This window comes from Anoplophora glabripennis, unplaced genomic scaffold, assembly GCF_000390285.2.
Source record: "Anoplophora glabripennis isolate ALB-LARVAE unplaced genomic scaffold, Agla_2.0 scaffold156, whole genome shotgun sequence".
Taxonomy (NCBI): Eukaryota; Metazoa; Arthropoda; class Insecta; order Coleoptera; family Cerambycidae; genus Anoplophora; species Anoplophora glabripennis.
The window spans coordinates 43,005-288,374 of record NW_019416250.1 but is presented as its reverse complement, the minus strand read 5'-3'; the positions used below and the strand labels follow the sequence as shown (position 1 = coordinate 288,374).

Here is a 245,370-nt window from a genome sequence, read left to right as displayed (position 1 = left end):
ATATTTGTTATACGTTTTTTGGGTCGCTGAATCCGAGTTCCATTTAACCCCATCACCTCAGGATTTTTCATAACCTCAAAAAAAAAACGATATTTTGAACAATTAAACCATATAGGTAACCTTAAAACTCAAGCTTCCACCGTTAAATCCAATTAACCAAATCCCATAAACATTTAACCCAATGATATCCCAACCTAATAAACCCATGAACCTAAACCCGAATAACCCTATAACCCCACATCCCCATAACCCTATAACCAATGCAATAAATCATATGCAGTCTGTATTATTGCAAAATATCACTAAGCTGAGGTCTCCTTGAAAACCCAAGTACTCAAGTCCAAAAAAATTCCATAACCCTATAACCCCATAACCCCGTAACTTCGTAACCCCATAATAACCATAATTAATAAATCATAGGCAATCTGTATTATGGCTAAACGTTAACGCGGTTGGGGATTTCTTAAAAACCTATGAACTCAAACCCCAGAACCCCCATAACCCTACAATTCATAACCCCACGATTCCCTAACCACAACTTCATTACCTTGTACTTGGATCCCACTCACCAAAGAACCGAGTGTTACAGTCGATCTAGTTCTTTTTATAACTTTAATAGGTAGGACCGTCGGCATTAGCATTACCCGCTGTACAACACGAGGTGGTTACGCGATCGGATTTCGTACATCATCCTAGCTCTCACAAGAGCTTTAAAAAAAATAATTTTTAGGATTGACCGTACTATAAATTAATCAATAAAACTAAAATAAATAAATGAATAATTAATGTTAAGAATCTCTCTGACTAGATTAAATGAAATGAAAGTCCAAAGGATAACAATAGATAACCTAAAAAATTATATTACCAGAATGACTAGATCAAAAGACCGGACATGTGAAATTACTAGATCATTATACAGGGTGTCCCGGTACTTGATACAAAAAGTCGAGTACAAATAGATGAGGTCAAAATAATATCAATTTAATAATAATAATAATAATTAGCCCATAAGTCGGAGACTTGTGCGGGAGAGGAGGCGGCATATTATTATTAGGCAGGCCGCATTTGCGCCCAGGAACGACTTATGTTGGTAGGCCCTAACCACCATTCAGTGCATGAATGAGGGAAACCTGGAAAACCTCATTAATTAGGGGGGTGGTCAAATGCCAACCGGTGTCAATCTCTCACATTGACCCAGGCCAACATTCTTCCGCCCTACCATACCTGCACAGAGGGTGCCAATTCTCCGTACAAGCATAGCTAATCTACGGTCTACCGGCCGCGGGAATCGAACCCGGGCAGAAATTTACACACGATTAAAGGACTGACGCCTTAAACCGTGCGGCTATCGACCGACTTCTTCATATACATTTTTTTCACACGGGCCTTCGTTAACAAGTTACGGGCCTTCAAAGGTGAAAATTAAGAAAGTTATGATTATTTACAATCTCTAAACAATTAACTTCAGCATGATACAAATTTGGTGATCGATAACATACGCGCACAGCTTGTTTTTGATGTTGTAAGTGAAACTTCATTATGCCCAGAACGCCAGGGACGGACTATGCCCAATAATTAACAAACCATAATGTTTGCATAGACGGCGATCGCAATCTGCCTACATCAAAAATAAGTTCCCTGAAGAATTTTCCAACGATAATACCCTCTTGGTTCACCTCGGTAAAATTAACAGTTTGGGAAATATTTGAGAATTTATGTCACAGTGCACATCGAGCGGCGCCTCCACCATTTTTTGTTTTTAATTTTTAATTAAACATAATTACTATGTTAGAACTGTACATATTTTTAAAATAAGAGCCTAGAAAATCTTGCTGTCTGCAAATATAATTCCACTAAATTTGACAAACACACTTTACACATTACACAAAATAGAAAAACAAAAAAACGAAACAAGAATAAGTTAAAGGAAGTTAAAAAATTAATTTAAAAGAAAGAAAACTAAAATACATTTTCAATAAGGGCACCTTCCAACCCCACATACTTCCTAAGTCTACGAATGTTATTTGTTTGTACTCGAAAAAGCAATTTTGGGGTAATAATTTAATAGGTCCATACGCTTTTGAGGAACGTCTTAATGGACATCGATTTTTTTTATTGCAAAATAATTTTCAGCCACTATTAGACGATGTTTTATTAGACACCCGAAGAAGCGTTGCATGATGGGGCTCGTCCCCATTTCAATATTTATGTACGAAATTATTTATTCATTGTGTTTAATAATAAATAGATTGGAAGAGGAGGCCCAATTTCATGTCCATCGCGTTTCCAGACTTTAACCCGATGGACTTCTTCCTGTCGGTATACTTAGAAAGTTTAGTGTACGCAACCCCAGTGCAGACAAGGGATGAATTGCTACAAAGAATTAATTTCCGTTGTGATAATATTAGACATACCTCAGAAATGATTTCGTGTACAAATAAATAATATTCGTAGACTTACAAAGTGTGTGAATGTAGAAGGTGCCCATATTGAAAATGTATTTGGATAGTTTTCTTTCTTTTAAATTATTTTTTAACTTTGTTTAACTTATTCTTGTTTTTTTTTCTATTTTGTTATGTGTCCAGTGTTTTTGTCAAATTTTGTTAGTGACAATTACATTAGCAGACAGTAAGATTTTCTAGACACTTATTTTAAAAACATGTACGCTTCTAACATAGTAATTAAGTGCAAATAAAAATTAAAAACAAATAATGGTGGAGGCACCGCTCGATTTGCACTGTGGCATAAAATCATAAATAGTTTCTAAACTGTTAATTTTACCAAGAGGGCATTATGATTGACAAATAATTCATTAGGGAACTTATTTTTTATACAGGCAGATTGCGATCAGCATCTATGCAAAAATTCTGGGTTGTTAACCATTGGGCATAGACCATCCCTGACGTTCTGGGCATAATGAAGTTTCACTTACAACATCAAAAACAAGCTATAAGCATGTGTTACCGATCACCATTTGCATCATGTTGCAGTTAATAGTTTAGAATAAAAATAACTTTTTAATTTTCACCTTTGAGGGCCCGTAACTTGTTAAGGAAGACGTATGAAAAAAATTTATATGGAAAACTGATATTAGTATTTTGATTCATTTATGTGTACTCGACTTTTTTGTTTCAAGTGCCGGGACATCCTGTAAAGGATGCATTTTGTGTTTGAGTACTAGGATTTTCAAGAAGTCCTCAGCTATGTGATGTTTTGCATTAATACAGATTGCCTATGATTTATTCCCTTGGTTATGGGGTTATGGGGTTATAGGGTTATTGGGGTTTGGATTCATGGGCTTATTAGGTTGGGATATCATTAGGTTAAATGTTTATGGGATTTGGTTAATTGGATTTAGACGTTGGAAGCTTGAGTCTTAGGGTTATATGATTTAATTGTTCAGAATATCGTTTTTTTGATGTTATGAAAAATCCTGAGGTGATGGGGTTAAATCGACCTCAGATTCGGATTCAGCGACCCAAACAATCGTATATGGTCTGACCTCTGGGGCCGAAAGTCGATTTTTTTGTGTAGCTGTGAAATTAATAGGAATGTTCTTATAAATATGTATGTCTCAGTTATAGTCATATCTTAGAAAGCTATTATATGTTGTAATAATTGTTTTACATAATGCACAATTGAATTGGAGCTTGCAAATGTCATTATATCATTTTTAAATAAAAGATGCTCTTCTGACAGAAATAAATGCAATATTCACAATCCGCAGACTGCAACTTGTTAACTGTAAAAAATATTTTTGTTTCATATCAAGAAGAACTGATTTTCATTTTAGTTATGAATGTCACCCCACATTACCTTTCTGGTTTTAAATTAAATAAACTTAAACTTATACCAATCAACTAGAAGTACCACACAATGACAATAAATTTTGTACATGAACTACTGTGGAGGCCTTCCTCGCACGCGTCTGGGTCTCAGGAACCAGCTGATCCAGATCACTCTGGATTACCGATTCGATGCGGCTACTAGGTGCAAGCTGCCCAAATACCAACTCTTGAACGTGGGATAATTTGCGACCACTTTCCATATTTTCGGAACCGCCAGGATGGAGAAAAGGACCTATAAGAGACAAAGTTAAAATCCCAGTTTACCTCATAGCTCCCGATCGAGGTCTTTCTTACTTCCTCTTTCTCTGCGCAAGGCAATTGAACATTTGCGATTCTTCGGCCGAATGCTTCCTAAGAAGCTGAACAGCTAATCCACTACTCTATGGGAACATAGACCTCATAGGGGTCTGAACATACATGACTCTGAGTTGACAGGCTTCCAATTCCCCACTACCTAATATAGACCAGTGCTTAAGCCTTCAAAAATGGTAAAAAGTGAAAAAAAATTATAGTAGGATGAAACCCATTGGAAAAGGAAGAGAATATAACAGAAATGAAAAGAAAAATAATTTACGGGCGATCTGAGGTCGGGAAGGGGAAGGGGGTGAGTTTTTAAGGGTAAAAAACGGTTTATCTTGATTTCCGGAAAAACTACAAGTCTTATGGAAAAAAGTTAAATGGCAAAGTTGTAGGTAATAAAAAGATCTACAACTTTTGTATTTACACTTTTTTCACATAACCTCAAAATTTATGTGAAAAATTCAAATAACCAAGTTTTTGGTTTTTTATTTTTATCTTTTACAAAAAAATTTTTTTTTCACGAAATTTGGTGAAAACTTACCTATTTATGTCCCAAACACGCTGTAATTTTTTTGATTTGAAATATTTATTTTTTCACCTTATTTTTACTTAATATCGAAAAAGCACCCTAATTTTCAATCGAAAATTCTCACGTCAAAATATCTGCTTTTTTAAAAACGTCGGTGGGCTTTTTCTTCGTTGAAATCTCTACTTTCTGATGGTGTAAAAAAAATATACATTACTATGGTAAGTTTTCTCAGGAAATGCAAAGAAACGAAAGAAGATTCTACAACTTTCTCAAAATATTGTAGATGTCTTATTAAATATTAACTTTATTAACTTATTTGGTTGTTAATTATAATAGTATATTTCGACTTGTAATTTTTTTGTTTATCAATGTAACATGGAATCTTACGTTTTTCGAGTAATTAAAGTGTAAATTTTAATAAATAGCTCAAAATTGTACATAATGATTAGAACAAAATTTTCGGATTCTAGTTTATTTCGTTTCTTTGCATTTCCTGAGAAAACTTACCATAGTAACGTATATTTTTTTTTACACCATCAGAAAGTAGAGATTTCAACGAAGAAAAAAAAGCCCACCGACGTTTTTAAAAAAAGCAGATATTTTGACGTGAGAATTTTCGATTGAAAATTAGGGTGCTTTTTCGATATTAAGTAAAAATAAGGTGAAAAAATAAATATTTCAAATCAAAAAAATTACATAAATGGGACATAAATAGTTAAGTTTTCACCAAATTTTGTGAAAAAAAATTTTTTTTTGTAAATGAAATAAAAAACCAAAAACTTGGTTATTTGAATTTTTCACATAAATTTTGAGGTTATGTGAAGAAAGTGTAATTACAAAAGTTGTAGATCTTTTTGTTACCTATAACTTTGTCATTTAACTTTTTTCCATAAGACTTGTAGTTTTTCTGGAAATCAAGGGAAACCGCTTTTTACCCTTAAAAACTCACCCTTCTCCTTCCCGACTTCAGATCGCCCGTAAATTATTTTTCCTTTCATTTCTGTTATATTCTCTTTCTTTTCCAATGGGTTTCATCCTACTATAATTTTTGGTTTCAAAAATTATCGACCCTGGTCTAATAATTCTGGGGCTTTTATCGTTGTATCTATACTGAAAAAACACTGTGGACCAGACCAGTGTATCCTATAATATCTTGACCCGCTGAATTTGAATCTAAGGTTAGAATTTCCGGATTTAGTTCGTGTTTTGACCCTTAACATCAAGAACCTCCCTTAGAACAACAGTTTTCGAGATTTCAAATCGACCTGAGTAGTCACTGATTCAAATCTGAAGTTCATGATCTCCTTATACCATAATGGTGTTCTATGTCGTGACATATACCTTTCTTGCCATTAGAGGTAAGTCTATCAGACCTAGTATCGCTGTAACCTTAAAAAAGCCTCCTATTCAAATATGACTATACAAAAATCGAGTTTTGTTTATCACTCTTTTTAAGAACATACAGTACAAAATTAAATCAACATAAAATATTTATAGTTTATAGCTACAATTTTCCTGTATAACATTTTTTTCTAAGTTAAATACCAAAAGTTACAGTGGGGTGATATTTATAACGAATGGTAATAATAATGTTACAGTACCAGTTTTTCTTGAAAATTGTGCGTTTTATGAATAAGAAGCAAGGGTAAATGTTTTACAACAATTATCCGTCTTTTATTTAGAGATGATTCTTTTCTTTTAAATAGTAACCGTACCTATTTTTGCAAGTTTTAATAACCCCAACATGTTTACCAACAAATCTAAGTCCGCATATAGATTTCAATGCAAGTCAAAGCACGTGGTCCAAGATTAAGAAGTAGCTGTATTCATTCGAATGCCTTCCAATGCAGTTGAAGATGATTTGAACTTATTTGCTTCCGTTCGCGTACAGTGCGAGACTCCGCCAAAGCGACATGTGCTGGCTTGCATTGGAATTGAGTCCTAACACGTTTATTCGACCAATGAAAAACAAAACAAACCTGCATGCACTGATATACAGATCCACATCCAAAGACCATTACAGCTCCAACCCAGTGTATAAAGAACATGTTGGTTTCTTGAAAATTTGCAACGATGCTACTGCCAAAAGCTGCTAGTAAACCAATGATAAATGTACTCTTGTTCATTGTTGCGTATTGTTCCATGTTGTATGTATTTAGCAGGTATGAAATTTGGCGAAATTTAATATACATTGCATAAGAAACTGAAATATAAAGAGTGTATTACAATATACAAAAGATTTTTGTTTAAGAATAAAGTACAATAAATTCTAGGAGTAACAGAATATTAACCAATAAATCTTTCTTATATTAAACCTTATTAAACTTTATTAAAGGTGTATGGTACATAAATAGGTGTAAAAAACTTGAGATTATTCTTTGTTAAAAATTAAGGAAAGATTTTTTATATAAGAAAACTCCGTCATCTCCTTGCAAATTTATGGCATTTCAAGAGAAAATTCAGGTTTTACTTTTTTCCTTAAATAGAAGGAAGTTACAAAAATGAAATTTCATATACATTNTAATATACATTGCATAAGAAACTGAAATATAAAGAGTGTATTACAATATACAAAAGATTTTTGTTTAAGAATAAAGTACAATAAATTCTAGGAGTAACAGAATATTAAGCAATAAATGTCTTTCTTATATTAAACCTTATTAAAGATTTAGATGATTCTTTGTTAGAAATTAAGGAAATATGTTTTATATAAAAAAAACTCTCCGTCCCCTCCTTGCAGATTTATGTCATTTCAAGAGAAAATTCTGTTTTTACTTTTTTCTTTAAATAGAAGAATGTTACAAAAATGAAATTTCATATACAAATTAATACGTTGTGGTACAAATTCTGATATACATATGGATATTAAATGAAAATCATTTAGTAAATTGTTGTCAGGTAATTGGTAATTGTTAATAATTCTTAATACTATTAAGTGTACTTTAGGTGCTTGTTTGTAGAAAGGACCCCGCACTGTCTTTATGTAAATGTGGAATCGGTCAAATTGTCTGAAATTGTAAGTTGGTTTTGTGTTACTGACCAAAAGTCTCCACAGTATCTATTTTATTCATAAGATTGATTATTGCGTTGTCCAATTCACTTATAGATACTTAGGGATGTCATTTAACTGACTGTGAGAGACATATGAATGCAATCTACAAACTACTGTTGTCAACGACCAATGCGGCCAGTTTGGTATTTGCCACAATGTCAAAAATTTTAATTAGCAACATTTCAAAGTCATCCGATTTTTTCTATAAACATTTCACAAAAGTTACTTTTTTATTACAATATTCTACTCATAGTACTTTGCAGCCATCATAAGCAGAAATTACTCAGACCGCTATAAGTAGGAAAGAATTGATTTTCGAACCAAATACTGTGGAGACTTTTGGTCAGTAACAGAAACCAACAACTTCAGCCAATTTGCCATTACTCCTTGTTTACAAGCCTTCAAAAATATACCCGTTTATGATATGAAAGCCGGCTCTTTTATCTTGAGATCTTCAACAACGTCTTGCATTTTCTGAGTGGATTCTGGAAAAGATTGAGTACTATTCTGATTTATAATTTATTACCATAATAATAACATATAGGCAAAAGAATATCCACACGCCTTAGTTGAAGTTCATCATCAACAACAGTTTTGTCTGAATGTATAGATTAGAATTCTTAGAAACCTCTTGATTGATCCACAGTGCCTTTTACCTAGATTGAATGGAAATACACTCAGTTTCTCGAAGCAGTACTTGTACTACTTCTTGATGAGCTCGATCATAAATATCAGAGCTCGACCATAAATTATGTATGAAAGAGCCTGTCCGTTTTAGTGTAAGAATACGAACAAAGCATGTTCCAATAGTTGGATAAGCCGTGGCGGACAGCATTTTTTACCTCTTCGAACACCCGATTTAAAAGCTACAGTTTTTTGTGAGAAACAATTTTAACATAAAAGTGCCTTGGCGCAGTCATTCAAAATATTCCCATAATTTTGAATCAATGGAACATTAGAAAAAATATGATTCTGATAACTAATTAAAACAGCCTTTTACACGAAAAACGGTATTTGTGATTAAAATTAGATTCAACCAAACCAGAAATTTATAAATAACTTAGCTATCTGTATCGTAGAATTTTCATAATTCAGACAAATAAATTCATTGAAACATATTTTTTTAAGATTCTGTTAACCCTAGAATTTATGGTATGTTATTCTGACACATCCTCTATAACTTTTTCAACTATTTAAGAGTGACCTAAACCATTTTTACCAAATTCAGATTTTTTAATTAAGTTCAAGAAGAACAACTAACATTTTCATTTGGTTTTAAAAATATTTTCATCTAGACTTACTCATAACCCATAATAAGTTCAGGGCTTGCCCAAAAATACAGCTCTCTGGAGGTAACGTTCCTGTATCGCTTATGTATGGAGCACTACCGCTTACATGGCCTTGACTAATTGTCAAGTATGACCTGAAATAATAAAAAATATTGACTGTCCATAAAAATTACGTTCCTGAAGTTGCAGACAAGTATCAGCAAATCACTGTCATTCATCTATGGCACTTTTATGATGTGCATTATACTAACATTGCCACAGTTTTTTAAATTTGTTCTTATTCTTGTTCTTAAGGACACATTTTACAAAAAAAAAATGGAAAGCTGTAAAAAGTTGATAAGGAAAGTTAAAACCTGGAAAAAAATGTATTTTACTTATCTGATCACAGTTGTTATAGCAAAAATATTTCAAACCAAAACCTATATCCTTCTTGATTAATTCTTAATTCGACATTTTTTTAAGGGATCGTAAAACCTGTAGGAATCAATTTAAAGAGGTGCTTGGTTTTTTGTTTCTTTTGAACACAGAAAACTTTAAAGGATAGTGTGAATGAACCAAGAATTTGTTTATTTTCAATTATTTGTTATAACTTTTATTATATTCAAAAACCAAAAACAGGGACTTCAAATTTAAGTTACTGTTAGTTTTAGGAAAACTATTTGAATGATTCGGAAATAGAATTAACCTTCCCATGTTTGGTCTGAAGACTTCTTTCGTTGGTTCCATCAAATAGATCGTTTCTTCAGCTTGTCTTGAAGCGGAAGATAGATGGTGTTTATTTAAGATGCAATGCGGTCTATCTCTCGGTAAATCCTTGTATACGGAACAGATAAGTCGTTGCCAGATATTCTTCCTTTTGCTTGTCCTTAGGTATTCTCTACGAGCAAATCTGACAGTTCCTCTTCTAAGTGTTTCGGCTGAACATACTTGAATTTTAGAGCTGCCGACTCCAGGACTTTCTTCTCGGATGCTTCAATGTAGACGTTTTCCAAAGCTTAAATGTATAATATTAAACATATAGTTGCTCTTTCAGTTTGTTCTTAAAACTGATCCCTAAAGGAGAAGATCCATCTGGTGCACACATCAGCCAAATCTACTGAATTCTCAATCCTCTCTTATGCAATGACTTCGATAAAAACTTGCTTAACGTATTTATTAAGATTAAGACGAAATCAATGACATTTGTTTGTAATCCGCTGCCTAACATTGTCATGGTGTTGGATTCTTAAATACTTTGATGCCAGATCCCTCCTAATTCCGACACCACTGATTAATTTTTGGTCCAATTACTACATGAAGATGAAATTTTTACATGAAGATGATCAATATGCCGAAATTATACTGTAGTATACAAGTTTGAACTATCTTCAATAGTAAATACTTTAAATATTCATGCCTCAACAGATTTTTTAGGGGCATATGTGTGGTGAATTTCATTCAGAATCTGTTAAATTTGTATATGTAAAGCATACATAACAAAAAAAGTAAACGTAATAATAAAATATTGAAGAACTTTTACTTACGTGACGGTTACAGTAACTGTCGCTAAGAAAACTATAATTATTGGAAAATATTTAATATTGATACCCATTTTTAGAATTGACATCATAGTTCACATCACTGAAATGATATTGACTGAATTGTGATTTAAATGAGAATATAATGTCAATTAGAGAAACACTGCCATATGTATAAAATTAGTTGTCAAATAATGCAATAAAAACTTGACAGAATGTAGGTAACTATGAATTAACTTACATAAATAAATAAATATACCGCTCTTCCATTCTACCAAAAAGAGTAATAAATAAGACATAAACAGGTATCTAACTATTATACATTTGTTTACTAAAACTAAAGTAATTTGTTCTAATATTATCATTATGAATATTTGAGCGTTTTTTAAAGAACTGCATAGATACGAGGGAGTTTCAACATTAATAAGTTTGTATAGAAACTTAAGATACAAATACATTATTCTACCAGAAATTTTTAGTTCAGACAATCTACCTATGTATGGAGTTATATGACTCATACATGAAACATCATAAACAAATCGTACGTAGGAATTTTTTGTAACTTCTCTTTGTTATATTGTGGCAGAAAAATCCTATAAAAAGTAACTTTGATAACAAAAGGTCAAAAGATACTAAATCAAATGCCTTACTTTGATCTAATAATACTAATATCGTTGAGAGTGACTTATCAAATGATGTAACTATTGCATCAATAACTTTTAAGAGAGAGGTATTATTATTATGATTTTTACGAAAACCCAACTGCATCTGTGGTAAAATTTTATTTCTTTCTAAACAGTTAGGGCTACAATTTTTTCAACTTTTGAAAATGTTGGTAGTATGGATATTGGCCTTAAATCGTTATACGCGCTAGGATTTCTAATTTTGGGTAGGTATAGGTATTATCTCCACAATCTTCCAAATATTTGAAAATATACCACTAGTAGTTGTATTATTGAAAATGGATCTAACGATATCAACACAATAAGGGATTCTAATTTTAATCATTTTTATATTTATTTCATCTATGCCGGATGCTTCACTATTAATATTTTTTATACTGTTAATAATATCTTCATTTGTTATTGATTGAAAAGTAAAAATCTGATCACCCAAATTATTTTGAGAAAAGTATTGCAACATATTCATATTAATATCACATTCGCCAGCCACATTCAGGAAATAATTATTTATCTCTTCCGGTGCATCTTTCGATTTTGTGCAGACTCGCCATTTACTCAAGTTCTTCCAAATTATTTTAGAGTTATACTTATTATTCTGAAGGATATATTTCATATATGCATTTTTTTTCTCTATTTATTGCTTCCTTTACATAATTTCTTAAAGTTGTATAATATTGTCTATTGCCTGCTGTTTTTGTTTTCAAATATTTATTATGTGACTTATTTTTAAGTTGAATCATTTTTTTTAATTGTATGTGATATATGGCTGTTAGTTACGCTTTGTTTTCATTACTTTTAAAGGGCCATGCACATTGAAAAGTGACAATATCGCCTGATTTAAACATTCTGTGCGTATATTTACATCCTCAATATTATCAATAAGTTCCCATTGTATTCGATTAGCATCAAAAACAAATTTATTTAAATCAATATTTTTATAATTCCTGTACAAAATTGTTCTAGGCTTAAAATTATTTCCATCAATTTTTATTGTAACAAATACCAACAAATGATCTGTATTATTATGTAAATCACACGTGTCCCAATTCTGAATAAATATGTTTTGACTAACACATACAACATCTATTAGGGATTCAGATGTCTCTGTAATTCTTGTAGGTTTGGTAACAATTTGCTCCAGATGAAAATCTGATATAGTTGAATAAAATAATTTAGACTATTAGACTCAAGTGACTCAGGTTTTAAGAGGTTAATATTAATGTCTCCAAGTGGCTATAGTAGCAATTCACTTCATATTGTAAGAATGAAGTCCACAAAAAAGGGTCTTAAAATTGATTATTGAACAATTGTCTTCAAGAAGCTGACCAGATGTTCTTTAACAATATATTTATTTACAAATTTACTGGTAATTATACAATAAAATGATATCAACAAATATTAAAATTGTATCCCATTTTTTTAGCGTCAATTGATAATAAACAATAAAACAAAAAAAAAATAATTCCATAATTGACATTTTTTTACTTTTAGGTAAAGCCTCCTTTAAGCTAATGCACAGTATAAGTGAGCATATAATTTGATACTATTTTATAATTAACTTTAGATATTTTTTTGCTAAAGTCTGCCTTTACAGTAAATAAATAATTGTTAGCAGAACTGAATCTAGAAATATGTCAGTTTGTACCTTAACTTCTTTGACTCATTTTTTTACTTATTTGGATAAGGAAAAAAAGTGTGCTGTCATCAGATTTTAAGGAATTTAAAGCTCTGCAGATTTTATATTTTTCTCTATTATCATCATACATTTTAATGTAGATTTTGTTGTTTTAAAAGAGCTAATGCTGTTGACATTACTTTTGTAATACGGCATGCAGAAACTTTTCAAGCACCATTCAAATCAGCCACAGCAGTTACACAAGCACAAAAGTTAATAGCTGATACAAAAGCCTCAAAGATGAAAATTCATTTTCATTTGTATTTTCCATATTGTTTAAACTAAAAAGTATTAACAATAAGATAGGAAATCTTTCTGTAAGTAAATTGATGACATTTTCAGTTCTTTACAAATAAACATAAAACCATGGCTTCGTAGGCGCGAAAGCTATAAATCAAAATATCAACTCTTCTGCTAACATCTAATAACTTTTGATACCTTTTCCTCTACAGAACTTGAAAGAGAGGTACATTTGACAAGAAAACCAGCAAGCAGTATGACAAGCACAAGTTGAAATTACAAAGTCAAAAGATTAATTTTTAACAAAAATAGTTTTTTTATCGTTAAAGGCCTATCCACGGATTTTAGAGTTAAAGTTGCTTTAATCATCTTCAAAATTTTAAATTTCATGTATAAAACCGATTGCTATCGTTAAAACCGACTTTGAAGTTTATGTGAACTTTAAATTTATTATGAAATTGGTCTAAATGAGTCTGAATCGGATATTATATTTCTTGCAATATAAAAGATGTTGTATGAAAAACAATTTACAACTTCTGCAATCTAATTCAAATTTCTGAAATCAAATTTATGGATTTGGAAATATGATTAATATTTTCTGAAATCCAGCAATCTGAAATATGCAATCTGACAAAGACGCTTTCTATAATGAAATTAATTACTTCTGAAATACAACTGAAAAAAGGCTTTCATTAAAATCTAATTTGTAACATTCTATCACGTGTACTTCTTTCTTTTTGAGAAACCCATGTCATGTTTTAAATATTATATCAAAGTTTTGAATAAAAAAATTGTTGATAAATAGGCTTTCACTACTATTTTGTATGAAACTGAAATTTTACTCACGTGACACAAAGAGTAACACTTAATAAAGCTACAATAGCGAACGGCAAATATTTAACACTAATTTCCATTTTCAAAGATTGTATTTGCTAGACACCGCTTTGATCACGTTCTAAGTGAACTTATTTCTATTAATGGTATAGAGCATCGAGCGACCTCACAACTTTTATTGAAAATACAATTTTTTACGTCAATCAAATATTTCAAATGTTAGATACAACGTTTATTAAGTCTTCAAACCAGCTATCTAGGTTTATTTATTTATTATTTAACATTATCCGCAACGTTACGAGAAACTTTTATCGTGCATGTTAAATCACTTAATAAACACTAGTTATTTTAAAGTAAAATAAGTGTATATTGTTATTACGATCCACCCTTGGTTGCACCGAGGGTATAACTCAAAGACGGTATTCAACAAGTAACAATATATTGATTTTTGAAAAAAACCAAAAATAAATAATTACATAAAAAAAAGTGCAGGACAATAAACTTAAAGGGGCGTAGCTTATTAATCAATTTTGGAAAAATGTGTATGCATTGTTGATGCTGTCTATCGTGAAAATATATGGCGATACTATATTTTAACGTGTGCTGGTTTAAACAGGGTGTCCCCCGGTACTTGAAACAAAAACGTCGAGTACAAATAAACGAGAACAAAATAATAACAGTTCTTCATATAATTTTATGGCACAGTGCATATAGAGCGGCGCCTCCACCATTTTTTATTTTTCATTTTTAATTGCACATAATTACTATCATACATATTTTTAAAATAAGAGCCTAGAAAATCATACTCTGTACTAATGTAATTTTCACTAACAATATGACAAACACACTTTACACATAACACAAAATAGGAAAAAACAACAAGAATAAGTTAAAGTAAGTTAAAAAAATAATTTAATAGAAAGAAAACTATCAAAATACATTTTCAATATGGGAACCTTCCACCTCCAGACACTTCCTAAGTCTACAAATCTGGGGCAAATAAGCAAAAAGGTCTACTTATTCCCCATTTAATATTTTTATTGCCATATTGCCAAATGCCAAAGAGATATAAGTCTATATATAACCAATTTTATTTTATAGCACTATTTCTAAATGAATTATGTCTTTACATTTACTATTAACTGAACAAAAATCTATTTTGCTTAATATCAAATAGATGTAAGTGCACTTATAACAGTTATAAATAGGTTGGAATACTCATCTTGTAATATCAGAAGGGTATATGTCTACTTATACCCTTTTGTCTTTTCACAGATTTCCTTTATTTATGTTATATGTGTACTTAACCCTACTTTATGAAAATTTGGAAGCAGGTCCCGATTTAGACAGACTACAGTGAGAGAAGATAACGAGTATTAGCTTATCTACTTATATAAAGTTTTTTTTAATAAAATTGTTATGTTTTTAATGTATTTTATTATAAGCCTACCCCCAGAAATAATCTAAGTACAACCTATAACGAATATAATGTTCTATATTCATGTCTACTTATATCGTTATGTCAATGCTGTAACGTATGATTAACAAAAAATTATTGAAATTGTAAAAAGGTATATGTTTACTCATCTTGGTCTGGCTTTTATCAGTTTTAATTATACAAAAACAATTCAAACATAAGTAATAAAATATATAAATATTCCATAATTAGCTATTTTAGCAACACTTAATTACTATATTTTTCTTTATATTGGCCTTAATTCTTTTGTTGCAATTAGTAACATCATATTTATTATTTACGGTTACTTTACAAAACAGTTTTTTGTTATTTCTCTAAAACAGGCACGTTTTACTTATATCTGTTTGCCTTTTTGCCACAGAAATGATATTTATTTATACACGAAAAAGCATTTCTGGGGTGTCTAATATTATCACAATGGAAATTCTTTGCAGCAATTCATCACCTGTCTATACTGGGGTTGAGTACACTAAATTTTTCAGGTATCCGCACAGGAAGAAGTCCAACGGGTTAAAGTCTGGAGAACGTCGCGGCCATGAAATTGGGCCTTCTCTCCCATCAAGATTGAAATGGGGAGGAGCCCCATAGTACATGAACCAAACGTTTCTTGTGTCTAATGGAACATCGTCTAATAGTGGCTGCAAATTATTTTGCAAAAACTCCAAATATCGATGTCCATTCAGACGTTCCTCAAAAACGTATGAACCTATTACATTATTACCCACTATTCCTGCCCAAACAGTAATAGTGGGTAATAATTTAATAGGTTTATACCTTTTTTGAAAAACGTCTGAATGGATATCGATATTTGGAGTTTAATACTTACTTACTTAATTTAGCCTTATTATTCCTCTTTTTTCTATTTTGTGTTGTGTAAAGTGTGTTTGTCAAATTTTGATTGCATTAGCAGACAGTAAGATTTTCTAGGTTTAAAAATTACGTACGGTTCTAATATAGTAATTATGTCCAATTAAAAATTAAAAACAAAAATGGTGGAGGCGCCGCTCGACCAAAAATTACAAATATTTCCTATATTGTTATTTTTAACGAGTTGAACCAAGAGGGTATTATTGTCGGTAAATTCTTCAGGGAACTTATTTTTAATACAGGCAGATTGGTATCGTCATCTATGCAAAAAGTTTGGGTTGTTAACCATTAGGCATAGTCCGTCCCTGGCATTCTGGGCATAATCAAGTTTTACTTACAACATCAAAAACAAGCTGCACCCATGTGTTATCGATCACCAAATTTGTGTCATGCTGAAGTTAATAGTTTAGAGACTAACCCGTAACTTGTTAACGAAGGCTCGTATGAAAAAAATTTATGTGAAGAACTGATATTATTTTGATCTCACATATTTGTACTCGATTTTTTTGTATCAAGTACCGGGACACCCTGTATATTACTTTACGCAATAAACAAAATTGAGTAAATTTTCACTCAAAATGAACAATATTTTTTGCTCGATTTTTTATTAAAGCTGTGGAAATAATAATAATATTCGTTGAGTAATGCCTCAACTATTTGTTAGCCAAATAAATCTTACATAACGTTATGGTAATGGTTTATGGTAATGGTATAAGGGGCCCATTACTTGCCTGGATAGATAGTTTCCTCACAAATCGAACGTTTTCAGTACGAGTTGGCAAGTCGCATTCTGAATCTCAAGTAGTTCTTTCTGGGACCAGTCCTATTTTTGGTATATACAGCTGACCTCTCGCTAAAGCTCAGTTCGCAGCATGCACTGTATACCGATGATACTAGGATATTTGGAAATGCACTGCAAGATCATCAGACTCTACAAGATGATATTAATTCCATCGAGCACTGGTGCTATGATTGGCTCATCCCTCTGAATTTAAATAACTGTACTGTTATACATGGTAAAAATAATCCCAAGTCAACATATACTTTCGGTCAAGGCCAACTTATAACAACTGTCGAAAGTCAGAATGATTTGGGTGCAGTAATCAATTCCAGTCTCACTTGGTCTGAACATATTTCCACCCTTGTGAAAAAAGCCAACTCCGTGTCTTATCTTTTAAATAAGTGTTTCCAGAACTCAAACGATCAGGTCTTCTTAACATTATGTAAATCATATATTCGTCCGCATCTGGAATACTGCGTGAACATATGGTCCCCTTACCTGGTAAAAGATATTAATCTGATAGAAAGCGTGCAGAGAAGATTCACAAAATGGATCCCCAAATTTAGATCACTTCCATATCATCACCGTTTGGATAATTTGAAAATTACTTGTACTAATGTGAGACGTCTACGTGGTGATCTTATCCAAATGTACAAGATTCTAATTAATCATTACAGAATAACTTTTGGAGACTTATTTAGGTTAAATTTGGATGAGCGTTTACGTGGTCATCAGTTTAAATTGTCGAGAGAAAACTTCAAAACGTCTTTGCGGCAAAATTTCTTCCCAAATAGAGTGTTCTACCTTTGGAATAGTCTACCTTCATCTGTTGTCACTGCCCCATCGGTCAACTCCTTCAAGAACAGGTTGAATGCATGGATGTCATCAGAATTTCTACAGTGAGTATATTTTCGTGTGCGGTTAACTAGCGGAACTAGCCTGTTCCGCTAGTTAACTGTGATCTGCATTGTTATTTTAGTATTCTCTTCACATACTTATTTGTTCTTTTTCTTTTATGTTAGCTATTTATTTTACTGTTACTTTCAAAGCTGTTAACTGTCATTTTGTACATTTTATTGGACTAAATAGGCTTTGCCTCTGTCCTTGCTATTATGTAATAATAATAACTTTGATTAACTTTTGAGTTAGCTTGATAAACTGCGTGCGTCATATTGGTACTCACGGTATACACATAATAGTAACTAAAATCAATTTTTGATTACAAATAAGTAAGTGATTGTTGTCTAACAGCAGAATTCAAACTGCTCGTTGGTATCTATTTGTATACAACTTTGTTAAAATTGCGTAATATTAACAACAGATTTGCACAATATGTTCTCATTTTCACATATTTTGATTTTTCTAACTAAAAATTGTACCGATAAGCTCATTTCTTTGTTATATATAATTCTATCTTTCATACTCTGGTTCAATAATCATAAAACGATTTAACACTAACATATTTATTTATTTATTTATTTACAAATAATATTAATCTATTACTGGCATAAAAAATCTGATTTAAAAAACATCGAAGTATAACGAGCTACAAAAAAAATTAGGGAAAACAATTTTATTTTTTGCATCGCACACCATCTCAAGCATCTTGGAAGCCCTCATTGGTCCTTGCCATATTTAGGTCGATAGTGATTTTATCTTTAACAAACACGTCGGGTTCGTATAAAGTTATTTTCTTAAATTCCCAGTAGAATAATGTCACGTACAGCGTAGTTGAGGCGGTACAAATCCACGCAAACATCACGCTGACGTTGTGGAAAACGAAACCGCCGTCTCCTTCAGGCCAGTGTAAGTAATTTTCTAAAAAGTACATTCCTTTCGTTAAAATCTGGAATGATAAACATAAAAGTAATTCAGTGTCAGAAAAATGCTATCGGACTAAAATGTTTGGTAAAAACTCTTTTACGTACAGACAGCATTTGAGCACTTCTACAACCTGTGTCTAACAGATAATGTAATACACAGGGTGCTTTTAAATGAGGTAGCAAAAATGGTACCAGTGAATGTAGAGCCAAAAATAAGAGGATTGAAGGAAAAATACCTTATATGAAAGTTGCACCCCTGAGGCGATATACCCTCTTAAAGGAGGGGCTTGAAATTCACATTTTAATTTTTTTTCTTTAACATGAGGAATGCTAGACACACGAAACTTGGTATGAGCATCCTACTAATAAAGAGACAACTTTTCAATATTTTTTCGACCATTGGCGTATTTTATAAAGGAGTCAAACAGTCAACCCCATTGCAATATTTTATTAGAAATTTTTTATATGAAGCAATTATTTATTTAAAAACATTTATTGGAAAGACTGATTTATTGCGCAACTGTTTTACCTCTTGTAATTTATCGATAAAACCGTATAGCTTTCTAGTAAAAAAATAGATGCGTCATCGTTCACTAAAGGGGTAATTGCGAAAATTTGTAAAAATAAAGTAGGCGGATGTCATCATAACAAATAAATTGTTATTTATCATATTAATAAATTAACACTTTCTGTCAACCAATAATTAGTACCAATTCATTAATTTATTATCAGAATAATTATGGCAAATAATATTTATACCAATGACCAATATGTCGACATGCTCCAAGTGTTTTTCGAATCCAGAAAAAATAGTAACGCTGCAGTAAGATTATACCACCAAAGATATCCAAACCGACCGATTCCTCATAGACAAACATAGCCCAGTCGTGAGGGTGCCGGAAGAAGGCGTAATGTTCGAACTGTTGAAACTGAGGAAGTTATACTGGAACATCTAGAACAGGTCTGAGGTACAAGTACAATAACTGTGTCCAGGCAAATGCAAGTTTCTCTCAGTCTTGTGTGGAATGTAGCTCATGAAAATCTTTTATACCCTTTTCACCATCAATCCGTGTAAGAATTGAATGACTCTGATTTACCCAACCGCGTGGATTTTTGTCAATGGTAGGTACATTAATATTTCCAGGCATGACTTAAATTTCCTAATAAATACCGATTAAGCAAATCTTCCTAGAGTAGATGCAGTACCTTCATAATGTTCATACATGGTCGGAAGAAAATACTCATGAAATATTTGCTTCAAGATGTCAAGATAATTTCAGTTTAAACGTTTGGATGGGAATTGTAGGAAATACTCTAGTAGGTCCTTTTATTCTTCCACACAGGCTTGGAGCGGCCGAATATCTTAGAGTTTTGAACGAAAATCTTCCAACATTACTTGAGGATGTGGTATATGCACGATGGGACGCCTGCACATAGTACGCTTGTCGTTAGAGAATGGTTAAATTTAAATTAAACGAATTGCTGAATTGGTCGTGGTCGTGATGCCACTGTTTATTGGCCTGCACGTTAACCTGACCTAACGCCTATGGATTTCTTTTTGTAGGGACACAAAAAGTATTGTTTATGCCACTCATGTTGCCTCCTTAGAAGAACTACGCTTAAGAATATTTCAGGCAGCAGATGACCTTCGCAATAACCAAGAACTATGTGTGCGAGTGTGTTATAACTTCAACGGACGTATTAGTTTATGTTTGCTGCAAAATGGAAATAATTTCGAGAATATTCTTTAAAGTTAATTTTGCATTTCTTGTTTTTCGTTTGTATCAAATTTTATTTCAGATAAATAACTTTACCTAATACATGTCCCATAGTCATAGTTATCAAACATTTTTCATTAATTAATAGCAAATTATTCTTAATGTTATTATTAAATTACCAGCTTATTGACAGAAAGTATCAATTTATTAATATGATAAGTAACAATTTATTTGTTATGACATCCGCCTACTTTATTTTTACAAATTTTCGCAATTACCCGTCTAATTTTTTTACTAGAAAACTATCGGTTTTATCGAAAAATTACGAGAGGTAAAAAAGTTGCGCAATAAATCAGTCTTCCCAATAAATATTTTTAAATAATTCATTTGCTTCATATAAAAAATTTCTAATAAAATATTGCAATGGGGTTAATTGTTTCACACCTTTATAAAATACGCCAATGATCGAAAAAAAGTTGTCTCTTTATTAGTGGGATGCTCTTACCAAGTTTCGTGTCTCTAGCATTCCTCATGTTAAAGAAAAACATTAAAATGTGAATTTCAATACCCTCTTTAAGAGGTTATATCGCCTCAGGGGTGCAACTTTCATGTAAGGTATTTTTCCTTCAATCCTCTTATTTTTGGCTCTACATTCACTGGTACCATTTTTGCTACTTCATTTAAAACCACCCTATATAGGATGTAGCTTAAATGAACAGCAATTTAACTCATTAAATCATTTCAAGAAGAGAAGTTCGTAAACGTATGTCCTAACCGGCGTGTTTTTGAGATATAGGTTAAATTTTAGAGAAATTTCTCATTTACGCAAATATCTCAGAAAATGTTTTACTCAAATTCAATCTCAAATTTTAGATAGTGACGTTACTAAGTAAAAATTCATGGAAGTACTATTCACTAGTAATGTGAGGTATAATTTCGACGGTACTTATTTCAGATATCGAATGTATGTTTAGCTTCTAATTGTATTTCTAAAAACAAAAATTATCTTCTCGAAGTTATTTGAAAAACGAGCCCCTTTCAAGTTATTATTTTTTTAATTCAATTTACATTAATTATAAAATTATTCGTAATAAAAAAACATCTACATGTTTTTTTTTTATTAGAAATAGAGTTTTAAATTCATTCGATTATCAAAAATTCTAAAATGTCATTGCTGTAGAAATTTTGAATTCTCTGGGGAGTAGTAGGGCGTTATCACTTCTGAAACAGATAGATATTTTTGATAATAATGTAAATAAAACTGTATTTCTAGAAAAAATTTCTCCCAACTTTTTTTTATAAAACGAACACCTTAAGAGTTATTTTCAATATATTCAACTGAGTGATAAGAGGATGTATTTCAGATTTAAAAATAATAATAATTTGAATGCGACTCGTTTTGAATATGATAGAAGAGATCTTTTTCCTGGAGCTGCAATTAAGAATTAAATGCACTGAGTGCATTTTTATTATACTCATTTTTGGAGAACTTCTAGCTAGGCTTTCTACTATTATCTGCCAATATATCAATTGTATCAGTGAATTTTTATCTCTGCGTGAATCACTAACCCAACTTCGAAATTAAAAATTTTCAGAAATATTTATATAAATGTTATATTATTCAAAAATTAGGCTCAGGACACATAATTCTGTAGTGTCGTGATAGCACGTCTTACAAAAATTCTATTATTGTACCATTATTTTAAATAGAAGTGTACACAATAGGGGTTTACGAAAATTAACTTCTCTGATCTAAATGCACTATTCTCTTCATCAGGAATAAATTTTCATAAACTCTTAAATAATAACGACACGTGTTTCTATATCCCGAGATAACGTGGATAAAGTGGGTTCATCGATTTTTTTTAATGTTGAGAAATTGGGAAATCACTGAGTTTTGAAGTATGTAAAAGAACTGGAATGGAAAGTAACATCTAATTGTCAGAACACAAAATGTAACTCTACTGCAGATTTAAAATAAATTATTGTTAATAAAAAAAAAATCATTAGTTTATGGTAAAATAATCTCTAATATCTGTAAAAATTTAATTTAATTGAATTATTAACAGTAGTATGGACGGCAGTTACTTAGTCCATAATTTCCTAAGGAAATAAATCCCTTATTTTATACTATATTTATATATTTAATATATATCTTCTATTTATTTTTTTGTGTGTGTATGAGTGATGATGTGACAGACTCCTACTCACTAAATTAACCACTATTCAATCAATTTTTAATTTTCACTAAAATCTATCTACGTAATCACTACCAACATCAATTAAAAATACATTAGTACCTCAGAAATCATCAGTTTACAATGCAAATTATTTTTTATGCAGTCCTAAAATTTTAATTTTCTTGATTTCTGTTTAATTTTAAAAATCTGGCAAGCTTTTGGAATGCGTGAGGATGAAAAATTAGTAATTATGAACACTGCTAGTTATTATTATTAGTTTTCACAATTTTTAGAACCATACGTAGAATCCCTAAAGTGCAGCAAGCCATGATTTACCAGCTGGATAATAGTTGGTTCAGCAATACATCTCAAACCCGCTATATACAAGTGTACCAAAATATGTAGGCAATCTCTCGGATTTATACAAAAGACGTTAAAATAACATGACAAGTTCCTATAAAAAATTTCCTTAGAGCCCTCCCCAACGGAGATACAGGTCCCTAAAGGACGGCCCTGAAAATCATTTTTTTTTTTAATTTTAAAAGTGGCATTTTTTAGATAGGCACACAAAGAATGCCAATTGTATCGGTTTATTTCTCTTTACGGATGTAATAAAAATTATATTAAACAAAACTAGTTTTTTCTCGAAAAAGTTCATTTTATCGTTATCAGTCCTTTTTTTAGTTTCAAGTTCAAGTTATCTGAAAATATTATTTTTGTGCCTTAATCATAAATGGTGTAAAAATTTGACATTATTGTGCTACAACTGGTCCGTCCCTAGCAAACCAACCAGGGACGTCATTTAGGGACCTGAATCTCTAGGGAAAATTTTTATACGGACTCGTCATGTTATTTTAATGTCCCCTGCAAAATCCGAGAGATTTTGGGACACCCTGTATAAGAGAAAATCCATTCAAATCGTGCATTTAAAAAACAGTTTGAAGGTTTGTCCTGGTACTTCATGAGTCGCACTGTATATCTAAACTTACCATTTTTCTTCTGTTGGTACGCAATCACCGCACAAATAAGAAGTGTCATAAATGTTGCCACAGAAATTACAGATAAAACCATCCTCAGCGATGTAATTTTCCTTTGACCAAGTATTCTCATTAAATTTTTATAGAGGACAGTCTGAAATAGAATTGTTACAAACTCTTGCTTAAATCTGATTCTTATAAAACATATGTAAGTAATACATTAAATATTATTAATTTATTTATTTTATACATTTATTTATTACTAACCTGCATGCACTGGTAAACAGCACCAAGTCCCAAAGCTAAAATTGTGCCACACCAGTGAATGTAAAACAAATTGGTTTCCTGAAAATTTGCCACAATACTGATTCCAAAAGCTGCTCCTAAACCTATTTGCATAGCTGTTCTGTTTAAAAGTTTCTTGTTGTCCATATTATATCTGTTCAATATATCCTTCACTTGTCTGTATTTAACGTATACAGCAAAGGAAACTAAAAAGGAATAAACACTAAAATTTGTATACTATCAGACAAACTTGAACTCAAATTATAACAATTGGATAGGATGTTTTACTTTGAAACTAAATGAAATATTTTTTGTTTTTAACTACGAAACCAATGAATGAGATAATAAAAGGCATAATGTAGTTGACCCTCTGTAAGCATACAATCACCCCGATAAGTAGTTTCAGTGACGTTATAGAAATTAAAAAATGTTACGCCACTTACCAAATTTCATTCAATGTTTTTGTTACAATACAATACAAGTAGTTATTAAAAAATACAGCATCTTAGAATTAAAGTATGTTTAACCTAAATATCATAGTTGCCATCAAGATCATATAGGATAATTTGTGTTCCTTTTAGGGTGTTTCGAATATTTGTATTATTATTCGCATCAAATTTTAAATTGCATTTTAGACAGCATTCGCGCATTTTGTTGCAGCTTTTTAACGAATGTGAAAATGTAAATAAAAAAGAAAAACTGGAAATAAATTTAAAAAATATATCTTCTTATTTAGAATCAGATTTTGTATTAATGAAAATATGAAAATGGTGATAGAAGATATTCGAGGATGGCCATTTTGAAAAATATCGTATCGATTTACTTTATAAACGGTTTGGTTTTAGCATTTTCATATCACTAATTGTATGTATTGCCGAAATTCGATAAATATATTTGACTCTAAGCTGTAAGACAATGAAAAAAATCCCTGTTTTATATTTTATTTGTAAACGAACAATTTTCGAATTTTTATTTTTTTAAAATGGAATAAATCGATAACAATTATAAAACTATCCGTTTGAGAGAAAATACTTTAGGATTTTTTTGTTACAACTACGATTATCGTTATCAAAAGTCCAAAAAAGTCATTAACGTTAAATTTTCTAAGAAATATTGCGAGGTTCTTAGTGGACATATCTTCCAGCACATCCGCTACTGTTTGACTTAAGAAACAGTTGCACATAAATATTCAAAAGTGTTAACACGTGAATCATAATTTTTCTAGATATATTACTACATGTAACGCCAATTGCCATATACAGGGTGATCTATTAACTGTACGGAGCGGCTGTACATAGGAAACTAGACGTACCATGATTATGGGGTAGAAAATCTATTGACAAATACGGCCAAAAGAAATTGATTTAAAATATTTTCAAGTTTGTAACTTCACCGCTAGAGGCTGCAACTGCTATTGAAAATTGTCGTTTTTTTCGAAATTTCGGTTATATAACCCAAGTTGAAAATACACTTTTAGATACACTGTTAAACCCTTCACAAGTTTTGTTTAATCTTTTTTTTGTTATTACTATACCAACGCCAGTATGAAGGGCGCCATCTTGTAATAATTAAATTGTCATAACCTCTAAATGCCTTCATCGATTTCAATAAACGATGGCTCATTTTAAAGAACTATTAATGAAATTTAAATTTATGGGAATAAAAATATTTTCCTAAGCAACGGTAAACATGGCTAATTGGAAAAGTTTTGTAATTGTCTCAGTTTAGTAACAAAATAATAAATGCGACGCTTTGTTTTCATAGCTAGTTAGACCATTTATTAAGGAGAACATATACACAAACCGGAGATCGATATATTTTTCATTTTCAAGCTATTGCTAAAATAGTGAAGTTGTGCTAGAACGTCCTTCTTTATATAGTTCTCTAAATAACATTGACATAGTCCAAGCCAAATTAAATTGTAAAACTATACCAAGCTTGACCTTGAAAAAGTGCTTGCTTTATTTTGAAATTTTTTTAATATGTAGGTACAATTTTTCATTTTTTTATTAATTCCAAATATCTGAGTATTTATAAATATTATTGTTTCCATAACAAGGCAGGCTATGAATATAGACAATTGAAAAATTATGCCAAACGAGAGACGACAGATCTTACTACGTGCAAAATTAGTGTTATTTGTGTTGGAAATGTACTTGTGAACAAGGAAAATACCTGTTACGAATGTGGAAGCATATGATATGTTGGTAGTTTATATTAAATGTTTGGAAAATGCCGTTATAGCTTCAAGAGAAATACGCTTTGCGATACCCTCGTAGAATACGCTATTCCAGAGAAGTATTTCAGCGTTTAGCCAGAAGCCACTACATTCTGTAAGAAGACATCGCCGTGCAAGAACGGAAGATATTATTAATGTGTTGGCTTGTGTCCATATAAATCCCCAAATAAGTGTTAGGGAATTAGTTATAGACCTGGGAATTTCATATAGAACACAAGTACTTTTCTCTCACAAATGACACTAATTTTGCACGAAGCAAGAGCTGTCGCATATCGTTTGACATAATTTTTCATTTGTCTATTTTCATAGGACATAGCCTGCCTCGTTGTGAAAACTGTAATCTTTACAAATACTCAGATATTTGGAATTACTTAATAAAAAATGATACATTGCAGTTATCAAAAAAATTTCAAAATATAGCAAGTACTATTTTTGTATACTTTGACAATTTAATTTTGGCTTGGACTGTGTCAATGTTATTTAGAGAACTAAATAAAGGAGGATGGATGTTTTCGCACAACTTCACTATTTTAGAAATAACTTGAAAACGAAAGAAGATATCGACCTCCGGTTTGTGTATTTGTTTTCCTTAATAAATGGTCTATCAACCTATATCGTTGCATTTAATTTTTTTAGTAAACGGAGACAATTTAAACATTTTTCTAATTAGCGTCGTCTACCGTTGCGCAGGAAAATTATTCCCATATTATTTATTCCCATATTCCCATATTATAACATAAATTTTATTAATAGTTCATTAAAATGAGCCGTCATTTATTGAAATCGATTAATGTATTTAGAAGTTATGACAATTTAAAAATTTCAAGATAGCGTCCTTCCTATTGGCGTTGCTATGGTAATAACAAAAAAAAAAAGGTTCAAACAAAACTTGTGAAGGATTTAACAGTGTATCTAAAAAGTGTTTTCAACTTAGGTTATATAAGCAAAATTTCGAAAAAACGAGAATTTTTGTGTAACATTATAGCAGTTGCGCCCTCTAGCGGTGAAGTTACCAACTTGAAAATATTTTAATCAATTTCTTTTGGCCGTATTTGTTAGTAGATTTTTTACCCCATAATCGTGGCAGGTCTAGATTCCTATATACAGTCGCTCTGTAGCGTTAACGGATCGCCATGTATGTTCTATGGGATAGCATATTTCAGTGATATGGTGGAATCATTGCATTGTATTAAAGCTATAATCCTGGTTCACATTCCGTCACAAATATTTTATTCCTAAATTACCTTTATAACTGAATTTTATGATGGATAGTAATTGAACCCGACGCAGGTAGTCATTCTCTTAAATCTATTAATGTACTTTAATAGGAGATGGACGTAACCGAGCGAAAGAACCCTTCGACTGTGGAGAATATTGGGTAGATATGTACCATACCACAGAAGATAAAACAACCAGAATTATAAGTTGGCGTGGTGGGGGTATTCGCGCAGATCGGTGCACGCACCCCCCACTTTTGGTATGGGAACAAAGTGGCGTAGTTACAAAAGCATTTTAGCCATTTTATGAACCTGTTTGTCGTTTGTTATCCCGCGCGTTGAGCATTGGCGTCGTTTTACGTGATTTATTGTGTTGTGTAAATAAATGATTGTTCGAGTGTATATATGTATTATTCTATTAGGTACTGTAAAATTAAGGACAAATTAAGTATTAGAAAATAAAAGACAATATAAAAACTATGAATTGTGGTGTTGAAAGGAAATATGGCGTTTCCTGATTTTGATTTACTTTTTTAAATGTTAGTTTACAACAATCTAAAACTCAAAATAAATATAGTTTTTTTTTAATTAATAATATGTTTTACAATTTAACTGTTTAATGTGATTCGTAAGAAATTGAAATTATAGTCTTAAATGCAAATACTGTTGGTAGCTAAATGTCTTCAACCCATTCAATGGTAAAGTCCTCTTTCAATTTAATATTTTGTTATGCCGCTTTATGTGAGCAAAAAAAATGCAACTTAATTTTTCTCGAAAATGGTAAGTACATGCTACCGAATTTCGACAAATATACCTTTTTTTGTAGTATGCTTTAGAGTTTACAGAACCGTTTAAAAATGTAATAAATTTTGATTTTTAACATATTTTTTTTTATTGTACCCCTTTTCAAAAAGAAACCGTTTGCACATTATTCTTAACGCACAGTTGATGTTTACTCGTGTACAAATTTTTACATTTTTATCTTTAGCCGATTTTTAGATAATTAACCAAAAACCATTTGGAAAGTAACAACTTCAACACACTGTATCTCGAAAACAGGGCGTGTAAGAAAAAAACGTTACATGAACTACCCCCATTATTTTACCAAGAGGAACTTGCACACAAGTTTTTTTGAAACGTGAACGGGTCACCCTGTATGTTTATTTACACAATTCTTTTAATTTTTCATTTTTTGCCTTGTACTTATAAATTATATTAAATTATGTTAACAAATATTGAATATGTAATTATTCAGTAGTTTGATCTTAACTATAAATATTTTTAACATTTAATAATTTCATTAATAGACTGGTTTAACTTAAAAATAAAATAAATCTAAAATTCGCCTTTAAAAAACTTTTTCCATGTAAATAACTAAGTCTTTTGCATGATTAACCTCATTTTCTGCTGCACATAAATTCCTGGCTTTTTTGTTAGTACATCCCTGTTTAGCGCAATAAAATTTCACTGAATACAATCCTGACTTTCTATTACGTCATTCAAGGTCCCTGAAAACAGACATCAGTGATCAAAGGTGCCGACAACGAGATATAATTCTGGTTGTTTTATCTTCTGTGACCATACACTATCGGTTGGACTGGTGATGTAATATTTGGTTAATAGCGTGACGACTGGCAGTAAAACCACCGATTAAATCCTTACTTAAACTACTATTTTACCTTGCTTTCTTACAGGGCGCATCCTGTATATATTCGCATAGACGTGTTAATTGGAAACAATAATAATATTACTCACGTAACACCCACAATATGTTTAATGCTTGGCCAAATATACAACTTTCTGGAGTTTTAGTTCCTGTATCGCTTATATATGGCAGGCTACCAACTACATGTTTCTTACTTAGTGACAAACAGAAGCTAAAATAAAATAATGTTATTAATAATATGCAAAGAATCTTAACGTTAAGAGTTGCTTTATTCTTTCGACAAAATTATATGATTTTTAATTGTTTTTGAGATATATGATAAAAAAATTCATTCATTGGCAAATTGCGCCACCATATTTTGGTGAACACCATCCAAACAATTAAAAATACAAAAAAAAATAAAGAACGAAACAAAGAAGTTATTTGTATTTTAAATTATATCTGTGCTGTCATAATAAAAAAAATTCGGGGGTCTAGGTTAGGTAATAATCGCAAAAAAACTTTTAGTAAAAAATTATCTGTAAAATTTTGTAAGTGAATTACAGATAATCTCTCGTATATAGGCAAATTATAAAAACCTAAAAAAAATAGCTCAAAATCCTGTAGATTAGATTTTAAATATCATTCAATTTTCGATAATGCAATGTTTTACATAATTTTCTATAACTTTACAGTGTCCGGGGATTGAGTTTACAAAAGAACAAATAGACCAAAAAGTGGAAGATATGAAAAAAAGGCATGCTTGATAAAAGTTTTTGCTAATTTAGAAAATATGAATCACCATGACGAACTTCAATTTTGTTGTACAGGTTGGGTCAAAAACACAAAAATGTTATTTTGCGTAAGAGTAATCATAACTTATTTTGCAAGATACGAAAAAAGGCGTTCTTGATAAAAATTTTTACTCGAAAAATGAATAATAATAATAATTAATTCAGTAAAACTTATAGTATTTTAATTAAAAGGAAAGAAAGATACACAGAGAAATATGTTATCAATAATGCATCCTAAAAACACCATACAAGAAATATTTTTTAATGTTCTTTGATGTTTATCATAGTCGTCTGTCGGTCTCTAAATATGGGATACAACAAATCATTAAAATTTGGAAAAGCATTTTAATAAATTTCATAATTGGCATATACCGAGTGTCCCAATATCAGAACCAAAATCAGAGACCATTTAACCAAACTTACATCTATCGAAAGCTGCCAATGGGTGTCAAGATTAGAAAACAGTTTTAGTTTTTCCGAATTTTTCCTACGATCTCAATTGAAATGAAATTTGGTATATAAGCTAATTGTATGTCGATCAATTTCTGGTATGATAAATGAAGTAACAACTGCACACTACAATCTAGTCTTGATATATGTAATGCATTTGCCGATTTTTTTTGCTTCAGTTTGTACTATTTCTGACAATAAATCTTCTGCATTTATTAATCACAGCCACACACAAAAAAAAAAGTTGGGTATACTTTTTATGCGACATATATTTTTCGTAGTAATTTGGCCCGCTGAACACGAATCTGGGGTCAGAATTGGCCCATCACATCACAATTTTTTCCTAACCTCAAAAAACTTGTGAAAAATAGTGAAAATTGATGAAAATTTACTGGGAAAATTTGGAAAAAAATTTATTTCCACATCAAATAGTACATTTTTATGTAAAAGACTCTGCTGAATTCAAATCCACTGTCAGAATTAAGCTAGAACGTGTGTTTTTTTTTCTAACCTCAAAAAACCGAGCAGGAATCGCTATTTTCAAATTCTGAGCGGATTTTGACCAGATTTTGTATAAAGGGGTTTTTTGGGTCGCTGATTACGAATATGAATTCACATTGTAAAAATTCAAGATGGCTGATCCAATATGGCGAGTGTACTTTTTTGAAATCCACCGATTTCAGTAAAATTTAGCATCATAAGGATTGCTGGTTGATCTCACCTTCATTAATCACACATCTGGAGCCAGATTTTACCAGGTTGATTCAATCTTATGGGTTAATCGGGAACTTGCTATTGTGGATGAAGTCATATTTAGTAAATAGAACTCAAATGGTTAAAGTTAAAGTGTTTACTTCACGTGAAATAATTGTAACATCTGGTGTTCCTCAGGGTAGCCATCTGGGACCAATATTGTTTCTTCTTTTTGTAAATGATCTGTCTTATATCTTGAAATTATGTAGATATTTAATGTTTGCCGATGATTTGAAATTATTTTTAAGTGTTAAGGATTCCACGGATAGTGATGCAATTCAGAGCGATTTGAATGAATTAGCCAAATGGTGCGAATCCCACGATATGGAGTTAAACCATAATAAATGTAAAATAGTTTCTTTTACTCGTAGAAAGAATATTTGGTTGTCGGATTATTTTATTGATAATATTTATAAAACTTGAAAGAGTAAAGACAGTGAAGGATTTGGGAGTAAAATTTGATTATGAATTGGAATTCACGTCTCATATTGAAGATTTATTGAACAAATGTTTTAGAATGAGTGGTTTCATTAAACGTCAAACTCGGAACTTCACTAATATTACTTCTATTATTCTTTTATATAACTCTCTGGTGCGTTCAACTTTGAAATATTGTTGTATTATTTGGAATCCACATTTTGCCAATCATGTAGATCGTTTGGAGCATATTCAAAAGAAAATATGCAATTTTGTGCTCTTTAAATTGAATATTAATAAAGATGAATATGAATATAGTGAAAGATTATATCTATTTTAGTATTCAATCTCTAAAATGTAGGAAACATTGTTCTTATTTAAAATTTGCTCATAAACTTTTTCATAACAGAATAAATTGTAGTGAATTATTATCATTATTTAATATATGAGTGCCAAACTACACTACCAGGTCAAATGAATTTCTCTATTTAGATCAATCTCGCACTAATGTTGGATTATATTCTCTCATTAATGAAATTAGTAAGGCATCGCCACAGGATTTTGATATCCTTGAGGCATCGTGGTGTCAACTTTCTAAGTTCATAAAAGAACTCAGTTATTACTTGTAAATGATGATTGTCTTGTAGTACTTATTTTTATATTATTTGTTAAGGTATTGTTTATTGCAAAAAAATTTTCAATAACTGTTATTATTTCGATTGTATCATTTGGGTTTCCTGTAAATACAAAAATTGAATTAATTAAATAAATTAAATTAATTAAGTACTTCCATTTGCAGATGTGGAAATATATCACCTATATTTCATTTCTTTTTTTATAAGACAGATTTTAATTTTTACGTAAATATTTTGCATTTCTAATAATTTTCGGTTAATTAATTATTTCCTTAATTACCAGCACATTTTCAGCACAAACATATTTTAATTGCAATAAAAACAAAAAAGACAGTGATTACATGTTTCAGAAATTCACAAAGCATTATTTCGTTTTTATCACAAAGCAAAAAAAATGGCAACAATTAAATAAATTTGTATGAAAAATGAGTTGGTGGTGACAAACAAAATAGTCACACGAACACCATTAAAAATGCAAAAAAACTACCCGAATGAAAAAATTTGCGAAAAACCTTATATGTCTGACGAAATAATAACATAGGTTGAAAGATCAGCCATGAAAAATCAGAATGTGTATAAATTCTTGTTACAGAATAGTGAAAATTGTATATAATATATTTTTAGTTAAAATGTTATAAAATAAAATGGTAATGTACAGCAAGAGCAGAAAACTGTAATACTGCATGGACATAATAAAGAAGTAGGTAATACAATATACAGCATGATGAAAAAACAGAAACAGTAATAAAGGTAATAACATAACATAGAATAATTTAAAAAGAAATAATTAAACTTGAATCAAATATATGTATATGCAAATGATCTTGATCGGTTCTTATGCGTATGTATAAACAGGACAAAATAAATAAATAAAATACGTAATAAAAAAATATGAGACTGATGCAATAACATATTTTTGATTTGTAAGATATTACAAGTAACTGGATTTATTAGAATTACTACAGATTTTATACACAGGAAAATAATAGGCCGTTTTTAAATAACACTTTATTTAAAATAACATCAACTTTGCTTATAAGACTGGAGGTATTTTTCCCATTTCTATAAAAATACAATAGCTTCAATTACTGTATTAAAAAGTGATATTTAATTATAGGTACTAACATACCGAATTTCATTTAAAATATAAAATAAATTTAAAAAAATCAAATTAAGCCAAAGCAGGTCCAGTTAAATCGTCTTATTTCAACACCAAGAATATTGGAACACTATACGTACACTTATTTCAAATGTGTGCAGTTGACAGTCGTGTATAGAGGAATTACTATACCAATACTAAATACTAAACACATATCCTGGTCATTCAAATATATTTTTAATTACGCTATCAACACGGCAATGAAAGAACTCCTGGATAGAAGGAAGTTAGTGAACGCGCAGCATACCTACAACATTCTTTAGAAGATGAGGTTAGTCGCTTACAAAACATCTAATTTACCGTTTTTCAAATATCATTAAACTTGAATATTTTAAGTAATTGAGTTCAATGAAAGCGTACTCAACGTCTTAAATACATTCAAAATGGAACTACATTTATTGTTACATAGAATTCATCTAACTTACGTGACGATAATTGTCAAAACCAGCAGGGAAGTAGTTATGAATGGCAATAATTTCACACTAATTTCCATTACTACGTTTGTCTATTAAACAACGACACTTCCCATTCATCAGCGACTGCGTCGTTATTTCCTTTCACGTCACAACATAATAAACAAATATTTGTTGTGGATTACAGATCAAAACACTTGTCACAACATCGAAGGACTTCTTCAACAAACCAGTTATACCTAAGCTATTTTGCGAATGTTGCATATAAAAATTTTAGTTCGCCTTGAACAATCTCTGTTCGCTTTAAATATGCTGGCGAGTTCCATCAGTGAGCGGGAAGATTCATCAATTAAAATTACATTGTCTCGTTGCATCCTTAATAAATATACATATAAATAGCTAATTTAATAGAAATAGATTATTAGTAGAGTAATAACGAGTTCATACATTCTTCATAAAATACCAAAAATTATTTTTATATCTTAAATGTGAAAGTGGTTTTGTGAAAGTAAGACTTCTGTCAAGAAGATGTTATAAGTTCTTCCAAGGTAAAAAATACACGTCAAACTTTAAGTACCTATTATTTATTCGTCAGCAACCGCTAATATGAAATATAATTAACAAAATAAAACACATTAATATCAATTAGTAGTATGATGACGGTTTATTAAATTTGAACATATTTTTCTAAAATTTATATACAGTGTGTTTCCGAAAGACCTCCCGTAAATTCAGGGGATGATAGTATGACAAAAAATTATAATTTTTTCTCTTATGAACTATGTGTCTATCTCCTCTTGTTTTCTAGACACAGAGCGACAAATTAACATTTTTTAAATAGAATTTTTATGAAAATTTCCAAACGGTGCGAAATATTTTTATGAAATTTGGTATTCCGGGGTTTTTAAGGATGCCAAATACGGTGCTCTAATTATTTTTTGGATATTTCATAGAGGGCACTAGTTACGCTACATTCCTATTATATTTTAGGTTTCAATTTTTTTGAGGTTAGATGTTTTTTAGTATTCGGGCTACAATTTCTAATGTACAATTTTATTTTCTAAAAATAATGTACTCTTGTTGGAACTAATGTAGCCATATATACCGCGGGTTTTTGGGGTTGCTAATTATGCATCTGAAGTTCGAATCCGAAAATTTCCTGAATAAAAGATGGTGGATCCAATATAGCGGGTGAAAAATCGCAAAAGCATTCAAAACTTGAAGATTATGGCTGAAACTCGGTGGTTTTCAAAGTCGCAAATCACGAATATAAGGTTTTAATTCGGAAATTCTTAAAACCAAAATGGCGGACCCATTATGGCTTATTGAAAAGGGACATAGGAATTGGTATAGGTATACCGCCAAAAAAATGCGTTATGAATTCATAACGACTTACAGTACGATTGTAGATAGTTACAATTTTTGATATTTATTTTTTTGCTACACTAAAATCAAAAGTCCAGTGCCTTATCTAACTAAATATAACTGAGTGATAGGTAACTAAGTTATAGATACCAAAAAAATACTAAATATGACTACATATTTACAGAGTGTTTATTAACATACGGCAAAAAGTCAAGAGGCTATTCTCTAGACTATTGTAATATTTTGTCCTTTGATGATTTTTGAAAAGCCGCTTTGTTCCGAAGATACAGAACGAGAAAAATTTTGGACAAAACCAATTTTGATATTTTTGAAATTATTAATATATAAGTATGGCGTACTACACTAGGTTTACTGAATATAAATTTATTTTTAAAGAAAAAAAAAGAGGCAAGAGCAGGCACTGAAGAGAAGCCATTTTGAACGTGGATTTCATTTGAATATCTACGTCTCGTGATTGATCATTTTGTATGTGTCGAATTTGTTGAGACTGATTTACGTTTGGCTGTTTGACGTGTATTTTATGTCTTTAATAGTTAAACTTTTATTAGTGAAGTCCTTTATAGTGAATCGCTATATGAACGCCGAGATGACTGACATACATTTCATTAGGCGGTTGTTGTTGACGATTTCCTGACCGTAATGTTTCTAATAGAAAAACTTTCCAAAGTATTCGTCAACGTCTTCATGAAACAGACACATTGAAACGAAGTTGAGGACCATGAAGGCCAGTGACAATAAGAACGGTAGAAGTGGAAGAGAATGTGCTGGACATGATACAGGTAGATCCAGGTACTTTACTCGAAAAATTGATATTACTTTCAATGTATAACGTGTTTAGGTACTTCTTCCTGCCGATTTTCCTCCACGTATTGCATTCTGTCAATGACTTTTCCCGGAGGATGTACTATTGGCAACAAGAAACGCAATGTGGTTTATGCGCGATGGTGCGCCAGCGCATTTTAGTATGGTTGCTCGTGAGTTTTTAACAGTAACGTACGGAGATCGCTGGATTGGTCGAGGTTGACCTCACTTATGGCCTGTTCAATGCCCGGACTTAAACTCCCTGGATTATTTCCTATGGGACCATCTAAAGTCATTTACACTACTCCAGTGGAAAATGTGGAAGATTTAAGAAATAGGATAATTGCTGGGTGTAATTTAATAATAAGCGACCCTGGTGTTTTTGAAAGAGTTCGGCAGTTAATGAGGAGGAGACTGGATTCTTGCATCCTAGCTGGAGGTAGTTATTTTCAACAATTCTTGTAGATTAAGAAGCTTTAGGTACATGTAATTTTCGGTAATAAAATGTGGTTATTGTCGAAAATTTTTCTCGCCCTGTATCTAACAGAGCGGCTTTTCAAAAATCATCGGAGGACAAAATATTCTTAGAATAGTCCAGGAAATTGAATCCCTTGAATTTTTGCCGTATGTTTAATAAACACCCTGTATATCATCGACAATGCATCGATAAAAAGATTCTCAGAATTAAATATCTAATATTATCTATATGTGCATTCACAAGTGGTGGATTTTCATAAACAGTTGCCAATTTACAACATTCACATCCATTAGTGGCCCTAATCTGTAAATTATTACTTACTTTAGAAAGCAAAATGGTAGCCTTATAGTCAATAGGTGTGAAATCCTCTCGTACCAAAACGGATTGTTTGTAATTTTTACTACCTTTTCTGCAAAGGGAAAAGCATAATTCGGTATTTTTATGTATTGTAAAAAATATAATCGATATGTGGTGAAGTAAAAATAATAATATTAAAGGATTTATTCATTATTTAATCAATTTACATTAGCTATAAATTACAACAAAAATGTTGAAAAATATTGATGATTTCCAGTCAAAATCTAGTTTTTATATAACATACATACAAATAATGTGAGTTTTAAAGTATACATTTGATGCTTATATTATTTACTTTTCAATACATTTCTCATATTCTCATTATATCTATATTTCTTAACTTTCAATGAAAAAAAATATCAATTATACAAAGCCAGTTATTGTGTAACAAACCAAATTGTTATATAAACTATTTCACTCTTCTCTATAAAGTGATGGAATGGCAAATCAATGTAAACCTCGTAGCTCTTCGAGTATTGCATTTATTTCAATGGTAGATAAAAAAATATGTAGATTGACATCCTAAGAAGCTCTTATTAAAGTTTCATATTAATATCTTGAATGGACCCTTTTTGTCTTAAAAAGCGTTTTCCTAACACGGCACAAACGATAAACTGTTTTAAAAAGTAGATAGGTGTCAGTATCTTCTGTTAACGTTTACTCAAAAATTGTAGCTTTGACTTATGGTTTAAGTTTCCAACTTACTTAACCAAAGACATTTTGTATTTGCAACTAAATAACAAACTTTTTTGTGCATATTGTAACTGTTAGTATTTTCCATTATCTGTGTCAGGTCCAGCAATAACACGAGAAGCTGACTCTTCATTGTTTATCGTTATGACGAAAGCATCACGAATAAAAATCTCTGGTTCCATGACATCAATATTTTCAAATTCACTTTTGAAGAGAAACAGAAAAAATATTGTACAACCAGCACAGATCCACTCCGCAATCGTGCTAATTATATGAAAATTGTACCCGTTGTCTTCTTCTTTCCAGTTCTGAACGGTATTACCTAGAAGAATAGGAACATATTATACAGGGTGTAACTAAGATACTTGACAAGACTAAAATAGCATATTCAACGTTACAAATTGACAAAAAGTTCACATGCAACAATGGGTGCAGCGTTTTAATATAAGTATGCTTTATTATAAATATATTAGATTTAGAAACAAATAATTTCCATTAAATTACAGAGAAAAGGATGGTGTTATTTGGTAGGTATGCAGTTTTAGTTTTAATTGTCCACAAATATCTTATACCTATGTATATAGAAGGACAGATTCGGAAGACTGAACATTTTCGTAATATTTTTTTCTTTCAAGATATTTCAAATCAAAGAAAATGTATTTATATAACTTTGCTAAACTGTTATTGTTACTTGAAATAAACCACAACTTTTTATCAATTTCTATCTATTAATTTATTTTCAGTAGTAGTGACTTAAGTTCATAGAAGCATTTTATTTTGTTATAAACTTACCATCATACATTCCAAAAGCTATGGTAGCAAAAACCGCACATATGCTAAATGATATTACTGACACTACAGAGAGAAATATACGAACGATATTGCTGTATTTGTTCTCTACTACTCTTGACATTCGGTAGTACAATATAGTCTGAAATTTAAAAAAAAAATGTTGATATTTTTGAACACATGGCATTATCGAAAATTAAAATTTTATTTTATTTAGATAAACTTTTGTCTGTTTTCAAATAATAATTAGGTATAAAGAATGATATGGCCTGAATTTTGATTACTGCAGCGAGTGTTAGAAAATATTAATGTTACTTTCAGGAATTAAATGTATGTTAGCTTTAAGTTAACTTTTTCTGATAATAAAGCAGGTTGTTTGCTTTAGAAAACCATCGTTTTAGATGAAAATAATGTTACAATAAATATCCAAATTGTGCTTCATTTGCTGCTTGGCTGTACCATTAAGGTAAACAAATTAATACATTCAAGATATTCCCAATGAAAACTATGATGTGACCATGAAGATGCTCTCTCACGATACCACTGCCCGTTAAAGAGGTTATATCTCATTCAGTATCAGAGGATCGGCAGATACAGTGCAATAGAGTGGCCAGCCCATCTTCGATTTTTTTGTGTAAAGAACAGAGTTTACGAGCAACATTAAGGATTTAAAACTGACAATCTGTGAATTATAATAAATCTGACAATTTTTTTATACATCACGCCATATTAAACATTTAACAGATAGCGTGATCATATAGAAAGGAAAAATATTGTTATCTGTGAGCGTGATCTCGATTTGTGTTGCTTGTTACCAGGTTTGTTCCATATTACAAGTAATTTGTTTCTATATTAAGCTTTCTATTTATTTCAACAATTCTATTGGTTTTGTACAATGTAAAACTTTGAGCAAATAATTGTACCATATTTATTTACAGAAGGCACAATCGAAAACTGTCGATTGTTCTTAATAAACTATCGATATAGGTACCTGTAATTCGATAGTATCAGCTATCGATATTTATATTAATATGTAGTGCCATTGACAGTTCACTACTACTTCTACAGAGCAATTGAGTCGTCAGCTGCTGCCGATGGCGGTCGCATATTGATATGAAATGCGATCAAACAAACCACTTACATTTCCATATACTCCAGTCGAAGTAGATATTGAACGTAAAAAAATTATTAGTATACATTTTATTTCACTGTATGACGGGAAAGAGTATACAGAATAATAATATCAAAAATCAAAAAAGTAACTCGAACAAAGTGACGCTAAGTTAGCAAATTCAAATAAGTTGCAAAATTACGTATTTTTTCATTTTTTTTTACTGCCCGTGAAAATCTAGACGAAAATTAGTTATTTTGTGTTGTAGGCAATTAAATTACCTACAATTTAAGGTATCTACCACCAATTTGTGAACTGTAAAATAAGGGTTAAATGCGGAAAAACAATTTTCGAAAATCGCGCATTATTATTGCAAAAAACGATGGATGTTGATGAAATTTATGGAAAAGACGATCAATCCAAAGACCAGCATGCGTGCCTAAAGACCTTTTGAACCGAATTTGAAACGTTCAAGTACAAAATCTCGCACGCGACGAGAGCGGTGTTCACGCGCATGCACGGGCCTGTCGCTCCTTCTCTCGCGTGCAGGCCGTTCATTAACGTTAACTTTTACTGCTACTAGCGCGTTTATTACATGAACTATCAATGTAAAACTTTTTGAAAATAAAATTTTAACCCCACTTGCGTTTGGATACCGTCTTTTCCATAAATTTCATCAACATCCATTGCTTTTTGCAATAATAATGCGCAATTTTCGGAAACTGATATTTCCGCGTTCGATCTTTATTTTACAGTTAACAAATTGGTAAATATAACTTTAGGTACCTTAAATTGTAGGTAATTTAATTTCCTACAACATGACAAATTTTCCGATAGGTCGTCTAGATTTTAGTAGGCAGTAAAAACAGTTAAAAAACACGTAATTTTGCAATTTGCCAACTTAGCGTCACTTCCTTCGAAGTACTTTTTTGATATTATCATTCTACATACTCTTCCCCGTTATAAAGTGCAATAAAATGTCTACTAATATATTTTTTTTAAATTTCAGGTTTTATGATCTAATTCCACTGGAGTAATAAGGACGGCCCTAACAAACCGTACTTTAAGCGGGCATACACATGCGGTATTCGCCGAGTATAGAGCCAAGAATTTCCGTGACGCTAATTCATAGTCATCAGTTTGCTCCATATTCGGCGAATACCGCATATGTGGCGATGGCTTAACGCTCTTGTACCTGTAAACATTGGTAAACTGATCCCAATCCAAAAGCGGCATAGGCTCCAATTACGTGGACAAACAACACGAATGCTTCCTGAAAATTTGCGACTACGCTTACGCCTATCGCCGCTCCCAAACCAGTATAAAGGGATGCTAAATTCATTCTCCTGTTTTTCAAATAAATGCAGTGTCCTTCACACATTTCCTTTACGTATCTGTATCTGATATACATGGCAAACGCAGCTGAAACAAATTATATAAACTACGCTCAGATTTAGGGTTAACAAAATATTTCCAAGTACGTGATAATTATAACAAAAATGTGTTGTTCACAGTGAAATGAAACCTAATAAGTAAATACTTAGATTCCAATTGTTAAGTGTGTCAAGTCTTCATTTATGTTTTTACACAAAGATAGAGTATTTATTGTAACAGGTAAAAAAGGATGTTTTTACGTTTGTTGCATATTATGAACTTTAAATCAAACAAAAGATTTCAAAAAAGTTTAGAGACTAATCCAACATTTTTTTTATTATTTAAAACGGATTCATGCGTAGCTCTGATAATATCAATAGTAAATAAAAGTTCCCAAAAAGAAAATCATACGAAATCGATTTCTACATATTTTAAAATTATTTAAAATTTTAGATTGTACAACCTGTACAGTTTTTGAGACCTACCTATGGCTACAAGGACATTTTGTAACAGTATCTAGATATTCTTTTAGCGCGTAGTAGTCATCGCTAACACACAAACGCGAGATCTGCACAGACATTTTGTGTCCAACAGTGCTACACGAAGAATGCCCGTTTTATATACAAATTACGTATTATGTCAGTAATAATAAACAACTATGCTGTGACTGTATACGCATATGAAATTGCACCTATGTGTAGTGACAGTACTTATACCTAGTGTTCATAAGTTATCAATTTTGGTTTTTATTTTTTGTTTTATATATAAAAACTTAAAAAAGTAAAGTATTTTACTTGTAACGTTTTAAATATTAAGGGAAAATAATTGATTGAGCTAAATGCACATAGTTATGGCAAAAAAATCACTTATTAGTATCTAAAAAGTCACTTCTTTGAAATAAATAAAGATAATTTCTTATATTGCCATAAAACTCGTCATCTTACGATGACAACTCAACAACTGCGTCAAAAATGTTTGCTAGGATAAAACTTGTACTATGGCTACTGTAATAATAAAATGCATGGAATTGAGTCAATAAATAAAAAGATAACAAAAAACTTTTTAACCAAATGACTCCTTTTAACGAAATATGTTTTATTGTGGCAGCAGCTTATTTAAAGTAGATATTTTGTTAGGGTTAATCAATTTCTATTTATGGCTAAATGATATAGAGCCTTCATAAATGTTTACAAGTCACGTTGCCGCCGCCGAGCTTAGGCAACTAACATTACAGGGCTGATACTGGTAACGAAAAGTCCCTAAATCTTGGCGTCACCGATATTAATGATTCGTTTACAATGAACAATGAAAAACCGTTACGTCTAGCCTTAAGGTAATGCGATCGCTGATTGGTTGAAAATCTCGTGAAAAATTACGCCAATCACATCCGGTGAAACAGAATGGAATCTTCATCTTTTGTTTTAATAAGTTTTAATTTTAACGAAATTTACCAACGTGAAGGAAATAAAATTACTGTTCCAAACTAAATTATTGGTTATGTAACTTGTAATCATTTATGAAGGCACTGTATTTCCCTCAGAGTACGCATTTGTAATACATTGTATTGGCTTAATGCGATCATATTGTCATAAAAATCGAAAATTTCTTTGAGAAGAAATATCCTCGCATGTTTTTGTAAATATTTCTTATATTTCTCCAATATCTACGACAGTTTACGTTACTAAAACATCATTTCCCCAGATTATTTTACCCATGAAAATTTGATTCGATCTTGTTCAATTTCAGAAATTTGATATTATTAAATATCAAATAACACCGAACCGGTACAACTTAAACTCAAAATTGCTTTGTTAATTAAGCTTTAAACTCAACGAGAAATTAAAAAATGCGGTAATATATAAGTTCTTTTGAAACCCCGTAGCTAAATAACATTGGAAAGAAATGGGACACTCTGTATAATAAACAATAATTTAGAGTGTGAAGAGAGTAAATCTTATTTGAAACTCCCTTTTATATGACTGATATTACTAAAGCTATGGCAGAATTTGTTTTATGTAGAACGTCTTCTTACAACTACAGTAAAATATGTGTTATACAGAATATAGAAAAAAAAAACAAATACAAACCCAATTTTTTATTTGTTTAGTTTTTTCGTTCTTTTGAAATATTAAAAAGTAATTTACAAATAATATACGTACTCAAAAAAGCCAATATATTCAGAGATTGTCCGAATATACAACTTTCTGGAGGAAGGGCTCCCGAATCGCTAATATAGGGCACCATATACGTTACATGTTTGTAATAAAATGCTAAATTAAATCTGAAAAATAAACAATCAGGAAGTATAGTCCGTACGATATTTGTTGAGATAGAATTCCAAGAAGACTCATGCGTCACTATTATTGGAATTAACCGCATTCGACACCCGAGGTAGAAAATTTCAAGGGAATTCTATCTCGACAAATATCATACGGATTGTACATACATTATTACAACTGGGTATCCCACTTAAGACAGTAACACCCTTGTAAATTTTTCATTTTTTCAAAAAAATTAAAAATTGTGTTCTCAACTGTCTCAGATGCAAGATTACCTGAATTTAAAACTAGATCGAGAAAATTGAAATATCATAAAAGCTATTTTTATAGAAAGAATCATCTGGAAGGCCTAAATTTAATTAAAAACTAATCAAATTTTTTTATTGGACAATGAAAATATTATTGCTGATTTTGCATTTTAAAAAGTATCCTATGATTTTACTAAACTATTAAAATATACCTACACCTAAATTCTAGTGTAAAATTTGTATTTTTTGAATTCGATTATTCCAAGTATCTCCGAATGATAATATATTCTTTTTTATTTTGGGTTCACAAAATACACTCTATAAGTCTGATGCTTAATAGATTTTAGAATTATTACATTTCTAAAGTAAACAAAGCTGAAATTGAAAAGCATCAAGAGATAGCTTCTTTAAACTACCTATCTACATATTTGTACTATCAAAAAAATTCTAAAATAATGTCACCTTTTACACACGTCTTAATTTTACGCTCGTTACTAATACATATACATATGTATATCACAAGCATTTAAAAAAATTTTCAAAATTATCTGTTACAAACTAAGGTACCTAAAAGGACAGGTAGGTAAATATTTGTACTTACGTGATCACGAGAGTGACTGGTATATTCAAAAATAATATTGTAGGCAAATGTTTTAAATTCATATCTCTTTGTTGTATAACATTACAAAGTTGTCAGAAAAATGTAAGACAGTATAAAATATTGTTACTGGACAGTTCTTTTCGCGTCAAATGGATGTGTAATAAGAATAAGTAAGAAACATTTCTTTGAAGTTCCTTTTAAGTATTGATGCATTTTATTGACATGGAATGACAAACACTTCTAAAAGTCTTCTACCCGAAGCACCCTTTAATTTATGGAAATATGTACGGTGGCCATTTATCAGAACATAAAACGATATTCCCGTTTTTATTTTTCAGTAGGTAGTAATCATTAGTTTTATAAGCTGTAAGTGTATAGGTAGGTATATACCCTCTTACGAGAACAACAATGCAAAAACATTATTTACTCTATAACGATTACGATGACAGATGACAATAACAATAAGAATAACTATAACGATAATGATATTGATAAAAATAACGATAACAACAACAATAGGGAACAGGAACGAACGTACAAGCCTTAACAACTATTCAGTGTAGGCATGAGAGAAATCTGGAAAACTTCATTAATATGTTCAAATGCCGACCGGTGTCAACCTCTCACATTGACCCAAGCCAACATTTTTCTACCCCCATATCCACAGTGTTTAATTCCCCTCTACGACCAAATTAAACATATAATAATATATTGAGATGAATCAAAAGTTTAAGTTTCAGTATTAGGATGAAAACAGATTATTGTCAAAGAATGACAATGTAAGAGTTAAGTAATAGATTTGAGTTTAAGATGACAATTAGATGCAAAATGACAATTTAAAGTAAAATATAAATTTCGATGAAATATCAATCTAAATTAATAAAAGTGGTCATAAAATAAGGGTACCTACTATATAGCAACATACTGATTAAATAGTATTGCAAAGGTTAAATTGGAAATGTAAAATTAAAAAGTAATCTGATTGGTTAAATTAAAAAGGATAAGTTAAGAAAAAATTGTATTTAAAAATAAGATTGCAGTGCAGTGGTAATTAGGAGACGACAAAAAAAATAATAAATAAGACAGGAGAGAGGAGAAAAGAAATAAAATTTTCTTAAGGAGTGAGGAGAATACAAAATTGTTGTTTATCGTGTAGGAAACTATAAAGGAAAGAAAATAACAACAGAGAAAATTAAAATTAGAGAAAAATTGTGTTTGAAGAAAGAATAAGGGTGTACACGAAGTTTGACAGATAACTAAAGATTAATTATCAAGTAGTCATATTAGTGAAATTATTTGAATTGTCGTAGCTAAGAATAAAGGAGATAAGGAGTAGGAGCTATTAAGGCGAGTCGGGAAATTGTAGCCAGCATAGCAATACAAGAGACAGAGAAAGGACCAAATTGACAAAAAGGAGAGATTGAGTGGACGAAAAGAAGGAAAAAGTAAGGACAGAAATAGCAGAAAGGAAATTACTACTTAAGTACATGCTGTGTCATGCTTCGCTTCAACGACGGGAGCCCTGTGGGAGCCAATGAACGCGAGCATTCATTTTCAACCAATCGCGTGCATGCTAGAGTGAGACAGCATGTACTAAGATACTGTCTGTCTCTCTCGCACACTCAGCCACACTTTTCGCAATGGCATGCTGCCTCCAGCCTCCACTAGTATATACTCGAAGGTTCCTAAAGAGAACGGTTCTAGGACAGTTCAAATTAGTTAATCGATCATTCCATTCATAAGAACATCTAAGCCAATAGCCAATAAATACATAGGTACTGATACTGATAAAACAGTTGGGTAACTATTCTGAATCTTTTCAAGATTGTCTGCAGACAGAACCAAAAAAACACCAGCCTTAAAGTTACCTTTTTAATCTGAGAACAAGTTAATAAAGTCATATTTCAAATTGGCGTGGATAGCACTCATAGATTAGAGTAACACTGTTCGACAATGACAATAGTTTCAAAATGCAGCCAACAGACAATCCAGTTTCCTTTGAGGCTGCCGGTAAGCGAGTTTTTTTTCTTAACAATACAAAAGTTTAAACTGTAGGTTAGGTTTTTCTGCATATAAAAAGAATAATTCCATTAAAGTTATTTCAGGCCTATCTAACATGGACTCTACGACACTACTAACTCTATACTCCGCGGTCGAAATTATAGAGTGACTCATCACTAGCTTTTGGACTAGTAAGAGGGATGAAGCGTGCCGGGAACGAAAATCCATTGGCGTGTCTGCGTAAAAGGCAACAAGATATAGAAAATATTGAAAAAAGATAATAAAACATAACATCTAATATTTTTTTACGGTTTGCTATAACCGGCACTTTGATCCATTTTAATTATTACAGCATTTTAAAACGTCCCAGTTGTGTTTTTTTAATTTATAAATTTATTATAACCATGGAATTAGACCCCTCGTCTACGCTTATGCTATGACGTTTCTCAGGACTGGTAAATCAAGTCCTTTTACACCCACTAAAAAAGCATTCCCCTATTCCCTACCAAGTGCAGAAGACAGAGATAGAATATAGGTCGACGTTCAGTGTAACTCAGTCTATAGACGATTATAGATTATATCGATGTGCGTAGCGAGCGTCACAAAGATAAATAATATTGAACCATATAAAAATCGTTTTATATTTTATACGTATTATGGTAATAGTGTTTTTATATTATGTCTGAGTCACTCTCTATAATTTCTACTGCGGAGTATAGTTTGTTCGACCGTTCTATTTGGTGTACTCCTGTACTCGTTCCGTACATGTTCATTGAATACTCCCATCGCTGATACGCTTCTATAGTTCGGTATCTGTGTGTATTATGTTTTGTGCGCTTCTGCTTCTTATGACATCATCATTGGCAATGTCAAAATTACAGTCGTCACAAACATAAATGGCTGTTGTAACGTTTGTGGTCAATTTGTTAAATATTTAAATATTTATGTGTGCCATTTCTGAATAAATACAATAATTTTCGTAATTTTATTTCTGTGCAGTTATTATGAAAAGTGTTTGATTTCCTTTGTACTTTATTAGTTAACTTTGTGAATCTATAACAAGATGGTATATAATGCAAATTATCGTTTTATGAAATAGTATGCATTTAAATTAATTGTTTTAGATGCAGTTCATGTTATTGTTTAGTCGACAAGGGAAGCTACGATTGCAGAAATGGTATGTTGCCCATCCAGATAAATTGAAAAAGAAGATTACAAGGGAATTAATTACAACAATATTGGCTCGAAAACCCAAAATGTGCAGTTTTTTGGAATGGAGAGATTTAAAAATTGTGTATAAGAGGTGACGCTTATGAATTATTTTAATATGAAACTTTCCATAAACAATAAAATATGTTAATAATACATACTGTATTTCAGATATGCCAGTCTTTATTTCTGCTGTGCAATTGAGCAGGAAGACAATGAATTACTGACATTGGAAGTAATTCATCGTTATGTTGAATTATTGGATAAATACTTTGGAAGTGTAAGTAACTTATTTTTTAATTTATGACCCCTGAGATTAAGAATTAAGTATGACAGAGTTGCTTGCTTATTCTTATAAATAATTTATCTTTCAGGTTTGTGAATTGGATATCATTTTTAACTTTGAGAAAGCTTACTTTATACTCGATGAACTTCTGCTTGGTGGTGAAATCCAAGAGACGAGTAAGAAAAATGTACTGAAGGCCATTGCAGCGCAGGATCTGTTACAAGAGGTTAGTCATGGAAATATAGAAATATAATTTTAAAACTTTCCAAGTCGGTAAACAGCTAATATCTAGTCACCAACAAACACTTAAAATTAGAGCTAGATCTTGCATAAATGTATTATTTTCGTTTCAGTTTTTCAAAATCCTAAATCAAATGAGAATAAGTATTCAGTGGTTCAGCTGCAAAATTTTATACGTTTTTGTACATCCCTTTTAAAACTGCTTTTAATCAGTTTTCAGTTCAGATGAAAATATATTTAATGCTGTTCTTTTTGGAGTACATACTTGCTAATTATTTTAAAGGGATCAAAAAGTAATTAATATGACGGATATTTCTTTATTTTATTTTTACATTTTTAGCATTGGAATTGAGAAAAATCTTTAAAACGTTAATTATTTCATATATTACAAATATTTTATGATTTTATTTAAAATTTTAGAATAGTCATTTTTTATCAAAAAATTATATGGATAAGATATGTGAATATAAATAAATAAATAAATAGTTTTTAATCATTTAGGTACATAGTAGCTATTACCTTTTTAATTTTGTGATATAGTTGCTTAAAAATTAGTAGATCTAATGATGTTTGCACATCTTTAAATTCAATTAGTTGGTAGATACACTGTCATATATATACAAATTTCAATGTAGTTTCCTGTCGATATAGAAGTGTTAGAAGTTAAACTTATTTAATAGTAGATTGAGTTTTATAGGACAATATTACTAATTGATCTCTATGATTTATTATGTGCCAATACGATCTCAAATACAAAATTATAGTTAATTAATTAACAAACGTTAAATGGTTTTTATTTGCCTTTATAGTAGAATATTTATAGTCAATAATAACACATGATATTAGCTGGTTTATTGTACTCAGTTCACTATGTTGCACATGTCGATGTATCCCCTCACATAATTGCTTGAATTGTACATGTTTTGTTATCTATTCCATTTTGTGCACACCCAGGATCTGAACGACAGTTAAGCGTCCTTTTGTCTAATTGTTGGTTACGTTAAGTACCTATTGCATCATTTTATTCCTATCTTAAATTAGATATTTAGGACTTAGATTTTTAACAGTTACATCATTCAGTTTTGCCTACCTGTGACTGCAGTACTTAATTTTTGTCAAGTTCCTATAAATTATGTAGCTGTTAAGGCTTGACTTAGTGCCAGAATTATTTTATAATTTACTAAAACTGCATGTAGTCTGTACTAAAAACTTATGTAATTGAACTAAACTGAGATGCGGTAGCATGGATGCATGTAAATTTTTCTAATTTCCTTTACATGTTCGCCCTATTTTTTCTCATTTTCATGTTTATTTACTTGGTTGTTCAATTATTTACTACAGTTTGACTGTGAGTAGCTGTGACTATATTAATGTTGATTTTATAAAGACATCACTTCCAACATTTCGAAAATAATTTTTGCCGGAACTGAAGTCTTCCCTCTCTTTAAAAAACAGTGTGTCCACAGGTATATTCTAGTCAAAGGTTACATATTGTAATACCAAAAATGTAATTCAATAATGGTTTTTAATATCGATAACATGAGTTCTTTGAGGTTTTATTTAGAACAACAGGAGTTTTAACTCTTATGTTTTTGTCAAAGTTCAATATCGGTCAATAATGTCTTTCGACAAATTAGTCGAACCAGTGAAATCAATTTACTTGAATTCAACAAGTCTAATACTCTACAAATTAAAGTGCATTGCCTATGCGGTGTTGTTTCCTATATAATGCAGAAAAATGTATTTCTATATTACAAGTGTACTATTATGAAGAAAATTTCTATCATGGAGTATTTGTGAAATAGATAAAGTAGGTAAAATGGTTAAAACAATAATTATAAATCCAAAAATTAAAGAATACATACATATATGTTTTATGTTCACAAATAGATCTTTTTGAATTTTCTTAAAAAGTTTAAACCTTGTGATTTGGAAGGGAAATTTACCATTTAAAAAGAGTTTGTAACTTTGACAAAAATGGTTAAAAAGTACTTCTGTATTTCAAAGTGTGCCATTTTTGCAACAGAATATAACTAACTTTTAAAAATTTAAAACTTAGGCTGTGATATATTTTACATTAACACAATAGAAAGATGTATGTTTACACATATATTATATTGAGAGTCAATATGCCATTAATTGAAAATTAATAGAAGGTATTCTATAATTTTAAGACAAATATTTAGTCATTATTTCATTGTGTTAAATTATGTTTTGTATTTTATGTTTCTCACTGTTCCAAACAATTTCAACTATTATGTATATAAAAAGAAAATGTCTGAGTTTTAGTTTAAATTAATAATAATTAACTCGACTCATCTTTTAATTGAAGCAAGCAATTTTGTTACTGGAAATTTGATATCAGTTGTGATTGTAAAAAGAGACATTGAATCTAACGCCTTAATTGAAGAAATACCTGTTTACATTGGGGTAATTCTTTTACTGTGGCCTTAATTATGGTAAATATACATGGAAATGAGTAAAATGGGAATCTAATTGTTTCAATGGCGCCGTACTACATATCCTATAATTTTGATGAGCGATCAGACTGCTTGACATTAATTGCATCATTCATTTGCAATATTTAATCCGCCCACTATTATTTTTATTATATATTTATTTTTATTTGTTTTGTTATTTTTGTTTTAATAATTTTTATTATTTATTACGTTACATTTAATGAAAACCTTCAGAGGTTCCTCAGTAATAGTAGTAGTTAGTAGATTTGCAAAATGTCTTATCAAATATTTATTTTTAATGTACCAAGTAGGTAAGTTACTATTAATTTTTATCACACTTAAGCTAATCCTTCAGTATCACATGCCAAAATGTGATAATAAATATATTATGTTTATTTTAATATCATCTGCCATCCACTATTATAGTACACTATAGTAATTGTATTTATTATTTTAACAAATATAATTACAAATCCCACCATTTTATGTTTTTCAATATTTAAATATACTTCTATCCCAATTTTTTCTAAAAAAAAATGTTTTTTTTTGACTATTTAAAATCATGACACTATTTTGTCTTTAAATTTAACTGTATTTTTTAAACAAATTAATCAAGTGTAGGTACTTAGTGTGTTATGTTTTTTGACGATTATAATCTCAGAAAACGAATGAGTAGATAATTTTTAATGAAATATTTTAATAAATTATTTTAAAAAATGTAGATATAATGATAGATGAAGAGAACTAAAACTCAAAACTTTACTCGAATATTCATAACTTGGTAATTGATATTAGACAGGACGTTTTGTTATCTACTCTACTTGAAAATATTTGTATTTTTATTTGTGATAAATATAACTCCATTTTACAAAATAAAAATATTTACAAATATAAAATTGTTAAGAGCTTTTATTATCTCTTGCCATATTTGTTTATCATTCATGTTGTGGTATTTTATTTATATTTTCGTAAATTAAAATTTTGGTTGTACGAAGTACTCTGTTTTTGAATATGTAGAAATCAATTAATTACCACACAATAATGTTGGTTATAGACCAGTTAGTAATATTATTCCTGTATGATTTAAATTATATAATTAAATAAAAAATTGATCCATTAAAGTTTTGTTTGACTTGTAAATATGTGTTATTTGTTAATTATTAAGACTCTTTTAATACAAGCATTCGCCTTTGTGTAACATTTTGGGTTTGGTTGTGGTAATTATTTTCAAGTTGCATAGAAAAAAATTAAAAATTTGATTTTATTTATACTAACAGAAGAGATACAAGGTATGTAAACTGAAGTTTAATATTTTTAATCGATCTCTTAAATGTTTTCTTTTATTATTTCTATGCACCTTGGTTCCTTCATATAAAATTATTATTAAAATTGAAGTTGTGTGCTTATTTATATATTATTTTTTGTGACATTTCAGTTGTTGCCTCATTATTATTTTTTACAAGATTATGCTGTACATTTTCTTAATACTAAGCTTTTAAGTCTTTATTTGCTTTAAAATACTTTCATGCAGTGTGACAAATGTAGACCAATAGATGCAGTATTCACTTTTAAAGCAGTTTTTCAAGGCACTAGGTTTCCAACTGTTGCTTTTTTCACAAATTTATCATATCTACTCCACTTGTAATAGAATTCTATTTCATAGATATCAAAAATAAGTAGAATGTTCAACCAACACATTTTAATCATAGTTTAGAGATATTGCTATGAGGATGTTGGGGAGATTAAGATAATATTCCATTCCATTGACAAATATTAATGTAATTAGGAGTTTATTTGCTGTTCTGGATATATTTGCTAAAAAAAATAGTCTACAAATATTAGCTTACGTTTGTCATCTAGGTAATTAAATGTAAAATATATTCACATCTTAGGTGGAAATAGCTGTCCTTTTTTGTATCCCAGTTTAATACGAGGTTTATTTTTATGGATTAAAAACATCTTGTATAAGGAGTTATAATGAGGATCAACATATCAACTAATCTTGAAGTTATCATCTTTGTTGAAAATGTCTCCGATATACAGGGTGTTACAAAATTCGTGGACATGGACTGTGGGATCATATTAAGCTAGATAAGTTGATAAAAAAGTGTCTTTATGATTTTTCAATCAGACCATTATTTTTCGAGATATAGCAGTATCAAATATCCAAAAATAATAAAAATATGTATTTATAAATTTCAATTTTCAATTATTGGATAAACAATTACGACAAACGAGTTACAAGAATTGTTCAAAATTTCCACCATCTGCTGTTAAACATACTTAACCACATTGTGCTACTGCTCTAATGGAGTTGCGTATCACCTCTGGTGTTATTTGCTGTATTGATTGAAATAGGCGGTTCTGCAATTCATTAAAATTTGCCTCTGGTGTTCTGTACACCAACGTTTTTAAGAACCCCCAAAATAAAAAATCACATGGCATTGTATCTAGAGAACGAGGTGGCCAAGCAAATGGGAACTGCTTCATCTGCACGATTATTTGAAGCTCCGAGAGACATCAGCATATCAGACTATTCATGATTTGAATAATTATGGCCTATTATTTTGCAGTTTGTATTGACAGGTACTTTTACTATACTCTAACGATATCAAAATATTGATAAATGCTTTCTGAATTTTCATTAATTGTTATAGAGCTGTCTGTTTCAAACAATACAACAAATAACGCCAGAGATGGTAGGTGCGCAACTCCGTTCGAGCTGTAGCACAATGTGCTGAAGCATGTTTAGCAGCAGGTGGTGGAAATTTTGAACAATTCGTTTATCATTATTTTTTTAGCAAATGATTAAAAATTAAAAATTTTTATTATTTTTGGATATTTAAAACTGCCGTATCTCGAAAAATATCGGTCTGATTGAAAAATGATAGAGACATTTTGTTATGACCTTATCTAGTTTAACATGATTCCAGAGTCCGTGTCCGCGAATTTCGTAACACCCTGTATACTGATCACTTAAAATTATTTGACTTCGCAGTAATTCTTAAATAGTGGAAGATTATGAATTGAAAATATAGCACCAAAGTCTGTTTCTGAAGATACACTTCACATCAAATTTAACGCATCATTAAAAATGAGTCCTAACACTAAAATTGATTTTCTCGTGAATCACCATTCTGACTTACAATCTTTTTGTTTTATTTATAGATTTATTATTATTTAAAATAAGCCTATTGTATAATTGATTAAATCGAAAATAACTAGAACTTTTAATTTCAGAAAAAAAAGTATAAAAATGTGTTTTTGGCAATACAATTTTAAATGTAATATGAGTATAACCATCAAAAATAAAAAAAACTTGTTGGAATAACATTAAATTTAGTAGAATGTTACTACAGATTATAATTACATTGTATTTACTTATTTTTTTTTGTGGAATGAATAGTATTGATTTGTTCAGCTATGTCTTGGTTATCCAAATAAAATACATTAGAAGACATCTATTTTATTAGAAATTCCATTCAGAATTACAGTTCGTAATTGTTGAGATAGAATTCTAAGAAAATAATAAGCCAATAAAGTTCTGTTTTCGGAACTACTGTAATTTACCGCAGCAGGGACATGCCTTGAAATTTTCCACCAATGTCTTTCTACCTCGCGTGTTGAATGCAGTTAATTCTAAGAGACTGAAGCAGGAGTCTTCTCGGAATTCTAAAATATCGTATGAACTGTAAAACACACTTATTTAATTTCCAAAATATTCAGTGGTGTAGAAATTCTAGGGTTCAATTCCAATTCCCAATCAGTAAACTTTGCCCATAATTAGATAATTCATTAATCCAAGTTTCACAAATCGACATCAAACATCTTAAAAATTTTTTGAATATATGTGAACTATTTATTACAAATCTATGTCTCGAAAACGATCAGCTCTGCAACCTATGCTTATAAGTTTTTTTTTCTTAGGATGAGATTTTCCATCGACTGTTTCACTACAAAAATTCACCCTGTAGGTATATGCTCTATGCAAGAAAAAATATTTTTTTTTTCCCAAAATTATCCGAGTAGTTTTTTTATTCATGTCTTTTTCTTTTTTGTTCATATCTTTTTCTCTGTTAATAATCGAGATCTACATTTAAATTAAAGTTACCAGTTTACTGTAAAAAATTTAAAAAAATCTGACAGTAAGAACAAAATCATTAACAGAAAGTAAGAAAAAAATAAATCAATTGATATCTCTACAATGGTTTCGCATCAATAATTCGCACTTGCAACTAGATATTAATCCTTTCTTGATCATCAACACTCCATATTTCTCCAAACATGGTTCAGTTCATACCAATTTTTTTATTGCTATCACTATTATATCCTAGGTTTTTAAATTTTTGCAATAAATTGGTGCACTTTAACTGTATCTCAATTAATAACAGAAATAATATGAATCAAAAATCAAATTATTCTGAAAAAACAGGTTGATACAAGTAGACATTTCTTATTTTCGTTAAATCACTATAGGGTGTTTGAAATTTTGGGGAAAAGGCTTGTTCTCTATTGCACTATACAGCATCTACAAATGCTACCAGATAATTTTGAAACCAAAATATGATAATTGGGCTAAATATACCTTGGTGTAAAATTACTTCATTTAAAGTTGCAAGGTGTTTAAATATTTCAGAAACATACATACGCAAATAATTATTCTTAAAAATATTTGACAGATTAATATAACACGGATTGACCATTGAATTTGTATACAATTAGGTATATCGACCAAGAGACACCTTCATTAAGATTTCCAGAATTTTAATGCCACTGAGAGAAGTTCATTTGATTTACAATTATATTTCAAAGAAAAATTATATCTTGTCTTTTATTTGTAAAATGAGTAAATTTCGACTATTTTTTTTAGTCTAAAATGAGTTTAAATACAAAGTTGAATAAACAGAAAATAACTCAAATGCGATTTTAAATATAATTATATAATTGAGAATTAAAAAAATTTTAAGTTTTCTCAGGAATTGTTCAAGGGACAAATATATCTGTATTTACCAGAATTTTAATGATTACATTATAATTAACACTGAATTTGTAATAAATATGCTACATTTTTTTGTGAATTGAACCATTTTGGAATAATTTTTAATTTATTCAATTGTAAGTAGTAAGAGTATTTTAGGATAAAAAAAAGTTCTAAATCCATTTACTATGCAATTGTGCAAGAAATGAACTTATAGAATTTCCAACATATTCAGTGGTGTTGAAATTCTGGAATTTTTAGTGACGGTGTCTCCCAGTATCTATGTTGCAGGTTAATATAATTGTACTTATACAAAGTGAACTTTTATTTTTATTTAATTTTGCCCCCAGCTCAAGCTTCATTAATCTAAGCCGGACAGCTCTTGAGCTTTTTGTAATGTCATTAAAAACTTAAACACCTTGTAAGTGCTAAAGTAATAACTTTGGAATAAGGCATGTTTGTGTTCCTTTGTTTATATATATATTGATGTACAGGATATGCTGAAAACTGTATTTTCAGTAAAAACTTCTATTTTGGTGTTATTGCTGAGGAATAAACTTATAAGTTAGAAAATTATTATTTATCAAAAGCCATTTGTGAGAAAATCAATAGGGGAATTAGGACTCATTTTTAATTTGATAATAATTAACTTTAGTACAAAGCTTATATCGAGCTTGTTAAATAAAAATGTTTACTGTGTTCTTACCATAAAAAGCAAGGAATAAATTCTTTTGTATTTCAATATAAAATGTGACAGTGGATGTTTAGTGAAGTGAATATACTTTTTTTAAATACTTAATTATCTAATTTTCAATACCATATTATGTTTTCTGTAAAAAGGGTAGGTAATATTAGGAATAAATAAATGAAATTTCCATTTTATTTACCAAACAAAATATTTATTTAAAAAACATACATTGCTATCTAATTTCTTTAGAGTTGAATTGCCACCACATATAAAAATTATTTACGAATGAAGATGTAGTCAAGGTTAGGTTTCGAGGTTCAAGGTTAGAAGTATTTAATAATAAGGAGGTTTTTATGTGAAGGAACATTTTGTAGTAGCTGTATTTTATTAGACAGTAGTTTCTTATAATTCTTTCCTCAAGGATGAAGCGGTGGAAGGTGCTTTAAGGGATATTGGGTTGCTGTAACGACATGCCTCTTCCCAGACATTTTTCAATGGATCAAATCCTATTTTAAAATTTTTGGACCAACTTTTTTTTATATATATATAGTATATAAAATGTTATTTTTCTAGAACTTCCTATATAATATTTTTCCATGTTTGGAATTGAATTTATTGTATTCATTGTTTTTCTTTTTTTAAGAATTTAATTTTTATTGGTATACAATTTTTTGTATAGAGTGACTTTAATGATTATATTGGCTGCAATACACTTTAATCGAAAGCAGTCATTTTTAAAATGAAAGTACTTTTACATAGCAGTGGATTAGATTAGACTATTTGGAGTCATTCCAGACTGCTGCTCAGACAGATCTACTGAGTGATTGATATTGCTTGAATATTGAATTTATCGTTGCATTTGAAGGAGCGGAAAATGCCTATAATAATAAGCCAATAGTAGTTTTGTATTCCTGACCATGTCTTAACTGTCTGATAATTAGTATTGGCGTAAACAGTAACTAATTTTATGGTGATATAAAACAAGAGCTAATAATTTTTTAACGCTATTTAGCAAGGACAATCTAACAAAATTGGCTAAACTGTAAACATTACCATGTAGTCATAATTAGGAATGAAATTAAAAGTCAATAATTGACAAAATTACAGTAAATAAGCTTATTAACGGTTTTATTTTGTAATAATTATTGTCTTGTACTTATCATATTAATTTTAACAGAACCAATGTCGTGGTCCTAACTATAACATCAACTTCAGTGTCAGGTGAAATGAAATAAACTAATTTTTAAAGTAGCCATAGAGGCAAAAATCAATTGGTTTTTAAAATGACAATCTAAAAAATCAAGCTATGGGTCCTACACACATTCTTCTGTTAGTAAATTATTGATGTTTTGTCATTTATAAAGGCCCCCCTAGACAGTCAATATTATAACCATGTTTCATATTGTACAATAATACTGACCGTGCAGGTATTATATTGAAAGATTGCGCAATATATTGTATCGTCTGTGGATAATATTGCGCAATATCTGTTCAGTTGTATATTGAATGTAGTGCAGTGTCGCTGAACATGTTCGCTTAAGAAGTACCAGAGGCAAATTGAATTATTGCACAATAATAGTGCACAATCTGGGGACATCTCTTAATATTATTGTGCAATAATTTAGTTCACTTCTGGTACTTCCTAAACGAACATGTTGAGTGATACTCGCTACATTCGATACACAACTGAACAGATATTGGGCAATATTATCCACAGACGATACAATATATTCCACATTGCACAATAAATATGAAACTATTTTTGATTTATTCAATATATTGCGCAATCATTCAATATAATACCTAGATGGTCAATATTATTGTACAATATTTTATATTGACTTTAATGGTTCATTTCAAATCTGACCTCATTTCAATAATGTCATAATTCCTTCAGTTTTTTTTTTTTTTTTGGAGACTGTATTTGAATCCAGAAAAAGTAAGTGTAATTTATTTCTAGATTAAATGGACAATATGTTACATGTGACAAATTTTAACTATTTCACTTTTTTACAATTGATTAATTAATGTTTTCTATCTCTAAATTATTGTCCAAAAATATACCCATCATATCACTTATCATGTGTTCAAATAATTCCTACAAGTTACAATAAAAAAAATACAAAAAGAATACGAAGTTTATTTTATATTTTGATGAACTTAGAAATTAATTAGTATACATTGATTTTATTAGTTATGTTTCTGAGATTTTTATAAATTAAATTTTCTTCCTAATAGTTACATTTTAATGTGTAATAAAATTTGTTTTTCTAATTTAACCTTAAGAAAAATATAAATTTTGTGAGAAATAATAGATGTGTATATCTATTAGTTAATTATGAAAAAAAAAGTTACAAATATATGTGCAACGTATTTCGAGGTCTTAGGGTAGGCAAACCCTATTTGAAGTTTTTATTTTCCAAATTTCTCTATGGACTTAGAAATCATCCTCTAAAGAACAGTATGTCTCATGCTTCATTATTAATAAGTATATAAAACCAGTTCAATTTTTACCAATTTACATCAGTTAAAGCATGTGCTCTAGTAGGAATACAAAATTATTTTGCATAAAAGATTTTTCCACACCTAGAAATGCTATTTTTAATTATATTTATAGTTTTCTGAAAAGTTAAGTGTAATAATTTTAAACAAATCATTTATGGTCACTCTGAATGTGTCGACTGAAATTGCCAAATTAGATATGTAGATATAAAATCTTTAATTAAGAATAAAAATATCTAAAACCAGTGCTTGCCAGTAATTATTAAATAGGAATTTCTTATACATACATATATAATTCTTGGGATTTGGTAATTTCCAAACACATTTTAAACATATTATCATGTTAAGCACCATTATATAGTGAGTAACTTTTGCACAGTACAATTTTTAAACAATCGTAAAATGAAAATGTTTATTAGTAGTATTTTTATACCTAAAGTTTCGCTTTAAGTAGATATACGTACTAATGTTTCTTTTCTTACCTGTAGATAATACACGTTTAATACAGTGTTTGTAGTTTTCCACTTTTTTTATTAACACCTTGTGATCATCCCTTAAACTGCTGTACTTTATTTTTGTGACATGTCCTATGACGACTAAAACTGGGTTGTAATATTAACCACTAAAATGAAGTATAGATGTTTGGTTTGTATTTTGTGGTGAATGGTAGTTTTTTTCCCACTAATACCAAAATTCCATCAATATGAAAGTGGATAATGAAGTGATAAGAATGGATCTTTGGATACAAAAATTAGGTATGTGATTGATTTTCTTTATTTTTTCAATTTATCCACATTCATATTGATGTAGGCAACAGTATAAGTAAAGATTGTCTTTTTGTTTTAGGAAGAAACTCCACAAGGATTTTTTGATGATCATGGACTTGGATAAAGTAACTCACTTTCTCATTAATATTAAGCTTCTTTATTATTTTTTGTTTATGTATGTGCAATTTGCAAGCAATAGTTTAAGTCTTAGATACAATGAAGATGTATTACAAGTTTCTGAATTTGAATTAGTCACTATATTAAGTCGATAATATCAGCTTGTATGGACAAAATATTTATACTGAAGTACAGTTGAAAATTATAATAACTAGTATTAAATTTTTATTAGATTTTTCTCGTTGAAAGCAGCACACCGCTTCAGTATATTTTTTATATTCACATAATCGTGACAAAAACGAAATATTAAGACAAACTGGCTTAAAGGTAGATATGTTAATAATTTACAAAGGGTGTATTTATTTACAATAAAATAAAATTAAACATATCTGAAGTAGTTTCCCGGGGAAGTCAGTCCCACTTCTTATATTCAAGTATTATGGAACCAAATGATGACGTACAACTTTTATTGCAGAATAGTTAAACAACATACTGAAACAGTTGATAAATAATATGAAAATGAATATCTATATCTTGATAATTATGTATGTATAACACTTCTGTTATACAGAGTAGTTCACAGCAGGTGATTTGGGGATAGGGCATCAAAAATGTTGCTTGCTTTACAAACTTCTGTCAATTATTAACAGTTTCAAAGTTATAGGGTCAGTTTTTGGTTATGCAATAGAATTATTAAACTAACTAGAAACTACGAACTAACAAAGATGTTAACGATATTGTGATTTTTTTTTAATTTTTGCTGTATAAAAATGAATTGTAAGTATTCAATTTCATTGGCTGAAAAACAATATCCAAATAGATAAACACATGGCCTACATGTTCTTCAGATTTGTATGTGTTGGATTTTTTGGGATCATTTATTCTATTGAATGTTTAAATACAATTTGCTTTTTTATATTCCTATTCTATAAGTTTAAAGAACAATATTTTGAAAGATTTTATTTTGCAACAGTTTATTTTACTTGTAGATCTCTCATGCCTTTTTAATAAAGTAAAGTAAAAAATATCTCTATAATAATATAAAGAGGTCATATTTTTCCTACAAATATCTAAGAATTAGGAAGCAGGAATAAAATTCAAATTACTCTTACTGCATAAAGTTATATGTTCGATTGTTCATTTCTGAGCTGTTGCTAAAAATATTTGTTTTTTTTTTCGATTTCGGTAAAAGTTTGAACCTATTAATAAATGAATGGGGGTTTATTGGCAACATTTTTAATACTTATCTTATCGTTATCTGTTTCTTTACACTTGCGGTAAATCTTAATCAATCTCTTTCTATTTGTTCATAAAGGATTATTTGATCCGGTTTGATGAAGGAATAGTAAATAAATAATTACTGAAGCAACAATAATACTTTAAAGTGCAGTATGTATATCATAATAATTGGTGTTAATTAACAATTAGATTGTGATGTGCTAACACTTTGTCATTTAATTTATTAGTTTGGAGTATGCTGCTGAATTATTATAGAATGGATGGAGTGTCTAACAACCAATATATTGCTGTTTGCTTGTTTGTCAAAATTTAGGTACTAAAATGGTTTGCTCAACGTTTGTTAGGCTTCAAGAAATTGAATGTTTTACCGTTTACTGTATTAATATATTTTTGTGATTGTTTTGTACTTAAAACTACATTCCTTAGTGAATATGAAGTATTTTTATATATTAGGGGCACATAGTATAGTGTTCTTTCTCATTTCTTTATATATTTGATCTTATTTACACAAGGACTATATTAATAAATTATAGTAATATACTCATACATGTTCGTTTTTTTTTTTTGTTTCTGTTTGGTGCCACCCTTTGTAAATGAAGTTGTAAGTCTGCAAAAAATATCACATTCTTTAGCCAAATAAAGTGTCCCAAAATTCACACAAAAGTAATTTGTATAGAAAACAGATTTAATTAAAAATTGTAATTTTTTTATTGATTCATAAAGTAAAAAGTATAGTGCTATATATGGAATAGCATATCTGCTAAATAGCCACAACATACGCACTCTTAATTTTTCATGACCGTCTTCCATAAATGCGGCTAAATTTCGTTGACAATGCTCAATTTCCTCCTTCAAAGAGTGGATGACTGTGGCCTTATTGGCATAAACCTTCAAAAAGTCCAACAGTGTTTAACCGTATTATCTGGGCGGTCAATTCTGATCACAAAACGGGAAATTACACGATCAGAAAATGACTCGTACAGTAATTAATGGAAGTATTTCTCGGGTTGTATAGCATGTGGCACCATCTTGTTAAAACCACATGTCTACAATCCATATCTTGCAATTTAGGCGTGTAAAAGACTGTATCATGTCGTGCTAACCAGTTGCATTTTCAAAAATCAAGTTATGGATGCACTTACTCAACAATCACTCTTGGATTTTTTGAACTCCAAATGTGATAATTGGGTGGATTAATAATGAAGCCATCAAAATGAAAATGGGCCTCTGCTGAAGATGATTTTGTCCGATAAATCAGCGTACACTTATTCCACAATCCATTCAACGAACTCTCTTCTCTGTGCGTGTCAGTAGGCTTCAGTTCTCGAATCAATTGAACTTTGTCAGCATGAAGATGTAAATTTTTCATGAGAATATGCTGTAGAGAGCTTCTCGAAATGTCCAATTCTTGACCACAGTGCCAAATTGATGTTCCTAGACTCTCGGCGACACTCTCGCGAACTGCTTCGATGTTTTGTGTTGAAGGATGGCCAGAGTGTTTAAGATCATTAATTGATTCAGACCCCCTGAATTTTTCAATTAATCTCTTCACAGATGATGAAGTTAAATCAGTATTCTGACCATATTTTGTACGAAAATTGCAAACTGTAGCTGCCAAACCTTAATTTTTAAAATATTGCTGAACAATGAAAACGCACAAATTGCGCAAGACTCAAATTTTGCGTGAATTTGAGACACCAGGTATATATTTAAAAAGATCTCAACAATATGATATTTTGATCAAGTATAAAAAAAATATGAAAGCTTCATACTTCTTTTACTCTTATGCTTTTTTCCTAACACAAAGTATAAAAAAGCAATTTTTGGAAAAAAAAAACACCCTATATGGCAACTGCATTAGATTTTTCTTTATGTGAAATAATCTTATCAGAGACAAATAATCATTTTTGTTTCTCTTTACTCATTAGCTCATATATTTCGAAAATCTCAAAAGATGCGTTTGAAAATGTATTCAAAATCATTGTGTTGTAAAATTTTACGAGACAATGCTAATGTATCACGATTGAGACACCCTATGTATGTGTGTACTGAGTATGCCGATTGTAACACTATTAAGGCCATATTTCTCATATTTCCCATAGAATTGAAAAAATTATTAAGTTGTTTGGAGCTTGCTTTTGGAAACTGCTTTTGGATACCTTGATTCAATAACATTTTTATTTTTAAAAACAGGTCCAGTAGCAATTTTTTTTATAACTGCTGATTTTTTGGTTATCATCCATATTGAATGAGACACGATTTTTTGTAATTGCCAAAAATATTATTTGAAATTAAAAAGGTGTAAATACCAAAGATTAGATACTTTTAGGTCAACTGTTTCATGATCCAATTTAAATGTGTATTTTGTCTTATATCCAATAGCCACTAGTTTGGAAAATTTATGAATGGATATTTCAGGATATCTTTTACTTTGTACTAAAAGTATTTATACAAAATAACATACCTGTTCTTCCTAATTTATTATGAAGTTCATTAAAGTTTTTCATAGTATGTATTTATACAAAATGGTTTTTAAATCTATGTCTGAAGTTCAGGCCCGTATTCCTAGGACCAAATGGTTTTTAAATCTATGTCTGAAGTTCAGGGCCGTATTCCTAGGACCATTTTAAGCCAAAAGGCTTATGAAATGAAATACAGAATATTGAAATAAAAAAAAATTATCACATTTTTGAAATATTCTGAAATATACGAGGTCTGTTCAGAAAATAACCGAACTTTTTGAATTACGCGCCAATGGAGATATTTAGTGACATGAGGCTGGCAGCATTGCGTTGCGCATATCCTGTATCACTACATGTTCTTCGATTGTTGATGTCTGATTTAATTTTCATGATATTCTTATTTGAGTGCAACGTGTTTAAAGGCCTGCACAAACATACGCGGTAAGGTAAGCGGTGGCGGTGCCCGGTGGCGTTTGAATGTAACGCATAGAAACAAATGGGTCAAAACATACATGTCGTGGTACGAGCGGTATATTTAAATTCGAATAACGCCACCGCCATCGCTGCCGCGTATGTATGCGCATGCCTTAAGTGTTAGTGACGATTTTTGAAACGTGCGATTTTCTGGTACAACGATGTAACGTAAAATTTTGCATCAAACTGGGGAAAACTTAAACTGAAACATGAAAAGTGATTGAAGATGATCCTCGATCAGGAAAGCCTTCGACTTCAACTGATGACTTCCACGTTCAGAAAGTCAAAAGTCTGGTGCGTGGAAATCGCCAATTGACTGTCAGGGAAATTGCATAAGAGGTTAGCATCTCAATTGGGTAATGCCTTGAAATTTTCACTGAAAAATTGAACATGCACTGACAAAACAAAATTTCTGAATGCAACGTAAAATTTTGCGATGAAACATTCATACGAAGGATCATAACGGTCGACGAAAGCTGGATTTACGGCTACGACATTGAGACAAAAGTTCACAATGGATTTGCAAAGGATCTCCCGCCCCAAGAAAGCAAGTCAGTCTCGATTCATTGTCAAAGTGATGGTCACTGTTTTTTTTTTTTTCGACTGGAATTGTGTATTTTGAATTCTTACCTAAGGTGATGAGACAATGAACCACACGGTACTGTCAAAGCGTTTTACAAAGGTTAGTGAATATAATCCGGAAAAAGGAGTTGTGATGAAACAACTCATGGTTCTTGCACCATGACAATGCGCCCACACACTCAACTTTGTGAATTCATCAGTTTTGTACCAAACATCAGATTATTTTCCTCCCTAACCCTCCTTACTCGCTAGACCTGCTCCTTGCGATTTTTTCTTATTTCCGAAATTAAAATCAGTGCTGAAAGGACGCCGTTTTCAGACTATTAATGACATCAAAATAAGTTCGTTACAGACTTTAAAACCCATTTCAAATTAAGCTATTCAAAACTGCTTCGTGAAATGGAAACATCGCTGGGAAAAGTGTGAATAGAGGGGAGGATAGTACTTTGAAGGAGACAAGGACCATTAATATATTTGTAAAAAATTAATAACAAAGTTTACAAAAATAAAGTTCGGTTATTTTCTGAACAGACCTCTTATTACACATGTTGATGAAAGTTAGTTTGGTGATGTAACTAACTAAAGGCCTAATTAAGGATTTAATTAAAGACTAATAAAAATCACGGAGTGAATATCCTAAGATGTCAACCAGTGATAGGGATACCAGGTACACTGTCATTGACAACCTTAGAATTTGTACACCTCTAAGTTTTTTGGAATTATTTTCGTTTGGGAGCATTTGATTCCAAAGTGAATTTCAAGCATAGAGGATATCTTCCATATTATTTAAAGAATGAGTCGTTTTTGAGTTACCTACGTTTCTAAGTTTAAAATAAAGTTATCATGCAGTTGAATAAAAAAATATCTGCTAAAACTATTCGATATACAATAAAAATGTGTAATAATTTTTTGTTCAGAACGAAGTGCAAAAAACTGATTTACATAAACGTTTAAATTTCTTGGAAAGTTGTGGTCCCCATAATTCTTCAGATAATTAAAAATTTGCACATATGATTTTTTAGATGGCGGTTATTACAGTTTATTTAACACTGCTTAGAACAGTTACGAACCAAAACTAATCCAATTTCCATTGACAGTGCTTCCCGGTATCTTCGTCACTGGTAAACATATTTGTATAACTGTTCAAAAAGTTTTTGCTTTTCATTAGTTAAACAACTAACCAAAGTTTCATCAATCTATGTAAAACATCTTCAGACATATTTGAAAAAATGTGATATTCTTTATTTTTATCTCTCTGAATTTCAGAGATTAATGGCTTTTGTCATGGTTTATTAAGATTTTTGGCCTAAAATGATCCAAGAAACGTTCTGATATTGTCATAGATTGGAAAAACACATTGTATTAATGAAATCATACCATTGGGTCTACGAAAATGACACATAGTGAAACCTAAAAAACAATTTGTTAGTTAAATAGAAAGAAATATCACACTGGAAAATTGCACTATTCATGTTTGGTTTTCTATAAAAATAAAATTTAAGATATCCGATTTATGTGACTTATAACCATTTCCACCAACTTTCCATTGGGAACGAATAAGATCCTGAAATGATTTCCATCAATTGAAATTTGTAGGAAATGAAAGACGCTCACAGCAACTCAAATTTTAGATATAAGGATTATGGATTCCTAAAAATTTTGAAATTTTGACTCCTTAGGCATAGACAGTCAAGAAGAATAAAGGTTTGGTGGAAATCAAAAGGGACTAACCCTTTTGATTTCCACCAGCGTAAATCATTGTTTCTCCAGCGTTAAGAAATCTCAAAAAGAATTGGTGGAAACGTGCATTAATAAATTTTGATTTTGAAAACCAAATTTATGGTATAAAATTAAAATTTGAGGTATCTTTATGATTAAATGAAACAATTATGTGTTTATTTTCTTTTTACCTCTCCAAACAGTATGTTATCGAAAAAATTATTGGCACAAATTTTATTTATGTGAGGCTTATTGAGAATTTCAGTTCAGTTCAATTCGATCCGTGGGGCATATTGGGTTAGACACACAAATAATTTGCATTGAAAATATTTCGAGGCTTCCGCGTCTTAACGGAAATTCAAGTCGATAAGTCCGTCCCCGCTCGTCGAACGCTTTCAGTCTTTTCAGCGTGCAGATTTCAGTTTCAGCGCGAGCCTCGCTGCGAAACGCGTCCATCAGATGCCGCGACCGCCGCCAAAGCAGTGATGGGCGGGCCGGGGAGAGCGGCGCCGCGTCGAGACGCAGCGGCCTCCCAGTGGCGGTAGTAGTCGACGCGTCCAGACGTCTCGCGGATGCGCACTCGTTGTTCGTCAGTGATGGTCAGCTGTGTACGGGAGACGACGTCGAGAAATGCGCCTTAGGCATGTAACTCTGGCTCTCAGAGATACCGAAAGGCCGCAAAATGTACGCGTACGGTTTCGAGATCACATAGACCTGTAATATGCCTGTGCCTAGTGCGAGTTCACGGTGAAAATCTGGCGTGAACGGTGGCTCGGAGAAATGGCGTCGGTGGCGGGCTCGACCGAACAGCCGCCCGCCGCGCACGGGCACAGCTTCTGCAAGAAAACCTTCCACAAGCCCACGTACTGCCACCACTGCAGCGACATGTTATGGGGCCTCATCCAGCAGGGCTTCATCTGCGAAGGTGAGCCAAGCAGCCCGCTGCCTCTTCTCCCATCCCAGACCCTCCTTCTTGCTACGGCTGCTGGCTGCCATCCCTCCAGCTACCGCCGCTCTCTTCCAAATAGGTCACACACACGGATTCTATAAACAAAAAGACACAGTCTGCTTCCCAAAACGGTTCTCCTAGAGACATATCCAAAGAAGTACCTAAATTTTCTTAATTTCTTTTCTCTATTAAGAAATTACGACTTCCTCATACAAAATTTTATAATAACTAAATCTAAGACTGCACATAGTACTTTTCAAGAAAATAAACCTACATTTCATAAATTACAGAGCTACAGAAAGGTGGTTGGTATGTATCCATAGTATCTTTGCAAAGATCAATATTACTTGAAAAAAATTTTAATAAAATGTCTCTTGGATAAGATTTTATAAAACCATTGAACAGTAGAGACCAGTAAACTAATTATTTTCAGTTTAAATGTTCATATACTTAATGTTTATTTATCGATTTCAATTGCATAAAAGAATTTAAAAAATAGGTCACTATGACATTAAGACGAGCAGAGCAAAATTACCTTATACCTTCAAATAATGATTTGGATTTAAGGGAACATTAATGTTTTGATCAATTTTAATGAGTATGTAATATTTCATTTAAGGGATTTAACCAGAAATTAAACGTAAAGATTGTGTTTAATTAAAAAAAATTCGTTAAGCAAGTGTTACGTAGTTATATTTTGTTTCAGTTTTCAGTATTCTTCACAATTTTAAATGAAAAGTCAAATTTGTCCAAGTTATAGCAGCTGACTACGTTATATATGCCAAGAGAAGTAATTACAAAAAAAGTATAATACATGGCTACATGACTAAACATTTAAATTTTTAAGAATTGTCTACATAACGAATGTGGTAGGTACTTAGGTATTTTGGATCCTACAATTCATCATCAACCATAGAAATCATTCAAGGTGTAATGTTACAGACTTTAGTACAAAAAATGTATGTCGAAATGTAAAACTAACAGTTAGTAACTTTTATAGTGTTAAAGAAATGTTTAACATATATAAATTTTGACATCTGCATGTTTAAGGTTTCATATTGCTCTCAGCTCAATGTGTAGATAAAAAAAAATTGAACAGAATTGTTCATGTTTAGGTTATACTTAGGTACTTTTTGAATAATTAACATTAGAAGCCAAGGGTCAAATATTTCCAAGTTACAGCAGCTAATGATGTTATATTTGCCCAGAGAAGTAATTACAGTGAGAAGTTGATACATGGTTACAAATTTAAATGTACAAAAAATTAACCACTTAGTGATTCTGTGGTAGGTACTTATTTTGAATTCACCTACAATCATAGAAATCATTTCTATGATTGTTACAGACGACACGATACGAGAAATGTTTATCATAAAAAATGCAATTATCAAAAGTATGTTCTCCTGTTTTATTAATTTTGATAATTAATTTTCTCTAATAATGTTAAAGACATATGATTTCCTTTTTATGGTTTTATATTGTTTACAATTAATGTTTAACCTTTCTTTGATTACTTTTTGAACGTTTGAATAAATTTATCTTAAACCAACAACAATTAATTAATTTTAATTAATTAAACTTTTTCGAAATATTTCCAATTTGATTGAAAATAATTCACGGTTTCGTCAAATAGGTCACATATGGATTCTGTAAAAAAAAAGATTAATCTTCTTCCCAAAATGTTTCTCCTGGTAACACCCAAAAAAAGTACCTGGATTTTCTTAATATTTCCTGTATTAAAAATTACTACCTCCACATAAAAAAAATATTTCAACTAAATCTAAGTGCACAAAATACAGTAATAATACATTTCATACACTATAGAACTATAGGAAAGTGGTTAGTATGTATCCATAGTATCTTTGCAAAGATAAATAATAAAAGTGTGTCATACACTTTGACATTAAAACGAGTAGAGCAAGGTTAGTTTAGACCTTCATATAAAATTTCAATCTGCGAAAGCATAAATGTTTTGGTCAAATTTAATTAGTGTCTGTAATATTTCATTTAAGGGAGTAACTCGAAATTAAAATGAAATAAATTATCGTTAAGCAAATGTCGTACAAGTGTTCTAAATGTGTTGTGGAGTAGAATTTTGTTTTAGTTTTTAGTATCCATCACCGTATCACCCAATGTTTGTAGCATTTTAAGCCAAAGATCAAATTTGTCCAAGTTACAAGCTGATCATTTTATATTTGCTCAGAGAAGTGATTACAAAAAAAGTGATACCTTGTTACAAACTTACAATTAAATTGACTACTGATGATTCTGTCGTAGCTATTTATTTTGAATGCTTCAATTCTCCTACAATCATGAATGTAATGTTACAGATGTTAATACAAGAAATGTATTTCTTAAAATGTAAAAATTAACAAAATAATGCGTTGTAATTAAGTTTCTCCTATAAAGTTAAATACATACATTTTCTTTTCTTTTATTAATTTTCACTTCTGAATTTTTAGTCTTTCATATTGATCTCAATGCAAACTGTGTAAGTACTTACTAAAATTTTAAGTAAGAGAAGCATTGACGTTTAAGGTATTGGGGAGTTTTTTAATTCATGGAAAACACGTATCCATCAAATCATATATCCATCTCCTTCTCGTTCGATAAATAACAAGAAGCATTAATGTTTAGGTTATACCTACTTTCTGAATATTTGAATAAATTTATCTCAAACAATTAATATGAATGCCTACTACGTTTTTGGAATATCTCGAATCAGCCGTAAACCATTGTTCCTACATGGCGTTTTAAGTTTCCCAGTAGGAAATCTAATAAATTTTTACCCACCCAAACGTAAATGAGATAAAGACCGCTACAGGGAAAGAAAAATTATAAATTTCTTACTAGATTTTCTGCCTTTCCAAATAATGTAGGTACATGTATTATCAACAACTACACCAAACTGACTTAATTCACGTTTCCAGGTATTTAATGCTGAAATACTAAAAATATTTGAAAATGTGTTTTTATCAACATGAAGCTTATTGAAACCGAAAGAATTGAAATTTTAATAATAATTGGTTCTGGAGACAAAACATGAACAAAACATGACTCAAGGATTTTTATATTTTATTTAATAATAAATAATCCAACCGAGAACCAATTTTTCAATCCACGCAGTAAGCAAAACTGAAAAGAATTTTAAAGAAACTTATCCTGTAAAGGCCTCCCTAAAGGTAATAGAAAACAAATACTCGAAAATAATAAACTAGATGTTCTACTGGCATTTCAAGAAAATCCCCATACTTACCAGTTAACGGCAAATATCATTAGATAATTAGATTAGATATGGATCATTTAACAGTGTTTAAAGTCCTAAAAAAGGTAAAGTGGCGTTTTTACAAAGTTACCTTAATACAGAAGCTTTTGGAAGACAATTTTGATAAATGAATGAAGGAATTTTGTGAAATTTTAATGGAAATATTAATCGAAATCGGATGTTTCTATGCTCCTTTTTTTCTGATCGTGTAAATCGTCGAACTTGTCGGTATTGGGCAACTGCAAATACACAATGGATGTAGAAGTACCGCACTCTGTACCAAAAGAAAGTGAATGTTTCGGCCGGAATAATAGATAACAGATCATAGCACCATACTTTTTTGAAGGAAGCTTAACAGGTCCTTGATATTTACAATTTCTGCAAAACGATTTGCTCCCCGAACTGAATTGGCTGTTTTCAAACATAATTTATTTATGGCTTCAGCAAGATGGCGCACCCTTATACTATCCTGTATTGGTAAGGACCTACTGGGACAGCATCTTTAGAGATACGTGGATAGAGCGAAGAGGATCAATTGAATGACCACTTAGGTCTTCAGATTTAACCTCTTTAGATTTCTTTGTATGGGAATACTTAAAAAGTAAAATATAACGAAATAGACCACAAAATCTAGATGCATCTAAATAACGCACTCAGACGGAGATGGCATACTTAACTCCGGAAGTGAGTTCGAGAAGAGTGTACTGCTGGTCTTTGTCACTGTATTATTACTGTGGATCATCAATTTGAAAATCTCTTGTAATTTGGGTTGTTTGAAATACATTTTTGTTCTGTAATTTTAGAATTTTTTCTTTGGGCACTATACAAAATTTTATTAGCTAAACTTATTGATATGATTGAATAGAGAATTGCAAAAGAGCTATCGGAAAAGAGAATTAAGGGGAAGGAAGAATTAAATGCTACATTAAAGGAATTATTAGAGATATATTAAGGGAACTGAGAGCTATTTAAGGGAAGCAAGAATTAAGAGCTATATTAATGGAGAATTATGAGCTATCGCAAAGGAAAATTAAGAGCTGCCGCAAAAGAGAATTACAAAACAGCTATCGCATGACCCACGTTTGTATTAAAAAAACTTTCACATATATGACGTCATATCTAAAACAAATAGCACTTTTAAAAATAAAAACTGCCGATTTAGAATTTTTGTCCAAAGTCACCGATTTACAAAATAATGAATTTATTCCTCTCATTTCCACCATACTGTATAAATGCTATGTAGTGAAATAGTATTTCAATTTTTTAGTATTTTTCTAGATTATCAAAGGCACTGTACAGGGTGGCTCCAAACTGATGATTGGGCCTATCTAAAAATTTTGGGCATTTAAATTACATGCTTTTGAAAACAAAAAATAAGAAACATTAAAGTATTTTCCACACATTAAAAGGAATATAACAATGAGGAAGTAATAAGAATACAGGGTGTCCCGGTACTTGATACAAAAAAGTCGAGTACAGATAGATGAAGTCAAAATAATATCAATTTTTTCCATACGGGCCTTCGTTAACAAGTTAGGGGCCCTCAAAGGTGAAAATTATATAGTTATTTTTATTTACAGCATCTAAACTATTAACTTCAGCATGATGCAAATTTGGTGATCGATAATACATGTGTATAGCTTTTTTTTTGATGTTGTAAGTGAAACTTCATTATGCTCAGAACGCCAGGGACGAACAAAATTTGACAAACACACTATACATAACACAGAATAGAAAAACAAAACAAGAATAATTTAAAAAAATATATTTAAAAGAAAGGAAACTATCAAAATACATATATAATATGGGCACTTTTCCCCTCTCACACTTCCTAAGTCTACGAATGTTATTTGTTTGTACACGAAAAAGCATTTCTGGGGTATGTCTAATATTATCAGAATGGAAATTACTTCTTTGTAGCAATTCATCCCTTGTCTGTACTGAGGTTGCCTACACTAAACTTTTCAGCTATCCCCACAGGAAGAACTCCAGCGGGTTAAAGTTTGGAGAACGTGGTGGATATGAAATTGGGCCTCCTCTCTCAGTCAATTTATTATTATTAAACATAATGGATAAATAATTTCGTACATCAATATTGAAATGGGGAGCTCCATCGTGCATGAACTAAACGTTTCTTCGGGTGTCTAATGGAACATCGTCTAAAAGTGGCTGCAAATTATTTTGCAAAAGCAAATTTTGTTAGTGAGAATTACATTAATAGACTATAAGATTTTTTAGGCTCTTATTTTAAAAATATGTACTGTTCTAACATAGTAATTATGTCCAATTAAAAACCAAAAATGGTGAAGGCGCCACTCAATGTGCAATGTGACATAAAATCAAAAATATCTATATTGTTAATTTTACCGAGTTGAACCAAGAGGGTATTATCGCTAGCAAATTATTCAGGGAACTTATTTTTTATACAGGCAGATTGCAATCGTCATCTATGCAAAAATTCTGGGTTGTTAACCATTGGGCATAGTCCGTCCCTGACAATCTGTGCATAATGAAGTTTCACTTACAACATCAAAAACAAGCTATACGCATGTGTTATCGATCACCAAATCTATATCATGCTGAAGTTAATAGTTTAGAGACTAAATAAAAATAACTTTTTAATTTTCACCTTTAAGGTCCCGTAACTTGTTAACGAAGACCCGTATGAAAAAATGTATCTGATCTAATGTATCATTTATTTGTACTCGACTTTTTTTATCAAGTACCGGGACACCCTGTATAAGAATATAATAATAATAAAGAGCATAATTTATAATTGGTGAACAATCAGAGTCATCTGTGAATTGTAACAGTCCTGTACCTACAATTAAATTTGCATTAACGAAACAAAATTTGATTGATTTACAAATTATTTATCGATTCTGCTATAAAAATAACGAAATACATAATATTGAATGTTTGCTCACCTCGGCTTTCATGAATGGATATGCTTGCATACCTGTACAGAATGAATATAACAAAATAGGTCAAAGATAATAATAATAAAGCACTATCGATATAAGGTTCTACACCCTGAACCACCCATTCATTAAGTAATGAAAACGCAACAATTTTTGCTCGTGTTAACACTTCCCAACATGGGGAAATTATCGCTATGTAGTTCGTGTATATTAAATATTTATTATTTCGTTCAACCAACGTAACATGCGACTACATAAAAAAATAAATTTGCTTGCTGGTGGATGGGACTGACAATAACAAACATGCGGCAATGTATTATTCATAAGTTTTAGGCTTATATACAGGGTGATTTAGTCATAATGTCATTAATTTTGAGGGAATATAGGAAAAAATTAGTAGAATACGAATACGCTACTTAAAAAAATAAGTGCATATTTACGCTGAAAAAAATATTTTCAAATAATAAATTAAACCCTTTTTTGGACCGTTCTTGATCGCTGAATCACAAAGGTTTATCGAGAGATAATGTTAGGTTATTACAATTTAGTATTTTTAATATTGTTAACGTTTTCACCATGTTTTATTATTGAATATGAGTTATTAGTATTATGAGCAATTAATTAGTACAGTTTGTAGTATATATACCTAGTGATTTTTCAAAGAATCGTATAGTACCTACCCATTTAAAATGCCAGAACGGCTAAAAGGACACTCATTCGTCCATAGTATTTTGTTAATAAAGTTGGGATCCGATGCACTTTGATTTTGAAACCAATTGCAAAATTCAACACGATTGATGAAATCAGCTGTTTCTCTTCAACGTTCGACCGCTCTGTAGTCCGCCGGCGAACTGTCATGATTGTCATGAAATGTGTGGCGAAATAGAGCGCCGAATCAACGGGAGTTAACGGATAATCTGCTTATTTTTAAAAAAATCGAGTAATTTTTTTTCGATTTTCAGTCTTCATTAGGCTTTCCGAATACGTTGGTTAAAATTAATGGCTGAATCACAATGACTATTTTTTAACGCAGTCGCAGTTAAGACTATACTAAGTTTTGAGTGGTTATAATTGCTGTATTCAAGAACAATTGCTCAATTTTGATATGAATAATGTTAAAACTTTTTTTTGACAATAGGTTTTACAAGAAAAAATATTTTAAAAATAATTAAATTAGTTTTAATAAGGGCCTATCGAAAATAAAGCCGCTACAATTTTCTTAAAATAAAAATAAGGTTTCTCCATCGAAATGTAAATGAAATGTAGTTTAGCTCCACATTAAAATATACTAACTAATTATAATAATCTGCTGTCTGTTTTTAAAAAATATAATTTGTTTTTAGTACGAATTTAAAATTTTTTAGAAGCACGGAGAGCTTGAAGTATATTACAGATGCCTTACCCAGTCTTATCTAGCCTCCATTTATACTATACTTATGCGTTTCATTTGAAACGCCCTGTATTGATCTCGCAAAAGTCCCAAGGAATAGTGATTATCTCATTTTACTTTGTGTTTTTAAAATTACCGTCAATTTTGTCCTATGGCAATTTATTTTTATTACTTATCCATATTGCAATCTGAAAAGCCTCCTGAAAAACGATAAAAACAGATTTATTAATGTACCGAAATAAATTCAAGTTTATTTTTGCCTTACAACGCACAGAAAGAAGGTAAATGTTAAAAAATCTTAATCTGTGTCGAATCAAATGTCTCTCTAAACATGAAATGTAAATAATAGAAGTGGGGTAAATTTTTCATCTCTTTCTGTATAACCACAGACAAAATAGCTAGCGATACGCTATATTGTCTGTGGTATAACTGACAATTTTACTTTACTATTTCTGATCGCTCATTTGTCAATTGACTTTACTTTTACCGTGAGTTTAACTGAAAATGGCTGTTAAGTCCAGAAATAGAAATTGCTTAGAAAAAAATCAGATCAAATATAAAAGACCGTAGTAGAAGTAGTTCAAAAACAGTAGCTGTGTATTTACTGATTTAATTTAAACAAAAATGTATATTGAAAAATATAGAAACACTAATCTGTAAAGGAAAGGTATCAAACTGATCAAAAGAAGTCAAACAATTCGATACCAAACATCTAGATATACAAAAAATATCCCCCAAATTGTTAAATAATGTAATCTAATTTTTAATATAATTCTAACATTTCCTTTGCCAGAAATCAACCACAAAAAAAAGTAGCTACTACAAAGGTTTTTTGTTTCCACATTTTCTTAAGATTGTTTCGTCAGATAACCTTCTTTCGCATATAATTAATAAATATTAATAGAACCAAATTATATATAAATATCTATTAAAAGCGTTGAACATGACTACAATAATATTTGCCCTTTTTACTAAATCTTTTTTTAAATACTTATACACCAAGAAGGAAATTTACCACAATTTTTTTATTCTACCTACAGCTGTGGACAAAAAAAGTTTTCGTACCTAAAATGTTTTGGGGTTCAATAAACCAGACTAGTAAAGCTCTTATAAAGAAAAGTAAGCAGGTACCATTTATTGTACACAGTTGCACCAAATTGGTAAATGTAAAACGAGTTTAAGTTTGTTCCAATCACTAATTGATTGACTTTCATATATTTCCTAACTTTCTACTAGTTGGAAGTGAATTGTTTGGTCTGCAACAATTTTCAACTCAAAAGCATCCCAAAAATGAAGAGAATTTTTAAGTTCTAGTACAAACTTCATATCACAAAACATTTCGTATTAGTGCATTAAGCTGCTTCCATGTTTTTTTCAAACCTTAAAAAGCAAACTAAAGAAAATAGAACATGTATTGAGAATTGTAGAATCTTTTTGTCGCAGATTACGATATTGCCAAATTGAAGCCAATGGAACAAATAAGTAACATTGAAATTTCATAGTTTTAAATTATTGGTCAAATAGCAGTACTTAGAGATAATTTGTTTTTTCTTCAAGAGATAAGAGATAAGCTTGTCTAACAACCGAAATAAATCATGATTTCCTCTTAGCATTATAAGCCTCCTTTTTGGTTGTTAACACGAAACACACGAAAAACACATAAATAATGTTCTGAACATAGTTCAAATTTTTGCTTGTAGATTATTTGGTCGCAGGTTACAGCATATAGTAGTTCATGCCGACAGTTCAGATGTAGGTAAATCGTAAATTTTGCACTTTTAGGTTAGGAAATTTCAGAACTCTTGAGTGCTTGAATAATTTTGAGGTTGGATTCGGATTCGGCGACCCAAAAAACATAGGAACTTATATCATTCGCTATCCGAAGAACATTTTTCAATTTTGATACTGCTGTTATGAAATCACTAAGTACTAAACATTTATTGATATATCCGAGAAAAAAAAATGTTTTTCAAATTTGAAAACGGCATTTTGAAGAGTAAGAGTTCTGCTTTTAGATGACATGGCTCGTTTTAAAAAAATATATATATTCGTGATGTCAATATAAAGTCAAATATAGCAAAAAATAGAGTTTTTCGCACTTTTAGGTTAGGATATCTCGGAAGCGTGACGTGATGGGGCAATTCTACGGAAAAAATTTCTTCGGAAATGACTCAGCTGCTCAGAATTAACACAACCACTTTTTTTGCGGACCTGTGTAATAATATCGTACAAATATAATTCAATGAGTTTGGGGTATGTAGCTCATAGAGCAGTTTGTTGGGAATCTTGTCTATAAGGTTAGATATGTTTTCCGTACCTGAACTTTTGACACCGAAGAACATTGACTTCATTTCGAAAATTTTTTGAATTAGTTTAATACTTTTATATAGGTACACGTGTAAATATGAGAACTAGTAATAGAATATGAATTTAAATAAATAATAATTCATATTATTCTTATATTATGTAACAAACAAAATATATTTTTTCAAGTTCCGTTATTTTATTTTGTTACATGGTTTCACATGTATGTACTTTGAAAACTGTAATCAATGGATGTTTATTAATGTATAAAACCTATAAATTCCCTGTTACGTAATGAACGCATAAATATAAAAATTTATATTTAAATATTGTAGTCTATTTCTAATGTATGTCATTCATCATAGTTGCCTAATCCATACCTAAACAAAATAATAAATACTCATGGAAAAATACGATACATACGTATGAGTATTTCACTAATATCTAAATAATATTTCCAAATGCAAATTCTTATAGTTTTTTATTTTTAAAACATTTACAAAAAGCTAATTTTTGTTATATTTCAGAAATCATTAATATATTTGCTATTTTATGTCTGGTTACTTTAATAAGTATGACATTAGGATGCTTTTACTACGCATATGATATGACAAAAATGTTAAATAATTTTCAAGGGAAAAGAATTTGATTGTTTCTTATGGAGGCCGTTTAGAATTTGACACAATTAGGATATTTTTTCAGCCACGTGCTTTTGTCGCCTCAGTTTGAAAGGAATATCGCGTTTACAATTATTGTTTTTCTCAGTAGGCTATGATTTTATCAAATGACTTTTTTGTGTATTTTTCAAAAATTTGTAAATAGTTTCTAAGTACCCTTAGAAATTATATTACTCAAAATATCCATGGCGAGTGGCGAAATTCGAATACATTGAATATTAAGAAAAAAAACTGGATAATTGCAGTATGTACCACGTCGCACGTTTTAAAATTATTTTTTTTATTATATAAATTTTCTTGAAGGTAAAATATTCGTATTTACTTTACATACCACTATTTCACTTTGCACATCAATTAACATTCCTCAAATCGCATCTTAAGAAATATCCAGCCATTAAACTACTACTGAAATCTATATTAATATCATAACTGCTACTCTACTTTTTCTAGCGAGTGTTCATTAGAACTTTGCTGAAGTAAAGAAAACTTCAATCCATCAGTTATATCAATTTATATAACTTAGATTATCACTAACATTTCCCTTGTATAATTTTAAAAAAATTACCTGTTTCGTCACACGAATCTGCTCAAACACAATTTTATTTACTTAAAAATAAACTTTGTCCTTATTTATACATTCTTACAAGTTGTATTTTAACTAGCAGTAAACGACTACTATCGTACTTTGTTGACAAGGTATAGTTAACAACTGGACTAAACTCGATTATTTTAAATCAAATACCTCAGTGGACATAATGCACAACGTCACGATTGCGTAATAACTGTACTTAATGGAAAAAAATCCTTCGTCAAATCAAATCTACAGCACAAAGCAAAAGTTGTTTGTGGCACTGCTCTAAATTAGTTCAACTACGGTTTCTGTAAATTAAAAATATCTGGTTTTTGTTTAAAATCTTTCACTAGTGCAGTTATAAACAAGTTTATGGTCATTGGTTTCTAAAGTAATAGAAATAACTGTAAGTGACTGTCGCCAGAAAGGTAACAGAGAATATGAGTACATTCAATAAACCTATTTAAATATTATGAAATATTTAGTTTGTTTATATATACTTATCTATTAGCAAATGAATTTTAAATATATCGGAGTAATACATCAGGGTGTCTGTAAAGGAGCAATCGTTTATTAGCAAGAAATATGCCTTTAAAGGGAACAGTGCAATTACAATTTTAATTCTCGTTTATTTAACAATTTTACTGCAAACAGAATTGACAGTGTAAAAAACACACTTCCTAAAAACAATCTATCAATCTAACACAATCTAAACAATGTAACCAATCTAAAAAATAATTTTTGAACAAATTTTTGTATGCATTTACAAATTTAAAGCCTTTTTGTTGAAATCGGTTGGCTTTAGAGATATTAGCAAGGTATACCTTTTTTAAGCAGAAATGTTGAGGAAAAAGATTTTTCCAGCTCAAAGTGAAATACACCGTGGCATACAAAACTTTTTGGCAGTTTAAATGCGTCCTAACGGTCGCTTGTGGCGCCCTCTAGATAATACAACGAAATCGTCGATAAATTCGAATTTCTCATCCCAAAAGAAATTAGCTCGAAATAATCAAAAAGTATTTAATAAAATGTTATTTATTTTTTCAACTTTGACACCATGTAGCTAGCCCCTTATTATCAGTTTTTGGACTAAGACAAATCCGTCCGAAGATCTTAAGTATTAAATATTTCACAGTTTTTATCGCGAAATTTTTTAAATATATTTGGCATCGTAAGAATTTTTAGAGAATATTAATTCCAATAAGAAAGTAAGAGTTTTGAGAAATCTGTTTTTTTTTTCTGTTTAAAATTATATACTGGAGCACAGTGAAAAGACACAACGGTAAAATAGTCATACTCAAAATAATTACAATAATTCTCAAAAGTCTATAAATTCTTTAAATAGATATCACCTTTATTGTTGCATTTTAAAATGAAGCTCCCTGTCTTTAAGAAACTCTTAATAAAGATATTTTTTGTAATTGGTAAAATCCATGCATATTTAGTACAAATTAAATTTTTCTGCTACAATTTTGAAAAATGCCGACAATTTGACTTTAAACTGGGATTGCGAAAGGACCATACACTTTCCTTATGGAAAATGGTTTTCGGCAAATTTTCTTGAAATTTTGCAGGTTGATAGTTGATATGTAGATCAAAAGTCTCGATGGGCACGAATCGCTATAACCCCTCCCCCCCACCCCCCAAAATAAATCCACCCCCAAGGGGCTAGTGGGATATAACTGATTTCTGAATGTGAAACAATTTTTATTCTTGCAGTTCAATCAACGGCTACCCCAAAAAACCACCCCTGTGACCCTTCAACCACCGACCATTTACCACGTTTTATATCCCCCCAACTTGACCCTCACCCATGACGGGCTTCACCATATGAATTTCACTAGCGTTATGATATTTAGAGTATACATGACATATACAGAATATTAGATACCCCGATGACTCCTTGATAAACACCACATTGGATGCTGCAAATCGAAATGATGAAAATCTTGGAGTCCAAATAATTGATGAACGATAGATCAAACCGTATGGTGGGCTTTGGTGAAGGGGTGGGGGTGAAGTGGGGGTTATGGGACTTTGTGCCATTGATACTTTTGATCTACATGAGGGTTAGATGGTCGATGGTTGAAGGATCACAGGGGTGGTTGTTTGGGACCCGTTGGTTGGACTACAAAAATAAAAATTGTTTCACATTCAGAAATCAGTTATATTCCCCTAGCCCCTTGGGGGTGGATTTTTGGGGGGAAGGAGGGGTACACGACTTCGTGCCCATTGAGACTTTTGATCTACATATTGAGCACTATCAACTATCAACCTGCAAAATTTCAAGAAAATTAGCCGAAAGTATTATCATTAACAGCATTGTATGTGTAAGGAAGCTGGAAGTATATGTGTTGCATTCTTGACAACAATATTTCGTCATACAATAATTCTACAATATTTCATCATGTTTAGTTAATTGAGGCGTCCATATTAAAATAAATAGCCGTATTACCAATGTACCACAATAAGTCGATAATTTATTCAAATGAGAAAACGTGTTGTGTAATAAGTACGTGATCATAACATTATAATTACACTGATGTAAGCTTCAACATGTGAAATCAATCTCTACCACCATAACGCCACTTACACTTCATGAAGGATAAGTGTAAATAAAACAAGAAATGACACTTCAACATTTCTAGAATGAATGTTATTAGTTGTTAATCTAGAAATGTCAAGTTAGCTGGTATGGATTTGAGATTGCTTAATACAAGATTTCGTAACTTCACCACGTTGCGATCAGAGCAGCGAATTGCGCCTACATACCTACTATATGTACGTAATAGGAGTAGTGAACACCACATATCAGGAGTCTTAAAATTCTCGAATTTTGCGCCATTAGTGCGGTACCTACAGTGTAGCCAACGAAAAAAAAAGAGCGTGACGGCTGACAGTTCAGGGTTATTTAAAATGGAACGCTACTCGAAACAACAATCCGTTTTCATTGTTGAGCAATATTTTAAATAAAAACTATGGTCGAAATAGTCATCAACTGTGAAGAGATTAATTGAAAAATTCCGGAAGACTAGATCAATTATAGTCTGTTTAGAAATGAAAGAGAGTAATAAAAGCTCATTATGTATGCAAATCGTAAATAAATGTAGTACTGGTGCTTATATTCAATATTTTTATATTATGTATTATCCGTATATAATGAGGTGTACTTTTAAAAAAAACTTTGTGCGATCGGGCTGTACTAAATTGTAGCAGGTAGCTAAAATTTAATCCCCGACAATCCGTCTTTGTCTATGCCGCTTCAATTTCTCGGTCCATTTCTCTTATAAGTAAACAATATAAAAACAGCATTTCAAAACATGAGGCTACTTTAAGCATCATAACCGGGTTAAGAGGGTTTTTAGTAATTCAAATAAAATTATTCAATATTATTATCAAAATATTTATTTAAATTTAATGAATAGACTTTTATTCCACACAAAAATATATGTATTTTGAAAATTCAAATTATGGTGAGTAAATGTAGTGTTGTATAAATGTACAATAAAGAAAATAAAAAAGTAGGTATATTAAAATTCATCCTCTGAATATTCTGATGAATTATCTTCGTCTCCTAGATTGATAACGATAGGTTCCACAGTAACGTCAATTAAATTATCGAGTTCCCACATTTTCTCCTCTTCTTTTTGTACATGATGTATACATCTTTGCCAGTTATCTGCAGTTACTCGTTCCAAGGAATTTTTTAACAAAATTTTCACGTCACTTAATTTAAACGTCGTATTATTTCGCGCTACATCTCCTTTTACCTGCGCCCAGACTAATTCGATTGGGTTAAGTTCACAGTGATAAGGTGGTAACCGTAGTACCGTTATTTGGCGATTTGTTGCCATTTCATCGATAACATATTTTTTCTGATCTTTATTAAGATTGACAAGTGTCAAAAGTTCCTTTTTCACCATATTTGTTTCAAAAGAAATGTTTTTTCCGGATAACCATTGAATTATATCGGCTTTCCTCCAAGCAGTCGTAGGCGTCCGCTCGGTCTGCCGTGAATGGTAACTGGCATTATCCATGACAATTACAGACCCCGGAGGAATAAGATCCAACATCTGTGTAAAATACTCTTCGAAAACATCTGCGTTCATGTCTTCGTGATAGTCACCTGTATTTTTAGATTCAAATAAAAGTAAACCGCCATCTACAAAACCACTGGCACTACCTATATGTGTCACTATTAATCTTCGCCCTTTACCTGAAGGTGCCTTGAACCCTGTTGAAAGTCCATCCAAAAATGCTTGTCGAAAACTTTTTACATTTTTATCTTGCCATACTTTTGTTACAGTATATCCCTCGTTGACCCAAGTTTCGTCTAGATAATAAATATTCCTCCCTTCGTCACGGAATTTTCTAATTGATCTTAAGTAGGATCTTCGCCAACAAATAATTTCATCTTTATCGATAAGAACTGACTTCCTGTTCTGCTTTTCCCAGCAAAAATTCAACTCTCGTAAGACGGCCCATAATTTGCTTCTACTGATTTTTGGCAAATCGTTGTCCTCTGAAAGTTCACTTAAAATTTTGTTTAGCGTTGGTATTTCTTTTTTAAAATAAAATGAGTGTACTTTTCTGCGAATGACATTTTTGAAGAAATCATCTATAACGACTTTTGACCTCCCTGTAGATGATTTTGGGGGATTTACAGTATCTTGTTCATTTTTTGTTTCCTTTAAAAGTCTGTAGATAGTCGATTTTCCAATCCCTGTCATTTTGGAACACTTTTCCACGATGTCGTCAACACTGTTGGTAGGATTTTGGTGTTTCAATGCATTAAATACATTTAATATAATAATCTTCTCATTCTGAGACAGCGCACATCTTTTCACGCGTTTAGCAGGTACGTAATCTGATAAGCTCGACATTTTACCCAAACAATATTATATCCACTGGCACAATAGTCACTAAACACAAGTCGAATTTTACTCTACTGCACTAGCACGTCTTCGTATATTCAGCTCTAAGACTGGATTGATCTGTCACAATACACTGGCTCCTGCCCTATGATGTATCCAGTAAAATATACTAATGTACACCCATTACCTGTTAGCATTAGTGTTACCCGATAATTACCTGAAACGAAATATTAGCACGCCCATGGCCGGTTCTTATCTCGGGGTTTTATTACTCTCTTTCATTTCGAAACAGACTATAGTGATCTTAAACACTCTGGCCGCCCTTTACAAGTCTTTAACAATACATCGAAGCAGTTCGTGACAGTGTTGTTGACGGTCCAGGAACATCAATTCGGCATCGTGATCAAGAATTGGACATTTCGATAAGCTTTCTACAGCGTATTCTTACGAAAGATTTGCATCTTCATGCTTACAAAGTTCAATCGACTCATAAACTGAAGTCTACTAACCACGCAGATCGAAGAGAATTGGTTGAATAGATTATGGAACAGCAAGTGGCTACTGATTTTTCGAACAAAATCATCTTCAGCGATAAGGCTCATATTCATCTTGGTGGCTTCGATAATCGATAAAATTATCGTATTTGGGGTTCAGACGAGTGATTATTGAGAAACAAATGCATCAACAACTTGTCACTGTTTGGTGAGAATTTTGGGCTGGAGGCATCATCGGACCAATCTTCTTTGAAAATGCGGCTGGTCAGCAATAACAGTTAATGGTGCTGATTATCGCGACATGATATTCCAGTTGTTTGTGCCTAAATTGCAAAATATGGATGTAGACGATATGTGGTTTCAACAAGACAGTGCCATATGCCATAACAGCCCGAGAAACAATTCAATTACTGTGCGAGTAATTTCGTGGTCGTGTAATTTCCCGTTTTGGTGATCAGAATTGGCAGCAGAGTTTATGCAATTTACTTTTTTCTTTGGTTTGTTTGTTTGAAGTTTTAGGTTTATGCCAACCAGCCCACGACCATCTATGCCTTGAAGGAGGAAATTCAGCGCTGTATTACTGTATATTTTATGAATCAATAAAAAAATGTACAATTTTTAATTAACACCCTGTGTTTTCTATGAAAATTACTTCTTGCGTTAATTTTGGGACACCCATTAGTGCGCTATTAAACTGCAACTACAAGCATAGAATGCTACGTGCACCATAAGCGTTCGGAGAATGGTTTGTTCTCCTCATAATATAATAGAAATTTGTATATTTTCAAACCTTTAAGGCCTGCACATACATACGCGGTAACATAAGCGGTGGCGGTGGCGGTGGCGTTTGAATGTAACGCATAGAAACAAATGGGTCAAAACATACATGTCGCGGTACGAGCGGTATATTTAAATTCGAATAACGCCACCGCTACCGCTACCACCACCGCCATCGCTACCGCGTATGTATGCGCAGGCCTTTAATGAACGTTTCCGTTACTTTTAACCTCCTTTTGATTTGAACTACAAGAACAGTGTCATAAGTACGAATGTTCAAAAAATAACACAGTATAATTTTTCTAAAATATTTTTTATGAATTCTGCCATACATATTTATGATACTATAAAATATAAATATAAGTGACGTATTCTGAAATATAAATGACTACAATTTCTACACGCTGTTTGGAATGCACGTGACTAATGTAAAGTTCTGAAATACACTTTTACTGAAATAAAACTGATTAATCTGAAAACAATTGATGCTCTTTGATATATCTAAGGAAGAGGTAGTCTATATCAGGTCGGCAAGTAATTTTAGGTGGGGTCCGGATACTTTTGAAAATTTTTAACGAGGTCCAAAAAAAAATTCATATTTTTTTTTTATTTTAATTTGGACACAAATTTAATCTGCTTACTAACCATTAAGAACTCACACACTCATACAATTTTAAAATACTAGAAAAAATGATAAGATTGGAACTTAAACGTAAAAAAACATTTTTTAAATAATTTATTTGAGTAATTTATATTTTAAAAAATTTTTGGCGGTCCAGTATTTTACCTTCCGCGGTCCGGACCTGGACCGCGGTCTGCCAGTTGCCGACCCTTGGTCTATATCATTAACAATGGCTCATCTTCGACTTAAAAACAGTGATGTTAATAAAAATTGTTCATTAAAACTTGAATAACATATCCTATCAAAGGCGTTTTGGTCGATAAACAGTAGATAGTCATGTGATTTTTTTAAATTTATGTGGTACGTTGTATTATTTCTTAAATACATATTGCACATTTTACAATACTTACGATACCAGCACTCACCATTAGTCGCAAAAACTGAGTATTAATTTCTTTGTTTTAACGTCACATTCAAAATTTCTTATTTCTATTTTTGGATAAATTTATGACAGATTTGTGTCACGGTCGACAGACATATTTTACCAGTATTTACCTTTATAATTTTTGCAACCCCTTGATTCTAATCGGCTAAATATTAATATGTTTATTAAGCAAATGTTATTTTTAAATTAAAACATCGTAAAATAAAAATATTGCTTTAAGTATATTAACATTTAAATTCTTTTCATATTTGTATTTCTTTAACGATAAGAAAATTACGTATATCCCTTAACTGGAATATATTATTTAACTAATTCAAATTCAATTTTTAATCAATTAAAAATCGAATCACTTTTTATCCTGAACTTTATCCTTTGCTACCTCCCCCCCCCTCAGAAAATCTAAAATTAATAACGACTTTTTCTTTAAAATGGTAAAATTATAGAAATGTTTTTGCGAAACGAACAAAAATTCTTGACTTTATAAAAATTATTGTTTTTTAGAAAACAACGTTTTGATTAGTATCATTATCAAACCCAGTTTTGTAATGTAAGCATGTGCTATAGTTTTTTGCACAGAAAATAGTGAAATAAATATATTTACTTTGCTTTTAAAATTACCTATGTTTCCTATACCAGGGTAGTGCAAATGTTTGTTTCGTTCCCAATTGTTAAATTTTAATGTAATAAAATAAGAAATACAACACTTTTGAAGAAGAGAGCGATATGTCTCGAAACGTCCAGAAACCTAAACTGATGTGATAACAAACCCGGAAATTGTTCAGTCAAGTAATACAAGTATTAAAAATCAAGATATAATCCCTTACGGCAAACGGTTTGTTGCCGTTGTTTAGGGAGATTTTCTTGTGGTAAGAATTTAAATTATTTATCGATACCACAGTCTACCAGGAAGAAAACGAGAAAACACTACTACACTACCCTAATGTCGTATCCTAATTTATTAAAAACTAATAAAGCTTTATATTGTTGGCGACATATATCCTACAAATACCTATGTCACTGCTACTCAATGCCACTGAATGATCTTAGATGTTTACAAGGTGCTGCAGGTGTCATTCAATGCTGGATGTAGCTGTAGTCCGCAGAGTAGTTATTTCCCACAGTATCATTGCTTAAAACGATTTATAGTGTATTTAATAAATAGGTCATTATTTCATTCTGTATTTTGAAAATAGAATATCTTCTTAAGAGGCGAAGGTTTGAAAATCAAATGAAATTCTTAATTTTATAGTTGCTTGAACAGAAAGAGAAGGAAGAGAAAATTTTCATTCGAATTTTTTTTTGTAAATCAAACTGTTTTATTAAGTTCATTCAACTTTAATAATAAAACTCGTATAAAACAACAGCAAGACAAAGTCCAAGTAGTTTAGAGGTTTTATGGTTTTTCAATAAAAAATCTTGTACTCAAGATATACAGGGTGTCCCAGCGAAAACGAACCAGAGCGAATAACTCTCATGAAAATTATTTTTCTGAAAAACGCCGGGGCAGGTTGATTTTTGATCGAAGGTGGACATCTTTTCACATAAATTTCTTATTACTCTACCCCCTTAGGGAGGAGATAATCTCTCAGAAATCTTAATAGGGAATTAGGAAGTGGCATCGTTTGAAAGGTATTCTATAATTCTCTACACAACCGTGTTTTATTTTTTGAATTTGACTGATTAATTTCGGAGATACAGCTTGTTAATAAAAAAAACTTACTTACAAATTTATTTGCAAACTTTTTTCTCCATAAGCTGCGATAAAACTGTTAATCCGATTTTAAAACTATTTTAAATGTTTAATGTAATTAGTTGCATTTTTATGGACCACAGCTAAAATTAGTCATCCAGTATCAGCCCTTATGTCAGAGTGACATTTCCTTTTACTGTTCGTAATAAATTGAAATAATAAATAATCAACTATCAGAACGGGTATTGAGTGAATTAGTTTTAGGAGACTGGATCTGTAGGTAATAAAAAGCGACACCCCTAAAGAAATTAAGCAGTAAATGTGGCGGTTTTTGACTATGTTGCTATAAATTCCAGAACAAGTACGAGGCAATTGGCAGCTAAATCCAGTTTTGGGCGAAATAAAAATTCGCAAAATTTTGAAACATATTTCAACCATACAAAATTCCCTTTTACAGGATCTTCATGAAGATGACTGACCGCCGCCGTCTACAATTTTGTGAAATAATAAGTGAACGCGCTATAAACAATCTTCTTTTTATTTTTAATCTCTGCTTCTCGGATGAGTGATCTTTGTCTGTTAAGGCACCATCAATCGTCATAATTGTCGTTATTAGTCCGATTCTAACCCAAGGATATTTTATATACACATACATCAACAGAATAGAACCCCCCCACACTACGCCCTCCTGTTCGGCAGTATCTTGATTGCAGGTTTGCGAATCAGTGGATTGAGAGAAGAGGCGTCATAGAATGGCTTACATGATCACCGGATTTGTCTCCTTTGGACTTTTTCTTGTGGGGTCACTCAAAGTCCAAAATTAATTTCACTCCACCTACTTCCCTTCAAGATCTACGCCAACGCATTGTCAATGAATGCCGCCAAGTTACTCGAGAAATGTTACAAAATGTGCTTGAACGCCTTTTACAAAACTTTTGTTACTGTATGGAGGCTGGAGGTCATCAATTTGAACACTTTGGTTAACATGTAGTAATTTGCAAATAAATGTGTCGAAATTAATGGGCCAAATTAAAAAAAAACGGTTGTGTAGAGAATTAGAATACCTTTTAAACGATGTGTCATTTAACATTCCTTCCCTATTAAGATTTGGGGGGGGGGTTGCCCCACCTCCTTAGGTGGTAGAGAATGTAACAAAAAATGTATGTGAAAAGATCAAAACCGACCTATCGGAAAAATAATTTTTCTGAGAGTTCGCTCTGTTTCGGCTTGGCTGGGACACCCTGTATGTACATTTGGTTTCAGATAAACTTATTTTAAAACCAATTAATCTGCGAACGTACTTAGCAAAACCTTTATAAAACAGGAGCCAGACTGCAAAACATTTAAATTTTTATTTGGCCCGCCTTCTTTTCTATTTGGAACACCGTGTAAATTTTTCTCTAGAACGCTCGCGTATTTAGATATTAATGGAGCTTATTAAAAAACAAAAACCGTGAAGTAGCAAACCGGGAGGCAGAAGAGATACTCTGCTCTACAGAGACGCGAGCCTATTTAAAACAGAAAATGAGGTTTGGAGACCGCCGCGGTGCCCCTATTGCGTCCGGCGCTGCGCATCGATCGTCCTTTTCGAATAAACTCGAGGCGCTCGGGCGCTTCTGTAGCGCCGTGACGTCAGTTCATTACCTTTAGTCATGTGCGCCTCAGGTGTAGCACACCTATAAGTTTTTCTTTTACGTCTCCCTTGACATGCTTTTTTAATTGATAACTCTGTCGAGGTCCGTTGTATATGAGTTCACATTAAACTGTATTTTTAACGCGTTCTTTTTTCGACGCAATGTGCTTGTTTAAGGCTCTCAGTAGTAATTATACGGAAAGGTTAAACCGCCACGTCATTGTAAGAGCTCTGCAAATATTCGGTTGAAATAAATAAGTCAGTCACTGTTATTCCATTTTTAAGAATAGTTTGATTCTACAGTGTCCGCCAAAAAGTTGAAACATGTGTGAAAAGTCTTAAATCTGAACCTTTCAGAAATAGTCGTTGGCAATTTATAATTCGAGAGTTGATTGTGGCATATGCCACGTGAGTTTGTGGCGAGGAAATTGCCTAAATGTGGTTATCTGATTCATATCAACAGTTGTAACGTATGGAGTGAACTGTATTTTTTAGTATATATTTATTTAGCATGGTAATGAATACAGATAACAAAATCAAATTGACAATTTTTTAATAATAATGAATGTCAGCTTGCCGTATCTTAACTACGGAAACAATACCAATTGACTGGCAACTGAGATTCTAAAAACCTCCCATCCAACATCATACAGCATCGGGTATAGTTCGGAACATGCCCCCGGCCTTGGAAGAATTAACTGACAACAGGAAGAGGACAAAACCGAGCCAAAGCTCGTGCAATAATTTCATCAGAAGTCTGGACATTGGCTACCCTGGCAATACCATCTTCACCAGCAATTAACTTCACAACTCGTCCTAGACGCCACATGGAAGGAGGCAAGTTGTTGTCCTTGATCAAAACTAGCTGATCCGTTACCAAGCTACCTTGGTTTTTTTGCCAACGTTGGTGTTGTTGAAGCTCGTTAATATACTCGCGACTCCAGCGCTTCCAAAATTGTTCGTACAACCTCTGAAGGAGTTGATATTGTGACAGGCGGTTTTCTTTCAACCCTGATACTGGCATTTCTGGGGTAGACATAGTTGATCTCCCAATCAAAAAATGAGCAGGTGAGAGAGGGGTCAAATCATCAGGGTTTGAACTCAAGGGAGATAAAGGACGGAAATTGAGTATTGCCTCAATGCGAATAAGAATAGTTTGAAAATCAAAGAAAAATAAAACTTGATTTCCCAAAACTCTTTTTAAATGATATTTAAGGCTTAACGCCTGCCTCCCAGATTCCTCCGAAATGAGATGAATTTGTTGGGATGAAGTGCCATCTTATATTCAAATTAGATACGGAGTGACAAATCTGAGAATGACTGTTTTGGAGGAATTCAACTATTTCACGCATGTCCTTATTTGCCTTGACAAACGTAGTTCCATTGTCCGGAAATATTTCAAATGGACGACCACGGCGACTTATGAAACGATTGAGTGAAGGAAGTCATCACAACTCAGAGACAATACAAGCTCTAAATGTATTGCACGGGTGCTAAAACACACGAATAAGGCCACCCAGCATTTAATGGGTTTACAACCTCTACCACGTTTGTCCTTTAATATGAAGGGGCCAGCGTAATCAAGGCCGACCACGGTTGGATGCGAGACTTCGGCAAATTACCCATGATGGGTTGAAGCTTATGGACGTTATACCTTGCGCATTTAACACAATTATGAACTATTTTTCGCTCTAAGTTTCGACCGGCAATTGGCCAAAATGTATCTCGAATTGTGGACAAAAGTAATTGCGGACCGGCATGAAGCAATCTTTTATATTCATGATTAAAAATGAGCTCAGTTGAACGATATTTAGGAGGCAATAGAACTGGATATTTCTTATGATAAGGATAATCTGAGTTTGTCAGCCTACCACCGACACGTAATATTCCGTCATTATAAATGAATTGATGTAAGCTTGGTATTTTGCTATGAAGTGACAGATCTTGTTGAATAATCGATTCGGTCATCTGTAAATCATTCAAAGATAGACCAGTAGATGTAGCTGAAGGCTCATTAAACTCGTAATTTTGTAGTAGTACTCGATGCTTTCAACACCCCGTGGTGTGGCATGAAGTATTGCGGTTCGTTGTTTATGACACAATCAGTGTATTGGGTCATATGTCCCAGCTGTTCGTATTCTTTTAGAAAATTTATGTATAAATTATGTAAGGCCTCGTTTGATATAAGTCGTCTTTCGAGTGATATGAAACGTTTTATCGCTGTTTCGCGAGAATCGCCTAATTTTAGAACAGATTATTTGAGCGGGAGCGAGTCTACAAATCGCCCATCATTGGAAATTGCCAAATATTTTTGAAAATGCTCTTCGCATAATCGTTCCTCGTTTGACCATGATTTCTCTGTCGAAATTTCCTCGAGTTCCCAAAATCTACTTAATTGTTTTTGAACTGATAAATTAACGCTCAAATTACATCGCGAATTAGTCGGAGACGCATGCATGTTTCCTGCGACTATCCAACCTAAGCGCGTATTCTGTAAGATGGTATGCAACCCAATATTCATTCGTCCTGTACATAAAATTTTCCAAAACGCATCTGCTCCGATTAGTATATCTATGGGTTGAGGAATGAAATATTCAGGGTTAGCTAACTCAATATTAACCGGTACCTATGTTTAAATATTGAATATCTATGGGCGTATCTGGTAAATTTCCAGTAATCTTATCCAGCACAAAGCAAGACAAAGTAAACGAGTATGAACTATTTATTGACTGAATGTTTAGTTCACATTTGTACTTGACATAAGACAGATTTTCACTAATACCTGATATGGCCTACTACTATCTGCCCTTCTGCGCGCTTGAACTCTTACCGTAGATAAAACAGCATTGTTAGATGTTGCTAATATGCAATTAGTAACATTATTCGTATTCGTGTTATCGCTGGTACTCGCATTTTCGTTAAGACAAATGTTTTCTTGATTAACTACGACTGCCGACTTCGTCGATGGTTTTGACTCATGCAAAACTGTATTATGTTTATCCCCACATATTTTACACCCGGACCATTTACAATCCTTAAGCTCGTGATTTCGTCTAAAACAATTGAGACAGCTGTAATGCTTTAATTCTAGATATACGATCCTTAAATGATAATTTAAGAAGATCTGGACAATAGAATAAATTGTCTTTTTTGCAATTAAAACACGTATATGTTGGCCTCTAATGATCGGTATTACCATTACCTAACTTCCAATTGTCTGTTTGACTTAGAAAATCTGACGAATAACTTCCTGATTTAACGTTTGTTCGCGTATTTATGTTATGATTATTTTTTCGCATATCATTTCGCTTATCATTCGTTTGTTCAAACCCCATTTCCATGGTGTCTAATAAATTGGCACGTCTCTTAAGAAATTCCTTGAAATCTTTTAATGTTGTACGACTATGATTTGCCTTTTGTTTTTCCCATTCTTGGATCGTATTCCTGTCGAGCTTGCTAGTCATTATATAAATCAATAAAGAGTCCCATGAGTGTGTAGGTTCGCCTAATTGACTAAGAGTATTTAAATGTTTAAACAAATTTTCGTATAAATATCGAATTTTATTGGCTGACGAGTCCACAATGTATTCCATGTTGAAAATTGCACGAATATGATTTTGAATTAAAAACTGTTTATTATTAAATTTATCGCATAAAGTATTCCTCGCAATAATGTAATTATTGGCAGTAAATTCAAGGGATTGAATTACTTGAGGCGCTGTACCTACTAATGTTGCGCGTAAATAATGGAATTTTTTAATATTACTAATTTGGGCATTATCATGAATCAACGATTCAAACATATCGCGAAATTCCATCCATGTCTCGTATGTTCCATCAAATTTGGGTAACTCTATTTCAGATAATTTTATAGCTTCCACCGGAGTAGAATGCGCAGAATCTCGGCCTACTGCCGAACTCGTTTTTGCACCACTACTATCGCATTGTAGGATGATTTGTACGTGTAATAATTTCGCTTTCGATAAAATAGAATAAAACCTATTATCAAATTCTTCGTGTTCCGTATACTGTTTTTCGAGATCGTCTACTATACATTCGATTTCGTTCTGAACTTCCTCGAAATTTATGAGTAATGACTCAATGTTCTGTATTCGTTGTTCTAATTCAAACCTCTCAACGTATTTCTCAAAAATTGTCAACTTTGATTTAAATGACGCACGTTTCTTTGTCAAGGTTTTTAGAACCTCCTCCGTATTTGACATTGTGGCACAAATTAGTATTTTACTTTGCTTGACAATGTTACTGTAAGCACTACTGTAATACACGTAAACGTAAATGAAACTGTAAATACTGACAATATTCAAAACGTAGGTATTATTTTTCCTGTTTTATTTTTCTTTTCATATAAATAATTGTGAGATGACAAGACCTTAACGGTAATAATAAATCGTGCGATACTCAATTGGAGTACTGAAAATGGAAAGGACTGACCTTGTTCGTTTTTTTGAGGGTAGAAGTGTCAGTTGAAGACGTCGCGTCTCGCCTGGTAACTTCTATCTTCTGACTTCTATCGTATTTCGTAATTTTCGTATTGCTATCCGGCTCGAAGGACCATGTAACGTGTGGAGTGGACTGTATTTTTAGTACATATTTATTTAGCAAGGTAATGAATACAGATAACAAAATCAAATTGACAGTTTTTTAATAATAATGAATGTCAGTTCGCCGTATCTTAACTACGGAAACGATACCAATTGACTGGCAACTGAGATTCTAAAAACATCCCATCCAACATCATACAGCGTCGGGTATAGTTCGGAACAACAGTTATTTATGAAAATGGAAATTAGAAATCGTTACTTTATTTTTTAAAATAGTTTAGTTTAGGCAAAAGCACCAACATAAATATCAATCATTTAGTTTTAAGCGGAGTACCTACATATTTGAGCAAGGATATAGGTACGAGGTGAGAAAAAAACCCAAATAAAACCAAGCATTGAGCCACGCCTTGAAAAGTGTCTACATCTTGTCGACTAAATATTGGTTTGTTTTATCTCCATTTTGAATCAAATTGCTATTTTGGATCCACAAGGTATTTTACTCTATCCTTTAAAAATATAGGTATTAGTCCAGACGGTATCTGTTTCAAAAAGCCATATTTGGGTGAATCGTATATCCACGGAGATTTTTGACTTTTTGGCTTTCAAATATCACTAGAAATGAAAATTTTTCTATGCGCATAAAAAAAAACATGGGCTTAACTTTTGGCGGTACAATATGTTACAAAAATGAGAAAAATGTAATATTTTTCCTCCTATTTAATTATGAATCTTTTCAAGAGTTGATTTTAGGCGAAAATGAATGAATCATGATTATTATGGTAAAAATCGAAAAAATCGCAAAAATGGGGTTAAAAAACAATACTTTATAGGGAATTTTTTTGGGGTATTTAAATTGGGTGTAGGACCTTTATACTTGGCTCAAGAAAACTTCATGTTATGTAGAATCTTCACACCAAATTTCATCAAGATCGGTTCGATAGATTTTGCATAATAATTTTGCAATCCAAATTTTGAAAAAAAAATTGCAAATTTTCAAAATTTTGCACAGCAAAAACCAAGGCCCTTAGATACTTGAAAATTTAATAACATTTAGAAGGGCTTTCAAGCTTTCAAACTTTTTTTGAAAAATTCGAATCCGTCAATTAGGAGAACTCTGGCGCTTGTTTGTCGAATTTTTGTACTTATAAACAATTAGAATAACTGTGAATATTCAATCAAATCAAAATTTTTAAAGCAGGTTTTAAAAGTTCTTGGAAAGACGCTTCTTTAAAAAAAAATAAGAAAAATTTACAAATAATTATTTCCGGTGTTGTCAGATTTCTGCAGTAGCTACTAAAACGATATTTTTTTAAATGGAAACACCGATAAAAATTATTTGTAAATTATTCTTAATCAAGTTATTTCCTACAATTTTGCATTTGGAAGTACTAGTCTATTAGGTACTTCAAATAAAAAAGTTGGCCTATGACAGATTTTAAAAAAATAACACTGTATATACAGGTTGTAGAAATTCTTTTCCCAACGGTATATACGTGTATCTATTTTTTTTCAAGGTCGTATGAATACGAAATAATATATTGAAATGAAAGAAAGATTCCTTTTTTAATATTAATTTTTTTTGTGATTAAAGTATAATTAAAATATTATTTATTGTTTGAAATATAAGCAAATCAGAAATTAACTCATTATATTACTAATTTTCCTCATATTTTGAAAATTATTGGTTTTTAAACAATTTCAGAACATTTAAATAAATCTGTTTTTGATTTTTGATAAACAGTATATAAGTTTATGCACTTACCTTTGATACAATAGAAAAATAAAGTTGATAAGTAAAGGAAGTTTAAAGATAAATAATTATCGGACTGTTGAAACACCAATAATTATTAACGATAGGCATTTGAAAATACGCTAAAATTGAAAAAAAAATCATCAAAATCGGACCTCTAGAAGGTGAGATATTAAAAATGTTTAAACGCATCGCGGTTTTTAACACGCCGATTCAATTTCGAGCAGGCCGAAGCGGCCGCGCTCTCTGCTTCCCCCACCACCAATAACTTTAAACACGTTTTAAAGTAGGTTGCCAATGAATAAAAATATTGTAATCTTAGACCTGGTAAGTACTCGGAATACCAAAGGTATTTTTCGAAAAATTTGCCCGGATGTCCCAGTATATTTAGTGTAAATGACGGTTAACTTTGATCAGCTATAACTACGTAACTAATTGATCAATCGATCTGTTTTTTTTTAAGGAAGCGTCTTTCCAAGAACTTTTAAAACCTGCTTTAAGATATTTGATTTGATTGAATATTCACAAAGTTATTTTAATTGTTTATAAGTACAAAAATTCGACCAATGTTTAAACAAGCGCCAGAGCTCTCCTAATGGACGGATTCGAATTTTTCAAAAAGCGTTTGAAAACTTGAGAGACCTTCTATACCTGATTAAATTTTCAAGTATCTAAGGGCCTTGGCCTTTGCTGTGCAAAATTTGCAATTTTTTTTTCAAAATCTGGATTGCAAAATTATTATGCAAAATCTATCGAACCGATTTTGATGAAATTTGGTGTGAAGATTCTACATAACATGAAGTTTTCTTGAGCCAAGTCTAAAGGTCCTATACCCAATTTAAATACCCCAAACAAATTCCCTAAAAAGTATTGTTTTTTAACCCCATTTTTTGCGATTTTTTCGATTTTTATCATAATAATCATGATTGATTCGATTTGAAACTAATTATGTTATGTAAAAAATTTAATTACAAAAATTTTTTTCCTCTTCCATTTTCGCCTAAAATCAACTTGAAAAGATACATACTTAAATAGGAAGAAAAATATGACATTTTTCTAATTTTCATTTCTAGTTATATTTGAAAGCCTAGCCATACCGCCTAGTCTATACAGGGTGTTCCAGATAGACCTTCAATTAGACGTTTCTTGAAAACTACGCGTACTGGAATTCTGAAAATTTATGTACGGGGGTTTCTCCTAATGTTCTATCGATGGAAAATATTGGCGTCGTCGTGGAACTTCCGGTTCTACCGGAAGTAGACGTCAACTCGCTTATTTCAAATGGAATGTACTATTTTTTATTTAATTTTTGGATTCTACATCGAATTTTAAGGTAAGTTTCATAACCTTACTTTATCCTTAAACTCAATAGTTTTTGAAATATTTTGACTTTTTCAAAATTTTTGAAAAAAACATACCTACACTTAATCGGTTCTATCTCCTCCAATTTTTAAGATAGGAAGCTGAAATTTTAGATGGTCAATACCAAAACGTGTCCAAATATCTGGAATATTCGAAAGTTGGTGCATGTTACACAGGGCGTCTAAAAAACACGGACCAATTGTGTCAAATTGAAAGTTTAATAACTCGCTTATTTTAAATAGAACACCCTGTGTTTTATAATGCCAGTAGATGCACCTGTTAATTCTCTTTCCATTGGTATAAGCATTCCCTATACCTAAATCCCACCGATTTTGAGATATTTGAACATAAGTACAGAGACGAATATAATCCGACAGTTAGCTGTAGGTTGGCTGTGGAAAAACATTTAAATGTCACCAAGTGTCATTACTTATTTAGCAGATTTGCTGTCATTGCTGTAAAGCGAGTTTGTCGATTTTCCAAGTGTTTTCAATAACAATGGCACACTCTGGGTACACACACGACGACTACACGTCGGGGTAAATCGTCAGGTTGCAAATGGTGTATTAACATAAATGAAAATGGCTTCCATTTATGCTTCTTCAGAATTCTGTGAATAGTTCCTATTGATAGACGTGAATTTATTATGCATCTCTAATTGACGCCTGTGGATAAGCGGTGAAAAATGCCAATACATTTACTTCATTTTCTTCGTTGTCCACTGATGTCTTACTTTTATCATGTTTCGGGAGAAACTTTCCATTCTCAGAACAATTCTTTAATAGTCTTCTGACCATATCATGACTTGGTCTGTGCTTATTTGGATATCTTTCTGCAAACACGCGACATGTTCTACTAACAATTCTATTACACTCCCCGTAAATGATAATTAAATTTAAAAAGTCGTCGTCTGTGTACCCAGAGTGTGCCATTGTTATTGAAAACACTTGGAAAATCGACAAACTCGCTTTACAGCAATGACAGCAAATCTGCTAAATAAGTAATGACACTTGGTGACATTTAAATGTTTTTCCACAGCCAACCTACAGCTAACTGTCGGATTATATTCGTCTCTGTACTTATGTTCAAATATCTCAAAATCGGTGGGATTTAGGTATAGGGAATGCTTATACCAATGGAAAGAGAATTAACAGGTGCATCTACTGGCATTATAAAACACAGGGTGTTCTATTTAAAATAAGCGAGTTATTAAACTTTCAATTTGACACAATTGGTCCGTGTTTTTTAGACGCCCTGTGTAACATGCACCAACTTTCGAATATTCCAGATATTTGGACACGTTTTGGTATTGACCATCTAAAATTTCAGCTTCCTATCTTAAAAATTGGAGGAGATAGAACCGATTAAGTGTAGGTATGTTTTTTTCAAAAATTTTGAAAAAGTCAAAATATTTCAAAAACTATTGAGTTTAAGGATAAAGTAAGGTTATGAAACTTACCTTAAAATTCGATGTAGAATCCAAAAATTAAATAAAAAATAGTACATTCCATTTGAAATAAGCGAGTTGACGTCTACTTCCGGTAGAACCGGAAGTTCCACGGCGACGCCAATATTTTCAATCGATAGAACATTAGGAGAAACCCCCGTACATAAATTTTCAGAATTCCAGTACGCGTAGTTTTCCAGAAACGTCTTAATTGAAGGTCTATCTGGAACACCCTGTATACCTACACTAAATAAGTATTCGCCGGCTTTATGAATTTAGCTATTTATTTAATCGCGTACTGTACTATAAACATAATCACACCTCACAAAATGCTTTAAGTAATCATTATCTTACTAAAAGTGCTATTTCTTGTCTTTAAAACCCCAGCCTTAATGAACGTTATGGTATGTTTTTATATATTTATCCTAATGGTTACTGTTCAGAGCTTTTCCTAAATTCAAATCTATGATATCAATCTCTAAGTGCATTTTACTAGCTATTCCTATACTATACGACCATTTAGAATATCTAGAAGATAAAGACGAAAATATCAATAAATAGAAAGAAATAAAAAACATTATGACTGAGAAATGAACTACAAAAGAACAATGCGTGAGCAATAGTATCTGCAGGATATAGATGATACTGACTACGAGAATAGCTTGAATAACTTCCATGGACATGATGAATATTATTTCGAATGTAGAGGGTTTTATTTCAAAGCCATATTTGAAATCATTATTTGCCATGTGTTACTCCGACGCAGCGAAAAATAAATAAATAAAAGAACAGATGGACTAAAAAAGAAGATTTAATTAGTGCAACCCTCTTTCTATGATCAATACTTCTAGGCATAAAGGTTGGGATGATCAATGAAAGATTTAAAAAAATATGTGATTGCAATATGTTTGTTTTAGAAGTCTAATTTGTTTTATTGATATTTATTTATTAAACAATTTTTGTATCTAGGTATAACCTAAATGATACAATTACTGGAAGAATACAATAATGTAAAGTACGTGAAGATAACAAATGCATAAATAACTGAAACACATAAAACAAATATTGTAAAACGCGTAATAAAAAATATTATAATCGATTAAAAACACATCAGAGAATAAAAGTAGGTTTAGTTCAACTGCTTAATGAAATTAATTGATACATAGAAATATTGAAAATGTCGGTGTTAAATGGGAGTGAATTTACAGAGCTTTTATAATTTCGCTCATAGATGAGTGCAGCCCGATATTTGTGCTTGATTTATGCTTGATTTTGTATGATGATTACTTGATTGAAGTAGATCCGTCGATCTAGTTGCATAGTTTGGAACTCTTAAGCTAAATAAAGACAATAACTCATTGCAGTCTATCTTACCATTAAAAAGTTTATATGCAAATTTTAAATAAGCACATTGTCTTCGATGCTGCAGGAATTTCATGCCAATTAGATTAAGTCTATCTTCACACATACATATAATTATTTTTGTCTATGTTAAGTTTGAATAGAATATAATTGCAAATTTTACGCTGAACAAATTCTAATCGATTAATGTCATCAAAATATTGAGGATTCCAAATTATGCAGCAGTATTCCAGGCAAGAGCGTACAAGAGAATTATACAACGTGGTAAAAAAGTACTGCATAAAATCCATATTTTCATTAAACAATTTTTTTTCGAAAAACGGTGAGACCCGTCGATTTTTATTTGATCCAGGGCACCTTGTTATGAGGAAAAATTTTTTTTTCGATAATCCACTTACGGCAGCGATGACATAATTTTTTTTTAAATGACAACGCATATTTTTTTCGTTCGAAATTGATGACAGTGATAATTATCTAAACAACGGTGTGAAAATTTCGATGTCTTACATAACAATTTTTTTTAGAAAAATGCACCTTAAGTTCTTGAATGCAATAATTTGCTGTTTACGGATCAAATGCCTTAGAAAAAAATTTATTCGGCAGAAAGCATTTCAGATAACTTAAGTTGCAACTGGTGTTATGTAATATTTGCGGAATTATTCATCAGATATTGTCAGGATCCTGATTAAACTGCAAAATTTAGAACCAAGTTCAACCGCACAAAATCCAAATAGTATGTAGCAAATTAAGGTCGACTTTTTGTCTTCGAGTTTGCCGATAAATTCCTCAAAAAAAAAAGATCCAAAGAAATGTTTACTTGAAAGGAGTAGATTACCTGAAATATTGAAGACTAAAAATCAGTACCGATTTAACATTCTTTGGTGAAATCGTTTAATTCGAAATGGCAAAACTTAGTGAACGCGAAAGAATTGATATTTTGAGGATGATTGGTTTCGGCGATAAGTTACGAACCCATCAAGAAGCTTGCCAATTATTTAATGCAACGTACCCTGACAGACCACCAATTACGCAATCTACGGTTAGTAGGGTACTGGCAAGGTTTGAGGAAACTGGTAGTGTGAAAGATGCTCCTCGTGCGGGTCGTCCTAGAGTAGATGATGAAACTAGATTGAATATCCTGGTGGAGCTCCAGGACAACCCTCATTCTAGTACAAGGTCGATTGCATTGAACAATGATATTTCACATGTAACTGTGGTGAACTTTCTCAAAAAAGAGAAATTTCACCCCTATAAGGGTCACTTGATACATGCATTGACTGAGGACGACCCAGACCGCCGTCTCCACTTTTGTGAAGATTTAATGCATCGATGTAACGGAGACCCCGACTTCCTCAAGAACATAATTTTTTCTGACGAGGCTACTTTTTATCTTAATGGATCGGTGCATCGACATAACTGCCGGTATTGGTCTCAGGAAAACCCGCACTGGGTGCAAGAAGTAGATCATCAGCACCCCCGAAAGGTGAACGTTTGGGCGGGAATAATAGGGCGTCGTATTTTAGGCCCGTATTTTTTCGAGGAAAATTTAACTGCTGCTCGCTATTTGGATTTCCTGCGGTTCGATTTGGTCCCAAGCTTAGCAGAGTTATTCCCGAACAACGAGGATCCTGATATTCCTGAGGAAAGAATTTGGTTTCAGCAGGATGGTGCACCGCCCCATTATGGAGTGCAAGTACGGGAGTACTTGAATAACACGTTTACTGGCCGGTGGATCGGGCGACGCGGAACAATCGAGTGGCCTCCGCGTTCGCCTGATTTAACACCTCTAGACTTTTTTTTGTGGGGCTATTTGAAATCGCGTGTGTACACAAACAGACCAGGTGATTTGGAAGAACTTAAAAACCGTATTCGTTTTGAAATAAATCAAATCGACCCGGGAATGCTTGAACGAAGTGTAGACGGCGTTTACACACGCTTAGGACAATGCCAAATGGTACAGGGTGGGCAATTCGAACAATTTCGCTAGACTTACACAAACATTAGTGTAATTTTACTCGTTTGAAATGTAATTTTGTCAACTTTGTCCTTTTCGGAGCCATTAATAGTGTAAGTAGACAATTATCACTTATAAGAACTTAAGGTGCATTTTTCTAAAAAAAATTGTTATGTAAGACATCGAAATTTTCACACCGTTGTTTAGATAATTATCACTGTCATCAATTTCGAACGAAAAATATATGCGTTGTCATTTAAAAAAAAATTATGTCATCGCTGCCGTAAGTGGATTATCGAAAAAAAAATTTGTCCACATAACAAGGTGCCCTGGATCAAATAAAAATCGACGGGTCTCACCGTTTTTCGAAAAAAAAAAAATTGTTTAACGAAAATATGAATTTTATGCAGAACATTTTTACCACGCTGTATAATAAAATAACCGATAAGATAGTAAACTAACGAGTTTGCCTCTTAAGGTGACCATATCCCTGGCCGAGAAATAGTCAAATTTCTTGCGTTTTTAGGTACTGAAATCTTGAAAAGTAAAACGTGTAGAACAAAAGTACCTAAGCAAAAAAATACAATCCTTGATGTTCCGTTTATTCATTGTTACCATTTAAATTTACTCAAATAAAATAATAATTTTAAAAAAGCGCTTGTAAAACATGCGTTTGGTGTTATCCTAACCCCACATTTTAAGAATTATTTTCACTTACTTATAATTAAAAGTAAACAATTTTATATGTAGGACTAAGCAAGTAAATGTTATATTTACATGTAAAGTTATATATAAAAAAGTTAGTATTTTGGTAGATTTCAGTACCTGTTTATTCGTTTTACTGCGGTGTCTTTGAAAGTACTCGGGTGGCATGAAATTTGAAATTATTTGTCTTTGCGGAAAACCCTATTTAAAGAATATGGCGCCCTTAATAAAACCGCATAATCTGAAACATTTGCGCAAAATATCTTCAATATGGTCATCGAACCTCAATATAGCTGTCAAATTTTACTTCTAAGTCAGTTACTACGTTTACCCTTTGAAGTGTATATATTATGTATGTGGTAATCTGAAAGAAATACATTCTTTTTACGAATAAACTTTAACTTTACATTTATCATAATTTAAAGACATACGGTTTGATCACAGATTACCGTTTGACTTACACCATTTCACTAATGAATTTAAGTCATTCTGAACCCGATTGTAGTCATCAGTATGTTTAATATTCAAAAATACTTTTAGCTTTTAGGTCATCAGCAAATCTATAATATTTTAGTCAATTAGAAATGTCATTTATAAATAACAAAAGTAATATATTTAGCGAACATTTGAAAAAAACTATGGTCACCACATCCACGTCTTTTTCTACGAGTATACTGAGCCATTAAGAAGAAATTATTGAACCGTTGAGAAGAAAAAAATATTTTTAAATTTGTTAAATTTTTAAAAAATATTGTAAAGCAATTTTGTTCCAATTAAGGAACTGGTAGTTTTTTTTATAATTCTTGATTTTATAATAATACCGAAATGCGTAAAAAATAAAGTAATAGTTTTTGTAAAGCATCTCCGTATATTCAAAATGATAGGAATGTTCCAAAGATGCAGCAACAGTCGACTGTGTATAGATAATAATTTTCTCAATTCTTGCTCAAATTTTGGCTAAAATTAAATTGGCTTCATATATGTATATGGCATATAATAATGGCGTTTATTTACATTAAACTATTTTAAAAGGTAAAATTAGAAAGACAAAGATTTTTATTTACATATTTTTTATTCTATTCACTTTCTAAATGTCATACTATAATTTTTAATTTCACCGCCAAACCATTGGCACGTGACACACAATAAATTTTGTATTGCCACAGGTACAGAAACAGTTGTCAAAAAAAATTATTTAGAAATTTCAGTAGTATAACAATTTTTTCTCCTTAGCGAGTAATACCTACATGAAACGTATATGTATAATTGGAACAGAGGCATCTGATGTGGCAAGTCTCGCAAAAAATAAAAGTCATCTTTCTTGTCTTTAATTTCATTTCCAGAAATATGTAAATTATGTTTTAATGCTTCTGGTACTAATTTTAACTTTAAGTTATTTTAAAACACATTATTTCTGTTAACACACACCATTCTTTTTAGCAAATTAGTTGGTTTCCATGAAATTCTGCATTTGAGATAGTGAGAAAATCAACAAATATATATTTTTGAGAAATGTAATGTTTCACCACGATTTTCTGCTTAATTTTGTCTAAAGAACCCGTACCTTTTCCGCAAATAATCTAAAACAATAACTTTATACTAAAGATTTATGTTAAAAAATATAAACGTTATTAATAAAATCAGTGAATTTAATACAAATATCTACGGGGTGTGATTAAAATACTTGGCCAAACTTTTATGACAGATTGGTCAAAGTTTATTGGGAGATTCTGTCAAAAATTAACAAATTCTTATCTGATCCGAAAACACCCCATATTCAAAATCAATGAAAATACTTGGGTTATCTGAAATTGTAAAAAACATATGCAGGAAGGTGTGTAAGTAATATTTTATTTAATTATGGATAACGTGATTATTTGAATTATTATTATTATTGCTTAAATTACCTCAAAAACTGTATATCTTAACAACATGTGCCAAAAACCCTTTTTTTGTAAAGCCTTTAATGTTCCATTTTAATATGGAGACCAATCTGGAATATCTTACAAGATAAAAATGTTCAAGAGAAAATTACTGACTCCACCTCCTGTGTTCAAAAAAACTGTATCTTGAAAACACTTTTTGATAATCAGAAATCAAAACTGCATATCAAATTTGAATGAAAACGCTTCATCTGCTGTTTTGTGATTTAAAAGAATACGATTTTTTTTCTTTAACACCCTCTATCTTCAGGCAAAGCGTTCTTACGTAATTTTTTGTTAGCACCAGAGCTGAAATTTTGTGATTTCAAAAAATGATGAAAATAAAATGAAAAGCACTATATATTTATTTAACATTATTGTAAATTCTTTTTTATTAAAATACGAATATTTTTTATTACAATTTTTACTAAATTATAATTTGGTATTTGGAAGATACAACACACTGTAAATCGAATTTATATTCTTTGTTCTCATTTTTACACGAATGACTCAATTTCATAAACATTTATAACGCATTACTTTAGGTGGTAAATGCCAATTTCTATGGTACCTTTCAAACTGCCACAGTGGGTCCGCCATTTTGGATTTAAGAATTAGCGACTAAAAACCAGTCTCAGCCAAAATCTTCAAATTTTGAATGCTTTACCTATTTTTACCTCCGCCATATTGGATCCACCATCTTTTATTCAGGAATTTTCGGATTCCGATTTCAGATTCGTAATCAGTGACCCCAAAAACCCAGGATAACAAAAATGTTGAATTCAGACAAAAATATTGAATTGAAAAATGCCCCCTTAAAAGGGTAAGCATACATTTATTTCTATATTTACAAATTGTTGCATTTCATTAGAAAGCTTTATCTTATCCTCAATCTATTTTAGAGTTTTCCTAAAAATGGCCTGGTAAATCGGTTTTTGGGTTGCAAATTCGGATTCAGCAACAAAAAATACACAAAATATTTGTACTCATGTTTCTGGTACATTACTTTTTTGTGTGATTGTGTTATCAATACATAATCTGTACAAAAACTTCCATGTATAATCTCTAAACAATTAAATTGGTCAAAGATATTAAACCCATTAGAAATAAATAGGAAATCCGGTTATATAACGGAAAATGTGGTTAGAAATTATTTTATCTTGTAACGCTGGTTAAATTTGTTGAAGGAAGTTATAATGATAGAAACCACTAAATAAGTATTTAGGGCAGCGCTTTATATTTACTTCAGCTAGTAAATTTCATTGTGTAAAGAACTCAAAATTCTTTATTTGTTTACAATAATGTAAATAAAAGTAATTACCAGATGTAATACTGTTATAAATGAATAGGTTGAATAAATTACTTCAATAAAGGTTTAAATCAATCCACAATAATGCAAAAAATAAACTCCCATCAAACTCCAACCCTGATACCAAATATCCAAATATATTAAAGAAATATCTTGACTTGTAAATTTGTCTTAATTATCTAATATAAAAAATAATGTATCCATATAGTACAAATGAAAAAATATCCCAAACCACGATACTTGAATGAATATACTTTTGCATTTTAAGAATTACTAATTGGTGTCCTTTTAAAAATAAATTTTATATATGTGCAAATATTAAATTATTATATACAAAATAAATTTTTTTGGGAAACTAAATTTTAAAAGGACAATTGATAGAGAGTAATTTGAATTATAGTTTTTATTTGTCAAATTTTAATATTATCTACTCTTTTAATATACATTTTTTTAATTATATGTATTTATTTTATTTTCACGATTTCATTACTTTTTTTATTTCACATATTTAAGATTATAACAAATTATTACTCTGTTACTTACCTTCAATATTGCACAAGCATTGTTGTTCAACTACAGTCTTCATAAATAATTACAAGCCACGTAACCAGCAATTTTGTTTGGAACAGTAATTTTATTTCTTTCATGTTGGCAAAACTAAACATTATTAAAACAATAAGATCAAGATTACATTAAAATACAACATTCAACTTCACCGGCTGTGATTGGTGAAATTGTTCACCAGATTTTATTTAACCAACTAGAGATCGCATTATCTCGAGCCTAGACGTAACGGTTTGTCGTGGTTCACTGCAAACGGATTATTAATTTTGACGCCAAGATTTAGTGGTTTTTCATTACTAGTACCAGCCCTGCAATATTGGTTGCCTAAGCTCAGCGGTCACGTGGCTTGTAAACATTGATGAAAGCTCTGTAGTAAAACTGCTGTAAAATTCGAGCTTAGGTAGCAGGTACAACGTGTTTCTATACGTGGGTTAATAGTTACATTATGAATATATCGAAATTTAAGCAAAAGCGCATTGTTTACTCATTTTAATTTTTAATATTCCCTGATCGATACACAGGTTGAAAGTCTCAAATACATTAACGAATAGTAGGGGAGATCGGGGTAGGTTATTATCGTTAAATACAGGATTGAAAACATACAAATTTAATTCACTGTTGTATGTCTTGTATACTAGACTAAGGCCCTGTATTTTGAGTCTCGGTTAAGACTTGATTAACTAATCAGGCGATTAGACTGTGATTATACTTTATAATATATAATTATTATTGCCAAGTGTTTTTATTTTCAATTTTTGCTTTACTAGATACGTTTACAAAAAAGGGGGAAAATATTCTATTTATTTTATAGGATCTCCATTATATCTACCTAGAGAGCAAAAAAATTGCGAAATATTTTGGAATATCTCGGAAAAACTTTTTTTATTTCTTATAATTATTTGTTCACAGGTGTTTTATGAAACGTCACCTTATTAATTGTAAAAAGGTATATTTGTTGCATTTCGCTAAAATGCATGGACCATAGAAACATGGATTTCAAGTATCTAATACTTGTCATTTACGAATAGCAAAGTACTTGAGGCATTTTTGTCTAATTAAATTTTATCTTTAAACTTGTAGTAATTGTGGCTATTGTATATTATATACCTGTTTTAGAATTTAGACTAACCTAACTTACCTCTATTGGCATTTAGTTAATATTTAATGAGATATAGCCTTAACTCAGCAAAACAACATTTAGAGGGCTCAGATAAATTGACCTAAAACTTAAAAAAAAGAAAGCTATAAATTTAGCAAAAGGGTTAAGTTTAATTGGATTAGAACATCCCCAAATATTCCGCTCTCCGTAACTAATGCTGCAGTTATTAAAAATCAAAATTGAAATCTGTAACGATGCATTTTAGCGACAATATTTGCGTTTCCTCAAAATCTGTACAACAAAAAATTGCAAAAAACTTAAGCCTGTTTCAAGCTTTGTCAGCGACGTCTATACTTTATACCAAATCATTGAAATATAAAAAACGATGAGGGTACCTTAAATATGTACGTTTTTTAAAGCCTGTAACATTTTAAGGAGGCAAAGTTATACTAGGGTGAATTGGTTTATTTTCTAAGTCTAAGTCTTTTGTTAGGTTATATCAAAACAATAAAGATAAACAGAAACAAAAAATAGTCTTAAACATCATACATAACAAAAAAACAACAAAAAGCTTTAGGTAAAAAAAGTAAAATTAGAAAAATTCAAAAGTTAAAATATATTTATGTTTCTAATAAATAAAAAATAAACTTTTTAAAATAAATATCACAAATAAGTAGGAAAAATTCAATAATTTACAAGAAATCTATTTTTCGTGTATTTAATACAGCAAATTAATTTATATGACGAACATGTGTTTCATCTACTTTCTTTTGGCTCGTAGTTAATCTGAATGAATTTTATAATTCTCTAGAAAAATTTCTTGGATCTCATGGATTTCTGTATAAATCATTTTCTCTACTTTACAATGCCAAATTACGTAAAGTATTTTCGCAACTATATGTTTCTTATGGAATGTGCGATGTTCTAAGCAAGGGGGTTATTGTTTTCAATCGAAAAATATGAAATTATTTATATTCAAATCGGCTTACCAAGCCTTGTCCTTCCCATCAGACATTAGCGCCTTTTGACGCCCATTAAACTTTAGCGCTTTTCGGCGACCTTTCGAATCTAGGGTTTATGTTTTTTCGTTTCTGGGCACCCTGAATATTGTAGAACAAATATGAATAAACTATTTAAAATAATTGCTAATAATTGATGTAATAGAACAAACGTAGAATGTAGAACGTTTTATTGTCGAGATTGAAAAGAAAAAAATCACATTAAATATATTTGTAGATATTTCACGTAGACTGGTATATCTAACTAGAATTAAAGTTTCTCTAACTTCACTTATAAATCAGTGTTGAGATCCAGTGGTGGTGGAGGCGCCGTTCCCCCTAGAAATTTTCATAGTAAAAAAATTTAATTTAAAATGCCTTATGAAACACATTAAAAAGGAAATGTTAATTTTGTAATGTGCAGTCAATTTAACTTTACTTGCAAAATTCGTTTGAAAAACACTGAGGTTGCCCCTAAATTTGTAAAGTTTTTACAGCAGTGGTCATGGTTACCGTGGTGCTGTAGTGAAAGACGCAGTGAGATTAGCGCATATTTACTATGCAGTTTGGGTTCTGTTTAGCCCGCCCCTAACCAAATAACAGCTATTCGCTGCTTTTTTTATTTATTAAACGTATATTGTTTGCGTGTGGTGTAATGTTACCAGTAGTTAAACAAGGGGGCTTTGAAACCACTTCAAGGTTACGCCATCCGGAGCTGGCACCAGGTCTCCAGCAGTCATGACGATGCTGTCCTACAAGGTCATACTGAAGAAGTGTCAGTGGGGTACGGACGGGGGTAGGTAATCTCGTTTGCAGAAGAGGCAGGGATCCGTCGACAATGACCAGAAGGTCGTCATCGAGGAGCATGGCGTCAGAGGCAGCACCACGCTAACGTGCGAGGGGGCAGCGGGATGCTGACGTCATAGTGGGGGAGCGGGATGGGGCAGCGGGCGACCGGTGTCGGCCTGCGATGCTAGAAACCGGCGGCATTTTGAAACTTAATGCAAAATTCAAAACTATTGCGCAAATCTGCTGTTTCGCTTCAACGTTCGAACGCTATGTAGTCCGCCGGCGCGTTCTCTGTTGTGAAGTAGGGGGCCGAGTTAACGGGAGTTAAGGGGTAATTTGCTTATTTGTTAAAAGGTCGAGTAAACTTTTTTCGATTTTCTGCCTTTATTAGGTCTCCAAATACGTGATTAAAATTAATGACATTATGACTGAATCAACCTGTATATTTTTTTGTAATAGTTGCAGTTACAGTTTAAATCGTCGAAAATCCCATTAGTTAGAAATGTATGTAGGACAGTGTATCTATATATGTTTTAATAGTTGCAGTTGCAGTTATTTTAATAAAAATAGCCCTAATAATTGAAGTCGTAGTGAGTATATTAAAATAGTACTTATTATCATACGTAATTATCTTAAGTAGGTAAATCAAAAAAGTTAAGCCGGTCATTCTGACGCTAATTATTTAATAATTATTTTGTAATTTAAGGATATCATAAACAACAATTTTTTGTTCGTCAGTAACCATTGGCATCCCATTGACCGTAGCAAGAGTCTTGCTTCAATCATCTATAAAGCAGTTTTTATTAATTTTACCGTTTACTTTCCAAGCTGTTTAGATATAAACTTAGCCAACTTTAAAATTGCCGAGCTATTGTATACTTAATCCGACAGTATAGTATTTTTAGAATCACAACGACACCGAGTTTTACTAATTCTTTAGTGGTTGGATATATTTAGAACAGACAGTCAAGACAGACGTATACATGCAAGGCGAGTAATTAAACGATCAAAATTATTATCTTAAACGATTCTACGATTGTATGTACTAAAATAATGTCATTCATCGCCTTTTTTTTAATTCACATTCATCAATTGACTAAAAATTAATTAATAAATGATAACTTAAAAAAAAATGTTACAATATAAATAAAGGACTCAAAATTCTGATCCAAATTAAAACATCAAATATTAAGCTAAATCCGACTGTGGTCATGGGAAAAAAGATTTAGAAGTTAAATTATTGAAATGTTTTTATTTCAAAATCATTCATTGTTAATCATTGAGGATGGCATTTTTTCTTTTACTCACACTCTTCCATTACAGTGTGTGTTTGCCATGAAACATGCTGTATAAAAGTAAAGCACAACAAAAATAAATTCTTAACGAAAATTATTTCGCGCTCTATCTCAGTAGACATTGATTTTTGTATATAACCATGAGGTATAATTAAGGAGTCTTATCGAGTGTCCCAAAATTCAAGCAAGATTTGAATTTTGCGCCATTTGAGCTGTGAAGTATTGCCAACGGAAAAAAAGACAGCATGGCAGCTGATAGTTCAAGGTTATTAAAAATTGAGCGCTAAACGCAAGAACACCGCGTTTTTCTTGTTGAGCAATATTTTAAAAATAATAAAGGTTTGGCAGCTACAGCTCGCAATTTTCGTACAAAATATGGTCGGAATAGTGATTTAGCTTCATCAGCTGTGAAGAGATGTGTTGAACAAGTCGTTCAACACAAAACATCGAAGCAGCTAATGAGAATGTTGTTGATAGTTCAGGTCCAGGAACATCAATTCAACACCGTGGTCAAGAATTGAACATTTCGAGAAGCTTTCCACAGCGTATTTTCACGAAAGATTTGCATCTTCATGCTTACAGAGTTCAATTGACTCAAGAACTGAAGCCTACTAACCACGCTAAGTGAAGAGAGTTCGTTGAATGGATTATGGAACAGCAGGTGGATGCTGATTTTTCGAACAAGATCATCTTCAGCGATTAGACTCATTTTCATCTTGATGGCTTCGTTAATCGACAAAATTGTCTCATTTGGGGTTCAGAAAATCCACGACTGATTATTGAGAAACAAATGCACCCACAACGTGTCACTGTTTGGTGCGGATTTTGGACTGGAGGCATCATCGGATCATTCTTCGAAAATGCAGTTGGTCAAGCAATAACAGTTAATGGTGCTCGCTATCGCGACATGATAATCCAAGTTTTTGTGCCTAAATTGCAAGTTATGGATGTAGACGACATATACTTTCAACAAGATAACATACATAACCTTATAATGTGAATCGATAAAAATTTGGACCCCGCACAAACCTTATGGAAAATGACTTTCGGTCAAAATGGCTGAAATTGAAATATGATATACCTCTCACCTTCCTGAGCAAAAGTTGTCATGGGCCCAAAGCGTTCCTATGTGTAGGTTTAAAGATATAGAGCTTTGAAGCTAACGATTTCATAGCACGGTGCTGAATATAAGTGCAGGATAGGTGTATGTATATCTCCCTTTCTCCGTATATACAGGGTGAGTTAGTTATTTGTAGACAAACTGTAACAGGAGATAGAACACACGTTTTTAAAAAGAAAAGTTCCTATAAACATATGTCGTAGAATCTTCGTTTCCGAGATACAGGGTGTTGAATATATTTTTTTTTTCTCGAATATTCATTATAACTTACTAAATTAAGTAATTTATTTATTTTCAATTATCGGCTAAATATTTAATTCTTTCAACGAAACCTACCTAAATATGGTTTGTTAAGGATTTTAAAAAGCCGAAATCTCTTATTCTTTATGTCTTTCCAATGTAGTCAAAATAAATATTTGTTATATTAAGTTATACTCAAATACAAGACTTTTATAAGTTGAAATCTGTTACATTACATACATACATTATTGTGCAGTTGCCAAAAAGTTTTATGTTGTTAATTAAATATTGTTGTAAATTCAAAAAATTTATCCATAAACATTAACATCAATTCAATGTTTTTTTTTGTAATTTAGTTGCGGTACATTAGTATTTACGCAGCACATAATAAATAAGGATTGTTAAAATTAGTGTATTAAACAGATTTCAACTTATAAAAGTCTTGTATTTGAATATGGCTTGATATAACAAACATTTATTTTGACTACATTGGAAAGAGGTAAAGAATAAGAGATTTCGGCTTTTTAAAATCCTTAACAAACCATGTTCCGGTAGGTTTCGTTGAAAGAATTAAATATTTAGCCGATAATTGATAATAATAAATAAATTAATTTAGTACCACAGCAAACACTAAAAATCAAAATAACTCGGAAACGCACAGGAATTTCGAAACAGAAGAAGGGACATTATTTTTGTTAAACTGTATGAAGATAATTAAAATAACAGTTTTTTAAAAAATAGTCATTGGCGTAGAAGTTCTGTTTAAGAAAGGGGTTGAGCACCCCCTCCACTCCCCCACTGTGCAAGTTTTTGAACATTCTTATCGCTTGTTTTATGCCCCTTAATTAATAGGCATTATCCCCCCAAACATTATATTCAACACCCTGTATCTCGGAAACGAAGCGTTCTACGATATATGTTTATAGGAACTTTTCTTTTTAAAAACATGTGTTCTATCTCCTGTTACAGTTTGTCTACAAATAACTAACTCACCCTGTATATACGGAGAAAGGGAGATATACATACACCTATCCTGCACTTATATTCAGCACCGTGCTATGAAATCGTTAGCTTCAAAGCTCTATATCTTTAAATCTACACATAGGATCGCTTTGGGCCCATGACAACTTTTGCTCAGGAAGGTGAGAGCTATATCATATTTCAATTTCAGCCATTTTGACCGAAAGCCATTTTACATAAGGTTTGTGCGGGGTCCTTTCTGGCGTTTTTATGTACTGAAATCTTGAAAAGTAAAAAGTGTAGAACAAAAGTAAGCACAAAAATAAAATCCTTGATGTACTGTTTATTCATTGTTATTATTTAAATTAATAATAACTAAAAAAAAAACGTTTGTAAAACATGCGTTTGCTGTAATCCTAACCCCACATTTTAAGAATTATTTTCACGTACTTATAAATAAAAGTAAACAATTTTATATGTAGGACTAAGCAAGTAAATGTTATAAGAATATTTACATGTGGAGTTATATATAAAAAAGTTAGTATTTTCGCAGATTTCAGTACCTAAAACCTTGATGGTTCATCGTTTTTTGCACCTGTTTATTCGTTTTACTGCAGCGTCTTTGAAAATACTCAGGTGGCATGACATAACATTCCTATTATTTGATAAGCTTTAAATTATTCAATTATTAAATGTTTGAAATTATTTGTCTTTGTGGAAAACTGCTACAAATATTGTTATAAGAACGTATCATTCTGCACACAGGAGAATTTGCGTAGGTATTGGTATGCTCAAAAGGAATGAAAAATAAGTCGTAGGACTTAAACGGCCTGCATGGTATATTAAAAAATATTTCGCTAATTAATTGGACACAGTCGACTTTACCATTAATAATTTTATACAGATTAATAACATCCGCTAATACTCTCCTGTTAGCTAAACTTATAATATTATATTCAACACACAATCTATGAAACATGTTGTCGTTCAAAGTCTGCCTACACTTAAAAGATTTTTTTTTAAATTTATATTGACCATTTCAATGCGACTAATATATATATATATTGTTATGATTGTATGTGTGTATGGTTTTATATGTTAGCGCCAAAATAAATTTTGTTAATTTTGATATTAATTTTGATTGGATTGGTGTATTGTGTATTGTCTATCTTTGCCCTATCTAGCTCTAGACTCTATCTCCGTAGTCGGTTCTATGTTCTAGCAAGAAACCACACCAAGCACAGCTACAAAAACAAAAGGTTTAGTAATAAATGTATTTATTAAAAATTAAATTTTTTTTTTATATATGTCAAAATATGTCACTCTACCCTCTTAAACACACTAGTCAATATATTTTGAAGTATTTTACAATGTTTATAAAGCCTTATACAAGAAGTTATATTGATAATATCATTAAATTAAATTTCATGCAATACTGGTTGCATACCTTAAGACACTGTAGTAATAACTTCTTGTTTAATACTTATTAATTTTCTCTACTATTAATATTTAATTCTACAAAGACTTGGCCAGTTTTAAATAGATATGAAGTGATTAGATAAATTTACTTGATAGTGAATTGGTGATTTACTAAACGTTTTATATTAATTTTTGTTTTCTGTATTATATATCGTATACGATTTTGTTTTTATTATAAAAGTACCTTTTTATACGTATAATCGTTAAAGATGTGTTGATTAACTTCTCTCCTTTACTTTGTTATCTAGATTCTTTCCTCTGCCAATGATATGCGGTTTACTTCCTGTTCTCTTGACTTTCCTACTGGTCTATGGACTCTGCTACTGTTGTTCTGCGTTCTTTATATCTCCCTGGACCTGGTTTGTGGAGGATCCGCTTGTCTCGAATTTCGTAAATACCTTATTTCTCCAATTGGTTATTTTAATTCCTTGTTTTCTCCTATTTGAGTCTTTTTCCCTTTTCTTGCTTCTTAACTGCTTCTATTTCTCTCGGTTTTCTTTTCTTACTTTTAACAACTGTCGTTTTCAAAATTATTTTTGTAACTAATCAATAAATCCTCTTCTTTTCTTACTATCTTGATTTTTTTTCTTTTTCTCTAAAGGCCTTTCCACATATCTTTGAACGTGTCCTTTTACTCTTATAATTCACTTCACTTCACTTTCTCTTATTCACTTATACACCTTATTCTACTTTCTTTACATTCAATTTTATCTTATACTTCAAAATATTTTTTTATTTTCTCATATTATTTGCCCTTTCTAATAACTACATAATCCTTGTGTATTCTACTTTAAATTTGACACTTTTCTGACATATATTTTAATTCATCTACAAATTGTCTTTCATTTTTAATATCATTTATTACCTCTTATTCTAACTTATTTTCTATCTATTTACTAACATGATAATCAACTCAATCATAAATTTTAAAATAATCATTCCAACCATTGATTTTGTCACTTTGTCTTTTACATAACGATTTAAATTTAAATTTTACTTTTATCCCATTAATCTGGTTTCATCTCAATATATATATATTATATTGAGGATTCCATATAACTGAAGCAAAATTCATTTTACTAAATACAAAAGCAATATGGCTTTAGAATTAGTGAACTGTTTCGACTGCCGCATAATGAAACCCAGCATCTTAAGTGTAATAGATATTAGTTGATTAATATGGGCATCAAATAACTTTTTACAATCAAAAATCACTCCAAGGTCTCTAATTTCATTTTTACGACTTAAAATTAAGTAATTAATATTATATTGATATAAAAAGGATGTTTATTTCGAGTAAAAGTGATTATATTGCATTTGTCGGTATTAATAAACAAATTATTGTGTTTACAAAAAATTACAAAAGCATCAAAATCGTTCTGAAGTTTTAGACAATCAGTAACATCAAGTATAGGTAAAAATAGCTTAAAATCATCAGCATATCCTAACAAACTACAATAATTAAAGCATTCTTTTATTTTATTAATATAAATTATGAACATTAACGGCCCCAATGCGATACCTGAGGTACTCCTGAGGGTATCATAGTGAAATTTGACGTAAATCCGTTACACACTGTGATCTGTCGGTCAAATAAGACTCCATCCAGTTCAGCAAGGTGCCACCCACACCGACCTCGACAAGCCTATTCAACAAGATTCCATGATCAATTTTGTCGAAAGCCTTACTAATGTCGGTGTAGACCGCATCAACCTGAACCTGATTGTCCAAATGGTCTAGTATAGATTCAGGAAATACCGTGGGGTTAGTTTCAACAGATCTATTTTTTAAAAATTCATGTTACTCAGCCATAATTTTAGTTTTAACCAGTGAATAAACGTGATCATAGATAAACGTTTCGAAAAGTTTTGCAAAAACAGAAAGTTTGCTTATAGGTCTATAATTATATATAAAACTACGTTGGCCATTTTTAAAGATAGGTATAATACAGGCCCTTTTCCATTTAGTAGGAAAACATCCTGTAGAAAGTGATTGATTATAAAGGGATGCCAAGTTCAACCAACATTTTTTTGCGAACACCGTTGGTATATTGTACTAACCCCCATTTCTATTAGGATTTAAATCCTTTAAACCATTTCTAACATCGTCTTCATATAATTTAATATTGCAAAGAACAGAAGGGTAATTGGACGTGTTATCTCTAGCCTTCTTTTGGAAAACCAATGACGTTAACACTAAAAAACGCAGCTACAGGTATAGCCTTTTACATACTCGTACATAACATTAAAATCATCAATTATAATATTATGATGCGTATTGGTGTTGAAAAGGTACTATAGATAAAAACATTTTTTGACAACCGCAAAATGACACTTTGTCGAATGAAATCTTCAGCACCAACATCACTAATTTATTTTTTGTTAAAACGACACCTAAAGGCAGCTTTCTGTTGGGTGTTAATTTTATTCACATTCAGATATTTTCCCACATCATATATGTTTCTCACCACATCTCATTATTTGCGGTACATAAACATAACTATATATACATTTATTTTGCATCTTAATTCATTTTGCCGCAAGTATACTCAAAATATACTTACACTGGTAGAACGCTACTGTTGTCGACAATGAAGAAAACGCGCTGAAGTTTACTTTCCATGCACATTACCTTAATCATTTTTTAAAAGTAGAACCCGGAACTTTAAAATATTGCTTCGTTAACATTTCTGGGAAATTGGTGACGCATGGCGAAATAGAATTTTTCCTCGAATGGATGAATCGAGTTCACACGTTTTTTTTATGGTAGATGGGCCAATTTTTTACTTTCTTAGGAGGATGTTCCTTATAAAACTACGTAAGATTGGGTCTTATTTACCTCTCTTATTTAAAAGGCCAAAAATTATAATTGCTGTTTTGGGAAAAACATCTAAAAAGTGATTTTCTCTTACTATCCATGATTCTGTACAAATCTTAGAACCTATTCAATGGTTTTCAATTCTAACATTTTCCCAAATTTTAAGTTAATGAAGTTTGAAATATAAGTTGAAAGTGTGATATTTTAGAACATAAATTAATGAATTATAATTATATGAACCTCTGATGGCATAAAATAATTTTGAGGAATACCTAGTGTTTCTAAGAAACAATATTTTTAAAGCAGTGTTTTTTCATAGCATTATCACACCCTATACGATATTATTGACTCAACTAATAAGTGATATATATTTTTTATATTTTTACCCTATAAAATGTTTCTTAAGAGAAATTTATAAAATAGTCCACGAAGTTTTTTAATAACGAGTGTCCCAAAACTCACGCAAGAAATAAAATTGATAGAAGACATGTTTTTAATTAAAAATTGTACATTTTTTATTGATTTATGAAGTATACGGGGTGTCCCATTGGAAACTGCGTCGATCGATATCTAGGAAAGTACTGCTTTGAAAAATTTGAAAAGTTGGCAACATGGCCCTGGGGCGAACACGACTAAAATATCCAGAACTCTCCAGCACTTCCGGTTATACCGGAAATCGACACCAACTTCGTTATTTTAAATGGGATACCCTATATATTATTGCATTTTCCAATTCTACAGATGCAAGGGTTCGCGGAGATGCTAGTAACTCTTTTCGGGAGCGTGATATCAAGTGGTTTTTTGGTACTTATAAAGGGCGTAGGTAACACTAAGTTATGGTATACCAACAAGTTGAAATATTTAATACTAGGTGTTTCATTTTTGCTATTACCTTTTGATGACTTCAAACAGCTACAACTTTGTTAACTTAAATGGAACACCCTGTATTTTTTTACTCTCTCATATACAGATTGAAATTTCCTTTCAAGCCATATAATCATTGTTAGGGTTGCCGTTACTACTTTTAGAGGAATTTACAATTTTCTATTTTTTGGATAGTTTTTCTCGCATCAGACCTATTGTCAAATTGGCCATGACCGGAAACACTTCAAAACAATTAAAATAATTTGACATTTGTCAAGTTAGTTGTCAAATGATTGTTATGTCTGTAATAGCTTTTGCTGAAAATTTAAATAAAAATGCCTGGGGATCGTTTAAATTATACTTTTGGGGATTATTTTAATTTGTTTGTTATTTATGGAAAAACGCAGCAGATTCTCTACATGTTCTTGAACTATGTCACATTTTCCATAAATAACAAGCAAATTAAAATAATCCTCATAAGTATAATTTAAATGATCCTGAGGCATTTTTATTTTTTTCGGCGAAACTATTCAGACACAACAATTTGACAACTAACTTGGCAAAGTGTATGTTCAAGTTCATTCAAATCATGTTATTTCAATTGTTTTTGGGGTGTTTCTGGTCATGGCCAATTTGGCAGCAGGTCTGATACGAGAAAAACTGTCCAAAAAATAGAAAATTGCAAATATCTCTAAAAGTAATAACGGCAACCATAACAATGATTATATGGCTTGAAAGGAAATTTCAATCTGCATATGACAGAGTAAAAAATACAGAGTGTTCCAATTGAGTTAACAAAGTTATAACTTTTTGAAGTTATCAAAATGTAACGGCAAAAATGAACCATCTAGTATTAACTGTTTTAATCTGTTGGTATACCATAATGTAGTGTTACCTATACCCTTTACAGGTACCAAAAATCCGCTTGATATTATGCTCCTGAAAAGAGTTACTAGCATCTCCGCGAACCCTTGTATTTGTCAAATTTTTTCTTTAAAAATTAATATCTCAAAATCTATAACTTCTAGGTATAGGGAATATTTAATAAAGTGTACAGTATATATAGGGTTATGTATGGAATAGCATGCCTGTTAAATGGCCTCCATAGCTTTGCTGGCACATACGCATTCTTTTGTCGAAATTTTCCCTGGCCGTTTTGCATAAATCCTAAATTTTGATGATACAGCACTGAATTTCCTCCTTCAAGGCGTGGGTGGTCGTGGGCTTCTGGGTATAAACCTTAGACTTCAAAAAACTCCAAAGAAAAAGATCCAACGGCGTTAAATGGCATTATCTAGGCGGCCAATTCTAATCACCAAAACAGAAAATAACACAACCAGGAAAAGACTCATGCACCGTATTGTTGAAACAACATGTTGTCTACATCCATATCTTGCAATTTAGTTACAAAAAATTGGAATGTCATATTACGATAGCGAGCACCATTAACTGTTATTGCCTAACCAACCGCATATTCGAAGAAGCATCCAGTCCAAAATCTGCACCAAGTAGTGGCAAGTCTCAACAATCAGTCGTGAATTTTCTGAACCCCATATGCGATAATTTTGTCGATTAATGAAGAAGATAAAAATAAGCCACATCGCTGTAGATGATTTTGTTCGATAAATCACTATCCACTTATTCCATAATCCATCCAATGAACTCTCTTCGCTCTGCATGGTCAGTTCATGAAGCAATTGAATTTTGTAAGCATGAAGATGCAAATATTTCGTAAAAATATGCTGTAGAGAACTTTCTCGAAATGTCCAATTCTTGACCACGGTACCGAATTGATGTTCATGGACTCTCAGCAACATTATAACGAACCGCTTCGATGTTTTGTGATGAACGACTTTTTGAAGGATGGCGCAAAACTCTTGCGTGAATTTTAGGATACCTGATAGTTTGTACAACTTGTTCGGACCCTTTTAAATATTTATATATGCATATTCTCAGATATTTCGTAAAATTCTAATGAATGAACAAGCACACACTTTACTATCAATATTTTTACATGTAGCTTTTAATAACGTCAGAGATGGGTATAATCAAAATTCTAAAAGAGAAAGCAATGAACTTGGAACTGGAATAATTAAGAATCAATGATTGTTATTTAACCCCTGCTGAATAATTTTCAACATATTTTCAACATTTTTGCATGCGTAAGAAATTAAATAAATTTGCAGTTTCATTAATGTATATTTTATTTAAAATGTTGATCCAAGAACAGTGCCTCGTGGAATACTTCCTATTTCAAATCCTTTAATTATATTTTTATTAATTTTATATATTATTATATTTATTTTAATTAATCCATCTCGTGTTTCTTTACTGGAATATCATGTAATTTTTGCAATAATATATCTTGACAATAAATAGTGTCGAATGCCTTAGTTAAATATCGTTTACGTATTTCATCAGCAAATGCAATTCCTGAACTTTCAGTAAAATAATTAAAGTACTCTTAAATTAGTGTCCATATTTGATGATTTTGTTAACAAGATCATTTCCGCTTAGCTTCTTCCTCATCAAAGTTTTTGTTAGGACGAAATTTCACAATTCTTTATTTTTGTTTTTGCATAATTGTAGATCAATCCTTAGAAAACAAATCTCTTATGCAGGGTGTACCCCGATTGTATACGGAAGGGAATTTTTTTTATACATTACAAATTTTTTGATAGATATTGGTAAGAGATAGTGCAAGGAATTCCAAGATCATCACTTTGAAATTTAATTTACTTGATAATGTAAGAAACCACAATAATTTCGTTAGATGCGCTGTTTTAAATAATGGCAACATTCTTGAGACACCATGTATATTATTTCTATTTTTGTATTAAACGAGGCTTATGCATTAAATAAGTTTAATCGCTATAATTTTTATATGAATTATTTACTGGTTCTCGAACGATAAAGGATAATAACTTCGAAACGTGTGTATACATTATTATCCTGCAAATATCATATGCCTCTTGTTGAATTACTACACGAACAGCACAATTGCATTGTTGTTTGGAATGCTGATGATGGGTTGTAGGTAGATAAAACATAGTTTTCAATGAGTTGAATGTGGACAATAGTCAGCGTAAGGGGAAGGAATTAGAATTGTGTATATTGACGTTCGTGGGGGGATTTTGTATTACCCTTTATAAACATTCTATTAAGTGATATAAAATTGACAGCGAATGGATCTATTATAAGAAAATGTCTGAAGTATAAATAGTATATGAATTTCTGAACAGAAACCACTCAAATGACGGGTGTTTTATCTCCATTCAAAAATTACAATAACTAACGTAAAGCACGAAAAAATTATTTTTAGATTTGAGAACAAATTAATTCGGTCTAACTTTATCTTACCGATTTTAAAAATATCAGGTGAATATCGTCTATATAATTTGCTACTACAAATATTTTATAGGTGTAAAGGCCATTAATATAGTTCGTAAAAAACAAATGAAGTTCAAATATGTTTAATTAAAGGAACTCTAAAAATGTGAACTATTTATAACTTCATCAAAATTACAAACCATAAGTTTGCTACAATTTTAGCAGTACCTCAAAGCGAGTGGTGTGAATATTTGCTTTTTAATAACCTTTCCATTAAATATTAGATTTGACATCAATGCATAGGCCAGTTTCCAATTGCGCATGAGCTACGATTAAAGCGCGCCATTGCGTCACACTAGCTTTTTCAGCGGCGGGGTATGAATATTAAAAAAAAGGTTAAAAGGTAAATTTGGAAAAACAAACTATTGATACGTGTTTCTAAAGGTCAAAAGTAGCATGTATATAACCATCAATGTTAAAAATTAAAATATTTATTTCTACACAAACAATTTTAAAAAATGATGTATTTATGGAACCATATGCCCAATCCGAATAGTATAATACATTTTGTGTACAGTATTTAATTTCTAAAAATTAAAATTATTTACGTGTTGGTTGGAATGTCATTGTGGTTCTGATAAATGAATTCTTTTAGCAGGATTGCAATAATTGTCCTGTTGATTTGCTTGTTGCTGTTGCTGCTGAGTTTATTGCTGCTGCTGTTGCTGTTAAGGTTGTTGTTGTTGGTTTTGTCTTTTTTTATCAGACTTTTCCTCTTGATTGTCATCTGTCAAAAACACTCTTTTTGGTTGGGTATAGGACATCCTGTAATTTTTTTAAATGTAAGAAGTAATCACTGAATTCTTGAATGTATATTAGTACCTATAATCAATAAATGACCTTCAAAACATCAAAGATGGGTAGAGGCTCTTCTTGAAAATGTGTATCCTAGCTTGTTCAGAACTTATTATTTTATTTAAATCCATTAACAGCAATTTCTGAAGGAGATGGAATGCTTTACTCTGGTTTGATTTCATGTATGTCCATATATTTCATTAAAGAACAGTTGGGGTAACTGAGAAAAAAAAATAATTAATTCCTAAATATGTGTTTGAGGTATATATCCAAATTTACTTAGATTTTTTGAAAGAGTCGATTGTTCAAACATTTTCTTAATATTCTCCCAATTTTTAAAATATTCTCTCTAACTGATCATGATGATATGGATTTTTTTAGACGCTGATTTTTCATGTATTTACACTCCGTAGCTTACTGCGATTTTTTTTTTCATTAAAATTGCAAGACTACCTTTTCCCGACTTTAAATTCAGAGAAAATAAATAGACAAAAAATGAAGTGACTGAATCATACCAGAGAATATTTGTAAATCTGTATAAAAAATTATAGTTGAATAGATTTCTATAGAAATTGAAACATATGTTTTTGAAAAGACTACAACGTATTTTCGAATAAAAAGTCTTTCAAAATTGGCACTTAAGAAATTGCTATAGGCCTATTTCTCAATTTTGAGGATGTTTCCAAATTTGTATGTTTCCATTTGATAAAGAAATTGGAACAACATTCTATTTTAAAAAATTACCTTGAAGATTTTTTGCATAAACTAATAAACATAACATAATTTTTTTTTTTAATTTAAGAATATTTGTATCAAATATGCGGACTTTTTTTGTGATAATAGAAATAACATTATATCTTAATAAATGGCGGCAACGTCAGATAGTTCCCTATAATTTGATTTGACTGTCATTGGCTGTCAATGTTTCTTCTAACTTTTTTCAGTACTCAGCCTTAGATTCGTAAAGAATCTAATAGTAATTTTATATATTTGTTAATGTAATGTAATATAACTCCTTGATGTTTAAAATACAGACTAATTCTAAATATATTAACAAATGGACGCCATTTCATAAAAGGAATACTCCAAGGATTTATGACACACAGAGGGAATACACTGTGTTAGTTATAGTTTTGACCATGTTAACTTTTCCCATACAATGGAGAAGAAAAATTATATTTATCCTTTTCTAGTAGGTATGTGAAACAGCGTACACTGGAACATTATAAAATATGATAAAATGACGAATATTGCTCGATAAACAAAATACTGGAACCAGCATTGGGAAATTGTTAGATTTTCATCTAAAGACATATGCCTTGAAACTACTATGCAACTTGTACTCTATCTATTCTTCAGATTTCAAAGATTCGAAGATTTTTGGAATGGGCGATTCAAGGGTCTTATACCTAACTAAACATCCATCAAAACATGTTTATAGTTCGAGTTAATCTATCAGTGCAGATGTATCTTTATTATCCGTGATGTGTTTTCGACTACCCAAGTCACCTAGTCGTTCAACTTCCTGTTGCATTTTTCCCATATCAGTCCACATTCTTAGGTTAGGTCATGTATTAACTAAAGTGGTCAAATACATATATCTGAAGTTTGCGACTGCTGCGAAGATTTTAGCGGTAGTAATTAAAAAATTATGCGACCATAAGGAAATTTGCCTACTTGAGTTGCTTCTTGAACATAATCGCCAGTATCGAATGGCTGCTGGGGCCTGTTCGTGTTGTATCCATCAAGGAAAATCGTCCTTGACAGTTGGTCTGAAATAGTAGCTTAGCAGTACATTGAAGTAAAACAGATGAGAGGCACGATCTCGGAGACACAGGCAAAGGCAGGCTGGGAACGAAGAGTGTCGAAAGCGACGACGGATGGAGGAGGTATTGATCCAGAGGCTGTTGCGGGACGCCTCGACACGCAACGCTGTCGCACATTCGATGGAACTCCGGCCGCACATTCCGGTTTATTGTTATTTGCCGTATCAACAAACGGCAAAGATTGCCGATAAATATTCGGCGCCTCTTTAAAATTCGACGTAATCGAATGTAGCGGTAGAAGTCAACCGTTGTGGGATTGCATAATGACACGACTTTGGGTTGGAAAATAATTTCTGTTTGTGGGGAAGGAACAGAGTTGATTTTCCAATAAATGTTTACATCATAAAAATAGTAAATTACTAGACGGTACTGAGTGGTTTTACTACAGAGCAGTTAGTTCCTCCAGCGTTTCTATAAATAGTATTTATTTTCCTAAAACTTGTTTTTCATCGTGTAACAATTTTTGACCCTAGAAACTGCCACAGTTCGCTATATTTATGGCACCTTATTACGTTTCACAATAAACTGAACAGTTTATTCATCAAATTTAATTCAACCAATTTTTAGTATAAAAAGTAAGAACCAGGGTAGACTTAAAACTGCTTCAATAAACATGTCTGTATCTTATTTTTAAATATGTAGAATGAAAACAAGTGTCAAAATTTTTAAATTTAATTAAATTTGATACTATTGAATAATTGTTGTCACTAAAAATCCCAAATTGGCCAATAAATTAAAATCAGTCTCCAATTCCTTGGCCAAAATACTGAAGCGAGGAAATCTATCATAATATTTCTTATTACACCTAGATAACAATTTCTTAAATCAATTTAGTTGCTCAAAACTTAATAAATGTAAAACAGATTTCAATAATGAGTAGTAAAAAAGAGGAGAAAGGGTAATTTCTGACGTTTTTTTTTTATGAAGAAACAAATATCTTCGGTTTTTTTAATGTAGCTAATAAACGGGTTGATTTATTCCCAAATGGACCCCACACAAACCTTATGGAAATGGATCCCCGGTGGATATCTCTCAAACTTTGGGAATGAACTCTTCAGAGCATCCTGATCAAAAGTTCTCATGGGCACAAAACCCGGAAACCGTTCCCAACCCCCCAAAATCACCCCCAGTGGTCTGGGGATGCATTCGGCTCATTATACCACACCACCAAAAAAAGTACCAGACCCACACATGCAATATATGGTTTCCGGTGTATTTTTGAGCGCTGGATACTAATACGTCATCAGTTTTGCTCTAACACGTATCAGTCCTCAGCAAATCACTGCAGAAGATTCAGAAAACTCTTTGGACTAAAATATTGGAACTTATAGTCCTGTAGCCAGAGGGGTCCCAATTGCCTCCTTTATTTAGATGGAGTTACCCAAGTGATTTTTATGTATTTTGAGCTGCAGAACACGAATATTTTGGGTAGAAGTTTGCCCGGATGTCGATAAGTTTTTTATTAACAAAAAAATTGCAAAATACTGAACACTTAGTTTTTGGCAAAATAAAATGTACTTTCTTGTTATTTGACCCATTTTAAGAAGAAAATGTCTCTTGCAATTTTTTTTGTTAAACGCATAGTTTTCGAGATAAACGCCGTTAAAAACTCAAAAAATGCGATTTTTGCGATTTTCAATTGTTAATAACTTTTGATTGAATAGGTATTTTGTAATTCTGCTGACGGCGTTTGAAAGTTCACGTTATATACTACAAATTATGAGTAATTGCAGTGTGAAAATTTGTTTTTTCCGCTGTTATTTGAAGCTATAAACAAATAGCGATTGAGCGTTCAGAAGGGTGCGCCGCCATGTATGTAAGAGAGCGGTTGCCTTCTTACAGGCGTTTAATACACGATCTTGACGCGTACTCTTCATTTCTAGACCAAAGAAACGATGAAAACTGAATGAAACATTAACAATTTAAGGAAAATTTGCAATATTACAATAATTAAAATTATTATACAAGTTTAAAAAATAATAATTATAAAAACACCTAAATTATACGACGTTACGCTTTTAATATAAGTAAGTATAAACTTTTTTATTATCGTTTATAAAGCAAAGTAGGCACAAAGACGAGAGCTTTGAAATCAAACTCTGTGGAATATTTACGAAATTTTGCTAAGGGTAAATATGACTTTTTGGCAAAATAACTGTAATACTTTTCTTTCTTCATTTTGAAATTATTTTGCAGATTGTTCCGACATAAGTATAAAAGATAGCGTGAAAAAAGCTGAAAAGTTCTTAGTTAACATTATAAGAAATGTTGATTGTAGTTGTAAATCATTTAATGAATTAAGGGTTTGGATTTATAAACACAAAAATTCTATAATAGAAAATTTGCCACCGACTTCTGATTCGATTAGACTTCACATCTTACGGGCTTTTTACGTTGTTCATATTCAAACGAATGTTTTAAATTCACATATGAACGAATTAGATCCAACTTCATATGGATTTTTTATTAAAGACGATCTACTGTTGCCAGAGAGGGTAAACATCTTAATACCACCTCCTGAAGAATTACCAGCTGCCTGCAATTATGCAATGTGCAGCACAAAAGCATGTAATTGCAATCGACTTCAAATATCTTGCTGCACTTTCTATGCATGTATGAAAAAAAAATACTTGTAAGGATAAAAATATTTGAAACTTTTACAGTTTAGAATATCGTACATAAAACTATTTTTGTATAATAATTTTAATTATTGTAATATTGCAAATTTTCATTAAATCGTTAATGTTTCGTTCAGTTTTCATCGTTTCTTTGGTCTAGAAATGAAGAGTACGCGTCAAGATCGTGTATTACACGCCTGTAAGAAGGCAACCGCTCTCTTACAGGTACATGGCGGCGCACCCTTCTGAACGCTCAGTCGCTATTTGTTTATAGCTTCAAATAACAGTGGAAAAAATAAATTTTCACGCTGCAATTACTCATAATTTGTAGTATTTAACGTGAACTTTCAAACGCCGTCAGCAGAATTACAAAATACCTATTCAATCAAAAGTTATTAACAATTGAAAATCGCAAAAATCGCATTTTTCGAGTTTTTAACGGCGTTTATCTCGAAAACTATGCGTTTAACAAAAAAATTGCAAGAGACATTTTCTTCTTAAAATGGGTCAAATAACCAAAAAGTACTTTTTATTTTGCCAAAAACTAAGTGTTCAGTATTTTGCAATTTTTTTGTTAATAAAAAACTTATCGGCATCCGGGCAAACTTCTACCCAAAAAATTCGTGTTCTGCAGCTCAAAATACATTAAAAAACACTTGGGTAACTCCATCTAAAAGAAGGAGGCAATTGGGACCCCCCTGGCTACAGGACTATTATGCCATTTTTCATTTCGGAGCCCCATTTTCATGATACAGGGTGTCAAAATCAAAATTTAAAAAAGTATTAATAGCTCCAGCGATTTTAGAGGTATTTGTTTGAAATTTGGCACATGCATATCGCTATAAGTATTAAATGGTCGTTTCCATTTTATTCAGTAAATTGAAATAAACAAAACGGCACAACTAACAACAATTAGAAAAAAATCATGAGAAACATCTGCCAATAATGCATACTTAAAGAATTCTTCGTAAAATTATGGAAGAAATCACTTTCTTCTATAAATAGAATAAAGTATGTAAGGCACATTCTACATTATGCAAATAAAATATACATGTAAAAATTTTTTTTTTCTATTTTAAAGGCATTTACCAACTATTGTATATGAACATAACCCATTGAATTAATTATTGGAAACTCGCTGGGATACCCCTTGTTTGGAAAATGTTGGAACCATTATGCAATCAAAACGTCTTGCTGATATAGAGGCTTCAGAAGTGTAAAGAAATCAACCTTAAGGCATAATCCATATTGTGGGTGTTATATAATTAATTAGTATTTCTCGATAAAAATAAATACGACCCTGAATATAACAGCAGCAGTCCGTAGAGAGATGTAAACATATACACAAAAGTATATTAGGACTGACGTCAACAATCACCTCAATCTCGATATACGCTTGCGCAATTTTCACTTCAAAGTAACCCAAATCTCGTCGGAGTAATTACAGTATTAGATATTTTATCATAAAAATGAAAGTCAGATAATGAGCGCAGTAGAAAAGTCAAATCGATGGGGTAAAACTCATTGGATACATGTACGAAAATTTTAAAATGCACCCATTACATTTTCACCACAATTTTTCGAACAGTTTGGTTATCGCGGTCATATGTGATTAATTGTATCTATGAAATGTAAAACAGTATTACTTATTTCTTCTAAAATTTTTGTGCAGTGGTTTGCTGTTTCGGATTACGTAGCATTCAATATTGTTTTTGAAGCTACACATCATTTACATATATATATATATATATATATATTGAGCTCTCTGCAATCCGTTAGAAAAATCAAAATTTGTACGCTTATGATTTTTTAGAATCTGATTGATGGTAATTTACATTCCTAGGCCATCCTTAAAAAAAAACAATCTAGATTTTTTGCGAACTGAGGTTATTTTAGAATTATGTTCAATTCATTCAACTATACAGGCTGTTACAAATTCGCTTCTCACTACAGGGATCTCGGAAACAGTAAGAGATACGAAGTAGTTTAAATGGAGAAAAAATCAAACATGATTAGTTTTCGAAATATTTGAAAAAAAAAAACGAAATTTTGGAAATCCATTTTTGTTTCATTTCAGCCATGTTTGAGGAGATATTGAAAAAAGAACACTTTCTCATGGCCATTTTTTGCCCTCTATCGAATGGCATCACCAATTTTTATACGTAACGTTTCATTTCTGCAGGACCAATTTTTTTAAATACGACCCTGGAAATTTTATTACATTTTTTGTAAGCCTTTATGACCCCCCAATACTGTAATGCCTCAGCCCGAATCAGATTCAGGGATTTTGTCTCGAAAAATTCATCTTCAATGTATTCGTTCCTTTATCTAAATTTTTTATTTAGATTTCTATGTTTATATTGAATTATCGTACACTCTAAATGTCGTTAGAACCTGTGAAATCCACCTAGTTATTTAAACTACTTATTACCATCACACGTTACAATAAAGCATTATTATAGTTTTAATCTCCATCACCTGGTCATACATAAAATTCAATAAGTTGTTGCGTCAAAAAAACATTATTACAATTTTAATTTCATTATGACAAATTAATTCTTAAAAATGCAACTAAACAACCAGAAACTTTAAACTAATTTTAAAAATGTTGAAAATGAAGATAAACATAATATAATCGGAATTTATTATACCTGTAACCGCAACTATGAAAAAGCATGTGAAATATATTTGTATAAATATACCTACTGAAAAAAATTAGATCGAAATTTGTTTGAATTTTGAGCACTCGAGAAACCTAGAAATAACTATGAGCACGGGATTAAAACTCTAATAATGTTTTTTATTGCAACGTGTGTGATTTCACAAGGTCTAACGATACTTAAGAGTATGCAATAATTCAATAAACATACACACCTAAAAAAAGAATAGATAAATTTGGAACAAATACATTGAAGATTAATTTTTCGAGACAAAACGTCTGAATCTAGTTCGGGCTGAGGCATTACAGTATTGGGGGTCATAAAGGCTTGCAAAAAATGTAATAAAACTTCCAGGGTCGTAGGTATTTATAAAAATAGTTAATGATGGTCATGGACAGACGAAACGTTACATATAAAAATTGATTATGCCATGCGATAGAGGACAAAACGTTAACATGAGAAAGTGTTCTTCTTTTTTCAATATCACTTCAAACAAAGCTGAAATGAAACAAAAACGGATTTGTAAAATTTCGGGTTTGCCAAGATTTTGTAGAGGCATAATGTTGGTCCCGTGATTATGCTACTTTGCCCCTATTTAAGCTACTTCGTAACTCTTACCGTTTTCCTGTAGTGAGAAGCGAATTTGTTAACAGCCTGTACAGTAATTATTGTAATTTTAAATAAAATAACTCAAAAATGTCCCATTTTTCCAATACATGTAAAACGTCGCTTATTTTTCTCTTTGAGACAATTAAAATATTCACAAATTTTGACCTGTGGCAGTACTTTCCACCACCTGTGCCACTGGTTGACATCTACTCGTATAATTCCGAAATTCGGTTTAGATATTTGGAGGTACAGTTTAGTACATGAATAGCCAACCTAACCTCAGAAACTGTTATTATTATTTACTCTTACTTTTTTAACAGGTTCTTTTTTTTAATAAAAATTGCGGACTGGTTGCCACGTTGTCGGTCTAGACTTCTAGACTTTTCGGGAGTCATATCTCTTCTTCACAGGAAATTCGAAAAACTGGAAATTGGTCCGCCTTGTTCCGGTGGCCTTGGGATGTTCCAGTTATTGATGAGTTCTTTCCAAATTCCGGTTAATTGAAAGCCCTCATCTCCGTTAAAATTGTTTCGATTTTTCTGTATTTCGATCGCTCATCTCTACAACTTTAGAGAAAACCTTCTGCCAGTAGAATTTTGGTATTATTTAAGTCTATTGCATATTATTTATCTGCTCTGTGCTCCGCAAATTCTGATTTATTTTACAATTGTGCTCCTTCAATCTGGGGCTGACATGTCTTCTAGTTTGTACTAATACACTATTATGTTCAACATGCCTTCAATAATAACCTAAGAACAACAAGAAGGAAGAATATCTGGCAACAACCTGTCGTCCTTATATACAAGAATTTATCGATAAAATATGCCGACTTCAAAAAAAATAGATCCCAAAATCAGTTGCAAGTTGCAAGAACGATGTACTCCAAGATCTTAGAGTACTCTTATACGGACGGAGATGAATCATCAGGCACAGGGCAAATACAGGACATACAACGGACCCGGATAATACCAAAATGCAAGCTAGAGCTAGACAGGAGACTTTGGCCAAAAAATAAAATAATTTCAACTAAATTTGGAAACAACAAAAGTAACGAACACAATACTTAGTCTATTATCTGAATTTCTGTTCTAGAATGGGAGCAAATAATCTCAACTGCCCTTTGATTGATTATTATTGACGGTATTGCCAGATGTGCATAATTTTAAACAATTCGTATTATTTACCATGTCTTTGAATAAACGCATAATAATTAATTATGTCTAATTATTGGAAAAACCTATTTTATACTCAAAACAAAACATCAACCTAATTAATGCACCGTATCTATTCAGGTGCGCTCTATGATAGATCGATAGAGCCTCTATCGCTCAGCTTTAATAATATTTATTAAATTCCGCTTTTTTTTGCTCTAAAGTTACAAAATTTTGATCGGCAAAATTGAGTTAAATTTACTAAAGCTGAGCTTTCTTTGGCCTAAGATTACAAGATTTTCATCGGGAAGCCAAATTGAATTCAATTTACTTTGTATTTTCTAATTATAGATAAATAACTATTTTAATATGCGATTCCAGTAATATAAAGCGAAAAAAGATTTTAGATGGCCATAATTGGCTTATAACACATTTTTGGGACCTATAAACTTTTTAAATATTTTCATGTACATAATCAACCCTCCAAATATAGAAACGGAATTTCCTGAGGCCTATTTAATTGCAAATTCAGTGAACTTTTACCTTTATTTAATTAGCATAACAACCCAAACTTGACCAGTGTACGTCAGACGTATTCCGAAATATTTACGTAAATATTTTTTTAAGAACTTCTGCATTCATTGTGTCAAAAATTGGTGACTTAAATCGTTGGACCTAAACAAATACAGAGAACAATCTCCCAATGATGTCAGGTATACTTTGGAAACAACTAAATATAAATTTAAGGATTATTTTAGTATCTTGTTAACTAAATTCATAGTAGAATCATCTTATTAAACTAAAGTCTGAATACCTCTTCAAAATACTGACCCTGAGAGCTTTAATTTAATCATTTTATACATTTTAAAACAAAATATGTGTGACAACCAGAAACCATGTGCAAATAAATAAGTACTGTAAGTAAATAAATAAGACTTTTTTAGTTTAGTTAAAATAATGTCATTTATCACATAAAAAAATATACAGCGTGTTCCACTAGTGCGGGAAAGTCCAATATCTATGTTAAAATGAGGAATATATGGATTTTTCTTTTTATTGTGTTGCCACATTTCTCGGAGTGTATAAATTAAACATATATTCAAATATACAGGGTGTTCCACTTTTTCTGGCCAGACACCAACTTTGGATTTTTAAATGGAAACACACATTTTTTGTATTTTTTTTGGATTCTACATCAAAAATAAAGGGTACTTTGTGTAGAATAGTTCTATTAAAATATTCACACTTTTTGAGATATCTCGCTTGGAAGGTTTTTCTAGTCGATATTGGCTGCTTACATTTTCTGATACTGACAGGTTATTACTAATAGCTACTAAGCCCATTTTTTTATCAGATGTTTAGTAAGGACGACACTTCCGAATCATGCTCCGAAAACTGGCCTGCGTTATACGGGGTGACCAAAATATCATGTCAAAATTGCCAATTGAAAATTTTAATAATCTCGAATTTTTTAAACGCAACACCCTGTATATTTTTATATCATGATATGCAGAATTAAATTCTCTTCAACTTGGCTATATCTGCTCCTGTACCAAAATTCATTAGTTTTCCATGAAATCTCATTATTATGAAAAAATGCGAAGTTTACAAATAGCTTATATGTAAAATAACGTAGTAGGCTCCTGTCAAAGGATAATCTGGAAAATTTTCGATTCACATAAGGTTTAATAGAAAAGTGACAGTAATAATTGTGAAATGGATTACTCTAAAGAAAAATTAGTAAATATGGTGTACGCCGTAGGAGAAGCTCATGGCAACTGTTTATTGGCAAGTCGTATTTACCAAGCTAATAATCCAGATTTACAAAGATATCCTCGTACAAAGTGTTTTGTAAAACTGAAGGAGAGATTTGAAAGAACGGCAAATGCAAATTATGAGAAGACAACAAGAACACACGCATGCAGTAATCAGAATAGTCAAATTGACATTTTGGGATGTGCAGTCCAAAATCCATCTACAAGTGTCAGAGAAATTAGTGATGAAATTAGAATTTCCAAAAGTGTGGTTAATAGAACATTAAAGAAAAACAACTTCCACCCCTATCATTCTGAGCATCACCAATTCTTAACACAGCAAGATTTTCAGAAGCGAGTACAGTTTTGTGAGTGGACAACTATAAAGCTACAAGATGATTTTTTTTTCAAAGGTGTTATTTACTGACGAGTCATTTTTGCCAATACTGGACGAGAGAATCGACATAATATCACCATTACGCCGATCATAATCCCAGATTAATAAGACAAGACGATCATTAACACCGCTTTAACGTCAACGTTTGTGCGGGAATATGCGGAGAATATGTCATTGGACCACATTTTCTTGAAGGAAACTTAACTGGTAATGGGTTGCAATTTTTACTAAACAACTTGCCCCACGTGCAGGGATATATTCCTCCGGATTACTTAAACAGTCAGTGGTTCCAACATGATGGTGCCCCTTCACATTCCACACTGGTGGTAAGTTTTCTAATAAGTGGATAAGTAGAGGCGGTCCAATTACATGGCCTCCCGGATCCCCAGACCTGTCTTGTCTTGATTTTTTTTATGGGTGTATGAAACTCCTCCGACAGATGTAGAAGATTTACGGGCAAAGAAAAGAAATGCTTTTTTGACCATAACTCCGGAAATGCTGCGAAATGTGTCAAGCAATTTTCGTCGTAGAATTGCTCAATGTCTAGAGAAAAATGGCAGACATTTTGAGCTGTTACCTGTTAATTACTAATTTAACTAGGTCTTTATTACTTTTGTTAGAAATGCACGATGTTAATTTACTTTAATTTACTGTTTTGGATCCTGCATGCGTGTGTTCTTGTTGTCTTCTCATAATTTGCATTTGTTGTTCTTTCAAACCTCTCCTTCAGTTTTACAAAACACTTTGTACGAGGATATCTTTGTAAATCTGGATTATTAGTTTGGTAAATACTTGTTAATAAACAGTTACCATGAGTTTTACTAATTATTCTATAATTTATTTACTAATTCTTCTTTAGAGTAATTCATTTCACAATTATTAGTCACTTTTCTATTAAACCTTATGTGAATCGAAAATTTTCCAGATTATCCTTTGACAGGAGCCTACTACGTTATTTTAGCTATTTGTATACTTCGCATTTTTTCATAGAAATGAGATTTCATGAAAAACTAATGAATTTTGGTATAGGAGCAGGTATAGCAAAGTTTTAGAGAATTTAATTCTGCATCTCATGGTATGAAAATATACAGGGTGTTGCATTTAAAAAATTCGAGATTTTTCAATTTTTCAATTGGCAATTTTGACATGATATTCTGGTTACCCTGTATAACGCAGGCCAGCTTTTGGAGCTTGATTCGGAAGAGTCATCCTTACTAAACATCTGATAAAAAAAATGGGCTTAGTAGCTATTAGTATAACCTGTCAGTATCAGAAAATGTAAGCAGCCAATATCGACTAGAAAAACCTTTCAAGCGAGATATCTCAAAAACTATGAATATTTGAATGGAACTATTCTAAGTACATCACAAAGTGCCCTTTATTTTTGATGTAGAATCCGAAAAAAAAACAAAAATTGTGTGTTTCCATTTAAAAATCCAAAGTTGGTGTCTGGCCAGGAAAAGTGGAACACCCTGTATATTTGAATATATGTTTAATTTATACACTCCGAGAAATGTGGCAACACAATAAAAAGAAAAATCCATATATTCCTCATTTTAACATAGATATTGGACTTTCCCGCACTAGTGGGACACGCTGTATATTGTGAGATGAACTTCCGTTATTTGTAAATTTATTTATTGTCCTATTTTACAATACTGTTTTATGTTTATGTCGGACTAATTATAAACCGCCTTGTATTATATTTAGAATCTATTAATAGATACTATGTTCTTTTGATTACTAATTTATAAACAGAACCCTGGGAAGGAACAAGCGAAATAAGATAAAATTAAATTTACGAGAGTATTATTTTTAAGAAGTCATAAATATAATGAAGACATGCAAAGTTACACATACTACGTTGGAAGAAATTTTGAATGATAGTAAAACGTTTTTAAAAATAGGTAAACTATATGGAATTCAGAAAAATTGATTTGTCTGAATGTAATACATTCCAAACTTTTTATTTTAGATTGCAAATTAAGTAATGGTGATAGTGTGGGAACTTAAAACAAATATTATGTATGCATCATCACCAATATACGATGAATACTTATTGTAACCAGAAAATATACCTTTCATATTAAATTGTAACAGTGATGTGGTGAGAAACTGTTAAGGCTGATTCCATTCATCAAAACAAACAAAAATACAGGAATAACGTTTTTCCATAGAACTGTTCTTGTCATGATCCTTCAAAAATTGATGTAAAAAACAATTTTTCGTCAATTTCTTAGGAATCATTGACTTCAAAACTAGAACAGTACGGTTCCGTCTCCGTCATGGTTCTATGTAAAATTGCATTATTTAAATTTATTGCAAATCGAGTAATACCTTCCTACTACAGAACAAGATATTGTCTGCGTATATCACGAAATATGTTCAAATAGGTCCCTCCTACGTATATCATGAAAGTATGAATCCTTTAATATATTTTCATCTATTAATTATGACAGCAGCATGAATACGATATGTGACATCTTAATTAACAGCAGGTTTAGGATATATTATTTGTTTTTCCACAAAAAAGAGGTCCATGGGATACAGATCTGGTCGTTTAGGAGGCTATGATATGCAAATACCTTTTCCAATCCATCTCAGGAAATTTTTTATTCAGGAAATTTCTCGCTTGTATTCTACAGTGTGCCTAATGGAATTCGAACATTAGCAGTGAAAAATTTAAATTAGAAAATTGAAAATACAATAGTTTTGTTCCTAGAGCAATTCAAATCAGTTTCCAATTGCCAGAAGCATGTGCAATTTGATATAATGCTTACATAAGGTTCAAAATTCATTGTTTTGAATCAAATACTAAATTGGGCTAGGTAGTATGTGTGACCTAATTACATTATTAATTTTTTATAACTCGTCTCAAATGTTTATCAAAATCTCTTGCGTGTTAAGTAAGGGTTTTTAATCTTATATTCATATAAGTTATTAAGTATTTGTGAAAACTACCTAAATAGGTACATGTTCATTCATCACCTCACAGATTATTTTTAATGATATCTGGATCATGGTTTACAAAATGCAGTAACCATGTAAAAAAATTAACACAAAGTTCTCTGCTCTCGTTACGCAAAACTTGCATATCTGGAGACATAAAAATCTCCATCTACATACCTACTAAAAATCTCATCAAAAATCATTTTGGACTGGGTTACTACAAAATAATGTACTGGTCCACACATTTTACCTCACCGAATCAATTCAGCCTTATGTCTTCAACTTTCAAATTTAAATTTTCCATTGCCATTGCGCGTTGATATTCCGTTAACAATGCATTAATCAAATTAGTAGTTACAATAAGATAATGCTAACACTATGAAAGACGAATGTGTAAATATCTGACTGAAAAATTCTCTGAGGAGTGGACTGAAAGGGGTGGTCCCATACTATAGCCTCTTAGACAGGGTTCGTAGCGGCCGGGAAAACCGGGAATACCGGGAAAAGTCAGGGAATTCGTTATTCTTCATAAAAAACAGGGAATAGTCAGGGAATTTTAAAAATATTCATGAAAGTCAGGGAATTTAATGTTTGTAACTGGAAATTTTGTGAAAGCCGGCCCTGTGTTCTTGAAAGAGAAAACTATTTGTGGTTTTGAAACCTTTATAAGAGGTTCTTAGGGTATAAAAAAGATTATGGAGTCCAATCAAGAAAAAATTTAATGCATAAACACCAATTAGTATGTAAAAATGAACTACAAGTGACCTGGATTTTATTTTTATAAGTCAGGGAAAACCTGGAAAAGTCAGGGAATTCTTCATTACTTTTGAACTATGAACCCTGTTAGATAATCAGATCTAGATGGCATGGATTTCTTTTTGTTTTTTTTTAAACAAATCAATGAGGAAGACCAATCGAAAATCTTTCCACTCTTCTTATTCTTTTCAAACCTTTGAATCAAATCCTAAAATCATGGGCATCAATTTTGAGACCCCCTGGTCAAATAAGGAACTATTTCGTTCTACATTTGTTATAAAAATATAATATGGTGGACGTACAATTTAAAAAATAATCACTGAAGAAATAAGCAAAAAGCAAAGTGAGCATAATCGACACGTCAGAATATCAGAGATACATTTCCTTATTCTGACAAAAATTTGAAAAATCCCTGGTAGCAAAATCTTGCGCAAGACACTTAAGACTGCTGTGTACCTACTGCTGAAATCAGCAACTGCAAGATTCATTGTCAAATTTTCTTGATCAAAGCTTTCAATGGATTTGATTCAGGGCACTTGAGCACAAAGGGGTAAATTAAAGCAAGTGACTATGTTGCAGACTTACATTAGAATTAAGTAAGACTATCATATTGTACTTGACTTATACTAATTCACCCCTTTGGACTCAAGTACTTTTGGTTAAGTCTGGTGTAAGTATTGTAAAAAAGTATCTCGCATAAGAAACGATATAAATTTCGGCAATACACACAAAACAATTTGACACAATTCGGCTATTTCAAGTAAACTTGAAACAACTTGTATTAGAATTGTACACGATTGTGCTACCAGGGATATTTCCTTATAACACAACTGGCAAAATGTAGAACTTATACAACCTGGTTAATGCGACCTAATGGTCATTCTGTTATATTTTTTATATGGTTTTACCTATACTTTTTTAGTAAGATAGGTATCTAAATAAAATTTTCAAAATCAACGCATTTCAAGATTTTCTTTAAAGGTCGATCAATAATATCTGGAAAATGGCCCATGAGCCGCATTATATATTTTGGGAAAAATTAAATGACAATTATATACACATAATAATCATTTAGTATTAAAGGAACTGTGTAAAATCTGTCATGGCAATGTTTATGGTTAAAATTAATTAACTTTTTTCAGTTTGCAACTTCGTAGTGCATGATCGCTGCTTGAAGACTGTGGTGTCCCCGTGTTCCAGCGTCGCCGCCAGCCTCATCAAGGTAAGAACATGTTATTTTTCAACGGTCTAATACTTTTGGTAAATTTTTAATAATTTCAATCAGTATTGAAAACATACAGGGTGTTCCCGAATTAATTGAAAAATATGAAATGATGGAAGCCTGCTTGATTGAACAATTTTCGAATCTGTTGCCACATCATTGGTTTAGATTTCTTGAGATTTTAAAAACAAACTGAAACTAAACATTAAAAGAAATCAATCGATGACATAGCAACCAATTCGGGAATTTTTTGACCGTTGACCATGATTCATATGTAATTTTTTCATCCATGCTTACCCTGAAAGTTACGGCCTCTTTTAGTTGGGGTAGAAATCATTATTTATAATTTTACTCCAATAGAAGAATTAATTTTTAACTATAGATCCTACCAATGAAATGTTATTGTACTAATCAATATATTTCTTCTTTTTTTTTTTGGTCCTCCGCATTCACCTGATATAAACCAAATCATTTGCCTTTTTTCTTAATTCATTTATTTTGTTTTTTAAACTTTTCATTTGTCTTGCAAAATATCTGTATCTACTTTAAGTTTTGAGTAAAAATGATATCTGTAATCTGCTTGACATTTTTTTATTATTACCATTACCAAACTGTTGTGTACCAATCAAGTTTAGTGTTCTTTTTGGGAAAGGCTTGCTTGGAAGAATCTTGTTTCTTCTTTTCTCAGCTATTTCTAGGACACCCTAGGTATCCAAATATACAGAGTATGTCTACAGTTAGGCTGGATCCACGTGCATGAGTCATCACGGATCCGTTGTAACCACGTGATCATCAACATCCAACTGTGAATCAGTAAAAGTGACTTGACACTCAAGGTCAAAGCGGATTGAATGTTGACGCTCACGTGGTTACAATGGATCCGTAATCACGCATGCATAAAGATCCAGGCTTAGGGTGGATAAGAGGCATTTTTCTTTATTGAAAATAATTATAAAAGAAACTTTACTTGTTTTTATGGTAAGGTTACCATGGATGACTGTAAATTTTCATGTAAGAGTAAATTGGATTTATTAGTATTAGTATTAATATGAAAAATGCTATTAAGTGAAGTTGTTATTTAGAATTAAATGGTACTCAGTATACAAATATTTTCTTTTTTTTTAGTTTGTTCATTTAAATTAATTTATTATCTGATCATCTTTACGATTATAATTTAAGCTTCTGTTACATTAATCAATGGAATGACAAATCTAGGATAATCCTTACTGTTGCCGACAAGCCAAAATTTTATTTTGACAGTTTTTTCAAAATCAATCTTTTTTTATTACAGAACAATCAAAGTTGGCTGGTTTATACCTAAATTGAAATTTTCACACAACTTTTGATTATAAACAACCTTCTTTTATAAGTTTTTCTTCTTGACATGCAAACATAAAAATTCTCTTTTACCACCTTATTTGATTAATGGCTTTTCTTCTTAAATAAAAAATTAAGAGAGTTTTTCCTCCTATCAGCAGTAACGACCGGGGACATATACTTTTTTTGTTTTGGGTGGGTATTTTGCCACAATGCAAATAAAAGAATATAAAACCAAATATAGATAGAGGCTTATACCACAAGGATCAGTCATTAGTTGCTTTTAACAAACTTATTTTTGCCGATTTTGAGATAACCTCTAGATTCTTGTGGCGTAAAGTGATATTTACCTTCTTTTTTTATTAATTGTGGCAAAAGGCCCAAAAAAAGAAAAACTATTTAAAAAATGCCATGCACAAATAAATACTTTTGGATGTCTTGATAATTTCTTTTTCATTCAAAATCTAGTCCTAATATATCTTTTTCTTTTTCAGAATCCGGTAGCTCACTGTTGGTCGGAACCTTTCCATCATAAGCGGAAATTTTGCAATGTCTGCCGGAAAAGATTGGATGATAGTGAGTCCATCCACTGTGAAAGTAAGTTTTTTAAATAAAACAATGTAACACAATTTAATGAACACCAGACGGAATCATTAAATAACAGAAATTTAATAAAGTGTTACAAGAATGTTTGTTTGTCTTATTTTTTGACATAGTTAATCCTCCTGCTTTTTAAAAAGATTTTGAAACAGTTTTTAACCAACTCATTTACAGCTTGTCATCTGTAAACTTCTGCTGACCAATGCTATTTGAAAGTCTGACATCACTAAATTCGAACAGTACTATGGATATTGCAATACCTCAAATTTCAGAATATTTAAGTAAAGTTTTAAGAAAATTATGAGAGTTGACATTGTTGTGAGGCAACAACACTCTTTTTGAGTGAACCTCCAGGCTTTTCGGTCTTATCACTAGCTTTTTTCACCCAAAAGGGAATCTTAAATTTTTTGATATCATGAGTTTACATATGAAAATGATAAAAAAAGTTGTGCAAGGATGGTTGAAAGTTGCACTAAATACCTGTGTCTAATAAATCAGGAAAGCTACGTCGAAAGGTAGGACACAAGCAATTACTTTATGCTCTCTTAAACAGTATTATTATTTCTCTATATAAATTAATTAACCTTATAAGAATTATCAAAGAAAATTAAATTTTGTACTAGTAATTGATGTTACTTAATTCTGCCCTGATTAGAAATACCTCGCTGTTTGTGATAAAAGAGATCAATTTAAACAATCGTCGTTTTCAGTATGTGAATACTTCGTGCACACGGAATGCCAGGATTTCGCTGTGGCTGACTGCAAGGAGAACGCCACTTATCTTCCGGGTAAGCAGCTCGTCTACGTCCACCACCAACATCACTGGCGGGAAGGCAATCTGCCAAGCAACTCCAAATGCTATGTCTGCAAGAAGACCTGCTGGACTACGGAATGCTTGTCGGGCTACCGGTGCGAGTGGTGTGGAATGACGGTATGTCAATCATTGTTTTATCAGTTCAAGTATCAGGAAAAAGTTTTGTAATTGATTTTTTAATATATTGTAGACTAGTGCTCAAAAATACATAATTATTTTTTCCAGTGTCATGCTGCTTGTCACGTGAACGTAACAAGCGAGTGCACATTTGGGATGCTGGAACCCATCTACCTGCCACCGCATGCCGTTAGCATTCCAAGGACCGAGGTACCCATGGAGGCCATCATTGGCGTTCAAGTTAGGAGGAAGGATACCCTGTCTCGTGAGTATTCATGTCGTAAGTGTTGCTTTTGTATTGGTTCTAATACTCATTAATTTATTTTTACATATGATTTGCTGCTGTAGCTCTACTAGCAATATAATTTGACATTCATCTGTTTTGTGCGTTGCCTTTTAGCAATGCGTCTTAGATAATAAAATAAATTTTTTTTAAATTTTAGTAAATTAAATACGTTACGCTTGTCATTTCAAGGGTTTTTATGAAACATCACCATCTAAATAAAAAGCTACTTGTTTGCAGTGAAGTGGTAAAAATGGTGCAGTGTCTTCACTATACCCCATATCATAAAACGTGTATTTATTTATGCTGGTATGTTTTATTGCTTCACTCTACTTTTATTTCGTCTCATAACTATAAAGTTATTCTAAATATTGGGTGACCCAAATTATAATATGATCCCTATTGTTCCACATTAGTGTTAAATACTGTAAATGGTAATATGTGCAGCTCCAACCAAAAGTCGGCAACGAAGTATACAGTAGCTCCATAGCGGTTAGAGTTGAAAACTATACTGTTTCTGACTCTGAAAATTAATATTGATAACTTTCTTAAAGAAAGCGTGCCAGGTGTCAAGGCAAATTTGAAATTAAATTGTAGTATTAAGGAAAATATGGAAAATGTCTGTAATGATTTTTATGAATTATTTTTAGATAAATATATAAATGTATTAATTAAGGTTTTTCTAAATAAAAAAAAAATTAACAAAGTAAGAAATTGCTGAGAAATAAAATAAAATCTATGAATATAAAATTTAAAAAATTAACACAATTATATAATGCATTTTTATTTTACCTGTTCCTAATAACATATTGAAAGTGAAATTGTATCATGCCGTTTTCAATAATTCATTCTTTATTTATTTTCAATGCAGACTAAATGACATTATTCCAAGTATTACAGATTTTTGAAAACTGATAATCGTTTTATTCTATTTTTAAAAACACGTAAATCCTTTGATGAGGCAATTCCAGGCATTTTTTGATGTTTAAATGTAAATTCAGAATCTCAACTAAGGAAAAAATGCTTGTGAATACATTTATGTATTGAAATTAAAATACCTATGTAGTTTTATTCCTTCAAAGACTAAATTTAAAATTATTTATAATAAAACCGACAGATTTTATATGCTACTTTATTTTATTCTGTGACCATATAAAAGAATAATTATTTCAGTAAAGGCCTATCGCTTATTTGTAGTTATCGACATATTCACATAATTACCTATATAAACCTTTCTAATTAAAATGAAACTTGCAAGTATACTTATAATATTAGACTATGATACGAAATTTGTGTAGTTTTGAACTGGAACGATTTGATAGTGCTGTTTCGGCGGTTGCGTACATAATACATATATGGAAACTATCAAAAGCTGGACATATTATCATTAAGAGTATTTGATAATAGCGACTTACATAGGACATTAATAAAATAGGCAAATGTACTAACTACTTAAGGAAATAATTTTTTATCACTTCCTGATTAACAGGAAATTCAACTGATGATGTTGCAGTTTTCAACTGATTGATTCTCATCATAGTTGTGAGCCAACCAAGGCATGATCTGGTTATTTTTTGTCTTAACTACAGACATAGAGTAAGTAAAAGTGTGATACAAGGTATGAGAAAGTACTACATCTATGAATTGTCACTGCTGCTACTCAATAGGTACCTAAGCCTTCGATGCAGCCAAATGACAGAAAGTGACCTGCAATTTTGCAGAAAACAATTACTTTACAAGCTAAAGCCCTGGCTAGCATTGAATTATACCCACAATATTTAGTAACACTTTACTATATATTATATATCGCACTTATGCTTACTCCACGTCTATATTTTTGTATTGCTGAAGGTACATGCATATTATACAACCTAATGTTAAAAAACAATTTGCTTTTGAAATTAGTTCATTTCTTGCCTATTTTACTCATGTCCAATAAGATGTCATTAACAACTGGAAATAAGCTACAGAAACTGTGGTTTGGCTCACCCAGTACATTTTTCAAACAATAGAAAAACAAAGATGGTCATTGATAACTACAACATAAATTACTAAAAAGTGTTTTAAATGCCACGTCAGTTACTTGTGAAAAATATTTACATCTTGAAAAAGTATTAAAGATAATTTCCAGCTGCCTATTTAAATTTTTTTATAAACTGGTCACTTTTGAGTTATAATTTACCATGTTTTATTTGAGAACATAAATATTTTTTCATACGTATCTTCATGCAAGGGTGATGTGCTGGTATTGAAAGTTAAATTTTAAATATCTATTTACAAGAAAATGGCTTTTGGCTGAAAGAACCATATTGAAGAAATAAAGAGTCCGAAAAGCTATTTTGAACTAGCAAGCTCAATATATTTTCCCAATTGCGGTGTTAGCCTCAGAATGTTGTTTTTATTTTCAATAGGTTAGTTTTCTATATTTTAAGTGCTTTAATTTTCTTTTTAATTTTTTATTTTAAGATAACAAGGGAATGATTTTGCAGTCATCAGTGGCGATAGCGTTAGGCGGAGTGCTTCTTTATCAAGTGTTCTGAAGCGTCTTTCTGTTGTTTTGCCGAATACTTGCCAAGGCAAATGCCAGCCGCAATTGTCACCCCCTTATGTTCGAGGTATATTTGGTTTGCAAAGTTTTTTGTTTGTTTCTCTTAAGGTTTGGCACTTCGCTCTTGTGTGATTTTCATCAATGCTTCTTCTCTTGCAATAATTATGTTTATACTTATATGCAAGCCGTGTCTTAGAGATGCACTAACTTACTGAATTATATTTTGAGCTTATCTACAATGAAAATAATAATTATTAATGGTGTTCCTGAGTACTAAAAATCAATATATTCATAATTTTTTGTTGCTTAATATATTTTAATACGCCCTCCATTTACTCATATGATGCAAAAGTTAATTAATAATTGTTGATTTTCTTTTTAGCAAAATTTTGTTTGAGACCAATTTAATTAATAATACATTTTGGAAATTTCAAATAGCAAATCGCTTTAAGTTAACACCCTCTTTCTGACTGTGGCAAATTAAATTCTCTTTAATTCCATGTACATATTTAAAAAGTATCTATAAAAAATCTAATTATCGCGCTATAATTGGTAACTTGCAATTTTAACAATTTGTCTGAAATTGTTAATAATATGGATATTAAAGGGTCACAAGGGTCATTTTTGCATATAAAATATGTAGTGAGTAATACGTTTTAACTCCATAAAGAATTATGTACTGTTGTATAATACAAATATGAATTATTTATTTTTATAGCACGGAGTACCTCGGAGGAATTTAGCAGTGGGGATGCTGGTCGGTATAGGGATTGTGAAGAATACGCACAAATTCATGCACCAGGACGGGATAGCCGGCAAGATAAGCAGAATAAAAACCAAGAAGAACGTGACGAAGGTAACAATATTATGACGATTATTAGTAGAGAGCGGACAATTTGTGTCTTTAACCTTGAACATAGATATGTCATTCATAAACCTAGATACATTATCCATGACGCAGTGGCGTGTCGGGTATGCATCGGAAATTTACGTGATAATTCACGAAAATACCACGGTACATACATTTTTAGGTGTTGTAAAATATTTAGAAAATCAGAAATTATATACTACATATTTATTCAATAAAGTTCGGTTAAAAATAATGTCGTTCTTTTAATTGGAAAATAGGAGTCAATGTAACGAATATCCTCAGGCGACGCACATGATAGAATAGTCCAACTCACGCTCCATTCATAACAGGGCTGCAGTTTGAATTCTGACCAATAGGAATTCGATAAACGCAACCGATGTCGACGGATCCACTAGAGATGGGCGCGAGTGTTATTTCATTTCTTTAGAACTAAATTAACTTAATTATTTCCTCGTTATTTTACCTGTTCACATGATTTATGGATTTTAAATAAAAGGTACAAATCTTCGCGAGGATAATACGGTATATTTGCTATACATAATAATTATATTTTGCATAGTTTATACACAATACATTTTTGAACGCATACACATCTCTACCAAAATTTGACCTATTCTTCGGGTTAAAGACACACATTGTCCGCCCTCTAATTATTAGTATTCATTTAATTTAAGACCGTATTTCAAGGTACAGACTATCAGTACTATGATTTAAAAAAGGATTTTGATTAATAACTTTTTTGTTTATTAATATATTTAATTGTAACTTCGCATAGATTTTTTTTCTGCAATTTTGATATAAAAAAATTTAAATATGTACTGGAAAAGTACTACTTTTTTACACACACCTATAATTCAAATGTAATGTTTCAAATGTAATGTGTTTTGAAGCAAGCATATTTCTTGTATTTTTCCGTTTTTTTGTCAAATTTTGAAATAGGACTTAATTTATGCAACTTCCTTGGGTATGTAATGTCGACTCATTTGTTGATTTCTAATTTCTGTGAAGCGATAATCTATTTGAATCTATTTTCATTTTGAAACTATCAACAAAAAACTAAAAGTTAGAATATCTGGCATTACTTCACATTATACAAAACCTGCGTTAATAAAATAAAACTTTAGCATTAATAAAAACTTAACTGAGCATAAATAAAAGAGTAAACCATGTTGTGTGACATGACACCATTATAATCAGAAAAATGTGCTGAAAAATATAAAAGTTGATTTTGATGCCTGTAGGAAAAAAAACTTCAATCTTGTTTCTCGGTCTTGATGATGCTTAATATGACAATGCAGTGTGTCCCATTTTTCAGGTTAACACCTCTGGCAATGTGAGAAGGCTGTGGATTTTCCGCAAGCGAATTTTTTTACAAATAGTACCCTAAAAGGAGGTTATATTCTACTAATCATTTTAATGATGTAACAAAAGCCTGGCCTACTATACGATTTTTTAAAAGGGTCGTTTTATAATTAAAAGTTTTAAATTTATAGTGTCTGTATTTTTTCTTTGTTCGATTGGCACTTGTTTTCACTTTCATGGCAATCTTTGACCTGCTTATTATAATTTTAAGCTGTCTGATTTTTCAAAGTTTGGCTCCACATAAAAGAACACTCAATAGACATTTGTTGTTCAAATTTGGTATATGGGTATTTTGAACGGTGATAAAATTATCTTTTTGATAAAAAAAAATACCTAATACCACTTTCTGGAAAAACGACCCTTTTAAAAAATTGTACTAGACCAGGCTTTTGTTACATCAATAAAATGATTAGTAGAATAAGTATAACCTCCCTTCAGGATACTACTTGTAAAAAAAAATTGACTTGCGGAAAGTCCACAACCTTCATATTTCCAGAGGTGTTAACCTGAAAAACACTGAATACTATAATTTTCTACAAAAAAGTATCCTAATAATGTTTGAGTTTAAACCACCTCATTTTGTTTTCGATTAAAAAAAAAAGTACCTAAAACCAGTCAATTATTTTAGTTTTTTCTAATTGTTTTTATTTTGTTCAGAATGAAAAAAGGTAGATCAAATTCGCCGTTAACAGGTTATTCATCATTAAATTCTGCAAATGTGTCGTAATCTGAGCATTGCGACTTAAAAAAAAGGTATACTATAAAAATATTTTTATATATGTATTAGAAGTTTAACTCGAACTACCGAGATCCAAAATGACAGAAGGCATGATGCATGGAAGTTATAAATATTATCAAAACCAATTTCTTCCACTGAAAATTACTTTCTTTTATATCAAAAATATTATATCCTCAACCAAAGGCAACAACGAATCAGTGTGCAATACAATAAAAATACTAAGTGAACATCACATAAAATATTTAATTTTTTGAACCAACTTCTATCTTATTTCATTAATATAACACACGGGTCAAGCTGTTTGCTGCCAGAATGTCAGTTTTGCAAATATAACGGGAACCTTAATTTTTTAATGGACTATTTTGCAGAACTTTTCTTATAATTACAGTAATGAAATCTGATGAGTCAACTCTTATAACAAAGGAGATCTAACCAAAAAGCGTACCATAAATATAACATGTTAGACAAACACGTACTTGGTTGCCTTGTAACAAATAGTGACAGTTTATTTTTCTAACACATTATGTTTATTTCACACTCTTTTGGATACAGTCCATATGATATTTGTTAAGATATAATTCCAAGAAGACCCCTGCATCACTTTCTTGGAATTAACTGCCCAGCGTAAAAAGACATTGGCAGAAAATTTCAAGGCACGCCCTTGCCGTGGTAAATTATTACAATAGTTCCCATAACAGAACTTTATTGGCTTATTCTTTTCTTGGAATTCTACCTCAAAAAATATTGCAATGACTGTATGTCACTTGTTCTTAAAAATGTGGATCATTTCTAAACTAAAAGCAGCTTATATAAATAAGTAAAATTAAAAGAGTAGATTACAAAATTGTAGATGGTACTATTCTGTCACATTTACAGTGACCTTCAACTTAAACAATTTTTTTTTAATGTAATCAATAATATTGCCAAAACTATTAATCGGGTTTACTTAAAATGTCACAGAATAGCAAACATAATTATTTCTTTAATCATTTTTTTTATCACAATTTACAGCAGTAATAAATTAGAATAGAACTATTAGGCTCATGTAACTGTAGCCTCCTAATTAAGCTCCACAGTTTTAACAGTGATTGCTTCACACTCGGATAATGCACAGGCTACAATCTCCTCCTCTTACTTCTGGCTGAACTTACATCCAGGATAATTTACTCAAATGTTTCCTAAATCTGCAATAACCTGTTGACAGTTTACTGTTATTCCTTTATTTTGATTCAGTAGGTCCGCCATCAGTCAGTCACGGTCTTTTAAAAAAACTTGTACCTACATATAGTTCTATTTTGCTTGTCTTTGTAACAATTTATTTATTCACTAATTCTATATCAATATTTTTAACTATTCTTTCACATTTACTACTTAATTAATTAATTTATTTTTTTTTCAGAGGTTATAAAGGTTTACGACGGGAATAATTCCCTAAGGAGACGGATCTTCAGAACTATCGTGGTGTCCAGGCAAGCTCCCTTAAGTCAGGTGTTAACACAGGCTCTGAGGGCGTTTCATATCACAAAAGACCCAAATTCATTCCATCTAACAGATCTCTACTCGCAAGATGAAGCCGTTCTGCAAGATCCTACTCCCGTCTTAAGCGTTCATAGGAAGGAAGGAAAGCGGCCAGCTGTTTTTCTTAGATTTAAGTAAGTATTTCATAGATGTTTCCACGTAATTCAAACAATAGTTTAAATGACATTACAACTTAATATTTTTTAATAGTCTTTTTAATGAGTGTTAAATTATTCCTTGTAGGGACCGTGATAATGATAAAGGTGAAGTGCGCGTCTATCCCGGAAAACTCCAAGTATCTCAGGCATTCTGCACCGTGCCTGTGGATTCAAATACGTCTGTTGGCGACCTCATCCGAGAAGCGCTTAAACGCTTTGGCCTTGAAAACTATAACTGTGAAGACTATCGTTGTAGTGAAGTACTTCTGGATAGAGGGGGTAAGTAATTCCTTTTTACACTCGATTGCCACTTATGAAAGTCTACCCGAATGTCATTATTTTTTGCCAACTGTTACTATTTGGTCCAATATCTGAAGCAAAGTCTATTCAGATTCATTATTCTTTTATTACCTAACATCTCTGAAAATTCACAGTCTGAAAATTTTGTTGAACGTTTTTTTGTTTCAACAGTATAGCTAGTGCTCATATTAAATTTTGTTGTTCCTTATCTGATACCAGTTTCCTCTCATCAGTATTAACCTTTTGATGTGGCTGAAATACATTATAATTGACTGTTATTGTTTTTAGTGGTTACTAGTGATTACAGCAGTGCATAATTTCAGTATTTGTAATATACGGTGAATGCAAACAGTATGATGCAGCGGCAGAACAAATGTACATGAATTGTATATATTTGTATTGCTTGTTCAAAGACTTAACCAGTTCTTCTTTAAAGCAGTACCTCTCGATATAAATCAGAGAGAGTAGTATTTACAAGACAGACCTCCACTCTGCTCTTGCTGTATAAGAATTTTTCTCGTACTCTGGACCTAAAAATTGTATTACCTACCAGAGATTATGTTGAAGATTTATCACTTTGGACTGAATCTGCATCATAGACTGTTAGACAATGCCAGGACATTTTTGTAAATGCACATAGTTCTTTAATTTAACAGGCTCACTTATACAGGTTGCCCCTTAAATAATGAAACACAGAGCAGCTATAGATTGTCAAAATAAAACTATTGAGCAAACATGTTGTAGTAAATGTACTGTACAGGGTGTTTTATCTAAAATTTTTCTTTTAATTTCTAATGATTGCTCAAGAAGTTAGAGATATTAAATTAAAAATTTAGGGAAATCTGTTTTAAATGATGACAAATTATGAAACGTAAATGTCTAATAACTAATAGGGGGCGCTAGTAACTTTATAGAAAATTACAAAAAAGGGCTCAAACTTTAAATGGTAACTTTATGGCTATTTTTGTTAGATATTATGGTGTAACTATTTTTAAAGAAAAATAATATATTACACCACAAGGGCCGAAAGTTGAATTTTTGGCCCTGCTCGTCATGATGCCCTCGGCTTCACCTCGGGCATCATGACGAGCAGGACCGAGATTTCAACTTTTGGCCCGTGTAGTGTATATGATTTTTCTTCATAACCGGTTGAAAGTACGTTATTAATTTTACTTTTTTTAACTTTAAATGTTGATAAGCATCTGTATTTATTATCAATCGCGCTTCTGCATCGAAATTTCGTATAACAACTTCGTCTATGGATTCATCAGATGACAACGTATTGTTCATTTCTGCTGGGTTATTGAATTGACTTTTAGAGGTAGCAATAGTAATGACAGTGGTTAACAATTTGTTATAGCGACATAATAAATAGTCCCCAGTTACGAGTATAAATACGCATGAGAAATTCTTTCCTCCCGCCGTTATAGAGGGCGCGTGTGTACTTTTCAGAGGGAGTAAATGTTAAACTTTCGTCCCTGCTATTAGGGACGAAAGTACGTACTTTCGACCGAGGTATGAAGAAAAAGTTTTAAAACGTTAAAGCCATATTCGTTTTGAAGTAAAATGTGGGTGTACTTAATAAGCACTTTTCCAAGCTGAAGTGAATCGATAATGAAAAACAACACTCATTTACAAAAAGTAGATTAAACCTCTCAGATATTTGTTGATAATAATTAAAACAACTGTTTCGCCCATTTAATTAATTTGTATTCATCATATATATCCCATAATTTAATGTTATGTCTTAAAATATGCCTTGATATAAGAAATTTTCTAATAAAGAAATGAAAGATATGATTTGTGTTTATGCTAAAGACTTAATAGTGCTGAAGCAAATAAAGGAGGCAACCAGGACCAGGACACAAAATTAAAAATCTTTATGACCGGGTAGGTGCAACAGGGTTCTTTCATACAAAACAGAACAAGAAGAGGAAATTTAACTCACGTTGTGGAAAATCCACTAAAACTTGTTTTAGATTAATTAAAATTTAATTAAATATCTAAGAAAACATATCGACGTAAATAGAGAACATTGTGAAAACGTAGGTATTAGACGTAGTATGTGAGTTAAACATTATAGTGAGTTAAGACTAGATTTTGTTTTGGTTTTTCATTGTGATCAATTCACATCAATTAGGAAATGTACCGATAAATGAAACCACACTTTTCTTTAACAGGAATAGCTTATTTAACGTCTTGAAACAAGTGTAGTTTTTTTTAAAAGAGTTTTTACATCATAATATCTAACAAAAACAGACTATTTAAAAAGTATTAGCACAATTTTGTAAATTTTTTATATGTCATAATTTGTTATCTTTTAAAGGGTTCTTGAGTAGTGATAGAAATTGAATGAAAAATTAATTTTATATATAACACCCTGAATCTCCGGTAAGGAGTGACATTTTACTAATTCATGTTTTGCTCAAATGTTTTATTTTAACGTCCTTTACTCAAAGCTCCTATTCTTAGTGGGACATCCTGTATTTTGACTAACGAAATGGCAACATTGAATAGGTACTTACTTTATATGTTGTTTGAATATGACTTCTCTTTCCTTCTTGACATTAGTAGTTATCAATATATTCACACCTTCTTGATAACCAAATTTACTTTGTACTTAGTTACAATTAGAACTACTCTTCTGAAATCAAATCTAAAATTTCAATATTACAACCATTTTGGAAGATGCTGAGTTAGCACTTATCAAGTAAAATTCAGGTTCTCTAAACAAATCTAGATGTCTTCTTCACTTCTCTATGATTTTTGATTATTAAGCCACAAAAGATAGTCAAAGAACAAACTTTTAGGGCTATTTTCAGAATGCTCTCACGCTTGCAGTTTCAAAGTTTGTTCTTATTGTATTAATTGGTTTCCAATCAATACTTGGTTCACTCGATTGGTTTATTCAATTGAAAGATATGAGTAAAAAGTTCTGGGATGGCACAATTTTATAGACATATCCACATCAAATACTGACTAGTTAATGATTTTTTTTTGTTCTAGTTACGGAGAGAGTTTTGTCCTGGAATGAAAGGCCGTGGGAAATCATGAAACAACTTGGAAAGGACAGCATTAGACAGATGGAATTAATGAGGTTTTACTTACAGCTAAAACAAGATCCACATGGACCAAATCTTGCTTTATTTGTGGGAAATTTACCACCCAATCTTTCCGAGCGAAATTATGAAAACATTTTAACTGAATTCCTAGGCAAAGGTAATATTAATAAACCGTAAGCCAATATAACCGTTAGTATATAAAAATATATGTAGAGATTCCTGGAGAAAAATGCCAATGTTTAAGGCACTTTTATTTTCGAAGAGATATCCTGGATATCTCAGAAACAATTAAAGATAAAGAAACTACCATATTTTAGGGATATTTTTATATATATTAAAAATTAAAAATATAAGTAATAACAGTAATTTTATTTCATTCACGTTGGCAATTAAATTTTGGTAAAATTAAAAATGATTAAAACATTTAGATCAAGATTACATTAAAACACAAGATCCTGTTTTCACCAATCAGCAATTGTATTATCTCAAGCGTAGATGTAACGGTTTGTCATTGTAAACGAATCATTAATGTTGGTAACACTAAGATTAAGGAATTTTTTGTTGATAGTACCAGCCGTTTAATGTTGGTTGCCTATGCTCGGTGCTCACGTGACTTGTGATCATTTATAAAGGCTTTGTATAACATATACATTAGTGGAAAGTAGAAAAAAATCTACATCTTTGTAGGCAATAGGCAGTTACAGTTTCCAGTTAAAAAAATTATATTTATATACTCTTTGCTTCACAGCTTATTTTCATAGTTTTACTAAAAAACTATCACTAGTCAATCTTATGCTAAATTGTTCATATAAGATACATGTCCTGATAAGTTGAATAACTTTTAAAAGTGAAGATATAGATATACTTATCAAAAATGACAATAAAATGATTGATCGATTGATCTGATTAAACAATTGAATTTATGTTAAAAATCAAGCTCTAGAATGTGTTCCTTATATATAGGCTGTTTACAAATTCCCTTCTCGCTACAGGTATCTCGGAAAAGGTAAGAGATACGAAGTAGCTTAAATGGGGGCAAAGTTGCGTAATCAGAGGAGCAATATTATGCCTCTAAAAAATCAAGGCTAACATGATTAGTTTTCGAAATATTTGACAAAAAACCGAAATTTTGGAAATCCGTTTTTGTTTCATTTCAGCCTTGTTTGAGGCGATATTAAATAAAGAAAAACACTGAGAATGCCATAATCAGTTTTTGTATGTAACGTTTTGTCTCTTCAGGACCATTATCAACTTCATTTTTTTAAATACGACTAGAAATTTTATTATATTTTTTACAAGCCTTCATGACCCCCAATACTGTACTGCCTCAGTCCGAACCAGATTCAGACATTTTGCTTGAAAAATTCATCTTCAGTGTATTCGACCCAAATTTATCTAAATTTTTTATTTAGCTTTCTTTGTTTATTGAATTATCGTACACTGTAAGTGTCGTTAGAACCTGTGAAATCCATCTAGTTATTTAAACTATTACCACCACGCGTTACAATAAAACATTTATATTATTATTAACTATTACCACTACTTGGTCATACATAACTCAATAAGTTGTTGCGTCAAAATTAAAACATTATTACAATTTTAATTTTATTATGACAAATTAATTCTTAAATATGCAAATGAACAGCCAAAACGCCAACTGAATATTAGTCTTTAAAAAATTTCAGTAAATGTTCAAAAACATTTTCGTTTTGGCAAAGGTTGAAAATGAAGATCAGCGTAATATTATCGGAATTTATTATACCTGTAACCGCAACTGTGAAAGAGTATGTCAGATGTATTTGTATGAATATCTTGAAAAAAATAGATCGGAATTTGTTTGGAATTTTGAGCACTCGAGAAGCGTAGAAATAACTATGGACACGGGAATAATACTCTAATAATGTTTTATTTTAATGTGTGGTAGTAATAGTTTAAATATCTAGATGGATTTCACAGGGTCTAACGACACTTACAGTTTACGATAATTCAATAAACAAAGAAATCTAAATAAAAAATTTAGATAAATTTGGAACGAATACACTGAAGATGAATTTTTCGAGACAAAACATCTGAATCTGGTTCGAGCTGAGGCAGTATAGTTCCAGGATCGTATTTAAAAAAATGAAGTTGATGATGGTCCTGGAGAGACAAAACGTACATACAAAAATTGATTATGCCATTCCCAAAGTGTTCTTCTTTTTTCAATATCAACTGAAACAAGACTGAAATGAAACAAAAACAGATTTCCAAAATTTCGGTTTATTTCAAATATTTCGAAAACTAATCACGTTAGCCTTGATCTTTTAGAAGCATTACGCAACTTTGCCCCCATTTAAGCTACTTCGTACCTCTTACCGTTTCCAAGATCCCTGTAGTGAGAAGCGAATTTGTAACAGCCTGTATAGTAAGTTCTGAAATAACATAGATTTCTATCAAAAATGGGACAGCCTGATATATACATTTATAGACTGTAGCTCTTTCTAGGTTCACTATATAAAACCGTTGCAATAAAATGAACGACTTAAGGAATGACGTCAGGCAGAAATATAAGCACCATTAGCTAAACCATTTAATCACAACTGATAGTTTATGCAAATGCTAAAGCATTGTCCGCTTCTAGTGAGTTGGTCATGAGTAATAAATATGTAAATAAAGCAATATTTAAGTACACAATTTTACCAGTAAACTGGAACATTTTTTGTGTTATTCTAATATAAACTTTACCCTAAGGAATGAAAATTTTTTAAATTATGTATTTTCAAAATTTCCTCATATATACAAAAAGAATCCCTTTTTGGCTTGTGGTAAGTAATAACTACACCTTTGCCCCTGCAAATTGTAGAATTAAAATAAATGCCAATATTCTGCGTACATAAAATTGATACAAACTCTTTTTTTTAACTAAGTAGGTATATCTCTATCCAAACTTGTTCAGCTCAACCGCTATAGGGCATCAGAATAATACTTACTTACTTAATTTAGTACCACAACAAACACCAAAAATCAAAATAACTCGGAAACGCACAGGAATTTCGAGACAGAAGAATGGACATTATTTTTGTTAAACTATATGTATATAATGAAAATAGCAGTTTTTTTTTAAATAGTCATTGGCGTAGAAGTTCTGTTTAAGAAAGGGGTTGAATACGACTCCGCCACTGTGCAAGTTTTTGAACATTTTTATCGCTTGTTTTATGCCCCTTAATTAATAGGCGTTATCTCCCAAACATGAAAAAAATCTAAGCATTCGTTTATAAGTTATAATGAATATTTGAGAAAAAAAAATTATATTCAACACCCCGTATCTCGGAAACAAAGCCTTCTACGACATATGTTTATAGGAACTTTTCTTTTTAAAAACATGTGTTCTATCTCCTGTTAAAGTTTGTCTACAAAAAACTGCCTCACCCTGTATATACGGAGAAAGGGAGATATACATACACCTATTATCCTGCACTTATATTCAGCAGCGTGCTATAAAATCGTTAGCTTCAAAGCTCTCTATCTTTAAATCTACACATAAGATCGCTTTGGGCCCATGACAACTTTTGCTCAGGAAGGTGAGAGCTATATCATATTTCAATTTCAGCCATTTTGACCGAAAGCCATTTTCCATAAGGTTTGTGCGGGGTCCTTTTTGATTACAGTACATAACTATCATTTTAATTGATATGTATAATATACCGGGTAGGAAAGCGCCGATGGTCTATCACAAGTTACGTGAGAGCGATAAAGTAAGACATAGAAATCCATGCGATAGAGAAGGATGGCTATAATTAAGGCGTATCATAGTCAACGCCCATTTCGCCCTTCCACAAATAAGAAGTGGATCTTATTTGTGGAAGGGCGAAACGGGCGGTGACAAAGAGAAGCCTTCATTATAGCCATCCTTCTCTATCGCATGGATTTCTATGTCTTACTTTATCGCTCTCACGTAACTTGTGATAGACCATTGGCGTTTTCCTACACGGTATAATATTAATAAAACAATTACTTACACAAAAATTATTAGGAATATGAAACATTTACGACAGAGGAATAATTTTTCCATTTCTATAAATATGTACAGGGTGATTCACAAACAGTGACCAAAAATTAAACCTTGTATTCTTTGGTAAATTTCGCACAAAATTTATATCTAGGATCCTTCGTTAAAAAGATACAGGGTGTTAAACTTAAAAATTTATTTTTAATTTTTTTAAATAATTTAAAAACTAGCAAGTGAAATAATCTGAAATTGGGCACATGTAAACATTGTCCAAAATTTGACGCCTTTTTCTAAAATTTAAATGCTCTAGTGACGGAGATACAGGGTATTGGTGGCAAATTTTTTTAAATAAAATAGTACATCACTACTTTAAGGTAACAATTATGATATTTTCAGATTCGTCTTTCAATTTCTATAAATTATTATTCTCTCATATTTTTTGAAAAAAGTGTGATTTTCTAGTAAAACTTAAAAAACTAACTGAAAACACTTTTACTTAAATGACATGACAAGCACTAATCATTCAGTTATTTAATCGAATAAAGAAATTAGTCATCATTTTAATGATTTTATTTGAGTAAATGCTCAAAAAATTCCTCCATTTCCATGAGCACAGGTGCGACATCTTTTTAGTAACAAAAATGTAATTTGTTCGAAATTTATTGTTGCTTGAATATGATTCTTTCTTCTAACTGCTGAGGTGTATTAATTTATTCACTGTATACCAGCCGTTTAACAGCACCCCACAATAAGAAAACGAATGGGTTGAAGTCCGGTGTTTTCAATTTGTTTTTTAAGTTTTACTAAAAAATCAGGCTTTTTTCGAAAAACATAAGAGGATATAATTTGTAAAAAAGTGAAAAATGAATCCGAAAATATCATAATTGTTACTGTAAAGCAGTGGCGTACTATTTTATTTAGAAAAATATGCCACCGATACTGAAGCATTAAAATTTTAGAAAAAGGCTTTAGATTTTGGACAATACTTACATAAATACATGAGCCCAATTTCAAGTTATTTTACTTACTAGTCTTGAAATTATTTAAAAAAATTAAAAACATTTTTTTATGTTTGTATCTTTTTAACGAACCATCCTAGATAAAAACTTTATACCAAAGACTCCCCTTAAAATTCATCAAAGAATAGGAGGTTTCATTTTTAGCCACCGTTTGTGAATCACCCTGTATAACAATCGTGCCAAATTTCATTTAAATGGGATAAAACGTTTCAGAATTATTAATTAAACATTTTTGGGTAACTTTAACACCCTCCAAAGGCTAAACAAAGCAACTTTGGATAGAGCTAAGTTTACTTAAACTTTATTTTAACCTCAAAAATATGTAATAGTTCTATGTACACCGAATCTTGGGGCACCCTGTACATCCTTATTAGAATTTCATTTGTTTTATTTCTAAAATATCCCGCCACTAGACCACTTAATATTTCTAAAATTGGTATAAAATTTATAATGTTCATTTTTATTTGTACTGTTCTAGCTAGCCATAATTTAATTAAAAGAAAATTATTCTTTTGCAGAAAATAAATTTTCTAAAATCGGTCCAATCTACTATGAATACGGTTCTATGGTGATCACTTATGAAGATTCAGACAAGGCTGTAAGAGCACTTTATACTTTACGAGAATCAAAATTTGAAGATAAACAGCCTTTACTAGGTAAGCTAAAAATGTACGAAATAATCTTTTTTTTTTCATTATTTCCCAGAGTTGTTATTTATAAATGTTCATGTTTTTTATATACATATCTAAAAATTTGCTTTTTGTAAATGAGCAATATAACAAAATATATAATTTTCAGGAATATGTTTTTTTTGTGTATCACTGAACTTGATGTACAAAAATGTGTTTTGGAACATTTTTTTTTGCTCATTTGTTGGGTGATTATAGATTTAATAGCTTATTTAGCCAGTGCCTATATCTGCTCGCATATTGACCAACATTATACAGACACAGTTCGAGTGTTACCCTGTGTGGAAATTGGTCTCAATACTGTAGACCAGTGGCGACACTAGGGGAGGACCAGGGGTGGCCCAGGCCACCTCTAAAAATTTATCGGCCACCCCTAAATTACAAAAGTAACTGTCAAAATGTTGGCCGGGACGAAAATAAAAATATCAAGTCAATAAATTTTTACATAATTTTTATCCAGCTTTCGAAAATCTATTAACCTTAACAAATATTGCTCTTACATTGCCAGTTTCTACCGCATGCTATGAAAGATCTTTTTCGTGCTTAAAAAGAATAAAAACCTACGTTCGGACAACGATGACTAATGATAATTTGTCAAATGAAAAAGTCACAACACTTGACCTTGATTGCGTTGTAGATGCATCTGCTCAAAATCATAATAACAGACAAATTTTGCTGATATGATAAAAATTTGTTATTTTTTTAAATAGGTTATTTAAGCTTAAAATTGTTTTATACTAAAGATAACTCTTTAAAAATATCAGAAATATTGTTAAATCAGAATAATTAAACCTTTTTTTATTATTAGATTAATAAGTATCAAAAATACATATTTTTCACAATTAGATATATTGTATTCTTGACCACCCCTTTAAAATCATTAGCCACCCTCTGGCCACCCCCCTTATGATAAGCTGGCGTCGCCACTGCTGTAGACTCTTGTTAATATTTTGGTTTGCTTATTTAAAAGCCTTACTAAGAAATATAAACGAGTTATTGTTATTTGTTTTCAGTTATGTTACTTCCCAACATAGAACCTTCGATGATACCTCACGGAGTACAACCTCTATTAGTGTTCGTTAACGTAAAGTCTGGTGGATGCCAAGGCCTTGAATTGATATCCAGCTTCAGGAAATTGTTGAATCCTTACCAGGTATTCGATTTGGATAACGGTGGGCCCTTGCCAGGCCTCTATGTGTTTCGAAACATTCAAAACTATAAAATACTCGTGTGTGGTGGAGATGGTACAATCGGATGGGTACTACAATGTTTGGACAATGTTGGGCAGGATTCTCAGTGCTCGTCCCCGGCATGTGCTATAGTACCGTTGGGAACAGGTGGGTATACTGAAATTTTAAAATTTTGATCTTTACATTTTTCTTTTTTATACAGTGTAGCACATTACAGACACCTCAGTCTATGTAAAAAAACTTAAATATATGATTAAATTTTATGAGCATATACATTGGCTATTTTGCATTCCAAGTAGTTCAAAAAAAAGTTGTGAAGTTGTGTGTTTTTTAATGAAATACTCATATTTTAATCTCACAGGATTAAGATTGATTTTTTGATCACTAGTATTGAGGTTTGAAGGGGTTTATATCTGGTCAATTTTGAGATTTTTTTTAATGCACAGTGTGACTCAAATGCGAAGAAATGGAAAACAATTATGTCACAAGGTTGTGTAAAAAAGTATTTGTATTAGTTTTACAACTGAATCTACAGCTTTTTAAAAGAATTTTAATTAATAGGTTAACAGATAAGAAAATTAAGTTTGAATGAGGTTGATGTCTAAAAATAATAATAAATAAACATAAATTAAAGTTCGTCTAACACTGTTATTATCGTGAATAAATTAAAAAGAAAAATATCGCAACAAATTTTAAAAGTTAGCTTCGGTCTGTATCAGGTCGTACTCTTTTTCTGAAACAAACTCACTTTTTCTTATTTGCAAATTAATATTCCTAATTTCATTTGCATCTTCTTTAAAAGTGTTACTTTTTAATTTGTTCCTGCTATCACAATGTTTACACTATTTAACTAATATTATACAGGGTGTTTGTAAATAAGTGCGAAATATTTTAGGGGATGGTTGCCGAAGTTATTTTGCGAAAAAAGTTCATATAAACGTAGGTCGAAATATGCTTAATTTCCGAGATACAGAGTGTTTAAATTTAAATTGTTATTTATTTTTATTAATTATTTCAGTTTTAAAGATATTGACTCGAAATTTGAAAAATGCTTTGGAGAGATAAATGTGTACTTTTTGGGGTGATCAGAACATTTCTACTTGCCCATTTGTGCGAGAATGCCACAACCTTTTTTAAAAAAAAAAGTGGTATGCCACTGCCTTTTTCCCGTTTTCATGTTTTTTTATAAAGATGCACAGTCAATTCTGAATTAAATTGGTCTCTTCAATTTTTTTCGTAGGAAAAAATTAAAATTTAAACATTGTATCTCGGAAACGAAGCATATTTCGACCTACGTTTATATGAACTTTTTTTCACAAAATAACTTCAGCAACCACCTCCTAAAATATTTCACACTTATTTACAAACACTGTGTATATTATAACTAAATACATTGTCAGAATTAATTCCTCTAGGCTAGCCCCGGCCAGCATTGAATTACTCGTATAATATCTTTTTGTCTTTTTTCCTCCTGTAGTTAGGTTCTATTCAAGTTACATTTCACCGTGGTCTTATCAAACATATTGTGTGTCCCACTGTTCAAATCTATTCAGCAAGTAGCTTTGTCCTATTAACAAAATCCAAAAGCTTACTTGCCGACACTTCTCTCAGCTCCTTGGGTTACAAGTCACATCCTCGGCAGACCAAACTATCTACAAGCCTTAGTTTGTATATATGTCTACTAAAGTGATAGTGTCCTGTTATTAGTCCCCTCATTTTCCGGAGTCGAATTTTATTCAAGCTTAGCAACTTTTCTTCTCCTAAGAACACTACATAAGTTCCTTAACTTTGCCCTAGCCTCGAAGCTCAGTATTTCATATATTCTGACTCAGTCCATTTCCCAGAGCCCTCCTGACCACATAAGTTGATGTGCTACAGAATGGCTCTGAACCAATGAAATTTGTTTCGAGTTCCTTTCTAACAAGTTCATACGCTTTTCTGTCCTAGCACCCAACAGTCTAACTGTATTAGTGGTAGCCAGTTCAGTAAGCAAGTTTTGCAGTAACCTTATGTGTGTCTAAAGCGTTAATTGCTGTGTGACTGTATCTCAGTCCATATATTCCTGCACCCGTCCCTTAGCTATTTTGGAGCCTTCCGTAAACCGTATCAGACCCCATCTTTCCAGGGCATCAAATTTTTCCTCCCATTTGCTCTGATACTCCCATTTGCTCAAATAGCCTATGGAAGCGAAACCTTGTGACCATCTGGTTGGATACCATCCCCAGAGTTGGTTTCGACATAAATGTTTCCATAATCCTGGAATAGGAACTACCTCTTAGTCATTATTATTTCGAAGTCCGAATGCTGCTAACCACACTTCTCTTTTCACCACTATATGAATTGGTAGTAGATTTAGCATGACTTCTAGTGCAGCTGTGGGCGTTGATGACATCGCCCCTGTTATACCCAAACAGACCAATTTTTGGATTTTATTCAGTTTTTCCTTCCCCATGGTCTGTTGTGTTTTTTGCTACCATACCACAGTGCCATAAAATATCCAAGGTCTTACTATCGATTTATACATCCAGTACCTATGACGTCTTTGGCTTCAGTCCCAATAAGGTTCTAAGGATAACGCGGTGACATATACACAATGTCTGCTTCGCCTTACTTACTACTTGTTCCAACATAAAAATTCATTGAATTGCTAAATAAATACAACAGCCAGATATAACTTTAGATATTGGAAATCACTATCATTAAGAACTTTGGAATTTCAACCTTGAAAGGAAAAAAAATTGTGCTTTATTATACTGGGTGCACTTGTACACTGTTACAAAGCCTCTTCTATTCTCAATACTTTGGTTTTTTGTTGATCGTAATATCTAAATTTTTGTAAGAGATACACAATTTTATATAAAACTGCAATTTCAAGATAGGGATTTTCAATAATTATTTTCCTCTGGAGTTTTTTTACACATGAAAAAAATACATTGTATTTTTTTTTAATTTTAACAGGTAATGTCTCCCTTGCGTACATGGACTTAAAGAAAAACACTAACTGGAGTTTTAATCTATAATTAATTTATTTATAGGGAATGACTTGGCGAGAGTGTTAAGGTGGGGCCCGGGGTACACGGGAGGTGAAGACCCTTTAAATCTTCTCAGGGATGTAATTGATGCCGAAGAGATTAGGTTGGATCGTTGGACAGTGGTTTTTCATCCGGAGGACAAACCTGACGACAGCGTTAAACAGGTCAATTCCACCGGTAAGAAGAGGCAAAAACTGTCCAAAATGAAAGTGACCAATGAGCAAATTAGAAAAGCAGGTCAATCATATGTGTAACTAGATGTTGTTTTGCTGTAATGATAACTAACACGAAATTTAACTGAGAAATAACAAAGTAGTTTTTATCAAAGAGACCCTACAGCTGCAATTTTCTAAATATGTTTTAAGTATTCTAGTCAAATTAACATCTTTATTTTAATATTTTAAATTACTTTTAAATATAAACTTTAAAAAACATTATAAAACTAAAAATTTAGAGACTTAATGCTCGTTTTTGCATTAGCATCTGTAACATCATATTGGATATAAGTAAAATAGACACAGACAAATTCATAAACAAATAATTTTTCTATCATTTTAACTCAAAATTATTTTTTAAACACTTGTATGTGTATTTGAGTTAAAATTCATCAAGTTTACATCTTAGATTGTTTCATTTTACGTATGAAAATCATTAAATTATAAGTGGATCCTGGGAACTTTACATTTTATTGTTACTTAAACGTTTTGCTGCTCTTGACAATAAAATTTGCAAAAACAAAAAAGTCCTCTAAATGTTCATAAAGTGCATTTTCAAGCTTATTTTTATGTCTAAACAGCTCCGTGCGGGTTTTCTAGGATGTGTTAAAGGGGGATGATGTGATCATATGGGATTAGTCAGAATTTAATCAAATTGTGATATCATCAGTCAACTTGGGTAATCCAATCATATAAACAATAATAAAACATATTGGTCGAAATGGATTAAACGGCAATCCTCACCAAAGACAGGCTTTCATAGGAAAGCGAACTTCACATCATATATTTTTTTTCAATTTGTATGTACGATTTGCGGTTTAATTTTGTTGCTGTTTTATGTCATATTGGATTAAATTAACATGAGAAATGAGTAAAACTGTGTATTTTGTTTAGAATTTTATAACTTTTTAATAGTACCTGTTTTAACTTTCTTAAATGCATCCCTATCTACTTTCATGATTATGCGATTCATGACTGCATGAAACTGTTTACTTCATTATCAGTTTAGTAAGTATTTTTAATTATTTTTTTATTACGAATATTTTATAAAACAGCAAACATATTTATTTTGAAACATACATACATATTAGTTAATATTTAATGGATCATACAAAAAGTATTAATTCTTTAAAATACTAAAGAATTTTTTTAATGTTTGGCATTCTGTCAAAAAAATATGGTAACATGTCACAAAGTCATAAAAAAATCAATGCCACTCCGTTAGCTTTATAAAGCCATATGTAAATATTTAAGCTAGCTTAACAAAGCAAATGGTGCAAACGGCCCTAAAAATGACTTTCTTTAATAGTATTATTTTGTGTCATCACAAATAAGTACTCTTGCCGATTTTGAGAGTTTGTCCTTTCCTGAACGCCATGACATGTACATACAAACTTAAACATCTCTATTGCAACCTTATTCTACCAAGAATAATTTTCTCGTAAAGTTATTATTTTATTTTTTTGTCGACATAGACCGACGAAAAAATAATAATTTCAGTTTAATATTCTGGGAACAAGTACTATTACCCCCAAAAAAGCGATCCTTGCTTAAAGGTACACCCTGAATACTAATATCTCGGTCATTTGAGAGATAACAAACAAATACATCATTTTCATGTAAAAAAGCATGAAAATCTTAAACTTAAAAACAACAATAAAAATAAATAAATTTATAATTTCTACCTATACATTAGTAGAAATAGCTTCAAATATTATAATAGGTAACTATATTACCCAAAACATATCCAAATCTACTGAGAAACAAAAAAATTATACGAAGAACCAATTTTCAACTCTCAACTTCAAGAGCTAATAACTCAATAGGGCCAGACTGAAGAAAAAAATATATAAATTTGTAACATTATTTTTCTGAGATCTATCTAAATATGAAAGATAGAATGAATCCAATTTGATTTATGTTTTATATGTTTGAACTTGTCAAGAGCAGCTTAAATATAATATTGGTTTTTCAAATAAACATCTTCTAAATGTTCATCATGCAAGTGAAGTATTAGTGCCATCTTCGGGGACAATGAAATTTTCCAACAAATTCTTAGTTATGAAAATGGTTTGGTATCAGTTTATATGGGTTTCTATAACACACTTAAGGAGGTTTAAAGTCAAATGAGAGTTTCTGTAGATTCGCTACTGACTAAAGTAGTAAGCCTTTAGATTTGGCAACGTTGCACTTGGCTGGCACGCTCGGCTCGGCGTTCGCTCGCCCGCGTTCGATCATTCTGTTTGTTTGGATGCCTAAGCTTGAAATATACATCATATGTCACACCTGCAAATTTCAAATAATACGCTACGTTGAGAACCGCGGCGTTGCCGCTTTCACGCATAATGAAGATTAAGTTAGTTAACGACAGCAGTTTGAAGGAGAATTATTATAAATTATATATCTTACAAGTACCTAATCGATTTCTACGAGTTGTCTTACGGTTCCTTCTAATCAAAATTTTGTCTCTAGAATTTTGACTATTATTATTATTACACTAGAATATTGGTATTATTTCGGATTATTGAATACCCTGTATCTACCTTGTGTTCCACAACCGCCGATTTCTCATTGTTGTTATCCTTTAGGTCACACTTCCTTTAACTTCATACTAATGTTTTTCCCTGTTTTACCAATGTACATATACTTTTTATTGCATTTACTTTAAATGCTATTAATGTAGTGTGTTAAAACTGTACTTTCTTATGTGGCTTATCTTGTCTGTACATCCTTGTTTGTAGAGTAGAAAGGTTGTTGCCAAATATTCCTACTATTTCTTGACCTTAAATATCCAACTGATTGAATATTATTGTTAATATAGGTATTCAATTCTTCTGAGCACTAATCATAAATGATATTGTTTCTGATTCTAAATATTCACAGAATACTTGGAATACTGAAGTGTTGATGATGCATTATTCCGTGCCGGGTGGTGATGAGACTCGGCGGCAAAGACACATTTGTGTGGATTGATTTACTGTAAATGTTGTGGCCTTTTAATTTAAAATATTGAGACCTCTTCTGGTTAAATGGGAAATGTTAGAAAAATTATTTGCTTACGAAATTTGTCTATTTTTTACATGTTTTACTCATGTACAATACAATGTTACTTACACTATTGTGAAAACCATCAGAGTGACCACATGGTTTGGATAACCGGAAGTAAGATTTTTTTTAATAAAATTCTATGAAAATGTTTATAATTATTACAAATGCTTACTTATTTTTTTTTTAATTTACATAGATAATTTGAAATGAGATTCAAATTTACATTTCCTAAGTTTTATTTCCTTATAATTTCAAAATTATTATAATTTCTTCTTGTTTGAATAAAATGCTATTTTGTTATGAATTGGATATTTTTTTATGTATACTTTTTCTGTGACACCTTTTTATTTTCTTGGTCTTTCAAAATAATTTGTGAGTAAGTAATTCCGATACCTTTCTTCTTTAATATAGAGGCACATAAAAAAGACCCTTAAACTATATATTTTAAAACAATTAATATTTTTAGTTAGCATAGATACACTAAACTAGTATGTGCATGGCTTTTGGTCTTTTACTATTTAGAACTATAGTGTTTACGGCAAAACAACATTTTTTAAATCAATTGGTTAAAAGTTATTTCGGTGGGTTTGGAATAGTTTCGCAGATTATCAAATTGGCCTACAAATTTTATGTTTTTAAACTATTAAGAATTATTTTCCAGTCCAGCTTTTTACTAAAAAATTTCAAAAAATACATCACTGCGGTAAGAACATAACCAAAATTATTATAACATTAATTATAACTTTTGTATTGAAGGAATTATTTTCTTCAGATCATATACAGGATGTCCCAGTTTTAATCCATCAGGCTTCGGAAACAGATAGAATAACCAAAGGTAATGAAGAACTTACTTCAAAATCTTAACGGTTTTCAAGATATAAGGTGTTAAAAGGTCCCCAAATAAATAATTTACTGAAAATATCCTATATAGGTACATATTTTATATGGTTAAGTAATCAAGAATAATTTTTAAAAAATAATCAAAAATGTTTGCACACATTTCATTTTAACTCATAATTTTACTTTATTTTAAAGATATTAAATTATTTCAAATAATGTCCTATGCCATGAATCTAGGTATGCAAAAATGCTTTTGTTTTTTTTATTCTTAATAAATGTTTCTTGTTAAATGAAGTTTAAGCTATTTTCCTTTTATTCAACTGTGTCATAGAATATTTAGGGAACTTTTTCTTTAAAATCCAAATGAAAATCGAATGAACTTATTGAATTTATAAAATAGTCAGTAGTGTCGAAATTCTGACGTTCTTAATGAGGGTGTCTCCCAGAATCTTCACTACTAGTTGTGCAGAGTCTTGATATTCCATAAAGTATTGACTTTATGGAACCTTTAACACCCTGTATCAAAAACTACTATCATTTTTTGTTCTATCCACAACAAAGTCTAATAGATTAAAATTGATACGCCCTATATATTCTCGTACAATTGCAGTAACGGTTGATGGTCAGTGAGAATGAAAGTACAAGTTTCAACTGAAATATTCAAAATATTGAATTAAAATATGGGTTACCGTTTCGAGATCTCTAAAAGGAGTGCACATATAGGGTGTGTTTCCTTAGGTAGTTTAAAATATTACAGAGGATGAATGAACATTATTTTAAGAAAATAAGTTCATATTGACATATGTCCAAAAACGTCTCCTTTCCAAAATACAAATTTGTCACTTTTAAAAGTGACGAAGATTTGTTTTTTCGTTTTTTTTTATCTTCATAATAGAACATTTTCTTTTTCTCAAACTTTGATTCTTTAGACATTAGCCGATTAGGGGGCATGATTTAGTACAAACTAAAGTTTAATCATGTCATCAGAAGCAGTGACATTTTTAATTCTGAATTTTTTAATCGTTTTTTTTTTGTAATCCTGATTCTTTAATAAAATAATAATAATTTAATAATTAAATAATACAATGATCAATAAATGAATAAAACAGTATTTTCTCCAGAACTAGGCTTCAATAAAAAAATGCTAAGAGACGTTTTATGTCTAAGAGCTCAGGAAATTAAAAATATGGTGGCGCACATATTTTTTTAAATAATTGCCTACACTCGCTCCTGTGGTTGTTGGGCATATGTTAATATGTTTTTATTTTCATAAAATGATTACCCTCTGAAATATTTTGTGTTGCATAGGACACACCCTGAATATTTGCAAAATATTTTTCATAATCGATTGATAAATGCAGTTATTTTCTTATTTTTCACAAAGTAGTAATTTTTCATAAACTAAAATGGAATGTTTGGTATTAAATTAAAATTTAAATAGGTGTAAATAACTATGAAGAAAATAAATATTTTATACACCTACATATGTGTATAACCCTTTTCAAGAACTTAGTAACACCCATACTTTAATCATTTTTTTGCAAATTTCATATGAAATTTTTTCATGATGTTCTTTAAGTAGATCTAAGAATTATTACCTAAAACAGTTCATTATCAAAATATGATCACTTTAATTATCTTCAGTTGCCACTATTCAACTGTATGGGGCATTGCAATATTCCACCAATGAAATTGTACATGTGACATGAATTTATAAAAACGCACATACAAATGTAGGTTTGCAAATGCTTCTTTTTAGAGATATAAAATGTTAAAATATTAATATTTTTTCAGTTACTCATTTATTTTAAATGTTTTATTGAACAATTAAGCTACCACATTTCTAAACATATCATTACAGTTTATTTAAAACTCACCAACAAATCTAAAAATATGACCATGTTTTAAGATAATTTTGATGAATACCTATCTAAATGATTAACAAAAAAAAATACAAGAAAAAAATTTAAATGATAAAACAGAGAAGTTGTTTTTTCTCAAAAGAAGAATCAGTGTCTTTCATCGCAACAAAAAATTGAATAGTATTTAATTTGTTCATAGCAGATAGTTATTTATAGGTATGTCTTTTTTCACAATTTTGGTCATTTTTTGCGGAATTTCATTGGTGCAATATCACAATAGTATGTGTTATACAACCTACCTACATCCAACAAAATAAGCCTTTTGTTTATTTTCTGTAATATGAGTGAATTTACACTACCTCATTTCTTTTATAAATTCTATTAAATACATTAAAATGGTAAAGTATTAAATACAGTTTAAACAAATTTGTTTCCATTAAGTATACTTATCATTTTTAACATAGTTATTCAAAACATCACTTACATGATGTCGTAGACCTGTATTATCCGTACACGTGAAGCAATTCTTAATAGTTATAAAACAAGCTTTAGCTATAGCTTTCGTTTACCTGAACACTTACTACAGTTGTAGCAGGTTCTACGAGCGAAGACAACTCCCAAATTTTCGTGATGAACAACTATTTTGGGATCGGGATTGATGCTGATCTGTGTCTGGATTTTCACAACGCTCGTGAAGAAAACCCTGGGAAGTTTATCAGCAGGTTGCATAATAAAAGCGTTTACGTTAAGATGGGATTAAGGAAAATGGTTGGACCGAAGATGTGCAAGGATCTTCACAAGGAAGTACGGTTGGAAGTTGACGGAAAGTTGGTTGAACTACCTCAAGTTGAAGGCATCATTATATTAAATATCTTAAGGTACTTATCTATGATAATGATTTTCATGAGTTTCTAGACTATATGACCATTTTTTTTATACGACATATTCAATGTGTTTGCATAAAAAAAGATGTATGTGTGTTTTCTTACTGAATATTATTCTGCAATGAGGATTAATGCTACATAAGCAATTTTATTAATATCACATTTACTTAAATTTTTATTTAATTTTTAACATATAACTATAAGTTTGATATTTGCATGAGTAGTCAAAGGTGTCACTAAGATATTTAAAAATAATTTAACTGTGTTAAATATGTAATAAACTTATCAGCATTATATTTTGTTACAAGTGAAAGATGGACCTTAACATGTATCTATCTCATTAAAATGGCTTTTGTAGTGGTCTTCCATAAATAATAAATATTTATGTTTATTTATTCTTCTGCGCAACGATGACATGTGATGATACAATTGATAGTATCGGAGTAGTAGTCACTTAGGTAGATAGTTCTGCAAAAATAATCAAAATTGTTTATTATCGACCACAATTATCGGAATATTACATACAATGAAAAAAATTAGGTCATATAATAAAAATACCCAGTATGGCAGCTGTTAGTGTCAATTTCGTTTATGCATGTCAATGTTAATATGTCTTACATTAATAGGAACTTAAGTCCAACAAAATCTTTTTACAAACACATTTTGTTATTGTTCTATCACAGTGCAAAGGGCCCCAAAGACTTCGTTCAATTTGCGCGATTTGCCGCACGGACCTCTACCGTCGTGCAAAATATGTTTCGATTAGATTTTCTAAACGAATGGATAGGAGAGTATGTACCTTAATTGTAATGTGTGTGCTGTTTGCTTCACTTAACATGTAAATTTTCCAATCGGTATGTGAAAAATAATGCGTATGAAGAATCAGTAAATGAACTAAAAGAAATGGACAAAAATGCATCAAGAGAAATGATTACAACAATTTCAAATATGTTATTGCATTAATTGGTTTAATAAATTTAAAGAAAATGTATTTCTTCTCAAAAACCTATTCTTATTGTACCATTTTGTACGATTTTTCAATTTTCTCTTTTGCTATTGTTACTGCCACCAATGCTAGTAGACACTTTCCAGATACCATTGTTCGTGCATTTAATATAACTAAACGGACTGTGCTCATAGTGTTGAGCAAAAAAAACCGTACATTCTTGGTTTGCATGATTTGGTCCGTATGGTTCTTTCGCACGAATGGAACAAAGTTTGTGGATATATGTACTAATTTGAGAAGCATAGCTCGAACAAGACCATTTAAAATATCTTTAGATGTGCGACCTCTATGAACGCTTAAGACACTAAAAATGCATTAAATGAACAGCAAGCTTTGGTCCACAATACAAACCGCTGACAGGTCCCGTTACCATGCTGTTTTATTTACACATGAAAGTGACAAACTTAAACTTTTATCCAACATCCTAGGTCATGTATACTCTTGAGAATTATGAGGTGTCCCAGAGTTATAATTTATTATTAGAGATTAAGTATCGGGGCTTTAAAAATGCAGAAACCACCAAATTTTCACTTTCATATTTGATGGTTAAATAATGATTTTGTACAAAAATAAAAAGTATGTATTAAGTTTTTCCCAAATTATTTAATTTCATGGTTTTATGGCAGTGTCTGAAACGATAGTAAATACCTCATTATGCAATTGTTTTGTAGTTTTTTTTATTATATTATTAAATTTGATCAATTTCTAGCTGGGGTTCAGGAGCGAATCCCTGGGGCCCCGAAAAGGACGATCAGTTTTCAAAACCCAACCACTGGGATGGAATGTTGGAGGTTGTAGGTGTTACAGGTGTGGTACATTTGGGGCAAATCCAGTCCGGTTTACGAACTGCGATGAGGATTGCTCAGGTATGTGGTAACTGAAATTTTTAAACATAAAAGATTGCACAACACATTCACTGCTTAAGGAAAACTAGACAAGTTTCTAACACTGCATATTAAAAACTTACCTACTTATTGTTTTCTATTGTTGTGAAAAATTGCAAATATTGAAATATTTGGCAAAAAAATTGAAATCAAATTGGAAAAGGAATGTATGACACAAAAGTTACATCATAAGTATTCCACTTAGTTTTTCTTTGTAAAATTCTCACTGACATATATGTTATGTTCTTGAAACTAACAATAAGATACTCTTTATTAACATAGAAAAAAATGTATAAATAAATAACTGTTTACAAGTGACTTAACTTACTTCTCTGCAAAAAGTGTTTAAAATACAGTACAAATAATAGAAAGAGCCTTGACAATAATAAATATTAATGATCAATTACGAGGGTTGCCTTTTACATTTCTGGAATATAGTACAAATAATAGAAAGAGCCTTGGCAATAATAAATATTAATTATCAAATAAAAGGGTTGCCTTTTATATTTCGGGAATTAATCATCGTATATGGCTTTATTATTTTTCAAAATATTCTCCATGAAGACTTGTATGCATCTGAATCAATTTTGTCCATTTTTTTTTTGAAAAAACAGGTGACCATTTGCTTAGAAACGTTTTGTGCGCGAACAACTTTTGTTGGATTTGGTTCATCTTGAAAGATCCATACAGTCGACTGCTGTTTACTTTCGGGCTCATAAGCATATATCCATGATTTGTCACCTGTTACGACGTTATAGACGTGTTTTGAAGCAACATTATCATATTTGTTTATTTATTGATCATATCTTTCGACTAATTGACACAAGCCTTTTTTTGAACATTTATTGGGAAACAAATTTTTTTGACAGCCAAATGTTCATGCAATATTGAATATTGAATATACTGCAATGTCCCGCAATCACGCAATGTCACATGACCATCTTGCAATATTAGTTCACTCACAGCATCAATGTTTCCTGGAACAACCGGTTTTGGACAACCTTCATGAAATTTGTCAGTGCCAAAAGTTTACTATCGGAGTTGCACCCCTTTAATGGGGTAGGTTAAATTTTATATTTTATTTCTTGCAGTTACTTTATCTTATCAAAAGCCACACTGATATTTTTAATAATCTGCGACCCTCGAACGGGGTCAAAAATTGTCCTTAATGATTTTTCATTGTATCTTTTGTAATAAAAAAAAAAAACGATTAAGAATCTTAGTTTGCTTAGAAACTCTATAAATTTTTGTGAAGGAATTGTTTCTTAAAGATTTTGCAAGACACTCTGTATATATGTCAACTTAGAAATAGAGACAATTACAACTGAAGATCTGCTTTAAATGTTTGCTTCACAAAAATGCAAATTTTTATTGATTACCACCTTATTGCTACACACTTAATCCGATTTTTTTTACAGGGTGGACACATTAAAATCCACCTCAATTCAGACATTCCCGTTCAAGTGGATGGTGAACCATGGGTACAAAGTCCTTGTGATGTAGTAGTTTTAAAATCGGCTTTAAAGGTAAGATGTCGCATTTATTTTTCATATCACGCAGTAGATCTAGTTCAGTAATAAAGTCGTGTCTAGTGAATAGCCATAATGTTAATAGCAATTGAGGGGTATAGTGTACGCATACATACTTTGTTTCTTGTTTTGATAGATTATTATTAATTTTCCAATCCTTAAATATACAAAAATTTTAATTGTGGAATTTATTATTTTTTCACTGCTTATCGTCAACTCTTTATTTTTTTTACATATTATAAATAATAAATTAATAGATTTGAACTTTGAACTTTCTCATTTTTATTGTAGACACCCCTTAATTTTTGTATACTTAGATAGCCTATCTCTTTTAAAAGTAATTTTACTCAAGTTTACTTTAGTCTTTAGCTTAATTTTTGTAGTAGTTGATTATTATATTATTAATTACAAATATTTATATATAGCACCTTTTTATATTTATACTATTGTTATTCATCTTGAAAACAAACTTATACACTTGTGGAAGCTTTTAAGATACGTGCATGTAATGCGCTGTTGCATATTTCCACCCTCCCCAAAAGTTGTAAAAACAAATACTAGCTTTGTACAAAAATGCAACACAACAAACACATTTAAATGTCAATATTACAAAATATTTGTATACAACATAGCCAGAAGGAAATATTTTTTTTTAGTTCTATTTTTCTCTGTATGTATAAATTTATATACATAATGTAAGTCTAATTAATTATTTTCTTAAATTAAAAATAGTTTCTTTATTTTATATTTATTTTTAATATTCAGCAATCTTCGAATATAAAAAATTTTAATACAGTGCGAGAGTTAAATGTTACCAACCTCACAAAGAAAAAAATACTTGAATATCTCAATTTTTGACTTGATCAACTTTAATGTAAACATTTCATCCCCAATGTTGAAATAGCTTTCAAGTAAAGTGTATCTTCAATAATTAATAAATCGATGTTGTGGCTGTATAGAGGGTGTTCAAAAAAGCAAATTAAACCATTAACCTAGACTTTTTAGATAACAATAATGGGACTTTCCGTATACCATACTTGATTTAGGCTTTTTTAGAAAACAGGGTGTCAAAATTACCAATTAAAAACAGTTATTATTAATATCTCCATTATATTTTATTGCTGAAATTTTACAAAGACTTCCATCCTTTCCCAGTACTTATATTCGTTAGTAATGAAACGCAAATGGAGAAAAATAGATTGTAGTGTCTGAATGTCTCCCTGAATGAATTTACTGCGGTCGAGCTTGGTCAACTTACGCATTTTATTCCTGGAGCCTTCATGATCTTGAGGAATTCTGGCTTCTTTCTTCGCTGTATTGGCCTTTCTGAAATGGAACTTTCAATCAATGAATTCTTTCTAAGCAGAGGTGCAGTGAAAACTGTGCTGCCCCATGAATAATCTTTAGTCTTCTGCGAATTCTTTCTTAGAGATATTTGTTGTGGGGGGGGGGGGGGGTCCACAACAAGATATCTCTGATGTAGCAATTTCTTGGTGCGTGTCGTGGTTGAAGTCTCCGTCTTCGGCAAGCCGTAAAAATCTCCTCCAGAGCCGCCCCAATACCCTTGGCAGGAAAAATTATCGGATGAAGCAGGGTTATGTGAGACTATCACTCTATACCCACGCCATCTCTGTAGGTCAGTACGCCTCGTAGAGGCAAGCCCTTTCTTCCTCATCTCGGACTACTGTTCAGTGGTTCATGGGACCTTCTCCTGTCCTGGCTCCTTCCAAAGCCGAATTACCCAAAATTGGCGAAATGGCAAATGAATTCTCGGTTGCCTAAGTCAGGGTCAATGTTAGTAGTACTCAAATGTTCTGCTTTAATAGATATAGCATTTATTTTATTTTTGTTACTTGTAAAATTTTGATTTATTAAATATTAAAGAACAAATTAAGCTTTGCAAAAATATTTCGATACCAATTTTTCAACTTTGCAATTAAGATTTTTTTTAAAGAAAATTAATTTGCTTGTAAAAATATGTATGTGGTTTCATCTTGACATGTGTGAGAACGAATGACATTACGGCTACACCAAAAACATAATTTCCAACATATTCGCTTCTCTCTCATTAAAACAGTCTTCACGAAAGTGGTAGTGGTTTTATTACGAATGCAATGAAATCTTAGAGTCCAGGGACAAAGCCCACATATTCAGTTTAAGTTGACATAAATAACTGTCATTTAAATGTCACTTTTTAAAAATAATATTTTCGAGTGTGTAGGTATGTAAATTTTGCGTGTTTTATTGGCAACTCGCGTGCGATAAGTAATATTACCACACGCAGATAAATAGAGTGGGCAAACAGCTAGTTACCGACCTAAAAAACATGCGAAAAGATAGGACTAAGTAATAAAAATTCCATTATTTTACCTATCTATGGCTAATGGCTTGACATACTTTTTTTGTTACATATTAGGGGATGCTGACATTAGGGATGAAATGTTTTCATTAATTCCATTTTAATAGAACTATATTAACTTGATTTTTCTTAATTCTTAATTAAAGAAAATAAAAAATCAGTTAGCTAGAAATACCTAATCCCAATAGTTGAAAATACATGATTTTAATAAATTAAATATTTCTTTTAATAGGCAGTATGAATAATTAATCAATTTTCGATAACACATCATAGACCCTCTAGGAATACAACAAATTTTTCGTATTGTATTTTTCCAACATCGTTACATTTAAAGTTTAATATTCATGATAGTGTCTTTAGAACCCTCTACACCTTCACTGCTTTATTGACATTGCACTTTACAATATTTTGACAACTCTCCCTAGATCAATATACATGTATATATAAAAAAACAGATTTTTGGAATTTTTATGTTTTTTAATTGGTTCAATTTTTTTATTTTTATATACCACTCTTACATCCGATGTGAAATAAATTATCTAACTGAATTATATTTTAATATCATCTTATACATTGTACCAAATATTACGTTAGTACACATGATATAAGTATTAACTGATCACTTGTTCTTGAATATTACCAAATCTTAGTTAAATATCAAACAGCAATTATCAAAAATTTTCACAAAAATACTTTGAATTTGGACATGTAATTTTGATTTATCTGTCATAGAATGCATTACATATTTTTTGTAATTCAATTTAATATTCGAATAAAATTATCTAATAGATCTGTAGTGTAACTATTTAAATTACTATTTCATAATGTTGCTAAAACTAAATACAATTTATAATAGTTCTAATAGAGGATATATATACATACAGGGTTCCCACTGAAAGGGTCGCCCCCGTAACTTCTTTGTTTTTGACTTGAACAAGTGACTTGAAAAAGATTTTGTGTAAAAGTTATATGGTCCCTTCAGAGCTTCAGGGTTAAAAAAAAAACAGTTTATTCTCGCATTCAGGTTGTTAATTCTTTGTAATTCTTTTAGTTTGTGGTCGATATCATTTTTTTAAATTCAATTGATTAAGCAATTTATGCATTTACACAGTATACTGTAACTTTAGTTTTAAACGCATATTATTAATTGTACATTATTTTTTCCATTTAACGTACAAACCGCAATAAAATACATACAAACTCGAGTACCTATCATTTCTAATGTAGTGAACCTTTCATTCAGTAGGAGGACATTACAGACTTAAGATATCTGAATTGTCTAACACACATATTTGAGTTTAACTGTTTGCTTTTATTACAGTTTAATATCAATTTAATAGCAACTATTTAACAAGAACAGGTTGGAACGACTAATAGTTTTATAATCAGTACATTTACAGACTTCAAAAATATGAAGGAATATAGCCTGCTCCATTAAAAAAAATATAATCTATACCTAGAAGCCAGATAGGTCATATTCAACTGTTTTTTCCTATACAAAGAAATTCAAGTCACCTTCCACCTGTTGCTTTTGTATCAGAAAAATATTAGTGTTAGGAAATTTACTTGAGCAATTGAATGTTAAATTTTCGGAGACATAAATCAAAACATTTTTACTTATCCTGATAGAAAACTTTTTTTGATTAATTGATAAAAATTGAAGACATCCATCTCTAGAATAAGAGATATCTAGCCACCAGAATCTTGGTTACTTAGCAACTAATAATAATTTCTAAAATATTGTATAGTTATGCACATTCTTTGAGCCATATATTCCTAATTACTGAAGGGTGTTCTATTTATGAAAACGCAAGATTGGTTTACATTTTCGAAGAGAAACAATCAAATGATTTTTTAAATATTCCACTGAAATCGGAAGGAAATTTTCTAAGACTGGTTTATACGATCTTTTCCACGTATAAACGTAAACGAGATATTAAAGGGATTGAGAATGATATCATACATATACTATAATTTTTCTTCAAAATATGAAATTCAAAATTTTAGAATCTAAAAAAAAATTCGTCGTCTTATTAGGAATGACCTCTTACATGATTACTAAACATGCATGATTACTAAACAATTAAAATATGAAGAATGGCTTTCGAATACCACAACATATTCAAGTACAAATGCATGCAACCTGCATTACAAAAAGAAAAGTAACAAAGCCCAGTATCTCTTTAGAGATGAAGTTAATAAAAATAGATGTCAAGATATTTTCTAACGGATGTTATTAAAATTTGTATAACATTGTGTTTGTAGATTTGGCCGTCATATCCCACATTGTTCAATAAAAATGTACAATAATTTATGTTAATAGGTAGTTGAATATGTAAATAGTTTTTTAATCTCTAAAGATTTATATGTATGGCTTTGCTTTATAATTACATGCACACATAAATCAATTGTATACACTTTTATTTGTTGTTTCACAAACATTCTCCACATTTATGGATATCCTAAATTCGAACAAAACAACCTACATAACGGTTTTAATGTAATACTACTGACAATTACTTGTGTACACACTAATTACAGTATTAATTACTTATACAGGCGACCATGCTGAAGAAAAATAAGTTCAAGCGTCGGCCTACAGAACCGAATATACTACCCGCCAATGGGGAGGGGGGCAAGAGCACAGATGACTAATTTAAACCTGTTCCATAAAACACACCATATTTTTCATAAATCTTATATATTTTTTGTAAGGTTCCTGTCATTTATCTTTTATCTCTTACCATTAGCATGAATATTTTGCTTGTTCGTCATGTAACTGTAAATTGCTTTATTATTTTGTTTGAGTAGATATTACAGTAAGTTGTTTCGCAGTTTTATATTTATTAAGTGTATGTATGTGTGCGCCCCTCCCCAGGCTACCATGTTGAAGAAGATGAAGGGTAAAATGAAGAGGCGCAACACTGAACCAACTATGCTAGTTTCTCCTGGTGCACAACTAGCTCCTTTACCTTCCAATGATGGCGAATCACCGACGGACCCCAATAACACAACTTTTTAATTATAATTCGCTAGTGAATTCCTTTCAGTTTAGTGTTTTCTTAGACATTATACCCAAAGGGCATGGGTTGTTTTCTTTCTTGCATTTAAGAATCATATTACATAAAATATGTATTTAAAAACAGTAAACTGTAATAATTATTACGTTATGGTATGGTATATTTACCAAAGTATTGGTGAAAAAATTATAGATTTTGTGGCTAAATGCCCGTTGAGTTTATTTAATTTTAAATAGTTTATTTAAGTACAAGTAATGTACTTTAGATATGTTGTAGTTTTTAAAGTTTATTTACCAAAAAGAAAAAATATCAAGAGATATATAAAGTACTGTGCTGCCAAAATACACAAGTACTACCATCTGGTCATGAACACCATTTGGTGAGAAATACCAATGTATTCAATCACAATAAATGAAGACCATAAAGAAGAAAGGAGTAACATCATCCTCCTAATCTGAAGTGACTCCGATCAGCTACGTTTCTGGAAAGCAGCTTTCAGCTATGGAAAATGTTCATCCAAAGAGACGTTTAACAGTGAGTCATATCGTGTGAAAGAATAAAATATTTGAACTACCAATTTGTGTAGAAGGTGTGATTCAGTCGTGATAGGCTTTGCGAGTAGGCTAACTGTGAGATGTGTTCCAGAACATGTTGATCGCCAGTAGGCTATATGCAATTCTAGTCACCTTTTCCCTGAAGAAGGAAGCCACAAAAAGTGGCAGGTGTGTTGGTGTCCTATTCATGTTATTACGTTGTTTTCAATAATACTTTACAGGGTAACCAATCGCAATATCACTTCTTAATCTTATGTATGTATAAATATAACCATGGTTGCAATTGGTTACCCATCACAAAGTTTTACTGGAGATATCCAATGTATTGAATAGGTGTTATGTAGGTAGCGTTTGGTCTTGCTATCCAGGAAGTGATGCTGAACGCTGTCGTTAATCTGCCTCGGTGCAAGGGGCTCAGTTCTTCACGGATGCTGCCTGGAGCCTAGTTCGTGAAGAAAGCACTGTGGGCAGATTTACGCAACGATGTGACCCTTAATTTAGCTATTATCTTACTTAAATCGATGTGCTATATTGTTTGTAATTATATTTCCAATTATGTATTTTAGATGAAATCGCCAGAACGTTTGTCTATTTCATCAACCGAAAAACTTCAGTAACTAATTAATATGAAACGTTCTCTGTGGTTATCAAGATCTGTTTTTTGATGGCTACCTAGAACCACAAATTTTATAAGACACTGAGGTTTTTCTTTTACATATAAGATATGAAATATATGTATATGTGATTAAATAGATATATTAAAATTGTGAAATATAGAAATATTAAATGTATTTGTGTATTTAATTTTTCCATCGACACACTTTCTTTACTCAAAAGATCAAGCAGATCTGAGATTTTTTTTGATATCAGAAAAGTAAACAATCTTTTCTTTAGGGTTTCAGATTTAAAAAAAAAAATTGTCTACATTCTTCTTACTTAAGAAGCACTGAATATTTTAAAATAATATATTAGAATGCTTTCCGCAAAATTGCAGTGAAATTCGCTTTGGTATATATGTCGTCATTACTGCAAGAAATATATCTGTAATGTGGCATAATAATTAAAAAAATATTATTTGTTGGATAGGGTGAAAATGTTATGTTTGTCCGTGACTCCTTTATCTCTGAAACTATGAGAAAAATAAAAAATCCTTTATTAATAACTTTTTTATGTACAAAATTTTTTTTATAGAACAACCTGTATATTTTTACTTTCTTAGGATTACAATGATCTACATATATCTAATAGTACCAAAATATCATCAAAAGAATGCTACAAAATTGAATGTGTTAAAAATTTTATAAAAACCCACGCCTATATTGAAATAAATTCAATTTTTTTCTAAAAATTCTTTCGAATAAAGCCAAACAATACCAAAAATCTAGGTGTATAAAAGGCATCTAAGCTCAGACAAAATTCTTAACTTAGGATTTTATAAAAATATATATATACTAAAACTCTTAAATAACGTAATTTTTCAAATATGTTGTATTGACCAGTGGTGGCTGGTGCGGGGGAATTCCAAACCAAACACAATAGTTTAAAACATACAGACAAAATTAAAAGAGGGAAAAACAAAAATTTTTTATTAAATTTTTTAGTTCTTATTTGCTTAGCTTTTCCTATTGATAAAAAAGAATTTTTGCAAAAAGCATGTCAAAAATGACAATCGTTTTTGGTAACTGTTATAATAATTTATGTACCTAAACGGCAAGGAAAAATAATAAATTTTTTTGCTCGTAAACCATTAAGTATACGAAAAAATGGAAGAGTAAAAAAAGTTTCAAAATGAAATGTAGTATTAAAAGCTATTTTTTTGTTGGAATTGGCTAACGTAGAAAAAAGTTGTAAGAGAAATAAAACCAAAGGGGTGCTAATTTACTTCATTCAAAGACAAACCAGAAAAAAAAAAAGACTACCAAAAAATACCATTCAACTAGTTGTTAACGTGTACCAAAATTCAAATTTCTAAGTTTAACCGTTTTCGTGAAAAAAAAAAATAAAAGCCAATTCCTTCGGCCATTTTGAGATTTGAATATTTTCTCAAGGGGGGCTCAAATAAAAAAAATATATAGGAAGTACCCCCCTAAAATTACTTTCTAAACACCTCTTTAAAATATTTGCACATCATTATGAAATACCCTGTACATAATACTGAGCCCTAGGGTACACCATGTGTGACGGGTATATATTCACTATAGGTACCCGATGTAAAAACAATAGGTTTCCATCAGCCTCAAGGTGACTCCATGTATACCGTAATAACGTACTCCAGTTTAGCAGGTAAAAGTTTGTGATTTAAAAAAGCTTTGGTTAAGTCACATAATGTAAGACCATTTTCTATGTTATCTATTATCGAATTTACTATAGCCATATCACTGCTTGGATTGTTGACTTGTTAGATTGAAATCCTAATAGATTGTTGTTTATTATTGAATGAGTGTTTAAAAAAGAGGTTAATATCGGTGCTTAATCAGAATCTCAAATATTTTGCTAAAAGTAGTTAGTATACAATGTTATCTAGATAATTGAATAGATTAGCCTTATGAGACACATTAAAAAGGAAATATTAAACTTGTATAGTGCAGTCAATTTAACTTTACTTGCAAAATTCATTAAAAAAAATACTGAATGCATGGATTCCCCGTAACTCGCCCCTAAATCTGTAGTGTTTACAGCGGTGGTCATGGTTATCGTCGCACAGCAGTGAGAGACAGTGGGAGTACATATTTACTATGTGCAATTTCAGCTCTGTTTAGTCTGCCTGTAACCAAATAATAACTATCACTGCTTTCTTTTTTTCTTATTAATTGAAATTTATTTACGCATGGTGTAAAATTTTGTTATCTACATGTTGTTTTTTTAAAAAATTGTAAAAGTTTAAATTAGATTGTAAAGACATACTAACAGTACCTACTTGCAATACCTAACCTTAATGAATAATTAATCGAAGAGTTTATTTCAGAGAAAAGCAGAAGAATGGACTATCACTATAAAAAATACTGTTGAGCACATTTTCCCTACATTTTAACAGTACCTACTTAAAATAAAACTACCCAATTATATTTGATTTTTTTTTCAATACTTTGTAGTATTGTATGTATTTTTCTGCCCTCCTTAGTATGGAAGTCAAGAGCTGCCACAGCTTTTGACAAAGATTAACACAGAAAGAGCCATGATAGAAAGATTCTATTTTTACATTTTATTTAAATTAGGATTTGTGTTAAGTTGGCGGTAATCAGGGGTTATTCGGCAGGAGAATTTTTGAAAGGTAGGTGAAATTTGCCGATCTTTGCGCGGTCGGACGGGTGGAGTACTCGGTCGCACGGGTGGCAGCATCGTTGTAGGTATAGTTGTTACGATCTCAATTGGAGCAGCATAAAAAGATTTAACTCATAAATTCTACGGAATCCATAGATGTCCAGAAAAATTTTGCCCTGTCTCATCTAGATATACTATATTCCGAGCTATATTACCATATAATTACCATACGACTTTTTACGTGTATATGTTTGTTTTTAAATTCTGAGTTTGGTTTGATACTTTCAACCTTTCTGCACTGCACTGGCAAAGCTAAATGAACCTGTGTACTATACAAAAAAATGGTTTATGACCTAGTGGACCAATACAGGTTTGTTTTGATGACCAGCACGTTGCCGTCAATTCTACATCAGGCAGACTAGTTTACCAATACCGGACTCGCCGAATTGCTATTCGAGTATAAATTACGAGACACATCATGGTGAAAGCATAGAAAGAAACTTCAGGAGAAGTGCATACGGTCCTGTGCTTTAAGATTTACAGATTCCAATTGACATCGTAACAACTATACGTCTGAGGCAATTTCGGCGGCAATCGCGACGTCTGTGGATCCTAGGCAGGCAGGAAATTTTAGAAAGATTGGTGAATCACGTTTTCGAGCTCTGCGTCTTCGAAGAGGTACAGTAGGTCATCGGTTGTAGTTCGTCTATGATTAGATACTACTTCACGCGAACGGTGTCTTGTGTGATGCGTTCTCAACGTGTGAATGAGACATTGTTGAAAACTAAGTTTGCTAGTGGTCTTTATTTAGCAGGAACTGCATTATGTCGTGTGAATTTCTATTTTTTTGGTGGAAGCTGCACCTTGTGGGTTGGATTTATTCATGTTGGTGGGAACTGCAGCACGGGGGCTCCTCTTGAAAGACCGTTGTAGGTATTTGAAACATGGGTGAATTGCTCCTGCAATATCAGTTACGAATCTTGTCTGTAAAATTAGATATCTTTTGCATTCCCAGATTTTTGATAACGAAGAATATTATTTGACAGCATTTGAAGAGTTTTGAATTTATTTACGAATGAATAATTTTTTGAAAAGTTTCATCAATGAAACACCCTGTGTGAGGAAGCACATTATATCGAAGTATAAGTGTTTTAGATTCAATTTTCACATTTTGGACCTGTTAGACAATTATTAATGAAACACCCTATATATAGAAAATGATTAGGCAATCGTGTAGATAAGCCAGAGAAAAGTCAGAAGCAAGGAAAATTTATTTTCAAAATTTGTAGACACTAGTTTTCTAGGGGAAACGTAAATAAAAAATGGGTTATATTAAAAACATTTTAATAAAAACAGTACACAATAAATACAAAGTTAAAATTACAAATAAAAAACTTTTAATATATTACTCTGTAATATTGCAACAAATATTAATAATAAATGCATATTACTCTTTAAAAAGCAGTCTACAAGTAACATTAAATAAAACATTAAAAAATGTTTGGCACAAAATAAATAATAACTGTAGTGGAAGACCTAGAAATACACTTGGAATAGGTAGTTTTTCAAAAATAAATAAGGGGATAATAAAGCTTTACACTAGTGACATTTTGATTTAAAATTAATAAGTTGGTGACGTTCTATAAAAAATAAATGTTTTGAATAATATTAAGTAATCACAATTTCATAGAAAATTCAATTTCGTTGTTATCACTAATATAAGTGTGAATATATAAATTGAAAAATTTTAATTTAGCACCAAAAATTATAGGCACAAATACTGATTAAACTTGAAAAATACCGTCTTCATCTAAAAGATTAGACGAGTTTGTTGGTCCTAAGAAATGTCCAGAGCTTCCAGAAGAGTGTTCGTTTGGGGCACTCTTGTTTATAATTTTTTCGTATCCAGGTATCTCTGAATCCGTATCGTTATTTAAGAGCTCATAAGGGGGATCAGATTTGTCTGAAAGTGACTTTCCAGCACTGTTGGAACTCTCTGAAGTGTCAGTTGTTGTTTCGCATCCTACATAAATAACATTTAAAAAATTGTAGGTAATTACCTAATTATACACAGAACAATTATGTATAGTACGTTTAATATAGATCAAATAAACAAGTGTTCATCAGGGGACCCACATTTAATCATTTTTGAGAAAAGCTGATAAAAAAAATACAGTAAAAGCTAAAACTATTCGCTCCTAGGCATAGTAATGAATTACTTTGTCAAAACATCACCTTATGCAAAAATATGTAGATATGTTTTAGAGGCGTAACTTTTCATCAGGGAATTGCCCCTTACATTTTTTCGGTGTTATTTAGATACACCCTGTATATATGTCAGAGCTGCTGGTGTTGAACGGATATTTTATAAATTTTATTTATTATACTTGTTAATGTTGTGACTGTCGCTTAAGAGATTGGCTTGCAAGTGGCCGATTGTGAGTTTAATGTTAGCGGGATATTGAGAATAAAATAATAGTAGTGAACAGAGAGATTTGAACTAGAAAGCACTGGCTTCAGATCGCTAATCCTTTTATTTTGAGTTCTTTTGTTTTAATTTTGATTTTGGTATACGAGGCATATCCACAAGGCAAGCTTACTCAATTTTTTAAAAGTGGGCTCACAGTGAGTGTCCTTTTAGATTATTTCAGAACATACTTCGATAATTTTGCTCCTGTAACACTTCCGGTTATACCTAAAGTTGACGTTAACTTTGTTATTTTAAATGGGACACCCTATATATTGTTGCATTTTTGGATTCTACGTGGAATTTGAAGGTCAGTTTATTAAGTATTCCCTATACCTAGGAGTTATAGAAATTGAGGTATTAACTGTTAAAGAAAAAATTTGACAGATGCAAGGGTCCGCAGAGATGCTAGTAACTCTTTTCAGGAGTGTGACAACAAGTGGACTTTTGGTATCTGTAAAGGGCATAGGTAACACTAAATTATGTATACCAAATTAAAACATTTAATACTAGGTGTTTCATTTTTGCTGTTACATTTTGATAACTTCTAACAGCTATAACTTTGTTAACTTAAATGGGACACCCCGTATTTTTTTATTTTGTCGAATTCATATTGAAATTAGGGTTATCGTTACTACTTATATATATATATATATTTGCAATTTTCTGTTTTTTGGACATTTTTCTCGTATCAGACCTGTTGTCACATTGGCCATGATCGGAGATACTCCAAAAACAATTGAAATAACTTGACATTTCTCTAGTTGTCAAATTATTGTTGTCTGAATAGTTTTTGACAAAAATTTAAATAAAAACGTTGGGGATCGTTTAAATTATACTAATAAGGATTATTTTAATTTGTTTGTTATTTTTATTTAAATTTTCGGCAAAAACTATTCAGACATAACAATAATTTGACAAATGTCAAGTTATTTCAATTGTTTTTGGAATATCTCTGATCATGGCCAATTTGACAACAGGTCTGATATGTACGAGAAAAAAGGCAAGTTCAGTATTGATATCTAGATATATATCTTTGTCTTTTTATCTCATACAATTAGAAAAGAACAAAACACATAGATGTTAATACTGAACTTGTCTAAACTGTCCAAAAAATAGAAAATTGCAGATATCTCTAAAACTAGTAACAACTACCCTAACAATGCTTATATGACTTGAAAGGAAATTTCAATCTGCACACGACAGAGTAAAATATACAGGGTGTACCATTTAAGTTAACAAAGTTATAGTTGTTTGAAGTTATCAAAATGTAACAGCAAAAATGAAACACCTAGTATTAAATGCTTTTATTTCTTGGCATACCACGATTTAGTGTTACCTATGCCCTCTACAAGTACCAAAAATCCACTTGATATCACGCTCCTGAAAAGAGTTACTAGCATCTCCGCAAAGCCTTGCACCTGTCAAATTTTTTCTTCAATTTTTTCAATTTGTCAAACTTCCGGTATAACCGGAAGTGTTACAGGAACAAAATTATTATATTTGAAAAGAGCACACCTAAAAACCTTGGTGTGCCAATTTTTAAAATTAAATCAAAGATCAAAGTAGAGATGGGCAATGGGAAATTTTCCGTCCCGGAAAGTTTCCAAAACGGGAAGAAATAATCGAAGCTTGAGAAATTTTCCCTGGAAAGTTTCTGAAAAAATTTACGTCGGAAATTTTCCGGGAATATTTCTAACAATTTGTAAACTTGGAGCCAATTTTACTTCTAACTTCTATGAACATACACAAAAAATCGTTGGTTGATTTCGGATTTTCGGTTAATTCGGAATACCAGAAGACCATATTATCCAAATAAGTTAGAAAACACTTACACTTACTTATTTTAATCTTTGTTAAGTCTACAATCTACATAATAGAAAGCAATACAAGACTCATAAATTGCCTCTCCCTTTTCAAATTTAATATGAATTTTGATAGTTGAACCAAATTACAATTACATTTTAAAACTAGTATAATTATTTAATGTATTTACTATTTCTTTGTTAAAAAATAAAGATAAATATTGTATACTGTGTAGTGTTTACGCACTGTAACCCTCAGCATGTAATTTTTTCTAACGGATGATTAATACATAATTTATATTTTTCCAATATTTATACCAATATAAATAAAAATGTATATAAGTATTTGGTCTCTTTGGGAAGCTGATGGTATGTAGAACACAATACCAAATCCAAAAAAAATTTTTTGAAATTTTCGGAAAATTTCCGGAATTTTCAATGGAAACTTCCCAGGAATTTTCATAGTTTGGGAATTTTCCCATCTCTAAATCAAAGTAAGTCCTGATTTAGTCTAATAGGACACTCACTGTGAACCACCCGGTCTTTATGAAAATTTACATATTCTGAAAAGTACATCAAACATTATTTTTCGACGTAGTCATCAACCTCAATGCATTCACTCTGTGAGCCGAGGGATGAGCTTTCTGATACCTTCATTAAAAAAATCTCCCGCCACCTCTCGGACCCATTGTTTCACGGCACTGTAGATATCATCATCAGTAGAAAACCTTTTTCTACCCACGAACATCTTCAGAGAAGAGAAAAGATAAAAATCAAAAGGTGTCAGAGGTCGGTGCTCTGAGCTGAGTGGTTGATGATGTTCCAACCGAATGAATCCAAGAATTGCTATGTGGCATTGGCTTTGTGGGGGTCTGCATTGTCATGCAACAAGCACACTCCCTTCGTTAACAATCCCCTTCTTTTGTTATGTAAGGCCCCCTTAGTGTTTTAAGGGTTTCACAGTACCCCGCAGCATTGTTTCCCCGTGAGGCAAAAAGTCAATGAGAAGTATCCCTTTATGGTACTAAAACACAGTTGCCATGATTTTTCGGGCAGAAACAACGGTTTTCAATTTTTTCACTGATGGTGAAGATGGATGTTGCCACTGAAATGATTGTTTTGTCGCCAGTCAAGATACAATCAAGGAATTGCTCACCTTCCAGTTCAAAGTACTTGATAAATTCCTGTGAAGATGCGACTCTGTTGGCTTTGTGTTTATTGGTGAGCTGTTTTGGTACCCATCTCGCACACAATTTTCAACAACCAAGTGTTTCAGTAACTGTTTCATGCAGAAGAGATCTGGACATTTGTGGAAACACTGCATTCACCTCATACAAAGTCAATTGACAGTCACCACAAAGCATTTCTTCGATCTTATTCAGCATTTCATCAGTGACGATGGAGGGACACCCACTCCTTTGTTCATCATGAACAATTGTTCTGCCAGGTTTATAATCACAACATCACATGCACGTTTGGATGATTCATCACACCATCCCCATAACTAATTTTGATTTTATAAAAAATCTGGAACAGTGCCTTTCCCTTTGCAAGAAAAAACCGAATTACGCTTTTTGCAAAGATTGGGAATAGCGACACTCATTTCAACATGCCACTACAACAGTTCTCAAGTGACTGAGGCAAATGAGTGCATGTTCTGCTTTGAACACCTTGGCCTTGATTGCAGTGTTGCCAACTGTGTCGAAAACAAAACCACAGAGCATCAAAGTCTCAGTACTCTTTACTTTGTGGATATGCCTCGTATTATAAAAAAATTATACAAAAAAAATATGTTCCATACACAAAGAAAATTTTTGTAAATTTAAAACTTACCTTTCTTCTTTATTTTTTCATAGCCTGACAGATCAGAATTAGTTCTACTCGAATCCTCATCCAGCCTTTCATAAGGAGGCTCTTCCAAGTCCTTAACACTCTCATAATTGGGATCGTTTTGATTAACAGACTCGTAATTTGGATCGGATTCACTACCGTTTGATTTGACCGCTGCGTAGCCTGGCTCAGAAGCGATTTCACTAGGCATGCTTTCATAATTAGGTTCGTCTAATGTATCGTCACTACTGAGCACAGTCAAAGGCACTGTATTTTTCCTCTGCTTGTTCACCACTGAGTATCCGTCGTTACTAACGGTTTCCTTTATTCTGGAATAACCCGCAAGATCACTGGCGTTTGAGATTCGATGGCGCAACTGCTCATAATTCGGATCTAGTTCAGAACACTGTTCGTCATTCAAAACTTCGTATCCAGGATCGGAACTGGTAATACTTTCTGGACCATTTATACTGGCGTATCCAGGTTCGTCACTGTTCCTAATTTTCTCGTACCCCGGATCGCTCAATTTTCTAAGCGATTTCTTCAGCGTCTCATAGTTGTGGTCCTTTAGTCTCTTTTCTACCACATTAGCGTCCAATACTACAGGCAAGGAGTTTCTGTTTTCACTAGAATCACTAATGTCACCAGTTTTCTCATTGTGTAGTTCTTCTTTTTTGTTTTTGTGCACTTTTGCGTATAAGTCGTCCAAGTTCCTGATTACTTGGAGCTTGTCGGTGTGGAAATCGAAACTTGTCGCTAATGGAGGGGGAGGTAATGGAGAGTTAGCTTGACGTTTCTCTGGCTTGGGCGATCCTAAGTTTGCTATCGAACTCGACGACGATGCTGTAATAATAAAAATTATTATTAAAAACAAGTAGTATAAAAAAATGAGTAAATAAATAGATAAAAAAAATTAACAGATATGATAAAATGTACTAAATATAGGGTGCCCAATGTTCTGCATACATGGAACTTCATAAATGATTACAAGCCACGTGACCAGTAATTTTGTTTGAAACAGTAATTTTATTTCCTTTATGGTGGCAATTAAATTTCGTTAAAATTAATAGTTATTAAAATAGTAAGATCAAGATTACATTAAAACACAACATTCTGTTTCACCGACTGTGATTGGTGGAATTTTTCACGAGATTCTATTCAACCAATCGGGGATCACATTATCTCGAGCGTAGGCGTAACGGTTTGTTACTGCTCATTGCAAATGAATTATTAATATTGGAGACATTGGAGACAAGATTTAAGGATTTTTCATTACCAGTACCAGTCATGCAATGTTGGGTTGCCTAAGCTGGGGTCATGTGCCTTGTAAACATTTATGAAGGCTCTGTACCTACAGTCTTGAAGTCAAAACAAATGATTGAACTGTGGTGTATGGTGTAATCGTCATGTCAGTGCAGACGTCAGTAACAAGGTGTAGACTCCGAACCTGCTTCCTTTTTGACAGGAATAACTATATACACAGAGTTCCATTTTAATGTACCAGGCCGCATAATTATTTAATTCCAGTTTTATAAAAAAATATTTTGAACAAAAGTTATCAGGTTTCGAGGGGGTCAAATTATGATGACCTTGAAGTCAATTATCAAGGTCATTTTAAGGTCAACCTTGATTTTTTAAATGGAAACCCATATTTTTATTACAATTGTCATGCAAAAGTTACATATTTTTTCCCGCAGAATACGAATCTGCAATAAAAAATATGGGTCTGCATTTAAAAAATCTAGATTGACCTTGAAATGACCTTGATAATTGACTAGTTAATTTCAAGGTCACGGTAATTTGACCCCCCGCAATCTGATAACTATTGTTGGAAACATTTTTCACCATCCTGCTTATTTCTTCAGATATTAGCCTGAGAATTAAAATGGAATAGTAAAAGTATAGTGCACTATGGCGAGAGAAAGAAGCATATTCAAAAAAATTTTTCATACAAAAGTTACGTATTTTTTTCCGCAGAATACGAATCTGCAATAAGAAATATGGGTTTCCATTAAAAAAATTAAGGTTGACCTTGACATGACCTTGATAATTGACTTCAAGGTCACCATAATTTGACCCCTTCCAACCTGATAACTTTTGTTTGAAAAATTTTTTTTATGACGAATTAAAAAAATTATGCAGCCTGGTACATTAAAATACTATATATACTTTTTCAAATAATTAATATTAACCCATAAACTTTTTGCCATAACTTCTTTTTCACTTAAAAGATTTTATATATTTTTTTTAATTCATCATTGTAATTAAAGATAATTTAACAAAACAGCATGCACAACGTCGAGAGGACATCCCCGCACAGGCTGAAGTTCTGCGCTGAAGTCTGATCATTGATCAACCATCAGAATGTTGGCACACCGTGTACAATTGATCGATGATCAGACTTCACCGCAGAGGGCACAACTTCCATGTTCTCGTTCATCATTCAGGAAATAAAGAAGCTAGACTGAGAACTAAAAAATAATACCTTACACGCTATCTGTCCTAATATATTTTTTATTTGTACTGAATGTCTTAACAAAAATTCTAAAATTAGAATATAATTACAACGGCCAACAAAAAAAAAAAAAGGTATGTGAACTTTACATGCAGCATATGATTTCCTGTGTATTTTTATCTCCTGAGCACAAATCCATAGTCTGTTTTGCTCAATCACCCTTCAGTTTCCTGTAAATCGTTGAATACCTTCAGAAAATAGCTAAAAATCTTCAGTAAAATGGAGACATTTAGGAAATGACGAGATCTTGACATTTCGACGAAATTTTCTATCCTGAATACGATTCCGATGTCAAAATAACCGTCTAGTGTTCGCTGAAGATCTTCAGAAAAAGGGCGAAATCTGAGAAGTGCCGAGATAATGACATGCGGTATATGTTTTCAGACATACTGTTACCTTCTGAATCCAAATCCAATGTCAGATTTGCTCCATCCAAGAGGTAAAATTACGTCGAAAAACATGTGTCAATTTCTCCATTTTTCTGAAGATTTCTGAAGATGTTCAGCGATTTACGGAAAACTAAAGGGTGATGGAGCAAAACAGACTATGGATTCGTGCTCAGGAGACAAAAATACACGGGAAACCAGATGCCGCATGTAAAGTTCACATAACTTTTTTTTTTGTTGGCCGGTAATTATTAATCAAAATGTTAATCACTCCTCAATTTATGTTTTATTTATGCCAAATAGATAAACATATACGATTTGTTGGTCTATTTAGTTAAAAGCACCTTTATTATAAAAAATAAATAAATAAATTATGTGATGATTCTTTAATATTTTTTTGCCAGCGGTACATGTGATGACGCAAAGACGTTGGGATTTTGTGTGGCTACTGCCACTGCAGAATTTATTAAACCAAAATTTCAAACTGCGTCAAACAATTTCTATCAGTAGAGGGTTTCAGATGGCGATCTTACCTATCGGCATTTTATGTCCATAGTGACATGAAATTATTGTAAACTTTTGCACTTTTTTATAATTATGCAAAAACTTTTAGAAATACAGAGTATAAAAGAAAAAAATTTAAAAAAGTCTTTATTTTTGTAAAAAGAACTACAGTTCTAAAGCTACTGTCAAAAAAAATAGCGGTAAATTTGCTTATTTTTCTCATTTCTACAAAAACAATTAGTTATTATGCCAAAAAAGCATCTATCCGAATGTTTTTAGAATCATTTGAAAAAAGTAAACTTTTTTCTTTTTTCTAATCCAATATTCTCTAATGACTGAATGAAGCCATTTTGGATAGAGGTAAGTTTAGTTGCATAGTCTTATTTTGATCTCAAGAATCTGTGGTAGTTCCTCTGGAATATTGGGATACAGTCTTTATAATGATTACAAGGCACGTGACCAAAAATTCTATTTTGAACAGTAATTTTATTTCCTTCACGTTGGCAATTAAATTTCGGAAAAATTAAAACAATAAGATCAAGATTACATTAAAATACAACATTCTGTTGCACTANAGCCCAGGAAATCATATGCCGCATGTAAAGTTCACATAACTTTTTTTTTTGTTGGCCGGTAATTATTAATCAAAATGTTAATCACTCCTCAATTTATGTTTTATTTATGCCACATAGATAAACATATACGATTTGTTGGTCTATTTAGTTAAAAGCACCTTTATTATAAAAAATAAATAAATAAATTATGTGATGATTCTTTAATATTTTTTTGCCAGCGGTACATGTGATGACGCAAAGACGTTGGGATTTTGTGTGGCTACTGCCACTGCAGAATTTATTAAACCAAAATTTCAAACTGCGTCAAACAATTTCTATCAGTAGAGGGTTTCAGATGGCGATCTTACCTATCGGCATTTTATGTCCATAGTGACATGAAATTATTGTAAACTTTTGCACTTTTTTATAATTATGCAAAAACTTTTAGAAATACAGAGTATAAAAGAAAAAAATTTAAAAAAGTCTTTATTTTTGTAAAAAGAACTACAGTTCTAAAGCTACTGTCAAAAAAAATAGCGGTAAATTTGCTTATTTTTCTCATTTCTACAAAAACAATTAGTTATTATGCCAAAAAAGCTATCCGAATGTTTTTAGAATCATTTGAAAAAAGTAAACTTTTTTCATTTTTCAAATATTCTCTAATGACTGAATGAAGCCATTTTGGATAGAGGTAAGTTTAGTTGCATAGTCTTATTTTGATCTCAAGAATCTGCGGTAGTTCCTCTGGAATATTGGGATACAGTCTTTATAATGATTACAAGGCACGTGACCAAAAATTCTATTTTGAACAGTAATTTTATTTCCTTCACGTTGGCAATTAAATTTCGGAAAAATTAAAACAATAAGATCAAGATTACATTAAAATACAACATTCTGTTGCACTAGCTGTGATTGATGTAGTTTTTCATTAAGTTTTATTCAACCAATCAGTGATCGAATTATCTAGAGCACAGACATAACGGTTCATTGTGAAAAAATCATTAATATTGATGGTAATATTTAGGTACCAGTCATACAATGTTAAGTTGCCTAACCTGGGTGGTCACGTGGCTTGTAATCATTTATGAAGGGTGTATAATAAACATTTATTGTACCTTGTCTGGAATGTGAGTGAGTCTGACTACCGTGTCCAGTTACATGTTTTAAACTGTCAACACTGGGAGGTGGAGGGTGAGGCGCAGGCTCATAATAAAGTTCATCGCCTACTTCGTCTTCCTCCTCTTGTGACGTTGAGGGTGGCGCATTGACCTCTGCTTCGATTGTTATCGGCAAAGAAGGTATTCGAGCATATGTTTCACTTTCGCTATTATAAATAGGGTTGTTCGGATCCGGTATAGTGGTGTAGACATCATCTACAGTAATTAAATTACAAACATTAAATTAAATATCAACATATTTTGATGGATAATTCTTCAAATAGTATTCACAATCAATTTTTTAATGGGTAGATTATTATTATTTTGATGTACAAAAGGGTTGTTTATTATTTTTGAGTAATTTTTTTTATACGATTTATGTAATATTAAAATATTTAACATATGAATTTTTGTTTCTGTGATTAATTGTGAAGACATATAATAGAGAAATTGTTGGAGAGACCCAACTCGAAGTGACCAGTGAATGGCGGACGACCCTGTGTAAATTGGCAGATTTATTTTTGTGCTAAGGTCATTTTTTGTGGTCGTCCTGCCATGTGCCGCATCACGGGGCGAGAGGGCAAGGAGGGAGTGGCTGGGGAGCGTCAGTATAACTTAGCACTTAGAGCAGGCATGTAGGCAGGTTGATGCTCTCGTGATGCTCTCGCTAACAAAAATTCCTTGTATTTGATTTAATTCTATGTTGGGATGTTAACGTTTTATTTGGCAACATTTATTTGTACCTGCACCAATAAACCTTAGTTTATATTTCCAAGGAAGAGTGTTTCACTTATTCTTCATAATTCAATACAGTCCACAACTCTTTGCTTTCGAAGCTGTGTAGTTGAAATTTACGACTTCAATTTACAGAAATATTTGCATTGTTTTTATATTACTGGCCATTGTTGGCATTTCCAACTTAGCAACATAAGATATACAAATGTAATGAAAATTACTAATTCTGAAGCAACCAATATACCTAGATGTGATTATTCCTCCATTTTAATAGTATGTTGAAGATTTCCAATGAAATAAAAATGTAAAACTTCCTTTATAAAAATTAAACACGTTAACTGGGATGCCTACATCCGGTGATATATATTATTATAATATCTATTATATACAGGCTGTTACAAATACGCTTACCATTACAGGCATCTCAGAAACGGTAAGAGATACAAAGTAGCCTAAATGGGGGCAAAGTTGCATAATCAGGAGGCCAACATTATGTTTCTAAAAAATTAAGGCTAACATTATTAGTTTTTGAAATATTTAAAAAAAAAACGAAATTTTGGAAATCCGTTTTTGTTTCATATCTGCCTTGTTTGAGATGATATTGAAGAAAGAAGAACACGTTCTCACGGCAACTTTTTGCCCTCTATTGAATGGTATACCTAATCAATTTTTATATCTAACGTTTCGTCTCTCCAGGACCATCATCAACTTTATTTTTTTAAATACGACTCTGGAAATTTTATTACTTTTTTTGCAAGCCTTCATGACCCCCAATACTGTACTGCCTCAGCCTAAACTAGATTCAGATGTTTTGTCTAGAAAAATTCATCTTCAATGTATTCGTTCCAAATATATCAAATTTTTTATTTAGGTTTCTATGTTTATTGAATTATTGTACACTCTAAGTGTCGTTAGACCCTGTGAAATCCACCTAGTTATTTAAACTATTACCATCACACGTTACAATGTGTACGGTGTACGATAATTAAATAAACATAGAAATTAAAAAAAAAATAGATAAAGAAACAAAACAACAAAAAACAAATACATTGGCTGAGGCAGTATTGGGGGTAATGATGGCTCACAAAAAATGTTATAAAATTTCCTGGGTTGTATTTTAAAAAAATGAGGTTGATGATGGTCCTGGAGAGACGAAACGTTACATATAAAATTTAATTATGCTATTCGATAGAAGGCAAAAAGTTGCTACGAGAAAGTGTTCCACTTTTTTCAATATTCCAACAAAGCTGAAATGTAACAAAAACGAATTTCCAAAATTTAATATCTCAATAATGGCATTTCTAATATATTTTGCGGAAGGTACCTGCGTACATAGGAGAAACACTAGTAAGCACGAATCACAGAAGGCATATGTTATTGTGACAGCAAGGAGTTTATGTTAGATTGTAATTCTGAAATGCTTCTTATCTGTAATTTATAGTGTTCAGTTATTTAAAAAATAATAATAATAATGTTCAAAGTAGAAAGTGTACTGGAACAGAAACTGCAATGTCTAACTGAAAATATTAAGGACTTGCTGGAAAAAGACGGATGAAACAGAAGGTAATAACAGAACATAAGATAATGTATAGGTGGATAAAAATTGTGAAGAAATAAATCCTATAGTAAACAGTAATGTTAGTAATACTCTTTTAGTGTGACGTCACAACCAGCAACAAATTGTCATAGTTGAAATTGTACAGACCGAATCTGACCCTTGTGTCCTATTTACATAGATACCTACTATAAAAATGAACAACTTCAAATTAATTTATTTTTACAAAGATTTGGAAGTATTTAAGAACAACCAACATGTGTTTTGTAAAATAGATACACTAATGTGCTTAAAACTTACAAAAAATACAAAAAACGATATAAAAGAATATTCCTAAATTTAAATAAAGAAAAAATTTAACATTAGCTGTGTTATTCTTAATGCTCATGCTCGGAAAGAATAACCTCATACGCAGGTGAGCTCCTGTTGATATGTTATCGCTGTCATCATTAGAGTATTTTCTCTTGTTTTGTTTAATATGGGCATTTTCTAGTTCTACTAAGTATTGTTATTGTTTTTCTTGGTGTTGTACTGTCTCAGTGTGTTTATAAAGTGTTTTTTTCTTCAAGTGGTTTATTATAGACGTACTCTTAACCATAACCAAACTTTCCTTGAATGATATCCTGTTGCGAGGCTACTTCGTTTACATAAAATTATCTTTAATGCCCATGCTCAGTAACATTGATACGATTTTAATTTATTAATTACTATAAAAGTCAATATTCTATAAATTTAAATATATAAATTCTATAATTCTAATAGTTTGTCACATGGGGTTTGAAACTTCTTAAATATTTCTAATATTGCCAGAATATTGCAATATTTAAGGTCATGACAAAGAAGTCATTTTTTTGGCACTTATGTCCAAAGTACATAAGATTGAAAATCGATCTAGTGAAAATATTGGGAAATTTTACATGACAATGTGCACTATGGGGTTGCCTATTATTTGGCGTATGTGACGTCACTACTAAAAAGGTCTATAGCAAAGATGTTGATAATTAGTTCAGCAGTCAAGATACTGTAAAAGATAGATGCTGTGTACCATCGTCATCAGAAGATATGTCAAACAGTTTTCCTAGTGTAGTAGCAAACACAAGATAATTCTGAACTGGCTACTTCTATGATTAACATATGTTAGGTTAAGCTAGCAACCAATGACATTGAGCTTCTTAATGATTCGTCAAAGAAATATTACTCGAAAGAGCGTTATTAATTATTAAATTTTTAAAATTTAAAGTTCCCGCAAACAAAAAGTTTTTGTTTTGAATATATATCTTTTGTCTATTTGTTCATTTCTCAATGTGTACAGATCTAGATTCATACCTGTTTATAGCAATAATTGTGATATTTTTTTATTTTATGGAAGATCAAATGTAAAAAAACTTACATACCCCAGGGTGTATAAACCACATACAAAAAAAGTTTTATTACATATCCCCAGGGGCATGTATCGCAGTTACGAACAAAGTACATTGTGTCTGCCTCAGTCAACGTGTTAAACAAGAAATTAGTAATAGTAATGAAAATTCTTTAATTTCCAATCTAATAAAAGCCAGCAGAAACTTACCCGAGTCATCCGAAACTGTAGAATAATGAGGATCCAGTTCTCTCTTATTCTTATTCATTTGTTTCGTCTGTGCAATTATATTTGCCAAAGGCTCTCTAACACTAATACTGGTATAACCCTCTGAAAACGGAGAGTACTCAATATTTGATGGATATAAAAAAAAATTATATTATCTATCAAACACATTCCAACAAAATACAAATTAAAACGATTTAAACAACAAAACAAATGTAAATTTTTCCAAACAAACACTCTACCTTCGAAAACAACACATAATAAATTTTACACTTACTTGAAGAGTCTTGTGAATCTCCACTAAAATTTGCCTGGGTGACCGGAGGGGTCATATAAGGCAATTCCGGACTAGCTGCTAAAACACCTGCTACAGCCGATGCAGCAGGGATATCAAGCCCACCAGCACTATGCGAGGACGACCTCCGAGATCTAGGCGGTGCAGAAGGTTCACTAGATGTACCTGCTCCTTCCACCCTAAAAATTGATTATGTTTGTAATTTTTTTACAGACATGTCTGTACTGACTCAAAATCGAGCAGATATTAAAAAAATCCAAACATTTTCTATAATCCAATACACAGTAACCTTAGAACATATACAACATAGATGAAGCACACTTACGGCGACAGTGTAGACGAGTGACGGAGAGAGAAAGAGTTAGTTTGGACACTATTTTTCTCTCTAGTGCATACGCGTGATTGGCTAACACAACTCCCTGGTGATATTCAAATAAAATTAAGAGAGAGAAAGAGAGCGAGTACCCAAACTATCGCCCTTTCTCTTTACAGTATAAAGTCCAGCAGGAGCAAAATCCAATTACAAGAGTTTAATAGAAATATGTAGTGGTTTTAAGATTTTAATAGTTTATAAGTAAAAGCCATAATATAGAGTAAAAAATATCTAGAATATAAAAAAATAATAATTACAGTAAGTAAAAATACATAGAAGAGAAAATCATAATTTACTGATAAGAAAAGAAATAAATACAATGAATATTGTCAAAAGAATAAAATAATAAGAATAGTTAGAAAACGTAGATATTAAATTTTAATTTGTGTCAAATATAAATAGGGGATTTTAACATTAAGCTGATTATAATAGTTTATTAATAATACAGAGTGTTAATGATATAATTTGCCAAACTTTAATGGTGGATTCTATAGAGTTATTATAAACATGTCCGAAAACATTTCATGTTCAAGACACAGTGTTAAAATTTGAAAAAAAAAAAAGAATATTTACTGAAATATCACTTACAATGTTTGACCTAGATTTGTAAAACTTGGACTAATGACTTGAATAATTATGGACAAAAATTTGCTGGGATGGTAAAGCTGCAGACCAGTGGCAGAAATATTTTAGCACTGTTGTTTGACAAATTTGTATATACCAATTCAGCNAGCGAGTACCCAAACTATCGCCCTTTCTCTTTACAGTATAAAGTCCAGCAGGAGCAAAATCCAATTACAAGAGTTTAATAGAAATATGTAGTGGTTTTAAGATTTTAATAGTTTATAAGTAAAAGCCATAATATAGAGTAAAAAATATCTAGAATATAAAAAAATAATAATTACAGTAAGTAAAAATACATAGAAGAGAAAATCATAATTTACTGATAAGAAAAGAAATAAATACAATGAATATTGTCAAAAGAATAAAATAATAAGAATAGTTAGAAAACGTAGATATTAAATTTTAATTTGTGTCAAATATAAATAGGGGATTTTAACATTAAGCTGATTATAATAGTTTATTAATAATACAGAGTGTTAATGATATAATTTGCCAAACTTTAATGGTGGATTCTATAGAGTTATTATAAACATGTCCGAAAACATTTCATGTTCAAGACACAGTGTTAAAATTTGAAAAAAAAAAAAGAATATTTACTGAAATATCACTTACAATGTTTGACCTAGATTTGTAAAACTTGGACTAATGACTTGAATAATTATGGACAAAAATTTGCTGGGATGGTAAAGCTGCAGACCAGTGGCAGAAATATTTTAGCACTGTTGTTTGACAAATTTGTATATACCAATTCAGCAAATTGTTGGCTACGATTAATTAGTTCAATTATTAGCTTTACTTTTATAAATTTATGTCAAACACATTAAAATATTTAAACGCAATTTCTTTTTATTGCAACACCCTGAATCTCAAAAAATATAGTTTCCGACAGAGGTTTATTGATTTGTGTCGTAGAGTACACCATTAAAGTTTCGCAGAGTATTTTATATAATAAACATAAATTTTAATATAGTAAATATAAAAAACTAGAAGTAAATCAGCTAATATTCCACCAAGAAAATTGTACAGGAGATTTTCTGACCAAAAATAAAAAAAACTTATCTTAAATAATATAAAAAGAAATAGAGGATAAAATAGAGAATCTGTCTTGTTCTCCAGAGAATAATCAATGTCACCGCAACACAAAAATTTGAGAGCTAGAAATGTGACGGCTCCTAAAAAAGTCACTCTGTAGATTATTTCGAAGCATAAATTCTCTCCGTCCCCAAGTGATAAATGTACTGAATGTGAAATAATGTATAAAACGAATCAGGATAAACGAACTAGGTTCATACAAACTTGTTTTATTACTTTTAGTAAAAAGGTCACTTATAAAATTTTGTTGTTATTGCTTATATTGCTTATACACTCTGTATCTAAAGTTCTTTTTCAAACTTAAATAAAATATTCTAAGTCACAAATTAACAAAGGAGGTTTCTATAAACATATGTCTAGAAATGCTTCGTTTATGGTTAGCAAATTTGGTAAGTGGCTTTAGTATTTGACTACTCACACCTCTATATGAAACAATTTTTTTAATTCCAACATATTTCAAACTGGACTCACTATTATAATACCAAATACTTCAAAAAATATGTTCGCGCCGCATGTCGCTAGGGTGCCCTGTTTTCAATATAAATGGCAAAATGTCATAGCGTGTATATGTAATTATTGCTAAAAGTGTCATATTATTATTTAGATAATGATAATTTAAGTTATCCATCAATAAACTAAAATGTATGCAGTTTTCCTCAATTGTCTTATGCAACTTGTAATATTTTATATTTTTATTAATTCTGAGCACCCTGTACCCCAAAAATCAATTTGGTTGGACATATAATTGTAGAAATTCTTTTTTTATTAATTTGTGAAGTCGAATTCATCCGAGTTGTGATGTAGAACCCACCATTATAGTTTGCCCGAGCATGTTACACCCTGTATATTACAATTATTAATGGGTATTACCTCAACAAATTAACCCGTTCTTCTGAGGTCGACTGATTTTCTTCATGCACAGTCGGTCTTACTGTCGAGGGTTGAAGCTGTGCGTAAGGGTGTTCCTTTGATTTTATTTTATCATATTTAACCTTCTCATATGGTGAAAAGGTATCATCGGCTTGACTTATTGAACTGTGCTGGGATATGCTGGGTCGGGACTCAATGCCGTTCGTTAAGGTATGTCTTTTTGCTATAAAGATCAATTATACATCAATATTATTTCTCTTTTCTAATATTTCACAATTTTCATGACGAAGATTTATTCATTTAATCGATGTATTTTGAAATGTAAATTTGAAAAATGGTAATATTTTATGAAAAATATACCTGCATTCTGGTATTGTCCCACTGTAGCGTAATGTTCAGAAGAATTATCTCCAGCAGGTTCCCAATTTACAGTAGCCCCTTGTTCGGATGGGATATCAGGTAAACTTCTTCTAGTATTAGTGACTGCATTTCTACAAATATTAAATTAAACAGTTAAAACAGTTTTGATTTCCATAATAATTGAGATATTACTGACCACATGCACAATAACAGCTATATTCAAAACTACTTTGCAATAATTTTTATTTAAATACACGTTGCCACAAACTCACTGAAATTTTGCCTTTTAAATCATTAGCATAGATCAAGGGGCAAACTCCGAGTCCAAACTGTGAACTTTAATTTGCATTTTTGCATTTGATATCCATAAATTTCTTCCCTTACATACAATACCTATATTAATTTACAATTAATGCCTGCCGGCTAATGTCTTAGTAATGATCGTAAAGCTGTAGTAATTCCCTTCCTTGCAATATTTAGGAACCATTATATAAATATATATTTCTCAGCAATGCCAGGATCTTGTAGGAAATAATGGCCTAGCAGTTTGCCTCCGAGAACAAATTTTATAAACTGAAAAATATCGTTCAGGATAGTTGCGTGATTTTGATATTTTTTGTGATGTGTTAGTCACTCTATATTTTGAAAATTACATAGTTTTGGTTCACATACACATATATACAGGGTGGCCAAATGAAAACGAAACAGAGCCATTTTCAGGAACTGTGTTAAGATTGTAGAAAAACGCTCAGACCCGTCGATTTTAGATTAAAAGGGGACATTCTTTGTTGGTATTTTTGACTCCGCCACTTTCACTCCCAAGCAAGGGTAAGCATCACCCCAAAATATTTTAATGGCATTGGGGGTTGAGTAATATTTCTTTTGAAAGCTGTTACAATTCTCTTTACAACAGACTTATAATTCAGCTCAATACTTTGAAAAAAATATACATTTTAAAATTTAAATTATGTTTAGTTGCTTACTTACTACTTAGTTGATAAAATGTTCAAACTGATGACAGCCCGCTTTCATAGAAGAATAAAGATTTTGTTCAAAACGTTCGCGCACATTCCGAAGCATTTCCGGAGTGATTCGACGGCATTCGTCGACGATTCTTTGACGCAAATCTTCCAGCGACGCTGGGGCTGTGTTTTATAGATTTTACTTTTTAGGTACCCACACAAAAAGAAATCAAGGGGCAATAAATCGGGTCATCGTGGAGGCCACTCAATGCTGCCTCTTCTCCCAATCCAATTCCGTAGAAAACGTTGGTCCAAATACTAACGGACAATTAACACATAATGCGGAGCAGCACCGTCCTGTTGAAAAATCAAATGATCTTCATCATACTCTGGAACATTTTCAATAATACCAGTCAAGGCAGGGTCAATAGTGTCTTCCAGTAATTGCAAATACATTTGGTCAGTCAAATTACCAGGTAGAAAAAAAGGACCCACCAGCCGGTCACCGAAAATTCCAGCCCATACATACTCATTATTTCGCAAAATTGCAAACGGCGGTCATAATCATCCTCATGAAGTTCCTGGACTAAATGTATTTTGTATGGATGGAATTTATTCTTCTTCAAAATGGTTTGTATGCTAGTTCGATTGATCCCAGACACAGATGCCAGCTGCCTCATACTTAATGTAGGATCAAGATGAACTTGCCTCAAAACTGCAACTTCACTAGCTTCATTAACTATAGGTTTTTCAATTTCTCATTTTTTATTGGCTACGTTCCCTGTCTCTTGAAATTTTTTTACTAACTCTAGAACATACTTCCTCCTGACATGTCGATCTTGATGTTGTTCATTAAATAGCTGAGCTGTTCTATTTGCACATTTATTGTTCATAAAGTAAAGCGAAATGATATCTACCCTTTCCGCAATGGAATAAACCATAGTGTTTAATTTTCAAAAACACAATTAAATAAACTACCAACCAACGCTTCCAAATAATACGAGTAAATAATTTGGAATCCACTAATTTTATGTTCATTGTGTGTGTATAGCATTCATTTCTGTTTTTTTTGTTTTTTTTTTTTACGAAAGTGATAACAAATTGCCAAAAACCAATGTAACGCAAGAAATACTAAATTTAACTCGAATGACTGACATTTTTACTGTTACTAATTGTTTGTACATAAATTTCAACTTTAAAATCAAAATTCTTAATAAGTATTGGGCAGAATTATAAAATTTAAAGTCTGTTGTAAAGAGAATTTAAGAGCTTTCAAAAGAAATATTACTCAACCCCCAATGCCATTTAAATATTTTGGGGTGATGCTTACTTAGGGGGTGAAAGTGGCAGAGTCAAAAATACCAGCAAATAATGTCCCCCTTTAATCTAAAATCGACGGGTCTGAGCGTTTTTCTACAATCTTGACGCAGTTCCTGAAAATGGCTCTGTTTCGTATTTTTTTAAATAGCCCAATTTATCATCTAAAATATTTTTCACACAGTTGGATTACACCCTGTGTAAACTAGTATATATTTAATTTTGACTTATCAACTTTATAAAAAGATTTTTTTTTATCATACACCAAGCAAAGTGTGGAAAAGTATTAAACAGATGACACATGACACAAAGCGATAGAAACACAAATAATATGTCATGACAATCAGTTAATTAAAAAAAAATACACCAGCCTCACTGAAGAATGAATCAACACAATTTATTTCAAATTATTAATTAGTAAATTCAAGCGCAGATGTGCCCCATTCTATATTATGAATTATATCTTTCATGAAGCTACGAGAATATCCATGTCCTCTCTAGATTTATATTTTGCTACCTCAGCCCACTATCCCGAAACTTCTACAGGGTGATCATACAACGTCGAAAATACCCTTTAACCTATAAATAGTAAAGACAATCCAAAGTTTGCTCTATTGTATATGTCGCAGGCTAATTGCAAATTCAGTCTTTTTATAAAATGCCTAGGCGTCTTATAAGTGACTGGGTAAATTGTAATATGATGTGTAAATACGATTTGTTTATGATTTGACTGAAAATGTTAGGTATTTTAAAAAACGTCGAATAGCTATAAGTGTTATTGTAAACGCATCCTAATTTTCATTTTCTTTAAAATATGACTGACTTTCTCCAGTCGTTTTGTAAACTTCTGAAAATCAATTCGTCATTTCATGAAATATCAATGCCTGCCTTTCTAGTTTTCATTTTCTTTAAAATATGACTGACTTTCTCCAGTCGTTTTGTAAATTTCTGAAAATCAATTTGTCATTTCATGAAATATTGCGTACAAATAAATAGTATTTTTTTATTCTATATAATGTGACATAAAAAAAATAAATGCTAATTCTTACATTTGATTTTTTTAATCTGCAAAGTTTATGTATTGTTACTTATTTGAACAAGCTCCATTCTGGATCTTCTCTAACATATTGGAACCCTAGTTTTTGAAGTGAAAATAGCAAAACAATACTGCTAAAGTCATACCACGGTACAAACACATAACATGAAGAAAAAAACTAACCTAGCGTGTGCCTTAAAATTTGCCTAACTCAAAAGTAGTTTCATTATAATATACCCGAATATGTTCAGTTTATTCTAGGGGCAATGTAAAAATATAGGCTTTTGTGTTCATTTTACAATAAATCTTGTAGCTATTCGGTGTTTTGTAAAACGCTTAAAGTTTTGAGTCAAATTGTAAAAAAATTGTATTTAAATATCATTTTACAATTTGCCTAGTCATTTATAAAATGCTTAGGCATTTTATAAAAAGACTGAAATTGCAATTAGCCTACAACACATATAGTACTTTAGAATGTCAAACGTGCTTGAAGAATAGCAGTATTGTTACCCAAAAATAAATTAACATAATTTCTATCAATACACCTTATTTAATTTATTAGAAAAGTCAGGTTTAGTTATGACCTATTGCATATTACAATTGATACAATCTGTGTTTCTTTTTATAACTTTGTATTTTTTCATAAAACTGTACTTTTTTTAACTGTAATTTTGTATCTTCATGTACCTACTGGAATTAATAAACTCAAATTAATTTAATTGAATAGGTCCAGATCTACAATATTTTATTAGCGTAGCCCAGCATTTTGACAGTGTTGAAGATACCCCATTTGATCTATAAATACTAACCTAGGTTTGCCCTATAGCAAATAATATTTTAGATAGTCACATTCACTTAAAGTATAGTTGTGTGGTCATTTTCCCACATTATTTATTACATCATTTATTACATTAGTAAATTCATGTTCAGTTAACAAGCAAAATGATTTGAATTGAATTATTTTTGTAGCAAACATAAAAATAAACATGATGTAATTTTAATAACTTCAGGCAAATTTTGACGTCTTGTATATGATATTAAAACAAAAGCTTGGGGTGGTTTTCACCCCCTAAGATTCGATTGTTGATTTCTTTTATAAAGGATTAGTTGTATGTAATTTATTTGTAATAAATTCTCATCCAAAAATGAGTTCTCTATCTTAAGTAGATAAAAAAATACATATGACTAGTGTAGCTTCAAAATAAACCATTTGGTACTTTAAATTTGTAATAAATGTGTAATAAACCATGAATTTTAAATTTTGGTGGAGGGGTGAAATGGCACCATAAATCACAAGAGGGAAACCGCAGGAGTAATTTGGTGTACAAGCTTGAGTAATATTGAGTAATACCGAGTAATACAGAGTACTAATGAGTAATGGTTGATACTGAGTAATAATTGAGTAATTCTGAGTAATACTCGAGTAATTCGGAGTAATAGTTGAGTAATTCGGAATAATAGTTGAGTATTACGTGACTCATATACGCAACATAACAGCAGCGCGCGCATGCCATCTAGTTATAGCCTCGACCTTTAGCGATATGTAACTTTACCGTGACATGGAGGTACAAGTGTTGCACTGATTTATGTATAATTATTGTTCTTGTGATTAGTGTTTGTGATTTACAACTAAGGTAAGTTGTAATTAAGATGGATGATATATTGGTATGCTAAAATAGGAATATATTGATATAATTTAAAACTAGAAATTTTAAAATCTGTTAGTTATACAAGGTGTTGAAAAATATGGTAAAAACAACATATTGACAATATATAGTGCTGACCAAAATAAGAAAAAAAAGTTCCTATGAACATGTATCCGAAAATGCCTCGTTTCTGAGATACAGAGTACCTATTGGAATTTTAAGAAAATAATTATTAGTCCGGTCAATCTAGACATTCAAAGATACATAAATTTACAACAAGTTGAAAATGAGTTAAAGTTAAAACATAATTAAAAATAACATATTAAAATTCCTCATAGTTCCTGTACTTGGAAAAAAATTTACTCGAGGTCAAAGATCAGAAAAATGGGTTTTTCGCGATTTTCAGCTAAACGGTAAGTTTTATCAAAAATTGTTTATAAAATTATCTATAAAAAATGTATCAATACTTTTTTTCCTAAGGGCCAGCGTTTCTGAGATATAACGATTCAAAAAGTTGTAAAAGTTGTAATCATAATATGCACACGTTTCCACGCCACCTATGAGGTAGTGTACTACCCCAGTAGACCTATTCCACAGGTCTGTTGTGATTCTGTTTAGTTTGAAACTATTGCATAATAACAGATATTAGCAAGGGTTGGAAATGATAAAAGCGATGGAAATTAAAAAAAAAAAGTAGAGGAATTTATTCGTCTGATTCATAACATTCAAATACTTCTTCTTGATCTTCTTCTTCTTCTTCTTTCTGGGTGTAAGTAAATTGCGTCAATAGTGATGTATCGCATGTCTCTTCGTTGGTATCAAACGAATCCTCTACTATTGGTGATTCAACATTAGAACACAACCGGCCTTGACAATTTGTACATGCCAGAGAACACAACAGTCCAACTTTTTTGCAACCACATTTAGCACTGCATCCCTTTTTACAGTTACAGTGGCGTATTTATGCATATTATGACGATTACAACTTTTACAACTTTTTGAATCGTTATATCTCAGAAACGGTGGCTCTTAGGAAAAAAGTATTGATACATTTTTTATAGATAATTTTATGATCTATAATTTTTGTCTTTTTATGATAAAACTTACCGTTTAGCTGAAAATCGCAAAAAGCTCGTTTTTTTTGACCTTTGACCTCGAATAAATTTTTTTCCAAGTACCGGAACGATGAAGAATTTTAATATATTATTTTTAATTATGTTTTGAACAACTTTACTCACTTTCAGCTTGTTGTAAATTTATGTACCTTCACTCTTATTTTTTGGTCTAATTTGACCGGACTATATGTCATTTCATTTAATTCTAAATCACTGTTTAAAAATTTTTTGAATTTGGTACGTATCTTCTATAATTCGGAGGCCACTATGACAAGTCACATAAACCAGTGGCGGAGATACGGAAGTACTGGCACATAAATTTTAATTGAAAATCTAAGCCACTGAATATTTTGCAAATCAAATAATATTTTTGAATTATATATTTCAATAAGAAAAGAATACTGTTCTTGTTATTTTTGTCTATAACGTATCATTTTCAAATTATTTAAGATTATGTAGAACATTTGGACTTTTTTTTACAGTAAAATTAACTGATGTTTCACCTTCTAGTTATTTAACTACAGGTAGTTTCAATATTTATGTTGTTAAATATTTGATTTAATTATTTAAAAAACTTAAAAAACTAGTGAGTTAAGCACTATTTTATGTGTTTTAACATTAACTTTAACAATTACTTTCTACATATACTTAGGTAGATATTTTTTTAGATGGCTGATACCGAGACTGGACTTTTTTCTAACGTTGAAACAGCTTTAAATTTGAAGATTCCTGAAATGGTAAAACATCTACTGGTTATAAATGGTTATGATCAAGGATCTGTAATTTCAAAAATTGACGACAACTCCTTCAACGAAATTGAAAGCTCTGCTAGAAATGATTTACCAGATATTATCGAAAAAGAAGACTACTTCGAAGACTACCCTAAATACTATGGACCCTATACCAATCATCCGAAACTCTTTAAAATGGTAAGCGGTTATGGTCAAACTATTTCAAAAAAGCACACCAGTCTGTGAGCTGTGAGATCAGTTCTTGAGCCGAGAATCGGAATTTTTGAGCAAAGGTCGAGTTGAAACAATGTCAGAGTCTCGGTCAGAGTTTCGGTCAGAGTCGTCTTCGGTGGATTCAAGAACACCAAATTTGAGTGAGAATGCCTTCATATTAAGAATTTTAAAAACGTGGGCGAAAAATAAAAGTGATAAAAACGAATGGAAACATATGGTCCAGTTGAACTTAGTGGAAGTGGCCCTTTCGAATTAAACAGAATTGACAGTTTGAATATTCCAAAAAGAAGATTAAATTTATTATAGATACCTACATTTATTTCCAAGTTTAGTTTTTTTACTCCTAGCTGCATTTTAATTTAGTTCATGTTGTTGTTTAGTCCTAAGATGCAATATTTGTTATTTTGTTTTTTTGTAAACCATATTGAATTGTATACAAATAAACAAAAATTTGTGCTACAGTTTGTATTCGCTGTTTATTTACCATTACCTTTTTTCAAGCCTTTCTCCTTTATTGAATGGTGCGATTGTACCCCACTAACATAGTAAGCGACAATTAATACTTGAGAAATACCAATAATATTTGCGTAAACTGAGTCATGCTTGAGTAATGTGAGTAATACTTGTCTAATATGAGTAATATTTGGGTAATATGAGTAATAGTTGAGTAATATGAGTAATATTCAAGTAATATGAGTAATATCCTAGCAATAGTGAGTAATATTTGAGTAATAGTGAGCATTATTTACCAAAATGAGTATTTTAGTGTACAAATTTTAGTCAGCGGTTTCCCCCTCGATAAATCATTACACAAAACACCATAAAAAATATATGTAAATATAGATAGTACCTACGTTTTTTACATATTCATATTAACCTCGATATTAACAATAGGAAATTTGAAAAGATTTAATTATTCAGCAAAATTAAGAATAAGAAATAATGAGTATGTTACTATTAAATAGGTAAAATATCTATTTTTATAAAAACCAGGAAATTTTTGGAAAATTCTACAAGTAATATATTCCCTTATTCTTTGGCTTTTCTGACATTATTTAATATTAATTAATTTGGTACTAATTTTATTAGAAAAGAATAAATTGAACATTTTAAATCAAATTTCACCCATTATTGCAGTAAAAACAAGCAGCATAAAAACATAAAAAAGCCAATAAATCAAAACAGAAGCAATAAACACGATCTTAAACATAATTTTAGGTAATCAGTTGAACTTTGATTCCACAAACGAAAACAACTTTGAAAATTGATTTCATTGTTCTTTAAATCTTTAAATATGATAACCACATTTTTTTATTTTTTCCAACATTTCTTTTAGCTCCTTGATTAATTTCAATTTAGACTAAATGTGTGATACAAAACAATTAAAAGATTAAACTGTCAATATCCATCAAGTTTGAAGTACTTACATAAATCTGACTCATAAAATGGCTTACCTTCTAATTCAATTTTTTAAATTAACATTTAGACAATACTCTGTGATAACAAAATGGTTTTTACAGATAATATTAGATATTTTAGTTGTATTTTAAACTTCGCTGTAAGTAGGTACTATACTGATAAGTAAATAAAACATCAGACATAATAACAGCAGCAATTACAAAAAAAAATATGAACTAAGTAGGTAGGTATAGAATTATCTTTGAAGAGCCAGACAAAAGTTCATCAAATATTAAAGAAGAACAAGACTCGTAGTAACAAAATAAAATATTATTTTTCTGTAATTAACAGCAAGTTAGTCTCTTTGGAAAAGTCAACAAACACTTGCAGAACAATGTAGCACATTTTCAGAAACATATGCGTGTCAAATTTTTTTAGCAAAGCTTCCTCAGACCAAAACAAAGCAACTAACCAAATATGTCTCAGTAAGTACCAAAATGCTACCTTAAAAAGTTACGGGCCATCAAAGAAATGTTTGTTAATTGTTTACGACAACTCAGTCACTTTTTGAAATATTTCAATGAATATTGACATAGGACTTAAATTCTAAAAATATGGGCTTATTTTTTACCTAAACCATAAAGATTCCTAAGAACACCTTAAACAGCCTTTTGTTTTTCTTATTGGCAAAGGTTTCCAAAAATTGCAAATACTTTTTGATAGTCACTTTATTTTAAAAAGACATAGGTACTTGTTGCACATTGCTAAAATACATTAATTCAATAAATTTGGGGGTATTCTAGTCCATTGAACTTTTCTTAAATTGGCACCTAAATTAAACATTTTTTATAATTTACATAAATATTTACAACTACAAGAAACTTTGTCTAGTGTGATGCAACCTTCTGAATGAAGTACCACAAAACAATATTCACAGAGATATATCTAACATTTTTTAATGGAGATACGTTGGTGTAAATCGTAAAAATTATTTAATTTAGCAAAATCATGAAGCCCTACTAGACTAGAATTCTTCCAAATGCTGCAGTAAAATATTAAAATCCATTTACCCCAGGAACTATTTATTTTAACAATATGCAACAAGTATACTTTTTTACAATAAATTCAATATTTCAAAAAACACATTTTTTGGAAAAAAACAAAACTGCTCCGGTTAAAGTATTTTTAGCGACCTTTTTGTTTTAATTAAAAAAAATTATATTCATATTCATATTCCAAAAACCCCTATGCCAAATTTCATTAAAATATCTTAAAATGTTAGGAGGTTATAGTAAAAAAAAATAAACAAAAAACATTTCCTTGAAGATTCTTAATTTTTAAGACAGTATTTTGTACTGGGATATAATATTCTTCAATATATTTTTCTTTTATTTTGTACAAAAAATATAGTGAAATTTTTAGATACTTTTAACACCCTGTATCTTAAAAGCTAGGGCATTTAGAACATAAATTCACAGGAAAGTTTTCCTCGAATTAAACAAGAGTTCCACAATTTAATTTCTTCAAGCTATTCCCGGGACATCCCGTTCAACATAAACCACAAATTTTTAATAATACTGTGTTGCATTTTTATTCTCCAGGAGCTTAAATCTTTGTAAGAATAATCTAAATACAGTAGTGTCTAGATAATTTGAATTTTGGTTATCTATTATTAGATATCCCGACCAATTTTTCCCCCAAAATGTATTGTATAATCCGAGGTATAATCTGAATTATAAATACATATATTATATTATTATAAGTCAATAAACATTTGTCTGTGCCTACTTTTTCAAATTTCAATAAACAATAAAAAAACAAAACCAAGATAAAAACAATAATTCTAATAAGTAAATAGTGAATATTGTAAGTAAGTAGTAGTAGAGAAAACCTTATTAAGAGTGTATTTATTTGTATGGGGATTATCATAAGTTACACTTATCGCCGTATTTTGTTGGTGTCACAAAGTAGGTAAGGTAATTTAAAAAAGTTCCCATCATCGTTACTCTAAAATTAATGAGGTGATATGGTTTATTTCAAGTTCAAGTTGCAAAAGAGACTAGGCAGAACCTATTTGAATAATAAAAGCTTTGTTTTGATTCCAAAATCGAGAACTGTATGAAACTAATTCCTAACCGACGCAGAACTGTATGTGCATTAAACTGTATTCTGAACTAATTCAGAATTTTTCAAAATGGAAAATGCCAGTCAGTCAACGCACCAATGTTTTCTGCTGATATTTAATTTTTTTTATGATACAGTAATATTTCCAATATTAAAATCGATTGTAAGGACTTCTACATCGCTTAATAAACTGTTTAAAGTAGGCTCCTAAATTCTTAAAATATTTCTTAGAAAGGATGTAAAATTATATAAATTTTTTCAATTTCTTATCTTTAAAACAAAATCCATATTGATATTATTGCGAAATTATAACTCCCCAATTTTAAAACTACTCCTTTTGCCAGGACAAATCATAAAAGCGCATGTGCAAATATTGAGAACTCTGAACTCAGAACTAGTATCTCCTCTCATACGCTCATGCAAGAATTATTTCAACAGCTGAAGAACTATTACAAACTGATTCTGAAAGAAATAAAAATAAAAACAGGATTTATCTTATTAGAAGTGGTTCTGAAAAGAACGAAACAGTATTTTCAAAGTGTGCATGAGAAGATTGTTATAGAACTCGTTAAATTGTAAACCAAAACAAAGCTAAAATGTTACTTTATAAATTATTTATAAATATAATTTGATGTTATGACACTAACAGTAATTATTTATATTCATGATTGCCATTTATCTCAAAAACAGTGCAAATGTATCTCAATAAGACTAAGTACCGAATATAAGTATCTTCATTCATACGACCTTTTTTTTATTAATTTGTTATACCTACTTTATTTGCAAAAATAAACAAATAAGACATACTGTTTCTGTAAACAACTGACGGATTCATACAGCCAAAACTGATCATAAGTTTGAGTATTGTAGATATGATTGGTATTTTATATTGCTCGGCTCCTTGTTCTGTTACTGTATTTTATATAATTTGGTCACCATATTTTATAATACAGTCTGAATTATGAAAACTGCCTCATATTTTTGTAGCTCTTGAAAGTATTTTAGCATACATGCCTGTATTTCATTAAAATCGAGTTATAGGAAAAGATAGGAACTCGTCGCACAAATGGTTGTGTGTTTGTAGTTGTAAAATAAACAATCTCTCTTCTGCAAATATGTTAGCCATTTAGGTATTACAATTAGGTATATCACATACTTTTAAGTTTTTTCACAATACCTTAAATTAATTATTAGTTCGTATATATTTATACCTTGATTTATACTGCCTACTATCGGCTTTTGGCTCAGATGTTTTGTTTAAATAATTCAGCCCATTCCGTTATAGTGAAGCACACTATACTTCTCCAATTCACAGGAAAAACCGCTTTACATGCACTTCACCGAATAACGACAATGATGTGACACATATCAGTTCTACAAAATAGACAGAGCTAAGGCATTAATGTGATAAAAAGGACAGAGAGAGAAAGAGAAGACATAACACAATAATTGGCCAGTAATGCATGACTGCCAAGGGTTGCTGCATTTCTCATTTTTATATTCCTAGTTAACAGAGAGAGAATTAAAAATAATTAACATAATTGCTTTTTAGAAATTTTGCTAAATTAAAAATAAATAGGTATGTCAAAAAAATTTACCGCTTGAGCTTGGTCAGAATCGCTAGGAATTTATAATAAGAAAATTTTCACATGACTTGAGGCTTAGAAAGATCATTTCTTCGTTAATTTTTAGATGTGTATAATTAAGTAATTAGGGAAACACTTAAAGAATGAAAAATAATGTTTATTATTAATGTTATGTTATTGGCTTAGGTAATGGTAATTAAAAAAAAGCCTTTGTAAAAAAAATGTGGGCCCCTTGTCCCCCCTGTATATGCCACTGACTATATTAAAGAGGCATTCAAACAGTAACATGCAGAACTCTATGTTGTATTCTCACCATATAAATGCAAAAACGTTAAGAACGAGGTTAAAATACATTGAAGAAAATTATTATCGTGATAATTTGATTATAATCAAATTAAAACTGTATCATGTATAAATATAACATTCTAGACACTTTATCTTGGTCTGTTTAAGTGACTACTTTAAATAGGTATTATTATTAGGGGATCTATTAGGACTGAATATGTAGAATGTATTATTAAAAAAAATTTAAACAGGTTTTAAATTCAAACATCGTGTTAATTATAACATATACCTTTTAGCATCTAATGAATCACCACTAGCATTTAGGCCATCAACAACACATGATGCAGCAGAAGGAAGGTGATTAACATTTTCATCTGGATTTTTTTGAGTAACCATGCCATCAAGCCCTTGCCATTCATTTCTAAGGAACCACACATTAAGTATCAAGCAACACAGTTATCTGAAAATCTTACTTTGGGGGTTTCTTCCTCCAACAAAGGCAAAATACCAGGGACATCACTAACGTAACACTAACACACAGAGAAAGTAATATCATCCACATTTTATTAGATACTAGAAAATCACATAGTTTTGTTTAAATTCATTAATTACACTAACACGCCAGAAGAACCTCTTTTTTCTTTTACTACTATTTAGAATAAAAGGAAACATAGTTAACTGACGACACACTTTTCTTCATAAATATATTAAGTATCTTCAAATTTTCATAATTAGCATCTTCCAAGAGGTCACACCTATATGTTCCACGATTATCGAAGTATAATGTATATTTAAAATCATTAAATTAATCTGTACAGTTCATTAGATTAAGTGAATGTATAAAATTGATTAGATTATACCTCTCTCATCAAATGCATTGCAGAAAGTTATGCATAAAATATAAATAAAACTCGAAGATTATTGTTATCTTGACACAAGCGTCAAGCGTCAAAATAACAAAAAACAAAAATAATCAGAAAAGGTGTCCGTGATTGGTAAGTAAAGTAAAACCCTTATAAAAGTTTTACGTGAGAATATAATTTATATATTTAGTTATCTTAAAATGTAAAAACAGTTTGTGGCCTGTAGAAAATATCTAATTATCTATTTGTTTCTTTTCTTATTTTTCCTTATTGATTTCATTGGTCATAAATTTAATATTACATTTTAATTTTTAATATTGGCAACATTGTTTTCGAAATTACCTTTGCTAGGCTGTGTTCAGCGAATGGTCGTAGGTCGGACCGTCAAAGTCGTTCAGCGGACAAATATTTCGTTGTTCAACCCAATCAGCTGATTAGGAATATTGGGTAGGTTTTAATACAGTTACTAAAGGCCATTCAGCGAATTGTTTGACTAAAGAAGTTTGGCCGAACTAGACACCAACTTTTTGACCCCTGGGTGACCACCCCAACGACATCTCCCCCCCTGCCCGCTAACCTTTTCTGTTTCAGAGACAGCCAGGATCAAGAAACGAAGACAACGACACACACACATACACACCCCCATACCCTCCTTACCCCTCCCCTACCGCGCTAGCCTAAGGGCCACATTAGCAAAGCGCATCCCACCCTGCATAGCCGCACTATCCTACCCAACCATACCACACATAAACATGACACCATCCCCGGGGTTTACACAGACGAGCCGGCGAAGCAAGACGAGCGCCAGAAGAAAGGGCCCTAGCCGGCGGGGCCCAGCCAGGACAAAAGGAGGTCCCACAAAGCGCCTACACCGGCCGCATTTGCGGTCGGGGTAGACGACGGATGGGGCCCACCTACGAAGGCTGTCCAGGCCTNATATTTGTGCGCCGCTGAAAAAAAAAAAAAAGCTCACGCACTTCAAAACCTAACCACTTTTTCGTTTTATTCTAAAAAAAGGTTACGCAATCAGTGACTATTTGCAGTATGCACTAACATTTTGGGGTGCAACCGTAGGGTAATAATCACTCGAGTGGTGGGAGTAAACATCTCGAGATATCTCGAGTGATCTCAATAATCGAGTACCACTCGATTTTTCACTCGAAATCTCCCATCACTAATTGTAACCTCAAACCTCAATTTGATTTTAGCGGCAATTGCGTACGAAATAAAATATATAATTTTATTAGTTTATTTAAGCTTTTTTTTACCGTTTATTCGGTTAATATATAACTTCAATGAAGCATGGATTATTTTCAGGATGAAAACCAAGAGAATGATTATTTAATAATGAGGAGAACTCCGCAACAGAGAAAACTCTCTTATAGAAATTTACTCAATAAAGTTGAAGGAATACGTAAGTATCTACTTAATTTCATAATGAAAATAAATACCTGTATAATTGATACATTAAAATATAATTGTTAACACTGAGTTTGTTCTTTTATGTTATTTCATTAATTTTGTAATTTAACTACTATATCTACTAAATTTTTCAGAAGAAACTGAGGATGTTGGATTACAAACAGTAAATGAATTGGGGGAAGTTATACGAGAAGCAAATAATTTAGACACAGAGTGGAAGATCGACGACAGAGTGCAGTATGCTGACGAAACGTTATTAGATTGTTTAGTGTTGTCATCCGCTAGTAGTGTTTTAAAAAAATGCATAGAAGCTGTGGATGTGTTCACGTCAACTTACGAACAAAGTGAATTTACAAATAGAATTGTAAGTAAAAATACCTACTAAAGTAGGTAAACCATGCATAGTCCTTTTTTCCTTAAAAGGACTATTGTCGACCTAACAATGAAAATAAGATTTTTTTTTTAATTTTTCAATTTATCCGCCTTGCAGTTAGACCAACTTTCTAACTGATGCCCTCAGTGTAATGTGTATTGTCTAAATTGGCAAAATAATCAGTTGCAATGACCAATTTATTTTTATTTTGGAAGGGCAAGAAATTGTTGGTATCAAATGCAGCAAATATTGTACAACAGCCTAAAACCTGCCCGCAGGCGTATTGACCACAGTCACAGAGCACTTTATTTGGTGGCGCTGATGTAATTAAGTAGAGTATGAAAAAGATGTGCAAGAAATGTAAAATGACAATGTTTATTTATATAAGCGTAACTTTTATTTTTTACTAACTTCCTAATAAATATTAAATAAGTCCTTCCACTTATTATTGCGTTTGACGTTGTAAACGCATTTTTGTTACTAGACTCTTCAGTGCATCAGCGCTACAACAGCGATGCCTTAAACTTTGCTTTGGGCCATAAAATGGGATCGGAATTTGTATGTGCGGCCCATAAGAGACTTCACTCCTTGTATAAACTCCATACTTTGGACTGTTGCCTCTTTTTGGAAAATAATGAATCCATATTTAATTTACATTATAAAACAACAAGAAAATTAAGCTCCAATGGATTTTTAGTTGACTGTTAACATGGCATCGATCAAGCAGATAGCTTTTCCATTCTCGAAGTATCTTGTAAAATTTAGTAGACTTGGTCTCTTATTGAGATGTTTAGATTGTCAGCATACCCACATATCTTCAGACAGCTATCATTTAATACATCAGCGGATTTTGTGATGAATTCTTCAGTCGTGGTCACCCCAGAAAAGGATCCAATAAAATGAAATCTATCTCATTTTGTATTTGGCATGGTCAAATCCTTTAAAAAAATTACGTTTCTCGATTACCACAAATAAGCAACTAAGCTTTCGAATTTTGAAGTTTGTATTGCAAGGAAAATAAAAAAAATGTATTATCTATTGTTTATAGGGGGCGGCTCGTAACTGCTGTATTTATGGTGGTAATATGTGCCAGCTAATTAACAAAAAGCTGTGTGTGCATCCCTGATCTAAAAGATCATACTTCTACTACTATAGACAAATATTTATTTGGTGCCTTATGCCATCTTTTTGTTGACTAACTACACAATTAGGTACAATACAAAAAAATTCAATAAAAAATTTGCAGAATTAAGTGAGATAAAGTTAGAGATGAGGAAAAGTACATTGTCAATATAGAATATGCATTTGACTTTAAAAATTTGATTTCTCTATATTAGTAGTTACATAAATAAAAGAAATCAAATCACAGACATGAACGGACATTGTAAAAAAGAAATTATGCAGTTAATGCAAAAAATATGATTGATTTTGAAAAAAAATACAGTTTTCACGCTTCTGAAAAAGAGGTGACAATATTTGGCATGAATGAATTGTGTTGGTAAGTAAAACAACTCCAGCAGCACAAATATATTGGAAAAACATTTTTTCCACATATTGGCCAAATTGTAAACAACAGATTTTGTAATACTAGTTGACAATATAGTCCTGTAGCCAGGGGGGTCCCAATTGCCTCCTTCATTTAGATGGAGTTACCCAAGTGTTTTTTGTGTATTTTGAGCTGCAGAACACGAATTTTTTGGGTAGAAGTTTGCCCGAATGTCGATAAGTTTTTTAACAAAAAACTCGCGAAATACTGAGAACTTAGTTTTTGGCAAAATAAAGTATTTTCTTGTTATTTGACCCATTTTAAGAAGAAAATGTCACTTGCAGTTTTTTTGTTAAATGCATAGTTTTCGAGATAAACGCCGTTAGAAACTCGAAAAATGCAATTTTTGCAATTTTCAATTGTTAATAACTTTTGATTGAATAGGTATTTTGTAATTCTGCTGACGGCGTTTGAAAGTTCACGTTAAATACTACAAATTATGAGTAATTGCAGTGTGAAAATTTGTTTTTTCCACTGTTATTTAAAGCTATAAACAAATAGCAATTGAGCGTTCAGAAGGGTGCGCCGCCATGTATGTAGAGAGCGGTTGCCTTCTTACAGGCGTTTAATACATGAACTTGACGCGTAGGTACTCTTCATTTCTAGACCAAAGAAACGATGAAAACTGAACGAAACATTAACAATTTAATGAAAATTTGCAATATTACAATAATTAAAATTATTATACAAGTTTATAAAATAATAATTATAAAAACACCTAAATTATACGATGTTACACTTTTAATACAAGTATAAACCTTTTTATTATCGTTTATAAATAAAACTAATATAATTTCGCTAATTTTTTTCATATAAATCGTATAATAATGTTTACAAAGCAAATTAGAATTCAAACATTATATCTTTGATATTTCAAATTTTCCCCGCCTTTTTAATGCATTTTGTTTTAAACGATTTTCATTTATTTTTAAAATTTGTTTGTAGTCGCGCTTCAAAATTGCACTGAAGATGTAGAATTATTAACGTTCATGTTACAAGATGAATAGCTTAATTAAATCAGATCTTTGCATTATTTGTCAAAAAAATTTTAATTTTAATTATTGTAATATTGCAATTTTTCATTAAATTGTTAATGTTTCGTTCAGTTTTCATCGTTTCTTTGGTCTAGAAATGAAGAGTACGCGTCAAGATCGTGTATTAAACGCCTGTAAGAAGGCAACCGCTCTCTTACATACATGGCGGCGCACCCTTCTGAATGCTCAATCGCTGTTTGTTTATAGCTTCAAATAACAGTGGAAAAAACAAATTTTCACACTGCAATTACTCATAACTTGTAGTATTTAACATGAACTTTCAAACGCCGTCAGCAGCATTACAAAATACCTATTCAATCAAAAGTTATTAACAATTGAAAATCGCAAAAATTGCATTTTTCGAGTTTTTAACGGCGTTTATCTGGAAAACTATGCGTTTAACAAAAAAATTGCAAGAGACATTTTCTTCTTAAAATGGGTCAAATAACAAGAAAATACTTATTTTGCCAAAAACTAAGTTCTCAGTATTTTGCAAGTTTTTTTGTTAATAAAAAACTTATCGACATCCGGGCAAACTTCTACCCAAAAAATTCGTGTTCTGCAGCTCAAAATACACAAAAAACACTTGGGTAACTACATCTAAATGAAGGAGGCAATTGGGACCGACATTAATCTACTGGTTGTATATTGTATATTGCAACTATACAGGGTGTCCCGAAATTCATGCAACAAAATTTAGTCACATATTCTTAAGACAAATTTAGGGGGCCCATATTTTTTATTTTTGCCAAGTGGCCTCCTTTTTCGGAGTTGCTGCCCCCTGAAGTCCGCCCCTAAGAATAGTCTTTTTTTTTTATACCTCAGAAACCTGTTGTACGAGAATCACTAAATTTGGTACACAGGGGTTTTATGACATGCGAAATCTGATGGTGCTACGTTTCTTAGCGGGGAACCCCCTTGAAACACCTTTTCGTGGGCCCCCTTGTCTTTGGAGCCAAAAAAATTTGGTCACATATTTAAATTTCTTAAAAATTATCAGTCCACTAGAAAGCCATTAAATTTAGAAGCTTTGTGTCTCTTTATTCTTTTTTTCGTAAAACGCAATGTTTTCGAGAAAAATGTCAAAATGTGATCGAATGCATCATGATTCACCATTTTCCTTAAAAACATTACGTTTTAGGAAACAAATGTCAAGAGACAAAAAAGTTTCTAAATTCAATGGCTTTCTAGCTAACTAATAATTTAAAAAAAAAAATCAAATTTGCGACCAAATTTTTCTGGTTCCAAAGACAAGGGGTGCCACGAAAAAGTGTCTTAAGGGGGTTTCTCGCCAAAAAGCTTAACATTGTGAGATTCCACATGTTATAAAACCCTTTTGTACCAAATTTAGTGATTCTTGTACAACATAGTATTGAGATATAAAAAAAACTTCTTAGGGGCAGATTTCAGTGGTCTGTAACTCCGAAAGAGGGGACCAGTTGGCAAAAAGAAAATATACGGGTCCCCTAAATTTGTCTTAAGAATCTATGTACCATTATTATTACCAGTATTGGTTAAATTTTCCAAATATTTGGCCTAATTTCAATATATTTCCTATATGATGCCAATATTAGGCCCATATCTTGTGCTACTGGGGAATGTATTGACGAGATAAAGAAATAGTGATAATGAAGCAGTGTATTTTGTTAAAGATGATAGTTTCTTAAAACTTAATGATACTATTTACAAAGTTATGACAAAACTGGCTAATACAATAAAATGCTTAAGTATTCCTTAGGTATAAGTTGTGTCATTTTTACAGATTCAACGTATTAAAGCAGAAGACAGTGAAGAATTTGAACCAGATAATCTATTGAAACTCTTAGAAGATGCCCGTAATATAATACCTCAAGTACCTGACTACAATTATGTGTATGGAACATATGACCTCAATAAAGTGCCTGAACCAAAGCCTAAGAAAGAAAGAGTAAAAGCTCCAAAAGAAAAACTTCAAAAGAAAGAGCCCGAAAGAGTTACCAGTTTAGATAAAGAAGAGAAAGGAATAGAGGAAATTGTCAAACTCTTGCATGATGTTTTAACTGAAAAGTATATGGAAAATGGTGAAGAACCCATCAGTTACTATGATTATATTATTGACACAGACAGTTTTGCTAATACTGTTGAAAATATGTTTTATTTTGCATTTTTAGTTCGGGATGGAAAAGCTCAATTGGATTTAAGTAAGAAAAAATACCATATATGCTTGTGTTTACTATTCAGTTTTTCATTTTTAATTTAAAAAAATGTTTTAAAAACATTCATTGATAAGTAATTACTGAATCTTTCATCTTTTAAATTAGGTATTGTTTTGCATTTTAATTCTCTAATTTATTAATCCTTCATTCATGCTGCAACTAAAAGAACAAAATATTTATTTCGAATATTTGTATTTTTATACTTTTCAGATAGAGATGGAAAGCCAATAGTTAAACCAATAACGGAAAGACATTTGAAGCAATTTAGAGATGGGGGTGGTATTAACACACAAGTGATAACTTGTATTGGTATGGAGCAATGGGAGGTAAGATGACAAACATAATTTTCTTAGATAGAGACTACAGGAATATTGTTATCTAATATAGAGTAACTCAAATTTTAAAAAAGTTGCACGACATATTGAAATTTGTCCAGAAATCGGATGTAAAATATTTCAAGTAATATTTAAAATATTGTGCACTTGCATTGCTAAATATATTGGATTTCCATAAGGTTAAATGAAAAAATGAAAATTACGAATTCCAGAATAGATCGATATTTTATGAATTTTGATGCTCACAATTTTTTTTTATTTATTCATATCCAATAAGTATGGCGTCCATAAGGAAAAAATGGTTACTAAAATATTTCTAAAAACAGTAGTAGATAATTAGTTGAAATATGTCAGATCTAATTTAAGGAAGTTTTAGCAAATTATTGCACAGATTTTTTTATAATTTTGAGAATTCCTCCGGATGTAATAGTGTGAAAACGTTCCACAATATTGCACTAAATTTTCATCCTGTACATATAGTGTGACAAGCCTTGTTTATAAAACCAGTGGTTCAATGTACGTGATGTGGCTATAAAATAATGAGACTGATGTTACTACGTATGCGCCAGTCATACAATCGACAGTTGTGTAGCGTGAAGCCTCCTCTTTCAATTGCCGCATTTACCATGTCTGCAGACATACTAGTTTGACCGTGGCCTTTGTCTTCAAACTGTTTTTGTGCGTTGTAGAGTTTTTTATCTTCAACATCAAAATCATTATTTTTGAAGCATGTAAACCAACCTTTGCCTGTTGTTTGCGACAGAGCATGGTCGCATGGTCGATTATGTGTGCTATAACTGCAGATTTCTTTTGAATAAATTAGTGCAGTAAAATTGTCTGCAGATACTCATTTTTGGCACGAAATCGACGTGTTTAACACTATGAAAACGGAAAGTAGTTCACATTTCGGCGAAATAACGTACATTGATTTTCATGTAAATCGAACCGATGTAAGTCGACTAACTTTTTTCATCCACTTCTATATAAAGTGAAGGAGTTAGGTTCTGTCAGAACATATAATGTAAAAAACTACATATTAATATTAAATAATCATACTTTATTTATAAAACAAACCATGTATTTGGTACATATTTATTGCACAAATGAAAACATAGAAAGAACCATAATAAAAACTAAACCATTGGATTAAAAAATTTATCAATTCGAGTGTGCTTCATTTCTTTTTGCTGTTTCCATACATTTCTCCATAACACTGACGGGAAGTAATAATTTTGTTATTAACAATTTCTTTCAAAATTTGGATCATGTTCCTTCAAAATATTCATGTCATTCTGTAAATATCCAAAGGCTTGCAACACCGATGACCGCACAAGTGAAATAGCCCATAACATATCTCGAAATCATTGACATTTAATTGAGGACTGGTGTTAAAATATTGTTCGCACAACTTCAAATGACTTAAGTCGAAACAAAGTAACTCGGGGACTGCTTGTATTTTATTTATTTCTTATTCATTTAATTTTTTCTAAATTAATATTGAGAAATGAACAATTTCGTACTTCTGCAATTTACAGTTTTTCTACCTAAATTAATATTAAAAAAAAATCTCAGTATGTCAAACCAAAGGGTGTAGAACAGTGGTGGCTCGTCAGGTGACGCACCGCTTCACCTAAAATTTCTGTTTGGTTGTACAATTTAAAATTATTTTTAATTTTATATAAATTTTATAACTTGGGTATAATTCTATATTCAAAATGTATTGTGTTTGTAATATGCAGAAATAAACAGAATAATAGCTTGGTGAACGCCTTCTAAAAAAAAATTGCCTTCGTTGAACGCGAACATCAACCTCGTACCATACAACGTATAGTATATGTAAGTGACGCAGATCGAAATCAGTCTGTACTCTGCTTCTCTTTGAAGCGTTGTTTGCGGCGGTTGTCATGTCAACGAGGCCAATACGGGAGTAAACTACGGCATGGGGAAAAGAGTGATGGACGTGGATATTCTTCTTCAATAGTCAACTGTTAATTATTAATCATACTTTTATCCAGTTTTTGTTATTCCTTTTAGTTAAGTTTAAAAGAAAGTTCTTATTTTCATTAATATTATCCCTGAGAATGTTTTTTATTTTATTTGACCTATAAACTAAAGGTTGTGTAAGACTTATAATAAAGGATATTTTTATACTTCTAAAGTTTTTTTTCCATAAAATATATTTTTTTAATATTTCGTGATCGACTTCACCCATCACAGGCAAAGTCGATTTTCGATGTTTCTAAGTGATCGACTTTACCCCACAATGAGGGGTAAAGTCGACCACATTTCAAATAAAAAATAATGCAGATAATGCAGACACAAAAAAAGTTAATCTGGCTTATCATACAAAAGGTTGTCTAAAGAATCTACATTATTTTTTCAAAAAAATAATGTAAGTAATTGAGGCTTAATTTCAAGAAAACTATTATTTTTTATCAACTTAAACCCGTTGGATGGTACTGCAAATGGTAATCAAATTGTAATTTTGATAGCATTTCTTTTTTTTTCAGAAACATAAGAAGAAAGGATTCTTACAACAGCATAGAAAGAGGAATGCCATGTAATATATTTTTATGTTATATTTTTATTTTTTTAATCTGTTTTATTACTCAGATGAACTGATGTATTCATGTTTACAATCTGACAATTGTCTTTCATTTATTGTAGACACTCATTTAAAGTAAATGAAAAAAATTGTTAAATTTATGGGAAATGTTTTTCAATGTATGGCTCAGAATTTGCCATTGAAGTTCGGTGCATGCCATACGTGGTTCAGTGTTTACCCTGTAGCAAAAAAGCAAAGTTTTCTCTTTTATTTATCTAAGAAAGTTTAGAAAGTACTGTTTTAGTTTAGAGTATTTACAAATATTTTTATCAAGAATGCCTTTTTCTTGTAAAATACACAATAAAAATGTTCGATTGTCTGTTTCTATCAAAATAGGCCGATTCATACACAAATTGAAATTATAATATAGATTTCAATTCTAAGCAACTTTCCATAACAACATATTTCTGTATTGTTAAAAACAAAGGCAGTTTATTCTTGAACGATTTTTATATTTACCGGTTTTCTGATCACCATGTACATGCAAGATAAAAGTTCTCCACATTTTAAAGAGAAACAAAAATTTTAATCAAGAATGCTTTTTTCTTGTAAAATAAAATAGAAATATTTTCCCTTTTTTCCCCTCTAACCGTGGACATACTGTATATTGCTAGGATTGTGAATTAATTTTGAGGGATTTTCAATAGATGGTATAATTTATGCTATATCGCATCGGACACTTCTGTAACTATATTCATGTCAAAGCTCTGTCATTAGGCTTTACTTGTCATTTCTACTAAAGATAAGTAGTGTTTCAAAAACAAAGCTAATATTTGTTACTTTAAATTATATAAGTATATATTATATTATTACGCCTTATAATTACTTGAAAATGGTAAACAAAAAAGGTAAAAAATTATGGTAACTAACTGAAAGAGAAAACAAAGAAAATTATTTCTTTATTTTTATACAGAGTACTTCGATATTATCAGTTAATATGAACATACAAAAGTGATCCTTATTTTAATTATCGTGCCTTTTAAAACATTTCTCAATTTTACTCTTATTTTTGAGTACTTCAAGGTACACTGAATTTTTTTAACAGTAACAAATAAAATTTTAGCCTCCATTATAGCGATTTTCAAAAAAATCCCTAATAACCACAAAAAAATACCCTTAAAAAAATCATTGGCACTTCGGTCTGTATTTAAAAATATAATCCGTAAAAGCAATGAATTAAAATTTAATCATGGTGTTCTGGATCAAATCTAAACATTCATATTAGGAAATAAAAAATTTCAAGAGTAGGAAAGTAAAAAAAAAATCAGAAAATCTGTCTGAAACTGTGTACCTAATAAGAATATATCAAATAAAACAATATGAAAAAAAAAACTGTTATGCCTATATTTTTGATAATCTGCCTCGAATTATGTAGGAATAATATAACAAATAAAAAGCAAAACTAAAATCTCTTCTTTAATAAATAAATAACAACAGACAACAAATATTTTAACACGATTTATTTCAAATATGAAATAGATTTGTAATATGGAATATAGCAGTTTACAACAGAGTTAAAAGTTAATAATTATACAACACAGAAATTAAATTGATTTCTCTTTGTAAAAAAAACAAGAACAGTTATTCTAATAAATGTTTGTGGTGTACAGCATTGGCTAGTCGCGGTTTAATAAAGTAAATCATTTGACGTAAATGTGAAATTGAAACAATTGATGAACTTTCTCTTTGAAAGAAAAAAAAAATGGATTTCCTGCTGAAAAAATTATATTGTGAATTTTCTTAATATAAAAATTGAAATTTAAGAGTATTTGACAACTTTCACAAAACCATTTATTATTTAACATAAAAATATTAATAGAGGTTAAATAGTAGATATTTATTGAACCACACTTTTTCTACTTCCTTGGATTTAAAAAAATATAATTTTTTTATGTATACTGCACAAAAAGATAGAAATAAATTAATGCAGAAAAAGAAAGACATTAATTTAGTAAGTACTTTGAATGAGAAAATGATTTTTTTTTTGTTTTTAATTTCCTCTCTGCAATATTGCATATCTAAATAATACTAAGATGTAGGAATGCAGTAGTCTTGTGTCATGTTGAAAATAAAATTATAAAATGAATTATAAAAATTTAAGAATCGTCAAATGTCATCCGTCCCACCCCATGATTTTTTATGTACCGGCGGTATTGTTTATATCTATTATTTTCTGCTAATAACCTTTTGGCATTCTCCTCTTCTTTTTTAAACCACTCATCAAAATTCTCTCTTATCCACAACTCCCTATCTAAATATTCTTGTATTTTTTCATCTTCCTGACTATCAAACTGATGTTGGCCCATCTTTAAATATTTTCTTATAATGTAAAGTTTTTCCTCCTCATTATATGGCTGTTTTAATAAAGTGTGCCTCCAGAACCAAGATAGATACCAGCAAATATATTTTACAATGGTATAAGGAAAAATTACTAACTGGATCCAGAGAATGTCTGTTATTTTAGGTTTAGCATATGCACCTTTAATGTCCATTTTGTCTTCTATTACCTTTTTAATAATACATTCTGTTTCTTCTTTTGACACTTTACTTTTCCCTTTAATTTTCTTATCGCCTGATAAAAGTCCATCTTGTTTAGCTATATCAAGTGCTTTATTCCTATATTTTGGGACAGTAGCAAAATATTTTATAGCAGTGTCATATCTCTGCCATCCGCTATAATATTGTACAGCGGATATTACAGAAATAGTTACAATTAAAACTATCCTTACATCTACCTTTGGTGCTACTCTTCTTCTGTAATATCTATAATAATGAGCATAGTACTCATCTGGATTATCTAACATATAATCGTAATCTGATCGAGATTCTTCATCTTTCAATATTTCATATGCATTTGCAATTTTCTTGAATTGTTCCTCCGCTATTTCTTTTGCCTCGGCAGTCCTGTGTAAATCAGGATGATATTGGCGTGCCAATTTTCTGTAATTTCTTGATATTTCATTTTTTGTGGCCTCTCTGGTCACTTCCAACACATCATAACAATTTTCTTTTCCACAATAAATACCTTCTAATAACTGAGCATTAACTAAATTTGTGAGAAGTACTAAATATGTTATTAAATATAAACATTTTAGTAACATTTTGGCACCTTCAATTTCTCCGAGTACAGCAATTCAAAAACTCCGACAACAACCACGTTCAAACAACTACTGTCACGACATTTTTGCATTTGGATTTAGTTTTGATTAGTTAGTTAACAACGTTGACGTTGACATCTCAACTCAAATCTGAATGTCGATGGCAGCACTGGATTGGTGGATTGCGTGTTCGGATGAAAGAGAGTGAATTTAAATTACTTCTTCCCTATTCAGAAAGGATTAGATTAGAACTTTGTTTAGTCCTGTACTAAACAAACATTGGGAGAAGTTTTTCCAAACTGTTTATAAGCGGGTAGACCAATTAAATCGAATGCGCTCTCTTATACCTACCCTAGATTGGGGATTGGGTACAAATCTGTGGTACAAATGAATAAAAAATAGTTTTTAGGCTTACATACTAACTTTAATAGTTGAAAGAGGACTTGATTTCGAACACAATAAAGACATACAGGAAGTAGAATCCATTTTTTTTACAGTTTTTTTTTGATATCTAAAAAATAGCAAGTAATAACGAAATTAAATTGCGTATCCATTGCAACCACAAGTGGCGTAGACGGGTGTAGTCCAAGGATTTTGTATAAAATCCTTGGGTGTAGTCGGTGCCCCTTTTTTTAAACAGAATTTCTACGCCTGAGATTTATTGAAATGTTTTGTATTGTTAACTAATTCTATTAAAATTATCATAAAATTAAAGTTTTGAGTAAATGACATGAAACCTATTTTTAGTTTACATAAAACGTTACATAAAATTTTAGTTGAATTGAAAAATATAAACACATTTTTGTCCTATATTTGTATCCAAAAATAACTCTATCAATGTATGCAAATGTTTTGTGGAATGATTCACTATCAAAATTTTTGTGGTTAATAAAAATTTTAAATTTTTGGCAATCTTAAAAATTAAGTTTAAAAAAATAGTAAACAATCTTTCGATGAGTTGTGCAGTAAAAATTTTTACATTTATTTGTGGAATACCTTGTATAAGAACTGACCAATGGAAAACGCTAAACAGGCAAAGCTTAATGTTTTTTTGTATACTTTCATTTCTAGTACATTTCTTGTCTAATCGTTGGTATAATTTAACAATACTTCATTACTGTCAACCGTGACACTAATTAAATTTGTAGGTTATAATATCATATTATGATGGCGAATGTTTCTATTTTAGAAAAATATGTTACCAATTTGTTAGAATTTTTAACTGGACTTAAAGAAAACGATGCCACTATCATCAGAAAACATTCAAGAAAATTGGATCAATTGGGCGAAATTAGTTTTCCACTGAATATTAAAAATTGGTATCATCTAATACATAGAAATGAAATAGGACAAACTAATATTGCTAATATATTCCAATATATTAGAAGAGATGATGAATTAAGTGCACAAATTGATGAATTAAAAAAGGAATGTAAAAGTTATCAAATGAATATTGAAAGAATTACTATAAATGACAATGATGTACATTTATATTTCCAAAGATCCTCATCTTTGTATAAGTCAGTAATAATGGATGTATTATATAAAAATGATACATACGGTTCAAGTGATATTTTTGAAAATAAAATAGTTATAACTTGTGATCATGATGCAGAGAATATAAAGTTCTCAGAAATAGATTTAAGCACCTTAAGAATGTTAGAATTAAGGGATGTGTCATCAAATTTTGTTATATTTACTACGAAAAATAAAAATGAGTTAGGTCCTCAAGTTATACTTACATTGACTTCAGCAAATAAGAATCAGAAGTCTATATTATGTGGACCAGTGCTTAATGGAAAAGGAATAAAGGATAGTAAAACTACAGCTCAAGAGTTATTTGAGTAAGTAATCTAAATTTTGTGGTTGGCCACTTTAGAATTTATAATTTATTCTTTGTGAGAGGTATAGCTACCAAGCATTAAATTTAGATAGTTAAATATAAACAACACATATTTACAACGAACAATATACCTATGTTGATAATGCCTTTGCAATATTGCAATACTCTACCTCTAGTCTGTTATGAATTATTAGACATAGATATTATCACTGACGGATACTTACACCCTGGCGCAAGTTTTTATACTTAATTTGCTTTATTTTAATGACAGGGTTTGCCTCTCATTATTGTACATGTATATTTTGGCTTGTAGCATCGACATTTATGGAATCTGTTTTTAAGAAAAAGAACATTGGATATGCGTCTTATGGCCGAACATCGATATAAAGTTCAGGTGATAAAAAATACACCAAGAGAAGATTATTTTATAAAAATGATGAAAAAGTTGGGACGAGCTTGTGTAACGATAGAAATGTTATCCAATAAACCCAGTAAATCTCTCAAGGTGACATTAAATGATCTCCGTACAGCAAATAGAGGTAAATATTTAATTTTTTAAATTTTTAGTGAAAGAAAATAATACATACATGTTTTTTATCTAATATAGAACAATAATAAAAAATATAACATGAAGTTTCAGGTTACTTTTTTTATATACTTTGATTTCCAAGTAATCGGATTGTTTTTAGTTACGATTAAATTTTATTTTCATAAGTTTGTTGCCATTAGAAATTATTAAAGAAAAATCATTAGCTACGAATGATAGAATTACTATAAAGTATTATTAGGTATTTGGAATATGTTACTTATTTGTTTTTTTGTAAAGAATAAACTTTTGTCTATAAATAGTGGTGCCACTTTCCCATAAATCAGTTCAAATTGATGTCATAGATATAAATTTAAGTTTTTGTGAAAGTGTTATTATTATTTTCTCTCTAGTCAAATTATTTAAAAAAAGTTATGAAAAACTGTAACTGATGTTAGATTGTTTTTATTTTTGTTTTGTAGGGGCTGCATTCATCTTTTACAACTGTGCCAGGTTGTCAGTTTTGTTGAAAGAATTTGAAAAAAGGGTATTGAAAGGTATATATCCTGCTCATCCTGATGTTACAGAAGTTGATTTTTCTGTATTAAATCAACCAGTGAGTATAATTACCTTCTAGTCCTTTAATGAGTTTTGTTTATTTGGGTGTTTTGCTACTTGCGAACAAAATTTAAAAATTAGTCAAATAAACTGCTGTGCCAAAAGAGTCAGTTCTACAGGTTTTCACCTAATTACAATATGAGAGTGCAGAATGGAAATAAAATAACATACAATGTTGAAAATAAAGGAGCAATAATAAAAAAAGACAATCTAACAGAAAGTAATAAAACTAATATTTAAAATATGATTTAAGATAATTAAGATTGCAAACTAAAATGCCAATTTTAGTAAAAGTATTTATTATTTAATTTTACCCATAAAATTTAAAGGAGAATTGTGTAACAAGTTCGTTCCCACTTTCTCCAGATTAAATGTTCGTTCCCACTTTCTCCAGATTAAATGTTCGTATTTGTAGAAAATTTTCTAACTGTGGAACTAATAGATTCAGTATAGCCAATATGGATGGACAATTAAGACTAGGTATTGTGCACAATTTATATGATAATGAACGTTTAGAAAATATCCATCTTTTGACTAGTTTTCGAAATGCTTGTAGATTTGAGCGATACTTGATATATGAGTGGGAATATCATTGCAAATTTTACAGGCTTTATAAACAAAACCTCTTTCAAACTGCAGAATCCTGTATTTAGGCATAGTATACATCTCCTTATTTTAAGTAGACAAAGATGTCACTGTCTCTAATAAGTTTGTTGTACAGATAGGAGGGTAAAATTGTATGTATTATTTTAAAAATCAAACATGGCATATGGAAATATTAATCTTTCATTTAAATTAAGCTATTAAGAGCAGCTTCAGATGACATATTTATGCAAGTTAAAAGAATATCTAATGCAACTATTTTGTATTTTCGGAAGGGCGTTTGTATATTTTATCGTTCATGCGAGCTACATAACACTACAGTATGCTAACAACTTTATTTAATTCGTAATCCGTTCCGATGATCCGCAATAAAAGAGCCTTCGGACAATAAAAAAAAAAGAAAGAAGAAAAATATAATTAAGAACAATAAAAGAAAAACTTAGCAGAGGAAAAAAAAGAAAAAACCAGAAACGAATAAAAAAAAAGAAAAAACAAATAGCTCTTTATAGAGAAAAATGAGATAACTAAAATGAAAAGAAATTAAATCAAAGAAAAAAATAAAATAGAATATATTCATCTATTAGAATCATCCGGCCATTGACTCCAGCTGTCACCACGATGAATCTGGTTTCCCAAGTTTTCCCGAGGGCCTACGAAGAAGACAGAATTAACGAATCACATGGCAATAATTTGATATTGTTGAGAAACTGCTTCCGCACGTACAATATTGTGTTTATTATATGATTTTTGTACTAATTACACACATGATTACTAAACCTAAGATTATCATTATTGGGCTATTCATTTTTTATTTACTTAAGACTAGTTTATGCAAATTTGAGACATGGAGAGTGGTATTTAAATCACTATAATAGAATTCATACCAACCAACATATTTTCTTGAGTAAGAGAAAAGTACAATATAATTGCGTATCATCGGCGTATGAATTTTACAGTAATTAAAATGTGAAAAAAGTTGACAGTATAGAAGCAAAAAAGTGCTCGTCCGAATATACTTCTGTGAGGATCTCCTTTTTTAACAAATCTATAAGATGACAATACTTTTATGTAGTATTTTGTGTTTAAAATGAATATGCTTATGATATTTCAGTTGAACCATGGCAGATGTTTTGAAAATAGAAACAGAGCTTTATTATGAGAACATTCTCAGATTTTTTCACATGCAAAGTATATATTCATATGCAAAGTATATATTATTCATATAATGAAATAAAAGACCAATTAATTTAGGCTGTGTTCAGCCAATGACCAGACCGGTGAAAGACGTTCAGCGGACAAATGTTTTGTTGGTCAGCCCAATCAGCTGATTGAGAATATCAGGCAGGTTTTAATACAGTTATTAAAGGCCGTTCAGCGAATTGTTTGACTAAAGAAGTTTGACCGAACTAGTCCGACCATTCACTGAACATAGCCTTAATTTGATTGTGGTCTCCTTCGGGAAAAAATACGTTTTTCTAAAATTGTATTTTCTTTTCTAGCCAAACACCTCACACTGAAAAGCAAACAAATAAATTCATATAACATTTTTTCTGTGTAAGGTTTTTAGTAACGTAAAAATAGTTTCATAAAAATAATACTTAGCAAAAATTATTAAAACTTCTTTCGAACCTTGGGGGATATTGTAATAATTATTGTATGATAGTTTTTTATATTACTTAATACAGGAAATTAAAATGCTTGGATCACCTTTAGAAGAATGTAAATGAAAATAAAATTAGGTTACTATTAACAATAACTTTAATTTTAGGAAGAATGGGAATTATTTTATGTGTACATTCTACAATTTCCATTAGTTATCAAGGGTTGTATAAAGGACATATGCAAGAATATATTTAATCCACAATATTTGGTTACATTTCTTTCCAATTTATCATCACTTTTTAGTGCATACTACAGAAGAGTTAGGATATTGACGGTAATATTTTTACTACTCGTATGGTACTGTGATTGTATTATTTTTATTTTTTATTTTCAGGACCCAAGACAACATTTAGTTCCTGTCTTACATGGAAGAATATATTTATTAAAAGCTTTACAAGTTGTTTTTCACAATTCCCTTATTTTGTTGAATATTGAACCTATTAAAGAAATGTAGAAAAATTCTGCCTTTATACATTATTTCCAAAGTTTTACCTCTTAGTCATTTAACAACATTTTTTGCCAAAGATGAATCATAAATATTAAAATATTGGCCATAAAATGCTTTTTTTGTTTTTTCAATACATTGTTGATTTATTTTTAATATGATACACTTATTATAACTAACAAGCTTCACCTATGAGAAAAAAAATGGTGTTTTATTGATTATTGATTAGGAAATTATACATAACTTATTTACTTGCGGTTTTTCAAAAAATTAATTATGTAGATTAATATTACGAATTATTAAAAATATCTTACAAAAAGGTTGTTCCAAATGATAATTGTTAACCATAAAACGCATATAATATTTAAGGTACCTATGGCAGGCAAAAATTTAAATGTGTTGAAATAAAAAATAATTTACCGAAATTTGAACGAAAAGCATAGTAGCAAAATATTGTTGCACAAAGTATTAAATGAGTTTATTTCTCAGAAACCGTTATAGTTTTATAAATTCGGAAGAAGATAATCATTTTGCGAGATTTTAAATAATAATGATCTTCATATACAGAGAGATCCTGAATGATTGAAGCGTTTGGAGAACGCAGCCTATTTCTAACAACATCTTTAGCATATAAAAATCTGTATTATTGACAGAGATAGGCACAGGCTGTGATCTCCAAACACTTCAATCATTCTGGATCTCTGTATAAGTTGTTTAATTTTTTGGAAAGTGGCGGACAAAAATATTGTGATAAATTTTCTGGTAAATTTTTTGATAATTTGTTACATTGCTGTAAGTGTACCAAATTAAAAAAAAAAATCGCTTAATCCAAAGACCCAGTTATAGCAAAATATTAAATAAATTGAGTTCTGATGACAGACAATATACTAAAATGAGTTTTTAGTATGTATGTTTAGTTCAAATTTTACAAGTCTTTGAAGCACTTCCTCTAAACTTACGACTTTGAAATTTTGCATGCTTGTTCAGTTCTGATGACAATACACTAATATGATAGAAATAACCTGATACTGCAGCCAGAGGATTGTCCCCTCACGAGGACACTCCTCAACGGTTAGTAGCACGGACACGAAACTTTGCATATACATTTAATTTTGATAGCTAAACATGTAAAGTAGTTAAATCTTCTTTGTTTGAAAAATTTAACCATTCACACAGGGCAGCATTAACCTATGGTGAGGCCCGGGGCTACAAGCTCTATGCAGGCCCTCTCTAAATTACAAAAAAAAATGATATTAAATTTCAAAACCTAAATAGGTTTTTGTTTGATTCTAAAAAGTAGGTCACGTAATTAGCAACTGGTATATATAGTTTCAAAACCTAAACACTTTTTGGTTTGATTCTAAAAAAAAAAGTTGTCGGATATTGCCGAGGCCCTCACGATCTCGTGAGACCCGGGACTACAGCCTCCGTAACCCCCTCCCTAGACCCGGCCCCTGATTTCATATATGAATACATAAAAAGCCATTTTTCTCAAAAACCAAGCATTTCATTTAAAAATATAACCTTTTTGCTGTAGAATAAACCGCAATGTAAAAAAAATATATTTATTTTGAAAAATTATATTAAAAATAGGCGTTATCAGAGCCCTTAAAAACGCCTGTGATTGATCTATTTTCACATTAACTTGTAAAATGGATAGAGCTTTTCATTCATCCTAAGTATAAAATAAAATGGCTTTCATAATTTAAGAAAGAACAAATAACCAAAAAACTGTTTTTTCAAGAGTTTGTATCTCTAAAAGGAAACCGCCTTTGGAAGAAAAAGTGTATACTTCAATATGATGTTACTTTGACGAGATCTATCTGTGGTTAAAGTCCTAATCATAAAAAGTGAATCACCCTGTACCTATAGAACAGGTATATTCAATTGTTTTGCGGATTTAGGGTTTACACAACATTATGAACTCCTTGGTTTATTTTTTTCTTCTTAGTGCATTTTAATAATAGCTTGTTTTTAAAATATTTTTTTATTTTTGATTTATTATGACTTCCTACTTTCTTTGATTATAATTTTCTGGATATCCTGTAATAATTAAAAATTGTCAAAATTTTATATTTTCAGTTTGTGTAGTAGAAGGAAAATGTTTGTGCTCTATTCTCAAAATATTAAAAAATATTACAGAAATAAAATACCATTAAATCATAATCATATTAATATCATATAGGTAATTGAAATTATTGTGGTATAAAATAACCATAGTGTTGGTAAATGCTTTAAATAGGTGTAGAATAATATTTTAAGTTACCGAAAATATGTGTTTTTGTCTTTAATCCTAAAGAACGTAAAATTACAGATTGCATTAAGAGAATTGTGAATTCAGAATGATTTCAATTTAATATTTGACTCTATTTTCACAAGAAGTTGGACTTGTTCCTTGGTCAAATTGTAATGTTGTGTTTGACTAAAGTAACTGCTTTTTCAGAGAAATTAATGATGCAGTTAAACGTCACGTTTCTAAATTGACTGCAGATATTCTTCAATTTTAATGTTTCAGCATAATTCCATGAAGTCTACTATTTCAGATCGTCTTTTTCTCCTTTAATATTTCAACATACGTAATAATCATAATATATAACATGTAATTTTGCACCAGTGTCTTATTGGCAATTATTGCCATTTATACACAGTTTTTCTTTAGTTGTAAAAGATCTACTAAAATAAAGATAATGACGACTGATCTGGGTATAATATACACGGTATACATATTGGATATAAAAGTAATAAAAAAATGATATTTTATCATAGTATTATTGTTTGTTTTTTAGGAAAATATAATAATACTTTTTTGGGCTTTTAGCGAAATCGATTAAAAATTAATTTCTAGAAAGTGAAAAAACACAAAAGACGAAGTAAAAAAAATGTCCTTATTGAAATCATATATTTTTTTTAAATTCTAATCAAATTAATTTTGAAAATATTCCTAAAAATCTTATCAATTGAAGAATATAATCTTTGATACCAAAATCTAGGTATAAAGGTATGCTAAAATATGTAACTTCATAGATAATCTAGAAAAACATTAGATAAGATTTTAGGAAAATTTTTATAATTATTTTCAATTAACTTAGTAACTTTTTTCCTGTATTCTGAAAAAAAGTTTCCAGAAGACCTTCTTAACCTAATGATTTAAAATAATTTAAAGCTTTAACAACTGTTCCCTCTTTCATACTCACCGATTATCCGGGGTGTTAAGAATATACTGAAATTAGAGGTCGTTTAGAAAAAAATAGTCATTGAGTAAAAAATAGTATCCCTCAAAGCGCGCATTTTAAATTTCTTATAGATTTCTGCATATTATCATTGATTATGTATTAACAGTAAAAAAATAAGCTATGAATTGGCAAACTTTTTTATTTAGGTATAACCTTTTTTTAACAATTTAATTGATAGTGAAATTTTTGTTTAAAAGTAAAAGCTTTGTGTTACAAATTATTATTTGTGGATAAGGAAGCAAATTTGTATGATTTGAATGTCACTGGAACATCATCACTACCTATTTGTTTTTATGGTAAATTTGAAATCACAACTTTGTTCTCTTTCTGCACATAGAATTTGAATACTTTTTTTAACTAATTTAATTAAAATGCTATTTGATAAAAAAGTCGAATTTACAATTATAATATACAGAGGACTGAAGCTATAACTTAATATTTATCACCGACAAAATTCAGAAACAAGAAATCAAAAATTACGAATATCCCTTATTGAATTGATTCTAAATTACCTTTTTTATAGCCTCTTTAAGATTTCCGTATTATCTGCCTAGCACCCCTACTATGTATATCATGTTGAAGCAATCCAGAAAAGATATTTTGAAAAATGTTAATAAAAATGATAAAATGATTCAATTGTTGTTGATAATTTAGTTTGTAGTCTTGCTGATATATTGGTACTAAAGGAAAAAAAGTCTCATTGGCAGTTTGATTCCACATTTGGATAAAATGTGCTGTTAACGTTGCGTTTTCTATTTTGTCTAGTTCCTTAAACTGAAAATCGTAAAATAGGTTTCCAGAAATGTATCCTTTCGGAAAAAACTGCCTCTAAACGTGCCTTTTTTCCTACAGCAATCCAGTTTGATGTACCAACACATCTTGTATATCACTGGCCATTTGTAACTGCTCCCTCTTACCCCCCCCTCTGGCGGCGCCTATGATTCCTTTGGATAATCCAACATTCTCTGATTCTGAAAATTTTGTTGTAATTGGAATATACTTATCTTCTTGCCTGTTAAAATGTCTGTCTTATTCACATCGTGCCCTAGGGCACAATTTTTTGGTTTATGTTTTTACATTCAGTTGAAGGGTTTATAATAATAATAATTAGGTATAAAAAAAAGCTTTATAAAAAAGTTTTTAGGATTTAAAATAAGGAAATGAATGAATGAAATGGGGAAGCAAACCCAACTTAAACTTTTTATTACGCTTATGGCACCCTTTTCTCTCTTATTATAATACATATTATAATCTCTCTCTCTCTTATAATATCTAGATAGATATATCACTATCTATCTCTATCACTTATAATCGTAAGAAAGCGGTTTTTGAAATATGTAAAAATATGAGGATTTCCATTTAAAAAAGTTGTTTCTACTCTATTTGATATTCAATTGTTCAGGTCAATGAGTTCTAAAACAGTGTGGGAAAATCTCTAAAATCTCTACCTAAACATTTTTTTCAAATTCATACTATAACCTCTCTTATCAAAATATAAATGAAAATCTGTACATATTTATAAGGTTACCCCGCTCCAATCTGCCAAAATGGAATAGCGTTTAGATAGAAATGGAAAGGCGTTTAAATTTACATTTTGAAACAATTTTGGACAATATTAAAACTGATACATATAAAGATATCAGGTGCCTACACCAAGAAATAGTAAGTTTCAAACATTACGTTTCATACATCCAGAGATTTACAGGTGTGTAGAATTTTTTTTTGAAAATTTCTATGTTCATTATAGATACTTTGAGATTTGAATTTTGGAATTACTCATTCTTATTATAATTAATAATTCTTATAATTAACTAAACTAAAGTAACAATTACAGTAGATAAACAGATAAACTATGCCGTTTCAAAATCAATTTGCATAATTTTGAGTTGGAAATGGATGTCCCTGCAGATTTACCCTACTTAATTTGGAAGATCTCAAATATTGATGTTTGGTTTGAATTAGCTGAAAAAAAATTCATCACTAACTCGTCTTTAAAATTGAGAAGGCCCCGCTTCGAGGAAATCTGCAAGTACATCCATTTTCAACCCAAAATTATGTAAATTGATTTTAAAATGGCTTAGTTTATCTACTAATTACATGCTGTTAATTTGTCTAAAATTTGTTAGATTTTATTAAATAAAAAGGAGAAAACTGAATTTGTCACGAAATTCCGAGACAATATTTTCATATTCTTGAAAAATTATTTTTATCTGAACTTATGTAAATCTTTTAGTAAGTACCTACCTAAATGGATTACCAATTGCAAAAACTTGGAAACAAACAAATACATATTATTTTCTCCATCACTTGTTACGAGTGCGATTGACTGACATCCCTTAAAAGTTGGAACTTTCCTTTTACTTTTGTTACCAACATAAAAGATTTAAATAACCGTAAAGTTCATATAAACAAGAGATCCCAAAATATATAAATTTTTCAAACTTGAAACAAGTTTCTTTCTCGTATTTCAGAGCAGAAGTTGGTCTCTTAAAAAAATAGAATAGTTTTAAGGCAAATTGGCAAGATGTAGTTTTTATGCAGAAATATTTTTAAAAGAGGAACATGAACATACTCTTTCGAAAGCCACTGGTGGTAACGAAATATTGTTAACTGCTTTTTCGAGAACTTTATATCAATGACGCAGACGAGGTAGGTTCGAACCCATGGTGGAAACGGAAAGCAATACTACACAAAAATATATTTTTTGTGAATAGATGTACCTACTTAGTGTACTTTTATTATTTCTTTTTGTGGTTACAGTAGATTTCATCTTTTCGTTTTCTTTTTAACATTTCACTTATTAAGTTTCGACTTCCGCCCAGATTTTTGGTGGCGCTAGTGTATTGCACACTTTTTCAAGATCAAAATCTAAATTTAGTATTATACTCATACGTAATATTTTTTTTTTGTCATTCTTTGTTTAGTGCTATGATAAATATAATATTATGCTGATGGTCACATATAAACAAATTATACACAGATCGGTCCTATTCGCATCAGTGTTTTCTTTCATTTTCTTTTTATGAACAAAGTAAGTATTTATCAACACAAATACATTTTTTTTGTACAATAATTTACTTTATTTTACTGACTTTTACACTCAGAGATAAGAAGAAATACTGAAAACGATTGATTAATTAAAAAAAATAAGAATTCGAAAGTTTCGTAAATTGTGTATTGGAAGAGAGGGAAGATGACTTGTTTTTAATTTTTTAAAGGTGAAGAACCCAGGCTGGAACTTTCCTTTTGGTGCTTCCTAGAAAACAAAACTGAGAATAGAACAGCAGGAAGCTTTTGCCAAGAACAGAGATAGTGTTATTAGTAGGTACGTTCTTTATTTTATTCCCAATTTTATTTAGGGATTAATCACAAGTAGGTAGGTATGTCTCAAATTTTTCAATGTGGAATATTATGCTATAAAAATGCGCTTGTCAAATTTGAATTTTGGGCCCTACAAGACTAAATATGCTTCATTATACAGGGCATTAATTATGTATGTACAATAAATTCGACGATTATTTGAGTGATTTTAAGACAAAAAGTTCATATAAACATTGGTCCGCAGATGCTTCTTTTTCAAGATACAGGGTGTTAAACTTTTTTAAAAAAATTGCTGTTTCGTAAATATCTTAAATACCCTTTACCCAAATTTGGCAGTGGTACTTGTAGTATTAAGGGGCTAATTTAACCCTAACTTGATCATATTTGTTAAGTCCAGTGGCGTCCCGAGCGGTACCTTGACGAATATTTTTGACAAAAAAAATGTACGCCTCTGACTCTAACTAAAAATACAACTTTTTTGTTTCTTGAATGTTTTTCGTATGTTGATTAATTTTTGGAGAAAAAAAATAAACTTAATTGCATATCCCTGGACCACACAAGAAACATTATTAAACATATTCGCTAAGGTATCGCTCGGGCGCCACTGGATTTAACAAATCTAATCAAGTTAGCCCCTTAACACTACAAATAGCACTGCCAAATTACAACAAAATTGGGTAAAGGGGGTTTAAGATATTTACGAAATAGCAATTTTTTTTTACAAAAGTTTAACACCCTGTATCTTGAAAACGAAGCATCTGCCGACCAATGTTAATATGAACTTTTTGTCTTAAAATCACTCAAATAATCGTCTGTTGAATTTATTGTACATACTTAATTAACACCCTGTATATTAATGTCAATAAAAAATGTCGTCGAAAATTTAAGTCTTAACTGCAGACATTATAAACACTTATTGGTGGGGAGCCGAAGCAAATAAAGGGTTTTCCAATTAGGGCGGGTCGATGTTGACAGTCTATGGCGGTTATGTTTTTTTTTTCGGCATCTGTCAAATATGTTGCTTATTATTCAGTCACTGATGCCAAATCATCATGTCAAGTTACAAGATTCAACAGCACGTCCAAATGATAAAATTTTACAAAATGAGCGTTCGTTAGTGCAAACTTTGCACGCGTTGCGCCCATTTTACGGGAGACGCGGTGGCCTTTCAAAGTTAACTCTTCAACGTTTGGTGGCCAAATTCGAGACGACCGGTTCGGTAATCAATCAACCAACACCCATACGTCAAAAGAACGCCATATCGGCCGAGAACATCGCCGCTGTCCGTGAAAGTGTGCAGAAGAACCCGATGCAGTCTATTCCTCACCGTGCACAAGAACTCGGACTTTCGCGGACTTCAACTTGGCGAATTTTGCGTCGGGACTTGGGCCTGCACTCGTACAAGATCCAACTGACCCAGGAGTTACAAGTTAATGACCATAGACAACGCCGTTTGTTCGCTGACTGGGCTTCGGAACGTTTGGAAGAGGACCTCAATTTTGGCCGAAGAATCATCTTTAGCGACAAGGCGCACTTTGGCTATGTTAACAAGCAAAATTGCCGTATATGAGACGACGCCAACCCACACGAGGTTCACCAGGTGGCAATGCATCCACAAAAAGTTACTGTTTGGTGCGGATTTTAGGCCGGCGGCATCAATGGTCCGTTCTTCTTGGAAAACGACGTTGGTGAGGCCATCACCGTCAACCGCGAGCGCTACAGATCAATGATCACCAATTTCTTTTGGCCCAAATTGAACGATATGGACGTGGACGACATGTGATTCCAACAGGACGGCGCTATGTGCCTCACAGCGACTGTCTCAATGGGTATTCTGCATGAACGATTTGAGGGTATGGTTATCTTTCGCAGAGGTAACGTGAATTGGCCACCAAGATCGTGCGATTTGACCATGCTTGATTCTTTCTTGTGGAGTTTTCTGAAGTACCAGGTCTACGCCAATAAGCCGTAATCGACCGATGCCCTCAAAATCAACATAACTCAGGCCATAGCTCAAATTCAGCCGGATCTATGCGGCAATCATTTAAAATTGGACCTCTTGGATCCATGCTACCATGCGGAGCTGCGGCGAACATTTGAACGATGTCATATTCCATATATAATGGCATACATAGACCTTTCAAATAAAAAAATAATTCCGTTGATATCTCACACACAACTTGTTTTATTCCATATCAACATTGACCCGCCCTTATTGAAAAACCCTTTACTTATTTTGCCCAATGGATAGCTTGTAAATGCAAAACAACCTATGTATTGATAACCATGGACATGGGCGTCATTGATACGGTGTCGAAGGGGACAAATTTAAAATATGAGAATGAATAATCCCATTCTAGATCTAAGGTCCGTGAGTAAATCGTACATGATGTAAAAGCCAGGTACGGATTCAGGACATTGGGCTAAAATTTGGTAATGTTGTAATATGTAAAATAAAAAGGATAATAAGTACCTATCTACTGGGCATATACAAATAATTAAAACTTAATAAGAGTTCAGGAGTTAAATTTTCATTCCCGCCGATAAGAATTTTATCTACAAAGGAAATAATGGCATATTTAAAATATTTTAAGCCAAATTATTGATACATCTTTACACTCTAGCATACAAATGAAATTTACAAAACATTTTTTATTCTATTAGATTACACTTCAGGGAACACTTGATATGCACGATACATCTTAATACACTAATGGTACAAATATATTCGAGCAATACTCCACGCGTCAACAATGCTCCACGCGACAGGATTATAGAGATACAGGGTTATTATTTAAGTTAAATAGTTAAATTGGTTAATTTCCTTTTAACTAGTTTATTATTTATTTAAGTTTACTGGTAACTAATGAAGGCATATTAATATTAAAATAAACATATTCTTATTTATTTTAGTGCATTTGTAGCAATAATAGTTTTTTATATTTACCATTCACAAAGTTTGTATTAATAGTCTTGAAATGTGTAAGGTTTACTTTTCATTTGTTTAATTTAAACTAACTACCCTTTCAAACTTATAATAATTTAAATGTAAAATTATAAACATTTATGTACCTACCTATTAATCTATATAGATAACAAACAATTAAGTAATTTAAATTTAAGCGAGTCATACATGAATTTACAGGGTAATTTAATCTTAGATAATAATTATCTCAGTGTATCTTTTTCTTAATTTTATATTGTTGCTGGCGCATCCGGCAAATTATAGAAATAATTTTATATGAAATGTCATTTCTCTATTATCCTTCTTCTAGAAAAATTTCAGCTTCTATAATTCTCTTTATGATAGTTATTTGTGGGGTATTCAATGGATAAGATTTCACTAATCGATTATATTTATTACTTCTACTTGAAACTTTTGAGTAGTATGTAAAAAAATATTAATTAGTACCCTATTTTTTACCATCACCTTCGAAGTAGCTACCGTGGGCTTTTACACAATGTTGCCAGCGATTTTCATACGTTTTGGAAAGATCTTTGAATGGCTTCTAGATTTAATGTGTTTATATCTTGCAATTTCTTTTGATTTGTTCAGTAGTCAGAACAGTACACATTAAAATGGAATTTCATTTTAGGGTAGAGGAAGAAATCCCAGGAATTAAGATAAGGCGTATGGAGAAATTAGATAAACATGATGAACATTTTCATTTGTTAGATACTAATTTTCTCATTCTGAGCGAGGTGAGCATTGAGAATTTGTTTTTATAGCTATTGCTATCTGTTTAGCTATCCCAACCAAAAAATAGCAACATAGGATTCAGTCAAGGAGTTTATTAAAGTTAGGAGAGCTCATTTGACTAGCCTGGTTTATTAGTCATAACAGAGTTACTTTATAAAAGACTTCATTTACTGTTATACATATTTAACTTTGCTATCGTAGAAAAAATATGTTTTTCTTCACAGAGAATATTCAATGTTGCTAAATACACCTGTTTATATAGGTACCTACCATGTAATAGGAAAATGCTGTTGTTAACACATTCATTTCCAGCAGAAATTGAGATATTTCAATTAGTACAGCAATAGTTTTTTTAAGAAGAGAATTGCACTTTCCTGTTTACAGACATTTTTTTTGCATATAGATGCAGTGTGCTTCCAAGAGTACGTTGTTAATTTTTTCATAAATTTTTCAAAAAATCTTTGATGAAACGATACTAAATTCTATCTACTTATTGTATAGCATAAATTACAAAAAAATGTTTTATTGGAGTGAAACATTACAGACTAAAATTTTTAGGTTCAGAATTATAAAATGGTAAACATATGCTTTAGTCAGAAATTTGATATAGTTTTTTTTTTTGTACAAAGAGTAGTTACTGAAGAGACTGATAATAAACGTAATAATGAAATTTTTGTAATTTATTTTTACTCCATGTGTCCATGTACCACATATGTATTCATCTGTATGTAATACGTATAAGACTTAGCATCACCAAAAGCATTTTCGTCGGGCGCTACTCTTTCTGAAAAATTAACAAATTGGCATTGGTAGAACCAGTGGCGGCTGGTGCGGGAGTGCTCTGGGGCGCCGCCTCCCTAGAAATTTTCATAGTAAAAATATTTACTTCTAAATCTATAAAGTGTTTACAGCTGTGGTCATGGTTACCGTCGCGCAGCGGTGAAAGACGGAGTGGGAGAAGCTCATATTTACTATGCAGTTTGGGCTCTGTTTAGTTCGACCCTAACCAAATAATGCTATTCACCGCTTTTTTTCTTATTAAACGTTAATTGTTGACGTGTGGTGGAAAATCTTGTTACCCACGTATTGTTTCTTATGTGTTTTTTAAAAGATTGTAAAAGTTTAAATTAGATTATAAAGAGAGACTAGCAGTACATACTTGCAATGATATCTATTGAAACATCAATTGGGCAGAAATGTTAAACGTTATAGTTATAGTTAATTGAAAAGTTTATTTCGGACAAAAGCTGAGGCATGGACTCTTACTATAAAAAACAATGTTGAGCACATTTTTTTCAGTACTTTGTACCTAAATTTTTTCGCCCTCTCTGGTATGAGAGTCAATAGCTGCCACAGAACTTGACCACTCTATACAATAAAATCCTCTCATCCCAATTGTTACGCAGAATAGGAGAGGAGGGCAGCGGCGTAATATAATTTGGTAGCTCACGATTAAAGAAAACTTGAAAAAAAAACTAATACAAAAGAAGAGTGGTCAACACATCAACTAGTAAAGTAAGTACATCAATTACAATAGGCACTCTTCCACACTATCATATCCACAGAGTTAGTAGCTTGCTTGCCAACTACCTCAAATACCTGACTGTATTAAATTTTTAAAGTAATTATCTACTGAACTTTTAATTATTTTTTTATATAACAACAATAGGTACATTTTGTTTTTAGAAATGACACGTTTTTAACATCCAAAAAAATTATACAAAATTACATTATGCATTATTTTTTATTCAAGAACGGCTATTTTTATGATTATTAATCACCAGCCTTCAGAGATAAATATTGTTATAGGGTGTCTGAACATGAATGTGAAATTATTATTTTTTAAATCAAATAAATAGTCGAGTTATAATTTGTTTTTTAAAATGCACTTTAATTCTTGTGTACGCCGCCACTGAACGGCGTAAACTGGGGCACCTGGAATTTGTGTGTGAAATTGTGTTAGTACACTATCAACGTTGCCAGTTGTTTTTAAGTCAATCTACATTTTGGACTGTGACAATGAAAAATAATTTAGTAAAACATTTTATTTGTATAACTTAGCAAGGTGTTACCTTAAAGTCACCATATTTTTTTAATATAACTGTGATGGAACATTAAAAATAAAACAATCTATAATTTCTAAAAGAACATTAATTTTTACATGATTTATTAAATATTGGTAGATACAGAGATACGTTACTAACTATAAATATATTTTTTAATCAACTGTTAACAAACAACAAAACTAATTAAACATAATTTTGTGGAAAAAAATTTATTTAATATTACACCAACTTGTTATTTTAAAGTCGCCATACTTTTTTGGATGTTAATGTTGAGGAAGCGTCGAACACTAAAAAACCGCTGTTCTGTTGCGGTATGCCTTTGAAAGCGCTGAAAAGTCGACTGTCCTCGCACCTGATTAAAACAGGAATGGCCGAAAGGCGAAAACTTCACTATTTCATTTGGTTACATATTTGTTTAGTCTTCGACTTTATCGGTTTGGGGAAGGTTGTAAAGTGCCTTTATGTGGTGTAAGTGTATATTCTTATAAAGTTATTTAGGTATTTTAGTGTTCAGCGACGATGGAGTGAAATTTTGTGTTTTAATTTAAAGTTTTTGTACAATACGATACAATGTGTACGAATCAAGAAAGAGTTGATATGGTTAGGGCCTACTTTTCGTCAGGAGCAAAGAAAACGATATCAAATAGATAACGCCGACTTATAAGTACCGAATAAGAAAATGTTTGTCAGGTTGGTTCAACATTTAAGAAACTAGTACCAATACTCGAAGATATACCACAAAATCGTAAGTGTTATGTTAGAAAAGTTAGTTTATCATACATATTATTTATTTTGTGTATTTCATTTATCATTATTGCCTGAGTTTGCTGCTAGGTTACTTGTTAAATACTGTTTCATAGTTTGTCTTATTTAAAAGAATTAAACTTTAGTCTTTGTGGAAGGTAGAGCTCGTGGTGAACACTCATTCAACAAAAGTAACGTGCCAAACCTCACGGCGAGTGGTGTGGAAAATTACTTTTTAATACCTAACTTTTCCTTCAGAAATAAGATTTGACAACAGTGCACAGCCCAGTTTTCACGACGGAATTTGAAAAAATAAACTATTGGTACTTGTTTCTAAAGGTCAAAGGAAGCCTCTGTATAAATATGACCCCCACTCAAAGTTGCACCCTGTACATGATCTGTGTAGGTATTATACCATTACCTATAACAAAATTCTGGTTAAACAATTAAAACCTACACATCCCCAAAAGTTCTCGGTATGTGACAACATCACAGCACAGAACGATATGCAACAGGTGATTGCTGTGACGAATGAAGGGCTATGGGCTATTGGTATTGGCTACTTCAAAGTTTTTTACGCGCAATATGGTCGTAGAGTTATGAAAACTCCAGAACGTCTTCTCAATAAAGTAATTTTGCTAAAAAAAATATTCTATGATACTAAAAATTAAAAGATCTAATATTAGCGATGTTTAATATTACTGAAATATTTAAAATATGTTTTATATTTATTTGTTTTCCTGCAATGTTAACGTAATTTTTATCGGGACTTAATCACAGTAAAGAAGTATAAGTAAGGTGCATTCTAATGAATGAGAACAGTAGTACAGAAATTTTTGCATTTTGTCTAAAAAAATGTCAGTCGGCAAAGAGTTTTCTCCTGAACATTTAACATGTATAAGTCTTTCCGAAGTCAGTTGAACGTCTATAAAAACGCCTAGCAATAAAATTTTCATAGGCGTCCCTAAAAAAGTTTTCTGCTAAAGGTAAAAAATTATAATAATTTGTATATAATGTGTAGAAAATTTCTATTATATGTTCGTTTGACCAACAACATATTTTAATTATTTATATGCTCAAACAATTTTATTATATTGATGGTAAATTTCGTTTTGTTCCATTTCAAAAGGTCTCCAAAATGCCACATTGCAATAATATTAGTAAACAAAATATCTCTCTTATTTCTCTCTTCCGCAATTGCAATATGAATGACTAATAGAAGGTGCCTATAATAAATTAAAATTACCTGAATCACACCAAATCCCGCATTGCTGCACTGCACTGCTTAGCCATTTGTTGACAACTGAATTTATGTCCAGGTCGCCCAGTGAGGCTGTGTTTGTGCTGCCTTTGCCCGCGCGCTCGTTCTTCAACTCGGCGACCAGACCTGTATATGGGTATGGCTAAATAAATATGGGAACACGTTTTTCAAATATTTCAATGAGTTGCTGCGTCAGCGACCGAATCTGATACATACTGCCAACCTCTTGGTTGTGCATTGTCTTGGTTCTTGGTCATTCGTCACTTGTCATTCGTCACCCATATTTCAGGTTACTTGAGCATGAGCCTTACATTTTCCCTAGTTGTAAGTAGTTTTAAAACATCACACAAATTCTTTTTTCTGATGTTATTGTGAACTTTGGTTATTTTTTTTTTTTTGACAAAAAATAACACGTTTCCTCATCCTCTCTGACGGAAATCGACCATTTAAAAAGATTTGCTAAGATAATTTGTATTATAACAGCAATTTTTCTTATAAGGTTAAAGCCTATAGCTAATAAAATTGTTTTGCCATCACCATTTTACTACCTTAAGTCGATGCTTTACTAGAACAAGAACCTTCTTATGGTGATAGATAAATATTTTTTAGCATTCTGTCCACTAAAGGTAACTTATTACACTAGTTAATTGACTTTGGTTGAGGCCTATCTATTATCGGTTAAAGATTATTTAC

The 245,370-nt window shown here is 31.2% G+C and overlaps 9 protein-coding genes and 1 long non-coding RNA gene across 25 annotated transcripts; 4 read left to right on the top strand and 6 right to left on the bottom strand.

The window, feature by feature from the left end:
* Positions 1–4,138: 4,138 nt before the first annotated feature.
* Positions 4,139–14,060, bottom strand: LOC108905650 (DNA damage-regulated autophagy modulator protein 2-like). The gene is made up of 4 exons (XM_018708606.1): positions 13,980–14,060; positions 9,031–9,152; positions 6,657–6,880; positions 4,139–4,228 (listed from the first exon to the last, which is right to left on the bottom strand). Exons 1-4 carry the CDS (start codon positions 14,045–14,047, stop codon positions 4,139–4,141), a joined length of 504 nt encoding a protein of 167 aa, XP_018564122.1. The 5' UTR covers positions 14,048–14,060.
* Positions 14,061–18,600: 4,540 nt separating this feature from the next.
* LOC108905656 (DNA damage-regulated autophagy modulator protein 2-like) lies at positions 18,601–34,010 on the bottom strand. 2 transcript variants are annotated; one of them, XM_018708611.1, is made up of 5 exons: positions 33,810–34,009; positions 29,287–29,408; positions 24,058–24,281; positions 23,803–23,944; positions 18,601–18,910 (listed from the first exon to the last, which is right to left on the bottom strand). In XM_018708611.1, the coding sequence occupies exons 1-5, from the start codon at positions 33,875–33,877 to the stop codon at positions 18,690–18,692; spliced, it is 777 nt and encodes a 258-aa protein (XP_018564127.1). In that variant the 5' UTR covers positions 33,878–34,009; the 3' UTR covers positions 18,601–18,689. The 2 variants fall into 2 exon arrangements, with proteins under 2 accessions (XP_018564127.1, XP_018564128.1); XM_018708612.1 differs by having other exon boundaries at positions 18,787–18,938; positions 33,810–34,010.
* A 3,576-nt stretch (positions 34,011–37,586) lies between these two features.
* Positions 37,587–43,976, bottom strand: LOC108905649 (DNA damage-regulated autophagy modulator protein 1-like). Its single transcript, XM_018708605.1, has 5 exons — positions 43,915–43,976; positions 42,946–43,067; positions 40,608–40,834; positions 38,305–38,443; positions 37,587–37,834 (listed from the first exon to the last, which is right to left on the bottom strand). The coding sequence occupies exons 1-5, from the start codon at positions 43,974–43,976 to the stop codon at positions 37,587–37,589; spliced, it is 798 nt and encodes a 265-aa protein (XP_018564121.1).
* A 2,805-nt stretch (positions 43,977–46,781) lies between these two features.
* On the top strand, positions 46,782–59,387 carry LOC108905662 (AP-1 complex subunit sigma-2). 2 transcript variants are annotated; one of them, XM_018708631.1, is made up of 5 exons: positions 46,782–46,981; positions 47,040–47,218; positions 47,296–47,404; positions 47,499–47,636; positions 59,124–59,387. In XM_018708631.1, exons 1-5 carry the CDS (start codon positions 46,979–46,981, stop codon positions 59,166–59,168), a joined length of 474 nt encoding a protein of 157 aa, XP_018564147.1. In that variant the 5' UTR covers positions 46,782–46,978; the 3' UTR covers positions 59,169–59,387. The 2 variants fall into 2 exon arrangements, with proteins under 2 accessions (XP_018564147.1, XP_018564146.1); XM_018708630.1 differs by lacking the exon at positions 59,124–59,387 and adding an exon at positions 56,197–58,798.
* A 176-nt stretch (positions 59,388–59,563) lies between these two features.
* LOC108905664 lies at positions 59,564–77,839 on the bottom strand. The gene is made up of 3 exons (XR_001964275.1): positions 77,709–77,839; positions 74,175–74,362; positions 59,564–59,653 (listed from the first exon to the last, which is right to left on the bottom strand). It is a non-coding gene; the product is annotated as an uncharacterized LOC108905664 (long non-coding RNA).
* LOC108905661 (diacylglycerol kinase theta) lies at positions 66,196–177,573 on the top strand. 9 transcript variants are annotated; one of them, XM_018708619.2, is made up of 17 exons: positions 66,196–66,562; positions 136,895–136,974; positions 138,786–138,888; positions 139,602–139,822; positions 139,931–140,087; positions 142,595–142,720; positions 143,372–143,509; positions 147,025–147,277; positions 147,387–147,580; positions 150,608–150,820; positions 156,189–156,326; positions 157,373–157,696; positions 160,585–160,818; positions 167,133–167,424; positions 169,146–169,302; positions 170,739–170,846; positions 176,087–177,573. In XM_018708619.2, exons 1-17 carry the CDS (start codon positions 66,418–66,420, stop codon positions 176,228–176,230), a joined length of 3,027 nt encoding a protein of 1,008 aa, XP_018564135.1. In that variant the 5' UTR covers positions 66,196–66,417; the 3' UTR covers positions 176,231–177,573. The 9 variants fall into 9 exon arrangements, with proteins under 9 accessions (XP_018564135.1, XP_018564139.1, XP_018564138.1 ...); XM_018708623.2 differs by having other exon boundaries at positions 139,931–140,102; positions 160,585–160,758; positions 167,142–167,424; XM_018708622.2 differs by having other exon boundaries at positions 139,931–140,102; positions 160,585–160,758.
* A 3,872-nt stretch (positions 177,574–181,445) lies between these two features.
* On the bottom strand, positions 181,446–212,052 carry LOC108905665 (dentin sialophosphoprotein). Of its 3 annotated transcripts, XM_023456484.1 has the most exons (9): positions 211,658–212,052; positions 211,474–211,605; positions 198,751–198,881; positions 198,391–198,613; positions 195,414–195,610; positions 195,122–195,241; positions 191,220–191,477; positions 186,149–186,988; positions 181,446–182,066 (listed from the first exon to the last, which is right to left on the bottom strand). In XM_023456484.1, the coding sequence occupies exons 1-9, from the start codon at positions 211,744–211,746 to the stop codon at positions 181,828–181,830; spliced, it is 2,229 nt and encodes a 742-aa protein (XP_023312252.1). In that variant the 5' UTR covers positions 211,747–212,052; the 3' UTR covers positions 181,446–181,827. The 3 variants fall into 3 exon arrangements, with proteins under 3 accessions (XP_023312252.1, XP_023312253.1, XP_023312256.1); XM_023456485.1 differs by lacking the exon at positions 211,474–211,605; XM_023456488.1 differs by lacking the exons at positions 198,391–198,613; positions 198,751–198,881 and having other exon boundaries at positions 211,658–212,048.
* Positions 212,053–212,142: 90 nt separating this feature from the next.
* Positions 212,143–225,969, top strand: LOC108905667 (non-structural maintenance of chromosomes element 4 homolog A). Of its 4 annotated transcripts, XM_018708637.1 has the most exons (8): positions 212,143–212,179; positions 212,399–212,494; positions 213,365–213,461; positions 213,604–213,833; positions 218,185–218,602; positions 218,828–218,943; positions 221,463–221,512; positions 225,845–225,969. In XM_018708637.1, the coding sequence occupies exons 3-8, from the start codon at positions 213,395–213,397 to the stop codon at positions 225,885–225,887; spliced, it is 924 nt and encodes a 307-aa protein (XP_018564153.1). In that variant the 5' UTR covers positions 212,143–212,179; positions 212,399–212,494; positions 213,365–213,394; the 3' UTR covers positions 225,888–225,969. The 4 variants fall into 4 exon arrangements, with proteins under 4 accessions (XP_018564153.1, XP_018564151.1, XP_018564152.1 ...); XM_018708638.1 differs by lacking the exons at positions 212,143–212,179; positions 212,399–212,494 and adding an exon at positions 213,246–213,265; XM_018708635.1 differs by lacking the exons at positions 212,143–212,179; positions 212,399–212,494 and having other exon boundaries at positions 213,229–213,461.
* LOC108905666 (dnaJ homolog subfamily C member 25 homolog) lies at positions 222,961–224,832 on the bottom strand. The gene has a single exon (XM_018708634.2). The coding sequence runs from the start codon at positions 224,656–224,658 to the stop codon at positions 223,654–223,656; it is 1,005 nt and encodes a 334-aa protein (XP_018564150.1). The 5' UTR covers positions 224,659–224,832; the 3' UTR covers positions 222,961–223,653.
* A 435-nt stretch (positions 225,970–226,404) lies between the features above and the next one.
* On the top strand, positions 226,405–230,361 carry LOC108905668 (DALR anticodon-binding domain-containing protein 3). The gene is made up of 5 exons (XM_018708639.1): positions 226,405–226,499; positions 226,812–227,037; positions 227,507–227,640; positions 230,014–230,181; positions 230,242–230,361. The coding sequence occupies exons 2-5, from the start codon at positions 226,857–226,859 to the stop codon at positions 230,359–230,361; spliced, it is 603 nt and encodes a 200-aa protein (XP_018564155.1). The 5' UTR covers positions 226,405–226,499; positions 226,812–226,856.
* The last annotated feature ends 15,009 nt before the right edge of the window (positions 230,362–245,370 follow it).

What these genes read in the sequence shown, in the direction of transcription:
- LOC108905650 (XM_018708606.1), bottom strand. Translation starts at nt 14,047, where the DNA reads ATGGAAATTAGTGTTAAATATTTGCCGTTCGCTATTGTAGCTTTATTA. An exon ending in AGTGTTACTCTTTGTGTCAC is followed by an intron (nt 9,153 to 13,979) that starts GTGAGTAAAATT and finishes TTATTATTTCAG; the next exon opens with GTCATACTTGACAATTAGTC. An exon ending in CTGTATATCAGTGCATGCAG is followed by an intron (nt 4,229 to 6,656) that starts GTTTGTTTTGTT and finishes ATGTTCCCATAG; the next exon opens with AGTAGTGGATTAGCTGTTCA.
- LOC108905656 (XM_018708611.1), bottom strand. Translation starts at nt 33,877, where the DNA reads ATGGAAATTAGTGTGAAATTATTGCCATTCATAACTACTTCCCTGCTG. An exon ending in GTTTTGACAATTATCGTCAC is followed by an intron (nt 29,409 to 33,809) that starts GTAAGTTAGATG and finishes ATTTTATTTTAG; the next exon opens with CTTCTGTTTGTCACTAAGTA. An exon ending in CTGTTTACCAGTGCATGCAG is followed by an intron (nt 23,945 to 24,057) that starts GTTAGTAATAAA and finishes ATTCTATTTCAG; the next exon opens with ACTGTCCTCTATAAAAATTT.
- LOC108905649 (XM_018708605.1), bottom strand. Translation starts at nt 43,976, where the DNA reads ATGAATTTAAAACATTTGCCTACAATATTATTTTTGAATATACCAGTC. An exon ending in CAGTTTACCAATGTTTACAG is followed by an intron (nt 38,444 to 40,607) that starts GTACAAGAGCGT and finishes TTTAAATTTCAG; the next exon opens with ACTATATTGTACTACCGAAT. An exon ending in AGCTTTTGGAATGTATGATG is followed by an intron (nt 37,835 to 38,304) that starts GTAAGTTTATAA and finishes CTATTCTTCTAG; the next exon opens with GTAATACCGTTCAGAACTGG.
- LOC108905662 (XM_018708631.1), top strand. An exon ending in TTAAAAATTGTGTATAAGAG is followed by an intron (nt 47,219 to 47,295) that starts GTGACGCTTATG and finishes ACTGTATTTCAG; the next exon opens with ATATGCCAGTCTTTATTTCT. An exon ending in CGCAGGATCTGTTACAAGAG is followed by an intron (nt 47,637 to 59,123) that starts GTTAGTCATGGA and finishes TTTTTGTTTTAG; the next exon opens with GAAGAAACTCCACAAGGATT.
- LOC108905661 (XM_018708618.2), top strand. Translation starts at nt 66,418, where the DNA reads ATGGCGTCGGTGGCGGGCTCGACCGAACAGCCGCCCGCCGCGCACGGG. An exon ending in TGAGTCCATCCACTGTGAAA is followed by an intron (nt 138,889 to 139,601) that starts GTAAGTTTTTTA and finishes CGTCGTTTTCAG; the next exon opens with TATGTGAATACTTCGTGCAC. An exon ending in TTTTAAAATCGGCTTTAAAG is followed by an intron (nt 170,847 to 176,086) that starts GTAAGATGTCGC and finishes GCCCCTCCCCAG; the next exon opens with GCTACCATGTTGAAGAAGAT.
- LOC108905665 (XM_023456484.1), bottom strand. Translation starts at nt 211,746, where the DNA reads ATGTGGATGATATTACTTTCTCTGTGTGTTAGTGTTACGTTAGTGATG. An exon ending in TCACTCACATTCCAGACAAG is followed by an intron (nt 186,989 to 191,219) that starts GTACAATAAATG and finishes TTATTATTACAG; the next exon opens with CATCGTCGTCGAGTTCGATA. An exon ending in TGAAAAAATAAAGAAGAAAG is followed by an intron (nt 182,067 to 186,148) that starts GTAAGTTTTAAA and finishes TTATTTATGTAG; the next exon opens with GATGCGAAACAACAACTGAC.
- LOC108905667 (XM_018708635.1), top strand. Translation starts at nt 213,350, where the DNA reads ATGGATTATTTTCAGGATGAAAACCAAGAGAATGATTATTTAATAATG. An exon ending in CAATAAAGTTGAAGGAATAC is followed by an intron (nt 213,462 to 213,603) that starts GTAAGTATCTAC and finishes TAAATTTTTCAG; the next exon opens with AAGAAACTGAGGATGTTGGA. An exon ending in CATAGAAAGAGGAATGCCAT is followed by an intron (nt 221,513 to 225,844) that starts GTAATATATTTT and finishes TTTCTATTTTAG; the next exon opens with AAAAATATGTTACCAATTTG.
- LOC108905666 (XM_018708634.2), bottom strand. Translation starts at nt 224,658, where the DNA reads ATGTTACTAAAATGTTTATATTTAATAACATATTTAGTACTTCTCACA.
- LOC108905668 (XM_018708639.1), top strand. Translation starts at nt 226,857, where the DNA reads ATGCGTCTTATGGCCGAACATCGATATAAAGTTCAGGTGATAAAAAAT. An exon ending in TTTCTGTATTAAATCAACCA is followed by an intron (nt 227,641 to 230,013) that starts GTGAGTATAATT and finishes CTTTAATTTTAG; the next exon opens with GAAGAATGGGAATTATTTTA. An exon ending in GAAGAGTTAGGATATTGACG is followed by an intron (nt 230,182 to 230,241) that starts GTAATATTTTTA and finishes TTTTATTTTCAG; the next exon opens with GACCCAAGACAACATTTAGT.